This window comes from Labrus bergylta, chromosome 21 (assembly GCF_963930695.1).
Source record: "Labrus bergylta chromosome 21, fLabBer1.1, whole genome shotgun sequence".
Lineage (NCBI taxonomy): Eukaryota > Metazoa > Chordata > Actinopteri > Labriformes > Labridae > Labrus > Labrus bergylta.
Window position 1 is genome coordinate 6,419,368 of NC_089215.1, and position 250,281 is coordinate 6,669,648.

Consider the following 250,281-nt stretch of genomic DNA (forward strand, 5'->3'; position numbering starts at 1 on the left):
ATTATTGTATTTTTTTTACATTATTGTATTTTTTTACATTATTGTATTTTTTTTATTTAAATGATGTAAATATGTTTGATCTGTTTTTAACTTCTATTTTTATTTTTTATAAGTATATTCCCGTCCCCTGTTTTCTGGAGCTGCTGTAATGCACAAACTTCCCCCACGGGGGATCAATAAAGTTTATCTTTATCTTTAGTGTGCCATTAGCTATGAGATAAACTGAGTGAGTGAAAGAGACAGTTGAATATAGAATTTGTTTGCATGTTCATTACTTTTAAATCTGTGTAATTATTTGAGTACATGTAAAATATATTACAGGTCCTTTTTTTTGGTACACCACTTAGTGGTGGATAGTCTGAAGAGCCACAATGCATTGTGAGGTGCTGTATCATAGCATACTTAAAATGACTGCAATATTAGAACTTTTGGGACCTTCTCACATACACAAACTAGCGTACAACATGAATTCAGAACGCACTACATACTCAATTTAACGCCATTCTTAGAAGTATGTGGTGGATACAGCCTATCAGATTTTTTACATTTGAATGTTCCTGTTTCAGTCTGACATTCTGATGCCATGGCAACCAGCTGACCTCACAGCTTCCATTTAGCCCGATATATGAATATGACGAAGCTAGTTTTATCTCCTCCTGAAATGATTTTTATTTGTTTAATTTTTTTCTGGATTTATTTGTTTATAGTTTCCAAACAATGTATTAGAGTGAAAGTGCAAAATGGGAGAAAATGAAATTGGCTACTAAAGTATATGTAGTACTGTACTGGGTTAGAGTTTTTATACACAGTTGAAAGAAGAATATTTCACTCCCTACCCGAGGCTACATATTTGTCCTTCTGGGTTACTTTCATCCATAAATAAATAAATGTTTTTTCATAAGACAACAAGAAAATGACGTGACAACAGTATAGTGTTGTCTTCAGCACAGTGAAATAATTCTGTGAGATTGTAAGAGGATGACAAATGGCAGCCTGCTCGTATGTTTGTATTCAACCAACTTTCTTCCACAGCTGCTATAAATAAGCCACTTTTTCTTTCAGCCTGCAGGGCTTGTTTTGTGGAGCTGCTGGCACCACGTCAGGCTGCATCTCTGTGAGGATGTTCACTCAGAGACAGTAGGTCATTATTATTTAGAGTCTTTAGGAGCAAGAGGGGATTTATTTGTCAAACCGCGGTGTCTCTTCTCCCGTGTTTCTGACCCAGCCTTGACTGTTGCAGCAGGACGTCAGAGAGAAACGAACTGAAACACAAACCGGTTACAGACAGGAGGAAGTGTCGTCTTGTTTTGCTGTCTCCCCTGAAAGCACCGATGGTTCACCCAGACTGAGAGGCTCTAGGACGTCAATGGTTGAGTCATCGTTCAGAGTGGTGAAGTTTTTACTGTGAGTAGTCGTGCTCTTTGGACCTCTGTGGGCTCAGATAGAGTGGGTGGCATCCATTGATTGAAGATTGTGGATGAGCTGTTTTTTTTGTTTTGGGATATCTTAAAACTGTGGGCCTTGGACTCACTGGTATGAGACATCGCTGTAGTGTGCAATGTTTTCTGCAAAATAAATGCACTAAACTGTTCGACTTTTATTTGATATGTAGTACCCTTGTTTTCATTAAGCTTCATTCATAATTAAATCAGAATGACATGAAAGCTGCCCTATCACGCTGTGTATTTCTATCAGGGGAGGGGGGGGGGGGGGCAGTCTGGTCTCATAATTTTTTCTGCAGTTCTCAGCACAATTTAACACACAAACACAAAAGCCTGCCTTTTAATCCAACAAAGAGGACATGCTACATAAACTGAAAGATTTACAGACAACTTTTCTTGTTCTTCTTTTGAGAACAAGAAAATAATTTAACACAAATTTCACACTTCTCTACGTCCTGATGCGCTATCATACAGTATAGACAAGATACAGGATTTATTTCGCTTCACATTTAGATTTCACTTTCACTATGAGGAAGAAAGACCCTGAGAAACATCCTGCCAGCTGATGATGAATGACAGGTTGCCCTAACCCCGGGGAATGACAATTAAACAGCATCAACATCTCCATCACTGCGTCTTTTCTTTTTAAACGTATGCAAAACAGTTGAACAGAGATGTACTGCATATTTGTTTGTCCTGTCACAGTAGCTGTTATATATGTGCGAGATAGTTTTGTCATATATATGTCTTTGTTATGGTAAATAGTCTGTGGACACCTGAACATTACACCAGGTGTTTGGTGGTCAGGCCTTAAGTTAATGTTCTAGTTTAACCCGAAGGCGCTCGATGAAACGGAGGTCAGGGGTCTTTGCAGGCAGAGTCAGAAGTGACCATATTTGGCCACTAAGGGGACCAAGGGGTTAGCAAACACAGAGTAATCACATTCCACTTTTTTCTGCTTTGTTTGCAAGGTTTATTCATCAAATATTCCAACTATGGTATAGATTGGGTTGATAGTTTTGGTTAGCTATCAACAAACATGTCTCAAACTAAAATGTATTTTGTGTTAAATGTATTTTTCAAGTTGCCCTGGAAGCTATCGTTCGTAGCAACATAGCTTAACCTCGATCTATACCCCTGTTTATTGCCATTAAAATGTAAAACTAAAGGTGTCAAGACTGGTGCAGAGCTGGCTAAACACTGAAGCTTCAGCTCTCTCCAATGTTTTGAATTTGACTGCAGTACCCATTTTAAATGTTAGGGGTCAGAGTTACATATTGCTCCTTTAAAACTAGAAATCAGGACGAGGAAGTCGTTGTGAAAATGTTCACTATGTACCTTTATAAGGCACAAAATCCAATGAGAAGTAAGACCATTATTCATCAGGTTCAACTTGGACTTTTTAGTGCAACTAGAGGATCTGCCCCCTGCTGGACATAAAAAAAAGTACAGGCGTCCCGGGTTCAAGTCTGACCCTTCACATGTGCAACAAGTCATCCCCCATTCTTCTGCCATTTCCTGTCTTCCTCTCTTCACTGTCCAGAATAAAAGCAAAAATTGCAAAAATATCTTAATTTTTTTCTTTCTCCTTCTATGGCTTCACTTTTTAAAGCTCGAAGTTCTTTCCATTTTTTTTCCTATCATGAATGTAATATTTAGCAGGAAAACTACTGCTTAACAACAGAATGTTTGTGTTCTGTCCGTGAGCATGTTAGCATCCTCATCACAGAGCAGATAGTATTTTGCTATTAGCTAAGCAGTGAAAATGAGGAAGACATTTTTTGGAAGTCTAAATAGGTCTTCAGACATGACACCTTAAAGTCTGATGATTCTCTTTTATAAGTCCCAGCAAAGGTCGGAGCATTTAGTCAACTTATTTCTTTCACTAAAAATGTGACTACAGCTGACAGTTCATCTTAATGTTGTAATTAATCACCAATCATCACCACCACCTATGAATCAATGAATCTGACAGCAATGTGTCACTTACCATGAAGCTGAGTCAGAGAGCAGTGAGGAGGCCGGAGCAGACGTGGATTCTGTTAGCTGTTACTTCTCACTAACTCTTCTAACCCCCCCCCCCCCCCCCCCCCCGGCCAAATTATCCAGCCAGGTCGAGGATAAGCTGCTGTAACATCACAAGCTTTTCCTCTAAGGCCTCTTAGCTCCAGCCCTTTCATCTCACATGGCTCTTTACTGTGCTCCACCCTCAGTGTGCTCCCTCTCTTCCCATCCGTCCTCCACCAGCCTCCTGATTCCCCCATCTCTGTTTGGCGGCTGTCATCGAGATGAGAGAAACGGACAGAGCAGGAAGCAAAGGCTCTCTGCAGGGATTCAGCTTCTTGTAGAGATAAAGTAACTGTGATCTTCTTTCCTGCAGAACCAACACGCTTGTTTGTGTTTCTGCCTATCTACACTACACCCATGGCATCTTGGCTTTTTACTGATGCTGTGTTGCCTCTTTCATTTTGGATTTCACAGGGTCTGACATGCCAAAAGAAAGAACCCCTCCTCTTCTTTAGCCCTGCTGTTATTTTATCTCTAAAATGATTGGGAGTGTGTATTGAATGCATGTTTCCTCTGTGGCGGTGAATGCTTCTTCAAGCAGTTACAATAATCACTTTGCAAGTAAAAGGAAGTCAGATAAACTCAGGGGGGAAATTGAAATATTACAGGCGAGCAGGATGATTACCACTGTGCTCACCAAACCTGATCACACGTTCCTCCTCCTCCTCCTCCTCCCTGCAGCGATCCGGGTTTGTGATGGTGTTTTTCTTGCTGCCATAGTGTGGAAGCAGTGACATTAAAGGGCGGCGGCAACCGGTAATGAGTCGTTAAGAGGGAAATTTGGAGCTTTGCTGATCCGTTTCCAAACCAACTGTCTTCGCAGTGGGGGATTGACTCCTCTCAGTAATGTTTTATGGCGTCGCTGACGATGGTTGTAATGGGATTTGAGGAAGTGCTTCTGGGTAGAATCTCAACAAACACACAATTTATATGACAAGTGTGAGTGTGTTAGAAGCTAATCTTGTCATTTTGCGGGAAAATCCATCATGAAAAATAGAAAGCAGCGAGCCGGGAATATGATTTGTTTTTTTTTGTTTTTCCGTGCTGCCTTTTGTTCTGGACGTGGACACAAACAGTCAAGGATGGGAAATACTGTACACTGGCATTGAGAGGAGATGCTGCGTTGCCATGGCAACCAGGCGTTTGCACACACAAAAATCAGCGTGATGCCAACTCTCATCCTCGATCACATATGTGGGGGGGGGGGGAAGAGACAAAGACGCTGGCTGAGGCAAACAGGCTAAGCCACATTTCCTTAAATGTATGTGGAAGTGTGTGTGTGTGTGTGTGTGTGTGTGTGTGTGAGAGAGTGTGTGTGTTGATAGTACCTCTTATATTGCACCAGTCCATCTGTGATGTTTGCACACTCAATGCAATAAATAAGAAATTAATAACGACAGCAAAGAGAACACAGACGCAGAGATAAACAGAACGAGAAAGATGACGATGATACGAGAAATTGGATTTGGGGTAAAGATAGCGCCCGACGTTATCACTGAGCACGACATCAAAGGCATTGTTGGCTTGTGAAACTATGGAACTTTAAAAAAAAAAAAAAAAAAAAGTTAATTTCACAAGTAATCTCCCACCCTGGGGCTTGTGGGTAAAACAAAACTCTGTGAAGTAGATGAATTTAGCTAATCTCCGTCGCACAGCTTCAGGGGATCACAGAGGCACAGGGAGAGAAAATTGCGCTGGTGCCTAGATTGGTGCTTTCACTTTATGAAAACAGAGACATCTTTCTCCTCTGATGTGCTGAGCCCAGCTGGTGGCATGTCCGTGCTCTCTAACACAAGAGGAGAACAACGCTTCTGACCAGGATATGAGGGGGGGGGGGGGGGGATTAGCCAGAGAGGATGACTGACAGCTGTCACCTGTTTGATGTTTTCTGTTCTGCGAGGATGAGAGGAGACCTGGCTGATGTTGCATGGAACAAGAGTGCTGATGCAGCAGACAGGAGGGATGATGGACGGTGTAAGTGTGGGAAAGAGAAGATGCTGAACTCCACTTTCACAAAAGCAATCCTTTTTAACCCCTGCGTGTGGTGGATTTAGGAACTTAAAGGCAGGGGAAACGACAAGAAGTCATTCTTATTTCATCACCAACTGCTTTAACCTGTGATCCTCTCTTTACTGGAGGGTCCAGCGCACATGGTCTGAGGTGATTTGGCCTTTGCCTTGAGATGTTGTCGTAGCTCGTACCCTTATTCATCAATCTATGACAAGCAAACGAGTCATGATCATAACAGCTGTCGATGTCGTGCTCTGCCTGTCAGCACCTGTGTGCCCGATCAGACTTCAAGCTGTTCGTTTGCACTAACTGATGTTTCCTCCTCTCTAGATCCTTGCTTGTGTTGTTCTTACTCTCTGATGAGCGTCTGCTAAATGAGTAGTAGAAAGAATTACTCACCAGTACTTACATTTTGTTTGTATTTTACAAACTCAATGATTATTACTATGAGTAATCGATAAATGAAAGATCTTAGCTGAGGCTGGAATCAAGTTAATAAAATTTCCTTTGAGGGATTTTTTTTTTTACACAGGCCTTAACTCTTTATATCTTGATTTCTTCAGGGGCTCTGGGAAGTTGAAGAACACACACACACACACACACACACACACACACAAATTAAGCTGATCTGACCACTTCTCTGCAGCAGCAGAGTCCAGCTGCTGAGTGAAGACAAAATGTTCTGGCAGCTTGCTCTGGTTTTATCTGAAATGCTTCTTCTTGGATGAGCTTCAAACGCAACATTACGGGGTGAGACATTCAGGCAATTTTGTCAACGGCTATAATCAAAACTGTGTGTCTTTTTTTTTTCTTTTGGAAGAACATTTGTCACCATCAGCCAACATCTTTGCTTTTATTCCACAGCCAGCTTGTGTTTTAGATGTTTCATCACAAAGCTGATTATGTTTTAGCAGTTTTTACAAACACGGGCCACAACAATAAGAGAGAAACGGCCGAGTGGGGCCTTAAGGAGGGTTTTTGAATCAGTTTCAATGATTTAATACAGACAACTTTTCTGTGATAAACACTGCTCTGGACTCTTGAAGCTTTCTTTAGTTTTCAAAGTTTCCACACTGAGCATTATTCTGCCAAAACTCTCCTACTCTGTGTTAGCCTTCATAACCCTTCTTAACTCGAGTGTCCTGTGACGGTCCAAGCATCACTCTCTATACTCTGGTATTAACTTCTTTCATCATGATTTTCCTTCAGTGCGTCACTTGTTTGTCGTCTCTTATTGTATTGCCAGTTAAAAATAAATCTGAGATAGGGCGATGTAGTCAAGATTAAAGTCCAGTGAACTTTCTGTCTGGAGCCTTGAGTCTATCTTTATGAACAAATCACAAATAAAAAGAAGCGCTCCAGTATATACGTCAGACCAGACGCAGCTGTGATGCTGAGTCAGAGGTTCAAGGGACTTAATGCAGAGACACAGGCGGGTAAAACACCCTCCACTTTAGAGGCCAAATCCAACAGCTACATGAATAAAATCAAATCTTGATGATATGTTATTTATTTTAGATGGATTGAGCTGTTTTCACATATAAAATTTCTGGACAGCTTGCCCCTGAAATTGTTCCAAGTGAGAGGAGAGAGAGAGAGATGGCAGGTACGTCTTAGGCTACACTCTCATGACAGGCCTTTTTTTTTTTTACCTTTACTGTATGTCAACGCTCTTGGACGTATGGACCGGATCACATTAGAGCAGAGAAGAGCATAATGTGAGAAGAGAAGAGGATGCAGATGCTTTACTACGTCCACAGAGATCACATCGGTCACTCACTGGTGACACATCACCACCCTGTCCCACTCGTCGAATCTGAATTTTCTTGACTTTAAGCTCGGCTTCAAGTGAAAATATTACGAGGGGGCTGGCAGGAAAAGTCTGGAGAAGTGAGGGTTAGAGAATTCAGCTGTTTGCGTTCACACATGCAGTTCAACCTGCAAATTTCAGGTGAATTCAGCTTTTTCTTTATTGACGTAGTGTTGTAGTTATATGTTTATGTGTTGCTGTATGTTTTAAAAAATCTCAGCACCAAATCAAACCTCTCCATAAGCTTGTGCCACACATGCCAGCTGTCAATCATACGTCTACACATTTTGAGGGGACAACTTTCTGAATTCTCAAACAAGTTGTTTCCTTTTGAAAATGTAATTTCACCCCCCCAAAAAAAGATTCAAGTAAGCTAAAGCTTGCAGAAGTTATAGGCTTTAAGCAGAGCTATAGCTACTTAGCAGCAGCTCTGCTCGCAGACCCTCCTGACACCTTTAACGCCTTTAAAACACAGACTTTCTATGTGAAACTGCTTCGTTTAGTGTTTTTAAAAGTTTTTACTTCCCTTCTCTTTTAGTTTCAGAGAGGAGGGCACATCTGTGAACACTTTTTTTCATATGTATATATTTTTTTTAACAATGAACAACTGGAGTTAGTATGAAACATGTCGTACTTTATGTTTACAGCCTGCCATGCTCAGTGTTTAAAGACACAGCAAAAGCCACTCCTGTTCTTCACATCTGAATCTGTCTGCTGGAAAATGCTTTGTCATCTTGCAAATGTACAACACTACTGTAACTATTTCCTATTTCAGTAGATGGTACATCATTTTTACCACATAGTTTTATGTTGTCACTGATCTAATTACACGAAGACTCAGCTAAATTCCACCATATTTATTTGTTGAAGAGAGCAGCATGAGGCTTTACCTCACTGGTGAATTTATCCAGGACTGGATTATAGATCTTTCTTGTGGTTTTCTAGTGAAGACAGATCTAATATTGTTTGTCTGATTTTGGCATCTAATGAATGACCTGAAAAGCCACAAGAGAAGTACAAACATGGCGTCAACACATCAGTCTACATGACTGACTGCTGTGCGTGAATTCATTCATCAGCTTCTGATGTCAAATGTATCCGCATAGCTCTAATGTAGCAGAGTGATAAACCCGCAGAAAACAAAGTCAAATTCTGAAATTCATCAATGATTAATGACGCAGCTGGCAGACAAGGAGACAAAGTGTGTGGCTGTGCGTGTGTGTGAGAGAGGGAGAGAGAGAGAGAGAGAGTGGGGGTAGAGGGAGAGAGAGAGAGATTGTGGCAGCAGGTTTTTGCAAAGCTCAACACTATTTCTCACAGAATCGGTGTGTGTTTCTCGCGGTGTGTGTGTGTGTGTGTGTGTGCTTTCCATCCCGTTTATAGTGCCGCACCCTGTCCTCCTCTGTGCGTAAAACCTCCCTCCCGCGTAGGTGCAGCATCATCATCATCATCACCCTCATCATCATCATCATCACACACCACGTTTCTCCCAGCAGCGGGAGAACGGTTCACCTCACGGACAGGTTGGACTCAGAGATGGGAGTGGAGCGGAGGCTTCTCAGGCTATGACACGGACACACCGGGCGGGAAGGATGGCTCTCACCGGCCGAGAAATGTTGTGCTTGATCGGATCCGCCTGCCTCTGGCTGCCGCTGTTTGCAGAGGTATGTAGCCTACTAATGATAATGATTGTCTTGATTTTGCAGTGTTGCCTGATTTATTTGTGTTTTTAATTGACCCTTTTTGAGCCAGACGTCCCGTGATAGTCACGCTGCGATGACCTGGGCTATACCTTTTACAAAACAATCCCAAAATATAAGGTCGATAATTAGATTGAGAAAAACATTGATAAGATTGACAAAAGAATCCGGGTGCTTTGAAAATGACTCATATTCTTCATGCCTCACAATAAACCCCACAAACGATTAACTGAGGACGCATCCCCCCCCCCCCCCCCCCCCCACACACACACACACACACACACACACACACACACACACACACATAAGAAGGGCGTTAAAGGAGCCTCGAACACCTTTAATCCGTCCCTCAGCCAATTAATGGCGCAACCTAAGCGCATTGTCCAATTACGCGGACGCTGTTGTCTCTCACACGCACGCGCACTCACACATGCATGGTCTCAATCCCAACCTCTCCACCCTCCTCATCCACCCCCCCCTCCCCCTTCGGCAGGATATCATGAGAGGAACCCGTCGGTGGCTCCTCTTCCCCCCGCGGTGATGTGGTATTGAACCCTGCACGCGCTGTTTGAGCTTGTCACAGTGATTCAGTCAGTCGGACATGTCGAGACCTGAACACTGGTGAAGGGAGGTGTTGTTGTCCAGAGTGGGTCAGAGCAACCTGAGTGTCGGCAGGACGTCAGGTTTACTCACCTATGAGACACAGCTGGTTAAAAATGATTCCGTGTGTAAAGTAATCAATTAATGCCAAATCAATGTGCTCATCATTAGATCCTTTAATGTCTGTTTCTCTCTCTCTGTACTGTGTTGAGCTACAGTGAGTGTGTGCTGTGCTAATGTGCAGCATATGAGCTGTGTAGCCTGTGTAGAAGTCATTAGTGGAGTACAGTGATGTGCAGGTTTTAATTAGACTCGCTCACTCCTGGAGCAAGCCGAGCATGGAGCACAAATAGCTCACTGCAGATGAGTTTCTGCTTTTTTTCTTCTTCTCATTTTCACTTACATTAGACAAATATTTCCATTGGGGAGAACCCTTGATGCAGGAGCTGGGTGTATTTATTTTCATAGGCAACAAAACATCATATTAGAGATATTCAGAGATGTCTCCCTGTGGAAATCTATCTCTGACATCTACTGTACATCCTGCAGAGTTTACCACACTGCTTTTTGAGACTTGTTATAATGTTGTGATTTGTTACACATCAAGTCGACTGAACATGCACAAAAAAAAACATGACTAAATGTTCAAAGTCCTTTAGAGATTCATTCAAAAATGTTCGGTCCCTTAAATGTTTATTAAAATCCATCTATTTTTTTTTTTTTTTTGCAAAAGTAGATCTGTAGGTCAACATCTTATTGGGGATAAAATCATTTTTGGAAGTGAGTCTGGTATTTGTCTTCCTAATTTCGGTTAAAGTACTTGTTTAATGTTTTGAAATGACCATACTTACAGAGAGCAAGACGATGTTGTTGCTCAGTTGGAAATTGGATTCAATCTTATGGCAGTCGTATCCGTCAAAGTGAAAGAATATCTTGCAGACATGCTGGAAATATCAGTCCACCCACATAGAACAGACACAGCCGCCTCCTCTGAAACTGTCTGATGATTTGTTGATTCATCCATCTACCTGACATCTTTTATGGGAAAACGAGGGCTGCACTTTAGGTGAAATATTACTGTAATCTAAAATTTGGCCAAGTGCAAAATCCAAAGTAATTTATAACTTCTAAATGTGTAAAGAAGAAAAAGAAGCTGATGTATTAAGGTGCTGTAGAGATTCCCTGGTCTGTAAAACCAGATGTTAAAGCAGGGTTGCCTTCATGACAATTGTTTTATAATTCATTGTAATGTAAAAAAGATGCCATGGATGCTAATGTTGAATCTTCTGATATATTTTGATGCCTCAAAATAATAGAATATCTCAAAGTTAAGTGTGAAATATGAGTGCACCCACATAAAAGAGCCAGAGAATCTGCTGTCTACATTTACAAATTCATCGATCGTCCTCTAGTAAATACATTCACCCTTTAATGTACGGTTTGAATGTAAGGTAAAGTACAATCTCCTTTAACGCAGTCACAAGCTGGCTCAAGAAATGTAGTAGTAGTAGGAGTAAATATTTATTTCGGTCCATGACCACAAAGCATAGAACATACACGAACAATAATAAAAAAATAAAAAAACAATGACCGAAAAGGTGAAGCCAAGGCTTAATATGCCTTCCCTTTGAACATTTCATTTATACAGTATATCAAAACAAGAATAGCTGCAAAAAACAAACAAACAAACAAAGTAACCTGATTTCACAAAACAGAAAACAGTTGTCAGTTAACCAAATCTAAACAATAAAAAGGAAAAAAAATAAATAAATGAAAAGCTTCCATAAATGATTAATTATAGTCAGACTATAGTTATAAATTATTATGAAATGTGACGAGGAGTCCGTGTGTATTAAAACAACAACAGGGTATTAAATGATCCATGTTAGCCATGACGGTGATTCCTGGATGTGTGCTGTGGAGGTGAGAAAGTGGATGTCAGCTGAAGGATGGCAGGGACACAGTGAGCACATAGGGCCAGCTTTTAAAAAAAGCCCTGAAGGTTCAGGTGAACCGGATCAGCTGACGGCCTCTAATGTGAGCTAATCTCCTGCTGAGGCCGGACAGGACAGACGACAGAGCAGTGGAGAGGACATCAAGCTGTGGACATTAATGAGAAACTGTTTCAATTTCTACATCTGCCAAGTCCAAAGAGAAGTGACACAGACGACATTTCCCCTTTTTCACAACAGCAAGAGCTCGTGGAGTCTAAAAGCATCGATCTAGTTTATCATGGTGATGCTTGGGCTGAACTGCACCTGGAGAAGCTCACAGAAAGCTCAGCGTCTGGGTTGAATATTTAAATATCAGAAATGACTTGAAACCCAACACTGGACTTGTTTTTGTATACTCTTTAAAATCTGACACTTTGTGTGGATGTTGCTCAGAGCGGACGAGAAGAAAGTCTGACAGGAGGAGACGATATTTAGTCAGCAGCTTGTAAAACTCAATTGGTAGCATTATATCTAGATTGTAGATCGTGTAAGGGATCCTCTTGAAAACGAGATGGTGCACCTCAAGGGGTTATCCCTCCAATAAAAAGTTCAACATAACAATGCTCACGTTACTGCTCTCTTTTGTCAGAATAAGTCGCAGAAATAACAGATTCATCAGAGTCATGCGTTTCTTGTGCAGAGTCACGGAGCATGCGTCGGTTTCAGTTCCATCGCAAGACATCTTAAAATGATTTAATAGGAATAGTAAGCAGATCAACTCTCTTAATGCAGGATGTTTTAATAGTAAATTCATTCACCGGGGCGCCAGATGGCCTAGTGGTTACGTGGTGTGCACCATGTACAGAGGTTATAATCCGCGTTGCAGCATCTGTGGGTTTGAATCCGACCTCGGCCCTGTGCTGAATGTCGTCCCCCCTCTCCCTCCTCCCAACGTTTAACCCCAAAAGTATTTTAAAAAGTGGTAAATTCATAAAAAAAATATATTTTTTATTTTTTTATTTTCATATTTTATTTTATATTTTAATGAAAAATATTTGTAACTGATTTGATTATTACATCATCATTACATTAGTCATTTTTTTTTAACGCAGATATCGAAAGCCTTAATGTTTTAGGAGATTAAGAAAAAAGTTTTGTCACAGTTTCTTTTTGTAATGTTGCGGTCAAAAAACAAATCAGACTTTATGACTTTTCTTCTTTTAAGCTGCGTTTTAGTGATCAACTAATGGACTGAGAAAATTGATGGATCAGCTGGTGATGAAAATCATTGATCATTTTTTTTACCATATCATCTGCTGTGCATCTCTAAATGTAACGTGAGCTTGCTCTGCCACAGTTTAAACCGCTTCTATCATAAGACAGGAGTGAATGATGCCAACACATTTTATTTTAGTGCTTGTGGATTAAACAAAAAAAATTGTCTTTGGCAGAGAGTTTTTTTACTGATTTCACAACAGAGTAAATCATTTCCACTGTCCCACTTTCAGGTGTGACCGAGCAGTTTAACAGTTTGTGAAGCCTCCATGTGATGACAGACAGCAGGAAGCATTGAATCAAAGCACTCTTCCTGTAACTCATTGCGCTTTAACAGACCTTGTTTCAACCGAGGACAAAAACTGTCAGTGATCAAAACCTGCATTGCTACAAAAACAAGCAGGGTAATTCTTTTTTTTATTACCAATTAGGACTAAAAGCTTCAACTTAAACCGTCATATTTGTGTTCTCTCATCCTGCAGTAACGTCTGCTTATTCAATTCGTCCTGCCTGTATGCACACTCTCCGCTCTATTGGGTATGTGTGTGTGTGTGTATTTGTGTGTTTGCATAGCCATGCGCTGGACGCAGCTGTGAGAGCGTCATAACTGATTACCTCGAAATGGATCTGTGTGATTGATGTGAATGGAGTACCCATGTTCACTAGCACAGGTCACCTGTTCCTCCTGTAATATCATTAGGGTGAGGAGAGACTTGTGGGAAACGTTTGCTGTGTGTGTGTGTGTGTGTGTGTGTGTGTGTGTGTTGTTTAAGCATGTGTGTGTGTGTGTGTAGTTGTATCAGATGTGTATGTGTGTTATCAGAGACGGACAACTTGAGAGCATGAACTCACCTGTGTGAAGGTTATAGTGTTGTATTTCACTGTCCTCACTAGAGTTATTTCACAGCAGCAGCAGCCCTGTGTGTGTGTGTGTGTGTGTGTGTGTGTGTGTGTGTGTGTGTGTGTGTGTGTGTGTGTGTGTGTGTGTGTGTGTGTGTGTGTGTGTGTGTGTGTGTGTGCGCGCGCGCCGTGCAGACGTGCGGCCTGATTTCTGAAAATGAAGCATGCTTCTGTCAGATATCATCTGATGCCGTCTTGTACTATTTGTGAGTGTGTGAGTTATTTAAAGTGTGTGTGTGTGTGTGTGTGTGTGTGTGTGTGTGTGTGTGTGTGTGTGTGTGTGTGTGTGTGTGTGTTTTACACCGTACACTTCACTGTCACACCTGGGTGACTTACTCATGTAATATTTTGGTATTTGACAGGTGTTCCCCGCCGTTAATGAATAAAACGCCTCCATAAACGAGTTGATTTTTTTTAAACACTCCTCGCTTGACGTCTGCACCTCCTCGCCTTGTCTTTGTTCTGAGGTTTGCGGCTTTGACCTGACAGTGTTTCATATTCAGAAGGCGTCCACATTGACCGAGGCTGAGGCAGAATCCTGTCAGAGGAAACGTTGGAACATTTTTAAAGTGCTCTGTTTGTATAAGAATGAGTCAGATTCATCCTGTAAGTGGCTGTTTAAATTCATAGCCTGTATGCAGAGCACCATCAAATTTGTGGGGATTAGTCTGGGCTGATACGGGGCTGTTGCAGTAATACAATGCCTTCAAGGAGATTTTCAAACCGAGAAATAACAGCGCTTCTTCCAACACTTACGATGATATACTGTTTGTTTACTCTGTTTGCTTTGCAGCTGTAAGAATAAAGACTGGTTTACGTTAGCTTTGAAGACAAAAAAAAAAAAAAAAAAAGATTTGGATGTTGTAAACGTTGGTGCAAAATAAAAATCTGCTTGCTCGTCCTCTGCATCCAGACTTCTACTGACAATCAGAAATGTCTTCTTCCACCCAAGAGAACATTCTTCTTCCCACTCCTTAGTTTGCCTCAAACTAAACTAAACCTCAAACATTAAGCTGCAGATCAGTGAAAGCTTAACTGGTTCATTTTGGCAGGATTAAAAGTGTTTCGTTTAAAAAAAAATACATTTTCCCAGTGCTAATCCAGAATTCCTGTGTTAAATGTTATTTATCTACTGAATAAGCAAATAAAGTCCAATGACCAGCTCCAGCCCCCCCGAGACCCCAAACAGGAAAAAGCGGTATAGATAATGGGTGTATTTGAGTATTTTTTCCATCTTCCTGTCAAATGTTTCAAAAGTCTGATGAGTCATCCTGCACTCAGGCATGTTTAGTAATTAATTGAAATGCTTTGTCTAATTTTTTTTTGCGATGTTTGTTGTCACACACCCACTTTGCAACGATCCAACAAAATCAATCACAGTGACATGTCCCGCCTTCTATCTTGTGATTGGTTCTATCCAATTTCAGCATTTCAGGAAATACGCCACCACAAAGCAGTTAGATACTCTTGAAGTTCTGTTTCATGGGGACTTTAACGTTGTTTCTGCTAAATGAAACATGCTTACTTAAAAACAATGGAGCGTTCAGTATCTGAAACACGTTGTGAGCGGGAAGATGATTAGCCTAGCTTAGCTTTGAGACTGACAGCAGGGTTAAACACACAGGCACCTCTGCAGCTCATATATTCAAAGTGGCACATGTCTTTTATTTATTTACAAATGCATGTCTTCCAATCCATGAATTAAAAACCTGATTTACAAACGTCAATAAGAACTTATAAATTATGTATATGCAGCAAACTAAAGGAGAACAGGGAGAGCAAACATAACCGCCGAGCCTTGCAGTCTGTTTTGTTTTCTTCTACAATCACACTTTTGTAATTATCCTTTAAACCTGGGCACAATACTGATGTTATCTTTCCTAATTGTGGTCCTCTCTTAACTTTCGGTATCTCTATTTCTGCAGGTGGTGGCTGAGGACAGTTACTTAAACGAGGTGCAGAACTCAGGTAAGTGGGACGTGATGCTCTGAACACAGCCCTCTCATCTGCAGCTATAAATCCACTTCACCTCCATCCTGTCTCTCCTCGTCCTCCTACACCGTCCATCCCTTCGTCTGTCTTTGTTTCTCCCTCCAGTTTAACCCACATTCTGACTCAGACAGTCATAAAAACCCCCTCCATGATGACGCCTCCACTCCTCTTTCTTTAATCTTCTGCCACACTCAAGTCTTACCTCCCCTCTCCCCTCCGGCCTGCACCCCTCTGCTTTTCCCTTTTCCTCTCCTGTTAGAAAAAGACGAGGCCATAATGGGGGGGTGGGGCGAGGAACTCCTCCTCCTTGGGCTCATTTCCACTGCTGACATATTTGTGCTTTTACAGCAGCGCACATATCGACAGACAAGCAAATTTACCAACACACCTCTCCTCCATCTGTAAAACCAGCTACACCTGCCAGATCACCGGCAAACCATCTCAGAGCTTTTTAAAAAAGGACTCAATCATTTTCATTATTCAGCAAATGTTTGCACAGGATGTTAGTCTGCTGCAGCTTTTCCCCCCAGAGCTCTTTTTGTTGCACCAAATTGAATCAAAATCAGGCTAAATAGTGAAAAACTGAATTTTCCCCGTGCCCCATATTTATTGAAATGTTGATTTTTGTGCAGAAGACGTCGTTGCCAAACACCCACCCCCCATACAGCGCGCCTCCGAGTGTGAACCGTGTCAAATACTCATTGTGGCTGGGAAATGGATTATGGGAGCAGGGAGACTGAGTGTTCCCATGGCGATGGGCAGAGTTGCGTTGTCGTGGCAATGAGGAGGGTGTGAGCGCCGAGTGTTGTGTGTGTCAGTCTGAACACTGCAGGCGCTGGGATGAATAGAAGACTTTAAATGAGACATAAAGGACGAGGCTGAAAAGAGAACGTGAGGCCGGTTATAAAGAGGAAACACAGACGGTGCACGGTGATGATCATCAACCAAAATCAAAACACACAATGTCCGGCTTTTGCTGTTTTTAAATAGAAGGATATAACTAAAGAATCACAGTAAAGATGTTTCATGGTTTGGTTATGTAATGTTTCTTTATTCATTCAAATTTAATCAGACTGGTTATAAAAGTTTGATCACCATGACAGGGCATATACGGCTTTAAAAAAAAACACGTTTGTTTATTTATTTAAGGCGTCATCTTAAAAACAAAGAAGAGGACAGCTGATAGATATGCTTTATATGTTATTGTAAATACTCTAAAGGCAGAAACAAAATCAACACAACAACAACATCCTGTACATCAACGTTAGCGTTATACATGTCTCCTTCACAGATCTTTGTTAATAAAGTATTCAGTCATTTAAAAAATATTAAAAAAATAACCTTCATTGTTTTTCCTGTTATCAAAACAAAAACACAGCCAAGCTTCAATGATTCCACTTTGTCTATTTAAAGCATTAAACACATCTTTTACAGCCTGTTATGTTGTATTAAGTTCATATTGGTCAATGAAGACTGGATCAAGATGATTTTGGCTTTTCTTCAGCAGACATTTGGACTCAGGGAAAACAGAGTACACTTTATTTAGATTTATATAGACCACACTGAACCAGAGGGACACATTCTTTTCAGCTACTTTTAACATTTTTCAACACCCATGCAGCACAACGACATGCAACATCTGCTTTTTAACTGATTATTTTTTATCTTAATTTAAAAATAATAATAACGAGAATTCTGGATATAGAGACGCGCATTTTAACAGTGAAAAATGAATTCAAATGATTTGAATGGCTTTCTGCTCAGTGCTTTAATTTGTGTTTTAAAGCTCCTGTGAGGTTTTTCAGGTGAAAACACGACTTACACGTGTTCAGGACAAGATCAGGAAAGAGATAAAGAGGTACCGTTTGTCCACAGGGGGCGCCAAAATGGATTAAAACCAAAAGTCCACAACAGGAGCTTTAAATCTAAAATTGCAAATCGAGAAGTGATCTCAAAATCGTGTCAAATACAATTGTGGAGCGCTTTGATGCCCCTTTGAATTTTTCTGAAACCTTTCAATTTGTTTTTGACGTCACTTCCACACTGACAAATCATCCTTTCGACTTTATGACAGGAACAATTATCATGGGGTCCAGGTTCGAGCCATACTCGTTATCACAAGGATTAAGATACGGGTAGAGTTTTTCTGTGAAGGAACAGTTAGTAAACTCGTAAATTGCTGTTGCAGTTTCCACATTGTAAAAATGGATGCAGTCGCTCTCATAGCGCACAAACACGCCGACCCTCTCCACTTGACCGTGATGTATCGGCACATTTGGATTACAGAAGGTCTCGAACCTACCGTCTAGGAACCAGATGGCCCAGAGTCCACAGCCAGGCCTCCGGGGAATCACCCCGTTCCTCTCGATGGACTCCTTGACCAAGCCCAGACACCACTCGCTCTTTCCACCCACGAACACCTCAAAGTAAAACTTATAGGTGGAGAGAGCTGTGTTTCCCAGGACGGCGTAATGTGCGTTAAATGCGCTCGCATTCAGGGTTGGGTTTTCACTCTGCGCTGAGCCCATGTTGTATCTCACCTGTCTCCTGTCATCAGATACAACCAGCTGAGGGTGAGCAGTGTCAGGATCCAGAAAAATGTCCACTATGTAACACCGCAACATCGTGTTGTCTTCTAAATCCGTGCCGCTGAAGAGCTCTTTCATTTCTCTGTTCATTTCCTCCAGCAGCTTCCTTACTTGAGACAGGGCTTTCCCTAAACATTTCCGTGTGCGATGAATGTCCACGCGTCGGTCAAAACTGAATGTGAGCGAGTTCATCGTGGGGTGAAGTAAGGACATCTCTTGCATACTCACAAGGAAGTCCAGATAGTCTTCAGTCCCTCTTAGCTCACTCATCTTCGTCACGGTGCTCTGCAGCTTGGTGATCTCCCGCTCCATGCTGAGAGAAAACGCATTGGCCTGTTCTTCTGCTGCTTTTTGCCTCTCCTCGATCACCTGCACGAGCTCAGTCTGGCTCTGCTGAATCTCAGAGACGAGCTCCGTCAGCTCCTGTACGCTCTCTGCTATCACGTCTTTGGTTTCTGTCTTGCTCTTGTCTATGGCCTCCTTCATGTCTAGGACCTTCTGCAGCCTTTCCTTTATCAACCTTTGCATTTCGCCCTTAGCCTCCTCCCTTGTAGCCATTGCCTCTTCGTACGCTTGCTGCACGGTAATGTCGTTGTGGTTATTGTGTTTGGCGCTGCTGGAGCAGATGTCGCACAGCACAACGTTGTCCGTTCTGCAAACTCGCGTGAGGGGTCGGGCGTGCTTCTTGCAGATCCGGTTCTCCAGGCTCGACACGGGCTCGACCAGCGTGTGTCTCTTCAGTCCGGCCGCTCTGTGATGAGGCTCGAGGTGATCGCCGCAGTAGGACGTCAGACACTCCAGGCAGGACTTGACCGCAGTTTGCCGGGTGTCAGTACAAATATCACACAGCACTTCGCCCTCGCTGGTCTGCTGTTGGACCGGCTCCCACATGTGAGCGTCGTTCACTTGAAGGGACATGAACTGCGACGCGAGCTCCGAAATGAAAGTGTTGACCTTCAGATCGGGTCTTCTTTGAAAAGCCTCCTTACACACCGGGCACTGGCAGACCACACTGTCGTCCCAGTAGCTGGAGATGCAGGGCATGCAGAAGTTGTGTCCACATGGGGTGGACACCGGCCGAGTGAACACATCGAGGCAGATCGGACAAAGAAACTGCTCCTCAGACAAGAGGCTGTTGCAGGATGCCATTTCTGCAAAAAAAAACAAAAAAAACAAGGATCCACAATAAGGCGAAGCTGAGATTCAGTCCATTAAAGTCCATCGCTGACCTCTTAGTCAGCAGTTTTGAAGACATTCTTCACATACAGTCCATTTTGTAGCATAATACTTTTTTTCAGGTGGACTTTGCCTGTTTGTTTTTTTTATAGATGAAAAAATATAAAAACTACATTTTCATAGATGTTGAAAATGTAGTTCAGCATTTTAAAGCCAGAGCAGAAGTTGAACCAAAGACACACACAAGTTGTTTCTTGGCAGTTATTCAATTTGAAAACTTATACAAACAGAAATGTAATGATAGCTATGTCCCCCCCCCCTCTTTCTTGTCTCTTGCTGTGTCCTAGTTCAACCTTTTAAGTCCCAACATGAGTAACTCTGTCACATGCATTATTACATTACATTTTAGCTTAAAGTAGCAACATTTCTCCACAAAAAAAGTCTCAAATAGCTGACAGTGTCATTCAAGTTACAGCACAAACATGTATTTCACCTTTTAGGTAGTAGAAAGTTTGCCTCATAGGCGACTACTTACGTGTGATTATTCCAGCTCTGTGTGAGGGAGAGGCAGCAGAGAGCTAGGTGGTTTCCCAAGAAAGTTGACTTTCGGTTTCTCAGTGTCCTGTTTCTTAAAGGGACAGGCACACCCCTGACGCCTCAGTGCTGGTTGAGTTTTGTTTTGCTGTTTTTTGGGTTCCAGCCTGAGTGGGTTTTGTATTATTTATTGTTTTGAGGATAGATTTCTGTTTTAGTTCTGTTCATTTCTGCCTGATTGATTTCCTGCTTCAGCGCTTTCCCCCCCGTTTGCTCTTTCTCTTATCTCCATCCAAATTGGACCCCTGTGTGTGTGTGTGTGTGTGTGTGTGTGTGTGTGTGTGTGTGTGTGTGTGTGTGTGTGTGTGTGTGTGTGTCAGGCAGAAAGTGAGTGAGTGTGTTGGTGTGTAAGGTGGGCATGAGTGTTGCACTGTATAGATAATGTTGCAGGACAGCCAAACGGTGTGTGTGTGAAAGAGATAAGACTGCTGCTGGTTACTGAGGCTCCTCTGCCATTAATCAGAGTTTATTCCCCACTTGTTCTCAAAAAAGCGTTTACAGCTTCAGGGGTGTGGGGACACAGGAAGAGCTTAAATCTTTAAGGAAAAGAAGCCACTTAAAAAAATGGTTAAGTCTAATAACTTAGGTACAAATGTTTCTGTCATTTACTTTGAAAGGAACTATTTAGACTCTTTGCAACGAAGAAGGCCACTTGATTTTTTTTGTATCTGCTCCATACATTTTCAAATGTTTAAAAAAAGAATCATATTAGAAATGCTTTACAAGCAAATACAGATGTCCGTCAGTATTAATGTGCATCTCTATTAATACCTGAATCATTATTAAAGAAACACTGCGTCTTTGCAGGTCTACTTTCGCATGAACCAAACACCTCTGAATGCATTAGTATGTCTTCTGTGTTTGTGTGCACTGCTCAGCGTGTTATGCTAATCCATATTATTCCTTTTCATGAATGAGTGATCTAAGGTTTTCATTGCTCTGCAGTGGATAACTGGCTCTATTTTGTGGCCTAATTTCCCTTCACTTTGATGTCAGCAGTTTCTCTCTCAGGCGGTCTCAGCTTCACTCGCACATTTGCTCCTCTCAGAGAAGATTACACAAAGTGTCCGATCACCAGCATGTGTAGAAAAGGCGGTTTAAGGTTATGGGAAATTTTACCCGTTCAACATCCGTGTGGTGAATGCATTAGGAGAGATCCTGCGGTTGCAGTGGACAGCATTATGAGAATCTTCTATGTTAGCCGTTATGTTCAGATGAAATACAGACATGGGGATAATGTGACATGAATAAGACCAATTCCACTCCTCCTTTTTCTAAATTCTCCCAAACTTTCTCCATTTCTCTCCCTTCTATTCACTTTGTCCTCTCTGACCCAAATCCTCCTGCTTTCATGCCCAACATCTTATTCTCCCATCTTCTCCCACATGTACTCACTCTCCCCCCTCCCTCCTCTCCTTCTCGTCGTGCAGTACCTCTGTCCTGCTCTGAGGGGTTCACTGAGTTGGGATACTACAACGGCACCGTGTCTCAGACGGACTCTGGCGCCCCCTGTCTGAAGTGGACCGAGTTTCCAGACTACGTGATGCAGTATCCGGGCCGAGGGCTGGGCGACCACAGCTTCTGCAGGAACCCGGACCGAGAATCAAACCCCTGGTGCTTCTTCAGACAAAACTCTGGAGCCATCGGATGGGCCTACTGCGACTGCCACCAGGGTGCGAATAAACACATCCAGGACTTTACTTTTGGAGCAAATGACATAATAATGATAATAAACTTCTTTAGATGGCACAAAGTTACCAAGTGATTCACGATTAAGAATATAACCCAGATAAATAAGAAAAGAACAGTACAATTTAGGGGAAATAAAATCAAAATTCAAATAAGGGGTAAATGATTCATATAGATTTTCATAGGAGAAAATTGGGGTTCAAACTCATAATGACTACATTCATCTGAAGCATTTTGCCTCTTGTTAAATTGTTCAGCTCACCAGAATTTCTGGGCAATTTTTATTAATTGATTTGATAAATCTTTAATTTAACTAGGAGGGAAACTCTGTGAGATTAAAAAAATCTATTTTTTTAAGAGCGTCCTGGTCAAGACAGGCAGCAGCACATGTCAAATTCTCCAACAAACAACGAGCAGCCACACGTGAAAACGTAATGTCAGGTACATGGGTGCATTAAAAGACATGAAATAACAAGTGAAGCAGAAAATGTTTGTCAGAATTGAACATCTACAGCCAGATGTGTCATTTGATATCCTCTTCAAAGCATCCAACGAGAGCCGCCTGTTAAGTCTCAGCTCTTTGTGTATCTTGTTTCAAATAAAGGGAGCAGCAAACTGAAACGCTTTTTTTCTCCTGGTTCAATTTTGGATCAGACAGGAAGAAAAGATCCTGAGGAGGGTATGATGACTAGCATGAAGGCTTTACATATGATTCAAATCATTAAAATAGGAGTTGTTCTTCATCATGGCCGTCCTACAAATTTTTTTTTTTTTTAGCTCTACAAAGAATTTGAGTGTTTTTGGGTCTTTAAAAAGAATCTGTCCACAAAATGCTGCCCTCATCATCCTCGTTGTCGGACCTAAAAAGCCACTTTGCTCTCTATGCTTTGCACCAAACGGATGACAGATGAAGTAAGGGACTACCTGCTGAATAAGAGTGGCCAAAGAAATGAATATTTCCAGTAAGAGTTGGTGGAAACCAAAACAGAGCTTGGATTAAGATGAAAATTTGACATCCAGAAACATAAGTTAAAATTAATCCTGCTAAATAAATGAATGCTCTCTAATACTTATTATGTATAAACTGTTTGTTCTGCTGCCCCCAAGTGGCCAAAAAGGATTTTAATACACATTTTAATAATTAGTTCGATTTTCTGAATATGTTTCATGCTGCGTCACACTGTGAGTTTATTGTTCCCTGTTTATGTTTTATGACAATCATAGAAGTGTTTTTTTTTTTTTTTTAGGTGCAGCTCGTCTGGTTGGCAGCTCATCGTCTGGCAGTGGGCGTGTTGAGGTCTACTTAAACGGCCAGTGGGGTGCGGTGTGTGACTCCCACTGGTCGGACAGAGACGCCAGTGTGATCTGCAGACAGCTCGGCCTGGGGTAAGACAAAAAAAAAAAAAAACCCCGACCTCTGATTCAGCATCATGTTTCACAGTTTATTCTTATAGCCACTTTTTTTTAATTCTCTGTCAACAGTGACATCGGCACGGCGCTGCAGCACTCACAGTTCGGCTCCGGCTCTGGCCTCTTCCATTACGAGCGGCTGGGTTGCCGTGGTGATGAGAACAGTCTGAGTAAGTGCAGGAGCAGGACGTTCGTTACAGGTGACTGTAGCCATGGAAACGAAGCAGCAGTCATGTGTGCGGCACCAGAAGGTCAGTGTGACTTCCACAGTGTCACCTGAACATTTCCCCCTCACAGATTTATGTTGACTTCAAAATATTTTTTTAGCGGTATTATGATTAATATTTCATGTATTCCTTCATAAAAGTTTAACTAATACAAGAATATTAAATATTAAAATAAACATCACTCTGGGATTCAGGTTGATCTGAGGTATTTTTTCTACTTCCTCTCTCAGGCAGTGGTCCTCCGCTGCGATTGGTCGGCGGCGAGGAGGACTTTGAAGGTCGTGTGGAGGTTTTTCATGCAGGAAGGTGGGGCTCCGTCTGTGACGACCAGTGGGACGACAGAGACGCAGAGGTGGTGTGCAGACAGCTCGGGTTTGGGTATGTGTGTCAGGTTTTCACGCCTTTACATCTGGTTAACATGTGTGAGTTGACGTTGTTATTATTTTCTAATTTTTTTTTCCCAACTCTTTTTATTTAAATTTCTCAAACAACGGTAAATGACACCGACAAATAAGGAATCATTCAGAATCAGTGTGTCAGTAAACCTGTACCCCTCCCTCGTCCCACAAGCCCACCCAACTCAGATCAGAGCCAAACAGGGTCACACACACACACACACACACACACACATACACACACACACACACAATCAGACGTCACATTCAACGCAATAACAGACTGAATAAAAGTAATAAGAAAATTATATGCATAATATATAGATATACACATAAAAGATGTATACAATTTTTTTTTTAAATATTTTTATATATAATATATTTTTTAATTATAAAACCCAAAACGAACTATAAGGCAGATGTAGGGGAGGGGTTACACCTTAAATAGAGAAGTGAAGGAGTAAGAATTCAGACTTTAGTCTGCATCCGAGCCCGGGGATAAATGAAGGGAATTAACAAATAACATGACTCAAACTGATTCCAATTTGATATGTTTCAATTCAATTGAGGGGTGAAGTTACTTTTAATTTTAATCATTCTTTTTAATATATATGTTTTTGGGCTTTTTACCGTCACTTGATATCAGAGTTGATACAGTATGAAACATAGGAGAGAGAGTGATAAATGACATGCAGGAAAGGAGCCACAGGCCGGACTTGAACCCGGGCTCTACATAGGGCGTGACCTAACCGCTAGGCCCCGGTAGTGAAGTTATTAATTCATCTGATGTGGTATACACTTTCTATTTGCATGTTTGATCCACTTGTATTTTGTTGCTGGTTGTTAAAGCCGTCAGAAAAAAAAAGAAGGACCTCGTTTTAACCATCAACTATCGGGCTGGGGAACAAAGCAGGAGAGTAATGGCTTTAGCATCGAGCTGACCAAGAGGGGCCAATGTAATACCCTGAATGATATGAATGGGACACCTCACGGTGGCAGTATTTCAACAACAGAAGCTAACATTATTCTCCTGAAGCTCTCGAGTGAGCAGCCATTAGTGATCTGGAGGAGCTCAGTGTCAAAACTTTGGAACAGAGCACAAACGTGTCGTCTGGATCAAAGTGATCTCCCCACACACACATCTCAGCTTTAAGTCGAGGATGTTTGAATCTGTGCCGGTGTTTCCTCCTCGTATCCCCTGCTGCCGAGGTGTTACAACTCAAAGTGTCAAACAGTGATGACGGTGTAACTGTGAGGAGAAGAAAACTCCTTCCATGTTCAACACGAGGCTGCATTTCATCTCCTCAAACACGGTGGGACGTCTCACCATCTGTGTTTGTGCTTTTGAATAATAGATGTTCTGACACAGCTGCACACAGGCACTGATGTTCAGACACTTAAAGGCAAAGTGAAAAGATTTGTTTTTCCCACCTGGGCAGTTTATTTTTTCTGCAATAGGTATGTGTGACAAAAGTGAACACACTACCCTGTGATTTTGTAGTTTAAACACTTAAGTGAGATGAGGTTTCATATTATGGATTTATGTCTCTCAGTTGCATGTGTGTGTTGTAGCCAATAAAAATAACCTGCAGGTCAGTCTCTGCTTTCTGTGCTTTACTATGATCAATTTGAATACTCACAGCCCCACACACACAGAAAAGTGCTTCTTGCAGTATTTCAGCATCAATAAATAATCCCCACGTGAACGCAGCAACATGGAGCATTTTATTATTTATTTAGATGATTTGATTTATTTTAGAATCATGCTTTATCTCGCCACCGAGGTTGTTACGTGTGTTTTGGATCCCTTTTCACTTCCTGTGAAATAAAAATCTCCAAAATCTTGGAGTCATATTAAATCGTCAACCCGTTCATGTTGCCCCTGAAACCTCCCTGAGTTGCTCGTTCACACTTGCCGCTCACAGCGGGAGATTTTACGTGAATGGTGTGTGTGTGTGTGTGTGTGTGTGTGTGTTAAAGGGGAGTGGCGAAGGCCTGGTCCTGGGCTCACTTCGGTCAGGGTTCTGGTCCGATCCTGCTCGATGCTGTGAAGTGCTCCGGAAACGAGCTCTTCCTGGATCAGTGTCCCCATGGCGACTGGGAGCAGCACAACTGTGACCACATGGAGGATGCCGGGGTCTCCTGCAGCCCTTATACAGGTACATCTACACGCACACACACACGCACACACACACACACACACACACACGGCTGCTGTACTCTCTAATAGATATCAAGTGGTTATTTATAGCCCCTGAACATCAATAAATCATTGCAGCATGAAGCAGCAGCAGCATCCTCTCTGTGACATTTATGAGAGCTGAGGAATAACATATCTGCTGACATGAAGCAGCAGCAGCGAGTATTCATCAAGCTAAGATTAGATTAATAATGAATGCTAAGTGTTCACATTAATATCAATTTTAATGAGAAACGTAGTGTCTATAAAATGCAATCTGTCGTTAAGGTTGTACAAAGAGTATCCGTCTTCGGTCCTGGAGGACTTTTTAAACCGTCCTGTTAAACAAACTGTTTCAGACGGTGTGGTGCGTCTGGTCGGAGGAGACAGTCCCTGGGAGGGCCGGGTCGAAGTTTTCCACAATGGTGACTGGGGGACGGCGTGCGACGACCACTGGAGCCAGCAGCATGCAGAGGTGGTCTGCAGACAGCTGGGCTACAGGTAAAAGAAAACACTGTAATGTACACCGAGCAAACTGAAAAACTTCCTTTACAAGTTCTGGATACAATAACTGAAGAGCCGAAGAAGACGTGTTCGAATAAGTAAGAATGAACAGGTATGGTATGGTTGTCATTGATTTGATGACAGTCCACTTCCATGTTTAGCTCGAATGATGGCTTGGAAAAACATTTTTTTAATGTACTTTGCATGAACTTTTGAAGTGATGTCCACACCACCGCCAAGGCTGAAAACCTTGCTGCTCTTCCCCGCCTTCAGGGGTCACGCTGAGGTCGTGTCAGACGGCGTGTTCGGAGAGGGCGTCGGTTTAATCCTGCTGGACGACGTCCACTGTGAGGGGTCCGAGACGTCCCTGCTGGACTGCAGGCACGGGATCTGGGGACGGACCGACTGCTCTCACAGTGAGGACGTAGGTGTCCGCTGCAGGAGACGAACCAGCCCAGAAACCAACGAGGTGCCGGTGATCGCTCCTGCTACAGGTGGGAGATCCAGTACAACCACAGTGTGATCTGTTGGTCTCTCGCTTCGAGTTTAAAGTCTTTTTTTACATGATAGCTTTTATCAAACAGGCCATTTGGAGATTTTTCCCTCCATGACATCACAAAGGGCAGTAACCCCTCCCCCAGGTGGGTGACACTCCCACAGCTAGGTGTTTGTTCTGCCCCTTTGAGTCTGCCTTCTCACCGTAAACAATGGGAGATGGTACAGTAAAACCCAAGCCACCCAAGCCCTTCCAGAGGGGGGCGTGGCCAGAAACAGCTCATTTGCATTTAAAGATATAGACACAGAAACAGCCTGTTCTGAGCAGGGCTGAATTAGATAGAGGGGTTTAGGCATGATAAAATACATGATGAGTGGATTGTGAGCGAGAAACTACACATACATGTTTTATATTAGATCATATCTTTCTTTGTGTCTCTGTGTAGTTCCCTCTCTATGGGCTCACACGTATATTCGTCCATAGAGTGTAAATGCCGCGTGTTTACAGCACTCAGATTAAAGGGTCTCAGCCCTCAGCAGCTCCAGTAGACACACAGCTCATTAGAATGAGAAAGCAGACTGAATAAAGAGACGCAGTGACATTTAACACAGTCACTGTGTCACTGTGTGAGTGGTGACTCGAGGTTAGAGATGCACAGACGTGAATCGTAATGAGAGTTGTGTGTTTTATTATTTCCTGTCAGGTCCCCTGGTGCGTCTTGTCGGTGGCAGCAGCAGAAAGGAGGGCAGGGTCGAGGTGTATCTCCATGGCGACTGGGGGAGTATTTGTGACTCCGGCTGGAACGACCTGAACGCACTTGTGGTGTGCAGACAGCTCGGACACAGGTCAGTCACGAGACAGAAAGGAACGAGAGAGTTTGGGTAAAGATGAAATGATTTACAGGTGAAACTTTTCCTCTCTAACAGTGGTGGAGCGGTAGCGGCGGCCGGGTTCGGTCAGGGGAAGGGTCCCATCCACCTGGACCAGGTGAGGTGCACGGGGAAGGAGGAGTTCCTGGGAGAGTGTCCCTCGATGGGTCAGAGAATCCAGGGCTGCAGGCGCAGGGAGGACGCAGGGGTGAAGTGTAACGTCACGCCCAAGAAGGCAGCCGTGCAGGTGAAGCCGGAGGAGCTGAGCTGTGGGCGCCGGAAGCTGGTGGAGGAGGAGAGCAAGAGGAGGAGCCAGGGAGAGGAGAACATACTCAGGTAGGATTTCTTTTTACACAAATCTGTGACCGACCTGGTGACCTAGGATCCAACTATGAAGATTTGTCAGTGAGATTCTGAGAAGATTCAATAACAAACACCAAATACAAGAAAAGATCCACAATCAAAGAAAAGATTGTGTGTATGCACTCGGTATGTTTAATTAATAGACCAAAGAATAGACTAAATGTAATACCTGAGCCTCGATATGACCGACAAAAGCTAATAAGACCAACATTGACAAGATTGACTATTTCTATAAGGTAATTTATTATTGCTTGTAAACACTGCAGCAGGGTCGGTGTCGGACAGCACGGTGCAGAAACAGCCTTTATTTATATTTTCTACCTCAATGATTCAGTCAGTGATACGTTTGATTGTTAAAAGAGAGCAGGATGAGATCAAAGGTCAAATATTTGCTTCCGTTACTCTACTTTATATTCAATATTGATTACTCTCGCCTTCTAGTTCCCTTTGTGTGACCCAAACCTCAGCATGACCTCTCATGAAAGGTTATTCTGTGTGTCAATCACAGTAAAGGTGGATGTTGCCCTTGTGACCACAGCATGGTAGCCACTCCATTACAACTAGTGGAGACACCCCCCCACTGGCCATTAGAAAGAATGCACAGTTAAGGCACTTCAGCACTGGCATCATCAGCATCACCTGAGGTTGAAGCCTCCTGCAGGACCTGTAGGCTACTACCTCTTATCACCAGCTCACTTTAAACATCAGGTTGTCTACACAAACTGTTTACAAGGCTGGTAAAAATGTAAAACCTTTCTGAGTTTTAATAGTTCTTAACAAGAAATTGCAACGAGAGAAACAAAATACCCCCCAAAAAATGTTCCATTCAGCGAAACAGTGTTTGCAGGAGTGTGCACCTCCTTTTCTTGTATTCGCTTATGTGCATGTGATAGATACAACATGAGGACCCGCTCATCAGTGCTCAGTGCTGCTCATGATGAATTCAATTGACAGGAACTGACACAGAGTTACGCAATGGCTTTTTGTTCCCCGTTGGCAGCAGTCTGCTTTTAAGTGGGTGGTAATCTTACTTTGAACTTATGTTTGTTGCTCTATGTACTCGTTGTCTGTCCTGGTTAAAATCCCTCTTGTGCACAGAATTGAGATATCCTTCATTATTTGATGCATCTGCTTAAAAAAAACAGATCTATCAGAAAATAAATTGTCAGTGTAATCAACATTACAGAAGTGCATGAGGCTTATGAGATGGGAGAAGTCTTCATGATTTATTATTTCCTCTCTCTTTCAGGACCACGTGGCCTTGGCAAGTGTCTGTGTGGCTTCAGTCTCGAGAACAAGATGGCGGCGGTCCTCTCTGCAGCGCCACTTTGATCAGCCCGTGCTGGGTCCTGACGTCTGCCACCTGCGTCAGCAGGTAAAAGTGACGCTGACAGACATACGCCGAGGCATCGTCGTCAGGAGCCTCTGAACACCGTATGAATATAAACAAACTTCTCTCCTGCAGGTTCGGCAACGACCCGTCCCGGTACGCGGTGCGTGTCGGGGCTTCAGAGCGTCCCCTGACTCCCGAGCAGGTGGTGGTTCACAGGAAGTTCAAAGGTCAGAGTGGAGGTCACGACCTGGCTCTGTTGAAGCTTCCCAGCGCCAAGGGCCACTGTCTGACCTTCGAGCCAAACACCAACGCAGCGTGCCTTCCTGCCGCAGATATGGCATCAGGGGGAAACGCGCCATCATCATGCGTTGTCATGGTAACCGCAGGTTGGACTGAAACAGGTATGTGTTTCTCTCTCTACTGAACCCTTTGTACGTCATTTTTAATGGCTAACAATATCAGAACCTGTCAAAGAACGTTTTGTGATACCGATTAAGTTAAGAAGATATCAACTGAGGCCATCCACAAACAGAAGTGAATCATAATGCACTTTTTTACACACAGCCTGTTTGAAGCAGTTTTCTCCTGGTTTAAATGAAGACATCAGTAAACTACAGAATATACTGAGACTGCAAACAGAGAGAGAGATGTAATGAAGGCTGCTGTCTGTACTCATGGGCTGAGTAGGTGTTGTGTCAGGGTCTTCTTTTAGCCCCTGACAAAGAGAGGTGCCCCTATCTTTGGCTTTCATTAAAACATGTTAACAACTTTTGGAGGATTTGCCTTTAAATGTTTTAACTCCACCTCGGAATAAATTTTAAGGACTAATGGTTTCCTTCTACTGCCATCATGAGGTCAAAATTTGTATTTTTGGAAGTCTTGAGCAGAGATGCATCTTTACATTTTATTTACTCCAATTGCTCGGGACAACAAGTAATGAGTCGTTTTTTGTTGTTGTTGAAATTTCAACCTCTAGACTCGATGAATGTGTTCTCTTTAAGGTCAGGCCTTCTCCAGAGCGGAGCTGGTAGCCTAGTGGTTAGTGTGTGTGCCCCATGTACTGAGGCTTGAGTCCTAGAGAGAGGACAGCCCAAGTTCGAGTCCGACCTGTGGCTCCTCTCTCGCCCTGGTCTCTGACACTATCCACTGTCCTGTATTTTAGAAAATAAGGGCGTAAAAAGCCCCAAAATACAATAAATTACTCTAAATATGTTCATAATATGTTTATGGTTTTAATAGCAGACGAGATTTAATGGATAAAAACATAGAAATGTATTCTTTCTTAATAAATGAACTCATTATTTCACTCCTTCATCATCTCCTCCTCCTCTCTCCTAGACTCTGTCCTTGCCTCCTGGGTCCCTCTCATGTCGTCATGGCAATGTAAGAAGCGTTATGGCGACAGCTTCTCCAGCCACGGCACCCTGTGTGCCGGCAGTCCCCCTGACACCAGCCTCCTCCATGGCGACAGTTGTCAGGGTAACTCTGGAGGCGGGCTGGTGTGTCAGGAAGAGTCGGGTCGTTGGGTCCTCACCGGGGTCGTCGCCGGGGGGAATGGATGCTCGGCCCCCTCCTCGCCCGCACTCTACACCCGAGTCAGCCGCTTCAGGAGCTGGATAGAGGAGGTCGTCGACACAGGAGCCCGCTCCGAGGAGCCGCACACACACGCTCAGACGCAAGAGGACGTGACCCACGTTGACAATGACCTGACGCACACACACGAGGAACACGCACACAGCGAGGCGCACGGCAGACACACACACGATCAACAGGAAACAAACGAAATCAATGATATCAAACACACACACACTCACCACCCACACGCTAAGAGCGCGCACACACACACAAACACACAAATTCTGGTCTGATTGAGGCCGTGCCATTGGCGAACCATCAGTGCCATGTGACCACCTGAGGAGGAGGAGTTAAAGAAGTTAGGCAGAAAAAAAAAAAGAGAAAGATGCTCAAACTTAAAGTCTGCGCTCATTTTTAATCTGAACTCAGTGTCGTGAATCTAAAGTGTGTGCGGTTTGTAGTCGTCGGCGTGTGTGGGCAGAGCTACCTGAGCTGCCAGAGTGTGTGGGTGCGGTGTGTGGCGCTTTACAGCCGGAAACTACGAGCCAGAACAACGACTGAGGGGGGTCCAAATGTTTAGACTGAGCCTGGCACGCTGGATCTGATCCCCTCACTGACAAAAAAAAAAAAATCAGCATGGCATGAATTATAAGGACAACGTGATAAAAATATCTGAGGGATATTTCTAATATGGTCACACAAGAATCTATGCTAAAATCACCTTTAAATGTGTTTCGCCTGTTCCAGCAAAAACATCTAGATTAAAGCCGACTGTATGTCATCCCTCTAATATGAATAATTAATGAATCTTAGATTAACTGCTGCATTAGAGCAACCCTTAACCCGGAGTTCAGTTTTGATAAAAATTCAGTTTTGGATGTCGTTCTTTTTTCCAAACAGGGCTTCAGGCTGTTGTCGTAAACCTTTACTGTTAAAAGTGCTGTTCAGACCCGTGACTAAGCTATCGGATTCAAAACCTGTTTTTTTGGGGTTTTCTTTCATGTTTTAGCGCTTCACAAATCATGTAAACTTTATGTAACTGCTGATCATCTCTAATCACAACGGTCATAATGACATCCAATCAGCTGCTCATGTTCTAAAAGATGAACAGATTGAAAAACATATGGAAATAAAATAGTGTAAATACATTTCAGGAGGAGGGAAGGACGGGCTGCAGATATAATGAAAAAGTTTGTTTTTTTTACTGCAGAATACTGAACACACTTAATCCACATCTGTCCAATTAGTCCCCAGTGCTGTTTTAAAATATAAACCGGACTGTTATAGGTTAACGAAAAAGATCAAATCAAGGTCAATATCACAAGTGATGTGAGAAAAAGTGTTTATTTACAGGTCATTTATATATCAATAATAAGCAATTCATAACCAGATTTGGTTTAGAATTACAAATGATTCCCTTCTTACTTCTTATTCATGAGCTCAGGAGATCAGTCATGACTTTTTATTATGATTCTCCAATCAGACACATTTGTTCTCACCTGTAAAGCCAAAGTCGTTGAGAGGGATTTTCTGGCACAACTTCACCAACGACCACGGTGCAATGGAGAGGTGAAAAAGCTCCAGCAGCACTTGTAGTATGAAAATCAACTTAATAAACAAAGGAGACCGACGTGTTTCAGCCCTCCCTGGTGAAGGCGACAAGCTGAAAGGCGTCGGTCTCATTTGTCAATAAAGTAAATGTTTAAAACTGGATTTGAAGCAAGAACTTGTGAGGACTTTCTTAAAAAAATGAATGAAATGGATCCAGCTACCTTACCTCTCTGTCTCTGCAGGAGATCTCAAGATCTTCAAGCATCTCGAGTCCTGGGATAGCCTGAAAAAGTCATTTCTGTTTTCCTGGAAGATGCTATAATTTCAATCAATTTCCTTCGCTAAAATCAAAATTAAACGACAGACTCTGGACACGTGTAGAAGGCATCATAATTATTGTCTAACTTGCATTATTTTCTGTCAAACACTGTTGAAAAGGAGACTAATGTGTTCTCTTCAGCTCAATAAAAGTGCATTATTCTACAGCCATAATGGAGAGAGAAAAGCTTTGCAGACATGCTGTTCCCTGAAGCAAAGAGTTAAGAGATTAAGAGTCTGCTAATTGATTTTTTTCCTCCAAAAAGAAAACAAGAATCTGCCCGGAAAAACAAAAAAACCCTGAAACACGTCAACAGGATTTCATCAGCAGCGACGTAAGAGCGACATGATTTGTTGTTTGTAATTTAGGAGCTAAAACTTGCAAAAAAAACCAGCAGTATGGTCCTTTAAATTGTACAGAATCCTTTTCAAAAGCCATTGGAAGCTGAGTGTTGGGTCATAAAGTATTTTTTTGTACTGATTCCAGCAGGTGGCGCTAGATAGATAGATAGATAGATAGACGGATAGATAAGCTGATAGATAGATAGTACTCCTGACTTTAGCTCGTATGTGTACTGCATTCATTCTTGACTGAATTAGATAGCCGAACTCTCTTTAATGTTGTCTGTTCTGTTGTATTCTGAGCAGATGTGTGATCCGGCCACAAGAGGGCGACGTAGCTCTATTTTCACAGGGCCGCCGCTCGCCCTCAGCCCTGATGGTTCTTTTTTATACTGTTGCTAGTTAAGTGTTGGGACTTGTGCTTTTGATGTTGTGTGAGCCATCGTGTCGTGAAGCATCCTGTAACACATCTGCAGCTCGCCGTTATTATCCTGTACATAATCTCAATCCTCTCACTGCTCCTGTATTCCTGACATTTTGATGTTTGAACATACAGATCCGGTAGGTTGATGTAAATATGATCCATGTGTGTCTTTGGTTGGATGATGAGCAGTGTAGAGTGTTTTAGGCCTACTTTACCTGTGAACCCCTCCTGCTGTTCCTCAGTATAATGTGCTGAATCATGGTGGACTATTAAAACATTAACCTGGTGAGAACAAATTCTCAGTGTTGGTGTCGCCTCTTTTTTTCTTTCTTATTTAATAATAAGTCTTTGTTCTCCTTTATCAAAAGCAACCAAAAGGGGTTGTAAGCCAACTTTATTTTCTAATTTAAATACACTATTTTTATCTGATGTTCCTGACATTTGGATTCAGGATACATTTTTTTTTTTGTTGTTGTATTTTTGGAGGAGACTATTCATTTGAGAGAATCAGCACAACAAGAATCCTCTTGGCATGTACGCGATCAAATAGGCATTTCCCAAAGAGGTCATTAAAACGCTGAAACACGGATTTTACAAGTCAGAAAAGAAATGAAACAAAATGTTAATTGCCTCTAAATGACAGTAAATCTGCTTAGCGGCTGCTGTCATCACCCATGAGCTTTGTTAATCTTTTCTTTTGTTTCCCTCTGAAAGAAGGACGGTCAGAGGAAACCCTGCTACAGAGGGTTTGTTTGTTTCCACTGAAGAATACATACTGGAGGGAAGTGATTAAAAAGGGGGAAAGATGAGTCTTTATAGGATATGGCAGATTATTTAGAAACTGGACAACGGAGCATATGATTGAAATGTAATTTAGAATCTCAGGACTTCATACTACAAGTTTGGCAGACAGCAAAATTGTGTCATGTCAGAGTATCTGTTAGAGTAGAATCAAATATAGTAGTATCATAGTAGAGAACCGTAAAACTTTAATTAGGCGCCCATGCTTTTATTTGCTTCAGTCTTTGAAATATGCCCGCCTTTATTTGGGACAGGTGTCATTACGAGACAGATCTTTCATTATATTCAAACAAAACTCAATCACAGCAAAGACAGGAAAGACTACCAAATTGTAAATTGATCATATAGAACATTTAAGAGTGTACAAAATTAGGATTTGAATTAAAAACTTACAAATCACTTAATTGATCTTACTTTGTAGATCTGCTAACCTGCTGCACTGTAGGGGCCAGAGGGAGACCCCCCCCCAGCAACACCAGGCCTTACATTGGGAGGAGCTTTTATGTGACGTTTTACGGTAATCTTTTGATTTGAATAGCAGAACTGAACTCTTGAGTCAGGTCAAGGTACATCCCAGTACGACTCACTATACTGGAGAGTAGGTAAAGTCTTAATTTGGTTTTCATTTTGACTGTATCTCAAATCTGAAACCTTAAAATTAACCAATCACTTGGAGTTCTCAGTACCTTCAAATTGTACTTAGGTGCAGTGTTATAGGCAGTTAATCACAGCCATTTGTTTTGACATTTACTTACTCAATAAAAATCTAAAGGGTAACAAAGAATAGGACAACCAGTTTGATGATGAGTACAAGGATCACGTGTGAGCGGGATCATTTTAAGGGTTAACCCACATCTGTCTAAACTGGATCAACAGCATGTCTTCCAAGTTGTGTCAGGGCTGTCATTAAAGGAATAAAACAAAGCTGATTAAAGAAACATTCTGACATTTGAGCAGGGAGTAATGCTAAGTCATGTTACAGTTTATATTGTCAGATCGTTTGTAAGAGCTATTTAAAGCCTCAGGTGAGTAGACCGAACGAGTAACGACTGTACACTGAACACTGTTTATTCAAAGGTAGTAGTCCAAACAGAGTGAGTCTGGATTAATCCAGCCTTTCCAGCCGGAACAAATAATAAGAGAAAGTCTCTTTGTCTCACTTCATCCCACTTCCGATCGCTCGTTTGGCAGACGGCTGCCTACCAGTGAGTCTGGTTCTGCTGCAGGTTTCTGCCCGTTGAGAGGAAGACTCGTGTTGCTTAACCTACAGCTTGCTCATCTGTGGATTTATTTGGATCCATGTACTCAACAGAACAGAGAGTGCAGTCTAGACCAGGTTTTTGTTTGATTACATCAAAATAAAAATAAAGATGAATTGAAGCTGATTGATGATAGATTAAAAAAAAAAAAAGCCCTGATTTTGTCCCCAGAGATGAAAAAAAGACACACATCTGCTTTCAGGGAAGGGAAGTTGTTGTTCACTTCTTGATGAAGACGTCTAACATCCTTCTGTGAAGACCAGACTTGTACCTGGTGGACTGGACATCAGAACGTGCACGAGTGTCAAAGGACGGATGAAGAGTTCGTCTGCCGGCTGAGCGTCAGAGAAGAAAATGAGACAACACAAACACATCAACAAAGACACCTCTCGAGAAACGGAGCTCTGAGTGCAGCGGACGATCCAGGAGAGGCTGCAGGAGGTGCACGAGGGCAAACACCCGGTGGACGTCAGTGAGATAGATATCGAAGAAAGACATTGAAGACAGCAGCCTTCAGATTCACCAGTATGAGAAGAATGGATGAAATATCACTATCTGTATCTGCTAATGAGTGAGAATGCTTTCCACTACTAACTCACCAAGGATACGGGATAATAGAGCAAGAAGATGTGGTCCTCTCGCCTTGAGGAAGGTTGGGTGATTGCGGATTACGACAAAGGAAAGGCCTCTTTTTTTTTTTATCCAAAGGCCAGGTGTCAAATCTGCTCATTCTGCTTTAAATAAAACTTATTTAACTTATTTACCCAAACTGCACTGTTGGGGTAAAGATCAAGCCAACTAGAACTTCAGACAAATGCTACAAAACCAAAGGATGAATTCTTCAGTCTCTAGCTTCTAAAAACCAAATCAAACAACTAAAACACAGCAGTTACATGGCGCTGTACACCATCGTAAAGGCTTGGAGAATGCTCTGAGGTAGAAAAAAAAAAACAAGGGAATTTGTGCTTTATGACCTCAACAAGGTCAAGAGTAATTTAGATTCAGGAGGCTTGTCCTGGGTCGGCTCTTCTCCTAATTTTATTGACACGAGGAGCCGGGGAGGTCAGAGAGAGCTAACAAGACACATTCCCTCCAGAGTTTTTTTTCCCTCTCTGTGTCTTTGAGAAAGTAAGAGCGAGTGTCTGCGTGAACCAACCGCTGAGCTCTCCTCATTAATCACACAGAAAGCAGAGGAACCGGGGGGAGCTGTCCTACATCCCAGGGACACACACATACACACACACACACACACACAGACACAGACCCAATCCTTAAAATAACTGGGACCAACATAAATAACACCAAAAAGTGTTTTAAATAAGGCTGAAGCATTACTCAAAACTTCACAGAGAGAGAGACAGAAACAGGCCGATTCACAAGCTGTCGAACGGACGACAGTGATTGTTTCATCCAGTGTGTGTGTGTGTGTGTGTGTGTGTGTGTGTGTGTGTGTGTGTGTGTGTGTGTGTGTGTGTGTGTGTGTGTGTGTGTGTGTGTGTGTGTGTGTGTTAATGGCCTGTTGGCTATGCAGCGTTATGCGGGGCTTAATCTGACTTTATGTGATGACAGACGAGTATGGAGGGCAAATATTATGCCAGCTGGTGTTCAGAGCATCCAGCCAAGCACAGACACATGGTCCAGTTTCACTTTAGACGGATCCAGAGCTGGTTTTTATTCCACTTTAATCAAAACCTGTCTCAGGTGTCATAATGCTAAATGTCACCTGAGACAATTCCATTTCTCCCTTTCCTTAAAACTGGACAACATGAGCAGATACTCAACATGACTAATCAATGTTGCAGTGTTACGTAATCACCAACGTGTGTAGCACGTCTCCAAATTTGGTGATTTTAAGGCAGCGTGAGGAACGCTCTCTAAAGCCAGTCTGAGAAGGTCAAAAATGTGCACTGATCAGGCCAAAAAAAGGTCTGTTATGTTGTAATTTAGGGAAACGTTTTTTTTTTTTTTTCTTCTGGACAGTAGGTATGCAGCGTCAGTCTGAGAGACAATCAGTGCACAGAGCAGGGAGTCAGACAGAGAGAAGCACTGAACTGCTCTGGCAGGTTGATTGGGCCGGGGATAAAAGGAGAACGTTTTGAGGGAAAGGATGCCTTAAAAACACTTTTTTTTTTATGTGAAGTAGAAAAACTTTAAAGTATGATAACCCAGTATATGGATCAGCCAGTATCACCAGGCCTATATGGCCCTTTCATGCATACATCAATAGAGGCATTTTACTTATATACAATACAACAAAGTTCCCTCTTTACACCTGGCAGAGGAAACAAGAATTTGAGTCAATAATTATGACCTATTATGGCCTTTATTTTGCTTGAATAAAGCAGCACTGCACCCACAAAGCACTTTGAAAACTCAGTCACAGAGACATATTTTGATTGACCTTAAGTTCATTTAGTAATAGTGACTTCCCGGTTCACTTCTGGAGTTTGTATTAACATCCATATTGTTAAAAGAATCAATTTAAATATGATGATTCCAAATTTTAATTCCTTTAAAATCAGTTTCACAAATTCAAATGTTAGTCTCTAATAGAATTTAAATCTGACGTGAAGAGAAGGTGGAGAAAAATAATGCAGCCGACAGAGACAAACCAGTGCTGAAATAGTATTTTTATTAAATACTTTCAAGATCCAAGTTTGAAGAATAACAAAGCTATGATGAAGACCAACTAACACTCAGACAAACACTTGATAGTCGTCAATTCATGGTTGTATTTCATTGTACATCATGATCATGCAAAAAAACTCCAGCATCCATGTGAAGGCTGGGGGAGAAAGCGCAGCCCAATAGTATATCATTACAACGCAGGGAAAACGCTAACATCGAGGGCCTCATACCAAGCTACGGCTCCTGAATCCTTTTTTTAAAAATTTTGCAATTTTTTTTAAATATTTTTCATGTCACCTATTCAACATTCTGGATGGAGAATATCTTATTTCAAAAGATGCAAATATCATATATTAACACTAGCTCCATCCTTATTCAGGTAGGTACATGGTAGAAATGCGTAACTGAAACATGCATATAACTAGGTCTCCCGCTCTGGTTCAACAGTGGAGGTCACAATAACCTGCACGCCCACACCAACTCTCTCTCTCTCTCTGGCTTTAACACTCCTCTCAACTGAGCAGGCACGATTTAAAACCACCAAGGGTAGATTACATGAGAAATAATTTAGTCTTGATCAATCTGTCATTGCTCAATCTGTAAATTTGTGTTGTCTTTGCTTCCTCCCTCTTTTCCCTTTTGTTATTATTTCATTTTTTTTATATTCTCTATGTGCGAGGGAGAGTGCAGAACTCTAGCTTGGCAGATCGGCAAATATACCAAACGACAAGTTAACAGCAACAGCGACGACAACGGAAAAACTCAAACCAGTAACACGGGAACAGAGAAACAACAGAGAGAGAGGTACAAATAAACATCTCAAGAGCAGGGACACGTTGGTACACGGAGGAGGGGGGGGGGGATATCAGGATTAGGGGGGAGGGGGGGAGGAGGAAGGGGGGTTAAGATACGACTGTTGCGGATGGATGAAGACAATTAAGCAGCACAGCAAGGGTGGCACCGTGGTCACACAGCAGTGGTGCAGATATGTTACAAAGCCTAAACACACCACCAGGCGTGCATGTGTGTGTTTGTGTGTGTGTGTGTGTGTGTGTGTAGGTGCATATGATATGAAGAGACGGCTCACAGCATTGTGGGATCAGGATATAAGGACACTATGATTGAAGGGGTTTCAGAGTCTTGTTGGGCGAAGGGGTGAAACGTTTTTCAACCTGTTATTTCTTTGATTCCCCGTCTCAGGAAAAAAACAGTCTTACGGCCATGGGACAAGAGCCGGCAGCCCGTGGGAGAGTGTGTGCTCGCGTTAGTCGAGGGAAAGATTTGGAGCTACCGATATTTTTAAAGAAGTACTTTTAAGGAGGAGAATTAAAGCAGTTTTTTTTTTTTTTTTTTTAAATTGTGAGGAAGATGATGCTCCTAAACTAGGTGGGGTTCACAGAGGTCATGGGGAGGTTCCCATGCCGAAACGCACAGGATGAGTGTCTCTTAGATACATGTACATATATTACACTTTTCTACATATATCTATACATACACTGTATTTACACAGTGATTATAAACAAACCAGGCCCTTGCAGAAAGCAGAGAAAAAGGGGGGAGGGTTAAAAGAGGGAATGGTTTAAGAGAGAGAAATAAAGGTTGGGGGGGGGGGGTGAATGAGGGAGAGGCGGCGGGCAAACATGCAAAACGCAGACGCCTTTCCCCGGCTCGCTCTCTCCCCCCACTGCATACAGAAACAACAGAACGTGCCAACACGCGCAGGTTAGCTTAAACTTGCACAATAAAATCCCTCTTTTTTAGTTTAAAAAAAAAACTCACTGTTTTAAAACAAAGGGAGCCTCAAATATAGGATCAGTCAGACAAAAACAAAAATAAAATAAAATAAAAAGAAGGCTCCGGTTATGTATTCACAGGAACGTAAAAGGGAACAGGACGCTAAAAACACAACAAAACACGTAACCTCAAATCAGACGCCCCTCCCCCCCCCCAAAAAACAATCCCACAACACGATTTTTTTTCCCGTTCGGTCGGGAAAACAAGCAAACAAACGAAAACACATAAACACATAAAAAGCCTAAAGTTCTACACTTTGGTGCTTCATGTTTTTGATATCAAGTTTCTCTCGTCATCAAGTTCTCTGACTGAGCAGACCTGATTTTTTTTCCCCCCCCTTGCTAGAGTTGGGGAAAAATCTCCCTACTTCTTAACATCAACGTCCGGGTAATGAGCACAACACTTTCTACCCGGTAATCCCTAGAATGCCAAAAAAATGTGTCCAAAATCTCAGCTGCTCACCTCACACTCCCTTCTGCTCCTCCCTTATTAGATAGTGAAGATAAATGCTTGGTTGGGTTTTGGTGGTTTCTGGTACATCTAGTCATAATTTACACAGCATATTCATAACTCATACTCATAAACTGTCACAAGTTCAACTGTAAATCCTCTCCTCACGCAGGACGTCTCATGTCGCGCGGGCAGAAAAAAGATGGCTGCCAGGGGAGGGATAGAGGGCAAAGACGCGCCCTCCAATCAGGCGCCAGATGCATGCATCATCCCATGGGGGCGGTGTCTTGTGTTCAGCCGGCCCCCAGCAGGTCAAAGGGGGGACAGGATTGGTTGGTAACGTGGAGAGGGATGCGATCTTGCCCGGCCGGGCTCCTGGCACTAGCCCATCCACGCAGAGGACTGGCCTCTGAAACACGCTTGCTGAAAAAAACTGCCCCCCAAAACACACACTCCAGTAGACTGGAGGCTCAGGACCACTGGTGGGGGGGAGAGGAACACATTAGAGGTACGGTTTAAAGCATACTTTCTGCATATATCATCTTACTTTCCAAGCATTTCCTTTTCTATCTGTTTTTTCATAACTAATTTGGAAGTAAATCCAAAGAAAAGTCAGGCAGGTCAAGAAAACACCAGTCAGAACATCGGACAGGGTTACAAAAACATTTCTGGGGCATTTCCAGCTTTTATAATTAGGAAAAAAAAAGATGACAATGGGGGGGTGGCAGAGGTCCCCAGCTGGACTTTATTTGGGCGCTTTGCAATGACATGGCAGATTGTTAAAACTCCAAGGACGCCAGGATGCCCTCAGACAGCTTTTAAACAATTAACCAAACTTATTTAGAGGCCAAACTTAAGAAGTGTGAAATGAACATCTGTTATAGTTTAAACCAAATTCAATCGAAGGTAAGAAGAGCAGGTTAATTAAGTTAAAAAGGGGCGTTGGATAAAGGGATTATCACCTGCCTGATCGTCTTAAGGCTCTAGCCCACAGAATGTTGTGATTACGGTAAGCGCGTGCTTTTATACTGTCACGTTATGATGACTGACAGAACGACGGTCCAATCACAGGATAACAAGGCCAAAGTGGTCCACGTTGTAAAAACACTACGTTCTTCCTGAATAGACGCTTTCTATGATCATTCACAAAATCTAAATTAGAAATGTTTTTTGATTCTCTTAAAGGTTCAAATGATTTCACTAACAGGATTTAAACGGGTCAAAATGTCAGTAATTGTATTTGCAAAAATGGCAGCTTCAATATTGCGCAGAAGATTTTGATGCTTATTGAGCAACAGCATGAAGTTCTGTAACTGTGCAGCAGGAAGACTTTTAGAGCAGTGGGTTCAATTTTCTGCTTTCTCATTTGAAAAAAAGAAAAAGAAAAATGAAAACCGTGCGAGTACCTGATCACTGAAGTGGTGCAGCAGGCGCTCCTGAGCAGTGGAAGTGAACATTGAGCCACTTGCCATCGCGACGATGCCACACCCTGGTCTCCTCCGATTGGCTGGAGCGAGGGCGGCCCGTGGTGTCCACAAACTGTGTGAGCCGGATGTAGGCGATGCACGCAGCGTCCTCGCCGATCAGGTGCACGTGAGGGTTGAGCAGAGTGGTGTGCACGGGCTTGCTGTTCTTGCTCAGCACTAGATGAAATAAACAGAGAAAGTTTAATATCCAGTTGCCTTGAATTCATAACTGATAAATCGCTGAAATGTGCAATCAACGTGCTGCGCGTAAGTCTTTGGATTTTTTTTTTTAATGGGGTTTTGAGAGGAGTACCGGCTCTGATTTTTCAAGACTAACCTGAAGAAGAAGACTGTTTGAAGAGCAAAATCTAGTTTTTATTAAGAAAACAATTGTATTTAAAAATGAAGGATTATACCAACATGTTGATTAAACGAAGATTTTTAACAACGTATTCCACACCACCCTCTTTCCTGCATGTCCCAACAAAACTCCATCCATCCATTATCTATACCGCTTTCCCCCCCCATTCGTCTCAGCGGGCTGTAGCTGATCCCAGCCGTCATTTGATGAGAGGCGGGGTTACGCCCCGTCAATCCCAGGGCTGTCATATAGAGACAGACACCCAGACACACTCACAATCACACATACAGTACATGCAATTTAGAGTCACCAGTTCACCTAAGAGGCATGTCTTTGGACTGTCTGAGGAAGCCGGAGTACCCGCAGAGAACCCACACGTGCACGGGGAGAAGATGCAAACTCCACACAGAAAGGCTCCAGGAAGCAGTTTAGTTAAGCTTTCACATTGAACCATTAAACTTTAACTAGCAGAAAATCAATTTGTAAAAATCTAAATGATGACTTTTCTTCCACATTAGATTTTACGGAAAATATCTGACAGAAATGGTTCAACAGGATCATTAAAGTTCAGATTACAGACTAAACGTGATAATAAACATATTGGAGTTCAGAACTAATCTTCAGACACACATACTGTATACTTGATGGAGAGGCCTTGGCTCTGTAAACATGTGTTGGTCATTTTTTAATTTTAATTTTATTTTATAGACTGGATGACTCGTTAAGTATTTGTCAGATGAATTAGTCTAATGTGACTGAAGTTTACCACTTTAACACAGGAGGACAGTTATCAGACTTAAGAGAACAACAACAACACCGGACCACACACATTCTGCTGATTCTTATCCTGTCTGAGAACAAGCTTCACCCAGGTGGATTAAAACAGCCGGATTCATCTGGTCAGTGTGCGTGAATGAGTGGGTGTGTGTACATTAGGAGACTCACAGTTTTCAAAGTAGAACTTGTGGAAGTCCATGCCCTCCACCAGGTTCCCCAGGGCCTCAGGTTCGAAAGAGGTGAGTCCAGGATCGCAAATCCTCCTGAGAGAGAGAGAGAGAGAGAGAGAGAGAGAGGCGAAGAAGAAGAAGAAGAGGAGGAGGCATGTGAGAAAAGAAGAGTGGGTGAAGCAGAGAGACATTAAAGCAGAGAAAAAGAGTCTTGGGGGGGAAACATAAAGACATCTCTAAAGAGTGCAGTATAGATTTTACTTCTGTGAGTCACCCACTTCTTCTCATCACACTCATGCAGTCGTACTCACGTGTAGGCATCGAAGTCTCCATTGTTGATGGCTTCAATCAGCTGCTCCGTTATCTTGATGATCTCCTGTTTACGAGCTGCACAGAGAGCGGGAGACAAGAGAAACAGACAGTTTAAAAAACAGATAAAAGGTGAGTCAACAATTAAGCATGTTGTGGTTTTCACTTGATGACATTTTCTCTCGTCGCTTCAGCTCCTGCCTCCTTCAGGCTCGCTCGCTCGCTCGCTCTCTCTCTCTCTCTCTCTCTCTCTCCTCTGTGGCTGCAGCTCAACACTCCCTGTTTAACCTCTCTGTCAGATCAAAGCAGCTTCCTCACTGCAGCTCGACCTCATCACTGTCTGTCCCTCCGCTTCTCACCTTCTGTGCACCACACAAACTGACTGAAGCGCTCCTGAGCCACACACAAACAAAGTCGGCCCGTAAACACCACAAGTTCAGTTTGAAATCCGGCTCTAGCGAACTGAGCAAACACCGCCGCAGTTTGACGAGTCAGCTCAGTGACCAAACTGCGACCCGGTGTGTTAAGACCTCGAGATGAGACCCTAACTTTCATGAACGAGGAATGACACGATTCTATGCTACTGATCCTGGCACTGTAGATCCCTTTGAACCAATCAAGCTTCTTGTTGCCTTAGATATAAAGATTGGAATTTAGTAGAGCATCACGTGTACATTCAATTTTCTTTATCTTATACTGTATCTTAATATAAGTTTGCAAGTGTATTTTAATGATCTACATGTTAGAAATGTTTGGTTTTTATCTTTCTAAATTACATTGAGTTGCTTCATACATGAACAGGACTTTATAAATAAGCTCGCCTTGACTTTTAACCCACAGCTATTTACCCCAAACAAATGTTCTATTATTTGTTCCTCTTCCAGTAATGTTTGCAAATACTACAGTTCCCTGCTGTTTGAGGTGGGACACTGTGTTTGTTTTGTGTTGAGGCAGTGCTAGTGAGGATGCAGCGATGGCTTCTTTGTCAGACAGAACTAGACTGAAGCTTGTTTTTGGGAAATCATTTGCACATTTGAAAACAAAGAGTAAAGTCAGAACACGACTGGATTTAAAACTTCACCAGAACTGGTCATTTTCAGGTTTTATACTGCTGGGCTCAGAGGTTGTTTTGACCTGGATAAAAGGGTTAAAAATAAATCAAATGGAACAGGTAGCTAGTGGAAGGACTGATGTCTGACTGAAAGAGGCGTCTGATATCACAACACTTATCCTGTCAATCAGACTAACATATCTGTGAATGACTTTATAGAAACATCTTCTGAAACAGGCCTCGATGTTCACCCTCCTGGTCTTTAGTTAAAACAAAGAGCAGGAGGGTGAACAGTATGAAGCGGCATTAAGTCAAACTAAAACATAGCTGGTTTGATCTTTTCATGGCTCTCAATAATCTTAAGAAGAAAAAAAAAACCTCATACTAAAAAAAAAAAAAAAGGGTTAACTTTCGTTTGAACTCGCAGATCCAGTCCTCCCTATTTGTTGATGTGGTAACTGCAGTTAGGACCTAAGGCCTTCCTAAGTCAATGTTCCCGTCCTTACATAAGCTCAGAAAGAATCATAACGTCCCAAAATCTTAGATCAACTCCTCCAACTTTGTGATAAACACGAGGTGGTCCTCGGTCAAACAACAAAACATCAACAGCTGCTAACTTTGAAACATTTGTAGAGGAATTTGAAGTAAGACACAAACCGGATGTTTAAATAAAGAGTGTTCAAACACCTTTGGATCACCTGTCTTAAAGTTTGGAACCAGTTGTTGCCTTTTCTTTATTTTATTTGTATAATAAGAATATTGATTTTAGCTCAGCAGGAAGCAGAACGCAGCATTTGTTTCTAGGGTTACATACAAACATTCAGCTTTGAAACAACGCTGGCTTGAGTATTTGGGATTTTGTACGCAGCGAAGATATGAGGAAGTTACATAGGATCCCTACAGTTAGCCAGAATTAGCTCCTATTGTACCAAACTGGAAAAACACACTTTAAGACCTTTCACATCTCATCTAAAATCTCTAGATAGAACATTTCTTGTAACACAAGCCTCTGAAATTGTATCTAGCTTGACACGAGGAGTTTCTTGCATGAATTTCTACTAGACTTAAAAAATTAGGCAACTACACCTACATGACCTCCTGTAATCCTGAGCTAACTGTTAAAGAAGTTAAAACAGCTACAGTGAGTGAGACGGGAAAGAAGGCGAGGTTTGTTAGTCATGACTGTGTTCTTACTCTGCTTAGTGTTGTTTATAGCAGCGACAGTGTTGCTCCCTAGCGGAGCGGCAGGCATGGAGGACTGTGAGTGCTCAGAGTCGGGGCAGGAGCTGTTGCCTGTGCTGTTCCATGCCATGCGCTTTAGGTCATGCGGTGGAACTGAAACACACAACGGATGGTCAACAAAGACAGACACATGGATGGATGACAGAAACAAACACGTGATCATCTGCACAAACAACATGCACACAAAGCTCGTGCAGTTAAAACAAAAAGGGGGTCGGAGCTGACATGTGTTAGTGTTCAGAAAAATGAATGGGAAACAAACAGTTAAAAGTTAGTGTGGGGTTATGACAGGCATACTGATGGGTAAACACAAGGACAAGATGGTAGCTGGAAGCCAGATCTGTAAAAGCTCTGATGCTGTGTGATGGGATGTCGTTTAACTGCCTGCTCTGCTCATATCTACTCTCCTCTTAATGCTCGTATGCATTAACAAAAGCTTCATCTGATGAGCTGCAGCGACTAGCAAAGAGAGGGATTGAAGCCACTGTTTGTTATGAGCTCATGTTATGCCTGTGGGGGAAACTTAGCATGATCAGGAAAGAACAGGGAGAGGAGGAGGAAAGAGGAGGAGGGAGGGAGGGAGGGAGGGAGGAAAAGAGATCAGACTGTCCTGTAGTGCAGGTGTGTCTGACGAGGGCAGGAGGCCAGGACAAGAGGTTAAGAGACGAGAGGAGAGATTAGAGTAAAGAAGGGGGGGGGGGAGAGGATCTGAGGGAGGAATGAGGTGAGAGAAGGATGTAGTGAAGGAAGGTGTGTTAGGAGAGAAATGGAGAGGAGATTAAAGAACATAACAAAGAAGAAAGCATTAGAGAAGAGGAGAATGGGGGAGAAAATGTGAGGACAAAGAGGAACCTAATGCTCTGCGGAGTGGAGTGCAAGGTTCCAGTAAAAGTCAGACAGGCAGCAGGGGCCTGTCAGACGAGGAAGCCGGTTTTGGACATCCATCTGCAGGGTAAGCAAGGCTTCCTCCAGCTGGAGCTGTCACGTTAGGAGGACGAGGGGAAAGATGCAGTGATCACCAAGGAACACACACACACACACACGCAAGCACTCACACTCGCACACACATTTCAGGGTTCCCACAGTGGCCCTGATATAAAAAATAAATAAATAAAGAAAAACTTTCTTTTTTTTTTTTTTTTTAAATTAACAATGCGCCTGGAAGTGAATGCTGGGTCTGTCTCTGAAGGAGTGAGCACACATTAAACTGTATTCATAGACAAACATAGCAGGAGACGATCTCCTGCAATCAGTGTGAAAAACAAATCCATGTCAGTAATGTCTCCTGGTTAAAAGGAACATTCCACTCAAATACAACTTGGATCTTATTCGTCCTTTTCATGAAAAATAGAGATCCATTTAGGATTCAAACTCTGATAACTGATTGATTTGGTTTCACAGAATCTGTCCGATTACATCTTCACCGTTATGTTTCTTCATAAATGTAGTTCTGTATAGAAAAGGAGCCACATGTCGGATTTAAACCTGGGCCACCGCCTTGGAAGACGACAGCCTCCGTACATGGGGGGGCGAGCGCACTAACCACTTTGCCAATGGGGCCCCCACATTTACTTGAAAGATTTATATATATTTCAAGATATTTTGCTTCAAATTAGCTTGACAATAGAATGAAAACATGCCATTTTTAATGTATCTGTTTCCTCCATCGGATCCATCCAAGAGGCTGATTGCTGACTCATGTTTCTAAGTGCATTTCCAGATTTCAAATGAAAAAGAACGGAGCTTGTTTGATCACAAGTCGTTACAATAGAGTTTATGAGTCAGTGTAGAAAGAGTCACAGCGGTGTGTTTTTAATATTAATGCCAGATTATAAATACAACTTTATCTTAATGTAAAAACTGACAGTGAGAGCACCCAAACTGTAGCCAATATGTGTAAACTACTTTAACTACTCTATATACTTTCCAACCTGGACCGTCTGTGATAACATGTGGGTTTGTTTATCTTTTTTCCCTCTTCTTGCACGTTTGGCTTACCTTGGCCCTGTTAGGTCAATAATCCGGGTTAATAGGAGATTGTCAGGCTAATGTGATCCGGTTAAATCTCATCTGGATTATTTTGGTTAATTGTCAAACCTTCTTTTTTTCAAGGCAACCATTGATCAATCATATTTAGTTTTTAATCTCTGAATCATGTAAATTACATTAACAGCTCCCAAAGGTTTCTCAATGACCGGTATGTTCTGTCTACTATGTTCATACCCCCCCAAAAGATTAAGAATACTGATTCATATGGGGGTTTGCATTCAGTAACCAGTTAAGCGAGAACGAGCTCGTAGTTTAGACAACAGCCGCATCCAGGTAATCGGCAGTCAAATAAAGCTATCTTTGTTACCTATGGACAAATAACACCGCGCCTGAAGGGTTTGTTATAAACTTGTCTGATCACTCTTCACTGCTTGACGCTGTCAGACTTGTTTTCAGTGGTTGTCGAGTTCTCCAACTTTAAACATATGACGCAAGTTGTATTAGAGCAGAATCATCTTTGAAATGTATGAAAGAATACCAATATGTGTCCTCTTCACACCATTAGATGTTCCCTGAGTTTTCTCTGGATTTCCTTGAATGGAGTTAATACATTTATCAAATAAAAATCTATAATTTTTCCACATTTGCTTCACCAGTGGGAACCCTCAAAAAACAGCTTGGTGGATCAGAGTGAGGGAGCTCAAAGATGTGAGACGTCATTGCCAGTGACTACAAAAAGCCAGGGTGGGAGAGTGGGTGGTTGGGTGGTTGGGTAGGGGGGGTGTTAGGTCCTTGCCAGTGGCGACCGCACAGCTTCTGGTTGCCATGGATGAACTTACTGGCAGGTGAGCTTTGAGGTGAGGGCAGAAGTGGGGGCATCTCCTCGGCGGCGCTGCTCTGCGCCGAATTGTCCGCTAGAAACACACACACAAAAACGCAGCCGGACACACAATAAGTTCGCACGTACACACACCACAGACGCACAGACAAAAATGTGAGAGACACGTGATGTATCTCAGCACACCTGCACGTCTCTACACCACAAATACACACTCTTCACTAGATGGGAGACAGAGAGAGAGAGAGTGGATAAGAAACAGGGAATAACACTTGTTCACCTGTCCTACCTTTCATTTCCTCCTCGTCGTTGGTGGCGTTGCTCTCCGTTGATCCCTACAGAGCAGAGAGACGGACAGAAAGATACTAAAATTAACTCCGGCGGCTTCTCCCTCTCCATCAGGCCGGAGAGTGAAGCACCTGGAAGACGCTCTCAGAAAGACAAAGCTCACCTTGACTCCATCAGGAGGGTTGTGCACCACTGTGCTCTGAGACTCCTGTGAAGCAGAACAGAACAGTTAGTCCGACACATTGTAGTCCTGATCCAGTGACTCTCAACTGGCTACAAACTGGGGACCATACTCTACGTCAGCCATGAAATCCTTAACCCGATACAACACCTCCTCCTGGGTAGGTAGTTTGTCCTTCATACTGTCACAAGCTCTCCTCGTCAGGGTCAGGAGATGAAGTCTGACGTCTAAATGTTCTTTCACAGAAGGCGTTCCCTGACTTCATTGTTCTTAGTGTAATTGTAATCATAATCTGAGTAACTTGGGATCAATAAAGTATCCATCTATCTATCTAATCTAATCTAATCTAATCTAGAAGCTGGAACCCGTGAGATTTTAGTATTATAACATCTTAATAAGACTTGTGTCTCATATTGTGACAAGATCATTGTTTTACAAAATGCTTTGAGCTAAAATATTGAAGCTATGGAGGAAAAAATAATGGAAAACTAAAAAAAAAATTAGCTTGAGATTTTCTTTTCACATTGGAGTAGTTTTGATGGATCAGTTTATATTATTTGATAAAAAAAATCCCACATTCAGGGTCCCAGTTTCTGTAGTAGTAGTAGTTTCTAAACATTTTCTATAAGAGTCCTCGAGTTAAAGAGACGTAATCAAGTTCTGTCTGATTTAAAAGATCAAATAAGGAACAGGATATTTTTCGGCACTGAGTGATTGTGATTACATTTGAGACTATATACAACATCTGTTCTGCTTAATAATGATTTGAAATGTCCCTGAGACCTTTGGGTCCTGCACCACCAGTTGAGAAGCACTGTGTTGCCAGATCAGACAATGCATTATGTAACCTTACCAGTACACAATGTAATATATAACACATGCTAGTAAACATGCCAGCACTGGATAGAGCACAAGGATTTAAGTTTGGCATTTGGTTAGGATGTCAATGGGGATGTAATGGGAGTGTTAAAGCGGTTAGAGTAAGAATGATGGTTCACAGAGCTAAAAAGATAAATGTTAGGATACATGGATAGAGGAGATGGTTAATCATTGGAGGAATCAAATGACATAAAGGCCAAAACATGACATCACTACTTCCAGCAGCCGAAACAAGATGAACCAGACTCTAGGGTTCTCTGTACTGACGCTTTATAATCCTGAAGACAAGTTCATGCTCCTGTCAACCTCAGAAAGTGCACATGTGCAGCCTAAATCAAAAGTGAAGTTTTTTTGTTTTTTTATTCATATTCAATTCTGACTTGCATGATTTTGGAGAGCGATTTTCAGGAACACATGTGCACCCTAAGGGTGAGAAATGTCCAGAGGATGGATGCGGACGGGACAGTGATTGTTACACCTCCTGAATGGTAGATGAAGGATGACAAGCAGCGACTATGACTATGGAGGATGATGCAAAATGGGCTACTATGCAACTACAGGGAGGGGGAGGAGGGGGAGGGGGGGGGGGGGGGTGTTAGGGAGTTTAAAACGTCACTGTGGCGGCCTACTGTACCATCTGGGCGTTGGTTGCCATGTTGGTGTCTTTCAGGGCATTGATGGCGCTCACTATACTGTTCTTACTGTTGTTGGTGGAAGGCTGGGACGAGAACGCAGACACTCAGAGTGAACACATACGTTACACACACGCACACATACACACACATATGCATTAGAATTGCACGCCTTTCAGGGGCTAATGTTTGTCGAAGCTCCCGGGCTGTTGAGAGCTAACAGGGTAAATGAGAGGGTGAGTGCCACAGAATGGCCTCTAGATCATCCTTTTTACTGCCTCACTAACTCTCTATGCCTCCGCCACTTAACTGCACAGAGAGACCCCTGGGGCAGGGGTGAAAGAGAGGGAGGCGGGAGGCAGGAGGCAGGAGGCAGGAGGGAGAGGAGGAGAAAGATGCTTAATAGCAGCAAAGAATGAAGGAGACTGCTCGGAAAAGAGAGCAGCAAAGAAAAGGCAAAAAGAGTTGCATAGAAAAATAATTGACTAACACTCTGAAATAGTGACAAAATTAGAAGCTGTGTCCCGCCTCATGGGAAGCATCCTTACAAGGACCCAGCCATAAGACTGCATAGAGCAGTCATGACAAAATGAAATGAGAAGCTCAGGACGACAGAGGATTTCATGTTTGTGTTGTCGGCTCTTCCCGCCGTTACCTCTTTGTTACAAAGCGCAGCTCCTGTGGCCTAGAAACCTTGACAGGTGAACCACAACCTGCTCATCTGGTTAGCCATCATTTTAGAGGTACTTTGAAGTGTCAAGGCCCCTAACGTTTCTTAAAATATAAGTATTGCTAGGTTTTCGATGGAGTTGAGACAAATGACGATCCCTTAAAAGGTGTATTACTCGGTTGCTTGGGAGTCCGGCATCTTGATTAAATTGGTGCACAATGAATCGTAGGATGTCGGAACAGGATGGATGCACTGATTGGATCCTTTGTGGTCAGACAAAAAGAGGCTGTCCCACTTCTACGGTTCCTTCAAATGCAACCTTCGGCACACCACTTCAACGCAATCGGTCTTAAAATGCTCAGGATGAAGGATGCAGCCTCTGAATTGGGACACAGCTAAAGTTTTAAACTTGTGGGAGTGGGGAAATGGGAAAATTGGGATCTAGCAACATGCCACAGGGGTGCCAGAAACCCTGAGGTGAACAAAACTCTTCTTTAGAAATGCAACTGTGGAAAAAATATATTTTACTCTGTGAAAAAGATCAAATGAACGGAGGAGAAAATGAGCTTCAGAGAGATACTAAGAACAGAAAGTAACAGAAATGGGGGGCATCTAATAGAGGGTGGACAGGACACATTGTAGCAGAACAAAAGGGTGCGCAGAGGTGATGTGACAGCCTTACCTTAGCAGAATCGGACTTCTTGTTGAGTAAACTTTTGCATGCTGTAAAAAAGGGAGGATAGAGAGGAGGAGAGACAGGTAGATGGGAACAGTTTAACTGTTGACGACAGCATCCATGCCAATCCATACTTTGTATTCAGCTTTCATAGGAATCCGCAACTTGTGCAAAAACCCGGAGCTACGATTTTTCACATCTATGAAACCCTCCCCAATACCTGAGCCTTCATGACAAAGTGAGTCTGGGTGTTGCCAGAGAAAAAAAAAAAACATGCATTTAATGGATTTTCTGGGGCAAGTTGCTACACTCTGCAAAACCCATTCAACATCATAATCCATTCATTGCCATCTGGGGATAAAAGAGAAACCTGAGAGCAAAGTAAACTTCCTCAATCCATTTCCTGTCTGGAAGACCCCAGCAGATCTAAAAAAGAGAGGGATGGTCAGACTCAAACTGCCGCCAGAACTGACTGAGATGAGTCGGGTTAATGTAAATCATTGATTTCCTTTAAAGGCCCTGGTCACTTTTCCTTTTGCTCTCAAGCTCTCAACTTCCTGTTGCTTCCTTTTACTCTCATTTTCTACTGACATACATCGTTCTCAAAAATCGGGTCTTTGGTATCTTACCTTTCAAAATGAAATGGGAGAGGGGAAGAGGGGGGAGTAGGGGAGGGTCGAAAAAGAGGGCTTAGCATTTCAGTACATGGGAGAATGGAGAAAAGGGGCACAACATTTACAGCAGCAAACAATATCAAGTGATAACTCATGCTCCTTAATCTCTGCTGTCAATATGTAGCCTCTATCTTAACCCGGTCATGCAGCCTCCAAAGAAAAAAAACCTGTAGTAAATGAATACAGAGCGCTCGTTATTCAGCTACATCTTCTCCCAAACAGCCATTAGGGTGCCAATCCTCGTGACAGCATGGGACCACTACGTTCAAATGCTCTCTAAACACATCCTGCCCTCCTGCTCCTCCAGGAAATAATCACCAAATTCCATATGACAGGATGAGCAAAGTCAAGATGACCCACAGCAGGAGTGCTTCACCACTCGAGCCACATACTGGCTCGATGATGAGCATGGAAAGGAAGGATTAGAAAGCATCTGAAGGTGTAACTCCCGAGAACCTTTTTCTTTGTTTTTTTTTAAACAGGATTTAAACCACACAGGACACCCACATGCGAAAAGGCAGCAAGGCAAACGACTTTCTAAAAAAAATGTAAAGAAATGCTTCAAACGCTTCAGTTACATTTAGCATTTAGCATGTTACATTACATGTCATTAAAAAGGAAAACAACATTAGCAACCTGCCAAGCCCGGCCGCAGCCAAACGATGCAGAGATATGCAAGGAAGCTTTTAACAGTACAAAGTGTTTGAAGTGACGTGTGACATCATCAGAAAACCAAACGTAAAAAAAAAAAAAAAAAGGCTGCATGATTTAAAGAAAAAAAAAAAAAAAGAAGAGAGCTAGGAAGTTCCACCTTGAGCAATGATGTCATGAGTCTTCTTTAAAAAAAAAAAAAAAAGAACATCAACAACTTACAAACAGGAAACTTGGTCCCGGATCAGAGAGGAAGCCCGCATTCAGAGGGCTCTAGCTGACACTCAAACCACCACAAACACCCCAAAATCTCAGCACAACAATCACACATTTCTGACCGGGATGATAAATCCGCTTCCCTAACAAATTTGACCTTAAACCTGGAATTAAACCTTAAACCCTGTGAAACATCTGCCTAGTTAACTATGGGGAGATACCTTCACACTATAGAGCAGACAAGATTCTCTCGTCTGAAAAAGGTGAAAGAAAATCTAGTCTGCTCTACACCGTCTGTTTCTAGTTTACTGAATCCATGGAGCCACCATCGGAATCGCTGACCTTCACCACCCACCCCGAACCTAAATGGACGAGAGCACAGCCTGATAATAGTACTTTGAAAACAAAGGAATCAACGCCTCTGGTCTTGACCGTGTTTAAGAGTGGTGGCAGGATTGTTGCCACGTTAGCGTTCCTTTAAAAAGGCTTGGAGATTTTTTTTTAAAGTACTAAAACAGACCTCAGAAGGGAGAGACAAGACCATACCTTTTACCTCAAAGCTCATCAGTTGCTGGTTTCCACAGTTGGCTAGGTTAGAAGAACTCCTATCTGTCTCAGTCTCCCCCTGCTCCTCAACATCCACTGTACCCTCCCTCCCCTCCCGACCCAGGTCAGACGATGGCAGCACGCCAACCCAGCTCTTGCCGACCCCCTGCAGTGTCAGTTCCCGTCCCCAGGATACATGCCCCTCCTTATCCCCCGCCCCAGCCCATCCTGTGCCCGTCTTTGAGGCCGTGGCCGAGGGAGAGCACAGGTGAGCGTGGGGTCAGCTGGAGTTCAGGATGGAGCTTGCTGGAGGTGACGACAAAACTGATTTTGAAGATGAAATGGGGGTTACACGGCTGGGGCTTGAGTGGTTGTGAGGTGTGAATGTGAAAAGAACTTTGGAATGTGGGTTGGACTGAATCCAATATTGTTAAGTGATGCTGATGTTTATGACCGTGTGCGAACTTAAGACCCTTATGTGTGTGAGTATGCATGCGTACGTGTGTGAGGATGTTGATGAAGATGCTTGCATGAGGCTGCATGCAGGAGTCTGAGGGTGGTGGTGATGGGGTCCCACCCTGTGCTATGTACCAAAGAAGTAACTGTGTGTGGAGAGGAAGTGGATGGGCGTGTCTCTGGGACGTACCTTCCTGAGCCAGTGAGGCCGTGGAGGAGGCGGCAGCAGCAGAGTTGGTATGCTGCCGGCCCACTATTGGACAGAAATGCTACAGTTTGGTGGGGCTGTACAAATTAGTCAGGTCGATGTTACGCTTTTTTTTTTTTTTTTCGCTCATGGGCCTAGAGAGCCACGGGGCGTGCTGGCTGCAGCCCAGACGCATCACAAAGTTTGATGGAAATGGGCTGAAGCTAAAGACGTGCACCCCTGTGGTTTCCTAGGCCCAGGGTTGAAACCATTAACTATTGACAGACCAATTAACTTATAGGCTGAGAACAAGGCTACAACAAAAACAAGTCACTCTCAGAGGACTGAGAAAGAAACACTTTATAACACCGCACTTTACCCCCCCATTATAAAAATCGTAAAAGTTTAGGCTTCCTCCTCTCAAACATGCAAACGCTCCATGGGCAGCAGAAAAGAGGGACACACACACACACTCACACTCACACAAACACACACATCCACACGGAGAGAAACATTAGCATAGAAAAGGACATAACCATCGCCCACATATTAATCTTGTAAATGACAGAATATCACATATTAGCCTGCTCACATGAATCAGATTGTAATGCACTCATAATAATTCATTTTTATCAATATAATATTTCTACATTACTCAACAGAGCTTCATGTTTCAAATCAGTTTGGTAAGTAAGCAAACTCCTGTGCACACACAAAAACATATTGTTATTTTGAGGATGAGTGGGTGAGTGTGGGTGAGTGTGTGTGTGCGTGTAAGTGTGTGTGTGTGTGTGGTGAGGGGGTTAAAAGAGGTGCAGAGGACTCTATCCATTCTCCTTCCTCCTCTCCCTCTGCATTTGCTGCGTGGGAGGCTTAGGGCGAAGGGCACACCCACCTGAGAAGTTTCTGGACACCAGCATGGTGGTGAGAATGGCTCCCTGGAGAAGCAGAGGAAGGAGAAGAGAGAAGTGAGGGAGGTATAATAAGCGCAAGGAGTTAGGTTTTATTTTCAAGGATTCAAGTTTTATTCTTCCCGACTTTCTGCTTCGTATTCAATTCTTAAAGGACAACAACATTATTAAATCAAGTCAAGGCTGAGTGTTTGTTTGTTCTCTCTCAAACAATATCTAATTATTAAAATATTGGATCCAGTGTATCTCAGTTGAGAAGCATGATTAACAGTCCTCACATCTCCAAGTCACAGAACATTTTCTTCTATGCAAATGTATTGAAATGATGCAGAGAAAAAGAATAACTGACACTTGATCCAGTAGTTTGCATGTTCTCATGTTAATGCAAAGTACAGCAGAATAAGCTTGCTATCGTTGAAAACATGTCATTAGAGCGCCTGATATACTAACGGTTCTGTACCAATATCAAAGCAATAACCCGTTGTTGTGACTCTTAGAAGTTGAAATATATTTTCTACAAGCATTTTTTTTTGATCCAAGAAAAGAAGTCAAGGCACATCTCTTTCCCTGACTAATATTTAAGATGGGTAAGACATTTCAATTCGGAACAAGCAGATCAAACAATTAGAAATTAAATGCTAACACTGAGTACTTATTCTACTTCTTCAAAACTGCGGTACCAAAATAAAAGTTTGGGGATTTGATTCCCATCCCTTAAAGCTACATATAATATAAAGCTTAATATAGATAAAGACAACACTTTTAAAGACATGTGAGATTATGGCAGCTGAGCGACTAAAAAGTGTGAGCTCTCGTAAAATAGATGACTCTACTGTTAGTGTTGCAGCTCTGTACAAAAAGAAGCAGACTCAGCAAATAAAAGGGGGGCTTCAAATCAAAAGGGGAGGCGTGGGATTTTGAGGAGTACCTTGAGTTTTCGGCGAGCATTGAACTTGCGGAGACACTCGACAGTTTCCTGTCTGTGCATCATGGAGGCCACTGTAGAGCGGTGCTGAAGGAGGAAAAAAAAAAGAAGAATAAGACATCCTAATATCTCAGCGGTTGAGAAACACACAATCATTTCAAACTAAAACATAGAATGACTTAAATGTACTTATTTGCAGCAGTCTGTGTGAATCCAATAATTGTTTTAGGTTGGGCTAAGAGAGCGAATACTTACGCAGATCCAGGGGTGTTTGAGGGCCTGCTCGGCAGTGATTCTCTTGGCGGGGTTGATGGTCAACATCTGGTTGATCAGGTTCTTTGCCTCTGGAGTCACTGTATCCCACTCAGGGGACGGGAACTGTGCAAAAATGGAGAGAAAGTGTGAACGTTGGAAAGGAATGCTGATTGGAAACATGCTTTGTGAGAGACATGTTAAGAGTTTGCATCATCATGTTTCAGCTAATCCACACCATCTGGACTCTGGGTCTCAAGAAAATCTGTTCACATTAGACTGCAATTAAGACAAAACAGTTCATGTTCTTTTTCCAAGTTAACACAGACGCATTAACACATGCTTCTGTTTCGTTTATTAAAAGCTTTTCTTTTCTTTTTTACGTTGAGTGAATTCCCAACAAATAGGATGCCTGTTTGAGCCTTCCTCAGTCTGCAATATGACTTTATTATCCAGAGACCGAGAAAGAAGGATACCCCCTTCTCCGATTCTCTCCCTCTCCCTCACACACAGACAGAGACACACACACACATACACACACACACACTCCCCTCTCTGCAATGCGTCAGGGAGGCCCTGATAGGATCAATAGCTTTGGACCAGCTCTCAATTGGACACTATTAAAGATTCAAAAACTGCTTAGCAAACCCCTGCACTGCACCCCTTCACAAATATACACCTCACAAACACACAATGCAGACTCACATCGTACGCTCCAGCTTTGATCTGCTGATACAGTTTGTGTTGATCTTCATCCCAGAAAGGAGGATATCCCACTAACAAGATATAGAGAATAACACCTGACGGAAACAAAAAGGGGAGAAGGAATTTAGAAACAGATCATGTTTAGACAGTTTCCGTATTTTTCCATTCCTATAGGCGAGGCATTTTTATTCATATAGCCCATTTCATAACAAGAAGAGCTACACTTTGAAAATGAATTTTACTGACACACAAATTACAGAAGCTTAACTTTTATGCTAAAATGTTACAAAGAGCTGCAGTGCTGCAGACACGACCTGGCCTGGAAATCATATTCTTTGTTGTGATTTCACTAGTTGTTTAGAGTGTTGAAATAAATATGATGATGTCATAATGATCATTCCCTCTAACTGCGAGCCAGATCCGAATGAAAGATCTCTCTCAAAAATTGTATTATGATATCTTCCTATCCCGCAGCCCTTTACAAGTAACCTAAGTTGATTTGCATTAAAAAGTATATTTACAAGTAGAATAAAGATAATAAAATACAAGAAAATTATAAAAGCAACTCTTTATTGTTTTGATTTTTAAGAGAACCTCAATGTCTCTAAACTTCCTGTCTTAGAGAAACCATTGACACAAGGCTGAATTCTTCTACTGTGAGCCAGAGGTTGATTCATTCAACGTCAGGGTTTGATGGTTCATTTCGTTAGTATTATGCCCATCAGTGTCTACTTTTGGCCTTTGGTCTCTTTGTACCAAGAATGGTGTCTTGTAGGCCTGTTTTGGGCTGGGCATATTGTTTATGCATGACATCATCATTGTCAACCAATGAATTTATTGCAAAGGAAAACTACCTCCACAACAGTCAAATAAGGGAACTTAAAAAAACTCAAAAATGACAAAAGGCTTATGTTAAATTTCCCAACAAGAAGATTACAACATATTTAATGTCAAAATGGTCAAAATGTCAAGACTCACCACATGCCCAAATGTCCACTGGCTTGCCGTAGGGGTCCTTCCTCAGGACTTCAGGGGACAGATATCCAGGGGTGCCGGCGAACCCTGCCCGACAGAAGAGCCACAAGAGCCAGAAGACACAATTAACTGATGCCTTTCATTAAACTTGTCATGGAGGCTATTTCTGTGCAGTTATGTGAATGGTACGAATGAATGATGACCTGTTGGACTCCAGATTATGACAGTGTAGAGTCACAAGCAAATACCCGTTAATCATCTCATCCCTGCCGGAGAGTCAGCCAAATGCTGGCAGCTCGGCCGTATGCCAAGACACAATGGCCTAAGCATGAACTGGAAGAGTGTCTGTGAGCCTCTTAAGCAACGCTCAGACAACTACTCTTTGTCCTCCAAGTGGACAGGCGGATATGAATGCATGTATATACAGACCGACTAGTTTGAATGAGTGCCTGTTCAGCAGTGATCCTCATGTTGAACACAGAAACTATTGAGTGCTTAACACCACAGTTAATGGACCAGCACATTTGATTTGTGTTTGTCACTGTTTATGTTTTCTTACCGAACCAAGCCTGCTGGTCACCCTGCACTTCAATAGCAAGGCCAAAGTCTGCCAGCTTCACTGCAGCTCCCTTCATCTTACTCGCCAACAACAGGTTCTCAGGCTGTGGGAGAGACACACACACACACACACACACACACACACACACACACACACACACACACACACACACACACACACACACACACACACACACACACACACACACACACACACACACACACACACACACACACACACACACACACACACACACACACACACACACACACACACACACACACACACACACACACACACACACACACACACACACACACACACACACACACACACACACACACACACACACACACACACGGTGAAGCAGAATGTAGGACAAGAGATCAAGACAGCGAGAGACAGATAGTGACAGGCACTCTTCAGTAAAGCCCTTTCTGAGAAATATTCACATTTAATGTATTCGACACAGCCCGTGTGGGGGTGGGGGAAAGGTGTGAGAAAGCGACGGAAACATGGAGGATGAAAAGAGAAAAAAAGAGAGAGAAAGAGGATGAGTGGTTGAGAATCTCCACAACGCCTTATATGGACATGGGTTGGTAGCCATAGAAACCACTTGGGAGTCATTTAGGCAGTGCTGCAGACTGCATGCTAAATGGAAAGTGTACTTAGCGAGAGGCGGCGTGTGTGGCAGCGTTCTAAATGCCGGTTGTTTGGGTAGTGGGACATAAATGGCCGCAGTAAAAGCCCACTCAGGACAAAAGGCTGACAAATCAGACAGGCAGTGCTCGAGGTAATAGCATTATTCTCTGACACGCACATAGAAAAGCCACCCATGAGAGTCCGAAACACCCCCACACCCCCTTTTATTTAGAAAGTACAACTCAATACATATGATTATTACTGTTTCCTACCTGGATTATAATCATCACCTTAAAGTGGGCAGAACTGAAGGCGGCAGAGAAGCTCTCTTCTTCCACTCTTTAAATCTAGCCTATCCAGCTCAAAGAAGATACAAGCCCCTCCCCAATTGCTCTATGGGTGGTGTGATGTCATATGAGTCGTCTTGGCAACCATGAGGTTTATCTATGTCTTCACCTTCTCTCTCATAATAGATCCCCCCCCACAACAGTACAAAGTGTGTTCATGTGCAGCTCGAGTCCTTGTCTTTTCCTTGCCATAGGTGAGAAACTGACCCCTGCACGTGATCATGACTCACCATCTCTGCACTCCACATGAACGCACGTGCACACACACACACGCACACAGATAGACAGACAGACAGACAGATACACAGAGCTGAGAACAGAGAGATGAATTTTTTAAAAAGGAACAAAGGGCGGGAGAGGAAAGCAGGGGAGTAATAATAAGCTATAAAAGCGGAGATGCAGCGAGGAAAAGACAAAAGAGAGATAGAGATGGAGAAACTGAGAGCCATCTGTGTGTTGCCATGGCCACGAGCAGAGGTGTGTGTGAGTGTGTAGTTGTCACGGCAACGGGCAGCCACTCACCTTGAGGTCTCTGTGCACAATATCATGCTGGTGGATATGATTGACACTCTCCAAGATCTGACTAATGCAATGACTACGGAGACAGAAAAGGGGACAAACAGAGAGAGAGAGAGAGAGACAGAGAGAGACAGAGAGAGAGAGACGTGTCAGTCTCTGCCCTTCATCACAAACAAAATCGTCACATAGACTGGTTAGACAGATTTCTCTGTGCATTTCCTTCAAGACCAGTGGGTTATGATCTGGTTATAAAACAGATACATACATTTGATTAAAAAAAAAACTGACATTCTTACATTCCTACAGACCCTCAATATACATAGTAACACTTGTGTACCGCAATATTATGTTTTGTTATATGACATCATTTCACAACAACATATACATTTTTAAATGTATTCTTTCCAAGATGTGTGGAAGCCTTGTGATTTTCTGTCCCCGCTAAATTATCATTTATTGATCTGATGGCTGATATGTTTTAAAAGCATGGCAATTATACCGAAGCCTCCCTTCAAGAGTGAAATGTACAAATGCCAAGTGAGAAGGCAAAGAAAACAGAAAATATTTCATCTGATTTGTTGCAGTAAATTCAAATGATTGCGTTTATTGTAAGGCTGTGAAATGTCTTGAGTTTTCATTTCAACATTTTTACAAACAAGATTTAGACTAAGATAATATTGTTTATCTCCATATTTGTGTTGCATTAAAATAAGGTCACATGTCTGTGGAGCCTATTTCTGCTCTCACTGTCCCTCTCCCCCTCACTGAGTGAAACTCAAACACCGTCTACATAACTAAATACACAGCTGGATGTATTTCGTCATGCAGGAAAGGACGTTTTTATTTCCTTCATGTTATGTCATTTTGCTTGTACGTGTTGTCATTGTGCAGCTGGCTGTTAATAAAAGTGCCTGTGAGACATTTGGCATTTGGCCCATGTGGATTTGACTTACAACTGACTTTGTTTTTGTTATTTCTGTACAGAAAAAAATATCAAGATATATATGGTGTATCGGCATTCAGCTACAAAAATATCGAGATATGATTTCTGGTCCATATCTCCCCGCCCTAGTTTATTGTGAATTCTCAAACTGTGATAACAATACAATTGTGATACATTTAGCAGCCTTAATATTTAGCAATATACTGAATTTTAACCACTGTATGATGATACACATCATACCACAACATGCTAACAATATTTAGCCCCAATTATTAAGTAGCATGTGCTGTAGGAGTAGCTCAACAAAGATGAAATGAACTACAAACCCCTATGATAGTGTTTGATTTGATTGTTTAAGTCAGCAACTGGTAACATTTTCTCAAATGTGAGGATCTACTGATTACTCCGTCTTTTTTATCCATGTGTGCAGAACATGTTTGGGTTTTGGAATCATAATAAAAAAAACCTAATCATTTTGTTTTTACACAACAGGACGTGCGTTGAAGAAAGACTCTTTCAGCAGTAAAAGATGAACATTGAGCTGAGTCGCATGACAAACATTAAAAGACACAACCATTTTTATTCTTCAAAAGGCATAATCAAGGTTCTGTAGTTTTAAACAATCAATACAGAGCAACTCGTGTGGGAGGTCTTACACCACACAGTCAATAAATCTCTATCCCGGTAGAAATTTTAATAATGGGGGCGTCAATTCAGCTGCTACTAATATAGTTATTTTCTCAATTCTGGCTGCTGATCATGTTTTCACACTCGCCTGGTGGTGAGTGTGTTGGCTCATGATGGGTCTTATAAAATGTTCCTACGAGCCAGTACACGACCACCTTATTACTGTCCTACGCACCGTAGTGTCAGGCTCCACCATCCCACTACTTGAGGCTCATGTTCATGTCACGTCTCGAGAAAGGTTACGGGTCAGAGGGCACAGCTAGAGAGAGCCAGGCTGAGGCTTAATTCTTAGTTGCTTCGTTTGTGTGTGTGTGTGTGTGTGTGAGAGAGAAGGTCTGTGTGTTTCCAACCCCACCCCACCCCCTACAACAGACTTCATAAGCTACACACCACACAGCCACAGGGTAAAAAAAAGCAAAGGGAACTCCCAAAAGGAAGATGTAGCGAGGAAGGAGAGAACGCTTAAATGTCACAATATCTACAAAATGTCAGGATGTGGTGTAAAATGCCCAATGCTGTTTCACAGAAGCCAAGGTGACGTCTTCAAATTGCACATTCAGTCCAATCAGCAGCCCAACAACCAAGGATAATCAATTTGTGAAAATACAACACAAATAAGCAGCAAATCCAGACATTTGAGAAGCATTTTTTTTGGCAGAATGCGTCATTTGAAAAATTGGTTTGTGATCAATTTACTGTTGATCATTTCAGTAATATGTAGTCGTAGGATGGAGAGTGACGCATGTGGCCAAAAGAGATGATAGACCAGTATAATAACACACTTGTTGACGGGGGAGGGGGGGGGTCGCATTCGCCACCAAGAACACAAGCAAACCATTTACATCCACCACTGTGCGCCTGTGGGTTCACGCTCATAAATTGGGAGTGAGTATTCATATATTTAATGGGATTACACTGTATGTTTGCAGCAGAGCGTGTGTTCATATGTTGAGGGTTGCTTACCTGGCATCAGCCTCGCTATAGTACTCTCTGGCTACAATGTCTTCAAACAGCTCTCCGCCTGTCACCCTGGGAGTGGGAAGGAATGAAAAGAGGAGAAGGAAAGGAAGAAAGAGAGAGAGAAAGAGACAAGGGAGGTAGGAGACGTTAGCATACACAAACAAACCGTGGTCTCACGCATGGATAAAATGTCACAGCGTGTGTGTGTGTGTGTGTGTGTGTGTGTGTGTGTGTGTGTGTGTGTGTGTGTGTGTGTGTGTGTGTGTGTGGAATATACTCACAGGTCAAAGACTAGGTAATGAAAGCCTTCCTCTGAAATGCTGTCATGGAGTCTCACTGCGGGAGAGACAAAAGCCAGTGAGATGGAGGTATAAAGAAAGGAGACGGGTAAAAAGAAAGATCTGCTGTAGCATTTGAAGAGAGAAATGAACCACGACCGACCCAGCTGAATAAAATATCAAACTTGTCTGTCACGGTTTGGGCAGTGTATATTTGCAATTATTCAAACTATCATTTGATTATTTATTTGTATAGGGACAAGTATGTGGGATATTAACCAATACCCCACTGCACAGCATTTAAAGCTTAAGCTTATTTTCAACGACCATCATTAGATTGGCCTTTAAAAAAAAACTCAAATACAAATTTGTTTGTAGAACACAAAACTGAGCACTCAACAATAATACAGAGTGAAGGAAGTATCAGATCATTATTGACTGTCCCCCCTCTAAAAACATAATGAAATTGAATATCAGCGTCGGGTTTGAGTTCGGTTAGATTCCTGGAAGTTTAAAATGTATCAACATAGTGAACGTGTGTTATATGGCTGATATCCCAGCTCTGTGGTCAAAGTTTAAACAACTATGACTGCAGCTCTGGATCCTGAGCTTCTGAGTGATTTAACATACAAGAGACTTATTTGCTGTAAAAAAAAAAACAAAAAAAAAAAACAGTTCACTCAACACTTTTGTAACATTTGAGTTATTTAGTTGAGTTTTAGGGGGTAATTTCCCCTGTTTTAATGACAGTGTACATTAAAAACATTCAAAGAATAATAGATACAGGTACAAAGTGCAAACAAGTTCTGGTGGCTATCTTGTAATTGGGGATTATGCTTTAAGGGCAAGTGTCTTAACCCGCTGGTACTTTGCCTGAACACATCCGTGGTTACAAGTTTTTTTTTGTGTTGACATTTAAATAATTTTCAGAGGGCAAGAAGCGAAGGTAAGAGTTACCGAGCAGTACCTTCATATGTCAAGATTTATCAAATCTATTTATAAACCTTACATACATATGTTCGTCCTCTTGTTGAAATCCTAATGGCTACATTTTTGGTGGACGTTTTTTTTTGCTCATTTTCTGCCTTTGACACAGAGCTGAAACATTTTAAGATGAGACATTTGATTTCTTTATTTTTTTAAACATATTTCCACAAATTTTGTCTTATAGGTAGGTAGGTACTGGATTCTTGAGAAAAGATACAGTTTTTGAACTTAATCCATCAAATTCCCACCACCCTTCTGTTGTTGGTTCAGAGAGACCCTACCCTGAATACTTATGGACAGATATTGCACCCTAATACTAACAAGCATTATAGCCAACGGTAAGTTAGCCTCAACCAGGGTAGACATTTAATCACTTTGTTAAATGTTAGCTCCATGAAAGAAAATGGAAGTAAGAGAGGAGCCAGAAGAGAAAAGATTTGTGTAGTGTAGTCCACAAACTCTATCCACTGTTATCTGACTGGAATGGTGTAGTGTGGCTTGCTCCAAATTGTATTAAAATTGAGTTTAAATTGAGCCCCATCTAAAAAAAAAAAAAAAAAACAATACCCCTCCCCTTCAATTGTGAACAAAAAGCTCTGACTGTCTTACAGTCAAAATGTCTAACAACTGAAAAAGTAATTTAAAGATGTGGGCAGTGATTCAGAGGTCTACAACCAGAAGAGGAAATGTTATATTTACAAAAGAATTATGTTATAAAGGGGACGTATTTTGAAAAATCCATTTGTACAGTGTTTTTGAACATATATTTGGGTAACCTGAGTGTCTACCGACCCACAAAATGTGAAATAAACCCATCCAGACCTTTGTTTGTGGTCTGCATAAGTCTTACAACACATAGAAAAGTGCTCTGTTTCAAATTTGCTCAACTTGTGACATCACAGTGGGATTCTGGTAAAAATAAAATAAAAAATCCCCTCCCCTGATAATTCCACCCATGAACTCCAACCCCAGCCTAGAGCAAAACTTTTGCGCAGGTCCGCCATTTTTATTCTCGCTAGCGAAGGAGGGATGTCTACCAGGAAAACTCAGGGAGGGCTCATTTCATTTAAAGAGACATACACACCAAAACGGAGCGTTCTGAGAGAGCTGGTTTATACAGGGTCACAAACCTCCTCTGGTGCTTGATTCATGTTATATTTTCATGAAAGCACAGCACAGATGTTTCATTTAGACCACAGGGGACTGTTTGAAATGGTAGAAAAGGGGTATTATATGTCCTCTTTAACAGTTGAGTTTCCTGATAACTGATAGAGATAAGTAGCTTTATGTTAGAAATAGGAAAAAAAAAAGTGGTGATTACAGTAATGAGCTCATAATACCATGATACTGTGGTTAAGCAGTAACCATATGAGCCCTCCTGTCAACACAACAACACAGCAGCAGAATGACAGAACAGCATACAAGCAGCAGGAGCATGGCGTTAGCAAAGACGCCTGAAATACAGCTTAGGTTTAGTGTCAGGGAGCCACAGTTATCGTTATGTAAAGTGAATATCAGTTGTATAATAAGATGAAGTAGGATGGCCCTGCAGCAAGAAACAAGAGTGACTGCTCTTTCCTCCTCCTCCCATCTTCTCACACTCTCTCCATCTGTCTCCTACTCCTCTTGCTTTCATCTCTCCATCTGTCTCTTTTTTGTGCCCTCTTTTGTCCAAAGTTTGAATGCAGTCCATGCCAGAATATGTCAAAAAGAGGAGCAAGAAAAAGAGGGAGAGAAAAATCTATACAGAGATAGGAAGGGGAAAATAGGCGAGGGGCGAATGAGTGCCTCAGGGACAGAAAAGTAGGACGAGGGGAATGAGAAATAAGGGAGGCGAGCAGAGGGAAAGGTGTCACTGATTTTGCCCTATTGCCCCTTTCCATTCTGTAAAACCCCTTTTCCCTGGACATCTCCATTACTGAAGCACAATATGTTCCATTTTTTAAAATCATCAGTGCGATACTAAATCCAGCAATAAAAAGGCTGTGACACGCTGTGATATCAGGATGGTCAAGAGTGATAAAGCCAGATCCTCAAGAAATCACAGAAGATATTTAATAGTTAAAGTCTGTTTCATCTTAGCAGGCGGAGCAGAGATCTGCTGTCACACTGTTAGCGAGAAGAAGATAACCTTCTGTCACCCCTCATTCTGAATGTCAGTTGTGTCACTTACATGTCCTTTTGTTTTTGTCATCATGACAGCTGATTTGATCAAGAGTCATGAAAATGCAAATCTCAAGATTAGCATTCATGAGCTTTCGCATCCTAACACCAATGTAAAGTATGAATACAAATACAGGGATGCCAGTAATCACTAGTGCTGTACTAAAGAGACTTTCTCAATTAGTGATCAGATTACGGCTACAATGATTTAGTAGTCCAATGTCAATTACATGTTTGGTCAATAAACTGTCACCGATTGGTTAAATAACAACCATCAGTGCTTCCAAAAGCCTTAAATGACTTCCTCACACAGAACTAAGATTCAGTTTACCGTCATAGAGGAGAAAAACATTCACAGTAAGAAGCAGGAATCGACAGTATTGACTTCTTTTCTAATTAAATTACTCAAACAGAGTAATTAATTGTCAAAATGGCTGGCAATCTGACTTGATTGTTGACAACTAATCGATAGATTGCTGCAGCTGGAGATCAGTTCAACAATTTAACATGTCTCCTACTTCGGAAATATATAAAAAGAGAATAAATCTCAAATCGGCTCTCTGCTGTGGATGTAGAGATGTTTCTGCTAGTGCTGCATGTCTACGCATGGTGATGATGAACACTGTCAATAAGCACAAGTGACAATGCTCTTCAATGCTAAGCAACCTGTTTGCAATCATTTTTCCATCTGCCAATCTTGACAAGTGTGCAAAGCAGTCTGACAAAACCCTGCATCTCCATTCTCTATATGCCTCCGTAGCTTTGCTCTTTGCACCAACGTCCATAAATGACAGCAGCTGTGCAGTGAGAATGTACTTTATTGACATTTCAAGTGAGTGATCACAGAGATAGCTATAGCATCTCAACGGCTGCAAACAACACAATAACTTAAAAAGAAATTCAGCTAAGACTCTTATCCCTTCAGCGTGAGCAACATAACAGAAACACATTTCCCGCTTTTAGCGATGGGCGCAGAAACTCACCAATGTTGGGGTGCTTCAGGAGACGGCAGATGCGAGCCTCTCTCTCCAGCTTCTGATGGTCTGAGGAGAGAAAAGTCAATGTTTAGACCAAGTTAATTCACAAAACAGTTTGTAAAGTATTAACTGGTCTTGCTGTTGTGTTCAGCATTTGATTCAAACAGTACAATTGCCACATTTCCAATAAGTATTCTTTTGGTATTCATGATGACTGTCATTTGTTGTACAACACAGAAATTGTAAATGATTACAAACGCTACATGTTATGAGTCTATCACTGCTGTAGGCAGAACACTAATGAACTTAAAAAATATCATGTAGTATGCACAAATGTATGTCAATAATATTATAATCTAGATATTCTTTGTTATTGATAGGGGGAGAGATAAAGAAAGTAAAAGTGGGTGGAAGAGGAGATTAAAATGCAATATCCCCATCTGAAATGTTGTGTTTATAATGGTATGGGTCTGAAACACCTACAATCAAAACTGGAAACATTCAAACCTGTCCAGCAATGTTGTTGTTATTATCTGGGAGAGATAAGCACTGGCCCCACGAGTCACCAAGCCCCTGATTTTGGAGACTAGAGTCAATCTGTTTGAGCGTTTAATGACATACATGTGATCTGACTTCAAGCTAAGCGGCATGTCCTCAGCTCTCACTGGGGCATAGAAATCAGGATATTGGTGAACCTGTGATGTAGCATTGTGCTGGCCAAGGCTTACCTTCATACTAATAAAACTCTGTGACCACAGGAAGCCACCTACATGTTATATTTGGGGACTAGTGTTAATATTGAACCCTGATAATTGAGCTGAGTCAGAGAAGAAGTGCTAACTTTGACTCACTGTCCATTTTTTATACTTCAGTCCTAGGTATCGCATGAATCCACAAGATTTCTCTGTGTCCCAGTTTACAGTGTCTGCACCAAAGTCTATATGAAGTCTAATGCACAATGAGACACAGAAAATTCTTTGTCTTGAAAACTCACATACAAATACTTGCTGACTGATGTTATGTGCATATTTCTCCCTCCACCTGATGCACACCTGGCTACGATCTGTGCTCAGGGAGGAGGAGGGGGATTTAGAGGAGCCAGATAAGAGAGACTGTGGCACACACACGCCGGGCAGCAATGCGGTGAGGAGCTTTTGTCCCCATTTTTTCTTTTCCCAGTCTAGGTTTCTGTTTTTCACCAGGCATGTCCAAAACACTTGGACTGACTCACAGTAGTTTCTTTTGTCACGTTTATTTACAGAAGCACAAAGACTTAATCATATCGTTAAACTAAGTATGTCAATGCAAATATTGGAAAAGTATGAGCTTATTTGTGTCACATCTATTTGGTTTTGTGTACACAGAGGCAAATATATTTAAAGCCTTGGCCCTAACCTATTAGTAATCCAGTCGTTCAAGGCAAGCCGAGTGGCCGCGTTTGCCTCTGAAAGGTAACAGGTGAGTATTAGTAGAAGGGCATTGACTAGGGATGTAATGATTCACTCATCTCACGATACGATTCTCTCACGATTTATTTCACAAAACAAGACCGTAGACAAATTATTACAGAAAAAGATTCCTTTAGGGTCTGCAGCGTGGTTTGGCCTTTTTCTCGCAACAAGGGGAGGTGATTGGAGCTTCTCATTGGGGTGTCGATTAAATGCCGCATCATGTTGGTTGTGCCATTTGTGTAGTTTCCTGTCTTGCAATATTTGCACACACTTTTTGTTTTGTCTGTTATCTTCTCACTTCTTTAATTTTCTGTCTTGGGGAAGCCAAAATGTTTCCACACCTCCGATGTAAAAGACGGTGGTGCGTTCTCAATTTCAAAATCTTGCTCTGCAGCCGCCAACCGCCTCTGCTCTACAGCTGCTGACGCTCACAATATTATCGGGATTCATTTTTCAGAGTACCGATGTGAATCTTGACACCTTTGAATCGATTTATCACGATTTTACAATCAATCTTTTCATCCCTAGATAGGACAGTGGATAGAGTAGGAAACAAGGCAACAGGCCAGACTTGAACCCAGGCCGCCTGCTTGGAGGACTCTAGTCTCCGTGGGGCGCGACAAACCGCTAGGCTATCTGCGCCCCACGTGTGGTTCTTTTAACAGACTTAAACTGTTTGTGGATATTAAAGGAGGCTTTGTGTAGCAATGGCTTTTGAGTTTCGCATGCAAGTGTGTATGTGGCTCTGTGTGTTTGTGCAAAGGGGTTAGTGTGAAGCAGTTAGACAAAACAAAACATTGGCGTGTTTGCACTTCAGGCTTGGGTGGGATGCTAGCATCAACACACAAACAAACATCCTTGTTGGGGATTTTACTAAATCCTGTAGCAGTATGCAAGTCTATTTGTACAAGATGTCAGTGTGTCAACCACATGACACTGTTAAACTGCACCCTCGTCACTTTTTGAGCCATGTAGCTTAGGTCAATGGTCATGTGTGGGAACTGTAGTGAGGATCCAGTGGGACTCAAATGTGTGCGTTATCACTGTGGTCAAGCAAACTTAACAGCTCCATTGCGATTACGCCACACAGAAGCAGGCTCGGAAAGATTTGCATTAATTTCCCCAGTGCAGCGACAGCCTGAGATACTGTCGCTGAAGAATCAACTTACGAAGCTGTTCTTCAATATTAAACTGGATATTTTCAGTCAAAATATAAGGGCAAATTCAGGACGCTGGATAGCCAAGCGGTTTTGTCCCATGCACCGAGGCTATAGTACTCATCGCAGCCACCGTAGGTTCAAATCCGACCTCAGGCTTTTGCTGCATGTCATCACCCACTCTCTCCTCCCAGCGTTATCTGTCTCTTCAGCTGTCCTATTTAATAAAAGGCAAAAAAATGCCCTTCCTTTGCCACTCCATCTGCACCATCTCTGACTGTCATGTCTGCCGTTTTTTGTCATCTTGACTGTCTCTAACTTGTTGCTAACTTGGACTAACACTGCAGTCAAAGTGTTTTTAGGCTATGTCTACCTTCCACCAGCCTTCCCTTCGTCTTGCTTCAGGTATACATTTCCCTCATTTGAAAAAAAAAAAAGTCGGTGAATAACAGCGAGACCTGAACCTCCTTCTAATTACACCAGTGACGCAAGACAGAGAGACAGACAGAGCAAAGGAGGGAGGATTACATAGAACGTCCATTTGCTAGAAGAGGATCACAGCTCCCCTGTGTGAGTTTGTGTGTGTGTGAGTGTGTGCGTGTGTTTGTGTACAGCCGTCTACCCTGGTGCAGTGTCACTGCAGCACTCACTAATTCATTCAATCTCCTTATTTGTTGGTGCAAGAGTGTGTGGTAGAAGAAGACAGGAAAGTGAGGGCTGGAGGGTAATTACTGGCACTTCCTGCTGCTCTCTAATTGGCCATCTGCTTTGCCACGGGGCGGGCCCACAGCCATCTTACATCAGCTGAGGAGGATGGTGAGGACCCAGCACTCTGACACACACAACCCTACCCCAATCCCCCTCAATCTCTGCCACAAATATTAAACTGGCAATCTGATTGAAGGCTTCAGTCAGGCAAGTTCACATCAAAACTGCTAGGACAGATATTATCACAACACCACTTTCCTTTAACAGAATACCGCCACATGAAATTGTGCTTTCAGCAGCTCTATACCACATATACCCCCAAACCCACATCATTGGGTATTCACCGTTCACAGTAAGGCTGTCAAATGCTCAATACTTTTTAATGACATGTGTTTTAATCCAAACAATCGATGTTGCTTTAATGATTGATCGTATCAAACACTGCAGAGGTTTTAAACTAACTTCAGATCTTCAGACATATTTTTATACAAAAGCTGAACAAAAGAGCAAAGGGCACTGTCTAAATTTCAAAAATACCTTGCCAACATTTTTGTTCAATTTATCCAAGGCACAAAAGTTTGCCTGTATTTTTTGGTAATAAAAAGCAAACAACCCAATATTTGGTTGCTAGGACTTTTTTGTATCTTTGAAGCCGTGGTATCGAAACAGGCATTGATATCGCTTGATTTTTTACTTAAAACCTATTTACTCAACTGGATATAATATACCAATATCATTTCATTAAAACAATATACGTTTTCCCCTTCAATTGTTTAAAGATACAATTTGTAGATTCCGTCGCCAGGTGTCTCTCAATCAGTACTACAAAAAGAAAAGATGCCGTCGAGGCTAGCGGGGAATCATGGGAGTTCTCTCTGCTACTGCTAATGTGAGTAACAGTCTCACCCACCTATAAAGCATTATCACAAAATTGATGTTCAAATAACAAAAAGGCTTCGATGATATCGGAATCAACATTTTTCACAGTGTGATAGAAATACACATGCAACTGGCATTTGGTCATCATGGTAACCGACCACTACACTAAAACACTCCATCAGTTGTCCTCCTGAATGACTTCAACATGCATGTCCACCAAAGTGTTTTTCCCCAGCTTGAGAGACGCCTTGTTGAAAATCATAAAGAACACAGTGGCGGTACAACCGTTCTTTAAGCCGGGACGCTTCAGTTCCCATGGTACTGAACGACAACATAAGTAAAAATGGGGGCACACAGAAGAATACTTGATCTGCATGGAGGAGGGCTAAGAAAAAGCAAGGAAAGTAGACAAACCAGGCGGTTTTGTGTTGGTTCGTTAGATTTTGTAGGCTAGGTACCACCATCATGTGGTCAAAGAGCTGAAGCAGGACGAATCCCATTTTAGAAGTATTTTCATCATATTTCTCTGGAAGTCCTGACCTTTGACATTAAGTACAGACACAAACTACCAAGTGGCCATCAGCTTTGAGAAACGTATTTCCGTTTGTCTGGCGTACCACATGCGGCCCAACCAAGTTTTACTTCAGCTACATAATAAACGTCTACTTTGGGTGATTTTGTTATTTGCCCCGGCCTTTCTGCACAGTGGCTGGATGATTGGGTAAAAAGTAAGAATGACAGACTAGAAAAACAATTAGCCCAGATGGCATTATGATTTGTAGCATTGTGTTACGCAAAGAATTTGTAAATATCTGCTGGCCTCTTGGTTCTGTATTTTAGTGAAGGGAAGTTTTAGTTATCAAGGTACCCATGTGTTGTATTTACCGGCCATTGGAGAAGAAAAAATCCTGTTCATGCAGGCTTCAGTTTCTAACCAGCATCCATAAGGCTTGGCTGCCTATCAGGAAGTACAGTTTGTATGAGAGGAACTAAATGATGTTAAATTAGCCAGCCTACGCACAAGTCTTGCTCATTTTGACATCTTTTTTAAAGAAGTTTGGTTTTGTTGGGTATTACAGTACATTCTTATTACCATATCATGTCAATTTTATTGATATCTTGCACAGTGTTGACTGTATTCATGCTCTTAACTATAAAAGTATAAATAGGGTGCAACCCCAGTTGGATGAATGGGTCAGTGGGCTATGTCCTTTTTGAAACCAGAAGTTAATTTCTCTACGTTTTCAACATGCTTTTTCAGTCAAAAGTCAGACACACACTGTTGAGGTTTAAGCACCAAAACTGCTTGGTTAGGTTTAGAAAAGGATCCTGGTTTGGCTTGAGTTTTGGTTTTCATAAGCGAGGACAACAGCTGGCTCCTTGGTGTAAGAGCTATGTGGAAGAAATGCCTGAAGGCACACAAATAGCACATGCTTCTTTATCCTAAACGGACAGTTCTAGTTAGTGAACCTCTTTTAAAACTGGATAGAATAGCCATTTATAAGCACAACACCAGACCTGTTCAAAAATCTCTCAAATAACTGGAGATGTGGGCTGTGATGCAGAGGATTGGAACCAGGCTACACTCTGGAAGGGGTGGACTGCTGAGTCCCAGGGGTTTAGTGGTTTGCCATTAATAATAATGAGAGGAATTTCAGCTGCAGGATATTATAAAATAAGCAACTGGAATTAAGTGGAAATCTGCAACAATGTCTAGCAATAAATAAGGACAGTCAAGCAACACACCTGAGATCTTATGACAATCATAAAGGACACAACTGAATACTTTCAAGAGAAAAGGTTTAGGTTAGTGCTTGGAGTGGGTAGTCTGTCTCACCCCGACTCTCTCTCTCTCTCTCTCTCTCTCTCTCTCTCTCTCACCCACACACACACAAACACAGTGTTGCAGCAGACAATGCAGCAGCCGGCCACTTTTCACATTCATTCCACTCATAGAGAAAAAAAAAAAAAAAAAACTTGAGCATTCATTCTGCACAATGAAACTTGAATCATACCGTTAAACCCCTCCCATGTAAAACAAATATGATTGCTTAAAATGTTAATAGATACCCTCCACCTTGTTGATTTTCATTATAGGATTTTTTTCTGTATAGTCATCGACTGCTGTTGTGTGGATCGTTTGAGAAATTCACCAATTTGGTTCATGTCTAATAGGGATCCTGTTATGTGGTTCACATTACTAAATGTTGTATATTTTATTCAGTTTATAATCAAAGGCCCACCTTGGGAAAAAGAGTTAGTAATAGCTATGAATTTTCTGGGCAGCACATCAGTGTAATGCTCTGTATTGAAACTACGTTAAATTGCATCAACCCTATAATCTAATTTTCTTCTTTGTGTTACATTTTTTGTCCTCAAATCAGATGGTTTTCTTTCAAGTTTTAGAAGATGACCTTTTATTTTGGGTCCTTGTAATTACCGGTGCATACACTTGTTCTCAACATACAGTTCTTTGAGATTTAATTAAAGATTTTCTTGGGGTGAGAATCAGGTTTATCTGTATTTGTAGAACAGTGTGCGAATACTGCGCATCCTGCTGCCCACACGCATCCACCCCCAAACTGCATGTAGGCTGGAGCATCACAGCCAACTACCAACATCCATCCCTTATAGCTTGTCCATCTTTTCTTACTTTTTTCTTTTATTTCCTTCCTTCCTTCCTTCCTTCCTTCCTTCCTTCCCCTCGCTGCCTCCCTTCTCCCCCTCCCCCCTCCTCAGATTACTGCAGTGTTTACCAGAGCTTTGAGAGACTTACCCACCAGGCCACGCGTGAGGTCACACTCGCCCCATCAGGCTAAAAAAAACCCACCCAAATCCTACCAGGCAAGCTGCCTGCTCACGCACTGGTTGCTTGTGTGTGCGGATGTTTTTTTTTTTTTTTTTTTTTTTTTTTGTGTCCGTGTTGCGCCGGACCTGGGGCCTACGGTGATTCTTCTCTTTGCAGAAAATCCTTGTTCCATCCTGCACTCACTCTATCATGTGTCATCTTTGTCTCATTTCACCGTGCTGCCCTGGTTTGGAGTGTCACTGATCTCCTTGCAAGACTAGATTGTTAAGAATCCCCTCCTCTTCCTCCTACTCCTCCTGCTCTCCTGGACAGCTTTCTTCTCCTCTGGCCAACACGCACACATACACACAGGCCCACATTGTGCTGCCTCCCTCTGCAAAGAGCCAACAGTTTTCTGCTGAGCCCTTACATTTCCTTAGTGGGACATTAATACCAGTAGCTGGCCCGTGTGGACACTTGATGGCATGGATAGAACAATAACAGTATTACAACACACTCACAGATGCCTCACAATGCAGACATGCTGTATTAGCGTTACTCCCTGCCCTCTCTGTCTCTTCCACACTCACACACACACACACAAATGCCTTCAGACGGAGACAACAACAGGGCCAACAGGGCAAACAGGGAGGCGCCTATGGAATCCGTGGGGTCTTAGTGGTTGATGAGATACATTTAGCATAAGTGGATTAGCCTCAATACAAACCAATCCCCCCCCCCAATGCAAGAGAAAGGCAATGAGTAAGAGAGGCTTGCAGGGAAAGCAGCGCAGAGCTAATCAGAGAAAGAGAAAAAAAACCAAGAGAGAGTTCAGGAAAAGAGGACAAAGGAAGCCAGGTGTGTGTGAAAGTCTGGAAAGAGTGCAGGCCTAATTTGTCAAGATACAAAATAGGAGAAAGCAATTAAGTATCCGAGTCTGAAGCCAGGAGGAGGTTCTGACACACTGACATGGGCTCACGTCACCGTTACGACACGGCACACCACGGCATGCACATGCGGGTGGACCAATGCTGAGACGCACTCAGTGACGCAACAACATAATATTCAGCAGAAGCAACAATCACAGACAAGAATTGTGTCATGAACTGCACGTTCATAGGGTTTTATTTGAATCCCATCTTTGTTCCCTTTTTCATGAAGAGCCTAAAATAAAATGTGGATCATTTCAATCATTCAGAGGCTTTTCTAATGAAACCACAGAGAAGCAATGGAGTTATTCAATACAGTTTTTTATAAAGATTGTCAATAAAGCAACAAGAGGATGCTGATTAGAACTCCCCTCTGACATGCAGAATGAATAAAAGATAAACTCGGTCATTGGGAAATATGGGACTTTAATTTAGTTGCATACTCTCCTGTATACCAGGATAATTATCCCTCAAATCTGTGGTAAGCCAGAGCTACTTAAACTACTTAATGGTAGTATTGAATGCACTCGATTTTTGTTATCAATAGGATGAAGTTTTTTTTGGTTTTACTAGATTAACCACAAATTGGCATTTCCTCTCTTTGTGGAAGATCTAGAACCCTTACTGTACATCATCTAAGATAGCTGTCATAATGTGATAATTATATACAGCATAAGCACTATTTTTTTTCCCAATTCAGCGCAAAAAAGGCCAACATGCGAATATCAGAATCTGTTTTGAGTGTGTGATATTACCATACCTCTTGCAGACAGCTTCTTAGTGTTGATGATTTTTGCAGCATATTCCTGTCCTGATGACTTCTTTACACACCTACGCACCACTGAAAAAGCTCCCCTAAGAAAGAAGAACACAAACAACAAAAAAATCAGTTCTATTACACATGCTTGTTCTCTCCCTCACTTACACAAAGTGTGACATTTGAAACTGCATCAAATTTCACGACAGTGGTTAATTTTTTGTTTATGCTAACAACCCTGATCTTTCCCTCACACAAACACACACTGTGTACAGTCATTACTATCAGAGCATTAGTGTGGGCAACAATCAAGCAAACCAGCACCATTATAACAAGCTTTTGAAGAATAGCTATCAGCTCGAGTCATTGATTGTAAATGAATGGCCAAGCACTTGGGCTCATTTTTGAAAGGCACACTACAATGCAACCTATACAGCACCAAAAGAAAATTCAATTTGCACCAGGCAGCATACAGAAGGGGCTGCATCTCACACACAACAATGGGTCATATTCAACACATTCACAAGGTAACAACGCTCATTATAAACCTGCTCAAGCAAGGAAATGAAGGGCATAACACACACTATGAAACAACTATTTCTGTGATGGGATTCATGTTGACGTAGATGATACATGTCCCTACATTTTTCACCTGCTGGCCACTTTATTTACTCTTTCATTTTGAGCATCAATCCCCATCAATCAGCCTGTATAGCTTACATTATCTTGTCCTATGCAGTTTTCTTTAAAGAGAAAGGCGGCATTTTACTACTTCTGATGATATATGAAGGGCTGCTACTTTTATGCTGCACTCTGCTCCTTGTTTCAATTATTTACCAGTAAATGAAAGGTGACAGGTGACAGAAGCACAAGTCAGTGCCTTGATGTTAATAGCCTATGACGGAGCAAGATGCATTAACAAGCGGGAGCAGAAACATAAGCCGAGGTAAGTGGTCAGTGTACTGAAGATGCAGGAGGAGTAGAGCCTGAATCCACTATGGAGGAGGATGTGTGGGTGTGTGTATGTGTGTGTACTGCCTCTGCAATCAGTGCCATCGATTACTGCCAATTATTCGGCAGAGAGTGGAAACGGCAGCTGGAAATGAAGGCCTGTGTATCTTAACTTGTAAAAATCCCTTTTTCTTTAACGGGTACTGTCTTGGGAAACAGGATCTCTTTTTAAAAAGAAAAGGGGTACAAAAAATAAACAGAGTTTTGAATGTAGACTGACGCCAAGAACATTATACAGACATACATTTCCAAGCATTACAGTAAAACCTTTTTTTTTTTTTTTTTTAACATTTCTGGTGCCTGTTCATTGTTTTAGCAGCAAACTATTTGAACCATATACTGCTAATGTTAAAATGTCTTATGAGCTGATATTGCAAGTGCTGTATTTAAATGTGAGATGAAGTGCGATAAAGAGTCAGAGGCTTTACGGTTTCATGGTGAATTACAAGATCAAACCTGGACAGAATATTGGATGGACACACACACACATCTCTCATCCACCTGTATTAATGTATCATAGGATGTTCATATCACCTCAATAAAAAAAAGTTATCGACCTGTACAATATGTCCATATTCTGTATATTATCTGTAATCTAGTATAGCATGCTCACTGCACCTTAATCTGTATATTATAATCCTAAGAATATACTTATATTTATAGCATCCCATTAATCCAGCCATCCATACATACCCAATAATTCCCTTTTTTTTTTTTTTTTAAGTCTACATCTGTAAATTTTGTAATTACTTGTACATAGCACTTTCTGCTTTTATTGCACTTCTGGTGAGATGCCAAACCTCATTGCTCTATACTTGTACATGTGTAATGACAATAAAGTTGAATCTCATCTCAATATTAGATTGCACCATTATTGCAAAAATAGACACGCGATTTGTTTTCATATAAAAATCTAATTTTGACCTTCAGTCTGCTTGATAGGGCCAGTGTCGCCCTGCAGCCTCTGGTTTTTGGTACAACAAGGGGGGGGGGGGGGGGCAGCCTTCACCGGCCAAGAACAACAGATGCTGCTGCTGCTGCTGCTGCTGCTGCTGCTGCTGATGATGAAACAGATGAGGTAGTGGCCCGGTTTTCTTGTCGTCATCAAAATACCGAGAAAACACGTCACCGGCTCTTGCACAAGCAAACGCCAAATCCACCATCATAACCACCAACGCCTCGATTAAGATAATCAACCTGCGTTTTTTTTTTTAAAAAGAGACTCGCGATGCATTTATTGATAACATGACGTGATGTTGAAAACGTAACGCAGATACTTCCTCATTAAGTGATGGGGGGGGGGGGTGTTACTCAACACACGGGTTACATACACAAATCATCTGCAGCTGCTCAAGGGGGGAGAGAGAAAGAGAAAAAAAAAAAAAAAGAAAAAAGTGGTCGGCCTAGTTAAAGCGAGCGACCTGCAGCCTTTTTCGGTGTATCGAGCCGGCGCGGAGCTGTCAGGACTCGGGGGCCGGTTGAAGTGTCACAAGGCTACCCCCCGGTCCAACGGCGCCTGTCTCTCTCTCTCTCTCGGAGAGGAGGAGGAGGGGGGTGGGCGACGCTGACAGACCAAACTACCAGGTAGGCAAACACGGGAAGGGCTAACAGCTGTTAATGCAACATCATCATCACCATTAGCGATTAAAACACGAAACTCCAGCGGGCTAACTCGGCTAGTTTATCAACATCAGCGTGGTAGCTGGTCGGTCGGTTCCTCGGCTAGTTAGCCGCTAGCGACGGGTGTTTAGCCCGACTGCACCACGACAATAACACCCTCATATTAACGGACACGTTACGGTGCTGCAGAGAAAAATGACATGTTTAGTAAGCTTGCAGCTCTCTGTAATAATAATAATAATGTGAGGCGAGGTTGCGGGGGTGGGGTGGGTCGGGGAGGGGGACAAAAAAAAAAAAACGACAAGACAAAACACGATGCACACTGTAACGTTGAGACTGGCTGCTTACTTCCCGAGCTCCTCGTACAGCTGGTACTCGTCGGTAAACCGGGTGGAAGTAGCGGGGGTTGCCATGGTTCGGGTGCCGTTGAAGTGGGGGAGCCCGAGCCTTGGGGTACGACGGTGGCTCTCTCTCTCTCTCTCTCGTACGGGGTCCGGGAGGAGGGTAGCCTAGCCTCCAATGCTGGAGTACCTTTTCTGACAGGCAGGCAAAGCTGAAGAGGATAGAAGCGAGCAGAGACGGAAAGGGAGGGGCTGGAGGAGGAGGAGGAGGAGTGATGGTTGGTGTGTGTGTGTGTGTGTGTGTGAGTGAGTGTGAGTGTGTGTGGGGAGGAATTCTCGCGAGAATAGGCTTGTGCAGCATGAGACCAGGGCCTCCAGTTCTAATGGTGGGAATTCAGACTCTCTTCAGTGAATCAGATCATTTGGCCCAGCTCAACAAAAAGAGTCGACTCTTTGTTACTCTCTTCATTAAAAGGGCCACTGTGCAAGATAGAAGAGAAGAGAGGCTCGATTCAATATTCAATTTTATGAAAATGTTTTATTCTTGTTTTATTTTATTCTTTTAGTGCAATACAAGTGTGCAATATTAACCTTAAAAACGGTGCAGTTATATAATGTGAAAAATATGTGTGCAATAAGAGATAATAAGTGCAATAAGAAAACATATTTATATTTTAATTTCATTGTACAGTGTTCCCCTTGTTATGTTTTTGTATTTTATAGTGTATAACTTCTGTACAGTTTATTTTAATTTACTTAGCTGTTAATACAACTTGTTTATTTTTACTTTTTTGTACTCTTTCTTTTTTTCTTACAATGCTAGTCTATTTTATATATAATTTTAACTTTTTTGCAGAAGCTGACTCAGGGAGAAACGCACAAGAATTCCAATGTACCTGTACTGTCCTGTACCTGTGCAAATGGAAATAAACATCTATTCTATTCTATTCTATTTAATCTGTCCTCACCTTTGGTTTTATCCGCTGGCACGTGCCTCTTTTACTGCTGGCTGTACATCAAATTCCCCTTCGGGATAATAAAGATATCTTGAACCTTGAACCAATGTTTTGAATTTGGACTGCAGCACTCATTTGAAACACTAGATGTCCGAGTTATATATTGCTCCTTTAATTACCTCTACCCCATTGATGATTTAGTCAAATTCAGAGTTAAGATTAAGATTAAGATTTTCTTTATTGATCCCGCAAGGGGAAATTCTGTTTTTACACTCTGTAGTCATGCAACACACACATGCACAAACAGGATCCTATGGACATGCACTAATGGAGGGATGTTAGAGTGATGGAGCCGCCCCCCTGGCAGGCGCTCCTGAGCTGGTGGTGGGTAGGGGATTTGGTGCCTTGCTCAAGGGCACCTCGGCAGTGCTCAGGAAGTGATCTGGCATCTCTCCAGCTACCAGACCAACTTCCCTCCGGTTCCCAACCCAAGTCCCTACAGACTGAGCTACTGCCGCCCCCCAAAAAAGTTCTTTTAACCTATGACCGCTAGCCTATGTTAGAGTTGGGAGCCTGCTCCCCTCATTCACTTAAAGGAGTCGGATCTTAAAGTCAACTCATTCCGAATCTACACATTACTATCTAGTTCAATGGAGCCTCTGAAGATGTGGGGAGATGGAGCTGAATTCTCAGTTTAGAACACATACAACTTCTTCATGAGGATTGTGGATCATAACTAGTTGACGTATTAGTGAAAAGTACACTATCAAGAAATGGTACATATGCCTAGCTGAAGAAAAAAACAGCTTTGAAACCCAGCTCCTGTCTCTTCTTGTATATACAAGACATTGCAGGGAACACCACACAGCAGCAGCAGCATTTTACTGCACAGGTTGTCTGCCTGGGTCACACTTCACTGCAACAAGGAGGCAAACTGTGACAAATACATTGCATTTCCACATGCACACATAGACACGCACCCAAGGAATCAATATTGATTAATGCAGGTCTTGCTCTGAACACAGAAGACCTTCTGAACCACTGATTTTGCGTCTGAGAGCCTGCGCGTGTTTGTGCATAAGAGGAGCGAGGGATGAGGAGGAAGAATAGTGTGACTGCTGGATCGGGTTTCCACCGACGAGCATGCACCTATGTTTTTTCCACAGTGTGAGGGCTGTTAGCTTGGCGGTGCTAAAAGATGGTGTCCCAAAGATCCAGAGTGCTTCACTAAATGTTTAATGTGGCATGAGTGGGAGGCCATCAGAGGACAGGAGGGTGGGGCTGGAGGGAGCCATAGAGCTTGAGAGTTACAGGCCCTGCGAGTGTGTGTTATTGCATGTGTGTGTGTGTGTGTGTGTGTGTGTGTGTGTGTGTGTGCCTGCTCAGCACTCTGGCTCACATAGTCGGAGAGCGAAATGGTGATTTTGCTTGAAAATCTTTATGTGTGGTTGTCAGCGTGGGAACACAAAGCTGGAACACTGAAAAGTTCAAATATTATGAAGCCATATCTGCAAGTGCAGCCTGCTGAATCTGTGATGGAGAGCAAGAAAAAGGAGGCCAGCATGCGTGTGTATGTGTGTGCATGTTATGTGGAAGACAAATGAGCACTGCAACGTAGGCTACTAGCCCTCTCCTGCCCTCCTTTTCCTACGTGCTAACCCTGCTGCCTCTCCTCCTCTTCCTCCACCTCCTCAGCCTCCACATAAGTTATATAATGGTGAACTCCTCAGCCTTTGTTATCACACACGAACCACACACTACGCCTTGCCGCTTGATGAGAGACAGAGGAGCAGAGGAGGGAAGAGGAGTGAGAGCACGGGGGGCCGAGAGACGAGGAAAGTAGGATGGTTTCAGCTGAAATCAGGACTCAGTGAGAGACAGAAAAAAGAAATTATTCTTCCCTATTATTCTTTTTTTATTATTATAGTAAGCCTTTTATGAAAGTCAGACCCATCATTTCATCTTGAGTAACCATACAACCATTCTCCACAATGCATTTAATGCATTAATAAACATATATTTAATATTCAGTCAGTCTGGTTTTTACACTTATGACCAAGACCGCAAGCTCATTATGAAATTACTGTGACAAGAGAGAGAAGTTCAGCTCTTTGTTTCAACCTAGATAAAGATGGCAGCTATCCACGCTGACACCGCTTTATGTCTTCATTCATCATATCAACCTAGTGGCCATTTCCCAGAGAGGGTCAATTCTCAAACGCTCTTATGATGTTGTTTGGTTGTGTTTCAGGCTGTAAGGCAGACAACAGTAGGATATATGATACATTTTTTCCCAAGCGAAAGGATATGATGTAGCATAAAGAAAAAGGCGAGAAATTGGTAAGCAATAGTTTCCATTAGCATACAAATAAATAAAAAGTAAAAGTAGGTTTGGAAGTAAATCCCAAGGTAATTGTAACAAAGGCTTTACTTGTATAAAAAAAAAACTTTTCCACATATCATGTAACACAACCAAATGTTAATATAAGCTTTCAGCCTCTTCCAAGCTAACAGTAATATTAGCTAGTAGCCTATCCTATGTGGAGGAATGCTAATTAACTGTTGCCAGACCGTAAATAATAAAGGTTATAAACTCTCAGGCACTTTGTAGCTTACGGTAATCTTAGCTACAGCGTGTCCAAATGCTTTAAGATCCTTCCTGCCTAACGGTGACGATAAGCTAGGATGTGTATGCCAATGTTAGCCACAGTCTGAACGTTGACAATTAAAGAATATGTTGTAGAAACTTGAAATATTATCCCTATGTTCGATCAATCACGGAGCAGTGAAATGATAACAATTTGCCAGATGCCCAAAATGTCTACAACGCTCAAGATGAAACACCGCAGCTGGATAAATTCTGATACGCATCATGACGGAGGACAATGGTTGCTTTGTGACTATAATGCCAGCCTGCTGTATGACACACACAAAAATGGTCATGACAATATGATGTTTACTGGTTTGTCTTAATAGAATTTGTTAGTAGTAAAAACTGTTGCACTTCAATAATGCAAGAATATACAGGCGAGATCTGTCTTTCCTCCATACACAACTCACTTAAAAAAAGAAGACACCTTCAATAGATGATATTTTTTTTAAGCACATAGCCTATATGTGTTTTTGTGTTAGTGCCTAAACAGGGTTTTTTTTTTTTTTTTTTTTGCAAACTAAGGTAAAACCTGTTAGCTGGGTCACTCCTGAATCAAGCATCTCAGGATTGGTACTAAACTGGTGTTTTTTGACAACATGCAGAGCATAAAATTTGGATTATTTAGGTCCTTATCCACTACCATTTACAGAGCTATCTGTGAAAAGAATCCCTTAAACATATAGTGGAATCTTGTCGATACTTGCAAATGTCTTTGACCAACAATATAAGCATATCCTTGTCTTGGATTAATACTGGATTGCTGTGCATCTATGTCAGCATTAAGTCTCTTCACAAACTTCCCTCACTGAATGTAGCTGGAGGAAACAAGTAGGCTATAATCCTGTTTTATCAGCAGTAGAGAAAATCTGCCCACCTATATGGCTTTGTATGAAGCAGGCAGCAGTACACCCATGCAAAAATTCGACATGCTCTCCTGGAGCTAAAACAGTCCTGGGGTATGATCTGCAGAGCCAAAATATCTCATATCTGTTTGCAGCATTTTCCCATAACTGAAGCTCTTTCTGCATCCAGAATAGAATCATTGTCCTCACAGAGCTGCAGTAGCTGCAATACATTTAGGCATGACTTTTCCTTTGTTGTGACTAATGAGGGTGAACATGCCATCTGTTACATCATCACAACCCAGAGAGTGAACAGGGCCAAGAGCTGAGTCATGACACTCCTGCTCCTCCGCCGCTTTCTTAGGAGAAATAATCTGACTGGAGGAAGTGAATGAGTAACGCTCCTTCCTCCTCAGATACCGTCGTCGTGATGCCCCAGAGCGATAAGCTACACTGACCTGACCTCCAACTGCTCAAGTCGACTGTCGTGGTTGTGTAGGACAGCGCCCTGGCTGTCAGTGTGTGTGGCTGAGTGGGTGAAAAGCGGGGTGTCGCTGATGAAAGGCCAGTGCTCAGTCAGCTCAGCCAGGATAAATAAATAATGCTACATTTTTGAACATCACAGCAAAAATCAGAGGTGACATGTTCTTTGCTCCTGTTCTTGATGATTATAGAGTTTAGTCATTCAAAGTTCAGAGTCTGCTCTTTTATACTTTCCTTTTTTTCCCAGGCTAACCTAGTCAGACGTACACTGATAACAATTCAACAACATCTCCCTGTCATGCACTGGTTGCCCAAGGGTTCCTTTTTGTCGGCCATATAAGCTCTAATAAGGCAAACGGAGGCCTACATCCATATGCTAATTTTTCCAAGCTAACAAAGACTGTCACCTCTATGATGAAAAAAAAAACGTGTGCATTTAAGGACGAGGTCACTTTTATGTTATTGAAACAGTAGAAAGCTGACCATAGAACACATTTAATCATATTTTAATCCTTCCTCCTGTTCATATACCGACAATTTAAAGATCGCTTTCTAATGCTCTTCTAATTGAGATGATCAGGAACAAAATGTCTAACCTTTCTAACAGTTCTTTGGAGAAAAACAACAAAAAGTTACATTTTTTTGGCACTTTTCTGGTCATTCATGGCTACTTTTCAAATGATCATGCATACCAACTGCCTGCTTTGTGTTAAAGGTCACATATTGTGCAAAATACACTTCACCATGTTTTTCTAACGCTAACATGTGTCCCTAGTTTGTCTACAAACCCCCCCAAATACTAGAAAAGTTCATCCTTTTCATCTTTTGCCTGCTCCACTTTTCAGAAAAATGTGTGCTCAAACAGGAAGTTTGGAGAATTTCCTTGTGTGACATCACAATGGGCAGTAACTCCTCCCCCAGCTGGTTGAAACTCCCACAGCTTGGTGTTTGTTCTGCCCTCTGAGTCTATCTCCTCACTGTAAACAATGAGGCATGGTGCAGAGAGCTCCATCTCTTTGCCTATAGGTTGACTAAAAGTTAGTTTGAGGCAGCGTTTCTAATATGGCGACCGCTGTCATCTGGCTTCAAAACTCTGCTTCACGAACTAGTGGGTGACATCCCTGAGACCATGTCCATGTTATATACAGTCAATAGTAGCTGCAGCCTTGGCCTTACTCTTGAATTATTTTGGTTGTAAACTCTGGTTTGGAAAGCTTTGGCTAAATACCGGAGTGATCCAAAACACAGTCAAAGGTTTCCTTGTACATATTGTCCTCTGCACTCATATTTTGGGATGCAACCTTTGCTATTCTTGGTTTAATTTTGTACCTTGTTTGCAACGTAAGCGAGGCAATCAAAGCTGTCTTATCCAAATAAAGGCATAAAAGCCCCAAGATAAATCTTTAAATATATAAATAAATTAAATAAAAAAATGAACTTTGTTGAAATTGAAGAAAAATGTCAGCGTTCTAAACCATCAAAGACTGACACAAGAAGTTTGCTGACTTTTGTAAAAGATAAGTTTTACTGCCCAGAGAAAATAATAATAATACATAAACTGCATATACATATAAAAAACACATACTATATTTATGTTTTGGAACACTTTGAACAACCATGTCAATGATTTTATTTTTATTTTTATTTTTTTTACAATTCATTAAATTTCCTGAGTTTCAGATAGCAGGAAGTAAAACCTCTCAATTGAGCCTCATGTACATGGAAGACAAGTACCAAGTAAACTATGTGATACCTCAAAGCTTTTTTTAAAGGAGTGTCACCAAACTATACGAGGTGCTGATATGCACCTAACAGGTTTGTTTGCTGTGATACTTCCTCTTACACTTGCTGACCTTTAAGAGGTCCCTAATTAATGTGCTTCCATTGTAAGTACAGGTTACAAAATAAGCTTCTAGCTGTCTATAAATGTCCTCAAACGAACATAAGACTTCAGCTGAGTTTTGCAAATTAACAGGCTTCTTTTAAAGGGACTCTCTTAGTTCAGTTTTGATCTGTTTCAAAATGAACAGAATGAATGATTTCAACATTCATAAGCGTGTCTTTAAAGGAATAATTAAGAAACACTGAACCTATCCTTTAATTTAACCTGGGAAAGCATGTTTAAAAATGGACACAATTTTTATAATGGTAACTTTAAGTTTCAGTCTATAAGAGATCAGTAAACCTACCGAGGATTTTTACAAAGAGTTCTGAGTCAGGCACTTTACCCTCACTTCTCCTGAGCGGTTCTCTCATGTTGGAACCATTCTTCCTGGATCAAACGAAGCATAAACATTTTGAATCAAGGTTTTATTCTGAGGATTTGAGCTTAGACAAACCTGAATCATGAAGAACATCATGGTGTACACCGCTGAAGGTGACAATAGATGAAGACACATGGGGGGAAGTTCTGATGATTTCAATTTGTAAAAGATATAAGAAGATGCAACGCAATAACAACAACCGCCTCCCAGCCCACTTTACGCCCAATAGGAAGTATATCAAACCCTTTGAGGGGACATCATGTTGGCTAGGAAGGCTAGACCGATGAAGGGTTGGGGATGAACTGTGGAAATCTGTGACATCTTATATGGTCAGGAAGTTTTCATCTTTTTAAACCAAAATGAGAGAAACCTCAGAAGCTTCTAAATATGAAGTTCAGTTTGGCATCAAGATAACTGAATGAGCTTCAGGATTGTTTAGTTAATGTACAAGAACACTGTTTATCACGTATGCTGGCTTGATAAATGCAGAGGATGACTCCTGGACCGACTTTGCAATTAATTTAATGAAGTGTACTGAGCAGTTTTTTTTTTCTCTTTGAAAGTAAATAGAAATGATTAATTGTCTAATGCACTGGAAGCAACGCAGAAACAAAGTTGATCTATTCTATTAGTATGATTATTTTGAAGGGTTTCAAAAAAAGGGCCAATGGTTATATGGGTATGATAATTATCTATGAAAAAGTTCAGTGAAAGCATAGTCTGTGCATGGGGAGAATAAAACAGCCTAGCACAGCCTATTCTCTGCCTCCACCATCTGTCCAACAGGCAGAGCTGCAGCATGTAGAAACTGAAACTGTAAAATCCCCAAGGACTATTAAAGTTCACCGCTGTGGTGCTTGATCCCTTATGAATAAGAAATGATTGGCACTGTTTTGTGAGATTATGACTGAGTGGCATTCCTTTGAGTGGGATAGATTTTTCCATTTTTTGTCAAATGATTGTGTAGAAACTGGGTCCTAAATCTCTCTCTTTGAAATCAGTATTTTAAGAACGTCAATTACAGAAATATCTGTTTATTCACTTTAAATTGTCAAAAGAGTCAACACGATGCTGACTGAGCCTGATACTTACACATGAGAGCTCAATGCAGATTTCACATAGACTGTAAATATGTAAAAAAGAAGCCTGATTGATGTCATCTGTTATTGCAGGGGGTCTCTGGAAGCCCATTGATGGTGGTTGCCATGCTGGAACTGCTGTCTCAAGCTAACAAAAAACCTCTTGCTTGGCTATTAATGTTTTTGGTTAGGTGTATATTTATATTTTTTATTTTGTAATATGAATATATCTGCATGTGCTTTTTTAAATCACATCCACACACTGTATTACAACATATTGTTATTCTATCAGCTTTTCATAACAGGAATGTTACATCTTTCTATCAAATGTGAAGTTGTCCGTTATTAACAAGATATACCTTTTTATGTTGACTTTTACGTCATGCTTGGGTTTTTCTATTTCATACCTTTTTGTATCTGCAAACTATGACATAATCAGGCTATTGTCTTTGTAATTGAAAGTGATTTACAAACGTGAAAACCTTCAAACCACCTTGAGAAAGTAAAAGATACGGAGAAACAGTTTTTACGTCGTGTTTGATATCAGTCTATCAATCTAAATTTTACAAAAAACACATTGTGTAATGTTCCAGTAAAACAGATCAAACTGTGCTGTTACAGCACATTGGAAACATACATTCATTATGTAGGACATGAAACTGTTGTGGTTTATTCAAGGAGACTTGAAATAATGCTCAGCTCTGCAAAAAACCCCAACTTCCTGTTTTCTTCAGCATCACCCAGGAAGGAAAAGGAAAGTACGCACAAGTGTTAAAATCAAAATCAGCTCATTAGCAGCTGCAGCGTGTGCGTAAAGCCACTCGCAGTCAAAGTTATTACTTAAGTAGTGATTTTTCTTTAAATTTTAATCCGTTTGAACAGTCATTCTCCATTTGAGAGAATGATATCGATGCCTTGAGTTGAAGACGCAGATAGAGACCATTTATGTGGAGTATCAGTCGACAAACATGGGAGTTGATGAGACAGATTCGGAGCACAGGAGCTTTGATGATAAAACAGGTGAGGTGTCTGAAGGTAAATATCAATTTGTTGTAAAAAAAAAAAAAAAAAAAGTTAGTATGGTATGAAATTAAAACCAATAAAACCCCAATATCAAAAAAGGGTTCAAAGGAGACTTTAAGTTATTAGACTGTGATCATAGACTTAAGCATTTAGCAAGTTACTGATCTAAGAAACACAACAAAGGTCTTTGAATCAGGATTAAGTAATCGTTTTTCTCCAGTGATCATTAGCTCCAATGTATTTGTGTAAAATCTTTTTTCTGTGTTTGTGCTTCCCTTAGACTCACTTCCATCTATTCAGACTGCAGATCATAATTTCTGTCCCAACTACTCTGCTCAGAGTCACAGCATTTTGATCGCTCCCTCCTTTTATGGCACCATCAGTCGTGACATAATCATCAGTGTCAACTCACCAGGCAAAGGTACAAATATATGATGAGCTAGAAAATGAAAACCAGGGTTTGGCATCCACTGATCTCATTGATTTGTTGTTGTTGTTGCAGAATCTAAAGAAGAATTAAACAATGATTCTGCCCCACAGCCCAAAAGTGAGTACAATTACTACATTTAGAAATATTTATTGATTTTTAAAATAAAAAGCTTTACAGATAAAACCTTTAAATATATTTATTCATTTTTTTCCCTTCAGACAATAAGATCGAAGAATGTAAAAAAAAGCTGAAAGCTACCCTAATGGGGCAGTTCAGCCACTTGCTGGATGGGATGACAACAGGGGCAAACAAAATACCTCTCAATGAGATCTACACAGAGCTCTACATCACTGAGGGAGGAAGTGGTGAAGTCAATAAGGAGCATGAGGTGAGACAGATTGAGACAGTGTCCAGGATACATGTGACCCAGGAGAAGTCAATCCACTGCAGTCACCTCTTTGTTCCTCAAGGGGAACAAGGTCTCCCCAGAAAAACTGTGTTGACAAGGGGAGTCGCTGGCATCGGAAAAACGGTATCCACCAATAAATTCACTCTGGACTGGGCTGAGGAAAAAGAAAACACCAACCTGGACTTTGTGTTTCCTCTCTCTTTCAGAGAGCTGAATATGATGAAGAAGACAAACTGCAGCTTTGTGGAACTTCTTAGCAAGCTTTACCCAGAAACGAAAGACACAGGAATCTTTACATACGGTGAAAGCAAAATGCTTTTCATCCTGGATGGTTTAGACGAGAACCGACTGTCTTTGGATTTCAACAAAATTGAAATAGTGACTGATGTGACACAGACGACCACAATTTCCGTTCTTCTGACCAACCTCATCCGGAGAAGACTTCTTCCTGCTGCTCTTGTCTGGATAACATCTCGGCCGGCCGCTTCCGGTCAGATCCCTCCTGAGCACATTGATCTTGTGACTGAGGTGCGAGGATTTAACAACCCCCAGAAAGATGAGTACTTCAGGAGGAAATTAAGCGACACAAGCTTGGCAGAAAGGGTAATCAAACATGTGAAATCCTGCAGGAGTCTTCACATCATGTGCCACATACCGGTCTTTTGCTGGATGGCGGCGAGTGTCCTTGAGAAGAATTTGGCAACGGCAGAGAGCAAAGACACGCCAAGGACTCTGACTCAAATGTACATTCACTTCTTGTCCTTGTATGTGGGCGAGAAGAAGAGGCTGTCCGGAAGAAAAGAGTCAAACACAGAATGCGTGAGAACTAACCTCATGTCATTAGGTAAACTCGCCTTCAAGGAGCTCGAGAACGGCCACTTGATCTTCTACGAGAGTGACCTCATCCTGAATGGTATCAATGTCACACAGGCATCCATGTTTTCAGGAATCTACACCCAGATCTTCAACGAGGAGCGGACACTGTGCCAGGAGAAGATGTTCTGCTTTGTGCACCTGAGTGTCCAGGAATTCTTTGCTGCTTTATACGTCTTTCTCACGTTCCACAACGAAAACACCAACGTCTTGATCAAGAGGTCGTCTGCTGCGCGACGATTCCTATCAAGAGGCTCTTCAGAGCTCATCCTCTACAAGGAGGCCGTAGAAAAGGCTATACAGTGCGAGAATGGACATTTTGACATCTTTCTGCGCTTCCTTCTGGGCTTGTCTCTGGAAAATAATCAGACTATGTTGAAGCATCTAATGACGAGCAACAGAACCAACCAAAGGACAAGAACTGAGATCCTCAAACACATAAAAGAGAGGATCAGGGAGAGTCCGTCACCAGACAGGTGCCTCAATCTCTTTCACTGTCTGAATGAGCTGAACGATCACTCTCTTATTGAGGAGATTCAGAGCTTCCTCCACTCTGGCAGTCTTAACAAAGCCCAACTCTCACCTTCCCAGTGGGCCACTTTGGTGTTTGTGTTACTGACGTCGGAAGAAGAGCTGAGTGTTTTCAAACTGAGCAATTACACCAGGACAGAAGAAGGTCTTCTGAGGCTGCTTCCTGTTGTCAAAACAGCACAAAAGGCAAAGTAAGTGCTCCACAGAGAACTGATCTTGAAATCATATCAACTGTCAGAGTGGGGAAAGAGCATGGAGTCACATTTAGATGGCAGTGCTATCAAAATGTCTCCCCTGGTTGCCCTATGCTGATACGAAGCTTTATTGTCATTTTACTGGTTTGCAGGACAACAATACAATGACATAGTGACAGTATTCCCTGAGTCAAACCATTTGAACATTAAAAACACATTAAAAGCGTACAATCAAGCTGCAGGATGCAATGTGAGAAACATTATATAGCAGAAATATTACACAAACAATTATCCGCGAGCTGCTGTGTCCATGTGCACTACTGTCTTGTTATAAATAATAATAATGAGATTAGGGCTGGGTGATATTGACGCTAATTCACATCTCGATATTTTCTAGCTGGATTACGGTACACGATATATATCTTGATATTTTTTCTGTAAATAAATAACAAAAACAAAGTCAGTTCTAAGTTAAATCCAAGTGGGCAAAATGTCACACAGGCACTTGTATTACAGCCAGCTGGATGATAAAATAAATGACACATTCTACATTTTAACATAGCAGAAATCAAATATTCCCGATGAATATTGTGTAGTAAAGCGTTCCTGAAGTCAAAGTCCTTCTGGGTTTGTTGTTCTCAGCTATGTGTTCACATGGATGGGACGGCGCTTCCTTGAGCTTGTTTATATGTCACCCACTCAGGGACTAGGGGTATAATAATGGAGTGTCGTCGCGAGAGTACAACAGAAGGAGAAAAAACAGACTTTCCATATAAAAGATAAGATTGTCCTTGGCCTAAAAAGACAAACAAGATATCAACCCAGTCAGTCTTAGAGATGCATATTGTTAAAAGATGTTAAGAAGCACTCCGTTTCAGAGACACTTGCTGGTGAAACAGGAAGGAAGTTGGTGGGGGAAGTGTGGCAGAAGACGGTGGGGGGGGTGGGGGCTGAGGTTTTAAGGAAGTATGTCTGAAGACCGCATTTGTTTTGGGTCTGGAAATCTACTGATAAAATTCATTAAGAAACCAGACACAAAACTACAAGGGGATGTTAACAGAAAACTGTTTCCTATACAGTTAACCACATTAGCTTGTAGGATGCTAATATGTTAATGGTTTTGCTGTACTCCCCCAATTGCAGGTTTAAGGGTTTTATTGTTTTATTCCAGAGCCTGATGGGTTGTCTGTCAATGTGTTGGTAATAAATTAATATTCTGTATCATGTTACATAGCCTCTTTAAAAGTTATCAGTTATCCAGGTCATGGTAATTCAAAGTTAATGCAACTGGACTTCTGTGAGGCATTTCACCTCTCATCCGCAAGGCTTCATCGGTTCCAAAGAAGCCTCTTAACATACTTCAGCAAAGTCCTATTGCCTTTTGAACATGAAGAAATGTGACAACGCTTCAAAGTCGCATTAGCTAAGCTCAAACTCCGTGCAGGTAGAATGCAGTAAGTCTTATTATCAAAGGAAAAGGTAATGTCTTTACGCTATAAATCACATTTCTCATCCTGCTTTTTCTACTGTAGCCTGAATGCATGTAACCTCACTGCAAACTGCTGTAGAACCCTGGGGAATGCCATCAGCTCATCCAAACTCAGAGAGCTGGACCTGAGTAACAACAAGCTGACAGATGGAGGCATAGTACTGCTCTCTGTTGGACTCAAGAACAGCAAACTGGAGACACTCAGGTTTCACCACAACAGTTTCTATCCTTTCCTAATCAAGTCAGAAATGTATTTAGTAACAATGTCTAAGCACGGTTTTTCATTTGTTTAAGACTGAGGAGCTGCAACTTAACAGAAGTCAGCTCTGATCCCCTGGCCTCAGTTATCAGCTCAGCTTTTTGCCAGCTGAAAGAATTGGACCTCTCTGATAATGACTTTCTGGATAAAGGAGTCCAAAAGCTCTCTGGTGGACTGGAAAGTCCTCACTGTAAACTGGAAATACTCAGGTGAGTGAATTCTCATGTCAGATGAATTATTTAACAACGTGCTACAGTGCAGTGCCCAACATGCAGAGTAAGTAGCTGTGGATGCCTTGAAGATCTGTAAGAAGACGTTTTGTTTTCTGTTTTATAGTTTGTCCCTTTGCAGAGTGACTGAAGAAGGCTGCACTTTCTTGGTATCCGCTTTGAACTCATCCAGACTGAGAGAGCTCGACCTGAGCTACAACCACCCAGGAAACTCGGGTCTGGAGCTGCTGTCTGCTCTGGAAGCCGACCCACAATGCAGTTTGAAGAAACTCAGGTAGCGGTAGTGCAGACATTAGAGCCAGCCACATGAAACTAGCTTGTGGATACATTGGCACTAACAGATATCAGCCAATGATTAAAAGCATATTGCAGTAAAGGTATTAAAGCAATATTTTGGGTGATTGCATACTTTGGTGTTTCCACCACTGAGACCTATTAAGTTTACTTAGGAGATCAAAAAGGGTTTTTATGACTAAACTTTATAATAAAAAAAAAACTATGTTCACACACGTAGATTTCATCACACCTTCCACTTGCGTTCAGTGAATTTTTCCTGAACATTTCCTGCTGTGTTCTCACATTTGCTAACCCCAGCTTCACGCAACAAAATTTCCTAGGGGGCCGGCAGGAAAAAAATCAGGCTAAAGTCGAAGCGAAGTTGAAGCTGAAGTTTTTAGGAGTTTTGAGCATGTATGAAAGCACCATTAATGTTTTCTATCTTCTTTCTTTGTTGAAGTTGGAAAAACTAAATCTCCTAATTTGTTTTTTGCAAAGACAGCATCGTAACATGACATTTTTAGATTTTGTTGTTGCTCCCTTTTTCACTCTGTAGTGACAAACATGCTGGTCATTGGCCAAAACAATGATGTGACATACATGAGACCGAATGTGATGGCCCAGCATCAAGTTAGTTACACAACTTGATCTAAAATCATTAGCTACATAATTTACAATGCTACCACAACACTAGCAATATTGATAATGTTAGCTTACTATCAATCAATCAATCAATCATTAGGCTATTTGTATTGCACCAGTTCATAACAAGTGACCAAACCACTAGATCAGTTCCAGAAGTCTGTAAGGCTCAGGTGGTGTTGTCTTCTGTTTTGCTTGGTTAGCTAGCTAGAATTGTATTCGGGTTGGTGCGCAAGCTATAATGTTAGCTAACCAAACCAAAATGGCTCCCAGTTGTAGGCATAGGGTTCAAAGTTATGTTGTTACCATTGTAGAAATACAAAGTGATTAATGTAAGTCATCTGCTTTACAATTGTTTCTGTTACAGTGTGGAGGAGTGTGGTGAATCCAGGAGTCAGCCAAGTCCAAAGAAATGTAAGTCATCCTTGGAGACTACATAACATATTATATTATGGAAGCCCAAAGCAGACATGCATCAATAAATTTTATTTTACTTTAATTTTCACGCGATAATGAGTCATTTGTTGGGTGTCTTTTCTCTAAAGATCTCGGCTTATTTATCTCATTTTCTTAAGATAACTCTGGGTTTTCCGTAGTAACAAGTTAATTAAAGTTGTTTTCTTGAGATCTCAACTTACTTTTCCCGTTATCCCAGGGTTAATAAACCTAGTTTTCCCATTTTTTAGTTAAGTTTAGTTAAGTTAAGCCTATTCCTGTTTATTTTGTGATTTAGCAGCTGTGGATAAAGTCGACAAAAACCTGGAAATGACATGTTATTACAGGAAAACAGAGTTAATAAAATGTAAGGATGCCTGACAGCTTAGAGCTTCCGTATTACGAAATATTGACGGAAGTTCTCGGTGTTCTCCTCAGATACCAAAAGACTCGCCCTGGACCCAAACACAGCACACAGAGATCTTCTTCTGGAGGAGGAAAACAGGAAAGCGACGCGCTGGACAAGCAACAAATATCCCGATCACCCAGAAAGGTTCAACTTCTGGACACAGGTGCTGTGCAAGGAGGGACTGACGGAACGCTGCTACTGGGAGACGGAGTGGTGTGGGAGGGCTTTCATTGGAGTGGCCTACAAAAGGATGTGCAGGAAAGGAGAGGGTCTGGACAGCTGGTTAGGCAAAAATGACTGTTCCTGGGGACTTTACTTCACCAATGACGGGTACAAGATCTGGCACAACAACATATGCGCTGCTGTAAACATCCCTCCAAACTTCAAGAAAGTGGGAGTCTATCTGGACTGGTCCTTGGGGACGCTGTCCTTCTTTAAGATCAGCTGTGGTACATCGACCCTCCTCCACACCTTCCACACCACCTTCACTGAGCCTGTCTACCCAGGGTTTTGGCTCGGTTGGGTTGACTCCGTCGTGTACTTGTGCTAAGTATTAACTGGACTTTCATTTACCCTCGGACAAAACCCCTGAAGATGGGAACATAATGTTGTATTTTCTATCTCCCTGCTCATGAGCCAGAAACTAAAAAAGGTTTTATGTTCTGAAGTATTTCCTCAGTGTGGATTTTATTCTTTGACGTTAATTTTGTACAGAAGGAAGAAATCCACAGATAAAGGATTTAGGAGAACCGATACTGAAGAGTCAGAAAATTTAACAGAGACGTGCGCACTCTTTTTTTACTTCAGTAAAAGTATGAATAATGTTGTATGAAATGAATGTTGGAAAGTTGAAGTTTCAATTCTCCTTTTTAGAAAAGTTTTTCAATGTACTTGCTTTAAAATAAGATCTTTAATATCAGTGCAAAGCTTACACAACCTCAGGTCATATTACAGCACTGTTAAACTCAAATGATTTTTCATGAAATGAAAATAATGAACATTCACTTCACTGCTCCAGCTTGCAAATGTGAATCTGCTCCATTGTTGTTAAAAATGTTGGCTTTTACACTGAAATCTATGAGACCAAAAGCTGCTGTGGGACCTTCCCTTTCCTCTGTTTCAATGTTCAGTAAAACAGACGTTTATCTTTTCTCCTTTAACTTATTTTTATGAAGAATGCTCTTTGAATTAAGATCTTCAATATAACAAGGACACATGCATTTTATGTTAAAACGGCTTTGCTCTAATTGTTCACTGTTTGGAGCTCAATCCTCCAAACACTATCTGATGATTTCAAAATGGCAGTTCAGCTTGATCCCACAGATGTTTTAGGCATAGTTAGAGAAAATACAATAATTTGTTACTCTGTTAGCGATGAGGCTGATCTTTCTCCAATGGAAGTCTCATCATTCCCTCAGCTAGTTTACACGTTACTAAGCACTTAAGTAAAAAAAAAAAAACAGTGACTTACAAAAAACATGGCTCCTCTGATGAATTTGAAGAAACATGGAAACCTTTTATGGATTATCTTAAAGTTCAAACCAATTGCTCCATTGAGCTGATTGTTACTATGTATAACCTTTATCATCGTCATTGTATTGCGTTAGAGTTAAGTCTTATTTCATGCAACTTTTTTTCACTTGGCTCATTCGTTTTTTATTCTTTTTATTTTTATTAATATGGATTTTTTAAAAGAAAAAAAAAGAAAAATGTTTAAAAAAGGTACGGCGCCCCTGAAGTCCCAAAAAGCAAAAAAAAAAAAAATATTGTGCACACTATTCTTTTTTTTTGGACTACAGGAGCTCCGTAAAAAAGTGATACTTATTATGTAACAACATATCTCTTGCAGAGAATGAATGTTAAGTATCTGTGTTTGTATCATTTGTAATAAAGTCTTTTTTTACAGTGAAAACACAGACTACTAGAGAAAGGCGAAGCCGTGTCAAGTTTCACTTTCAACAATCATTTTATTAGCAGTCCCAAGAGGCAATGAAAAAAAAAAAAAAACACAAATCAAAAAAAAGAAAGAAACGGAAATTCAGATAACAGTCCAATCAGGTGGGCCAATCACAGCCAGAGAACGTAAAGACGGAACAGAGGGCTAACACACGCACACACCAAACAAACAAGTCATATCGTTACAAAAGGAACAGAAAGTGATAAATGAAGAAGACTGAATTTAATCTCATGGGAAGAGACTGAGTGTGTGTGCATGTGTGTGTGTATGTGTTGGCTGATCCCTCTGTTCCTCAGAAGAAATTCACCAGGACCGACCCTACATTCACACACACAAACACACACACAGTCATACCTTGCGTTCTCACTCTCTCGCTCACAATCACACACACATACACAAACATATCAAAAAGCCAGCCAAGGCGTCGTCCTCTCTTCAGTAAAAGTCGTGATTTCATATTTAGACTTTTTTTGTGACAGAGAAACTGGCCGTCAACAACCCACAGCTGTTCAGGCAGGTCTTTAAAATCGTTATTTTCTATTAATTCTGTACAGATTATATATTTTATTTACACACCGAGCAGATCGCCAGTGCGGACACAACTGAAAATTAGCAAACACCAACTCATGTCCATTTATCTGCTGTCCTTCTGTGCTCACTCTGTCTGCTGGAAACATTTTTTTTTTTGTACATCTAAACTTTTTATTATTATTATTTATATAAAGTCTGCAGCACTTCACATAATCATACCGACAGGTTCACTATCCAGAGGGATTTCCATCGCTTTGATGCTGAAATCAAAAGTTCACACCTGTCTTGGATTTCTTTGATTCTTTATTTGTGTTGTTTCTGGTCTCTCTTGTTGCTGCATAGACTTTGATCTAATGAAAGCTTCCTCTCATAACATGCACATCTGGATCGTAAGTGCTTTAACGTTTGAGCACGGAGAACAAAAAAAAAAACTCAACAGAGCCCGTTTTTAAACAAATACGGATCACATCAATCACTGTCATGATTGTGAAACCTTCACTTTTTCTGTTTATTTGTGGGTGATAAAACCACATTTCATACATTTCACGACACTTCTTTGATGCTTCCTGCAGGTGAAAAGTCATCAGACCCAGGTGTGAGCATCCAAATGTATGCTCACACCTGGAGACACACTGGTAAATAAGGACTGAGTGACTTATCCTCTCCCGCTTGTAAACACACACACATACATACACACACTTTTATGGATGATTGGAGCAGCGTGGGGAGGGGGTACTAAGGCCATGATTAAAAAGGAGAAAATAGACAGAAAATAACAGCATTTATTTAATTCCATGTATGTCTCGGTATGCAGGTGTCCTTCACTCTATTGGGATTCAATCATATAAAAAGTGTTTGCTATCTGAGGGTCGTTTATGCGCCCAGAAAAGCCTTTCAGTGCTCGTAATACAGACAGTACACCGACTACAGTCAACACCAGCCGTCCCCGTCAATCACTCAGTCTGTTGCATACATTATTGTTCACTTGTGTATATACATTACCCTTCCTCGTCAGTTATTTCGCTCCTGCTGTGTTGGAGCAGTAGATTGAGGCAGAGTAAAGCTCTATTATCATCAGACTCTCCATCTCTCACACACACATTCACACAAACACGATGGAATCTGCCAGCTGGCCTCTGATGCTCAGCTGAAAGACGGGAGGAGAGCTTTAGCATATTAGGTTAAAAAAAAAAAAAAAAAAAGATAAAGCGCTTTCTCTCACAGGGAAGGTGAACTTGGTGAGGCGGGTTTGTTTGGGTGGGAGTGGGCGGGGTGGGGGGGGGGGGATGTCATTAAGGTGAAGGTTTGGACTCTGTCGGCCTAGCTGAGAAGCTGGCGGATCTCCTTGTGCATGTGACACAAGAAGTCCACGTATGACGCTCCCCCGCTGGCGCTCTTGTCCTCGACCAGGAAGTGTCTGAATATCAGCTCGGTTTTGTCTTCCTGTTTCACCACCATCAGCTGCAACCAGAGGAGAGAGCGAGTGAGAAACAGAGAGCATGCAGGAAGAGGGAGGAGGATGAAACCATCATTTTTTTTTGGTTATATATGTTATAAAACAAAACAGCACTTTTTGAAGCTCCCACAGGTTCAACACTGTCATGTCTCTTTTACTTTATTACATATTTTTTCATGTCTTTAGTCTTCTTAACTCTATAATGTTATTTGACTGATTCGGAGTGTAAGGTAGCTATGTTCTCTGTGTACAGGCTTCAGAAAAAATATTGGAGGGCGCATCTGTTTCCACAGATTGGAATTTGTGAACCATGTGTAGAGGATGACAACGCCTCTTGTCCTTAGTTATTTCTTTCTGCTTCGTATTTCCTTTTCTATGTTTTCTAAAAGCTTGCTTTGGTTTAAAAAGAGAAAAGAACGTATGAGAGAGTTCTCTGTATTAAGAGTGTGTCTTTTACACCGGATTTCACGGTATATGATATGGACCTATGGGTCTGAAATAAAGTACAAAGTGAATTATGTTCAAATCCAGTGCGTTTTTTATTGACCAACGCCATGTTCCTCAGCTTTGTATTGACACTGATGTATCTTTTGTTTCAATGAAGAAAGGGGAGTCGTCAAAGCAATGTGTCAAGTCTAGTTTTGTTCAGAGGCCCACAAAGTGTCTGTACCTTCAGACTTGTAATAGGAGCAGAATAAAGTTTACCTTCATGTATCGTGATCGTTCAGCTCGGAAGGAGTCGATGATCTCTCGGAGTCTCTGGGAGAACGGGTTGTCCAGCACTGGCAGGCTCGTCTGAAACACACGACAGTGACATTCAGGAAGTGAAACAGAGCTGGGTGGAATAGACATGGTAATCGTCATGTAAATATTTAATTTCATTGTCATTCAAACCAAGAATATGATCATAAAACCCTTTGGTACTGTGTCAACAAAGATGTACTCAAAGTTTTTTTTTTTGTGGATCTATAAAATTACAAGAAATGATTAGAGCACAAAGAGAAACGACATTTAAAAGACAATGAAAGAAAAGTGTTGTGTTAACACAAAATAGTTGTCTGCCGCCTTCATCAAACACAACACAGGAGGTGATGCGTTCCCTCACCATGCTCGGGTCTATCTGGCTGAAGCTCGGTGTGCCGAAGATGTTGAGCAGCAGCTCCTGCTGAACGCTGGCGCCCACCCACAGGAAGAGGTGGAGTCCTGTCTCCAGAAGGTAAACTCCGCCTTTAGACAGCCTCTCCTCAGAGTCTCGCACCGCAACCGGCAACGAGTCGCTTTCCAACTTCGTCTGGAGGGTGGAAAGAGAAAGAAACGATGATCGATGAATATGTAAGCGATGCCATCAAATGACGGAATAGTGCTTTTACTGCTTTATGTTCATCCAATGAAAAGATTAAATGTTCTGTAATCCAAATCTTAAGCGTAATAACGTAAAAAAAAACAGCTGTTTCTTTGCACCATTAGAGCGTGATTTTGCAGATTTATGCAGGTGACCTAAGAAAGTAAAATGAATAACACTATTATCATGTTGAGTAAGAGAGCAGCAAAGACGTATTTTACAAAACAAATATGAGACTCACTTCCTGTATGATCACAGAAGTTTAAAAAGAGCTGCCTTACACGCGCTCCTCCTCACATACAGGAATGAGGTGTGTGTGTGTGTGTGTGCGTGTGCGTGTGCGTGTGCGTGTGTTTGTGTGTGTGTGTGCGTGTGCGTGTGTTTGGTCTCACCAGTGGCAGCAGGCGAGGATAGAAGAAGACGTGGCTCTCTGAGACGTCCATGCAGCTGATGAGCTGCCTCAGGTACGCCCGGTCGTCCAGCGAGACGTCGGCGCCCGGCAGCAGCACGTCGCCCTTCAGCACACAGTTCAGATAAACGGGCAGCAGCTTCATGCACTCTGGGAGGATCAGCTGGAAAAACACACAGGTGTAATGTCAGACACTCCAATACCCTGTTGTTTATTCCTTCATTTCATATATGTTATTGTCTCATGAAATTAACTAATTTTACAAATCTCTGAGAGTAAATACAAGTTTGAGAAAATCTGCAAATGTCATGGCATGTTATCATACTGAATGCCAAGAAACTCAAGTGGTGTGATAACCACTTGAGGATGTGATGTGATCTGCACTAACTACAGAGTGGTGAATCTTTTCAGTACCTGACCAGCTGACGAGGGGCTTGCGCAGTTCTTTCTGTAGCAGGCCAGAATCTGAGCACACTGGTTGATCAGAGTGTCTCTCACCGCCTTGGTGGGGCTGTTCAGGATGCCACGGAAGGCTGCAACACACACGTATACTTATGAGGGGGCGATCCACGAGTGTTAAATTAAACAGGAATGAATGTGTGTTTGACACTGAAAGAAAATAAGTTACACCTGAATCTGAATTTTGAAAAGCAACGTATTTGCAATGTATTAGCTGTAACTTTTCTTTACCGCATAGAGTGAGCGAGTGACAAGCTCGCCTTCAAACTTAAGCTGGTGTAAGACTTGACGCAACAGAGTCCTATGTACGACGCTATAATGTCAATGTCTGCCTTTATATCAATGCTATGCGCAGTGAACAAAATCAGAAAATCAACCAGAGAGTGGAGAAGGAACATAATGGAGAACAGAAAAAGTAATGCAGCAGATTAAAAACGTGCAGGGAGATCGTAGCGGTCGCGTGCATACAGTCTGTGCAATGTGAACCTGTCACAGGATATAAACGTCACCACTGTCTCCCGCTGGCTCGATGATCCTGCCGCTTCCTCACATGAGCAGTCTTCCTATTTTATGTGGAAAAAATACTAGGGGGCTGGCAGGAGAAATTCAGGAAGTCAGAGGGAAAAACTTTGTGTTCATACACACAGATCCTCCTTAAAACATCAGGAGTTTTTAGGAGGTTTCTGAGTTAGAAAGCCCTATCACAAGTGCAGTACATTCCGACCAAGAAGAAAACACAGCTGCAGCGTTCTACTGCTCCCCATGAGCAGCTGAGGGTTACCTTCTCACATTTTTAGAAAATGTTAGTCGTACATTTCTCCTCGCTAACACCTGATGAAGCCTTTTAGAGTGCTGATTGTGTGCAACGTGTGAACGTTGCACACTTTCAAACAGGTACTGACGATATTCTGCACGAGCTGCTCCTCACCATATTTAGAGAAGAAGTTGATGATTGTGTCGGTCTCACAGTTGCGGTAGAGGTCAGCCAGCTGAGAGCAGCAGTTGACCGCCATGTTGTGGACGCGGAGACGCCTCTGGCCGCTGCAGCTGGTGTACAGCACGGCGCACTGTGGGGGAAACAAAGACCAGCTTTTCTTACAAATTAACCGGCTCAGGCATTATTTACATTCTGCTTTTCGAATTTTACTAAATGTATCACGTATGGATTCGAGCTTTACATCAAGATTTCCAGGATAGATGGCACTGCATCCACAAAAATATGGTGAGCACTCAGACATTTTAATTTTATTACACTAATACTCAAAAATACAGTGCATCATCTTGTGTGACTTTTCAGATGTGTCTCCGTCTTTAAATGTCAATCCTAACCCTAATCCTAAAATCACAGGTCCCCTAGAGCTCATTTAGTATCATAGTCATGCTGAAGTCTAAATAAAATTGAATGCCAGATCAACAGACTGATGGACTCGATGCCTGAGATGTAAGATTATGTGACTCCAACTATCAACAGCACCGTGTAGGACATGAAACAGCAGTACTTTGGTAATAACCTGGTAAAAAATACACATTAAATGTATTCCTTTCTTAAAAATGCTTTTCCTTAAAGGATATTGTTGCACCCACCTGCATGAGAGCCCCCGTCTCCTCGCTGAGCTTGTCGTCGTGTTTGAGCTCCACAGTGATGGCCTTGTCACAGTCCAGGCCCGCCAGCTCCACATCTGTGGTGTTACTCATGAAGAAGGAGCCGAAGAAGTCTGTCGCTCGGACACCTGAGGGGGGGAGGGGGGGAGGGGGGGCCGAGACAGAGAAAGAAAGAGGCAGATCATGAAGCCATTTGTATCTTTGTTCTTGACCAAACAGATTTCTTTCTTTTTTTAAATCTTTTCAATATATTATATAATATAATAATCCGTACCTGTGCTTGTCCGCACCCTCATGACGGCGTCAAAGCCAACGAGTTTCTGAACATCTCGTCTGAGGTCGTTCAGGAATCGCTCCCTGTCCGACTGAGCCTGAGGTAAAGAACACACAATGTGTTACACAGGAAAGTTGTTTCCCAGCTGGTATTTTAAACATGATCACAGCGGGACACACCTCAGAGTAAAAGATTCTCTCTCACCTGGAAGTATGTGTATTTGTAGACAGAGCCTCCGGTGGAGACAGGAACCACCCCTAACGTAGCAACGTCAACATACCCGTTGGGGAAGAGGAAGAGATCCACACAGCAGCCTTGAGCTACACACTCCTTAGCCAGAGTGTTGTAGAAACCCACTTGGGGCTGAAACAGAGACTGAGGGAGACCAGAGAAGAAGAGGAGTCGGTGTGGAGACTTCTTGAAGCAGCGACATGCAAAACCTACTGAAACCACTACAACTAATTTATGTTGTTAAACGTTTCCACACTTGTGTTTACCTTCTCTTTATCTGTCCCAATCAGCTTCTTATCTTCTCTGTTCTTTAGTTTTCCGGGAGCTTCTGCGATGGGCAGAGACGTGTGAAACACAAAGAGCTTTCCTGCGCAGTCTGCAGCCTGAGGAAGTGACAAACAAACAAATCATCAGGCATGTCAGCTCCACTGAACAGACAAAGGAGTAAAGAGTCTCTGTACGTTTTAGAGACAATCTGCTCAGTCTTTTCCACACGTGTTTAGATTGACTGTTTTCTCAGTATGTTTGCTACACTGGATGAAAGAAGGAGCTTTTAATTCAAAAACCCAATCAGACTTTCGAAATCCAACCAATTTTATTTATTTTTTTTTACCTTGAGTGCTTCGAGTCCCGCCTGGATGACAGGTCCAAAGACCGTCTCTGTCTCCCTGGTGTCTGCAAACATCTCTGGAATCTGGTCCAGCAAACTGGAAAACACAAATGGCATCAATGTGTTCGTCCTTAGACTCCATATGTTTCTGTAATCGCGTGTGTGTGTGTGTATGTGTGTGGATAAGCAGTTGGTTTACGCCTCCTCACCTCTCGATAACTTGCCGGCTCTCATTCACGTTGACCAGGAAGCCGTCGAGCAGCGGTACGAACATGTCTGACACGTCTGAGACCACCAACATCTGAGGCTGGGCCAAGCTCGACTTCACGTTGTAGAAATGCATCACCTTGTTGTAGGTGACGAAACCAACACGCACCACAGAGTCCATTTCTGGGTTTTCCCTGAGCACAGAAACACAGTGTTCAAGTTTGCATTTAATTACATGAAGTAAGCATGAAAACCAACAACTATGCAATTTAAATCTCCTTTGTCATGGCTTTGTTTTATCTTCTTCATCCTCACTTTCTGTCTCAGCTGCATGTTTCTATCCTTCACTTTTCACTTTCTCTCTCTCTCCTTTACTTCCTGAACTCTTCCTATCTAATATAATTTCCTCCTACCCATCCCTATATTGTATTTTATGTTGGAGTACCTCGGCAGGTAGTCGAGAAGGGTCTTGAGTTCCTCGCACACGATGTTGACCATCCCGCTCTTCACAGCGTTGTAGGACACGTCGATGAGGAAGATGAAGGCTGGAGGCTGAGGGAGCTTGTTATTCTGTTAAATACAAGCAAAGATAATGGATGAAGTCACATGTAAAGGCCTTTATCTGGAATGATAGATAAAAAAAAATAAAAAAAAATTAAATCCAAGTATGAAACGAATAAAAGCATAGGAGTCAAACTAAGAGCAAACTAAAATGCTCTTGGATTTTTGTCACTAGGTCACTTTCATAAATGTCTTTACCCGGACTTTTCCTTCCTTGTCCCTTTGTAATATTTCAGCAAGCAGCTGAGCAAATATGTGAAGCAGGAAACACTCATCACAAACAAGTAGGCGAGCGTGATGCCATTTAGATCCTGGGACTGGTGCTACGACCGGCTCGATCTTTGTGTGTGCGTAACAAAGCATCTTCTCACTCTTCTCTGTTCATCAGTATGTTCTTTCCCGCTGTTTCGTTTCTACTGTTCCTTTTTATGTTGTGTCTGGCCTACTGAGACATTCCCACACACCCACAGCTGACAGATATGTGAAAGAGCAACTCAGGAAGATTTCAGGGCCCACTGGCAGACTGGCCTTAAAAAAATTCTAGAAACTTCCAGGAGTGCAAAGGAGTGAAAAGTGCTTGAGGTAATATCAGGATCATGACACATAAGGTCAAGTAAAAAGAAATGCAAATACCTCACAAGCATTCACTGGTTTACAGGTTGGTATATTAATCTCATCTTTGTGTGGTGAACATATATGGTGAACTGCTTTATGAGCTCACTTTTAACACCCCCAAAAAGGTCTTACCTATATAGATAACAGAGTGTAAACCCTGCAGACAATCGTTTACATCTAATACCCATTAATTAAGAAAAAAACGATTTCAGCGAGACTCCACTGAGCAGCCTACAGGCTCGGCTTGTATTAGCTTACAGAATAATTAGGTGCAAAGAATGGCTTTCCTTCTGTAGATTGTTGTCGATGTGTTCATTATTGTATCATTCTGACTTCTACTAACATTCATGTTACAAGCTTCTATTACACTGAAGTATTTTTGCACATCACTGAAGGGATTCATGGATACATAAACGGCATCAGACTCCGTACCGGGGGAATTTAGAAGACATTACAATCTTCCAAACAGAGCTCTTAAAACAATAATTGAAGTTGTTTGTTTACGGCAGGACACAGCTCTTTTTTTTTAACTCACCTTACAGTAGTCGACAGTCGCCAGAAACTCATAGCTGCCCAGCGAAAGCTCCGGCCTGTCGTAACAGTCCATCCTCTTCCCGGTGTGGTCCAGATGCTGGAAGTAATGTGGAGGCACTGCGGGGAAACGACCAGGTATCATCAGTACAATTCATTAATTTGGAAAATCTAATTCAATAAATCAAGGCAGACCCTTTGAGACCTCCTAAAGCCACCCCTGTAAACTCTCCCTTTCAACTGCCATGCCTAAAGCTAGTCTGCACCTCTGCTGACTTAAGGCGCACTCACACTAGGCCATCTGTACCGTCCCCCTGCACGCTTCACCCTCAACGTCCAGTTTGTTTGACTAGTGTGAGTGAGTGCTCCAATCAGTGCTCAAGCACATACTTTCACTTCCTGTTAACAATTCAAATATCTCATTACTCATCCTGCAATCAGGATTGTTTATTGATTTGCTTACCAAATAAAAGATTTGTTGATACTAATGACCCAATCAAATTCCCCCCTTCCATCTTGTGATTGTTAGATCCCGTTTCAGCTGGCAGTACAACACGGCAGTTAGATACTCTCAAAGGTCAGTTTCATGGGGACTTTAATGAGTCTCTCTGTCATAGATAGAAGCTGTTATTATGAGTGTGACATGAAACCATGCTGACTGAACGTTCCCTTCTTCTCCAGAGTGAAGGATGTCTACCCCAATGCTGGTTGGCATACTTTTATTGCCGTGCATCTTAATAAAGGGTGCATCTTTAAAAAGTTTGTGCGACTCTGAAAAGAGTCTACAACACTGTGGAGGAGTGTGTAGTTCTGGAGAGAAGGCCCTTACTCACCCTCTGTGACGCAGCTGCAAAAGCCACACTGGAATCGCCGACCTCCCTCGATGAACTGCATGTAGGGACACATGTACGCCTTGCACCTGTTGCAGCGGATCGGACCACTCTCGCCGTGGTCCACCAAGTACGGGGGGATCTGACAAGAAATGCAATGAACGGATTAAAATCATTCTGATGGAATAATCTGGAGTTCTGAGGAGGGCACACAGATTTGGCTTCATCTAAAAAAATCCTAATGTGAATGGATTTACTGAAACAGGATGTGATGTGAGTGAAACTGCAGTAAATATTTACACCCTCTGTCATCAAACGTTGTTCAAAGGGACAACATGTACAACTGGTCCAGATGGATATGTGTCACACATGTAGCGTGAGTGAAACAAGGTCATAAAGCCACTCCCACCTCAGTGAATCTGAGAGAGATAATCCCACATTACATAACATCCGCTGATAAAGACTACATATCAGGCTTTAGGCCTGAAACCTCCCGACTGCTTACTGACTGCACTCTGGAACATACAGGTGAAGAGACAGAAATACAAACAGGAAGTCAGAATGACGCAAACATCGTTCTCCACATCAGTAGGGCTACAACCCTCCAGTGAGATGAGATGACTGAAAGATAATTCATTGTTTCTGAGATGAGATTAGATAAAGGTAAAATAAACATTTACTGATCCCACTAAAAGGACATGTTCAGTGTTTACAGCTACAGAAACTTTCTGCTTGTCATTGTACTCTTTGACATCACTTTGTACTCTGAAAAATGTGATCAATATATTTCACATTTTTATGAAGTTTTATAGATTATTTCAGTGTATTAAAACGACATATAGTGATAATAATTATTATTTGCAGCCTTTATTTGGTCTTTCTTATTTTATTATTATATTATTTACAATCTTGAATTTGAACCCTTTAACCTCCTGTGTTTCGTCATTAAGAATCCATGATAGCGTTCCCTCCATTTGCAGGACCTCAAGGTCAAGGTCAAGGTCAAGGTTTCTTTATTCGTCTCCCTAGGGAGAAATTTGTCTCGGATACAGGGAAATTGCTGCATAGAAAATACATCGAAGGACCTGTGGTTATCTCTTTCTTTCTCACCTTGTTTATGGGTTGTGGGGTGGGGGTGGGGTTGGGATTCATGTTAATGCTGTTTGATTTATTTTGCTGTAAAGCACTTTGTGCTACATATCTATGAAAAGTGCTTCACCAATAAAGTTTGATTGATAATCTAATAAAGCCCTCGTACAGTTTATCACGGAATATGTTTGTGCTTATTGCTGTTTGTGATTTAAAACAAAACATTTGAACACTTTTGAACTTTCTGTTTACTATTCAACATGATGAAGAACAGAATCAAGTTCTCACATTTGAAAACCTAAAAACATGAACCATTGAGCTTTTACGGCTTGACAAATGACTAAAACATTAATAAGGCAGTAACACTGACTTTCTGATATTGTACTTACTAATTAATAGGAAAGTTTTTGCCAGATTCTCAAAGATAACATGCTATAAATATTTGATAGACAGCTCCTTTCACTGGAAGCTTATTCCACCATCTGTCAACCAAAGGCTTTGGCTCGGGAAAGTGGAAGTGGAGGCGATTGGATATTGTATATATTACCAGTAAGTATTTTGCATGACGTCAAAACGTAATCTTTCTTTGTCCTCCTGTTGGCTTTCCAAGAAAAAATGTTAACTCTCAAAGGATTTGGTGTCATAAAGGTCCGATCAGACAGAAGGAAAGCGCTCAGAGTAAACAGGGCTTACAGGAGAGACAGGAGGGAGTGGAAAGAGGAGGGGGGCATCGCTTACCTCGTCTGGCGGCAGCGTGGCGAGGGGCTTGATGACAGCAGCCAGCGGCACCTGAGACTGCTTGGCCATGTCGGCTGTGCAAGGTATGTTATAGGCCGTACAGCGTATAAACCTGGGACTGGCATTCCCTAAACACAAACACAGACTCTATTAATATTACAATCTTTACACAGGTAACACATACCCTTCATCAGATTGAAAATTCACCAGGCCTTAAATTATAGAAAGTAAAACCATTGACTGTAGACAATTATCGACGATTCAATTCCATCCCCTTTAATTGTAAAAAACTGGAACGATAAAATAACTCCTCGACGTGTGCTGACATATTGTGCTGTTGAAGTCATTTGGAGCCAAGACATTGCTCAGAATTGAGGTGAAGCCCCTTCTGCTCACCAAAGAAAACATTAAACTTAACAATAAAACAGCAAAGATCATTCAGGTCGCTGCAGCAGAACTGATTCTTGTGTCAGTTTGAAGCCGACATTCAAGGTTATGGAGAGTTCAAAGATTCTTGCACCCAAGTGTTTGTTAGGTTTCCTGTAGTCGACGTGTATTTTGATTTCAAAGTTTGCCCCATGTCCCATCTGTTAACATGGGGGAGGCCAACATATACTGCAACCAGTCAGTAGGGGGAGCTCTAAATATTTTGGCTTCACTTTTAGGGGTTGTTCTTAACTGCCAATCTCCAAATACTCCGTCAGCGCCGCGGTCTGTAACGCCGCAGTTCACTGCCACTCTAGTCAATGCTCCTGTTTCCACAGCGAACGCCACGGCCCATCTCTAGCACGTGCCAGCAGCGCCACTACGCTCTGCTCCGTTTCAAATACGATGCAAGTTTATTTTTTCAACGCAACATGCATCAAGATGGACAGAATAGAACGGCCCGGACTGGAAGTCAGACGAAGAAATGCACAGATCATCCAGTCACTTTTGAAAAAAAAAACAAAAAACACAATTTACAGACTTTAGATCGTATTTCCCATCACTCTATCAACATAACATCAAAACAGAGACCCATGGAGCACCAAATCAACCTCAGAAAGACCAGGTATGCCTCTTGTAGTTCTCCTGTGATGTGTGTACAGCTACTTATGGCTGCTCTCCGTGGACTAAGTGGAAATTGGTAGTTAGTCGATCTTTTCATACCGTTCCAGAGAAAAACCTTGGAGAAATTAAGAACGCTAATTTCCTGAACCCTCTTTTGGAAAGAGTCATTTAATGTTACTTCCTCAAGAAGGGCCTACCTTGGTCTTTGACCTGGAAGTTGGTGGTGACCAGCGGTGGGGCCTGACCTCTGACCCCTGTTGTGAATGGCTCCGTGCTCTTAGCCCTGTCGTCCTCTATTACCTGGATCTAATATGGAGAGAAGGGGACAACAATGTCACATCTTTCATACATGTTTACAACAGAAAGACACACATGTGAAGTGCACATGATGACACATTGTCCCAGGGTCTCACACAGGCTAAAAAAAAAAAGAAGGAACATTTAAACCCATGCAGGAGACGGCTTTCACACAACCCCTACACACATGTTGAGCTACTAAACACACAATGGAACCCATCAACGTCTGAGGATAAAGAACTTTTGAAATGAGCCATGTTTGATATGGTGCATGCGTATGCAGATGTTGGTTGTACAAATATGACAAACTGACTTTCAAGGCAAAACTAAATGACATCCCTGAGGAAAAAAAGGCAGGGTTATTACATCATGCTGTTAATGAAAGGAAGGGTGAGTAAGTCCAAACAGTGCACAGTAGCATGCAGGAAACAGAGAGAGACGGGGCGAAGGAAAATGTCAGACTTAAGTATGCTGCTTCTTCAAACACAAAGAAAACAATGGGATGAAGGTGAGGTAGTAGGGATCATTATTGATTACAGTGCATATAAAGCAGAAAACTAACAAACTCGTTCAATGGGGATTTGTTTGACATTTTTTTGAAATATTTGCTTTCCTGCAGACAGATATGATAATGGTACTGTAGGAAACTAATGGAGGCTTTCGCAAGATACTGTTCCTTACAAAGAAATAGTCAAGTGTTTATGCCCATAGGTTTTTGCACTGTTAAAACAAATGAGGTACAACATGTTATGGATGAGCCGTAGGAGCTGCATCATTTCTTACCTATAAAAAAAGCAGACAGGGTAGCAGCAGCTATTCTTATTAATCAATTTTATTAACTAAAAGCTAATTTAGCTAGCAGCTGTTAGATCTACAGTGCTGCTGAAAAACACTAGATAACAAAATGTATCTCTGATGGAAAGTATCACGGTATATTTACAGTATTTTGGATGGGAGCACGGTGAGTAGATTTTTGTTGTTTTGTCAATAAGCTCGATCAGCTACAGACCTCCATAAGTTACAGATTTATAACAAATGACTGTATCTCTGAGTAAACCATTTTCTGCTTTATTACCTGTTCATTTATGTTCTTAATCTAGTTAAGTCATCCACACACCTGTTTCAGTCACATCAGTTTTAGTCAACTTACTATCTGTGCCTTATTTTTCCATTTTCTAATACAGTTTTTATTTCATTCTGATCACTGCTAATCGGGGAGACTTGAATCTTAAAGGCATTATGAAGGTTATAGTAAAACCCCACAAGAATCCTGTGACTGACCCTTACACTGAAGTTAAACATAAGCCTAAGAGACTAAGTCTATTTCCAACAAGGGTCTGTCTACCACACTGTGACTGTGAGGGGTGGGGGGGGGTGGGAAAGGACAGGTGGTGGAGGATGTTAGTGCAAGCAGACGGAGAGGACAAGGTGGAGAAGGCAGGCACACAGGACACTTACTGGGCTGGGGATAGCGTCTGGGTCTATTCTATGTCTTGATTTCTGCACAGCCGGCATGTCAGACGCTTGCTTTACATTCAAAAGTTTGTCCAGCATTTTGTCCAAAACGGGACAAAATAAATACATACAAAGAGTGAAAATATGAAAAAAAAAACAAAAAAAAAAAAACAGTTGTGTGAGAAGAGAGATCTCAGCAAGACTGTGCTGAGCAGCAGGCTGTTGTTATTCAGACAGAAACTGATCATTAGTATTGATCATAGATTAGTGGTACTGTAGTCAATGACAGTCGAGCACAGACAGATATAGAGTCATATACCAGCAGATTGTTTGACACATGCTAAGCAGCTCTACTTAAAGTTCCACCTTTATAAAGTTAATAATCTCCGGAAATCTATACATTTAATAACATGGTAATAAAAAGAAGGCCACATTATATTAGGAGAGGTGTTTGTGCTTTTCTATCCTCCCTGTCTACACATGATTGAACCATATTATTAGGGCAAAATCTGCATTATATTGTGCAATCCCCCTTACAATATGTCACCCCTCCCTAATAATATCACTTTGATTGTGCTGAAGAGAACAGATAAGGGCTTCTATAAAAATGGATGCGGTGTTGTAAACTGGGAATTTGGTTCAGAAAAGTTTGCGTGTGGTCGTCTGCTCACCGGGCTAGGGATGGCATCTGGATCAAGTCTTTTCTGTGCAGGGGCAGCAGGAGCGGGTGCTGGTGCAGGGGCTCCGTAGTTTGGTTGCCCGGGATACGGGCCTGCATAGCCGGGCTGGGGACCTCTCACCTGCCCGAATGCACCTGAACAGAACAAAAAAAGGGCTTAGTGATTGAGAAAACAATTATTTAGTCTTCCACTAAGAGGTCGTCTCCTCACCATTCTGCTGAGGGGGGAATCCTCCAGGCATGCCTGGCTGAGGTGGAGGCTGCTGCATGGGCCCAGGGGGGCCAGGTGGTCCTGGAGGCAGGTGGTTGCTCTGAGCCATGGAGGTTGGAGGCATCTGAACGCCGGGAGGAGGTGGACCTGAGTGGTAGGGAGATGGCTGGGAAGGAGGGGGATGCTGTTGGGGTGGCATCTGGCCGGGGTATGGGCCAGATGAAAGGGAAGTTGGGGGAGGGCCAGGAGGAGGGAAAGACCCCGGTTGAGAGGATGGAGGTGGTCCTCTCGGTGGGAAGGAGCCCTGGTTTTGGAGAGGCGGGCCAGGGGCGAAGGCCGGGGGCTGGCTGGCAGGAGGTGCGGAGAAGGTGGGCTGGGCTGGAGGTGGGAAGGACTGCTGTGGCTGGGAGACAGGTGGAGCGGGAGCTTGGCTGGCTGGAGGCATGGGACCTGAGTAGGAGGAGGGAGGGAAGGTTTGTTGGGAGGGAGGAGGTGCTGGAGTGAACTGCTGCTGAGAGGTAGGGGGGAGAGAAGAGTTGAATGGCTGTTGAGAAGGAGGTGAAGGGCCTCCATAGTATTGCTGAGGAGCTGCAGGACCACTGGGAGGTGGTGGCTGGGTGGGGGCAGAGGATGCAGGGGGAGGGCCCTGGGCGTAGGAAGTTGGAGGTGCAGCAGTGTAGGCGGTGCTAACAGGAGGCTGAGAGCTGTTAGGGGGAGCTGAGGAGAGAGAGAAAAAAAAGAGTGATTAAAATCTATGAAAAAAAAAAGAATGAATGAACACTGAAGTATAACCCTTCATTCTTATTCACCATATCCCGGTCCTGCAGGGGTCGGTGGTCCAGAGTTGATCTGCATCCCAGTCATCTGGTTGGTGACCTGCTGCATTGTGGGAGGAGGCCCATAGTGCTGAGGATAAGAGGGGTGAGGGGGCCCTGTCATGTTCATCCCTGCAGGGTTGTATGACTGAGACACAGCAGGCCTGAAAACAAACAAATCTCTCAGTTTACATTGAGTGACGTTACCGGGTTAATGTAAGAGTGTGTTTAATACGCCAAGTTAACAAGAAACCTAGATTCATAAATTGGATAGGGGGAAAAAAACATGACGTGTAATATAATTTGCTCATGCTTCCAAGATCGGTTGAGGGCAGAAAAGGAATCTAGTAACTTAAATGGTGCATGTTTATGTGGTTTCTTCAGGGCTCATAAACACAATGATTAACAAGAAGAAACTCAGTGAACTTCAACTTGGGCTCAAAATCAAAACAATATATTTGAAGAAATAAAAAGGAACTCTGAAGTCATCTACACCTAGCAGTGTGTTGATGCTGGCAGTGAGTGTTTTGCAGTAGACCTAGTATGATATTTTTCAATCAAGAGATGGGGTCTCAAGTTTCAGACTTGGACCTGAGTCACACACAAATGTAACACGAGACTTTACTTTGACTTTCCCATGAAAGACTTGAGACTCTACTCAGACTTGAGATTTGGTACTTATGCACAATCTTATTATTTTGCATCAACATTACCACTCCTTCCCTCTCATCATATGTTACCTTCAGATTCTGATGCTCGAGTGGTCACACTCCACAGAATACATCATGGGGAGCACATCAACTGCAGCTGCTACAGTGCAAGGTTTCCCAAATATACAAGATACCAAGGCATGATGGGTAAGAAAATGTACCAACCATTTTTTTTTTTAAAGATCTGTATAAGATCGCCAACTGGTATAAATAAATAACCAAATGATCTCCCGTCGCTCTGGATGTGTTGCAAATAGTGCCTGACACAAGCTCTGCAGGTGAGCAGAGAGAGAGCTTTCAGTATGTCTGAGCTGTAAATGCATTGACTGATGTGCAACGTCTCAGTCTTTTGGGCAGCTGGTCACCGACGATGTCATTCTGCACTGTTTTAGTTGTAGATTATTACGATACACTAAGCCGCTAGCAAGCCTGGTCTACACACAGATTAAATGTTGGGTTTCACTCAACACGTTATGAAATGTCAAAACTCAAGTTGCTGTTTTTGCGTCTCTATAAAATTTGCTGCTGATGAGTGTTTTCAAAAAAATCAGAAACGTGGGAAAAGGTGAAGAGAAACATTTGGGAGGTTGGGCAGGAAAAGCCTCTGTGTATGGGACACTAGAACAAGGTAAAGTTAGGCCTTATCTATAAACCAACCTTATATTAACAAATAACAGGAACCTAATATAAAAAAGGTTATGTATTTTAGTGTTTTCAAAAGAGGGAATCTTCTTTCAATTGCTGGATAGACCTTGCTGACTCATTAAAGGTGCATCTAATTTAACTAGCAAAAAGGGACTTGTATCCATTCATGGTTAAAACATCAAGACTTTTTCCCAGTGCAGTCTTTGCACTGACTAGTCTTATCTCAAATTCAATGCCAGCACATGGAGAAAAAAAATCAACCTTATTACCAGAAGCAAGTGTCAGCAAGCTCCAGTTTTTCTGTCACTTCATTTTCAATGCCAGGCATTTCAATCACGAGCAACTGCTGTCTGTTACAAATAATAATTCATCTCTTATCACACATCACACTCAGTGTGCCTTTGAAATCCCTTTTCCTTTGCTGGTTTTGAGTCTTCTTTCTTTACAAACTAACCACATGACAGTCTCTATTTTAAAGTTATTTTTTGGGTTCTTTTGCCTTCATAGATAGGACAGCTGACGAGAGATAAGAAATGTCTGAAGGAGAGCGTGTGGGACGACATGCAGCAAAGGGCCGAGGCCGGACCTGAACCCACGGCCGCTGCTTCTGCACATGGGGCGCGCGACACAACTGCCAGGCCATCTGGCGTCCCCACATGACAGTCTTTTTTGAGCAGCCCCAAGTTTTTTGGTGTCAGTTTTTTTTTTTCCAGCGGTTGTTTAAAATGTCAATATGGATTCTGTAACCTGCGGGAATGAGCTGAAGCTGCAGAATTTCAATAACCTGCTACGAGCGAAGATACCGGGAATAATAAAAGTACCTGTGCTTCCAAAAACCAATGCTTTAAAACCCATTTACCTTATTACATATATGTTTATAGCAATCAGCCCACATGAATTTACCTGGGAGGGGCTTGTGTCATAGGAGGGGGTCCATTCTGCATTTCCCCTTGACTGTGACTGTACTGATTATACTGTTGAGGAGCCGAGACTGGAGGGGCTCCAGAAACAGGAGGACCCCTGACAGGACCTGAAATACAGAAGAAATTACACACATGTCTGCAAAAAATAAAACGTTATCTAGGATTAAATATTTTGATGTTAATTTAATATCAGTCTTCCAATTGAAAACAAATATTTCAAAAAGCAAAACAAGACTTGAGGCAAGTAGGGTGCCCTAACAAATTATTCAAGACAACTGATCACATTTCCTGGACTAAACCTCTGGGGGTTTGGAGCACTGACTACATACTGACACCATCCTAGCAAAGACTGTGTGCCAAGAGGGTCAGTTATTACTAAAAAGGCAATCAGACAACTGTGACAGGTTTAGGGAGCTGCAAATGAGGAGGCTTAATCTAGGCCAACTCTGCCAGGTTGATGTTTCACTGTCAGTGGAGTAGTAGGGTGTTAAAAAAGTTATTTCCCATTGCAACTTTCCTACTGGACACTGACTGTGTGAGTCAAATGAACAAATAGAAACAAATATGACCAGAAGATGCAGAGACTGAAATAGCAACTTCTATTTCACTCTAACAAAAAGGATGTAATAAATAACAAAAAAGTTTGGTAATAAAAAGTGTATAACTTTTAAAAGTCACTGACTCTTTAAGACTTTTTTTATTGTACACTCAGAGAAGGACATGGCAGCAAGAGTGCAGCCTGTAGGTAAAGAGAGGATTTAATGAACCGCAGAGCATGTGGAGTGTGAAATGATCAAGAACACGAAAGGAGGCAGTTACCTAAGTCAAGAGGAGAGGAGAGGTCAGAGACTGGGTTGGCGGCCACAGCCTTAGAGGGAAAGCTTGTGAAAGGAGAGTAACCTGAAATACAAGAAAAAGTGGGGAAACAGGCCAAATACAGAGAGATGAAGGGAAATGCAAAAAGCAATGTGAAGATGTGACAGGGCAGGGCATATTTAGATTAGTATGCTGAGGGGCTGTGCTGTTCTTTCTCACACATACATGACAAATCACATGGCGGGTAGCAGGTAGAAGGACAGCTCAAGGTTATGGCTGTATGAGCGCTGCAAGTGTATCACAGCTGACTTGAGAGTCCTGAAAGGGATTTCTGGTATTTTTGAACCTGGGCCTTGTTTTGCATGTTTTGTTTTGCAAAACTAGTAAATAAAAGTAATGAGATTCAAGTGGCGTTAAGGTTATTTTTCAGCGCAAATGTAACCAGTCACAGTTTGTCCTCATCGCTGTTTGTTTTTTTTATTCGTCAATGAAGGTCTCTGACAACAAAGCTATAGAGACGGACCTTCTTCTTGAGTTAAGGTCCAATGGTTGCATTGCATTCTGCACAGCCACACAGCACCAAGGGGAAAAAAAAGTCTACGTTTAATTTGCAGGAATTGCTGGTTTACTGCTGCCTCAATCAGTGAGTTGGTTTGTTGTATTATTTTGAGATTTCTGGGTTTTAAATGCTTAATGTGCATTCACTACAATGTTTATGTGACACACAGTAACACAAAAATATTGTTGCCGTTTTCAGATATAGACTTCTGAAATTATTTTGATAATTTCAGTTGGACTGCACCGGGTATTCTCCCGACCTGGCTGTTCACATATGCACTTAACAGCAAGAGACTTCTCCTGTCAAACAGGAGGGGGCGGGGGGGTCTCCTGAGGTAAGAGGTGACGTAAAAAAAAACAACGCTGAAGGAGCAGACGAAGCAACCGAGTCTACTATGCGATCTATAATGAGAATATTTACCTCTCAATGCTAAATGTAGTTCAACAGAATCAAAATGTCAACAAAAGAGCGGAGAACAACATACAGACTAACAGAAAACATAATGCAGCTGTTTAATTACGTGCAGAGGTCGTAGTGGTGTATACACTCTATGCACCGTGCAGCAGTCACAGTATATAAACGTTGCGCCCCCTCCCATTGGCTCAAGGTGAATTCTTTTGATAATATCCTGCTGCATTCTCAGAAAAAAGAATACTAGGGGTCTGGCAGGAGAAACTCTGGATGAAGTCTGAGCAAAACATTTGGTTGGTTGCTTTCACACATACAGATCCTCCTGAAAATATCAGGAGTTTTCTGCAAGTGTGAAAGCACTGATAGTGTCTTTGAAAATAGTAGTTTTTCTGGTATCATATTATCTTTTCAAAAGTGTTTGGCACTGCAGGGATCCTCTTAGCACTGTTAGTGGGCAAACTTCATACTGGTGCATCTGGTCATAAAATTAAGTTTGCAGTCATTACAGCTGTGACATGTTTACAGATGTTGTGATCAACTGCATTGAAAAAAAAAAAACATGTAAAAATAGGGCCCAGATATAAAATGACAGAATATCCCTTTTATTCACTCTTAAACTTGTTCAAAGACAGCAGTTTACCTTGTGGTGGAGCCCCAGGCTGGTAAGCTGAAGTAGGGCCATTGTAGGGTGCGTAGGGTGCAGGGTAACCCCCATCCAGGGGTGCGTAGCCAGGCTGGCCGTAGCCTGGCTGAGGCTGGCCATATGGTGAGGCCATTGGAGTGTGCTGGTTTACATTCATCCTCAGTTCATACCTAAAACTGGATGACAATTTCACAGAGTCAGAAGGCATTGAAAACAAAGACAAAAATGTAAAACCCTGATCCTGTTTAGCAGGTTTTTTTTTGTATTTCCAGGACCCCCGGTGTGTTAAAGCTTATCAGAATGTGATATTATTAAGGATAAAGGGTACTGTGATTGTTTTAGGTCGAGGGCCTGGAGGAGGACAGCTTTCCACTCCCGGTGCAGGGATAGTCTGCCTTCACAGCATGCCATACTTAAAAGGGGAAAACTGGACTACAGATGGTATCCTAAAACCACAAACGACATATCTGCAAGACCCTCTCAACATATGAGAGAGAAATTCAGTTTAATGCTCTTGTACAGTAACGACAACCTTAACCATGTCCACCGACACACAGTCAAGAGAGAAGTGAAAGCAGTCCCAAGAAGACATGGACCAAAACTGTGTTTGTACACACTTTGCACAAAAAAACTCAATAAGTGTAAAGCTATTTTCGCTGATCGCTGTATAGGTTCTTCTTACTGTCACAGTCACATGTTGACTTTCGTGTGACGTTAATATGTCCTGGGTAAGTGACAACACCTTTATTGTCTTTTTTTTAAAATATTTACTTGGCCCCACCTACAGACTACTTACAGCCATCAAGTTCACACACAACAAGGACAAAGTCACGGCTCTCGTAAACAAAACTGCAAAGACAAAAAGTAGTGCCCTACATCTTAACTTTCCTTGTTGCTTTAACCAAGCTAAAACATAACCCAGGCACAAACCACAAGTAATAGATACTTTCACTGTCACGTTTGTGACATTAAATACCTGACACTGTGCAGACAGTGTGTAATGTTTACTGGAGTCCTGCAGGTCTCTTGAGTTAAGTGGTCATAACAGCGTTGACATAAGATGACCACCTGAAGGTACCACCGTTGAGCTGTCACCTGTATTACTATGATTACTCCTTCATATCACATGTCAGCTTCAGCCTTCATAACACAGTAAATGCATGCTGTTTATGCACTTGTCTTGTCCCTGGAGTGTGGACTAACCTATAAGACAGTGGTGAGTATCAGCTAACAAGACAAACACGGGCTAAACGAGCGGGGGTGCCTTTGAATAATTCAACAATGCAGGTGCACCACAACGAGAAATACAATCGCTGGAGCCGTGGAGCTTGTTCAGTATGCCGGGCCTACAGAGGGACCCACATATGCTGCCCCTGGCTGTTGGAGCATGATTAACACGACAATGAAAGTAGTCAAAACTTGAGAATTTATGAGAATTAAGATATGCCATGAAGGTATAACACAAGAATCCTACTGTAGGGAACAAGCAAACACGCAAAAAGCTGGGAAGCATAGCAGTGGTGCTAACGGGAGGGGGGGAAACCTCAGTGCCGCATTACCAATAGCTCACTTGCTATGTAGCGACCAAAAAAACTTCCCAACACAGATCCTAAAGTAATAACATTAGCAGTCTAACAAGCGTTTCCCGACCACGAATGTAAACAAAACATCCCGTATTTGACAAACCTTCCAAGTAATATTGGCAAACTTAAACGTTGTGTCTTGACTCATGATGACAGCAGCGGTGGCTGAATCAGCTGTGACCAAACGGCTACATCCGGGGATAGCAAACCTTAGCACAGTAAGCGAGCTAACCAGCTACTTCGCAGTGCGATGCTAACAGTAGCCTAGCATTAGCAAACGTAGCTCCTGTGTCAAGCCGGCTACTTTAACGCACACTAATCTATTTAAAATGGAAACCTACCGTCGAAGTGTGTTAAGTAGTAAGGCTATCCTCCGTATGGGGAACAACTGTGAAACCCGCTGGCCGACAAATTGTAGAGACGATGTCGTCCCGGGGTGTTTCTCACTAATCCCTCCTCGGTATCAGAAGCGGACATTCAGCGGAACTGCTGCAGCGCTGTGCCACGTCCACATCCGGACTCCGCTGAGGGACTTCCCCCCCTCCCTCCTCTACTGTACGGGAGAGCACAACATGGAATATAATAGAATTACTTTATTGATCCCAGCAGCAGGTTATCTAAACACACAATATGAGTAAAAAAAAAAAAAAAAAAAACCCACAATGTTAGCAAATCTAAACATAATATAATATTAAATACAAAGTAAATAAGTACTAAAAGATATTAAATATAAGAATGGGAATATATACAACCAGGATTTAACTAAGCATTACTAGTCTTAAATAGGAAGATTAAATATGGAAGATTAAATGTAAATGTGCAAAAACAGAGTTGTAAATTAAATATGAAAGATTAAATGTAAATGTGCAAAAACAGAGTTGTAAATGGTTGTAAATTAAATATGAAAGATTAAATGTAAATGTGCAAAAACAGAGTCGTAAATGGTTGTAAATTAAATATGAAAGATTAAATGTGAATGTGCAAAAACAGAGTTGTAAATTAAATATGAAAGATTAAATGTAAATGTGCAAAAACAGAGTTGTAAATGGTTGTAAATTAAATGTGAAAGATTAAATGTAAATGTGCAAAAACAGAGTTGTAAATGCTTGTAAATTAAATATGAAAGATTAAATGTAAATGTGCAAAAACAGAGTTGTAAATGGTTGTAAATTAAATATGAAAGATTAAATGTAAATGTGCAAAAACAGAGTTGTAAATTAAATATGAAAGATTAAATGTAAATGTGCAAAAACAGAGTCGTAAATGGTTGTAAATTAAATATGAAAGATTAAATGTAAATGTGCAAAAACAGAGTTGTAAATGGTTGTAAATTAAATATGAAAGATTAAATGTAAATGTGCAAAAACAAGAGTTGTAAATGGACGGTATTGACATAAGTTAAAGTGCATGAGTGTAGACATATTGTAAGCAGAAACTATACAATATAATGGCGAGTAGACAGCCAAATGAAGTGAACAAAGTAGTACACCTGAACGTACAGTGTGTGAAGTGTCGAGTAATTTGTTTTAATCGTTCACCATTTTATAAAAAAAATTCAGACTGCCACTAGCATTTAGAATAGAATAGATGTTTATTGCCATTTGCACAGGTACAGGACAGTACAGGTACATTGGAATCCTTGTGCGTTTCTCCCAGAGTCAGCTTCTACAAAAAGGATAATTATAGGTAAGGAGGTAACTTTTGAGCTTACTTTAAAAGGAAAAGAAAGCATCCAGTCTTCATGCTGCATTTCATATTTTTAACATTCATGTAGCCTATTTTAGATGTAGCCTATTGGTCAACTGATATCAGCCAGTTTGATATAGGCCTGTCTGTCACCAATAGCCTACATCTTAAGTTATTAAGCCTATTTATTCACTTTTACAGAAGATGAGACTTGTAGCACAAGACATTAATATGGGAAGGAAGTACTTCACCCCACACCTCACAGACTAAATGGACAGTTGACCACCTCACAGTGCAATACAAGTGTGCAATATTAACCTTAAAAACTAAAAACAGTGCAATTATATAATGTGTGTAATAACCTCAGGTGCAATAAGAGATGTAGAAAGTTAGAGACAAGAAAACATATTCATATTTTCATTTCATTGTACAGTGATCCCCTTTGTTATTTTTTTGTATTAATACAGTGTATACCTTCTGTACAGTTTATTTTAAATCACTTAGCTGTTACTACAACTTATTTATTTTTACTTTTACTTTTTTGTACTCTTTCTTTTTTTCTTATAATGCTATTCTATTTTATATATAATTTTAACTTTTTTGTAGAAGCTGACTCAGGGAGAAATGCACAAGAATTCCAATGTACCTGTACCTGTGCAAATGGCAATAAACATCTATTCTATTCTAATTTAATGCTTGGGGTGATGTTGGTGATCATTTCAGTCATCAAGTAGTTTGGCAGGCAGAGCACCTTCTGAATCAGAGTCATTAGCTGTTTTCACACATGTAGCCCCTCCCCCTGAACATTTCTATCAAGAACAGGCTGCCCCTAAAATGTTCATTCGTTTTCTTATTAACACTTTCCAGTTTTCAGAGGTCAGAAGTTTTCCTTGTAGGGACAGAAGTTGGTGGTGGTGGTTGTGATGGCTCTCAGGAGGCACGACATGGCATGAAAAATGGTGCGTTCCATTTACCTCAGCAGTTGGAGCCTGGAATGACATCACACCCGGGTTGACCACGTCCCTGTAACCAGTTGCCAACAAGTCTGAAAAGCAACATGGACGCCTTCAGGTGTTTGTAAGCTAATACCATGCATTAACAACACATGCAATTTTGTGCATTTTGTGAACGCAACATGACAACATATCCACAGATAGAACTTGCACAATACTATCAATGTGATTGATTTAATTACACAAAACAAGACTTGTTAATAAACATTATAACCACTAGTGGGTCGGGAATGTGTGCCTGGAAAAACATCTCTCAAAAAGTCTATGAAGCACTTTTTAAACATATTTAAACATGTTTGTGTGTTCTGTTTCTTTGTTCTGTCAAATGTTTTGTACTGTCTGAGGTCCATACTGCACATTTATTTCAATTAATAAATCTAATTGGTAAGAAAATATATAATTTGGGTAATTTTTCATGACAGAGTTGGTGGTTGGTCCTGAGGCTTGATTGGTTGAGAACCACTGCTTTAGCTAACGGGCATACTGCATTGTTCATTTTTCAAATAATAATAATTATGTGACAAAGGGTAGCCATCTGAATTGGTAATGTGAACCAGCCTTAGCCTGTATGTGGCTGCTTTTATTGGCTATGGTTTATTTTTAGGTTATTGAGTTAATGAGCCAAATTTTGTCCCAGATCACTTGAAAATGAGGCCATATATGGAACTGAGCAGTTCATCACAAACCTGGCATGAGTTTCATAAGGTGGACAGATATATCGTGCTGTTTGGTCATTTTGGGTACTGTTATCCTTTTGCTTTTCCTCTGCAGGATCAGAGACGTTGAAGCTGATGTGATTCAGCCACGAAGGAAAGCATTTATCAGAGGGGCTTTCCAACAAAGAATCAGACCCTCATGGTCAAAACTAATTTGTAAAGATTTATTTGTTTACATTTCGCAAAAAAAAGTCATTTAAAGGGACGGAAATGACATTTGTTAGGAGACCTGCAGGATAACATCTACATCTAGAACTTGCTGGGAAGCTGCTAAACTATGCAGACAGTCATCCAGCTGAAATCCCTAAAATATGTCATCCTTAATCCCACGTCTGTGCACCCAGGTGGGGGCAAGGGGTGGGGGGTTGAAGACAAATCTGTGGGCCGTGGCTGCTGGCCAGGCCAACTGAGCTGGGGGTCGAAGAGGGAGTGGCTGTTGTGGTTATTTCGGGCGAGTATATCAGCAAGCATCCCCTCCTGAACAGAGTGCTTGAGAGTGACATGGCAAGTGTTGAATACTGGGGAGGATGAACACACACACACACACACACACACACACACACACACACACACACACACACTCTCATGCCCCTTCTCACCCTCCTGAGTGCCCACCCTCCGACACAGCATTCCAGCGGGAGCAGATGAAAGCCAGCCTCCCCTCTGTCTTCTTGTGGGTGGAGAGATTTTTTCGGTGGTCACAGAGAGGAGCAGGAGACCTCACTCACTGACTCTGGCAGTGTGAGGGACTGAGGAAGGGCGAAGAAACATATAAATCCCATCTTACACACACAGCAGGCTGTGAGCTGGGATGGTAGCGGAGGAGATCGTGGTCTGCCTCTCAGGAGGAGCTCCGTGGGGCTTCAGGCTGCAGGGAGGAGCCGAGCAGCAAAAACCTCTACAGGTGGCCAAGGTATAGTGGATCCCTTTTGTGTGTGTGTGTGTGTGTGTGTGTGTGTGAGAAGAGGAGTTACTGCCAAGGTGGTAACATGAGTAGATGGGTTTGATAGAGACTGCAGCTGTAAATTGCGGTCTGAGGCCTTGGTGGTCAGTTTTGTGGTTTGCCGCGTTTGTAATTGGAGCTTTGGTTAGAAACCCTACAGTCGAGGACAAAAATCTGAATAACAGATTAATTGAATTAGAGTCATTATTAGCAGAAACCTCTGGTGCCTGAATGTACTTGTTTCACACACTTTTTGTGTGTATCCACTTTAGGTTAGTATTTTGACTTTCACTAGTTTTAGAAGGCAAAACTGACCTTTAAGTGCATATTACTGAATTGAAGATGGATTAGTTTCACAGTGAAGTCATGTTAAAATGCTTGGAATCCGGAACTCAACCACAATATCTTTTAGCATCTATGCTTATAAGTAAGGTTTATCAAAGAAAAATCAACATTATCTTGGTTTCTGGAGAAATTTTGACCACAAGAATTCCTCTTTCTATCACATCCAACATTACAGTATTATACAGTACAGAAAAAAAAGAGAAACAGATACTTCAAGATGTTTTTATCGACAAAAGTGCATGACCTTCACAACGCAGTGCATGTTTGTATTAGTTCAGTGTAAGAGAGGAGATATCCAACAAGAAGAATTCAGAGAAAGTAAAATGGAATGTCATAATAAAATCTATCTTTAGTCGCGTAGGAGGGGCCATTGTTAAAAAGTACGCAGCATCATCAGAATAGAGGGGTATACTTTAGGGTTGTGCAATTAATCACAGTTTGATCATGATCAGGATATGAGCCTTTGCAATAAACACACTGCGAAAGTCGGAAGTTAACGCAATAAACCCTTTATATGTCAAAAGCAAAACTCTTTCACTCAGCATGTGTACAATGCAACTATTGGAAGGAGGCCTGGCTATAACGGCCATGCTTTCCTACCACTTTGATGCAGTCAGATGAAGCTTCATTGATTTAAAATCAATGTTGGATTCAGGTGGGACATGCTGCAAACAGGTATTGTATAAAAAAATGACGTTGAACCTGAGTAATAGCTTATATGCACTCTTTAATCTATCTCAATTTATATTGTTATGACAACACTGAACAACGATATCACTCATTTAATATACTTCTCGTATCACCTAGTATACTTACACTTAGAGCTTTTATGATTATTTTCATTATAGAGTCATCTAGCAATGATTGCCTTGAATTATTGTTCAGTTGGTTTGTCTATAAATTGCCAGAAAGTGGTGTTAATGTTATTTTCTTGAAGCCAAGATGTCCTTATATTTCTTGTTTTGTCCAAAAACCAAACTGTCATATAGATGTAAAGGGAGAGGTGACTTCCTTTTCAACCTAAATGGCTCAACCCTAACCACTGGAAAAATGCTGAAAATGGGATCGCTACAACCACAAAGACTCCTCGATATCTATTACTGTATGTCAGAATGCCTCTGTGTCTATTTTATCTTGTATTTACTTTCATTTGTCAGTCATTACACTGCAAGGTGTTTTAAATCACAAACCAAACTGTTTGGTTTGCTCGATTGTGTTTAGGGGATAGTATTTTCTCAAGTTTCACGACTGCATCCTGAAAATCGTTCAGTAGCAGATATAAGTGTGAAGTGTCTGTATCACTTTATAAGAATTTATGTGGACAGATACACAGCACACACACATTTGTCGACATGAATGTGTCGACTTTGAACACATAATGAACTTGTTTTCAGACCTGTCATCATTGCACATTTTATTTAGACCAAATAATCCGACTTTAATCCCAGGAATATTCCACTTTTTCTGTTTGGTTTCTCTGCTGGCTTTTTGTGTCCGTGTTTATATTTGTTGACAGTCCAGAATGTTCTCTCTAATAAGAAAATCTATTCTGGAGGGGAGGAACGCGACCTCGCTCACCACTGACGTTTACAGAGTTGGCCGGCCACTCAGAAGCTGTCATAACCTCTGATGTGAAATAGAGGTGGTGTGATTTTGGCTGCAGTAAGACCTCTCCTTTATCCGGGATTTTCTGATAAGGTCACCTTTAATCAGAGTCTGATCAGTGTGTGCTTCCTCTTGTTGGTGTAGGTGTTTTTGGCCTGTTGTCTGTGTGTCTGCTCCTGTGTGGGTTGTTGGGCATACCTCAGATAAGCCCTGTTGGGACGGGAGCACAAACTGCAGGATCAGAATAGCTCATTTAAGAGGAGCTGGAAGCGGAGCATGGAAAAAGAAGGCCTCTTGTTCACACACAAAGATACAAGCGCACAAACACACACAGACACTTGCACACGTTCTTGACGCATAATTAGGGGTTTAATAGTATTGTACGTTTTTTTAATTCAGTTTCCCGTCAAAGTAGCGCCAGTCTTTCTTCGTCTGTCTAGGAATGTGGTTGATGCTTTTCGGTAAGGTTTTATTTTGGGTTTGTGAGGAACATATGGCGAATGACAGGAATCCCCCAACGTCCAGACTGGTGATGCAGCTGTTCAGACCCCCTCTTTCATGATGCTCACTTGTGCAGTGTGTGTGTGTGTGTGTGTATATTTGTGTGAGTGGGAAAGTACGATGTAGACCGTTTGGTCCTGCATGTGTTCTTGTGCTTGCACATTCTGATTATTAGGTCAAGAGTTGCTGATAAAAACAAAAACTGCATCCTCTAAAGAGTCCAAGTGAGTGCAGGAACACTTTCCCCCTCTTAACATTTTTACAGTGATAAGATGTGTGTGTTTGTGCGTCTGTGTGAGGCCCAGGATTCTTCTTTAAGAGGACACAGTAATCTAGTTTACAAGAATACTTTCCCATATATACGCCCCTCCTTCGGCCAACATACTTCCTGAAGGATCCTATGACATCATATCTCAGCGACCTCCAGGAGCAGCTGCATGACCTCATGAGTTATTCTCAAACAGGGACCAGGATGTCTAACATTAGAAGGGTTGCCCGTTGCTGAGCACTGTTCATCAGGTCCTCCAAATGTTGGCAGAGTTACAGAACATTTTATCAAAGGGAACTTGAGTTGACTCACCACATTCAATCTGTAGCAGGGACAGCGTCAGGGGATTCTAGGTCTCAAGAGAAGATATGACATTGGGGCCCGCACCACCACAACCCAAACAATTCATCTAAAACTGCTATGAGCACACACATGTCACGCAAATGACCCAATTAACTTTAAGAGTTTGCTATAAATACTGACAATTTGGGAAAAAAAAAAATCACATCTGCAGTTCTTATTTTTTTTAAACACTTACATTTGTCCACATCAAAATATGTATAAGATATCAATAAGTATGCAGTCTATTTCAGTTTCCACTTTAACAGTGTTTTTGAACATATATTTGGGTAACCTGAGTGTCTACCGACCCACAAAATGTGAAATAAACCCATCCAGTCATTTGTTTGTGGTCTGTATAAGTCTTACAACACAGAGAAAAACGCTCCGTTTCAAATCTGCTCAACTTGTGACATCACAGTGGGATTCTGGTAAAAAAAAAAAAAAATCAATACCCTCCCCTTCCCTGATATCTCCACCCATGGACTCCACCCCCAGCCGAGAATAAAACTTTTGAGCAGGTTGGCCATTTTCATTCTCGCTACAGAGGAGTGCCGGGAAAACTCACTGGGGGGCGGACTCATTGCATTTAAAGAGACACACACACCAAAACGGAGCGTTCTGAGAGAGCTGGTTTATACAAGTTCACAAACCTCCTCTGGGGCTTGATTCATGTTACATTTTGACCAAAGCACAGCACAGATGTTTCATTTAGACCACAGGGAAGTGTTTGAAAACCTTAATGCAGCTTGATTAAACAATAATCAATTATGTTATAAATGCAACTGTCTTGCATTTGAACCGATAGTGCTTTCTTTGAGGATGACATTGCGCTCCAGCGTCAGTCACTTTCAATCTGGTTGGAATAAACCATTCTGCACATTTAGTAGGGGTGAATGGCACCTAAGAGAAAGACTCCACTTCTTTTTTTTTTGGAAAAAGAATGAGGTGGAATTTGATCAGATGCAGATCTGTATGAAAGTAAGAGGGACAAAATGCATCGAGCAAATAGAACATGAGCTCATGAATTTGTATTACTCCCAGGCTTGCAAAGAATGAGAACATTATACACTATATTGCATAGAATTATGCAATTATAATCATTATAATTATAATTACTCCTTCAGTATCTCCATGAAGTTAATCTTTTTTGTGATGATTGATTTTCCCCAAAGATATATAACCCTTCTGGCAACTCCTTATAGGCATAGGTAACAGGGCAAAATCTCAAGCATCGTTTCAAGTATTTTCATTTTGAGAAAGGAGAGAACCTCTCTTCTAAAAGTTAACTACTTTAAAAAGGATGAAGGGCAAATCATTCTTATCAACGTCAAATAAGTGTTTACTGTGCTCTGTCTACAAGAATCAATGTGTTATTAACCCTTTCCTCTCCGCAGGTGCGCAAGCGCAGCAAAGCATGTAGAGCAGGACTGAAAGAGCATGACGAGCTGGTCGCCATCGGTGACCAGATGTGCGCTGATTTCAGTCATGCTCAAGCCATGAGCCTCATAGATACACAGAGCGCTACACTCAACCTGAGGGTCAAAAGGTCAGAATATGGACTCTCTCACACACACACACACACACACACACACACACACACACACTCTCTTTGATCTTGTTACATGAGGAAGTGCAGAACAAACAGATTTATGTTTGACATTTTTACAACATGTCATCACCTGTATGTTTTTAGGGCTCCTTCTGGTTTCCACGCAGCATCAACCCGCTCCTCCACTAGGGTCCTGTCTCCCACCTCCAACCGTTCCTCCATCCTCTCCCCCACAGGGGTACCAAGCGGCATCACTTCCCCGCCTGACAGCGAGGCTTACTACGGAGAAACAGACAGTGATGCAGACACACAGTCGCACACACATCGACGCCAACGTCGCACACCCCCACACGCTCGCTCACCTGCTCGCTATGACAACCAGGAAGAGGAGGAGACGTCAGAGATGAGCGGGTAAGAGACATAGAGCCCACTTTCTGTTCTCTATGTTTTGCTCCCCCCAAAAAAGTTTATTTTCCTTTTTAACAAATCTTTAACAAAAGATTGTGTTGTGGATATCAACATGTTGTAAGATTTCATAAAGTAAATAGAACGTACCTGGTTTATGCCCAACAAGAAACATAGTATAGCCTCTAACAACCACAATCCCCACTGTTTGTAAAAGATATTGTTATTGTATCCTAATAAAAAAATATATATAAACAGATAAGGTTTTAAGATTTGACCTTCCAGTACAGAAGCAGATTTCTATTTCTCTTAGTTTTCAAAGAGGGGTATCTAGTGCAATGTTTCAGAACATTTTTAGAAAAAATCTTCCTCTTGTGAACACAGGCTAGGTCGCACGACATCAACTATGAGACAGAAATGTTTCCCTCCCAAGATGTCAACACTACACAGTATAAGGCCAACTGAGTCACTGGGACAACCTCTCAATCTCAGAATTTTAGACATCTGAATTATTAAACACATCAACCTAGTTTGTTATGTATTCCCTCTAAGGTATGAAAGCGCCACAGATGCCGGGGTTTCCCTGCAGGGGCAGTGGGATGGTCAGACTCTTCTTGGCGTACCTCGCAGAGAGCTCATCTACCAGCCCCTCCAGACCGACTGGACCACTCCAGCACACACTCCACACACTCTGACCCCTCACTCGCTCACACCCACCCCTGATCAGGGGTTAGCTGAGGGGGAGGGAGAGGGGGACAGCGGCTTTCAGGAGGCGGGGGTCGTCATCGGGCTGACCTGCCCGCCTCTCGTGTCTCCTGAGCGGGCTAAAGAGGCTCTGATGTCGGGCTCAGGTAAACATCTGGTGCCGATGGTGGGACCACAGATGACCCCTCTCAGTGATGAGCTCTCAACCACTTACAAGGATAAAGCCCGGCAAGCCAGTGAGTATATATCTCCTTACAAACTACAATACACCTGTAAGTACACATACGTAGAGAAATATTTATTTACAGTTTGAAATACAAAAAACTGTGGGGGGTTGCGGTAGCCTAGTGGTTAGTGTGCTTGCCCCACGTACGGAGGCCATAGACCTCCAAGCAGGGCAGCCTGGGCTCAAGTCCGACCTGTGGCTCCTTTCCCGCATGTTGTTCCCCACTCTCTCTGTCTCCATGATATCTGACTCTATCCACTTTCCTATCTATAAAATAAAGGCATAAAAACCCCAAAATAAACCTTAAAAAAACAAACATCACAGGGTATTTCACAAATAAACAGGAATAAAAAAGACACACAGTCATTGTGTAGTTGCATTTTAGTTAAATGCTTGAACGCTTTGTTTTGGGCAGGAGATTAAATCTGTATTTCACAGTTGTTAAGAAAATAAAAGTGTACATGATATCACAACACTAGTTATTGTCTTCCATACCCTAACAGCATGACATGGATGTATATATAATTTCCATAAATACAATGTCAGAATGTTGCCACAGTTATCTCCAGGGTCTTCTATGAAGACAAAGTTTTGGACCGCACCACCACAGACAACGCCAGCCCAAACATGCTCTAACCACTCCTTCAGAACCAAAATAATAGTTTTGTATAACTCTGCAAAGATACTACATGCATTACAGAGGCTCTCTTGAGGCTTACTTGTTGCCCAAAAACTGAAAAGAAAAGTATCTAATTGCGATTTAGATTTCTGATGCAACTTTATTCAGTTGAATCTGAACATTAGCTTATCAAGTTAGAGGATTAAAGACCAGCACTTAATGAATAAGCAGGAACGTATCTTGTTTCTGATGGTGATGCAACTATTTCAGACTTATCCGCAATGTTTTTACTTTTTAATTTAAATTCCAAAGACTCCTTCTGTGTCCCCAAAGGCATCGGCTGCAGTTTTGTGGTGTAGTGTTTGAATCTGAAACAACGGCTAGACCACCCTCTAGTGGTGATCTCCTAAAACTGGAGCATCAAGTTACCTTAACAGGCTGGTGGTGATGGGGTGAGATATACCAGATACCCACAGAGATATTCCCCTTCGCCCCCTCCCATCCCTTTCTGTCCCCTGAAACAGCAGTCTGTCTCTGCTGTCAGTATTCTGAGCATTTACCTCACTCGCTGTATTTATAGGCATCAAAGCTTCTGATTGACATACTGGACGCGGAATATAACTCATAGGCGACACAGCTGAACATGCGGTGAATGAGTGTGCGGTTGCATAAATTTGGCTGAATGTGTTAATGTGCAAGTTAATGTACTGAAACTGAAAAGTAATGACAAAAAAACGTTTGTGTTCAATTGTGTGTTGTAAAATAAAGATTTGGAGACAAAATAAGATAATGAAAACTGCTACTGAAAAAGTGATTTTGGTGATCAGACTGATGCCAATGGATGATAATACACTTCTTTGCTTTCACGCCGGGGACAAGAAGAAAGGATTTATACCGGTTTTGTATGTGTAAGGTTGATACGCAGGTATGGGGATGGGGAGGAGTTAGCATAGCTTAGCGTAAAGGCGGGAACTGGGGAAAACAGCTCGCCTGGTTCTGTCTAAAGGCGACATAATCTGCCGTCTAACACAAGTGAAAGTATACATAGTGAGCATTAGAGACAACAAGCAGATAACAGCTAGTTTTTTAGAAAGTATCCAACCATAGACTGTAAATATTAATGGAAGAAGACTGAGTCATAGTGCTAGGGATGAGTTGTAAACAAATTCACCCCTCGTACAGTGTGTGCCGAAGTGTATTGCTGAATACAATAACTAAACAGATCAAAATAGTTTTGTATCAGGCTGTAAACATGTACATTTCTGCTGTGAAAATTGGCATTTTTGGAAAGGGTGTGTATGTGACTTCCGACTCTATTGGAGTCAGCCTCAAGTGGACACCCGATGAACTGCAGATTTTTGCACTGGCTCATTTTGCGGCCTCACCACCGGAGGTTGCCAACCTGAATCATGTAAAAGTCAATCCCCGAAGCATATAAAAGATGCACTGCCTTAATTGCCATGCAGGATGATTGGAAAAAAAGAGCTGAGAAGCACATCACAAACCTAATCACACTACTTTTTTCCGCTTGTCTTTAATGATTAGCTTGTTTGCTAGCTAGTGCACAGGCAGAGTGTGACGTGGGCAGGTATATACTGCTACTTACACAGGCAGATAAGCCTTTAAATATTTTTTTTTCTGACAGAATGACGTGATCGTCAGACTTTTAACCAGGCATGGCAATCAGATATCTGATTTTGGTCTTCTTTTTTGTCATTGCACTTGATTCATTGATTGCTGTTGGGCTGTATTGGAAAAAAATGTATGACACTAAATGCTTTGAAAATTTCCGACATAGACATCATGTTAAAGGACCAACATGTGAGATATCTAATGAATTAAATCATAAAATGATCCGACTATGCTATGTTGAAATGCTGGCTTCTGTCACAACAATGCAGCAGCCAGTATGCAGTACGTCGTCCTTCTAAGTTTTGAGTCTGGTTTGTTATTGTTTTGACCAGAGAAGGTAGACCCCCCCCACACGGCCATTTTGGACACCGCTCAGTTTGCCAACAGGTGTTTGCCAGGCAACGATGGAGCAGTTCAGTACTTTCAAAGAAACAATGATCACATCTGATACAACTACATAGTTATGCACTGAGTGAGCTGTGATTCATATCAGTGAATATCGCTCTAATGAGAGATCTGTCCTCAGGTACGAATGACTGACGGCCAGAATGACTTAGTGTGAGCTTTACTATAGGACCAAATGATGACTGAGGTGTCCAGGGACCTGCCCTTTCTCAAGTTACTAACACACACCCATGAGCACACACACACACACGCACACACACACACACACACACACACACACACACACACACACACACACACACACACACACACACACACACACACACACACACACAAGCATGCATGGCCTTTGGATTCAGGGTGGTTACTGTGTAGAGAGCTGTGTGTGTATGTGTGTGTGTGTTTATGTGTGTGAGTGTGTGTGTAGTGTTTGTATGGTGTGAAGTGTCATCAGCGAAGAACAGCACATCAGTGAAGAGTTATGACCAGGCTTTCCTCTAAACTATAAATGGCTTTATGAACTCATACACACACACTAAAACTAACACACACACATACTCACAGAGACATTTAAACAAACCACAAATGACATTGCTGTCTAAATATTCTCTTATGAGGGGTCTTCCGTCCTTGTCTGTGTGTGTATGTGTGTGAGTGTGCATGCGTGTGTGTGTGTGCGTGTGTGTTTGTGTCTGAGACACAGCGTGGACAGGTGTTTAATGCCTGTCACGTAGACAGGAATAGTCGGTTGACATCATGTGTAGCTTTGAGTTCCTGGACGCAGACAAAGGTCTTTACATGGGCTGTGCTCTGAGAGAAGAGCTGGAAGACAGACACAAAACAGATACCATTCAGAGCAGAACTGGACTGAGTGTGTGTGGGAGGGTCTGAGGGACTTTAAGGACACAAACACACTCATACTTGTGACATGAGGGACCTCACAACTACTTCAGGTTCAGATGTAGGTGGACATACAATCCCAAACACTGTGTACGCAGGTAAGACACATTCAAACTATTCTATGTACATTTCATTTTCACTGTTTTATAATGAGATGTGGTCCGTCCTTTTCAATGTATTACTTGAATATGATATGGATTTATTTGAACGTTCTCATCAACATAAAAAATGACCCATCAATACAAATATTATTAGTACTTGATGGCCGTGACTGAAGATCCTTAGCTTGAATTTCGGAAGGAAGTCACTCTACCTGCAGTTGCATCAAAATTTGTCATTTTGTGCAGTAAGGACAATTTTTTAAAGAAACAACAATCTGTAGTGCCTTTTCAGCTTGTTTAAGCTTTATTGTTTTCTATGAAACCGGTACATAATGAATAATATGAAAAAAACTGTTACTTCACAAATTTGCCTTGACTTAATTATCTCAATGAATATTGAACAAACGGGATTACATTCAGAACACATATTCATGTCTTTGGTGATCCCTGACTTTTGCTATTTTGATAAAAAAAAAAAAAAAAATCAACATTTGACTTTTCATTGATATTCTCTCAGATCTCAGTTGTTTTTGTGTATAGTGCTCATTAGCAAACATTAGCATGCTAACATTCTAAATTAGAAAGTGTTAGCATGTAGTTTGCACCACTCTGCCAAAATACGTAAGAGCTGAGAGTACGGCTGTATATTCTTCTTCACTTTATGTCAATTCGTGGGGAGTTTTTCACAAAACTTTGCAGCTGGAATCCCAAAGTCTGACACTTAATGTGTTTGTGGGATTGTTTTGTTTGAGAAACTTTAAGTATATTACGCCAGTTAAGTTGAATGAGTTGAGGGTGCATCACTCAATAGTTATGTAGTGAAGATATTCATGTGAGGTAAGCCAGGGTACTAAAAAGTCTTAAATAGCCTTGGACTAAGCAGAGATACACTTATGTGCACATGCTGGTGAGCACAAGTGCAGACACAAAGGCAAAGACAAGCATATGTGCAGGAGATAAACCCTGATCTAACCTTCCTGGAGAGTATGAGTCAACTCGGGAGAGCAGCAGGAATTCTTTGTTGTAAATCCTCATCACACACTCCTGTCTGTCAGTGGTAATCCTCATCCCAGCTATCCCACTGTTGTTTCCGTTGTATGTAGCCTTTGCCTTGTTATTTATTCATCCAAATTCCATTACTACTTCCATCCTTTGTTTCCTCTCCAATAGCTCATTCATTTCAGTATCTCTCTCTATCTTCTTTCTGTCTTGCAGAGTTGCAGCGTGGGGAGAGTCTGGTGGAGAAACAGGTGAAAGAAGCGCGTACTAAATGTCGCTCTATTGCCTCTTTGCTGACTGATGCCCCCAACCCCAACTCGAAAGGGGTGCTTATGTTCAAGAAACGCCGGCAGAGGGCCAAGAAATACACATTGACCTGCTTCGGCAAAGTTGAGGGAGACAGAGGAGGTGATACAGAAGGGGAGACAGAGGAGGAAGGAGGAAGTTCAGTTCTAAGTGGTTCAGAAGTAGATGAAGAAGGATTCTCAGCATCATTCGACCCAACGTGGGATACAGGTTATCTAGATCTGCTTGACAAGCGAAGCTCTGCTTGCCCATCAACAACACCAACTACTCCTACAACGCCAACAGCCAATCATAGCTTTGGGCTAGACGTCTCAAACTATCGTAGTCCAGGAGTTGTGAACCCGGTCAATCAAAATCCAGGGTTGGAGATATCAGCGCTGGAGAGCTTAGCCTATCAGGGCTCCAGACTGGAGAGCAGCTTCACAAAGCAGCCTATCAGTAACAATCCTTCAACAATGTCTCCTCCTGCTGTTGCTCTGACCAATGGGGGGTCAGTAGCTGTTAGTCGTGCCAGTGTTGTTTTGAGTCCCCCAACTCAAACGCACCTTCCAAGTCAAAATGGGCAACCTTTCAACTCTAATCCTACTTCTAATCTTAGTACTAGCCTTATCACTGACTCCGATCCGAACCTGAACGCCAATTTCAGCCCTACTCCAGGTGTTCTGAACCGTACTGCACGCCCCTTCACCCCGGGCCCTTCATCTTCCCGTGCAAACGTTACTTCTGTGATGTTTCGCCCTCCCCAACCTAAACCGGCAACTAAACCAGTAGCTGCAGTCTCCATGATGACCATACAACCTTCTCGCCAGTCATCAGGGCCAGATCCAAGGAGAGCGGTATCTAGCACCTCTCTGTACATCTCCCCAAGAAACACGAATGGCAACACTCCCCCCTCTGGGAACTCTCCTCCCTCCTCTTTGTCATCTGCGCCATTCTCCCAGCATACACCAAATCCACCAACATTTTCCCCTCAGCCTGCAGTATATGCTTCCCAATCCACTCCATTCTCTCCTTCAGCACCTCAAAGCACCCTCGTCTATCCACCACCTGCTCAACCTTTCTATCCTCAACCTCCTATGTCATATTCATCTCACCCATCTCCTTCCTATCCATCTCCTTCCACCCACACAGCTGCTTCTCCCGTCTCTCCACCACATGCACCTGATCTGACTCATGCTTCTTTCCATACCCAGCCAACCCCTCCTCCTCCCATCGCCCAACTTGGTTCATCACCATCTGTCCACCCCTACGTCAATACAACAGGTGTAATGACTCCTAGTTCCTATGCTGTCATGGAAACTGCATCACCTCCGCAAGCTCCTGCAGCTGATTCAATAGAGTCACGAGAGCAGCGCATCTCTGTCCCCGCCACTCGCACTGGCATCCTGCATGATGCCCGTCGTCGAGCCAACAAGAAGCCAATGTTTTGTGCAGTCCAGAACAAAGATATTAATCCAAACCCTGACCTGATGTCAATGGTCCAGAACATGGATGATCATTTTGAGAGAACCCCAGGTGCAGAAACTGGAGCTCCACCCAGTGGGGAAACTGGACATGAGTCAGGGCCTGAAGAGGATTGGCTGAGGCTTGGTGCAGAGGCTTGCAACTTTTTGCAAGCTCAGAAGGGACCAAGACCACCTCCAGTTGCTCCGAAACCACAGGCACCTCAGGTGCCACAGCTGGGAGGGAAGGGAGGCCAACTGTTTGCCCGTAGGCAAAACAGGATGGATCGATATGTTGTGGAGCGAGCCCCCTCTGTCGCTGCCGCACCTTTCTCCCCCGCCCACACAAGGGAGCCCTCACCCACACCTTCTCTGCCTGCCACCTGGAAATACTCATCAAACATCCGTGCTCCCCCTCCCATCAGTTACAACCCCCTACTCTCTCCCTCCTGCCCTCTGAAAGCCCAGAAGAAGGCAGAGGTGGCAAAGTTGGGGTCAGCTGGATCCAAAGGAAAGAAAGCTGCGGCAAAATCCGTGGACATCATGAACCACCAGCCCTACCAGCTCAACTCCTCTCTGTTCAGCTATGGGGGCGGGGTTCCCCAGAATACCTCCACCTATCAGCAGCAGCAAGGAAGTGCAAGTGGTCCTCAGAAGACAGCAAGAGTGTATGAAGTAAAGCGATTCTCAACACCTCCCCCAACATCCACAGGGCCAGCCCTCAAAGTTATCGTACCTCGGTCAGCTACAACACTCGGAGAACCTCTGTGGCGCTCTGATATGACATCTCCTCCACCTACAGCTGGTCAAACCCCCTATCAGGCCTACCAAACTCAACCTTTCCAATCTCAACCCCACCCTTATCAACCTCAACCCCAACCTTACCAACATCAGTGGGCACCCTCCCCTATGTCTCCTCCACCTCCCCCTGCCCCCACTGCTCCACTCCCACAGCTTCCCTCCTTCTCCTCAGCTCATGCTCAAAATCTTGTCCAGTGTCCTACTTTCTCACACCTTCAGCTCTCCAACACCGCCCAGGCCAACAGGCAGTTTAAGAGTGCCCCAGATCTGAGTCCTCTGAGCCCCACTGGTGGCTCTCTGCCAGTGTCTAGCAGCACTCAACTGGCCAGGGTCCCAAAGCCCAGGTTCAGCACTTCCAACCTGGGTCTGCAGCCTAGTGTCTGGCGCCCTGGATCTACTGCACACTGAACTCTGTTCTGGACATTTCAAACCATGGCTCTGTGGGAGCGCTGAGGAATGTTTTCTATGTGTTTTTAGTATTGTGTTATTGTTAATCAGGGCTGCAGCTATCTTTTTTATCAGCCGTGTTTTAGCACATAAACCTTTTAGAATGGCCACCCAAGTAGAAAATTTAACATTTAATCTTTTTGACCCATTTACAGTAGCTTGTGATTTAAAAAAAACATTTTTTAGGGAGAACTGTGTTTTAGGAAATGCAACGAGGTCACCTGAGAAAAGTTGAAAGAATTGTCTGCAATGGCAGAATGAAAGGACCAGCTGAGGGAAATTAATAAAAATGCACTGATTGATGATGAACATAAAAAAAAGAAGAATCGAGGATGTGAAGACAAGACTGTTGAAAGAGGTGTGGTCACCAATGAAAAGTAAAGCACTGATGAAGTGAGGTTTTTTTTAGACAATAGCTTATGAGCTGTAGAAATGCATGTTGGACTTGTAGCCTCACAATGTGTACACGTCATATAGTACCTGTTGCGATCCAGAAATATCATATTTGAAAGGATGCTGACTAACAAATTTAACGTCCTGCTATTGCTTTAATTCACAACATTCACTCAGATTAAATTTTCCTCTGATGTCAAGTGGAGAAAAGAAGCCGGTATTATCTTTTACAGTTGTGTTCCAGGTTAAAAATTGTATAAAGGGGTGCAGATGTCCTAGCAGAGGTCGCGCCGCATGTACGGAGGCCATGGTCCTCCAAATGGGCGGCCCGGGTTCGAGTCCGGCTTGTGGCTCCTTTACATGTCATAATGTTGTATAAACAAAAACAAATCTGGCAATCACTATAATTTTACTACGTCCCAATTTATCAGAAATGTTTGATTTTATTATTTTTGTTTTATGTTAGCATTGGCCAGTTCATAGCATTCCCTTTATTAGTTAGGAAGAGGCTGAATGCAAACATTAGCTGTTGTCAGACAATAGCTAATGGATTTCAAATGTGTTTAAATTTAATCTGGCCTGATGTTATTTTTGATTTTCTGTAAATTGTCTTTTTAGTTGGATATTCTTAAAATTCCTGAGGTTAATACAACACAGTACAACTTTGCAGATTCATATGCTTCCCACTCTGAGTGTGACAACAAAAGTCCTGCCATTTGAATATGGTCAATTCCCCCCTCAGAAATATACAAATATTAGAATTGTATTCATATTTCTGTTATTTTTTTAGTATGCATATATGCAGCGGTTTGTGTTTTGTTTTCTGTAGTTTTTCATTTGTCGAGAAGAACAGCTGTTGTAAAGGGAAATCTTTTACAGTATAGCATTTATTTTTTGATCCGTTGATATGATACAGGAGTGCTATAACATGTCTGTTTAGCTGTGATTCTTTTCCACGGAGACTGAGAGACTGAATAAAAATAGACATGACTCACATCAGCTGTCACTCTGTTTCTTCCTGTGTCACCCACGTCATCACTTGCTCCCACACCAAGTCCCTGTATCATCTCCTCCCATCACTTTTTATTCTTTTCTCTCTTTCAGGTAGTTGCTGACTAGTCTTAACAGCTTAATTGTTCCCTCAGGATTTACACAGTTTTAGGATCAAATACCCAGCCTTCAAAGGCAATAGTTATAGCAGCAGGATAATGTTTTGTTTCACCACATGGAGGCACTGCAGGATTTGCCATCCAGGCATGTTTCACTTTTACAGTACAGTTTATGGTCTCCTTAATTCACTCGATTGAGTGTTAACATAGCTATAATTAAGACTTTTTCCAAATGCACATTTTCCATTATAAACTCTTTTCTTTTAACATCATAAAATATATTTCCTACATAACTCTAAACACAGGATATTAAGTTATCAACATGAATAATGCATTTTTTAAAAGATTATCTTTAATAAATGCATTTCTTTCCTTCTACTTGATATTTAATAATATAAAATAATTCCAGTTTTATGATTGTTGGCTTACATTTTAAAGACATTTAATGACAGCTAAGTCCTCAGAGCTGTGAAACCCAACCACGTCTTCAGAGAGGGATCTAACCTTTGACCCTCGGCTGGCATCAGGTGACAGACGGGCGCTAACTTTAGCTGCTAACTCCAGTTCAGGTCCACTGGTAAATTAAGCTGCTGTGCTGGTGGAAGATAAAACACACCCAAAATCTCGACCTCTCCAGTGCACAGCAAACTCACTTTTCAACAAAGTAGGTCATAGGATTTTAGAAACATATAAAAGCTTTGGCTGCACTTTTAGTAATGACTGGAGTGGCTGTTTTTCACTCCTTGGCCAAATTACAAAATTAGTTCTGCAATTCTGGTCTCTCCCCTCTTTTCTGTTTATTCCTCTGTCGTCCACATGCACACACGAAAACACACACATATCCCATTTTACCTATTTTTGGAGCAGTTAATCTCCAGCTATTTGGCGCTGTGCTAAACTCTTAATTCTGATGGCTTTTTACAATGTTATTGAGAGTGGGAGGGGGGAAAAAGCTACCTACATCCTGTCTCATCCTGCTGCTTTGCCAAAGAGGCTCTTTGATCTCTCTGGGTCAAGGGAGACGAGTGTTTGGAGTCAAAGGTCTGAGTTTAGGGGCAGGTCGGAACAGAAACAGTCTTTCTCACATTCTTGTGGAGACACATTCTTTCTTTTGGAGACCATTTGATTCTTTATTGTTATTATTCAAATTACAGTAATTTATCTGCACAGCTTGATTGGAAAAAAGTACTGGAAGGTGATTTGTAATGACAAACCAGCGTGTAATAAACCTTCAAACTGGGAGTTTCCTGCTCTGATGGATTTATGGCCAAGCTTCAACACACATCTGTGTCAAGGCCATCCGGCTCATCCAATTTCAAGACTACCACACTGCACGAGTGATTGTTATCTGTGCTGCTGGCATGGCTTTATATCGCTCAGTTGATCCTTTGTCAATTTTGTCCTGACTGAAATATCTCAACATTTACAAGATTGATTTTTATACATTTTTCTAAACGCAACCATGGTCTCAAAGGATGAATCATGGATCCTCTGTGCATGACTTTGACATCTCGTACCTCCAGCAGCTCAATTTCCAGTTATTACCTGCAGTGGCGTAACCAAAAATCTATTTAAACAATTTTCATACACATGAATATGTGCACAGACATTCATGGTTTCTGTGTGATGAATTATCCCATTACCGTATTGCATTGCATTTTTCCGGTTGCATTAGCCTTAGCAGTATTGTTGGTAAACTGAACATGCTAACAACCTGTGCTTAGATGAAGACAATGAAACCCTATAAACCGTTTAAACATTTGCAAACTGAATATTAGCACTATTAATGTTAGCTGATAAGCATGCTAGCTTTCCAAAGTACTGCCCTTACAGAGCTGCTGCCGTGGTTCCTTGCCTCTTCTGCTGAAATTCTCTCCAGAAGATCCATTGTTGCTCGAAGTTCGCTGAACAAGGGTTTGTTTACTGCCGCACCACGACTCAAAGTAACACAGCGGAAAAGTCACGTCACTTTTATTGTATAGCACATTCAAAAACAACAGGATTTGAACCAAAGAGATTTACAGCCGACATTGATTAAGACATAATAAATTAAATAGAGAAATTAAAAAAATGCCTAGTGGCATTATTATATGCCGTTTGCATGACTGACATGCAGATACCAGTGTAACAGCTGCCAGTATGAAGTTTTAAATCATACCAAGATGATAAACTATATGAATAAATACTACTTGAACTATAGTCCTCAGTTTTTTTCATGGTTTTTGGCATTTGGATTTCTTCATCAAATGATCACGTTTGTATACAGTCCTGTCCTCTGTGCTCTGGGTGAGTGAAGGTGAGACAATGCTGATGGACTCTTACATCCTGTATGTCAGACTTTATATTAAGAAATTAAATGATCTTTTCATATTGAAAGGCACTTGTAGAAAACAGTTGACTACAGAAATTTAATCGATCAATAAAGGTTGATATTTGGTGAAAGTAAAGGTATCAATATTCAATCTGGTTTCAATTCACCACCTCACAGTCTGGGTTGCCAATTCCCCTGCCCCCATGTACTTGACACATCAGTGTCAGTGTTTGTTCACTAGTGTGCACATTTTGTCAGTTTTGTCCTGATAGATCGCAAACTTTGCTTGGGAAGTGGCGTACGACAGTTTCAGGCCTTGTTTTGCGCATACTCAACTTTTATTGATGAGTAGAATTTTGGACATATAATATCCAATTTATTTCATGCCAGGCCAGACATTGAAATATTTTCATCTGACCACTCTTAATGTTTCAGCATTGTTATAAGTTGTATAATGTAACTATATAGTATTGGTGAGCACAGATTCCATACGCACAGTTTACGGTGAGCACAGACTATTAACCGTGCGCACAGATTTGTAAACTGTGGGAACAGTTCTTTATTTTTTGGAGGCTCCGTTCTTCTGCCTTTCTCTGTGTAAAATAAAGAAAGATGTAAAAAAATAAATTTAAAAAAAGCAGACATTCCAGTGACAAATCGAGAGATGATTCAGGGAAGGACGGCACAATGCATCAAAAAAAGAGCTTTCCCATAGTCACTTCGAAAGTACTGAATTTATCACAGTAAATTAGATACATCTTCTAGAATGCTTTGTCCCTCAAGGAGTATAATGGCCACGCTTTCATACTATACTTTTAATACCTTTCACATCATTTAGAGTCAATCAGATGATGCTTAAACTAGCCATAAAATTCTCTCACAGATTGGTACCAATGTAGTAGTTTAAAAAATGCTATCTGGATTAATTGCTTTAGTAGGGTCAATATTTCGTAGGAATCTTGAGCAATGTTATGCATTTCATATATATATATTTTTTCACATAATGTGCCAACCTAATTCTGGTTGTTTTTCTTAACTGAGGATTCAAATGGATTACTTTTGAGAGCAGCTGTCATGTAAAGCAAGAACAAATTAATGTGATGTGCTAAAAGTTCAGTTGTTGTGAAGTTTTATCCTTGCCTTTCTAGGATTTTTCTTACTGATAAATATGATGGAAAACAAAAAACAAACATGACCAAACTCTTTCTCGTCTGAACTTTACACACCACACCCACCTCCTTCTTTACCCCCAACCTACTCAACTCATCCACCTCCCCCTCCTCCACCCCTCCACCAGGGCCCAGTCCATAGCAGTGGGACAGCCCTGCTGATAGGGTTTCACTCTCTCCGGGGCGAAGAGGAGGGCAGGCAGTACAATACAAGCTTTGGGACTCAAATCTACCTTGGGATCCATACTCATCTCCCTGTTCTGGGACCTTCTGGGACCTGTGTCTTCCTGTGGATACCTGGGTCTTAGGTAAGACACCAGAGAAGGAAATCCCTCCTACACATTTAAAAGTTCATGAATTACAGGTTGATGACTTACTGGAAGTTGCAAAGTAATTCTCGATCCTGTCTTGGGAGGCCTCTGTATGGAGATGAATTAATGAATGATTTTCCACTTTTCATTACAGAACTTGCAGTTTGTTAACTTTTTTAAACTCTAAAACATGATGAAAAAGGGCTTAAAAATACATATAGTTTGACCGTGACATTGAAAGAAATCACAATTTCATGAGAAAAGGGTCAATTTAAATATCAATTGAACCAACTTTGAATCGTATAAGCCAGTTAGTTGAAGACTGTTCCCTCTCTCTCAGCTGCTCTTACCTAACTCTGTGGTAGGTGAGGAATGTGGCCCTGTGCGGTGGAGTTTTTAGTCCGTGGGTATGGATGTACTGTATGTGTGCATTGGGGAATGTGCTTACTGATGCCCTTCCTCCCCAGCTGTCCCCTGGAGATTTATCTGAAGCTAAAACAGGCTGGTCATGGGGGACAGGAGCGCCCCTTCACTCTGAGGGCCGGTAACAGGAGCCAGGCCCTCGCGCTGCTCCTCTAGTCGCCGTCAGCTCAGCCTCCATCTTGCATTTCCCAGAACATTCAAAAACACCTGTAATCTCCAGTTTTTAATCCACAGCCGCTGACTCACATTAATCACAGGAGGAAAGCAATTTAGGTGCAAATCTATGTGTGTGTGTGTGTGTCTTGTGCTGATGACAGTCCCACTCACCACAGCGCTATAGAACATGTGTTCATATAAATAGCTTGTACAGGACTGAATCCCAGGCTAGGAAATGAGCTTCAATTACAGCGGATGAGAAGCAATTACATTAACTGTCTCCCAGTGGACTGGCCCTCCAGCTTTTTTCTTCTTGTACTGGGACTCACCTACAGCCTTACATAATTGCTTTCGACCCGTGCGACAGACAGCAACATATAGCTGGCCCCCATCTGAGCGCTTAGTCAAGAGAGACGAGAGCTGCCACCGGGAATTAGAGTCCTCAGGGGAATGCTGGGGCTATACACAGTGTTTTAAGTGTGCTTAACTTAATTAGGGGACCTGGTTCTGCTGCAGCTCGTAGATTTGGGACGTGATCTGCAAGTTCATCGGACACGAATATATCTCGGAAATCAGTTTAGACTTCCTCGTGAAATATTTTAAAGCACTTTTGTTGTATCACATTTCACTGCCTGTCAGTGTCTTGTTGCTAATTCTGTCATGCTCTCTGCCAGACCCCTGAGAGAGCAAATACATTGAAACATTTTGGGACTGATATAGCACAACACATTTAAAACAAAGTGCATTATCCAAAGTACAGATCCACTTTAAGAAAAGTGGATTCTACAAATTATATTGTTGTTGTCATGATAGTACAACATAACACTTTATATCTCAAGTTGAAGCGGCCCTACCCATTTACTGTCAAACACTCAGAAAATGTTAGAAGACTGGTATATTTCTTTTTATCAGTGACCTATGGACACATTTAAAAAAAAAAAAAAAAGGCGGTTTTGAAGTCAAAATTTAAAAGTCTCAATCCTGCATGGATTGACAAAAGATACATTTCTATGACCAAGATTTTTTTTTCTCCACTTGGGGGCAGTGACACAAAATGTATACCAAAAAGTTGTCAACATTAAGCCGAGAAAAACGTTGTTTTTGTACTAACTTTCTGATCTTATGCATTTGTTTTGGACGGATCCAAATCTGCGTCATACGTAGGCTGTTCTCCAGTTTGGACATCTGCTTGTAATCTTTTTCAAAACCCCCGTAACTAAATAAAAGAACAACATCTAAGTTAACAAACTACACAAAAATTGCAAGTTGGAAAATAAATGTGATGATAAGATTGGTCAGGTATGAGTGCTTTAAACTTTAAGTTGCTTCAGCATTTAATGCTTCATAAGGAATTTTCTTATTTAGGCCTTTTGATGCCAGGAATCGCCTCTCACATGCAAATGGTTCAATTTAACAAGTTCACTGAAAACACTATTTTCAAGGGTATATGGTTGCTGCATCTTGGGCAAGGATAGCATGTGGTTACAGTTAGGGACAATCGTGGGCAAGGCTTCAAAATCCCTGCAATATATGGAAAACGAACGGTTGTCTGCGCATAGCCAAAAAACTAGATTAGAAGCTTGTTCATTCTTCATGAGAGACAAAAACTCTCACAGTCACAAAGTTGTTCATCAAATAAAAATAGTGATCGTGGGCACTTGCTAACCGGTTAATCCAACATCACACTTTGTTGTTCTCGCTGCTGTGTTTTTGGTTTCATCCAAACTTTTTTTCAGGAGATACAAGGTTCCTTATCTTCTAAATACACAACGTTGGCCCCATGCTAGTTGCTAACCTTTTCATCTGTTTGAACTAGCTAAACACTGTGCTCTCTGCTAAGAAAAAGGAGCTGCCTGCTTTGGCTGGTTGATTTATAAAAACGTAAATATTACAGGCAGAATGACCAAACAATGAGCTTCGAGAAACGACCTGCTGGGCTGAGGGCGACAGAACAGATGACTGATAGCAGTCTTTCCTCTCTAAGCAGGAACTGTTGGCGTTATACTAAGCTAGTTGATCCAACACTCACAGAGTTAGTAAAGACCATGGGAGATGTTAAAGAATGAGGTTTATACTGTAAGTAGTGTATTGGTATATTTTCTCTCTGTGCAATCTGGGCCAATGGGGTATTGGCTATCATTGACATTTAGTAATGGCAAAATGTAATAGCTGTTAGCTATATCGGATTTAGGCATGTCCATAGTCTACAGTCTCTTAAGTAAAGATGGAGTTGGAGTAAAGAGGCGACAAATGGGTTGTTGGCTGCATGTGCATTAAGATACCTTTTTCCATTATAGAGGTTAGTTTTAGGATAATCATCATCGAGTGATGGATGATGGATTCAGAGATTGCACTAGGAGGATTTTTGCTCCCTAGTCAGTGACACTACTCGGACAACAAACAGAGTCAAGGTCGCTCCCTACCACAAAAATCTCCGTCATGTTAATGGAGATGACATACTTTGTAAAGTTGCAGCAATTCTCTGTCTGAAATGTGCTAAATGTTCACGATGATGGTGATTATTTATATGAGTTATAATTCGCCTGTTCTTCCCTCCAGCCATGGCTCTCACAACTTCAGCACCTTCCAACAAGAGGAAGGCCAACAAGATCATCACTGACCTGTCCAACATCAGCCAGGACGGTAAAACATACAAACAGCACCCCCGATCACATGCTAACACAACACCTGTGAGCATTCAATGTCTTCATCCACAGTCCTCCACGACCTTCCTCTATCCCCGTTAGTAATTTAATCAGGTTAGAAGTTTCTCTCTGTGGTGTCTGTTATCTGCACAGCATGTGTGAGTAAATTAAACGGCTTCGGTGTTAATCGCTGTGTGTGGCCTTATCCCACAATTTAATAAGAACACACACGCACGCACGCACGCACACATGCACGCAGGCTTCTTCCAAGTAGTAACACAATATCTTACATGCATGTGGCATCTCTTGGAGGAGTGTGGAGCGTTATCAGATAGCGGAGCAGCTACAAATCAGGCACCATTAGCAGCCACACAAGATAGCAGATGGTTATTCAGCTCACACCATATTTGTTTCCGGCTGTGTGTACTGAAAGTGAACCAATTCAACTTGTTAAATGCTGAAAAATGACACTAAATCCACAAAAGGAAATTTTATTTATTGTTTTTTTATGCAATTTAACTCCGTAAATCTAATGAGTTAAACTCTGATTATAAGATTAATTGAAATAGACCTTTAGGTTTATTTGTGCCCTTTGCTTTATGAAGCCCCAAAGCCCCTCTTTATTTCCCCCAAAACTAACTTGATGTGAACCACAGATTTTATTTAATGAAGGAGAAGTGTTAAAAACACACCATCTGTTCGTCTTGCTGTGCAGCTGAATATTTTACAAACTTCAGAACTTTATTGGACTAAAAATGGACTAACGTTGGCAGAATCTTTATAAAGCCAGAAGACACACTGAAGTTAATGGCCAAGAGAATGTGTAATGTTATGTACTACACCATAAATGTTAAGGTACTAGCCCTAACCCTAACCCTAAGAGCAATTAAGATTCAAGACTGTAATCACTATTTAAGTAAGTTTGCATTAGATGAAGTAAATACAGAATACATTTTTTTGCATAGTGCAGGAAATTGCAATCAAATCTGTATCAAAAACACACTTTACATAATGTTAGATTTCTTCTTTCCTGCATGTCATTCCCAACTCTCTCTCTCTCCCTGATTTCCGATTCTATCTACTGTCCTATCTCTCCGATAAAGGCACAGAAAGCCCCAAAATACATCTGAAAAAACAAAACAAAACAAAAAACAAGAAATGCTAAATCTCTAGGTATGGCCCCGTTAGCTGGCCTGCTGAATGGATTACAATGAATTTGTCTCACATGTTCATGTGAGCTTTTGAATGACAAGTGGGTCAAAGCCTCTCTGCCTTTTCCAGTGCCAGTATGTCACAGTTATCATCCATCCACTACAATTTGGGTTAATATTTATGTCTGAATAACCCTGTAAAACATGACCTGCAAAACTAAAGGCACTCCTATTAAACTCAGTACTTTGTGTCTATTGCTAACTTGCTAACATGCTAAACTGATCTAACAGAAGTTTTTCCACATATGCACTCAAGAACATTTCTAGAGAATTTTAGGAGGATTTCCCCTGAAGTCTTCCCGGAAATAATATTAGGGGGCTGGCGGGAGAAACATGTGGCTGTTTGCATTCACACATACAGCTCCTAATGGAAATATCAGGAGTTTTTCAGGAGTTTTGTGCAAGTGTGAAAGCCCTTATAGTAAGTTGTATTCTTACTATACACTACACCTTACAACAGGCTCAGTGGTAGAGTCGTCGTTTCTCAACCTTAAAGTTGGGAGTTTGATCTCCAGCTCCTGCAGTCACATGTCAAATTGTCCTTGGGCAAGACACTGATCTGCTCCTCCTGCTTTGCTGGGAATGTGTGAATGGAGTGTTCAGCGGTTAGGCGCTTTACGTAGCAGCCTCTGCAACCAGTGTGTGATTGTGGTGTTAAATGGAACATGCAGTGTTAAAGCGCTTTGAGTAGTCCGAACACCAGAAAAGTGCTCTAAAACAGCCGAATATTTTAAACGCTAACATAGTGATGTTAGCAACTAGAAAACCATTGCAGAGCTGCAAGCATGTCTGCAAACTCTTGTCATTCTTCATGTACTTTGTAACGTATGAACAGCAAAATTGTCCTTTACTTGCACAGTATATCACTCTTACAGTACCGCAAAACATCCTCCACCAAACTCTGAGCGTGCTCTTTGCAAGAGTGTCTCTGTGCAAACCCTCACATTTGTCATTAATCTGTTGATGTCTTTGCTGTGTGTGTGTGTTTTTTTTAAATGCTACAACTCCCTCAGCATTCACATCTCTGTCTTTCCACCAGTTTGTTTTCAGTCAGTCATTCAGGAGCTTATCCTGCTTATCCCTTTTTTTTTTTCTTTTTTTTTGCTCCAGTTAATGCCCACTCATCTCTCCATCGTCCCTTCCTCTATGTCGCTCGGATTTTTGTCCCGCGTCTCTGTCCATCTCCATGTTGTCCTTCTGTCCACCTTCTGTCTCTGTCAGTCTGTCCAATTTCGCCCCAGTCAGCAGCCAGCTCCAGTTTCACATTCTTCTGAATTAACACTCTAATCAATATCCCCATGGGAGGCTTTGCTCTTCTCAGCAGCCTCAATTACTCCCTCTCGTTCTCTCTCTCTCTCTCTCTCTCTCTCTCACACACACACATGCTTAACACACGCCCACTTGCCCAAGTCTGATTTACGACACACTGCTACCAGCTCTCTGCAGCATTGCAATGCCAACTCCCAGCTTTATAGATGTGTTTGTGCGTACGTGTGTGTGTCTATGTGTGAGTGTGGGTTATGGCTGGCCTCCAGGTGTTATGAGTGATATCAGAGTGTATTTGGTGGATGAGGGGAGTGTTTTATGGGGAGCTCTGTGGAGCAGTAAAATCCATCAGATCTCTCCATCACCGAGAGAGGAGAGAAGGTCCCAGCGTGTTAGACGGATTTCCCTCCATAAACAGTTCTCGCAGAAAACCCGCTCCGGCACTCCCCAGCGCCCCTTTTTCTTTCGTATTACTTTGGCCCAGTAACCCCTACAACTCCCCTGGTCTCTCTCACACAACATCCTTCACAACTGGGTTCAACTATAACTCACCGAAACAAGCGTTCCATGGAAGCTAGAGGATGAAAATACACCTTTTAAAGTCTTACACATCCCACATATATCACATTTTAATCTGCTAAATGGGTAAAGGCAAGGGGAGCACAGCTCTATGCCTAGTGCTCTCTAGTGCATGAGAAAGTGTTTATAAACCTGTATTTGGTGTACATTGTACTAAAGTTTGAGCAATATTAGGAATTTTGGGAGAGTAAGAAGAGATTTCAAAAGTGTCAAATGCATCCAATATATGGATTTTATCAGCTGAATAAAATGATAGACCTATGGCCTTCATTTTGTTCAGATACTACATGCCAAAAGTAAACAGACTGCTGCTTTCTCAGAGCGATAACTTAATTAAAAAATATGTAAAGAAATGTATAAACTCTGGTGTGAACGACTGTGGCTGTGATGCTCTGCTACATTCAGACAGCATTTATACTCGCCAAATGGTAGATGATCTGCTTCAGCTTTTGTGCTACATCATGGTAAGTTTCTCATCACGTGTAATCCATGACTGTTCCTCACTCCCTTTATTTCTGCCTACAACCACCTTCAGTTTCATGTTCAGCCCAGTCATTATATCTTCCTCTTATCCCCCCCTCCCACCCACCCCGTCAGACAATGAGTCAGACCCAGAAGCCTCTGAGTTTGACCTGGGCACCAAAATCAAGACTCCCAAGGACACCATGTTGGAGGAGCTCTCCCTGCTCAAGAACAAAGGCTCCAAGATGTTCAGGATGAGGCAGCAGAGGGTGGAGAAGTTCATCGTGACCACCATGAACACGGTATTCATGAAATGGAAAACTGGAGCAGTTTTGAGCATGTTCTGTTTCTATGTGTCCGTGTACTGATTTGTTTTCTTTTTTGCTTCCAGCAGAACCTTGAGAACCTGCTGATGTGCCCTCCCCCCGTCCCGCCAAAGCCTGAGATGCCAAAGGTGGAAGGTATGGTGACGGTCATGGTTGCCCTCAGTTCAAACGCTTTCTCTTTGTTAAGATGTTGTATTAATTCCTCTTGTTCCTCCTCCCCTGTTTTTTTGTCTGATGTTCTGTCTGCCTCAGTGGTGGAGGAGCCAGTGGAAGAGAAGAAGAGGAAGGAGGAGTACGTACGCACCTATGTATCGCCCTGGGAACGGGCCATGAAGGGCAACGAGGAGCTGACGGCCACCATGAAGTCAATCATGCCGGGACCCATCCAGATCCATGCAGAACTGCCTCTGTACAAGAGCTTCAACAGGTAAGACCTCACAACCACAACATCTTAGTTATTGATATGCAAGTATAATGACAATAATGTAAAAAGACCATTACATTGAGATTGAATGGTGGTTTTGGCGGTTTTACCATTTTCCGACAGCTAAAGAGAGACAGGAAATGCGGGGAGGAGAAAATGGGGGATTGGCTGTATGCAAGAAACAAGTTTGTGTGGAGAGCAAAACAGGCGAAGCCCAAATCTGCCACAATGCAATCACAAAAACCCAGGAGTGGTCATCTTTAATTAATCTCTATCTATAACAGATTTCTGAATGCAGGTGTACCTAACAATCCACTTTTAGACATCGTCCGTCAACACCAGCTTACTGTCGCTTCTCAAGTTGCTAGCTGGTTTGTAATCAAAGGCTACACACAGAGAAGGAAGTCTTGGCTGGAAGTCCTTTGCCACTAATTTCTGGCTACATCAGCTCACGTCACCGTGACAACCAGCAGCCGTTTCATCGGCAGTAAAAGTGTCTAGCTTTCCTACCTGTGTTTCCATAGCAGCACTCAGCAGCTGCACACATTTCAAAAAGTGCACCACATGTCTGACATTTGGGAATGTACCATTTACACTGACCACTGAGACAGCATCTGTCACAAATGTAATTATATTAATCTTATTTAAACCCTTGATCTCTGTCTGTTGTAATACTCCTAATGGTAGCTGAGTACCCTGGTAAGAGCAGCTGCATGTTTGGTAATTACTAATGGTTCTGAACCAGCAATAAACAGCCATAAAGGGACGGATTAGAAGACAACAAGCTCCTATGTACAAATATGAAAAAAGTCTCCAAAGAGAATCCCACAAGTCATAAGAAATCCAGTAATGGGTTCAAGATGTTTTCCGTCTCCTTTGATAGTTTTCTATTTCCCTGGAGTTCTTTTGTGTATCTTTGAAGTTGATTTGCATCTTTTTTTTTTGTTGTAATGACTCAAATGAATTTCACTTAAGAAATGTTAATGTTGCTGGTTTGAGGTCCTTGACATCGGGGTGCAATGTTTTTATTTTATAAAAGTGTTTGAGCTAGATTTTTGTTTTTACAGGATACGAGATCTCCCTCATGTTGTTACCTCGTCTCTCCTCAGCTGCCTATTTCTTTCTATTTTCTTTCCTCCAGGACGGCATTGCCTTTCGGCGGAATTGACAAGGGGGCCAAGACACTGACCTTTGAACTCCCACAGGTCAACATGGCCAACGAGGAGGCCGAGCCTTTGCCCAGTCTGCAGGCCGACATGCGCTCACGCCCCTCATTCAACCGCACGCCCATCGGTTGGATCTGCAGCGAGGACAACTCAAACATCCACATGGACCTGGATAACATGCCCTTCGACGGAGAAACAGATGACCTGTGAACCCGCATGAACACACAAGTGTATTTACAGTACATGTAGCCTGAAGAACACACACTCTGAAACTCATAAAACACACCTATTACCTCAACTGAACCGATGCATGAGAGCAATAGATACAGATCATAACTTACTGACAGACGCCAAATACTCAGACACTGTCAGGACTGCTGAGACTCCCATGAGCATATATGGAAATGTGTTTGAATTACCTCTGAAAGAAATGTATGAAAATTATTTCAATATGAAATGAAATTATTTAATAAGTATCTCCCCTGGTCTCCTCTGTGCTTTTCATCTTTTTCTCCCTAACCATGATTGAGTCTTACTATGATTTTACAAACTCTGAGCTTATGAGACCTGTGTGAAAAATACAGACACGCACTCTGCACTCTTGAAACTGTGTATTTATTCAATAAATTTCCCCTTTACAAACTGTCTGTGCTTCCTGTGTTAACACTGCATGTGTTTGTCAAGCAGAGCTAGTTTAAAAAAGAACAACACATGGTATGTTCTACTCAAGAGGTACACAGAAACCAATGGCACCCAAACAAGCAGAGTAAGAATCTGAAAAGGAAGAGTCTCCCCTAAGCCACGCTCTACCCATGTATCTCGTAATTTCGACTTTATATCTCATAATTTCGACTTTATATCTCATAATTTCGACTTTATATTTCATAGTTTCGACTTTATATCTTGTAATTTCGACTTTATATCTCATAATTTCGACTTTATATCTCATAATTTCGACTTTATATCTCGTAATTTCGACTTTATATCTCATAATTTCGACTTTATATCTCATAATTTCGACTTTATATTTCATAGTTTCGACTTTATATCTTGTAATTTCGACTTTATATTTCATAATTTTGACTTTATATCTCATAATTTCGACTTTATATCTCATAATTTCGACTTTATATTTCATAGTTTCGACTTTATATCTTGTAATTTCGACTTTATATTTCATAATTTTGACTTTATATCTCATTATTATGACTTAATTATTTTCATTTTTATTTTTTTAACTGGCGGAAATGGGCTTCCATACTTTTGCCCAGCCCAGCGTCTGAGCTTAGCTTAACTAAACTAACCAACTGTGGCTGCAGCTTCACATGTAGCCCAGGCCTACCCAGTGCATTTGTTATCAATTTAATCATCTTTCTCCACTCCAAGGTAGAGATTGCAAAAGGGTAGCCCATTTAATTTCTGTAAATGTTTTGTAAAAGCCCTCTTTGCTGCTCTGTTTTATAACTCTTTTTGTCCTTTTACCTTCTAATGCTCACTTTATCTCAGCTGTGGTCTAAAAAACCATTTCCAGACTAAACAGTGTCCCCATGACCTGCACTATGAATAGCTGTGTGTCCAGGCTGTGATTGTAAACTTGGTGCTGGCAGGACTCCAGTGACAGCAGCTAAACAGATGTCCTTTACATGTTAGTGACAGTGGAGAGCAGCAGAGACAGAAAGAGACAAAGAGAGAACATGTGAAGGGGCCACATAACCAGCTACGAGGTGACATCATCCACATCCTTTCGCCTCGCGCCCAGAAGGCGGCGGCATCGTGCTGAGCAAAGCCCTCTCCGTAAAAGCGCTACGTCACACACTCTCTCCGTCGGAGAACTTGGAAGATGGCAACGGTATCGCGAGAACGGCGTGCCGCGACCGCAGCGCTGGATGGCGCTGGTGGGGGCTGGATGCGCCCACGGCTCGCCCTCTCCCTCTCTCTCTCTCTCTCTCTCTCTCTTTCTCTCTCTCTCCCGTTAAATCACACGGTAGGACACGCGAGCGGACGGAGACTGGCGGTGACAGCACCCGGGGTGAGTAAAACAAAAAAAACCTGCACACACTCTACGCACTGACATGGGGCTCCATCACAGCTGTAGAGACGCGCGCATGTGATACACTATCAGTAGGTGTTTGTGTATGTGTGTGTGTGAGAGAGAGAGAGAGAGACTGCGTGTGTGTGTGTGTGTGTGTGTGTGTGTGTGTTTTTGTGGAAGTGGGGGCAAGTCAGCATGTCGGCCAGATGTGGACCTCAACAGATGTGTTCTCGTGGACAGTCTTCGGGAGAGAGCTGTCACCTTCCTCTCGTCGTCTCTCCATCACTCTCATCAGCAGCACGTGCAGCGTTTTGTTCCTTGTTCGTGGTCTTTTTCACTCTGTTGCGCTCTCTTCCTCAGTTTCAGTGTTTTATCAGGAGGTCTCGTGTCCCACTACGCAGCAACTCTCCCTCGTGCTGTTCACCGGTTGCTGCTTTGACAGACATCAGCATCCCCCCCTCCCCACTTCAAGTTCTTGTTTCATCCCAGTCCGGGCTCGTTGTTTGTAGTTACAGGTGTTATAGTTCAGGTTCACATGCCACTACTGTGCTTCTTGTTGGTGTACTGTACCCTGCGTGGACTTGTTGATGGATGATCAAAGAGACCGCAGCCTTTTTACCAAGGCGGATTCACGCGCCGCTGTCATCGCTCCCCGGGGGAGGGGGGGAGGGGGGGCTATTGATTTAACGTTGCGGTTTCGATCCGCGTGATTGATGACTTTGGCCCCTCACCGGGCCCCGCTTCACCGCCAGTCTACAGTGCCGTCACATCTGCGAGGGGGGGGGGGGGCTGGGTGACATGGCCCCTCTGCTGCCTGCCTGCCTGCCTGCCTGGCTGCCTCACGCGCGCGCTCACACGTGAATACTTATAAAAAAGGGAAAATAGGGTACTTGCCATCCCCTCGTTAAGCAGCTGCACACTTTTGTTTTCGCTATACTTGTGAGGACATTGCATCAAAAGTCATTCCAGACTAACATAAATCATGACTTAACCTTAACCTCGCCAAACATGAGACCATAGACTACCCCTAAAATCACATTTGAGCCTTGTATAGTATCGTTGTATTCCTCACATGGTGTTGCAGCACAGGTTAATATCCCCACAGGAATACACACACACACACACACACACACACACACACACACACACACACACACACACACACACACACACTGAGCTGAAATGTCGCCTTGACATTTAAACTGGATTTATCATCAATTTCAGTTTCTGGGAGATAAAACACTCTGCAAGTTTGTGCTTTTGGTTTTGTTGTCTACTTCTCTTTTTGTTGTTTTCATGTTTCGGTTAATGTTGTCATCAATGTGTGTACTTATCCACAACTCCCACTCACTCTGACCTTTTATTAGATTAAAAAAAAAAAAGCAGCTGAAATGGCCAAATGTGTACTTTATTTAATATGACATGTCCTTATATATGACTGCTTCCATATTTTATGAGCCATCACTGGAGCTTTGGTTCTGTAGCCTTGTTTAACAAGCTTTTAGCCCCTTGGCAGGAAAACTCACTTCTTTTATCTCGAAAAAAAAGTTTGACTTTAACCCCAATAAGACTTACTTTACATGAAAATAAGATCCTCCTTCCCAGAGCGTTAAATCTGACCAATCAGGAAGGTTTATTTGAAATTGTACCTCTTGGTTGACTATCAGGAAACTTGGCATTTGACAAAGAGCATCCTCAGAGCGGGGGATACTCAGGACTAAAACTTTTAGTTTTTTTTTTCTCAGCTCTATGATTATGTGATTTCTTGGAATCAACAGGATTAAAAAAGAAAAGCCTTTTTTCTTGTATTTCTCAGTCGTTTGCTGAAAATCCAGCAAATGATCTTGCATGCGTGGGGAAATGTGTTTGAGAGCAAATTCCAGGTCTCACTGACTATTACACATTTTGCAGACACACCATCGTGCGGTGAAATAATAAGTCTGCTGCTAAACTCCACTTAAATTCACTTCATTGCTTATGATCCTCGGGAGTATTTCTTTTGCAGACGTGGTCATGCGTGAAGAATCCCAGGTTGTGTCTCGGGCGGTTCCCAGGGCGCTGACGTTTGAGTTGAAAGAGTTCCTGCCTCAGTGGTCGTGGTCGGTCCACATGCACGGGATTATGAGAGGGCAGAGTTAGAAAGAATAGAGCAGATTACATCAAGGATGAAGATGGAGTAGAAGAAGAAGAGATTGGCACGCTCACACGGCTCCTTTGACCTTTACCATCTCTTTCTCTGTTTCTCTTTACATGTGGTTGTTTCAAGATAATACCGTCTCCCTCCTGTCTTCATCTTTCCTTATTTGCCTCCTTTCAAACTCCTCTGTTCTCAGATTTTCCCTTTGTTCCTCTACTTCAATTTCCACTCCTATGCTGTGCCTTTTTTCCTCTTCTTTCTTTCTTTCTTACTTTCTGTTTCTCACAATTTCTTCTTGCCAACCCCTTTACAACCTTTCTTTCGCTCTCACCTCGTCTTGTCTCCTTTCCTCACATGTCCCGTGTTACTTCCCTTTCCTTCTTGTCTTCTTCCCTCCTCGTCACTCCACTCCTCTACCCTCTCTTCTTTCCCTCTCCCTTCCTGCATTTTTCTTCTCTTCACCTCTATTATTTCCTCCCACTATTCCTTCTCCACCTTCTCCTCACACCTCCCTTTAACTTTACCAACCCTTCCTTTCCTTTGTTCTCTTTTACTTATTTTTCTGTTTATTTTTCGCACTCTTTGTCTTTCCTACCTGTTTCTTTCCTATCTCCTCCTCCTTTCCCAATATTTCCCTTTCCTCCCTTCTTCTCCAATCTTTTCTTTCCCCCTTCAGCTCTTTTCCTCTTTCCTTTCCCTTTTCCTTGTGTCTTTATTCTCTCCTCTCCTCTCCTCTCCGACATAAACTGTAAAAACCTCACATTATTCCCAGCATGCGTTGTAAATAAGGCTGGTTATGTAATAGCCTAAATATTAAGCAAATATTCACCCCTCTTTATATTTCTCACTAATAGGATTGGCTGTGCACATGTGTCATGCTGATAATGGGTTGCATCTAGGTTATGGTGTGCACGTGCATGTGCATGTGTGTACGTGTGTGCTTAATGTGCATCCATGCGATTACATGTCTGTTAGTGTTTTCCCATGTATACTTTAATGTCACAGAGCCTGAGCGGGAAAATGACCTTGAAGCTCACACACAAAAAAAAAAAAAAAAGAACCTCAGTCTCGCTAATATGCTCACACATGCAGCTGCACGTGTGCCCACTATATGTTAACACACACACACCTGCAGACACACAGCCTGGGGTGGCTGTGGGTCAGTTGGTAGAGCTGCCTCTCAACTGGAAGGTCAAAGGTTTGATCCCCAGCTCCTGCAGCAACATGTCCGATGTGTTCTTGGGCGAGACGCTTAACCCCCGAATAGCTCCCGCTGCTCCGTCGGCGGCGTCTGCATGTGTATGAATGGGATTAGTTACTTCTGATGGCCTCACTGCATAGCAACCTTTGTGAATGGGTATAGGTGTGACATGCGGTGTAAAAGGCGCTTTGAGTTGTCAGAAGACTAGAAAAGCGCTCTATAAGCCCAAGTCCATTTACCGTTTACACACGTATACCTCCTCTCCGGACTCAATGTGGGGAAAAAGGAGGAGAAGGAGAAGCTCTGAGGGGAGGATGAACTCTGGGCTCTCCCTATTGTCGACTAAGGCTATTTGAAGTTACACATAACCCAGTTACAGGGAAACCACTGCATGTGTTTGAGAGAGAGAGAGAGAGAGAGAGAAAACACATGTATTTGAAGTGAAGTTTTTTTGGAAACAGAGAAGAACTAGACAGAGATGAATGGGGGAAGAAGTGGAGAGAGTGAATGAGAATGGAAAATAGAGGTCAGTGGAAGAGAGTGAATGACAGAGAGAGATCAGGAATGAAGTGAATGGGAGAGAGAGAGAGAGAGAGAGAGAGAGAGAGAGAGAGAGAGACTGTGCAGCCAAAGGAGACGGAAACAGAGAGCACGCAGTGAAAGAACAGCTCCAGACTTTCTCTCTCCGTCACAGGGATATATATAAATATACTTCTCGGCTTTATATTTGCTGGAGTGGGAGGGAGGCAGAGTGAGAGACAGGCTATTATCCTCGGGGACAGTATCAGCTCTTTGTTCAGCTTGCATGACACCGGTGTCACTGTCACCGAGCCACACTGACCCACAGCAGACAGTCATACTGTCATTCACCGCGTTTTAGCCTCCTTCAAACACTCAGGCCAGCTTTTTGACAGTTGAAATGTTTTCCCCTAAGCTGAAAGGGATAAATTGACTCATACAACGGAGAACAAAAGAGCAAACGAGGCTAACTAGGAACTAGTAAGACGCCGATTGTTTACACTGATGGTGCTGTTTTGGACATTAAAAAAGTGTGAAGATGAAAACAGAAAATATATGACCTTTTCTTGGAGTTCATGTTTTCGATGTTTTAACACATAGGGCCAATAAAGAATGTAAGACAGTTGTTCAATGATACATCACGGTATCGGAGAATATAAAATGCTCCTAAAAGGTAAAGTGCAGGGTTAATATATATGTCACTGCACTTTGTTGTCATTTTAACCTCTTTTAACATTTCATTCCTTGAAGGAAGAATGTGTGACTTTTTGATCCAGTAGTTGTCGCCTTTGAGCGCCAGCACTAAACCAAAACAAAGTGTTGTTCGGTGACACCTCCTCCATTCTGAAGCCCCCGCTCTCCTACAGCGGCACGCCTCCGACCCCCCCCCCCTCCACTCGCGTTCGCACAAGGGCGATATCATCTAGAACGCACCGTAATTAAGCACCATTAAGCGCATGTTACTGAAAAAAAATGTCCTTTGCTTGAGCTGCAATTACCTGAGTCCTGCATTGTTGTGTTAGCATGCTAATGATCATAACTTCATAATGCACGTAAATTGACACAGAATGACGGAGATCTAAACACACTTATGTGATATCCAAATGAGCAGAGAGTATTTTATTCATCTTTTCTCTAGTTGTTTACTAAAACAGCTTTATACACAATGCCGTCCTGTCTATGTAAACATGATGTAAACACGGTGCTGACAACAACACAGCTGACGGGACTCACGCGTCTCACTCATTGTAGACAGTCATGACTCAGAGGACATACTTCATTTCTGCTGTGTTTATGTGAAAAATGTCGCACATTCTTCCACCACTGTCCGACATTTTCCCCCTTTCTTCTTCTTCTTCTTCTTCTTCTTCTCCTTCCACCCCGCTGTCTTCTGCTTCTTTAGGCAAATAACATCCAATCACGTCAACATCATCCATGCCAGACACAAACCAACGTGATGACTCAGGAAGTAGTGTGATGAGTCAAATTGGCAGAGTTTTGTTTTGAGAGTTGTGTGTTATTTTTGAAATTTAAAAGACAATATTTGGCATCAGCAATTCGATAATTGTATCAAACAATTCAGAACGATGATATATTGCCAATATTCAGATTTGGTCCCACCCTTACACACAGTACTTTCCACTACTTTCAGGCTGATTGGATTTTGATGGTCTGACCTATGGCTTTTTTTTTTTTATTTCCAAAGAGGAAATTCCAGAAAAGCAATCTAAAAACAGTTATTGTGCTTTTGATTATAACATATTAAATTTAATGACAACTTGGAAACTTAGCCTGCAGAGGGAGACCATGTGATGCAAGCACAACATCAACCGCTGAATATACACTGTAGTGAGAATGCTTTTTGCACATGCGTGGTGGTATTATTTTTTAAGACAGAGACGAATTCTTCACATTATGTCCTGAGCTGAACTGTAAGAAAGGAAGTAGTGGTAATAGCAACCATGAAAACAGCTGTTTGTCCTCCAAGCTCCCAGCTGTGACCTCATTGACTCTTATTGATCCACATGTAATCATCTGCTGTCACACACACTCACACACACACTACAAGGAACTACAAAAGAACAAAACCCCTTTAAGATCAATAACAAGAAACAACTCATACCTGTCTGACGTAAGAACATTTCATGAATGTGAATTTTTTTTTAGACCGTTCTCCTGACGTTCAGTTAAAAAATTGACAGCAGATAAAGACGCCTCTGGACGCCACAACCAATCAGAGAAACTGAACGTGTGAAGTTCTGACATGATGCTAGGCTAGTTAGCTGGTTCCTACATCCAATATAAATGACTTTTAGTTGAACATAAAAGACAGACATGTTTGGAATTACGTGAATGAGTTGCCAACGCTTAACACTTACAGGTGATGTGAACCGCTGCTATTGGTCATTACACTCACCTTAAAGCCAGTTCAGAAGATTCCCCATCAGCCATCTTTGGTGTTTACATAATTGCTTTAACAGCCCTGTATTGGACCAAACAGTCAAGGAAAAAGTACATAAAGTTGAAAGTAAAAAAAACAAAACAGACCTGACAAAGAGGTGTGATTGTGGCTCAGTGGTAGAGTCGGTCGTCTCTCAAGCAGGTGGTTTGGGGTTACATCCACAGCTCCTTCAGACACATGTTTGATGTGTCTTGGTCGAGACACCTAACCCCAAGATGCTCCTGCTTCTACCGCTGGCAGCATAGTGATGTTATAGTATTAGTTATAACACTGTTGGACACTTTACAGAGCAGCCTCTGCCATCAGTGTGTGAATATGTAGGTTGTGACCAGCGGTGTAAAAAGCTTTTTTTAAAGCAGTTAGAAGACTACACAAGCTCAAATCCATTTACCTTTTTAAAAAAATATGTTTGAAAAAAAAGCAAACAATTAAATCAAATTATCCAAATGAGTAAAAGAGGTAAACATTAATCTAAACAAAAACAAAACAAAAAAAAAAACACTAGCAGAATCAGATGTAGACCCAGCTAACAGACTTTACAGAGTGAGAATTGAGAGGGAGATTTAAATCAACCGACCAAACCAAGAAGAGCACACAGGGAGGAATACCTACAGAATAACTATAATTTAACATTAAGTTACCCTGATCCCCCCACCCCCCGTCCTGTCTGAGCACTTAGTACAATCCTTCATCAGAAAGCCAGGCTCCGCCCCCCTCATCCTCATCTTTTGTCCAAACCAGGAAGGAGAGCAGGAAGCAGCCAGGTAACTCAAAAGAAAGAAAAAAAAGATTTGAGTTGATGCAAGTTGATTAAACCAAAAAAAATGAAGCCAAAGCAATATACATTCATATACATTCATATAAAAGTCTGAATAAAGAAACGCTAAACCAAACAAACAACTTGTTTGTTATGTAAAGTGAAGTGACTGCTATTAAAGATAATGTGATGATGTGTGTGTGTGTAAACCTGCACCATACATGCTGAGCTTTGCAACAACTTTCCCATAGTAAGAGTTAAGCTGGGACTCATTTCCACATGTTTGAAGATACTCACTCAGACAGTTTCTTTCAAACACACACACACACACACACACACACACACACACACACACACACACACACACACACACACACACACACACACACACACTGAAGTGCTTCGTGTCGGTCTGGATGTCAAACCAGCGTCCTCACCTCAACATCTCACGGGGTTAAAAGACTTTCATGTGTGGTCTCTGTCTGGACCGCGACTGCAGCTCCTGCTTTCCTTATGCCTGCCAGGGTCAGAGAGTTTGATTGACTCGGGCCTTGACTCACTCTGGCTTCCAGGAACTCTCGACCATCAATACACATCATCATCACTCGCCAGCCGCGTCTGTCGCTGTGTGTGTGTGTGTGTGTGCCGTTTCAACCAGTGCAGCACAGTGTGTCTCTCAGTTAAATCACATGGGTCGGCTTTTCCCCCGCGTGCCTGCCGCTTGGCCTATTTCCATGGTAACTAGCCGAAGATGTGGGGACACACACAGACACACATACAAACACACACACACACACACACACACACACACACACACACACATAAGCAAACACACGTTCATATACAGGCCTCAAAAAACAGCGCTTGGGCGACAGTTTGCCGGAGCGATCTCGGTTGTGTGTGTGGCTGTAGGGAGCAAGTCAGAGAGAGGATGTGTGATCACACACTTCACACAGGCTCAGCGGGAGACAAACACACACACACACACATACACACACACACACTGTATGCTGAGACAGAAGCTCAGGATGCTGGGCTGTGGAAAAAAAGGCACATGGGCATGCTTGCCAAATCCCTTTATAAATCCTCTGGCAATTTGGATTTGTTTGTTTATGGATGAATATGCAGGATATGAATCTCTGAGTTTTTCATGCAGATAGATGGATAGATAGATTGACAGATAGACAGACAGACAGATAGACAGACAGACAGACAGACAGACAGACAGACAACAGACAGGTAGGTAGGTGTTGGATTTTATCAGGGTGCAGTCTGACTGTGAAAAGTGGATGAACTCATGTTAAAATATTGCATAATTTTTCTCACAGTATCTGCTCTGATGCATTTTTTTTTTTTATTTGCCATCCCTGTCACGACATTGCCCCTACCTCCATCCCGAGCCCTCGTCACCCCAGTGTGGCCATCGCCATAGCGACAGCCCACGCTATGCACTTGCTCGCCGCAGCATCCCCCGCGCCCTCTGGCCTTTTGCCATCAGGGATGCTGTGGTGACAACGCAAGCCGGCAACCGGGGCGAGGGAGCCTTGCCAAAAAGTGGGGAAGCTATAGGGGAAGAGAGGGAGGGCAGAGTGGAGAAGGGGAAGGGGGGGGGGGGGGGGGGGGGGCACTGCGGATCTGTTTGCTCCTGCCCTGTGGTGTTACGCAACTTCATGTACACACACCCACTCAAAAATTACAGTAGGGTAATAAACACACACTGCCTCTCTTTTTCTCCCTCTCTCCCTCACACACACACACACACACACACACACACACACACACACTCAATCGGAAGCTTTGCATAGCCATGCTTGAACCAGCTTAAGCTCTAGATAATGTGCCTAAGTACCGATTATGTCATGACATAACTGATTTCTCCAAGCAGTCCCGGTGTCATATCACAGACTAACATGTTCATGTGATGATTTCCATGATTCATTGATTCATGATTTATGAAATAAGACGATACATACAGTATATATATATATATATATATATATATATATATATATATATATATATATATATTTGTTGATATATGGTCATTAGGGGGCAGAGAAACATCACAAGTAGCTGGCAAAGGCATGACCACTTTGTTAGCTTCAGTATTTGTTAATGCTAATGTGTTAGCAAAAAAATGTTTTCAAATTAAGATGAGAGGTTGAAAATGTTTTATTTGCTTCTTTATGCGTTTCCTTCTCACTAAAAAGTCGAGTCTATACTTTCAGCATGTTTCGGTCCCTACTCCCTACCTCATTAAAAAAAAAATCTGGTTGTTTAGCAGTTAAATATTTAACGCTCTCACCAGCTAGTCGCTAACTGCGTCTGTCTTCTGGCTCATACTCGTTTGCATTTTATGGCCTGGATACATTTTTCAGAGCTTGTTTGTGTAAAGTAATGTGTAACAAAACCAAAACAAAATGCTAAAAGGCTTGACAGCAACACAAAGTTTCGAATGAAGTCGCTAACTTAGCTTATTTTGACACATTACATACTGGAATGTTTGATTAATGCAGGTGTAATGAGTAATAATAAAGTATAGCAGTAAGATAGAGTTAAAGAAAGTGTTAATAATATCGTTGTCTGCTAAACCTGTGTTAAAATTACCAACTTTTTTTTGAAGCTTGACTAGCTAAGGTTAGGTCAAAAACCCCTGAAGTTAGCTAGCTACCAGTTTGTGGCCCAGCTCACTTTCAACAGATCAGGGCCACTGATTTTAAACCAAGCAAAACAGCTTTTTAAAACATGCAGTGCCAACAAAAGAATTTAGTGAAATGCCTCAAAAACATATTTTTTAAAGGTTTTTTAATCCCACTGTGGTGTTTGTGTATCCGTGCTAAATGTCGTTGTTTCCAGCTGTCCTAACAGGTGTCTTTTTGTGTCTTCCAGGCAAAGTGAAACAGCAGCAGAAAGCATTGAAGAGGTCCCCACATGAAAGACGCAGGGCTTCTTAATCAACATTTATTTGACAGAGGATGCCAAAGGACGCTTTGGACACGCTCACATGTCCTTAACTACTTCAAACTAAATCCAAGGAGCTAAAAAAAGACAAACAAATAGCCAACCGCTGGCCCCAGCAAGAGGACAGATTTTTAAGTAGAATCACAGCTGGAGAGGGGGAGGGTTATATGGGTGCCGAATCCCCATCCAAGACACCTCGCATCTCCTCGATCTCCCTCAGCCGCCTCCCTCCTCCTCCTCCTCCTCCTCCTCCCTCTGTCCCATCCTCTGCTCTTCACTCATTCTCCCTCGTTCTCTCTCATGGGAGTGACATAGAGGCCGTCGTTTGGTCTGCTACCCCGCCCCTTCCCTGCCTCGTCGTGGAAACGGGAGCGTCCAGGTAGTAATGTCGTGGAAGAGGAACTACTTTGCGTCAGGTGGCGGAGCGGCAGGCGGGGTGCAGGGGCTGGTGACCCCGAGGACCATGACCTCTATTGCACCCAGCAAAGGCCTGAGCAACGAGCCGGGACAGAACAGCTGCTTCCTCAACAGCGCTCTGCAGGTCAGTCAGATTAACACACACACACACACACACACACACACACACACACACACACACACACACACACACACACACACACACACACACACACACACTCACAGATGCTTTTTTTTTTTAACTAAGTCAGAAAGGCAAGAAACATCTTCCTCCTGCAGACATTTAGGACCATGTCTTTATATTTTTTACTGGCCAAGTTAGCCAGTCTAAAATATCAACACCGCACTTTTCTGAACATTTTCTGACATTTGCTGAAGACCAGACTTTGACCAAAAAGCCCCAGAAGAAGTCACAAAGTAAGATTGTCTGCAGTGCGATTCTGCAGAGTATCACAGTAAGAAACTGAATGTCTGCTGAAGTCTGGTTGTTCTGGAGACCTCAAACAGTCACTGAATTATTTAATAAGATGACTTAGTTTGAATTTGATGTCACTCAAACGTGTCCAAGTACTTTATCTTTCTCTGACTGGAGTCATGTGGTAACAAAGGGACAGAAGTCCGCTGATGATCTGATGACGATTTGAACACCTTTACATTGAAGCTGAATATCAACTTTTGAATCTTATTGCTGTTTTATTTAAATGCACTGTAAGGATGGAAAGGCTGCCGGGGTGTAGCTAATGATTTATTTTTTTTGGCTTTTATGCTTTTATTATTGAGAGGACAGTGGACAGAGTTGATGACATGCATGTAAGGAGTCGCAGGTTGGACTCGAACCCAGGCTACCCCCTTAGAGGACTTTAGCCTCTGCCACCGCTAGGCCACCAGCATGATTATTTATCATCAACGATCAATCTGCTGATACTTTTTTTAAAATTTTATTTCTTTTTTTTACGGTTAATCTATTTATCGTTTTGAATTTAGAATGATAATTACAAACAACTTTATGAATATAGCACATTTCATGCAAGATGTAGCCCAAAGTGTTCAACAAAATAAGTTTGGAAACACTAACGATCGAAACCTGATTAAAATATCATTACAGGGAACAGAAAACAAGTCAGACAGTTTAAATAAAAGCGGATCAAATTTCCCAACAGTTCAGTCTCGAAGAGTTTCCTTGTAAAATGACAGAAAGCATCAAATCCTCACAGTGAAGGAGGGAACACCAGGAGATGTTGGCCATGTTTGCTTGATTGAAAATTTTAAAATTACAAGCTTTTGAATTGAAGAATTTGCTGCTTTTTTGCCATTTTGGAGCAGAAAAGATGAATAAATCTTTCCAGCTCTTAATGACAGTTCCTCTTCTGATGTATGTCACTGCTTTCTAATAACACGTCATCTATAAAGGGTTAAGCATTTTAATGACTTGCACAAATTGCAAGATGCACAAACACACACACACACACACGCACACACACACACACACACTCCCGCACGCACAGTTCACATGCCCCCACCTTCCCCTCTGTCCCCACTGCAGTAAATTGATATTTAAGCACGACAGGGATAAGATTAGGGCTTTATTAATGGGTGTTTGCGTGTTTTGGTGGTGTTTGGCAGAACTGCTAGTCTGGCTTCAGTGTGGACATCCTTTCTCTCTCTCTCTCTCTCTCTCTCTGTGTTTGTGTGTGTGTGTGTGTGTGTATATGTGTGTGTGTGATAAGATGCTGCTCACACTGCGCTGCCCCTTCTACTGCATCTCCTCTCTCCTCTCTCACTTTACACACACACACACACACACTCTCCTCCCAAGACTTCCAGCTGGCACAAACATACCCTCTGAACACACACTCACACACACACCTACACACACCCACACCCACACACAAATTCCTCTCGAGTACTGGCTTGAGGGAGAGAGAGGGGAGAGAGACAGGGGGGAGAGAGAGAGAGAGAGAGAGGGAGAGAGGTTGGAGTAAGCCGAAGAGGGAGAGGGGTGATGAGGCAGAAGCTTAGGGAGAGCTGAAGCGAGCGGAGGGATAGATGAGAGGAAGAAAAGTTTCTGAAGGAGGAGAAGAGAAGAAAGAGGGATGAGGAGTATACAGTATGAGAAAACAGAGGAGAAGACTACAGGGGATACTTCTACCGGGAGAAAGAGTGGAATTAAAGAGTCTAATAAGGTAGGGGCTTTAAAAAAAACCCAAAAAAAAAACCCGAGCACTTGTGATGAGAGGATGAGCAGAGATGAAAAGACAAAGTGAAGGACATAAAGTTTATTTTAGAAATGACGAAAATGTCTTGAAAAATGCGAGCATAGCGGGGGAGAAATGGGCCACTTCAAGGACACACACACACATGCACACACACACATGTGCGCGCACACACACACACACGCACGCACACATAGAGGGGAGGGGTTGTTAAACAGGAGACAAAATAAACAGGGATGACGAATTTTCATTGGCTGTATATGTGTGATTTTCTATGTATAATTGTTTGCTAATATGATAGATTCAAATGAGGAAGTCTGCATCAGTTTCCACTTCGCTCAGATCAGGTTGAGGTCTCTTACAAGGTGTCAAAGTTCAGGTTTGGGACGTACGTTGCTCTAGTAGCAGCGGGGTTGCAGCTAGAGCATGTAAGATTCTGATACTGCAATGTTTCCAGGACTGCATAGAGTTCAATATCTGTGATCGACAAGCGCACTAGTCATATTTGATCAGCCCCCAAAAATGAAACTTGTTCATTCACCAACACACCGCAGTCATTTATGTCTAGGCTGTCACCAGCTACGTATTCTGTTTTAGAGCTGCAAAGATGCAAAGGATTGCACGTCAATTATCATGTGTCAGTGTCAAAGAAATCCAGCAGAAAAAGCTCAATGTTTTCAAGCTGGTGAAATAACTGCGTTCAGTCACGGTAATGCATCGGTTTCAAGGCTTGTACATTGAAGTTAAAGCTCCTGTGACGAGTTTTTAGCTGGTTATGAGACAGACAGAAATTCATTCCTGATAAGTCTTTATGAGCTACAAAAGCAAACTCAAACATCAGTGCAAAGATGGATGGTTTTTATATAGTTACTTTTAAAGTTTGAAACGGCTGCCGGGGGGGTTAGGTGTCGGATGAAGGGATTTATTGCATGCGACAGAAACAGCCTTTCAACATTGTTCATCTTAAAGATTCTCGATGAGCGATGCTTTTGACAGTTCAAGTAAAGAGGATGAGATGTATCCTCAAAGACTCTTTCCTGGTTTAGCTCAGTCCTGGAGCAGATGCCCATTACAGAGGCTCCAGTCCTCATCACAGGTTAGACTCCAGATTCCTCACTGTTTAGTGCATGTCATCCCCCTCATGTTAATGACAAAATTAAGAAAGAGATAAGAGGTAACACTTTGTTCACAGGGGGCGCCAAAATCAACATAAATTGAAAGAATTTCCTTACAGGAGCTTTAATTATTATGTTAAATGGTAAGACATGAAATAAAGTCACACTCTGAGTCACTCTTTACTTGACAAATGAGATCAGGAGACTCCACAAGCTGCTGGTTACCTTGACTTAGCTTGTTTCTTGTCTTTAGGTCGGGGTTTCTTCAGTGTACTGAGCAAGAGCATAGCAATACTTTCTCATTAATACCAGGTAAGTAGTATAGCGCTCCAGTATCCTCTAGTCTTTACCACAGGGAAAGTACAGGCACAGTTCATTACACATGAGCGGACTTTATCCGAGGAATAAATCCAGTGAGAGTTGATGTTTAAAGCTGCTTGTGGTTTGTTAGAAAAAAAAGAAACATCTGCAGTGGCTCAAATGTGCTCAAACTCTTTAATGCAAACGACTATCATTAACACTACACTGCTGGTCAATGACTGCATGCGCTGTGACCCGTCTTCCTGCCAGATGTGCCATGCACACTGACAAACAGACTAGTGGAGAAACACCTGACTCATACAATGCAGGAAGAAATCCACCAAACACTGCAAATATGATGCTTGAATGCAGCTCCTACATGCAGCATTAGGATACTCGCTATCAGCCAAAACGTACGTCCGATTTGAAAATCAGTATAAGGAAGGAAAAATGGCTTTGAAGCGTCTCTGGTTGCAGCCAATGTATTTCCTCCACTTAGTCACTGCAATCTTAAACTGTGTCAATGCACATCGTCTGATTGTTTATTAAAAAAAAGAATCCCTGTGGGGTATCTTCAAATGTCTGAAGAAAATCATCAAATATTTGTAATTTATGAATTTTGTGAATCTACAGCTGTCAGTTCATTAAAAAGCCTTTTCTCCTCATTCGTGAGAAGAGACTGAAATACTCTCTGCTGCTTCCGGGCCCCTGAGGGCCCCTTGGGCACGGCAATTAACCCCCCACTGCTGCAGTGAAGCTGCAGGGTTGCACCAGCAGCACAAACAGAAACAATAGTTCGTCTGTTTGGATGTGTGCATTTTAATGAGATTCAAAGTGTGTGTGTGTGTGTGTGTGTGTGTGTGTGTGTGTGTGTGTGTGTGTGTGTGTGTGTGTGTGTGTGTGTGTGTGTGTGTGTGCATGCTCAGCAACTTTTCACTGTGTAATGGAGGTACAGATAAAACAGCGGAAGGAGTTATTGAGTCGAGGGCTTTGACGAAGCAGAAACACATGGATGCACTTATTAAGCTGTAACTGTATTTGTGTGTTTGTGTGTTTGTGTGAGTTTATGAGTGGGAAGAAAGTATGAAATAGAAGATAATTAGAAATATCCAGTTTTTTGTTGTGAGTGCTGCGTAATGAAAAGCTTCTAGATGATAAGTTTAAGGGCAGTTAAACATGATCTAATCATCTAATAATCTGTTTGTACATAACCGGATGAGGTCAAAGAACGTTTATAAGACGTTGCTTTGGATTGGATTGACTTGGGTTTTAGCGCATGATATACAAAATCACACTACAGAACATAGAAAGAAGAAAGAAAGAAGAGAATTAATACAAGTGTGAAATATATTATAACGCAACAGAGACCCAGAGATACAACACTTTGATGCCTGCTATTTCAAAGAAGCTGAAAATGACAGAAAACAGTAAGCTGGCAGTCATTTTCCTCCTCTGGCTTCATGGGAGTTCATTCACAGTGTTTGCATGTTTCTAGCTGCAGGGCTCTCACAGCATGACATTATAAACGACTTACCTTTAAACAAAACCGTGTTTCGAAAGATGCCAAACACGACCTTCACTGTGATGAACATAATGAAGAAGTCCTGTTTCATGTATCAGGCAAGTCACACATTATCCAACTCCACCCCCTCTACTCAATACTTCTTAATAATAAACTGTCACTTTTTATAACAGTGTCTAGACGCTGGCAGAACTCAGTAAAAGTAGTAAAATATCATGGTTTTGGTTTTATTTGGGAAAGTCTGCAGAGATTAAAGCTCCTAAAGGTTTTGCTCCAGTGTTGCCAGGGATACCACAGTTTTAAACTTTGATAAGAAACTATAAAAAGAACAAACATCTGTTGATAATGGCTGGAAGAGTAATGACAAAAAGCTGTTGACAAAAAGAAAATGCAATAAATGAATAACTAGATTATTAAATGAAAGTAAAAATGATAAAACATTAACAATCTGAATGTTTCATTTTTGATATTTGCCATCGTAATGTACAAGAAGCTAAAGACATTTTGCCACCGGGGGCCGGAGGCTAATGCTATATGGAGGTTTGGAGCGTCTGTCCTAGGCTAGTGGTTCTCAACTTGTCTGTCCTCAGGACCCACTTCCAACTCCTCCGTTAAAAAATGCGACCCAAATTTTGGATATTTTTCGACCAATCAAATTTATTTACTAAAAAAAATGTGGCAGTTTGGATCTCAGTCGTTACAAAACGTGTCTCTGAAGCAAGAAAACGTTTTTTTTCCAGGCGCACATTTGCGACACTGATTGGGTCCCGACCCACCAGTTGAGAACCACTGTCCTAGGCAACCCAAATAAGAAATATCTTGTTTGTAATGACCAAATAAACCTCCTTCACACTGTCTAACACGCACAAAAACATTGACACCAGTACAGAAACATAATCTATGTATTTGCACTATTAAGACCGGTTACACAGAGACATATGTAATGTTAGCATCTATAAAAATGAAATGCTAAAATGACTTGAGAATTGTCAGTATTTGCCGACCTGTGAATTTCACTAGACGACTGTTTTACTCTCTCTTTTTGCCTGCAGCAGCTTCGTGTTAATCACTGCGTACTGAAAAGTATTGAAGTGTCGAAAAAAGACAATCTAGTGTCTCCATATTTAACTGGAACAACATCTGTGCTAAACTTTACCCAAAGTGCTTTTGACGACTCAGGAAGTGAAGCCTGATCTCTGGAGTCAAATTTTGCTTCCCACCCACCGTCTTTGTGACTTTCAGTTTAGCCCCCCCTACGTGAATTAAAACAACATTTACTTCTGAATTATCCAGGAGGCCATTACATTTCCATCACAATGTTAATGGGTAAACAGCTCAGGATGAAAGAAATGTAATTTCTCGGATAGAGGTGAGGTGCGCTCTGTAGCTGATGACGACGCTAATTGACATTTTTGTTTGTTTTGCCAAATAGATTATTCAATTTCTTTTGCTGATGGTCTGCCTTAATGTCCCTGTAGGAGACACACTTACATTAGAGAATACAGGAGCATGATGTGCATGGACTGTTCCTCCATCAGTCAGATTGGGCGATGATTTACAATCAATCTGAGCAGCAGTGCAGGATTTAGCGAGAAAAACGTACAGTTTTGACACTTGTGGTATCAACTGAGGAACAGGGAAGATTTCAGGGTAAGAGGCCTGCATGTCTACTCAGAGATTATAAAAGTCGTAGCAGGGGTTTGAAAACAATCACAGATGGGGATAAAAACGGAGACAAAATTGCTGCACTGGAAGAAAATATGACAAATAATCCTTCAAATTTCCGGACTCTGAGACATTTGGTTATGCAGAAGGCGAGGTGTTAATGATAAAATGAATGCTGTCTGTAATTTAATGTTTCGGTTATAGGGTCCTTCTTGTGCATGCTGTCTCACTATCTCACTGCCTCGGCTCACTGGGACACTTTATTCTGAGTCATTCTTAATTTCGTGTGATTTTTGAGGTCAACATTTTTCTGCTGTGAAAACCTGTTAGCTGGCAGACAGCTTACCGGGGGTCACAAGTGCAAGAAAAATTAAGAAACTGACTGTTGCCATGACTACGGCACTACCATGTGATGCAGAAAATGCCCTGGAGAAGATATGCCTTTGCCACGAGCGTTAATAAGATTCAAAAACAGTAGGAGGATGAGGTCATGGAGGGCTGAAATCAACCAGCAGATAATGAGTGTGTATTAACGTGACTGTTATATTAACACTGTATTCACCTATAGAGTGAGCTGCTTGTTTTAAAATATGTTTAGTGTTAAAAGAGAGTTTATCTTTTAGTCCTGCACAAGTATTTCTGTATCTGACTTCTTTTTTTTGTGTTGAGCCTCACAGAAACCAGTCCTCTCCAGTTCTGAGTGGATATAAACCAATAGTCTGGTGTAAATGGACTGTACTTGTAGAGCGCTTTCCAAGCCTTCTGACCATTTAAAGGGCTTTTTCATACATGTCACATCAAACATACTTTCATACTCTGATGTTAGAGGATGTGATGTAAAGTGTCAGTCAGTATTAACTAATCCCATTGACATGCCGATGTCAATGCCACCAGGAGCGATGTGGGGTTCATTGCCTTTCCTACAGACCGTACAAAACATGGACGTTGTCTCAGTTACGTCACCCATTGGTTTCTGAAGCGGACTTTTGAAGCCTATCAATGCCAGTCGCCATATTGAAAACGCTTTCTCCTAACTTTCAACCTAGTAGCAGGCAAAGAGCTAGAGTTAAGGCTGGACCTTTATCTCCTAGCAAACAGCTACAACGTTATATCAGTAACTCCTCTAACTATACATAACTCTTGTCCTTTTAAATCAAAATGGATCAGTCATAAAAAAATGTTTACCTCCTGTACAGTGTGTGTGGATAAACACAAGAACTATTCAAATAAAATGTGTTATTTGAACCAGGCTGTAAACATGTTTTTTAATTCTGCTTTGAAATGAAAATTGTCTTTTTGACAATGCGTGTGTATGTGACTTCCAGGGCTTTGGAAGCCAGCTTCAAGTGGACACTGAAGGAACTGCGCTTTTTTTTTGCACATCCACATTAGCTTCATTTTTCTACCCCGGAGGCTGCTACTTGGTCTTGCGCAAGGACACTTGGCCTTGTGGACTGCTGGAGAGCTGGAGATCAAAACCTTTTGATTAATAGACGACAGACTCACAGATGCCTCATGGTGTCACGGTCAAAGTCGTAATCCTAAACATTTTAGACATTTCAGGCCTGTCGTTTACTTTGGATAAGTAGGTGCAAAAGTGATTGATTTTACAAATCACGGTTAAAGCGTTGCACTTCTTGTTGCCTCTTCAAAATAAAAGCAGTGTTTTGAAAGTCGAATACTTTAATGTGAAACAAACACTCACAACAAATACAAAGAGAAAGTGACTGGATGTAAATATCATTAATGGATATTACCAAAACTAGAGACCATGGATTGTATGATAAATAGTTTGTTTTTCTTAAAATGGTATGGATTATACATTTTAATAACTTGACTTCCTTGTCGTGATAATAAACACAGATATAGTACCTCTTTCAAACAGAGTGACAGGACCCCATTTTCAAAGACCCCCATTGTCAATAAAATATAGTCCTACTTGTTGGATTTGTCCGTAGCTCAAATTAAAATGACAATCAGATGACTTCCAAGAAACACAATGAGGCCATTCTTTGCTTTTGTATTTGATCACTTTTTTGTATCTTTGCCTGTTAGTTCTGTTTTTGTTTCCTTTGTTTGAGACGTTCCTGCAGAAAGATTGAGTGAAAGAGAGAGGGAGACAATGACACCACTAGAGAGAGAGAGAGATCGAGAGAGAGAGAGAGAGAGAGAGAGGGGAAAAAGAGGAAAGAGGCAGAGAGATAGATAGATTGATAGATACTGATAGAGAGAGCCGGGCATGGAGAGAGTGCTCCCTCCTTGTGGCTGCTGCAGTGCTGTGCAGGGAGCCGATTCATCACGACCACAGAAACAAGAGAGAGACAGAGAAAGCGATGAGGGCAAAACGGAGAGGGAGGAAAGGTAGAGCACATACACAAGCGTCAGCATACAGTCCGTCATCCTCCGCCCCCTCTTTCCTCCACCTATCACTCTCTAGTTAACACACACACACACTCATGCACACACACACACACACAGACATGGTGCAGACTTGTGTTACTAAGGTTGCCATACATATTGGTTTTTGTGTGTGTGTATTTTGTGCTGCTTCTTGTGCATTCTGTAAGTGTGTTTCTGTGTGTGTGGTCCTGTGCTGTGGATCTGAGTGGAAGCCTCAGGGACAGTGTTGTGTCAATATTATCTTTCAGCATGCTGGATGGATGTACTGAGAGCTCTTCCCTCTAATTATGCACCAGAGAGAGAGAGAGAGAAGGACAGTAAGAGGTCTACCTCCACGGACCACTTCTCCACTAGTTTCTTTAAGTGTTCTTCTTCCTTTGGGCTCTGCGCCGGATGATTTTTTTTTTCTGTCCCGCTGAATCTCTCCCTCTCACTCTTTTTGTTGCTGAAAATATACAAAGTGGAAAACACACTCAGCAGGAGCTGCTGGGAAAACCAATTAGCTCCAAATGGCTGGAAAGCACACAAAGCTGTGGAAAACTGATTCTCTGCCCCCCCCTTCCCCAGATTGAGGGAAGTCTTTAGATCCAGATTCAGCAAAATAAATCTATCCTGTTTTTAAAGCTACAGGAAGCTAAATGTAAACCTCACATGTACAAGTCAGTCGTTAATATGGGGGTGACTGCTCAGTGGTTAGAGCGTTTGCACCAGAGGTCAGAGGTCACAGTCTTTGACGCAGTGGCTCCGGGTTGTTCAACTCCAACCTTTTGGCCTCACGCTGCGTGTCGTCTCCCACTCCTTTCCTTCAACTTTTTTTTTTTTATATTTCAGCGTTATTTCTCCTCGAGGCCAATTAGTCATGACCAATCGAGAGAGCTCCACACAGAGAACTAATATAGATGAGACTGTCTTGGCAGTATTTGAGTCATGTTGTAAAGTGAAGAGCTAGCAGAGGGACCCTCTCTCCAGCAGTCTTCTGAAGTTGAACTTTAAACCTCTATGTACAGGAAATATAAGCGAGCAGCTTCACTGAGTGCTCAGTCTGTAAAGCCGGCGCCCCGTATACAAAGACGTTATCACTTGTTCAACTTTTGATCTGCAACCTTTTTGGAGCACGTTATCCTTCCTCTCTCTTCCCTACGTTTCCTTTCAGCTGTCCTATCCAATAGTAAAAAAAAGCCCAGAATGCGACCAAGAGAAAATGGTACACACTGTTATGCACCTGAGTCAATGAGCTTCATTCTGCTTGTTTGCTCTTGTGAAAAAAAACCCTTCAACACCTGAGTCCGTTTTGACAGAAACATTCTCCATTATGTTATCACCAAGAGCTCCTGTGAGGAGGTTCGACTTGTTATGAAATAGACTCAAAATGATTATGAAGGCATCTTTAGGAATAACAAAAGCAAATGGGATTCATATTGTTATAAAGACGGACTATTATTTCATACGGTTGTTTTCATGCCTGAAACTGGTGCCAGTGAGTTGATGATGTCAGACGCAGAGGCTGACAGCACAATGCTGAAACAGCCTTTGTTTACATTTCACTTGGAAGACTTTCAGTTGTGCATTTGACTGTTAAAGAAAGCAGGATGAGATTTCTCTGTAAAAAAGATGAGAACACTCTTTACCAATGTTCAGGACAGGACGTCAGATAACTGTAACAGCTACCACATTGTCCCACAGGGGGCGCCAACAGTTACACAAACTCAAGAGCTTGAAATGCATCTGGACTATAGGTTCACAGTTTTTAAAACCTTAATAATGTCTTCTTCTAAGCATTTATAGCATTTCATCTGTCATTTACTGTTAGTCACTATGACTGCTTTGAAAAAGAAGAAGAAGAAGATATTCTTTATTCATCGCACGAGGGGAAATTCAATTTTACACTCTGCTGCTGAACATGCTACGCACACAAATGCACGATCATGATCCTGTGGACATGCACTAATGGAGAGATGTCAGAGTGAGGGGGCTGCAGAGAGCACTCCTGAGCTGGTGGGAGGGGGTTGGTGCTTTGCTCAGGGGCACCTCGGCAGTGCTCAGGAAGTGACCTGGCACCTCTACAGCTATCAGACCAATTTCCAGATTTGGTCCGCACCAGGACTTGAACTGGTGACCCTTCAGTTCCCAACCAACGTACCTACAGACTGAGTTACTGCCGCCATGCTGTGTCACTATAGCGACCAGCTGTAATGACATAAACTCTTAGCGTCATTGTGTAATAAACAGGGCTTTCAAATGGGTGAATCCAATGTGACTTGATCATGTATTTAATTGCTGGAATTGCCTTCTAACCAGTCAAGGTGCTTGTAACAACATGTCTACATCCAACCCTTCACATACACATTGTTATGCTATGCAAAAGTCCTCATTATCTTACACATTTAAGGCTTTGTCTTCAGGGGTTTTTGGGATTCAGTATCTCGCCTCGCTTCATTGTCTCATTGACAGCTGCCCCGGAAGTGATCCACCCGGGTAGTTCCAAACTTTTTGTTCCCTCAAGTCGGTAAGATCCCAAAATAATTATAAACAGGGCGCGTGTTCAGAGAGTCCAGAAATTCCCCTTAAAAGTAGATCCTGGAAATGTCCCCTGTTCTCTGCCAGACACAGCAGATGACAACTCAAACACAGGGCGGAAACACAAAAAAATAACAACCTGCTCGGAGAGACAAAGGGAGAAAAATGGGCAAAGAAAGAGAGGGTGCAACAACAAAGAGAAATGAAGAGAAGAATAGGCCTCAGATCCACTGGGACCTGAGAGAGAAAAAAAATATTTATATGGCTGAATAAGATACACAGTATATTCCACTTTAAATCTCAGACGTTGATCCAACTGCTTACATTTCATTTTTTCCTGTTTGTCTCTCAGGTACTGTGGCATCTCGACATCTTCCGCAGAAGCTTCCGACAGTTGACCACACACAAGTGTATGGAGGACTCGTGTATCTTCTGCGCGTTGAAGGTAAACATAAAACTCTCCCTTTGTCCCCTAACGACTCACCGATTTCTTGACAGCACCAGGACTCCATTTTTCCTCCGTTTGCTGCTGTTCTCTGTTTCGCTGCTTTTCTCTGCAGACATGGTGGTTAACTTTGCGTTTCCTTTACGTTTTCTTTTCACTTTACTACACACACACACAGAAACACACACACACACACAGATCACTGTCAAAAATGTGATGTCAGAAGTGAAATGAAGTTCTTTGTTTGAGTGCTTCCCTCTTGGTTGAGTGTGGTTGGGAACCTCAGGGTAATGATACGATATGATATGTGATACGAGGGCTCACGATAGAGATTACATCATGATTCTGCAGTAATTGATAGATTGCTAGAAGATCATGTAATATCTGACGGACTGAAGAATATAAAATGTCCCTAAAAAGGTAAAGTGCAGGATTAATGTATTTATTTTACATCACAATTGATCCTTTATCGTCTTTTCATGGCCGTCGGACCTGCTGTCTTCTTCTTCTTCTTCTTCTTCTCATAACCCGCTTTCACCTTCTTCTTCTAATAAACTTCTGTTCACGTTGCCTTTATTAATGTCGTCAGCTCCAGTATGAGGAGTCATCATGAAGTAACGAGGGAAATCTGTTTAGGACGTCTGTATACTGCCGTATTGTTTTTCTCTTCCTCCAGCACATTTTAGCGTTTCATTGGACGGCTAAACCAACATGACACCTAAAGACTGCACACTTGAAACCTGATAGAAGCTCAATCTATTCTGTCTTTCCTCTCTTATTCACTCATGTTTCCTTCCTGGACGTGTGCTTACCTTGTCGTAGGCACAACTTGTCTGCTAAAGAACACAGCCACTCTCTCCCACTGTATGTTATAACCTAGAATGAATCTAGAAAGGAGGAAGATTAGCTGCATGTTTTCAAGTTTAAAAGAAGAATTGGAAATAAAGAAAAAGTTGAAAACGATAATTAGTGCTGTTTGACAGTAATTTAAAAAGTGTAAGACGATGATACCTACTACCATAAAAAGTAAAAACAACTATATTCACACAGCAGCCATTTTCCTGTGAAGACATGCTCGGGGTAGGAAGCTGCTATAATGTTTTATTGCTTGAGAATCTGAAAAATTGTCATTTCAGCGCTTCCTTAAAGTTTCGGAAAAAAAAAAAGAAAAAATCTACACTGAAAATCCAGACTGACATCGAGCCACATTTAAAGTAAAATAACAAACAAAACATATTTGATAACCCATAAGCTACCACCAGAACATGTAACCTCCGGTGCTGAAAATTAAAGCCGGGTGCTGAAGTGCAAAATCCTGCAGTTCCTAGAGTGTCCACTTGAGGCTGAGTGCATATGCACCAGTAGTCACATACACACCACATTCAAAAAAGCCAGAAATTAAAATATTCAAATCCTGGTACAAAAAACTAAAAAAAGGTCTGATTAGCTCATGTCTCGATCTGCACACTCCAGGGGGTGAACTTTCTTCTTGCTAATCCGTTTTGATTTTATGAATGATAAGCGTTATTCACAATAAGGCGAGTAGCTCACTTGATTGACAGGCTGGTGTGATGTCACAGTTTGTCAAGAGGCTTTAAACCCGCCTCAGCTCCAGCTTTCAAACCTGTTGATAGGTTGACTGACAGTTAGGTTCAGACAGCATTTCCGGCATGGCAGCCTCCGTCCTGAATTAACAGACGGGTGACATCACTCCGGCTTTGTCCATTAAAGGCAGGGTTGGTCATTTTCGCAAAATTAGCATGATTTTGAAAGTAGCAATCCTCTCTGTGCTCCCTCAAAAACCACGCCCCTCACTTGCATGCACAAGCGCCATTGGTCCACAAGCGGACCTCAGCTCTGCTGCTTTGAGTGTGGGTGCAGGGAGACAGGGAGGCGTGTGATTGGTTCATCAGGTTGGTACCTCGTGGCAGACATTGGTCAAAGCTTTTACACGCCTGCTACAGATGACGGATTTTCTTTGTTCCCTTTTCAGAGCTCATGAATGATTGTCAGGAGGCCGAGACAATTTCAACCAAAAAAAAAGTATATCTGGAGAAAATGAACAACCCTGCCTTTAATATTTAGGCATTTATTAATTCAAGATTGTAGCCCTCATCTTGAACACATTAATATAAGCCTGAGTTTAAACCATATGCTATACCATTTGTTTCCCTCTTTGCTGTTGCTTGTTCTTCTTCGTCGTCTACTTTTATCTAAAAAGCAGGTTCTGTTTGGCACCATGCAGCAGGCACTTTTTCCCTGTAAAGAGCTGCCTATGAATAAGAAACAGCACTTTGAACCTCTTTAGAAGACAGTCTGAGATTGAATCACCGTGTTGTCATCCAGCAGCTGCAGAAAGGAAGAAACCAAACAAGGAGCTGTAGATCTGTAACACCATGAATCCCTCATAATGAGCAAGCCGTATGCAGCTCTGCTCGAACCATTTGTTGCATCGATGATGACAAATATGTGTCTGAGCGAAGGGAAGTGTTGTGTGTAATGTGCTTAAGTGTAGTAGTGTGTGTGCGCTCGTGTGTGTGTGTGTGTGTGTGTGTGTGTGTGTGTGTGTGTGTGTGTGTGTGTGTGAAGCAGCGGCGATGTGTGTGTTCTACACGCTGTTCTGTCTCCTGCGCTTCCCTGTAATTAATTGGCTGACTGAAAGCGCTGAGCTAGCAGAGCCCACGCTGGGATGCTACACACACACACACATACACACACACACACACACACACACACACACACACACACAAACACACACACCTACACATGCATACAAATCTTACTTGCATGCCGCACACGTTAGGCGGTTACACACATGCACCTTGAGATGCTCGCAAATCTTCCTAACCATGCTGGGAGGCTCCAAACACACACACACACACACACACACACACACACACACACACACACACACACACACACACACACACACACACACTGGCTTGTGCTCGTGTTGTGTGTGAGTCAGGTGTGGGCGTACAAATCAAAGGTATTGTCGACGTGTTAAGTGTTCACATTTTGCTGTCACTTTTCATTAAGCATCGTGTCACCGCCTCTCCTTTGTCAGAAACCAACAGGATGTAATGTTTTATTTTGTTACAGTGTGATTGTAGCTGCGGTCCCCGCGGCAACAAAGATTAAAGTCTCTGAATAACTGAGCAAGACAGGCAGCAAATGAACTTTAACTGCGTTTTAAAAACATCCATTTCGGAGCAGCGAGGAGATAAGTGATGATTATTGGTGCTTTTATTTGGGGGGGGGGGGGGGGGGGGGGGGATTGTGTGTGAGATTTCTTTTGTTTAACTGCAGCAGATAAAGACGCTCGCCCTTGTAGTAAACATAAGTTGAGAGGCTGCCTGTGGCTATCCCTCTAGAAATCACTGCAACACTTGATCTCTCTCAACAGCACTCACACTCACACACACACACACACACACACACACACACACACACACACACACGCACACACACACACACACACACTCACGTAAGGAAAAGAAAGGGAGAAGAAGAAGAAGAAGAAAGAAGAAGAAAGTGGGAGAGAAGAATGACGAATGATTGGGGGAGTTGCTGTAGATTGCTCCTCTCTTCATGCTTAGACCACTGCACACACACTTACACACACACACACACACACACACACACACTCACACATGTATCCGACCCTCTCTTACTCACTCTGCCTCATCCCTCCCTGTTCTCCTCCCCTCTTCCTCCTCCTCCTCTCCTCTCCTCTCCTCCCTCCCTCTGTAGGGTATATTCCCCCTCCATTCTCCTTGGCGCATTGCTGCAGTCAGTACAGCCACCATAGTACACACACACTCACATACTCACAAAGACACACACAAAAAGACACACACACACACACACCCACACATATTGCTCACACCGTTCCTTTTTCCTCTTCTCTTTTCTCTGGTTCTCTCTCTCTCTCTCTCTCTCTGTCTCTCAGACACACACACACACACACACACACACACACACACACACACACACACACACACACACACACACACACACGATGTACTCCCATCAGTAGGACTGCATTACCTTTCCCATTGCCAGCTCTCAGCCTGCACACACTCAGCCACTCTCAGGCCCATTGTTTTATAACATTTTCGCTCAATGTGATCACAGCCATTTTATTGCTTCCAAAATGTTAACTATGGATTTCAAATGATCAGATATAGAAAATAAAATGTCACGGCTTTGCCACTTAATGAATTAGATGAACTGTTGCTTGTCTGAGTTTCCCACAGATGGATTCATAGACTATTTTTAGCACTCTTTAACTCATCATGAACTTAAGGTCATGCTCTGTAGTAGAGCTTCAGTCAATGCAGCCTCAACAGGTGCTTCAACCTTCAAACATATTCACAACACTTCTTTGTGGCTGTATTTAGATGTGAAGGGTTTTTCTTTCAGTCCAGACATTGTGACATCTTCTTCAAAAAGTAGAGTGTGGTGGTTCTATGCTGCTTACTGCGTTCGTCTCGGGTTTGAATAAAGACAAAGTGGAAAAGCAAGAATATGTCAGCGCCTGTGTCCACTGGAGGCCGGTTCCAAATGCCAAGGAAAACCCCATTAGGTCCCATCTTAAAATGGCCATCATAACGAATCCATTTAGTTATATTTAAGCTCAGAGTTTTGCATAGTAACGCATGATAAGGGGCGGGGCTGGGTTGACTGACAGGTGGGTAAGTTGTAGGCCGGCCTCAGCTCCACCTTTTTTTGTTTTTACCTGTTTCTAGCAGGTTCATAGGTTAGATCTGATCTGGAGTGATTTCCAATATGGCATCGTTTGGCTTCAAAACACCTCAGAAGAAACCAATGGGTGTCACTGAGACTACGTCCATGTTTTGTACAGTTCTTAACTGTACACCATCGAAAACCATGAGCTGGTGTTAGTTACTGCCCACTATATGGTCCACCAAATGGTGAAAGTGACCGTTTTCTAGCGCACTCCAACTGTGGTTTAGTATATATCAAGTGGAGTAAAATGGCCTTAGTGTTGACAGTCAGGCTCATTATTAGTCTTCTACATAACATTTCCTGGATAGCTTGTGTGTCATGAATGACCCAAACTTGGTTTAATTCAGGGAAAGATGGTGATGTTGGGTTATTTTGTTTTATAAATTCAGAGCACCACACCACAAATAGGAGCCTCACAATAACTCATCCACAGGCATTGAAAAATAGTACTGCTTTAATAAAACAGATAAAACATTTTTATTGGTCTAGAAAGAGACACCTGGTATCTGATTAATTTCCTCAAGTTATGTCAATTGAATAAACATCTGCAGGATCCTGAGCCTACAAGTTTAGGAATGAAACACATTTCAGGTGGAGGCTTCACTGTAGACCTTGGTCATCTCTTTTAGAGGCTCGCAGTTTGAATTCCCCATAAAACAGAACTTTGAGAGTATCTGTAACTGCCGTGTCTTGACGTATTTCCTACTGGAACAGGATAGAACCAATCACAAGAAAGAAGGCGGGGCTTAACATTGGGATGAATTCGATTGGATCATTAGCTTCAACAAAGCTTTTGACTTGGTGAAAATGTTGTAAATGCCCCTGAGTGCAGGATGAGTCATCATCATTAATGTTGTAATAATACTCAGATAATGCTTTATTGAAATATATTTGGCAGATCAAAAAACTTTAAACTAAGGAACGCTGGATCAAACCTGGGAACATGTATTTTTAAGTTTAGCTGCATTGTGGGTAATGTAGTTGTTAGCGTTTGGCAAGTGAAAATCCTGTTAAAGGGATACTTCAGCCATTTGCATTAAGCTTTGTATCATTAGAAACCTGGAAGTATTTTTGAATGGTCGTGCATCCCGCCCTCATTTTCCCCTGAGATGGGAAATCTTCTGAGTCTGAAAAGGAGCTTCCATTGACGCAAAATTACGATTTTTGCGTCACTGGAAGCTGTTGCGGTTAGCGGGGTGAAACTCCAACGCTAGTTCTACCACTGAAGCTACAGACCAATCACAGATCAGTGGGTGGGAACTCACTACCAGAATCGAAACTTAACATCCGCCATATTGCTTGGAAGCTATGCTAACAGGCTCTATGGAGAAAGCTGATAATGGCGAAGAAATATAAATATAGCGGCGAGATGGCTGCTGCCGACAGGCCGGTCTTGTGTGAAACTGTAACGATCGAATGTCCCTCTGGGATTAATAAAGTATTTCTGATTCTGATTCTGAACTAGAGGACCTTAGTGCGAGTGGCCTGTGGTGCTGTGCATTCTGGGATTTGGTGTCTTTCATCCACATGAGCCAAAAAGATACTTTCTGCCTTTTCTCGGCCAAGAAGGCACCAACTTCAAAATGTATTTCACATTTCTACAACATATATGACCCAATGTCAATACAGATTCATGTTTCAATGGGTGAAGTGTCCCTTTAATGACGCCAATATGCACTTTTTCCTTCATGCTTGTTGAGTAAGCTTCTCACATCATTCTGTCTCTTGACATCGTCGTGAGCAACAAAATGTTTTGTTAGATTTGATTAATAACTCATAAACTTTTCATTTCATTAAAACCTCTCCAAAAAGAATATTACTGAGAAGGTCAGCCCTAATGCTCCAATGAATCATAAGCTTTGCAACTACGTGAAAGAACACCGGCAAGTGTGGAAACAAACAAGATATGTGTGCTTTTGAAATGTGATTTTCTAAAAATATCTCTGACAGATAATACCCTGTTTCTCATTCTGGAGGTCACAGAGCACCTGCTGGTTTTCAGTGATCGAATCACCACTGGAGCTGAAAACCAACAGAGCAACAACCAGCAGCGCTCTGCCATGTCAGACAGGCTTGAGTTCATGTCTGGTTTGGGCTGTTTAACTGTTGGTCAGAAATAGTGGCTTGTGTTTTTTTTTTTGTTGTTTTTGTGTGTGGCCGAGGATTCTTACAACCAAAAAAAAAACGAGGTCATTTTTATCCGTCGGCGATGTGGAGAGAGTCTCTGCTTTTATCTCTGCCCTCTCAGACGTCTGCTGCTCTCCTCAGTCCAGACTCAGTCAGGTTTCACTCTAATGGACTCTGCTTGAACTGGATGCAACTTTTCTGCACTCACGTCTAGACTTAAATAACCCCTACTCAAGTACGTGTCGTCTGGTACGACTACTACTACTTTTCCCAGCACTATAACTACAGCTGCTGCTATTGAAACCACCTCCACTATGTATGACAAAAACAACGACTAGAAAACACTTGAAGAGCTCAAACCGTCATCAAGTTAACAAAATGATCTGTCAGTGATTGAAATGAATCATTTACAGAAGAAAATCTTTTAAAAAAGTCTTCTGCATCAAAATAAAGATCAAAGTATTTTCAGTGGACTTGATGTAAAAGTTACAAACTGGGGAATAAACAGTCCAGGTTTTTTCAACATCGTATCCTACAAGCTACAGGAAAAGTTGTCATGTCTAATATTTATGGGATAGTTTTAACTCTTAAGGGTCGGGGATTGAACCTTTATTCAAGCGAGTCTTGTTTATTGTGAATTCATATGGGAAGAGTTGGGAAAAGTAGACGTTTCTTGAGTCACAGTTAGAAAATCGTTGTACCTTGTTTAAAGAAAAACATGCTTTATTCGATTATCCGATATCTGGGAAAAGAACTACACTACCTCACGATCATGGAGCGTCACAGCAATGTCTCTGATTGATGGAGCTCCCTGTTACCATAGTAATGTTTCCCTCCCCTTGGCCCCCGAATGCGAGTGGATAGTTTCGCTAGCAGGTTATTTAGCTAACGCGAAATGTACAGATAACCACGTTATGTCGCAGTGAATGTTTTTGGTTTGAGTTACTGATGCTAAATTGCGACAGACCGGACATCTACTCTTAAAGATGCTTTAATGTGTTTTAATGTGTTCTGCCAGTAGCAGAGAGGACTCCCATGATTCCCCCTCTAGCCTCGACGTCATCTTTTGTTATTGTTTTGGTTGAGCGCCCCCCCTGGCGGCGGATTTTTACACACTGTGCGTTTAACTTTCTTCAAATGTTATTATCAGGTGTTGTGTAACTGTTAGGATATCCTTCCTGCTGGGAGCAACAAACCTGACCAAAATCAGGATCAGAAATATGACCCCATCAACCCTGCACAGCTGCACACACGAGTGGAGTATCTAGATAATGAGCATTAACTTCTCCACACGGACTGATCCTCCTCTTTAGCCTCTTTAGAGCTCTGCCCTGGGATCACATTTCCCTGGCCTATCTTCCTCTCTGACCCCTGCAACAGTTTGATTCTGTTTTCTGTTTTACCGCTACAAAGGCCCTATAAGAGCTGGGGGTTTTTTTTGTCGAATGAAAGTGCACTACAAATGCCATTTATTATTGATACGCTGTGATATTGAGGCCAGCGGCGCCGCGAGGCTCTGCTGCGGCGTTTGTTTTAGTCCGGTCTGCGTTTGTCGAGCAGCACTTTGGTTCCTGACACTCTGACAACTAGTTCCACCGTTCCTGTTTTATGGGTCAGTTGACGGAACATGATGCTGATATACAGCTTTCACAGGCTTTCCTTTCAGACGCAGAGAAATGAAGTCATAAATACACACACACACACACACATGAATGTATACGTGTGTGCGCGGACACACATAATGTGAGTTTCCACTCCAAGAATGCAGGAGTAAAAGAATTTATGGCAGCGTGTGTATTTGTAGCATTGAAGTGAAGCACTGATGGATTTCTTTGTGTGTGTGTGTGTGTGTGTGTGTGTGTGTGTGTGTGTGTGTGTGTGTGTGTGTTTGCGTGTTTGCAGAGTATCTTTGCTCAGTTCCAGTTCAGCAGTGAGCGCGTGTTACCATCAGATGCACTGCGGAGCGCTTTGGCCAAGACTTTCCAAGACGAACAACGCTTTCAGCTGGGTATCATGGACGACGCTGCAGAGTGCTTTGTGAGTATGAGAAGCAAGATGGCTGCACACACACACACACACACACACACACACACACACACACACACAGAGACACACACACACACACTCAAACTCACTGGAGTGGTTTAGGACTTGCCTTAAGGTTTGAATGAGTGTGTGCGTGAGTCAGAGATCTTCAGGGTTAAGAAGATATCCAACACGGCAGCCTCAGAGAATCTTTGTGTGCGATATGTTCAACTTTTTTCTTTTTTTCTTTCTTGTCTTCATTTTTCATTTCTCGGTTTGTTACTCTGTGTGACGATGTGAGGGTGATCCTTGCCATATTCAACCTTCTGTAACTTTGAACTAACAGAGAGTTCACACACTACTTTAACCCCAAGGGAAGTAGCCTAGCACACTTGGTTGTCAAAGTTTCCAATAGTAAGATATTTTTTGATGTTTTAAACCGATACAATCTCTGTTTTCAATGATCCATACTATCGAGAAGAACAGGAAAACTTCCAGATCTTCAGTCATATTTGCCATTCATATTCAAAGGTGGGCAAATACTGACGTTTTTCAAGTCCTTTTAGCATCAAGTGACATTTTTATGACACAGAACAGAGGAGGTGACACTGTCTAAATTGAAATAGATACATTGGTACCAAAACATTGCCAATGTATTTACGCAAATTAGACAGTCTCCAGGAGTTGGCTTGCAATTTCAGGTCATTAATAACAAGAAATTACCCAATATTGGGTGCCTAGGACTTATATTTTTGTCGCCATGATATCAGAACTAGAACCTGACCGATAAATCTGGTAGCCAATTTTAGGATATCAAGTGACTATCGGTATCGACTAATTTTATCACAAATATGCGCCAATATTTGTAGATTTATTCACCCAGTCAAATAGCATTTCATTTGAGTATTGTTGTATTACACTAGCAGGCTGTCCTTTAATAAACTCAAATTTAAAATTTAAACCTTTTAAAAATGAAAGTATGACTCGATCCACTCAAACAGCTCAGTATCAAAGAAGCAGAAAGAAAGAAAACTGAATGTTGTTTGCTTTAAGTTGGTTTAAAAAACGAGGCATTTGGAGATTTTTTATACAGAGATGAAGTCAAAAAAGATCAAAAGGATCTCACAGCACAACACATACATGTAGCACTTAAACTGTCGTACAAAGCCTCCTTTTTTAAGATGGTTTAAATAAAGTTAAACACTTAAAAAAGCTTTGAAAAACACCAAATGGGGGTTTCTTCACTTTATGTTGGACAGATGCTTTGGTGTAAATTTTTATTCTGCTGCAGAGAGATGAGCCTAACTGGCTCATTAAAGTTTTATAGTTTGACTTTTTCTTTTTCTTGCCTGACTCTTCTGTGATTCCTTGAGTGTTAAATTTGATAAAGATTTGTAAAAAGTGTCAAGAGTTTTTACAAGACAATCTGCTCGCACTCTGCTTCAGCTTTAGCCAGAAGGCAGTCACGATGTCGCTCATCTTCAGTGACTCATGTTGCAGATTAATGATTTCAAAAACATCGCTCAGCTGGATCCGGCTCTATACAGTCTTTATTGCTGAATGGCAGAAAAAAGACTCTTTCTATTCTATTCATTTATCTTTATTGATGCAAAAAACAAAACACTATTGATATATTTTGACATCCAGTCCTTTCCCAGCCTTTTCTAAAGATGATTTCTTCTTCTGCTCCTATATTTGGAATTTGAAGCACAGGTCTTCACATCAGTTTTTTTCAACAATGAGAGTGCTGCAGTTTAAAAATCGTGACTGTCTCAGTTTGGAGTGAACTTTATCAATTATCAAAGGAGAAAATTAAGAAAGGAGGATGTCATTAGTCACAGGTTTTTTTATTGAAATGTCTTTACACTCCTCTCTTCAGCTCTCCTCCACTCTCAGTGTCTCTCTCACTCTTTCTCTCTCTGCCTCTTTTTCTTTCTGCCTTAGAGACCTCCACAGTGTGTGTGTGTGTGTGTGTGTGTGTGTGTGTGTGTGTGTGTGTGTGTGTGTGTGTGTGTGTGTGTGTGTGTGTGTGTGTCTGCGTGTGTGTTTTATGTGTGTGCATGCGAGCCTCTGTCTGATCGATTGGTAGTAAATGTGTTCAGTCAGGGAATCCGTCGGCTTCTTATGAAATATAGATGCTGCTCCCACGGTCGGATTAACAAGTGCACCAACAGAGAGGAACAATCAAACATTCACACACACACACACACACACACACACACACACACACACACACATAAACAAACAAACACAAACACACTGTACATGTGCATATAATACAAACATGCACGTGTACCAACTTAGCACACAAACAAACACGTTAATAGGTTTTCCGCTGCTCGTTTCTCAGGAGAACCTCTTGATGCGTATCCACTTCCACATCAGTGCCGAGAGCAGAGAGGACATCTGCACGGCCAAACACTGCATACCACACCAGAAGTTTGCCATGACTCTGTTTGAACAGGTAAGACACGCTACTGTCCCTTTAAGAGCCCCTCGAAAATCCAAATCCACAGCAGCCTTCTGACTTTGTAAATGTAGATGTACAAGAATGCTACCTAAAGACACCTTTGAGGAAAATGATAAGAAAACTGGGTTGACATTGGCTGAACACAGGTTCCAAAATGAGCCCCCACCAAATGCTGATAACAATCTAATTTGGCGAATAAAACAAAGTAGATAAGAATCCACTTTGCTGCATTTATTTTTGGGATTGTCCGTTAATTCATCAGTTCTCTGGGGTTTACCAGAGGACTCTCTCTCCTGACAGAGACTTGGCTGCTTTTGGAGTCTCAGAGGACTGCTCTATGGTCCCTTCACACATTCAAACAGCTCTGCTGATGGGCATGGTATTAGAAAAAAAAAACTGAAGACTTGAAGACACACAGACTCCACCGTGCTTCTGAAACTGCTTGCATGAACTTGGTTTCGGTTTTCAACATGGAGAAAGTGCGAACTAAAAATTCAAAATGTAAACATAACTGCAACATTTGGACTCTTCTTGACAGCGTTTGTGTGTTTGTGTATATGGATAGTTTTCTTTTCATTTGCTTTCATTTCCATTGTGGATGATATGTAGGCTTTTGTGTTCTTGATTCAGGGTTTAGATAAAAATCTTTTTTATTTGTCATCGTCCCATCATCAAATAAAGTGGGATGCCACGATGTCAGTAGCCAGTGTGTATCTATTGTGTCACATCCGTTTAATGCTGTCAAGCTACCTAACTGCTGATTCAGAGGAGAGGTTTTTTTATATAATTGTGACTCCAACATAATGTTCAAGTCTGCACTTTTCACAAGATTCATTACTGTGCAGATGAGCCAGGCAGCTGTCAATCAAAATCTGCTTGGCCCCTCCCACACAGTCCTGAGAAATGCTCTCAGCAGATGATCTGTTCTTCTTTTCTGAGAGTTTTGAAGGGCTCCTTTCTCTTAGAAACACTAGTTTGAGATCATGTATGCATTTTGTGCTATTTCAAGCTAAATTCCCTGGGACTTTTAAAGAGCTGTTACATAACAGTTTTTCAGGCTTTAGTTAAAAAAACAACTCGTACACATGAACAGTTTGACGCCCTGTGACTTCTCTGAAGATGTGTTTGTGTTTGCAGTGTGTGTGTACCAGCTGTGGAGCCACTTCAGACCCCTTGCCCTTCATTCAGATGGTTCATTACATCTCCACTACATCCCTCTGGTAAGACCAGACACACACACACACACACACACACACACACACACACACACACACACACACACACACACACACACACCTACACACTCCTACACACACCTACACACACACTGCAGTAAATCTGGCAGCAAGCTGAGGCTGGGTGGCAGTAAAGGAAGGTACAGCGTGTTCTCTTCTTCTTCCCTGCACGGGTCCCCACTGAACACCGAGCACACACATGCACACACACATGCACAAACACATTATGCACACACACATTTATGTTCATGCATATGGAAGAGCAGGTGAGCTTGTGCATAATTTCTCGACAATATTCAGGTAGACAGTGGCTTTAGCACGCAGGATGGACGGGGCATGTGTGCATCCTCAGAGCTGTTACATAAAACACACACACTCTGAGTCAATGAAATAAGGAACAGGGGAAGTAATCAATCAGCTGTTTGATTCAGAGGACCCAGGGGGCGACATAAATCTATAAGTGGAACAGTGGGTCGGAAAGAGTCTTAACAAGAGGGAAATAAGAGGGTATATCACTCCGTATCCCTTTTGGAAATGGAACACGGCAGAGGAAATCGAGGGATAAATGTGGGGGCAAAAGTACAAACAAACAGTGCTGTGTGGAGGTAGTTTTTGGGGCACAGCGGTGCCACCGCTCTCTGTTTGTGCCTGTTAGTGCTGCCAAGCTATTTTTACCCTTAGTGGAGCCTGTTGTTTACAGACGAGATAGCCAAATATGCAAAAGTCAACATGAGTAAGATAATCAGAGGGCAACAAAAAGACAAAACAAACGTCTGGTTCAGGCACGATTCAGAGGAAAGTAAACAAAAGGAGCAAGTGTTGTTTTTTCTGCTTTCATGGTCAAGCCAGGGGATAAAATCAGGAGAGAGAGAGAGAGAGAGAGAGAGAGAGAGAGCAGAGGGAAGAGGTTGAGTTCATTTCAGGCTAATGGAAGGGGTGAGAGGAGGAGAGGAGAAGAGAGGGAGGGGGAGGAGAAATGTTGACTTATTTTGAAAATCGTTATTCTTAAAGGAATACTTACATCCAGAAAAACAAAACAGTGCTGATTCATCGCCCACATAATCCCCATACATGGCATGGAGCGTGCACAAGCTCATCTGGTATTCACAGATCATAATAACATGTTTGAGTTCGTCCTTCGGAGGACGATTCTACCTCAAACTGATGAATACAGCTCAGTGTCATCGCTCCAAAGTTTGCTGAAGGAGATTGTCTCAGTTTTTCATCAAGTTCTACTTACTATAAGACGAACTGTTCCTTTAATAATCGCAACAATAATAATGTTCCTTTCGCTGCTCGAGCTCCCTGTTGGAACATTGTCTTTTAGCTTAACCACTTTAGGAAGGTCAGAGATCATAATCTTGCTCGACAGGATTTAAAAACGTGCTCAGAGGGAATCTTTTTACAGCCTTTAACGACTGTATAATCTAGACTTGTTCTTACTTTTTCCCTTCTTTTTTTTTTTTCGTCTTCTATCCCCTTTGTTTTATTTTCTTAATTAAAGCAGATGAGGAAAAGCCTGAGGGACTGACTCAGTCTGTGCAGTGAACGGTTGCCTAAGCAATATGCAAAGCGAGCGGACCAAACACTGCAGAATTCAAAGCGTCTGAACTGATTTTCAGCCAGAAATACGAGCGAAAATGAAACAATTGTCTGCAGATTACCGCTCAGCGCCACGGAACAGAAAAAAAACCCAAAAAAACATAACGAGTTTGAAGAATGGAGACAATGATTCTGGTGGCAACAAGTCACAATCAGGCCAAACAATAGATGTTTTCTTCTATTTATAAACGATCTGCTTCCATAGTGTGTTATATTGTTGTTGTTTAATGATTGTGTGTGTGTGTGTGTGTGTGTGTGTGTGTGTGTGTGTGTGTGTGTTTGTGTGTGTGTGTGTGTTTGGATGCTGCAGTAACCAGGCGGTGAGGATGCTGGAGTGCAGAGAGAAACCCACACCGGACATGTTTGGAGAGCTGCTCCGCAATGCCAGCAACATGGGAGACCTGCGCAACTGTCCTGTGAGAGCACACACACACACACACACACACACAAAACACACACATTACACACATTCAGAAAACACATGAACATAGCAGACCTCGTGCTTTTTGTCCCCTTTTATATTCTCTTTCTTTTTCTCTTCTGCTACGAGTTCAGTTTTGTGTTTGACAAAAAAAAGAGAAATCTTCTAAATTTAATTTCAAATATCAACAAACGAAGAGATAAAAGAAACAAAAAAAGTGTGGAATCAGTTTGAGAATATCATTTGCAGCGTAACCACTTTGCTAGTTTCATCATGTCTTACTTTGTTTCCCCCCCCCCCCCCCCCCCTTTCCTTTTCTTTTCTTGGTGCGTCTTGCGTTTACATAACAAGCAGCTCATTTGCATTTTCCCCTCTCTCGTTTTTTTCTCCTCACTTTCTATTACCGGAAACATTTTCTGACTCGTCGTCATCAGCCTTCTTTTACAGTTAAACAAAATGTTCATCATCTTCTTGCAGCAGGAGACAAAGAACAGTCGGTTGTGCCGTGACATTTAAAAAAAAAAAAAATGTTAATATTTAATGGTAAAAACTTCGATAAAAGCAACAAGCCTCAAGTAAAGAAAGTGCTGCATGGAGGAAAAGTCACGAGTCGAGAGAGAGAGAGAGAGAGAGAGAGAGAGAGAGAAGGTAAAGGTGGTGAGCGAGGTGGAGGGAGGAACGTGCATGAAGATGCATTGGTTCTGTAGCTCTCTGCGTGTTGTGTTGCCTCATGGGAAAGTTCTGCTGCTGAATAGATCCGGCCTGGCCCCCCCCGCGCTCGGCCCGCTCCTCTCTGCCAAAGTATCGGCACAAAAGAGCCCGCTCAGCGTCCCCCGTCTCCTCCGCACAGCAGCACCGACACAAGCGTTAACACACACCGCGAGCGTATTCACCAGCCCGGCGCTCACGTTGTGTGTGCGCAGTCCTGCGGGAGTTGAGCAACCTGCCTCTGTTTATCTTCCATCACTGGCAGCGCTGATCTTTTGTTAATACCACACTGGGCTCGGCTCAAACAAAGTGATGCTATTTGGATGGCAGAGAGGCTGCTGGGAGATACTGTAGGTGCCAGACTGAATATAGGGTGCCAAAGAGGAAACTGTGAAGTGGTGGATATGTTTGTTTTTTTTTGTCAGTAATAAATAAGCTAAAAATAATCCAATTTATTGAATCTATAGGAAAAGAAAAAAGAGGTTTTCACAGCTTTTACTTTTTCAAAATAACATCATTTCAATGTAAAGACACAGAGTTGAGGTTGAGGCAATAACATATTTGATTTCAAAGTCAGATCATACACCATCGTATGATTTTTCTGCAGAAATTTGATCAATTTTAATTAGGGCTGGGCAATTAATCGAAAAACTCTAACCGACGTAATCTGCCCCGTGTCGATTATTTTGATTATTTTCACGGCGGAGTCACGTGACACATCCAATCCGCGACATGGAAGCAAAGTCGGTCGTTTGGACACATTTTGTCTTTAGGGAAGACGACACCGAACAACAATAAGTCAAATGTAAACACTGCGGAAAAACAGTTTGCAAGAAATGCAAGATATTTCTTTTCTACTGTTTTAGAGAAGTTCATTTCTACCTTAAAACTAAAATGTGTCGTTTTCATTTCAAGCGATGCTTTGATTTCAGTTCCAAATATTCAATAAATAACCACAAAATAGTTCATCAGACATTCACTCTTCCATCAGAAACAATTTCCCAGCTTTAATAGCTGAGAATATTTACATATCCACCAGCCCTGATTTTAATTCTACATGTGAGATCTCTGTATCTTTGTCTTCCTCTTTATGTTCTTTGCTGGTTTGAAATGTGCAGGGCTTCGTCGGAGACGTGATATCATACATATCCGTGTACTTATCAGACTTTAACAAAGAGGATTAGAGTCACAAACTGATAAGAGCAGGGATTGCCTCTTAAGTAGGTCCTCTAAGAATAAGAGCAAAGTATCAACGTGAAAGGAGTCTTCTGATGTCTTGAGTGTTTGAAGAGGAGCTGATTTAAACTCCGTCACATGCTGCTCCGAGGTCTCATCTGCAACAGTGCATCTTATTTGATAAACTGACAGTTTGTTATTTTGATCTTCATGTTAGATTTGGTTTCAGGTAACATGTAGAGGGGTTAGGTGGAGGATCATTTCTTTTTGGATATAGAGAAGTGTTTAATAAAGCAGGAAATAAAAGTACAACTTCAAAGGCTTGTCTGAGTTCAGTTAACTTGAAACAACATTTTGTATCGTAGGAAAAATTATTCTATTTATTTTGATTTGTTTCACAAATGACAAAAAATGTAGAGAAAAAACACACTTTTGATATCAGGTGGGACAAAATATGTATACAGTGATATAGTGCGTCCTGACATGTCATCATCAAATCACTGGTGCAAAATCTCATAATTTATTTATTTTTTTTTAGAATTTTTTTTTTGGCATTTTCTGCCTTTATTGGAGAGATAGGACAGTGGATAGAGTCAGAAATCAAGGAGAGAGAGTAGGGAATGACATGCGGGAAAGGAGCCTTGGAGGACTACAGCCTCCATACATGGGGCGCACGCTCTAACCAATGCACGCCCATCGCCCCAAAATATCATAATTTAAACTTTTAAAATAACAGCGTAATAACTTCTTGTATGTGTGTACAGTAATGAAAAACAAAGGCTCAGACAACATATTAACAGAGTTCTAACAAACCAGAATGATCCTTTAAGTATGAACCATAGACTCATATACACTCCATGGTATGAACTCTGTTACCCCGTGACAGGTGTTCTACTGTTGACCACGTGAGCAGTTTGCCACCTCAGCTTTAAAACTCACAAAGTGGGATTGTCTTTTTTTTTTTAATTTTGGATTCTTATGAGTTCCGAGGAAGCAGAAGCACAAAGATTTCCCTAAAGTTGTTTCATTTTTTTTTTGCCCTGAAGAATGCAACGATCAGCACTCTGCAAACCTACAGTATCCTTTGACCGGCAGCACTGTTACATAACTCTCCTGCCTGTTTGAAGGGGTCTGCAGAGCCACGGTGCACTGAGAGAAAATCTTTGCACATCCAGATCCAGAGACGAGTGTGCAGCGATCAGTGTTGTGTGTCGTGAAGCGGAGCGGCTCTGTTTGAGCCATCATGTGACGGATGATGTTGTCACCAGCAGTGAGACAGCACGAAGGGGCCGACTGAGGTCCTGCGCATGTGTCCTGAGCTAACAGATAGCCTGAGAGTGTCGCTGCTGTTTGGCTCATGTTTGTGTCTTTCTCTGAGAATTGAGAAGCAGTCCCTGGCAGAAAAACCTTCCTTTTCGTCCTATTTGGTGCCAGCTCGAGGCGTCCCACCGCCCACAAAGGGAGAGTTCTGTGTGTGTTTTTTTTTTTTTTGTGCATATGTGTGTTTGCGAGTGTTTGGCAAAGTGTCTCGTTGCCGGGGTGTTCTCAGGCTGTTTCTGAGGCCGGCTCTGCCAACGCTGCGTGCATGCTCGTGTGTGCGCTCTCTGCGAGAGTGTGTGTGTGTGTGTTGCGCTGAAGCTCTGTGGTGGGTCATGACTCAAAGGAAGGACTCAGAACACACGGTTCTGAACTCGACAGAAGGCCCGAGGGACAAATACAGCTCGGCACACTGCTCCTTCCTCTCTCGTTCTCTCTTAAAGTCCTTTCATCATCTCTTTCCTCCCGCCTTTAATCTCTGCCTCTCACTTCCCACTTTATCTGAGTGTGTATCTGCATACAGGCGTGTGTGTTCATCACTGACAAATAAATGGTTGATTTTAGCGTCGCACACCGCTGTCACACAAGCCTCATAAAACAGGATGAATGAAACTGTTTGATCACACATTCTCCTTCCTTAATTTCTCACCTCTCTCACCTCTCTCTCTCTCTCTCTCTCTCTCTCTCAGAGTAACTGTGGGGAGGTGCTGCGTATCCGCCGGGTGCTCATGAACTCACCGGAGATCGTTTCCATCGGGCTGGTGTGGGATTCAGACCACTCGGACCTGGCGGAGGACGTCATACACAGCCTGGGGACCTGCCTGCGTCTGGGCGACGTAAGGGGATCACACAAACAAATAACACGCTCGTTTTCAACACATTAACGTCCGTCATGTGTGCCTATGCAAGCAGCCGGGCATGTTTATGTACATTTGTTTGTTGAAAGAGTGTTTTGCTCCGTGTGTAACCATTTACCAGACACTAGTGGACTCAGGGGGGCCCCAAATGTCTCCAATTTAGAAAAAAAAAGCTGCAATAGTACCCTCTATGATAGCCCTCTGATACATAAACAGGATAAATTCCCCTCCAGGGAGCTCTTGCAATGTAGAAAAGTTGATACAGTGCCTCACAGGCCGCCCTACATACTAGAAAACGTTGGGATCGCTGCTGCCCCGCTGCATGCAGCTGGTGCCCTTTCTATTTTTCGCCCCTGCCCCTCAGACAATGTGTAACAGTGAGACGAACATCTGTTAACAGAAACAATAGATTCACGAGCCTGAGGCAGCGAGTCGAGGCTTTTTAAAGAGATAACAGTTACAGTAAACCAGGAAAAAAAACAAAAGAAATTGCACACACAGATTCTAAACCTCTCTTAATTTTTCAAGTCATGTGGTCCACCACTTTGGTCCAGACTAAAATATTAAAATCGTGCTCGTACATTTTTAAAGACGCCAGCTTGTGATGTTGTAGCTTTTCAGGAAATACTCTAAAGTGCAGTCATTTTGTCAAAGCGTGTTAAGGTTGTGAGGTAGTTATTAAAGAAGTTATGACGTCACATTCGGGTCCGACTTTAGTCAACTTGTTTGGTAAATGACTCCAGCCTCTCGTTCAGCAGTGATGCATATTCTGAATCAAAGTTAAACAATTATATCATGAGTGCAGAAATAAACTACAACACTGACCAAAATGTAAAAGTGGTGCACTGTTATTGTTTTGAAAGAGGACCTGGAAGTTAAGTTTTTTTAAATGTATCTCGTAATGTCCCTTCTTATGTCAGGTAACATGTCCTCAATGCTACACATGTGTAAATGTCAGGGTGTTTCCTGGCTGGAAATGAGGCTGTGATAGTGTGTGTCTGACTGGATGTACTGTACAGACTGGCTCCTTCAAACACTTACACTTACAAGCAACACATTTCAAGAATTTCAACAATTGTACATTTGAAGAACTTAAAGCCTTCTTCAAGGATGCTGTTGAGAAAAAGTCTGAATTATTGTGGTGAAAATATTTAGCTGTTTGTGTTCAGGCATGGTGGCCCGACTAGACAATGTCAGGAAATGTTCAGGAGGGCACTGCATGTGTGTAAGGGGCTTATGAGATGGTTTTGCAGAACCTAAATGGAGTTAACGTGACGTTGGGTTTCACACAGCCTCCCCAGACTGTCCCGTCATTTTAATCTTTTCATTCTGTCACTTGACTTCCTCCTTTGCTGCCATTATTATAACTGCGGCCACTGGAGGTTGCCCCTTACTATATAGTAGTAGTTAAAGGCGTTAAAGCATGAAACAACAAGTCAGACAAACTTATATGGTGGGTCGTTTTGGTTCAGACGATTCCAATTCTGATTAACTAGCTAACTAAAAAAAAAAAAACACTTGACATCACATTGAGCAGCGAAAATACCTGGAGGCATGTTTAAACAAACACTGAGAGGCACATTCAAGGACACATACGTATAAATGAACATGTGCAGATTATATGTATGTGCATGCTGCAGTGCACTGCCCAATAAACTCGACCAATCCCGTTGCAGCGTTCATAAAAAAAACGAAGTTCGAACACATCAAATCGTTCACCTGATTGTCATTGCTCTCAAACAAAGCTCAGGGTTCCTCGGCCTTGTGCTCGAGCTTTTCACCTCACACACTCACACACACACACACACACACACACACACACACACACACACACACGTGTTTGGCCCCTGATACTCTGTGTCAAGACTGAGTAATGTTGATGCATTTTAATGCTACTGTAACATCTCCAGTCGCATTCTGAAGTGATATCTATGAATTATGGATCAGTGAATTTGAGTGTGTGTAATAGCGAGTTGAGTTCTTCCTTCTATCTGCTGTCTCCGCCCGCTGCTGTCGCTCTCATTCTCATCCCTCCGTCGCTGCCAGATGAAGCTGGTGGTGAGATAGGAATCGTAGGCATAATTTATCACATTTTCTGCTTTTTGTTTAGCTGTTCAGATCAGAAAAAAATGAATCCATCTGCCTCCTGTACCCCCCCCCCCTCCCCCCTCCTCCTCATCTACTGCTGCCTTCACTTTCTCTCTTTGTCCGTCTTCTGCATCTGTTCTCTCCCTCCTTTCTGCTTCCATGTGACTCTTTTTTTTTTTTTAAGTTCTCCCTCTGCCTCCGATTAGGACATTTCAGAGTTGGGACAATTAGTCTGTTGCAAAGACGAGATAACAGTTTTGATTCATCTTCATTGCAAGCTGTTTATCAGGCAGAAATGTGAAAAACACTTGCTGGTTCTTATTTCTTGAATATGAGGATTTGCTGTTTATCTTTTGTTGACATTGGAATATGGAATATTTCTAGGTTTTGGGTTGTTGGTCATACAAAAGAAGGAAAATGAACGCAAAATTAGCCGGGGGAATCTGATGTTTGGCTATTTTCTGACACAGAACAGATTGAGAAATAGGCTTATATTGAAAGATTATTCTAATGAAAGTAATTGAATGGGTTGTTTATATTTTCTACTGTATTAAACATACTGTATGTAGCAGCAGGAAAGACGTGAAGACATTAAGGATGTTCCTAGCCACTAATGTTCCTGTCGAATGTCGGACTATAGCCTCCATACATACAGGGTGCGACTTATCTGCTCGGCCATTTGCGCCCCACCAGAGTGACTGAGTTTAATTGTTTAGTAACAGTCGATTTGATCGTGCACAATGTTAGAAAACACAACAACATATGACTATATGGAAAGTTACTCTCTTAAACAAACATCCTAGTGCTGAGACCTAACTGTGAGATCAGTGCATCACTTCTGCATGATAGTGTGCAGCACATTTGTGGCACTCTGCTGCAGATTTGCAGCAATAATGAGAAGGTGAGAATGCATGTAAAGGATGACTGAATACAGCATATACACTAAGTGAGCAAAAATGTGCTTGTAGTCTCGTTAACTCCTCTATCTCTATCCCTCCTCTTAATGCACACCTCTTATTCTCTTCCCTCCCTCCCTCCCTGTCTCCTCCCCCTCCCTCTGTCCCCTCTCTCTCTCTCTCTCTCTCTCTCTCGCTCTCTCTCTCTCTCTCTCTCTGTAGTTGTTCTACCGTGTGACAGAGGAGAGGGCTCGCCAGGCGGAGCTCTACTTGGTGGGCATGGTGTGCTACTACGGCAAGCACTACTCCACCTTCTTCTTCCAGACCAAGATACGCAAGTGGATGTACTTCGACGACGCCCACGTCAAAGAGGTGAGACACAGTTTGCAGTTGGAGGCTGCATGCTGCAGGACGGGGCAGGAGAAGCAGGAGGGGAGGGGTGGGGGGTGGGGATTGATGTACGGTATCTGCTGCATCTCCAGCTGAGCCGATGAGAGCAGCAACGACTAGTACTAAGCTGTGTGTTAGTTTGAGTGCTGCATGGTCAGTTCTTTGAAGCAGGGGCGTTTTTGACTGATAAGGTGTTTGCCTTTTAAGTACATTCTGGCGCAGATGACACTCGTCTTGTGATGTGATACCTTGTGATTTGAGCGTGAGTTATGTCCCATACGGCTGGAAAAGGATGTGAATATTGTGGCGGCTGAATCGATGGAAGCTGGTCAGGTTTGCTGAGTCAAAAATGTGAGATAAGGTGGCTGTGCATGCCCTTGACACTTCCGTCAGCTAATTAGATTACACAGCTAATGAAAAAGAGTGACGCTATATCAATAAGGACACACAGCTGCACAATGCATGTTTGACCTTCTACTTTTGATGCCTCACGAGTAATGTTATTTCTCAAAGAAGAATTAATTTACCATACCCTTTGTGTGTGTGTCTGTGTGTGTTTATGGGATAATATGTATGTTAATGTGTGTCTTTATATGTGTGTGTTGTCGCCCTGCTGCACCTCCAGATTGGCCCAAAGTGGAAGGACGTGGTATCCCGCTGTATCAAAGGCCACTATCAGCCCCTGCTGCTGCTCTATGCTGACCCCCGTGGGACGCCGGTGATACTGCAGGAGAGCCCCAACCCCTGTAGCAGCTCCAACCCGCAGCTGGAGCTCCAGCACTGCAGCAGCAGCAGCAAAGCCGGCTACGACAGCGAGGACTCCGGTATAGCAGAGACGACAAAACATCAGATCCCAATACTCTGTGTTTATCACCGTGGGGGTTGGGGGGAGTGGGGGAGGGGGGGGGGGATGCATGTCAGGTTACAGCTTCAAAGCTCTGACCTTCAGCCCCATAATCCAGCTCCTAGCTTTGTGTACTGCTGAGAACTTGCTCTGCTGCAAACATATGGAGACGCAGGATTAACTGAAAGGTCATCTCCCTTTTTTTCCTCGTGTTCTCTCTCAGGTCGGGAGCCATCCATATCCAGTGATACTCGTACCGACTCTTCAACAGACAGCTCCAGTCACAGAGCCTCCCGCAGCAGACCCCTCCACCAGTCTACGGGCAGCCACCTCTCCAGCGAATCGCAGACCACTGTTGTCTGTAACTACGACATCGGCACCCCGCCGCACAGTGCCGACGCCGGAGGTAAGACTGCTTTCCAGTCTGAAGTTATCTACTTTTCAGTCAAAAATCATGGCAGCTCCTAACAGCTGCAAACACACAAGTAGCCGTTGTAAGAAAGAAAGAAAGAGGATGTGCTAAACTGTGGTGCTTGTTAGGAACAAATACCAAAAGAGCAAAGGTCAGTTTTTTTTTTAAATTTCAGACCAAAGAAAGTGAGCTCTCTCTCCCTGTGTTTTATCACTGCAGACTCTTCAGGCTTTTTCGCCCCCCCCTTACTGGTTACTCTTAAGTTTACAGGCACTGCTGCTGGGATAATTGCTCCCAGTGGGATAAACAAGAAAAGAAAACTATTGGATTTACTTTCCCTCTTCTCCCACACACACACACACACACAGAGTCAGCGGTGGAGGGTCCTCCCCGTCCTCCCTCTCCTCCCCTGCCGGAGTACAAGGAGACGGCCGTCTTCCTCCTCTCGTCCCGCCGGCCGCTCACGTCCTCCTCCTCCTCCTCTCGGCCTCTGTCCTCCTCCTCGTCGTCAGGGGTGGGGGGCTGCGAGGGAGGAGCAGGAGGGCCCCACTGGGAGGATGAGAGCACCAGCAGTGAGAGCAAGTCCAGGTACTGTGCCATGGAAATCCTGAAAATGTCTCCCTCAGATGTTAAGTCAAATTAACTTTTTTAATATGGCACATTCAAAACAACTGAAGACAAACAAAGTGCTTTAAAGAGTAAATAAAGAAACATGAAACATCTTACATGAGATCTTAAGCAGCATCATCATACAGTCCATATAGTGAAGTCAAGAAGAAGTAACTCAAATTTTAGAACCTGAGTGAACTTACTGGTATTCCTACATGACTCAGTTTGCCATATTAACATATATAAACTGAGTAAAGACCATCTATAACTGATGGAGAGAGATGTGTGGAGGTCCGGGTGGTCCTTTGGTAGTCACTTAAGCCACATACAGCTCAATAAATCGTGACTCCCACCAGAATCTTTCTGCTTTTAAGTACTGCAGTAGCAGCTGCTGGACTGCCTGCCTGCCTGCTTTAACAGCTGCCTTCATCTCTACAGTGAATTTTTATCAGGAAGATTTTAAATATATGTTAAAATGTCCTCCAATATGTGGTTTTATTCACAAAACGTTATAAAAGCTGTGTCAGACTGTATTCTTATTCCAGATTTTGAATCTAAAATGCTAATTTTCCGTGCAATAAATGGTTACAATGTCTGTGTGTGAGGCTTGACTGAACTGTATTTAAGTCATTTTGTAGGTCAGTTATTTTTACTGCTTCAGCATAATTCTGAAATGAATTATTCTACTTTATTTTTGGAAGCTCTTTCATAGAGATGAAAAACCTCCTCCTCTCTTCCTCTGTAGTTCTTCTGGAGGCCGCTACAGGCCCACCTGGAGGCCCAGAAGAGAGGCCCTGAACATCGACAGCATCTTCACCCGACCGAGAGGCTCCTCTCTGGGCTACAGCACCCTGCCGGGTCCCTCTCTCCCTCCCGAGCCCCAGGACTCTCTTCCACCAGCAGGACCCGCTCCTGCACCCACACAGCCTGGGTTACAAGAGGCAGGAGGGAGGGGGGCTGGGGAGTTGGAGGCGGGGTTTGGGCTGGTCGGGCAGCCCAGGTCTCTTGGCAGCGGGCGGACAATGGGTCCCCCTGCCCCTCCACCTCTGCGAGGGGTGGAGCACCAGCCGCGTCTGATTCAGAGGATGGAGAGTGGCTACGAGAGCAGCGAGAGGAACAGCAGCAGCCCTGACAGGTAGGAGACTCACACATAACAATTACTGTCTCTTCCCTTCTGCCTCTGTCGTTCATTCTGTTTCCCCCTCTGACTTTCTCTGTCACTCTTGATTTTCCGTTCAATTTAACTTTAACAGCCTCAAATTGGAATGTGACATTAACAACAACAAATTGTCCAACAATAGTCGTCCCAACAAATCAATCAATGGATATATTTGTCTGGGGACGCATGCACTCTTAACTCTTCTTCTCTTTTTGTCTCTTTTCTTGCTCTCTTCACTTTTTCTTTCTCCATTCAGGGAGGTGGGGCAACAGAAACGGGTGCTGATGTCAGGACCTTCGTGGCGTTCGGTTCCCAAATCAAAGAGCAGCAGCGCCATCCTGCAGGAGCTGCCCTCCCCGAGCTGGGTTGGCGGCACTAACTCAGGTGTGCATTCGCGTCGGTATTTAAATGCATTCACCGTAACTCACTTTTTTCGATTTACTTAATGATTTTGTTTCCCCTCCTTTGTGCGTTTGTGCGTTCAGGCTCAGGGCGCAGCGAGCTGGACGAGCTGCAGGAGGAGGTGGCGAGGAGAGCTCGTCAGCAGGAGCAGCAGAAGCGGAAGGAGGCGGAGCGGGAAGCAGCCATGGGATTTAACCCCAAACCCAGCAAATACATGGACCTGGACCAGCTCCAACACCAGGGTAAGGAGGGAGGAGGGATGAGAAGAGAGAGAGAGAGCGAAAGAGACAGGTGGGAGGGAAAGAAGAAGAAGAGTATGGTAGATGATAGTGTGGGAGGTTTTAATGAGAATCAAGGAAGTCAGTTCACACAACTTGCAGAAAACATGTAATGCATTTTGACATTCCTCTCTTAGATATCGTTCTATTCTTCCAGAATACTGAAGAGAATAGAGTTTTTATTCCTTTGGGAAATGCCCAAAACTAACAGACAGATCAGCTTAGATACTTATCACAACCACTAAGTGAGGACATATTGTTCTGAGTGAACTTATCCTCTAAGAAGAAGGTCAAACAATGAGGATATTAAAAGCTGCACGAATCTAAAATATCACCCCAAAAAGAGTCAAAGAAGGGATTTAAAAAAAAAATGTTTTCACTGAAGTAGGTGAGGATGCTTTTAGACTTCGGCTGACAACTCCAAACATGCTAACAGAAAACATGGAGGGCTGTTGTAAATGAAGGACAAACTGATAACAACAGATAGCATTATGTCAATATAGAAACCAAGCTATTTAAAAAATCTGAATTTAAACTAATGCAGCATAAAACAACCAACATCAGGGGGAAACATGATGGGTTCTGGAGACCACTAGGGGGAGCTCTATGGAAGTCATTTTCTATATTACAATATTTTAAAGAAACCCCCCACGTTTTTTTTTTGAATACATTTCCAAAATTTCTCTTCCATCTCACACTCGTCTTATTTTTCTCTTTTGGTTGAAATACCCCAAACTGTTCTCTTTAGAGCTCCCCCTAGAGGCCTGAAGACTTCCGTTATTTTTAAACGTTTCCTGTTGCGTTTGTTTGGATTTTTTTCTCTTAATTTTGTACGTGTTTTTGAATCGTCATTGTTCCTGAAGCTGCAGCTCCCTTTCTCCAGACATAAATGTATGCGTAGAAAGTTTGCCCTTGTAAGCCACCATAGTTTTAATGCTGTGCGTCATTCCCTCTCCAGGCTGATGAGGTGTATTTTAATGTTAAAATCTTGCTTGGTGCAGCTTTAAGGTCACATTAGCACCTGTTGTCTAGCTCAGCAGTGACTTGTATGTCGGTGGTTCTGTCTGACCTCCTCTTTGTCCTCATTCCCATCTGTTAGTTTGTCTCTCCATCTGTCTTTTTAAAAAGTGTCTGTTAGTTCAGAGTGTGTTACTATAACTCATGGCGTATTTGTGTGTGTGTGTGTGTGTGTGTGTGCGTCATCCATGGGAGTGAGTGTGTCTCTGTTTGTAAGTTTGAACAAAGCAGAAAGAGAATCCCCTGCAGGTTAGTTTCTTTACCAACATGTTTACACTGACCAGCACTGAGTGGGAAATTAACTCTGGGTGAAGAACTCACAATCCCTGTCAAAAAACACTGATGTAACTGTAACAGTGATTTTTTTTAAAGCCCCGGTCAGGAGTTTTAGCTGGTTATGAAACAGACTGAAATGAAAACTGATGCCTGGTTATGACCTACAAAAGTAAACAAGACCATCAGCGACAGGATCGACTATTTCCACGTAGTTATTTTGTGTGCTTGTAACCAACTTCCACAGGAAATTATTTTAAAGCTTTTAAAGCTTTGTTACTTTTCAATATTAATTTGGAAACATCTGGTATCCAAACGTATCGAAGAAATGTTGACAACCTTACCATGGACCTACAGTCTATGTTTATATCTCAGCCTTTGCATTCTTTGCATTGTTGTTTTTCCAGTCAGGTCTGATATCAGGTGTTATCTCACACCTGTGACTGTGTGGCTCCTTCAGTACCAATGTCACTCTGGTGGTCCATACATTTTGTTAAAGTCTTAAATAAAATGGGTTCAATGAACAATAAACTTTTGTTTTAAGAAACTGATGCTCTCAGTAGAGCTGATGAAGGTACCATGAGTTCATCTCTTTATTCAAAATGACTAAAACCTGTGTTAATCCTGTAACCAAAGAGACTTCTGCTAAATAACCTCTTACATAGTTTTTCTGTTTTAATAATTATCAGTAGTTAGAATTACTGTGCAAAATTGCAAAATTGCCGTTACTTGAGGCCAGAGGCGCTGCTTGTCAACAGGCAAGGCAGGCAACTGCTTGGGGCCCCCAGGCCAGTAAGGGGCCCCCGAAGGCTGACAAACGTAAAACTGCAGCAATAGCTCAAAATTAGCAAATTTTGCAATGACAGTAGGAAACCTCCCTAATGGGGCCCCATCTGACAGCACACACTGCCTGTAATATTCTTGCAAGAACCAAAGTTCGTCACTGAACGAAAATGAAGAGGAATTATGTCTGGGAGGGAAAAAGAAAGATGAAGAGCATCGGGACACTGGTAGATATAATATTGGTTGGAAGGGCCACAAATCAATGTTTGCCTAGGGCCTCAACAGACTCTTGAATCTCCGCTTCTTGAGACTGTACATGGGCAGAATAGCTGTGAGGTTTACTTTATACTTAGAGGCAATATATTAAATTCCTGAAAATTAAAGTAGAAAACCCATAACATGTTATGTTTAATCACACAACGCGTTGAGATCTTAACCACACAATTTACAGGATTACTCTGCTTAAAAGAAAAGTTATCACATGCTGCGTCATTTTAACGATAGACCCTGAAAAACTTGTATCCCGACTTGCACTTTGCAGATATGTTGCGTGACTAGAATGATAAGAGCCTTGACTTTAGACTCTGACAGATTAGACTTTTGGCCCGATAGTTTTTATGTATGCCTGTTTCTTTTATGCATATTTTGTCCATGAATCCACAAATCTGTGTGTATGTGTGTGTGTGTGTGTGTGTGTGTGTTACTATTTTTGAAAAATGTGTGTGTATGTGTATATTTGTATGTGTGTGAAAAAGATCCATGTATGAACTGCAGGTGTGCTGGTTTTTCCCCCCGAGCTCAGCACTAACTAAATCTGTATCAGGGATTATAATGTTGTGTCCTGTCTTTCCTACTGTGTCAGCTTCAGTGTGTTTAGCCTCATGTACCTGACACACACACACACAAACACACACACACACCCACCCACCCCTGAGAGAGTACACTCAACCTTGATGAAGTGAAAGGACGACTTGCAAACGAACAGATGGCCTCACTATCAGTGCGGTTACGTAACAGAATTTGGTTTTCCTACGTCCGTATCGATGGTTTCGGGCGGACTCGAACAATCTGCCTCAGTGTTTTAGAGGACGTTACAGCCAACAACAACAACAACAGAGCTGCCATCAGTCTTCTTCTATTCTGTCTCCATCAATCAGAAATGTGTAAACTCCAGCCAAGATGGGGGATGGCTGCTCTTTTGTTGTCCTCTTTTTCATATTTTTATAACAAACTAACATCATTTAAAACGCGTTCACAAAGCCGGGCACATAGAACTGTCTGGAGAAAAAAACATTTTGTCTTTTTTCCCTGTCTGGTGTCTTTGGCTTGATGAACGTAGCCTCAACTTTGCTATTCACCTTTTCTAATATCGATTTTTGGATTAACTAACAACAGTACAAATTCACATATTGATGCATTAACAGTAGAACTTTGCTAAATGGGAGGAGATGCTAAATGTTGGATTATTTTTCATACTATAAAATATCCACTTTTTTACTTCTAATGATAAAGCCTCAATATGATTTAACACAAAGAAGCATAGTGAGTGTTAACGTTTTTGTTAGCTAGCTAGCGTTATCTAACATTAGCCATCATAAGCTACTGGTCACGTCAGACCAAATAAACACCTGAGGGTACTTAAATAAGTAAAGGTTAATTTTATTACTTATGAAATTAGGTTGTTATCCATACGTTACTATATGTGTAATTAATTTTTTTTGATAAATAATCTAGTTTTTAAGATAAATTAATGATAGTCAGCTTTGTGTCACAGAGAATGGTTAGCTTAAGATAGCTACATGTAGCCTAGCTAGGAAGTTGCAAATCGCTCTAGCAAGTGGCTTGGAATTATATCTTGATTGTATTTTGGAAGGAAAATAAAATAGTCACTTAATTCATCTAGAATCAAACCAGAATCTGAATGTGACCATTTCTAAAAAGCTTTATCTGAGGCTAATGTAGCTCGTTATTAGCAGCGCAAACAACTGAATTTTAAGCTCAGGCTTTGCACGTTTTTAGCGAAAAGCAACTTGGAATTTTTTTGTTGACTAGTTTTAAAGTATGTTTGCTTCTTTCTCCCACTATTTCTTATAGAAAAAAAAAACAAACAACTAACACTGATGTTAGGATTCACAAAATAAATCCTCCCACTTTGCAACTGCATTCATGTATTAAATCAACACACACATATTGAGTAACATTAGACGAGCGTAATGCATGCCAGCCCCCTCATAACCACTCCTTCTGTTCTGCTTCTGTTTTCTCTCTTTGGTCTCACCTGTTCTTTACCCTCATATTGTGTTTCTGTCTCTTTTTTGTTTCCTTTAAACTCCACTTTCACTCTTTCATTTCTCACCACTCTGTCCTTATATCTTTCTGTCTTTTCTCTTTTTTATCTCCCGCTCTGTTGTTAACATCCTCAGCTGTGCTCAGACCCCTGCATGAGGCTAGCGCTCATAGTGGATTGGCTGTAGCTGCGTGCATGAGGAGCACTGGGGGCCCAATCAAACGCGGGCAGGAACAGGAAATGGAACGGGAGACAGGAAGCGCCCGACCACAGGGTCCTCACAGGTACCACCAGTGTCCACCCCTTATGTGTCCGAAGCAGGTGCCTGTCTCAAAACCTCTGAGATCCCCTCCCTCCCTCACTTTGTGTGTGTCCTCAGCTCTAGCTGTCCCTAAACTCAGGACTCATGTGTGTGTCTCAAGCTCTGGCTGCCAAAATAAATCCCCCCAACCCACTGTATTTGTAACCCCAAGCACTCCACTCTCAAATCCTGCTGTATGTGTGTCTGAATGTGTGTGTGCTCTAAAAAACACACACTTGACTTTATACAGTAACTTCAGAGCCTCTGTGTGTTTGTGTGTTTGTTGCAGTGCAGTAAAAAACCTGCTTTGCTGGGCTATGTGTTGCCATTGAGATTAAAAGGGAGAGAGTTTCTCTCTGCTTCGCTGTGCTTCACTGCCTCCCCTCATTGTTGTTGTGTTGCTCTTTGTAGCCGTGTGCTGCCAAGGCTTCCCTCTGCTCTTTTTGTGCTGCTGATCGGTCCTTCTGTGCACTGGAAAGCTGCAGTCTGTGTGTGTGTGTGTGTGTGTGTGTGTGTGTGTCTTCGACTGTGTTTCTATGTTCTGCGGTGCGATTGCAGTCACAGATCCTGTTTGGAATCCTCTTTGTTGTTTTTCGTCTCTGCTGATGTGTTTGTGTGACGGTTCCCTCCTGATGTGTCAGTTCTGATGCTTGAGAGAAGAGAAAGTGAGCGTCAGTGTGAAAGTTGTGGCTTTGCATGGTTAAAAAAGTCTTTTTTTTTATAAGCTCATTTATAACCTGAGTAAGGGACCAACTCAAATTCATAATTTAAAAAAGATGTAACGGGCATCGTGTTTTCAAAGCTTCCTGGGATTTTACCAAACTGAATGATGAATCAAACCACCTGAAAAGAGAAAACATTGATCAGAGAGGCTTTTTTTCACTCATGCTTTCTAGAAAATGTGCAGACAAGCCGCCCCTGAAATATTCCTTAGTCGCTTATTCACATCTGCACTTCATGGCGGGAGACTTTCCCTGACAGACGGGTATTATTGGGGTGAAAAACATCTGTCTGCTCAAACATGCAGCTTACCGAGAAAGTTCAGGAGGTTTTCAGAAGTTGTGTGAGAATACCATAGCAATGAGGAGGATTACACAGCCACAGCCCCCCATCCTCTTCTTCCTTTTTTGTAGGAGAACTTCAGGTGGTCAAGAAACTAGAAATTCGTATTCTTCTTCAAGTTTTTGGTTTTTGATAGAAACCTGTAGATGCGCTATCTAGATATGAATCCTCATTCCAAAGTACAGACATCACCACGGTTCTGAATTTGAAAGGATTTTACACTAATTAAAAAACATACTCATGAATAATGTATTAGTCCTCGTAATTCCAGATCCGAGGGCCCACTCTCCTCTGGTTTATATCATCGAGGATCTCAGGTCAAACTGTCAGGTTCTTAGGTTCATACCAAGTGAGCAAGTTAGAAATGTGGGGATGAGAAATTCCCTTATGTGTCTTAAAGGTCATCAAAAGGTCATTATAGTTTTAACTTTTACATTCTCCCATTAGACTTTGCAGCGGCAATTTGAAACGGCTGAATTGATGGTTATTACTCAGGTAGAGGCTATGATTAGATTCGCTAGAACTCGGTTATATAATGTCAGGTTCACTCGCAGTTTCATTAGACTTCAGTTTAACACGAGCGAAATTAGTTCAAAATTAATCAACTGTAAATCCAAACTGTTAACGGCAGGATGAAGGGAAGGAAAGAGGAGGAGGAGAAGCTCAGTGCTCAGCCTCTTTTATTACCTCCCTCCTCTCCTCTATTGATCAACACAAGCCTCTGATTTATAGCTTGCCGCTGCAAAGCCTGCTGGGTAATTACTAAGGCTGAAAAGAGACGGGCGAGAGTTAACATGGGGGATGGGGGGTTGGCACTCACGTAGACACACACAGACGCACGCACAGGTTTGTGCATGCTGTCTTTAAATAGACACACAAATTTACAGACTTGCTGTTTGCACATACCAACACACACAAGTTTACCACACACACACACACACACACACACACACACTGCCACTGTGAAGAATGTGTAGCACGTCTCTGCAGAGAGGATCCTCTAATGTTCAACATATATCATATCAATGTATGTAAATCAATAAGGTGATATAGTGGCCCGCTGAGGCTGAATGACTCCAGACTGAGGAGGCCACATTTATCCTCAGTGTTGATAAACTGCATCAGTGCCTCTGCTGTTTTTTGTTTTTTTTATAATCAGATTAAAACACATTTTTTTGGATTGTTTTAATCAGAAAGTGAAGTTTGGTGAATGTGCAGCTGATCAGAGGAGCTTTGCTTTGTGGCTGACTCATGAGCAGCATGTTTGTGTTATCACCATACACAAAGCGATGCTTGCACAGGCTGCATCATTGTGTGTTTGTAGCTTTTTGAGTATTTGTGTGCGTGCGTGCGTGTTCTGCTTGTTTATCCTGGCCTACTGTTGTGACCTTCCCTCTATGCAGTAACTCACCTGACGTCAGAGCAGCTCTGTGTTTTTTTTGTTTTTTTTTTTGGATCTGTTGCCCCGTGCTGCCTGCTGAGTGACACCCTCCCTCTCCTGTGTCCTCCAGTGAACAGCCTGGCCCGGTCCAAGTACTGCTGACGCCCAATCAGGAGGAGGAAGAGGACCAGGCTACGCCCAACCAGGACGCTGCTCTGGGCCAGGACCCACCTCCTCCACCCTATCGGCCCCCGCTCACCCTCAGCATCCCTCACCCGTGCGCCCCTTCCTGCCAAGGAGAGGAGGAAGAGGAGGAGGAAGGTGGATGCGTGGGAAGGAGAGGGGAGGAAGGCGAGGACCGGAATGAGGGGACAGGGGTGAGGCTGTGCGAGCTGCTGCAGGCAGGGGGGGTGAGTGTCAGACCTCTGGGGAAGCACTTAGCCATCTCTCTGCCGTCGCTTCCTCTACGTCTCTGGGATACACACATCACACATGCCGCACACCACACACACCTAGAACCCACACACACACACCCTCCCCTCCCCACCTCCAATCCTCCCCCATCTGCCCCTCTGGAAGCCTCGGGGCAAAGAAAACCTCTTGCGCCTCTGTGGCAACCCCCCCAGCCCCAATCCCCCTCGGGCGCCGCGCAGCATTGGCCTCTGCAGGGAGCCGCCGCTGACAGCGGGACGCGCCATTGGTCCTCCTGGAGTTTGGACCGTCCCGATGCTGTGGTGACGCCGTATGACACGCCCCCAGACCGCTGCGTCCCCATCAGGCCGCAGACATCCAGCCCGCACTACAGCTTCAGTTGCCAGTCCTCTCCCGGGCACTACAGCTCCCAGCATGCCCCAGGGCAACACAGAGATGCCTTCTGTGACCGGGAAGAGGCTGAGCTGTCGGAACTTGACTCTCTTTACCAGGCCAGTCTGCTGGCTGGAAGAACAGGTACACACACACACACACACACACACACACACACACACACACACACACACACACACACGCGCGCACACAATCAGTTATGCACAAGCAGTGAATTAAACATCCAGCAGATATTCTGAGCTCACACGTTAACAAGTCATTGTTATTATTTAAAAGTGAATCTTCTCACATGGTGGATTAACCAAGAGGTCAAATCAAAATTATTATCATAATAATTATTATTTATAGACACTAAGTTTGGTTTGGAAAGTGCATACTAACAAAGAGAAATGTATGGATGCTGTCAATGAACTGAAAAAAACCCAAAACTGTTTGTCTGCTAAAAATAAAAGCTGTTATTTAAGTTCATGTTTGGTATGAACATTGATGTGATTCCTGATTGATTACTAGAGACAAGGCTTTAAATGAACCAACCTCATGTTATAAGCATTTTATTTAAACCTAGTTCAGCATCATTTTGCTCGGACTTTCCCTGCTCTTTATTGAAAACAAGCCAGAAACTTCGGCTGTTTCCCTAACTACACACTACTGTGCATTTGGTATTTAAGAAGGTTGTGGGTTTGCAGTGTGTGTTGCTGCTGTGCATTATAACACCCCCCCCCCACGTTTGAATGTACTCTCCATATGCTTTTTCTCAGACAAAACACTGCACAAAGAATGAGCTAATAAGGGAAGTCTTTGGAGATACATTGTCCTTTTAGGTTTCAATTGGCAGTTTAATTCTAATGTTAAGAGTATTTTTGCAGAAATGTTGATTTACAAAACAGAATGGTATCTGCTCATTGGAATTTCCAGCTATGGATTTTCTACATTTTATTGCTTTAATTACTTTTCTGCCAAGCATCTTGAAAAGCCTTAGACATGCTGTAACACAAACTTTTTATTGAATTGTAGACCAGGGACAAGAAAATTGTCAAGTGTGCTCTGAGGGCACGTTTGACACGGTCCAGAGCGACTGAAGCATCGTGTGACTTTCTAATAAATAGTCATGCTGAGCAAACGTAGCACAGGATATTCTCTTCTCAAGGCTCGATCATACTGTACGTCCTACATCACCCACTTCACGAGATAGACCAACACAATTTAATCCTAGATTAATTCAAACTGTTCAAGGACACATTTCAGGATACTGTGTTTGAATTGATGCACAAAACATAGATTGTGTTGATTAAAAATGACTTAAAAAATGGCTTGAACAGAATGATAGTAAATATGTAAATGCGTCAGTGGGCTCTTCCATATGACCTTCTCACATTTCAAGTTTAGGTTCTTTAAAATCTTCCATTAAAATTGATGGGTATCTTGTTTATAGAGACCCTCATTTTTTACCTCCAGCCTGGTATGTGTGTGTTTTCAGGTTGCAGCCCCTCAGAGAAGCTCATATCCAGGGTGGGAGGGCAGGGTCGCTCCAAGACCCCCAACGCAGACATGGAGAGGAGCGTGTACGGGGCAGACTGCACCAGCACCCCCACCTACCTCAACAAGGTAGTGTTAGCGTCTTCATTCTAACAGAAACCCCTCATATGGGGGGGCGCTTGTGGGCGCAGTGGTTGGTGCGTGCGCCCCATGTATGGAGGCTGTAGTCCTCCAAGCGAGCAGCCCAGGTTCTGGTCCAGCCTGTGGCTCCTTTCCTGCATGTCTTTCCCCACTCTCTCTCTCTCCCTGATTTCCAACTCTATCCACTGTCCTATCTCTCCAATAAAGGCACAAAAAGCCAAAAAAAGAAATCTTAAAAAAAAGAAAGAAAAAGAAACCCCTCATATGACAATAGATACATTTTCCAGGCACTCACAAACATTTTCTCCCTCTGCAGCCAATGATGTTGCGGGATCTGCGTTTGGGGGCGGAGCCTGATGATGGGGAGAACCTGAGACGAATTGGACGCAGCCTGAGTGGCACAGTAGTGACCCCGCGCCGCAGCCGCCTGACTGCAACCCGCAGCTTTGTGAGTGCGACTTTCAGTGCTCTGCTGCCCTCTTGTGGCCTTGCTGTTGAACTGCACCTGGCTGTTGTCCCGCCTTGGCACTTTACACATTGCTTTTCCCTGTGCTCTCTTCTCCTCGCTGTTTGTCTTGTTCTTCCTTTTGTCCTGCTTCTCGATCTCCAACCTGTCGTCCTCTCTTTGCCTCTCTCCTGTCCTCTCTCTCTTTCTCGCTCTAAGGTGAAGCAGGCTGATGTCAGTGCCTCGCCTTGCTTACTTCCTCTCTTCTGAGTCCCTGTTGCTATTCCACCACTATCATCTCCTTCATCCTCCTCATCACCAACACCTTCTCATCACCACCTCCCTCCACCGCTTCACAGGTAAACACTGCGCTGAGCTCACATGACGTTACACTTATGATATTTAAAGCAAAGTACCATTCATCTGCTTCACACTGTAGGAGTGTGCATGGTTTAAATACGGTCTGATGAGAAAAGTAAATATATTTGTACAACAATTTTGGGCAAACATTTTATTTTTTTGGCATACTAGACTTATCAAGTACAAAAGTAGGCTAAGCTCCTATTTTTACATGGCTATATCCCGGGGAAGTGCACTGATTTGTGTTTGCTGTGGAGAGCCAAGAGTTTATTTTCATCCCTCAGCAAATCTGTCATGTGTCAAATTTAGTTAAAACTTCCTGCAGATATTACCAGCATGTTCTTCCTCAACTCAGTGAACAGATATCCTTTAAAATAAGACAATAAATGCAAAAAACTTAAAATATATGAAATCTAGAAAGAAAGGCAGAAAGATGATAAAATAGCAGAAAACTAGTGAAGAAACAGCTGCTATGAAGCAAACTTCAAATGAAACACTGACAACAGGAAGAACGTTTTCAGAATAAATACGCAGTATATCAGTTTGGGAGCCGTTGCTTCGGCTGAAAGCTGGAAATCACATTTGTGAGGCTGCCTGAGGTGTTTGCGACTAAATAACAGGCAAACCAGGAAAAAAGTCTGTTAGAAATATAAAAGAGAAGAAAACAAATCACCAAGGTGACGCTGCACCTAAAATCAGATGTCAGATTCTGGATGTGAGGTGAAAACAAATGAAAAAAGTAGTTTAACTGATCTCCAGAACATAATATCCCCGCCCCCCCCCCCCCCATGTTAACAGCTGTCTTGTCTTCATCAGTGAGCATGTTGACTGGCACAACATTATCCTTGTTATGATCAGGTTTTAAAGGATCAGTGCATGCAAACGCCACATCCATCCAAAAACCAGGATTAGATAGAAGCAGTTCTCACATTGAATCCATCAAACTGTGACATTGAAATAAAAAAACTGATCCAGCTTCAAATGCAAATGCATGTTCAGAAACAAGGACACTGTGATGATGATGATGTTTGTATATGTGGAGCTTAAAGTCAGGTTTGAAACATAGTGAATGAGCAACATTACTCTTCATTATTGGAAAAATAGCTGAAGGCTTGTTGCTGATACTGATGAAGGGAAGTTGTTGCTTCTCATGTTTTGCATGAATTTTTCTTTGTTTCAATGTCTTTGAGAGTAGCAAGCCTGTACTGGAATAGTTCTTCTGGTGTGCAGTCATTCGCAGAACTTTGTCTTAAGTGACTGCCAAGAATACGTTTCCGATGATAAATTAAAGGAGCATGTCTTAAATTGATGCAGAAGACCTTTAGAATTTGAAATGGATCATTTGGAATAAAAAATGTGCTCCCCTTAAAAAAGTCTCGAGATAGATTTATTTCCTTAATGAGTCTGTGTTTTGCCTCAGCAAAGGGTATGAAAATTTGATTCAAATATAATTTATCAAATCTTCTGGAATAAAATGTAAACGGTTGACGTGTGTGATGATGTCTCTGATGCTCTAGCCAATTAAGAAGTTTTGAGATGTCAAGAAACAAATTCTCTACCCGTAAAAAAAAAAGTCCATGCACAACTCAGGACATTTGTGGACAGCTAAATGGTATTTCTTATTAAATCAACCATTTCAAAGTAATCCACTTACAGTAATAACCTTTTGTTTGTGTAATCTGAGGTGCGCCCTCATGCTCATTTGATCTCTGGCTCACTGCCTTCTCCCTCCTCCTGTGCAGGAGCTGTCTGGCGGTGCAGGGAGTTTCTGGCTGTGTTTGACAGGGGTCAAGCTCTCCTCTGACCAGAGTCCCGCTCTGCTTCACTAACATCACCCCGTCCGGCTCAAAGAGGGGCCAGCGGCTAAGGGGTTCTCTTCAGCCCCGCTATGACGGACCTGGAATCAGGCCAGGAGGATCAAACTAACCTCCAACCTGCTCCTCCTCCTCCTCCTCCTCCTCCTACTCAAACAACATGCACACGCAAAAACATGCACGCACACATCTGCACTGACGTAGAGCCTCCCTCAGCGCCTGCAGCACCTTGCTTAGACCCTCCTTGCCTTCCTCCCTCCCTACCTACCTCCCTTCCTTTCCTTTGACCTACTATTCTGTCTATGCAGTCACTCTGACCCCAAACTACAACCTCAACCTTCCCCCCTTCTTCCCGGGACTGTTTCTCGTCTCCCCCTGAGGTTTCTGAGGGTTTCCCTTCTCTGACCAGGTCTGATTTGGACCCGGATAATCCTGCAGACTCCTCCAGCAGGACCCTCATCTCAGGGGAGAGGCTCTTATTAAGTAGCCACGCCTCTTCCTCTTTCTTCACGGGCATTTCTCGTTGGACGCACACGTAGCCGAACTGGGTCTATTTCAGATGGACAGCCATATTTTTTCTCTTCTTGTTTTTCTGGGTTTCTTTGTTTTCTTTCTCCTGTGTGCGCGCACAGTGAAAACCCGCCCGAGACCGAACTTTCTATTAACTAAAAGTCATGTACAGAAAAACTCATGTATGAAACCTGTATGTTAATTAATAAGACCTTATGGAATGTTGATAATGATAATTAACGAAATATTGATAAACTTTAAAGTGGTACTTCCTCATGTCTGCATTTCAAATAGAAGTGGAGTGCACTTCACAAGTGTCTAGCTGGAGTTTCCGCCCCCCCACCCCCCACCCCCACCCCCCAAACCGCTCGCCGACCTAATGACAGCTCTCCCGTTTCTACCGGGAGATTAAACAAGAAAAGCGCTTCTTTTTTCTTGTTCCTTTCTTTCTTTCCTTCTGGCTCCCTTTGATTCGCGCTTGCTTCATTTTCTTCCGAAACAGGAAACAGTAGCACCAGAAATAGGCCAACAAGGGGAGGAAAGTCTTGAAGGAAAAATTGTAGGTTAGGAAACCGTTCTCTTAAACAGGGAACGACTCAAGTGCGCTTTGCAAGGGTACCTGAAAGAAGTGCACTTTTTGAAGGCTTTTGGACCGAAGAGCTGCAGGAGAGATGTTGATTGTGTTTGTTTACCTTAACGGCCTCAGGTGAACTTTAGTGGCACTTATGAATTCACACGTTTTACTTTCAATGAAACTGGTTTGGAGACCTCAGTTGTGAATAGAAAATGCTCATGTTCAGCCTGAGACAGTCCACTATGATTATGCTTTATATGATATATATGTATTAGAGGTATATTTTCAGCCAGGGAGCTACTTCTTCAGAGATGTCAACCATTCCTCAGTTGTATGAACAGTTATTATATATTAATGAACAATAATAACATATATTACTTCCCCCTTTACTGAGGAGCGTTTTGACTTGTGTAGAGTATGTTTACTATATGCTTTATTCTATGAAATTATACAAAAAATAACAAAACTGGCCAATGTAAAGTTCTCCAAGAATTTACTGATGTTGATTGATCGTTACTAAACCAAAGGTTGGCACTTAACTCAGAGAGGGTATTTAAAGTTGCTGTTTATACTTTCATTTATGTTCAGATTTTGTTGGGTTTTTTTGTTTGTTTTTTTGGGGTTTCTGGATGTGGGAGAATGTAGCCAATTGTAGCGCATGAGTCCGCTATGCAAATCAACCTTCCCTCACGATTTCCTGTATCAGAGACAGTGCAGGAGGCAGACACAGCCACCCTCTGGCACTCTCATGGACTCCGGCAGAGACTCGGAGAGAAGGAGGAGGAGATCTCATGTTTTAATGCTGCTGGTGAACTTTGTTGTTCTGCATCTACTACTATGTTTTAACCAATGGAATGCAAAAAGAGAGCAACGAGGCTGGAGAAAAGAGGGAGAAAGAGAGCGAATGAATGTAGACCAAAGGATGAAAGTGTGTGTTTGTGAATGATGTGATGGTAGAGGAGACAGACAGAGGTGAGGATTAACTTCAGAGGGCTCATTGTTTGTGGGTGTTTGTAGACTGCGTGTCAACTCTGGGTGGTGTTGCTCGGGGAAAGAGGGAACCTGTATTTTTGCAATAAAGTTATTACCAATGCACTCCCACAGGGGGCGTAACCACCGTACAAAGTGTGTGTTGTCATTTGTTTGTGGCAAGATCAGAAAAAAAGAAGCCTGACAGTCCTCTCCAAAAATATTCCCGAGGTTTACCTTTTTGCTATAACACTGCCATTCATAAAAAACAGTTTTTAAAAGGCTTAACATTGACGCACAGTAACAGGAGTTTTCCTGTTTACCATTCACCAATTGTCTCCATCACCCACAATGCATCACAATGAACCCCATTTCAGTTGAATTCATGTGTGTTATTCTAGCAGCGGCTAATGTAGCCTCATGTTGCTAGCCACGTTATTTTCCCCAATTCACAATGTTCAACCGGTAGCCATTTTCCCCTGACCTCACACTCAGGCTGCCAAGCTGAAATGCTGTTATAATTTAGCTTTTCAACTGATAAACATCTGAAAAGACAATAGCAAACATTGGGTCAGAATTAATCTAGTAAACTAGAACAACAAAGTCTATAGCTTGTATGCTACCAAACGTTAGTCATCTGTAACATCCTGACAATACTGCAAGACGGCACAATACCATTAGCTAGCATACATCAGGCCTACAGGCAGCTAGAAATGTGAATCTTTCTTATAATGTGTAACCAATGTTGGGCAAGGTAGGCAAATGTAGTGAGCTAAGCTACAAGTTACTCAACATTAAATCAAGCTTTGCTACGCCTAGGAGAAATGTAGCAAGCTAAGCTACAGCAGCAAGGCAAAAATAGCTAGCTACATCAAAGCAATTCTCATTTATTATTATTTTATTGTTATTATATTGAACACTATGTAGTCAAAGTCTATTTATGTTTACTTGTTAGGACATTTCTTTACTCAAATTATTAGCTTCATAGCCTACATACGTTTCAAGCAAACAAATGAAAGTGTACCTCACTTCCCTTTGATAGTAGGTGAACAACTTACTAACTGACCCATTTCCAGTAAGTGAACTCATGCTAATACCTTTGCACATTAGCCAGCAGCAAGGGATGTTAAAGGCTTCAATGGTTAGACAGAGATGTCCCCGCCATATGGAAGTAGATAGTCCACGACAAATACACATCCGAATGTGTCTTTTACTTATCCTTATAAGTTTGATTTCAGACCGTGTGCTCCGCTGCGCTTCAACTGTTGTGGGAAAATGTTGCTTGTTTGGAAGCTACTACTCTACATAACCGATGAAACACTTAAACTATGTTAATAGATATTTCCTCTTTAACAGCAACTTTGCTACCGAGAAATGAGTAAACTGCTAATGCCTCTATTTGCAGCGCTATTACAGCCCAACGCTGTATAAATGTTGGCTAAAAAGTCTCTACTCCTTTTGGAAAGAGCTTCATGAAAGAGTACCAGTCGTTGCAGAATAAAGTGGGATAAGGCGAAAACATTTTTATACAGTCAATGGGTCAAACTACAAAACGATTTTCTAATTTTTTCTGCTCACAACAAAGATGAGGAGCAGAGGTCGAGTAATGTAAAAGATTGATGGATTGGTGAAAGGGGAACACATAAAGGCAGGAGCAATCTTCAGGTGATGTATTGTTTATTTATTTATATAGGCTTTTTCAGGCAGACAAAGAAATTCTGACTGGAAAAAAAAAACAACACAAGAAAATTCTATAGTCAGCCGAAAGAGAAGAAAAGCCACCTTCAACTTACTAGGGGCTCAATCAATCTGAAAATGATGTGCAAGATTTTGTTCCATTTTCCATCTTTAACAACAGGCGTTATGGAATACTGTCTACTTTTAGTTGATCTGTCTTAAGTTTTACTCACTCAGCAGCAACATTTATATAACATGTAGATATATCATTGTTGTTTGTAACACAGCATCTTACCACAGGGTCTTAAACTTGCCAGCAGTTCTGTTCAAAAATGACATTTGCCACCTCTGAAGAGCCTCTACACCTGAATATTAACAATCTCCCTTAACTTGGTACAGTCCAGTTTCCTCCCACTTAAAAGCCCATTGGTTGCTTTCTTTTCCTGTTTGTCATTTTAAACTGACTCCATGCTAGAAAGCGTTTATTCAGTATTTAGCTACACAATGAAAAGAGATAATGGTGGAACGATAGTTCAACAAACTACACAACCAGAACTAAAACCTTATATTCCAGGTTAAATGAATTTGCAGAGTGTGTGTCTGCTGTTTCTACAGGACCTGGGTTACCACTGTGTCAGGTAAACTCTCTTTTTTCTCTCTAAATATTTTACTCACAACAAAATTCTCAATGCCAAACAAAGACACAACTAGAAGGTTTTTAACAGATTTCATGCATCCCTTCTTGAGGCACACATGGTGTTATACTCAACTTTTGTCACAAGGGTCATTTATGAAAAGCAGGCTTGATGTTGAACCACTCATAAGACTACAGAAACAAGGTTGGTTCATCATGTTTGTGTGTTAAGATTTTAATCAGAGAAGGAGTGCGCTTTTGACCCTTATATGTAGTTGCCTCAGAAACAGGTTTATCAATGAATATCCCAATTTGACTGCATCAAAAATAATGGGATTACAATGATTTAGAATATGACATGGCAGGCCTTTGCTCTTTTATTTATTGTAACTCGACTGATTTGGTTGTTTGGGATCTTCCTTTTTTTCCCCTTTTTTTCATCCTGTTATTTCTTTATTTTTTAAAGCTCTTGTGAGGGACTTTTGGTTTGTGTCAATATTTAGCGCCCCCCCTGTGGAAATAGCAGTGTCTCTTGTCTCTTTGAAGAGCTTGTCCTGTACATTCCTACAAAGTAAAATCTCATCCAGCTTTCTTTTTACAGTCAAACAAATTACTCTTTTTGAGTATTTACCACAACAGAGGTTTCAGGCCTATATACTGTCTAAGAAGTCAATCTGGGCCTGATAGTCTCAACGTTTTATACTGTAAGTCATTTGAAGGCATCTATATCAATTGAATGTATTGTTTCATAAGCAGTTGAGACCACCACACAGGGGATTTGATTTGATTTGAATTGTTTTAAAAGCGTTTTGTGGCTTCTTCTAAATCTGCTCTTTTTGTCGAGCTGCTTCTTTGCATGAAAATGTCTATACACTAAATATTAGTATTACTGTTGTATAATGTGGAAAAAACAGAGTTGGTACCTTTGCAGCTTTTTGTCAATGCATGTGAGATTTCATGAGTGATGGTCAGCTTGCAGTTTGTCCCTCCACCACTAGATGTGAGCAGTGAGCAGTGAAACACTCACATGCCTTCACATGACTGTCAATTCAGTCACGTCCACTCATTCAGGAGTATTGACACACTGTCATCACTGACACACAAGAACATACACACTCTTCACTCACATGCACAGCCGTTTTCTCTAAAGTGGAGGTGATAATTACATGTTTGACAGACTTTTTACATAAAAAAAACTGAAAGAAGAACCTTGGAAACCCCTGCAGAGCAGAGAAAAGATGATGAATCAATATCTGTTATCGTTCACAAATGCCTCACAGCAGTATAGATGCAGTGAATTCAATGGTTCTTTCATATGTTGGTATGTTTACATCACCCTGCTTTTATTTATAAAGACCATCAACGTGACACAGTGTTGCTTTGTGCAGTAACCTTTACTCTTTGGGGGTTTATATATACATGAAGTATAAGGCCATAATGCGCTCCATGTGATTTTGTGATAGAAAACCACAGACCACAGAGAAAATATCAAAGGGTGCAAAACTGGGAGTCGTCTTGATTCTTGCATGTGTCTCTACAAAGTCATGTAAATTTGATGTCTAATTACGTTGCTAGGAGAGGCAGACGTCTCTGCAATAAATGTCATCAGCATTTGTGAAGCATCGAGACCAACACAGGCAAACTGATACAAATAATGAAGGAGATAGAAACATGCAAACTCATGCACGAGTGAAAGGAAGCATTAAACAAAGACAAACTGTTAAGTTCAAAGCTACGGTGTTGGAGTAGAAATCCTTTATGGACTGGTTGGACAGGCAATAATAATGGTGAATGTAGTGGTGCTTTTGAATTGATTAAACAGTGGTGTAAACCCCCTCCTCTGAACCTTTTCTCTCATATTAGTGGCTGTTATTTGGCATAAAGCAGAGGTGAGAAACTGGGCTTTACACCAAGCATTCTTTTTTTCCCTTTTGACACCTCTATCTCTGTCCTTTTCATGTGGACAACTTAGTGCAACACTAACCTTGAGACTGACAGACAATGTGAGCTGTTTCTCCCACAGTTTAACGCTTTTCATTTCTGGCTTTTCACGAGTGTTTCTACATCATGTTTAAGGTGGCCTTCAGTGAAGTTAAAGGCTTCTTTCAGTATTTGTACAATATCCTTTTTGTGTGTTTGCTATGTATTGAAATGAGCAAATGTGTAAATTTACCTGGGCGCTATCAATAATGAACCACGACTGTCATCCTTTTGGGATTCATCATCTATTCATTTATTGGTGTGTTTTCTGTTTTTTATTTTTATTTTAGGCCTGTTTTAAAAGATGTAGGTCAACACAATAAAGAGAGATAGTGTAGTGAACAGAGATAACATCTGATAGGACTCACTTTCAGTAGAAAAGGTTGTCTTTCATGGCTTAGATTGCCTGGAGGGGCAATAAAAAGCCGGAAGATTCCTCAGCACTAAAAGTGTTTCTTTTAAAGCTCCTGTGAGGACTTTTTAACTGATTATAAAGCAGGCTGAATTTAATACTGGTGCCTCTACATGAACTACCAAAGCAAACAAGATCATCAGTGACATCTGTGATAGTTTCTATATTGTAATTTTCAATCATTGTAACCACTCAGCCTGGGTAGGTGAGGTATGAAGTGAGTTACAGCGTGCTGCAGAAACATCCTTTGTTTACATTTTCAAAACTAAAGCTAGCCTATATAATGCACTTATTTCTTCTTATTTCCCATTAGACAGCAAGGCTTATGAACGTTCAGGACAGGAACAGCGAAAGGATAAGAGGCACATCTTTGACCACAGGGGGCGCCAAAATTGATGCTTCAATAAAGTTCCTCAGGAGCTCAAAGACAAACAACTACTCATGCGTATAAACTAACAGAAGAACTCTGCCTGTTACGATCTATTAGTCCACTGAACGCTAAAATGGTTCAAATACAAACGTTTGATGGAAAGCAATTTGAAAGTCTCAAAATAATTTTGTATCAAATAAATCTAATCCTATAGTTACAAAACTGGAATGCTTTTGGCACCTAACTGGTTGACATCCCACGTGATAATGATCTGGTGAAAGCTCTCACCAGGGTAGATTTAACGCCCATTTAGATGCTTTTGATTCTCAAGGACAATGAAGCAGGTTACAGTTAAAGCTATAGAGAATTTAGCATCACATGAGGCTGCCTCCACTTTTGAAAATAGTGGAAAATAATCCAGAAAACACTTGCAATCAAACAGGATTCAGTCTGTTAATGCCCTAAAATAAAATAAAAATAAAAAGGACATTTTATTCCCAACATTTGGAACACACAGTTGGTTAGAAAAAAGCTTGAAGAGGAAGGTGTGATGAGGAACCTTGAGATTAAGCATGAAGTGAAAAGAGTGCTCACTCTCACGCCTTCTTCAATAAAATGACATCAACAGAGTAAGAGTATGTGTATCTTGAAAAGAGCAGTCGGTCTGAAAGAAGGAACAGCTGTGGAGCAGATTCATGAGAATAAGAAATACAAAGGTCCCTCGCCACAGATGCTGCGAAATGCTTCAAAATAAGTGACATGGTGGCCAATAAGGGACCAGGTTAGTCTACACATATCCAGCATGGCTGTGTGCTCCAATAATGTAGAAAAGACGTTCAAGCACTCCCTCGGTTAAGACTTCATGTAACATGAAAGATGGTGCAGGAGCATTCAGGAGTTAGAAAGAAGAGATAATGAGCTGTGATGGGATTTTGTTCAAGTGAAACAGAGTATCATCGTACCACAGGCATGGAGAGAAGAACTGCTTGATTGCATCCATCACAGTCACTTTGGGGCTGACAACCGTGAAAGAAATGTGTCTGTTTTAGTCAATGGTCTGTAAGACAAACAGTTAGTGGCATGTGAACACAGAATGACTGCACAGTTCAAAATGCTAAGCTAGCAAACACGCACAGCCTCAGGGAAGTATTAGAGTAGATATTTTGACTTGGGAGCATAATGTGAGGGACTTTAATTACCTTTAACTTTACCACTGTTGATTACTTTCACAGGGTTTACCTTTATTTAACACCCTTCAGAGTTACTTTGCTGAAAATTACATGCTCGCTAGCTAGCTAGCTAGCTACACAGAAAATAGTCTGTCGTTTTTCATTTTTTAATTCTCCCAATTTACGACATTTAGGGCCTGATTTACTACACTCCCAAGTAAAGAGTACTAAATTGCGTGTTCATTCCAAAGAATTGCACGTTTGGTTAGTGTGCAACTAAGAAAATTTGCATGAATTACACCAGGTGCAAACCTTGTGGAGGCGGTACTATTTAAGTTTTTGTGTGCTCTACTGGTTTACGTCATGGGAGAGTTTTGACGGAAAGCAGGATGACTGCAAGCGCAAAATAGTTATCAGCGGAAGATCCAAATAAACGTACAGTATTTTCAAGTTATAGCAGATAAAACTGAATATTACAAAAAGAAAATTTGGCTTATAAGAAAACCTCTCTTTTCTTCCCTCCGTCTTTTGAAGATGAATTGTCATACATTGCGCATTAAGTGCGAGCTGTGTCCTCTGTGGCGCAGTTTTGTTGGGTAAAAATAGTTAACAATATAGTTTAATCATGGTGTTTCCTGCTGTCATTACAAACATATTAACATGTATGGGGAATAACGTGATCTGTATGCCTTGATTGATTGTGTCTATGTCTCCTCCTAACTTCAATAACAGCAGCCTGTTGTGCGTAACGCTAGTCTCCTGGGTTAGCACGTTTTTTTCAAAGGTGTTAAATACAGACACCGTCACAATCATCGCAATTTTTGCCAGGCTTTGTAAATCGCAATTCGTGTACTAACTTCAGTTCTTTACATTTTCTCCTCTTAGTATTTTGCACGTTAGGGCAGAAACGCCCCATACTGCATATTCATTAAGGCAAACGTACTAAATGGACAATACATGTTGTTTTGCTCATATGAAAGACGCAATCCTCACTGCGTGCCATCAGCCGATCAGATAGCACTTTTTTGCTGGTGGTATCAAGTTTGCACATGTTTTATAGGGCCCATATTATGCTTTTTCTGATTTTATATGCTCTTTAGTGTGTTTTCACAGTAAATCAGGCTCTTAGTTCCCCCAGGCAACCTGTCGAACAAGATCCATAATTCACTATTCATCATTCATAATTGAATTTCTGCCCTTGTGATCTGTGAAAATACTCAGAAAATGGAATACACATTCATTACAAACTTTCCTGGAGACCAGATTTCTGGGAAAGGAAATGCAGCTCTCAACAGTGATGCTTCTTAATCACAATTCCAAGAATGTGGAGTAAAATATGTTTATATGTTAGACATGCTCATCTGTTCAGCTAAAATGCAGCTTTAAACAAAGATAGCAGCTCTTTTAGGCACAATGCGTCAAGCTAAAAGCTAATATTTGCATGTTAACGTTGATGTTATGTACAGGTACAGTGTTCATGGTGAATGTTTTTTGCTGTTTTAATTTTAGTAGTTATAATGTTTTTACACTAACTGTTAGCATATTAGCTTTCTAAGTATGTTAAGTGTGCTTAGCAAATTAGGCTGGATTTGAGGCTGCTGGAAAATACGTTTTCATCCCTGGTCAGATGAATTGTAAAAAAAAAACATGTCTGTAAAAAAAGTTTAAGAGTCTTCACTAGATTGATGAGCTGATTAAAAATTCTAAGAACTGTGTGGATTTGGCCATGTTACTATAAATTCCACACTTCCTGAGGCTCAAAATACCTTATTTGTGCAAAAATACACATTTTACAGATGGTAGTAATCACAAACTTGTAGTTTTCTTTGATGAAAGGGACAACAGCTCAGATAACTAATGAAAGGTTCTTAATAACAGAATCCAGCAGTACAAAAGCCCATGACAGCACATGCAGTAACCCAACCGGTCAACTACAATCTGACACACCGCTTGAGGAGATTTCTACAGGAGATATTATGTCAAAAAGGAAGCTCAACTCCTGGAGGTGGAAAGAACGACTGTTGATCTTATAGGCCAGTGAAAACTCCAGATGGGCAATTCCACAACACAGAAAATCCCTTTTGAAAATCAATGAGCTTCAAAAATCCCAGGATAAGTAATAGATCCCAAATCAAAACATGCTGGTAATACAGGAGTAAAATCCCAGACACGTCACGCAGGAAGGCATGTGTGGTCTTGTGACTCAAACCCTTGAGTGGGGAAAAAAGAAAGATAGTGAAGCAATTCTGTTAGGAAGAGGATAACCAGTAGAGAGTTTGCTCTAATCAGAAATATATTAATTGTAACTTCCCTCCAGAATCAAAACCACTATCAGCGAGATCTCATTGGTCGGTGTCTTTCAAAACACATTGCTTTTCCCCATTTTTAAATAGTTGCTATTTTCAAGATGCATGTATAATGTCATACTGCTCTGTCGTTGGTTGTAGCCTGTAAATGCAAGAAATCAACCAATATGTTAGCATTTCACAATTTTTCAATAAAAGCCCCCATAAGAGATATTTGATAATGAAGGGGGGGGCTTCACAACATCTTTAAATTTTGAGCTATAAATAACACGAGCTAGCATTTCACAAATGTTAATAATAGCATTCTACATTGCTAACATATCATCTCCTAACAATTGACTCCCCTATTTGCGTTAGTCTACCGTTATATCTCCGATTCACTTCATACTAACGGTAAATAAGCTAGTAAGTAGCTCTATGCTAATGTTAGCTGTTGTCTGACCTAGCTAGTGGGTTTTCATATAGTCTATGTATTAGTTAGTTCGTTTGAAGTTGTTCATGTTGTTTTAACTTGAAACATGGCAAGGTTCCCTTTTTTGTTGTTGTTGATGACCTATCAAGAAGGGCTGATGTAATATCGATTTGCCAGATTGCTGAATGATTCTGCTTCTTCTGAACACAGAAGTACAACATTAGCTACACCAGTGCTGGGCTTCTCACCATAAATGTGACATCAGAGGAAAATGGACATTTTAAAGGCTAAGGTTCGGTTTGTTTAAAGCACATGAACACTTTTGTTAGAGATTGGAAAAGACTGCATACTTTGTTGCTAGCTTCATAATGTCACACTATATCCTCCTTCACTTCTCCACGATTAACAACTGCTTCTATTTGGAATCTGGTTTCTATTAAAAACAGGATCAATAGCGCTTGCATGCTTTAGACACATGGATGTTGGTAGATTTCCACACCAATAGAATAAGGGGCAACCACAAAAAAAGAGTTCCTGATGGCCACTTTTACTTAGTCAATAGGCTACAGCATTTTTACTGCTTCAAACCATTTTTTTTTTTACCAATTGTATGTTCTAATTGGTAAAAGGTACAACAAAAGTGAAGTGGTTTTATGTCACCTTTTTTGTTCCCCAAATGAAAGCATGCAATCTAATAACATATTGAGCAGCGTTGCGATGGCGTAATTTGGTTAGAGCTGAACTCCTTTGTAGAGTTTTAGTTGTATCTTAGTATTCAAAGGACGACACAAGGGAGGCAAGACAGCAATTTCCTTCTCTTGAGGATGTCAGCAAAAATAATATAACGAGGCTTTATTCACCTCATTCTATCTATCTTTTGTTGATCAGAATCCATCTGCAGACGCTCTGGTCCAAAACGAAAGCACATGTGGCTGCGTGTTCAAAATTAAATTTGCATGTCTCCCCTTCATTCCATTAATGTCATGCACACAGTGGACTAATGGACACATCCTGAACTTCTGCGTCCAATTTGAGTCTTTGTATCAATGCTACATGGTGGAGTTGGATGAATTCCCAGTGTCAACAAATGAGTGGAAAAGAACATACAGGTGTGAAAACAGACAATAATTTAAAAGCTCAGTAAATGCTAAATGGACCTTTGAGTTAGAATCTATTTAAGGAATAGACGTTCACATCTAAAGACAGTAGAGTATAAAAGTTCTCGCAGCGAAATAATAGGCCCTACTGCCTTTCTTTCAATATATATATTGAAATATATTGGGGGCAGCAGTAGCTTAGTCTGTAGGGACTTGGGTTGGGAATCAGAGGGTCACCAGTTCAAGTCCCAGCATGGACCAAGTAAAATTGGCTTGGTAGCTGGAGAGGTGCCAGTCCTCTTCCTGAGCACTGCCGAGGTGCCCTTGAGCAAGGCACCCAACCCCCCCCACCAGCTCAGGAGCACCCACTTTGAGACCTCTCCATTAGTGCATGTCCATAGGATCCTGTTTGTGCATGTGTGTGTGTGTATTTCAGCCTATGTTTGTGTAGCATGTTAACTAGGCAGAGTGTAAAAACAAATTTCCCCTTGTGGGATTAATTATTATTATTATAGGCCTATATTTAGCACCTGTTTAACTCTTCTTCATGTGCTTTTTAAAAACAAGTTTTGCAGAAATGGGCTTCATAGCATAGAGAACCCATGAATGAATAGTTCACTTTGTAAGTCTGCATTTACATTACATACCCCTCCTCGTCATTTTCAGACATATTCACTGACGACAAACATTCTCCACAACAGCACCACAGCACCTTTAAGGAAACGCTAAAGACCCAGCTCTTTCATGAATACATACTAACTTAATGATGATGGTCTCGATATTATTGATGATGATGATGGTAGTGACGGTTGTTTTTGTTTGATAACGACGACTTATAAGATGGTTTCTATACTGATTAAAGCTCTCAAGAACTGCCGTCAACGTTGTGCTTTGCCTCTGGTCACTTCCTGTCAGCACCTGTGTGTCCAATCAGACTCAAAGCTGATCGTTTGCTCTTACTGACATTGTTCCCTTTTTTCTAGATCCTTGCTTGTGTTGTACTTACTCTCTGATGTACGTCGCTTTGGATAAAAGCGTCTGCTAAGGGAATTGTAGAATTGTAGCACTATAGTTATTGTAGGGATACCTTAAAATATAAAGATGAGTAAGGTATGGAACGTGGTTGAAAATTGACGTTATTAAAAGTTAGGTTTTGTTCAAAGTGTAAACATGTTTCCCCTTTCTATAAATATCCCTCCTCCGCATTGTCTCCCTCCGCTGCATGGTGTCGGTACCGGCGGCGGTGGTGTGGGTAGTGTCTGACGCTCGAGCTGCCTGTCACGGAGAGAGTGGCGCACGTGCCGGTGGACTCACGTGCGGGATCGGTGGCAAACAGAGGCTCACGCGCACTGCAGGAGAGTCATTCTGGGCTAAAAATAGCACCCCGGCGGAGGAGGGAGAGTGTGAGGAGACTACAGCGGAGATAAATAGAAACTTGGGGGTTATTTTTACCTCTTGTGCATCCCTTTGCTGCATCCCAGACGTCACTTCTTCCCCCTGAAAACCCCTAACTCTCGCCTTTTTTATTCATCCATCTATTCTCGTCTGACTTCCTTGACTTCTTTAGCCTATACAGCTCGGTTGAATGAGTTTGTTATAAAGTAAACTATGACTCAGGTTTAAGAAGTTAAAGCCTTAAGCTTAAATGTTATTTCCCTTGTTAACACACCAAGTTTACAAGATCAATTTTCTGTACAAATAACGCACAGTCTTAATAGTTGGTTATCTCTGCAATGACCAAAGAACATGTAGCCCCAGCATCCCAGACATACAGCACTGTTACCATAGCAACCATGACTTCCCAATCGGCCTGCACGTGCACAGACTTGGTCATTCATCCTCTCCTCCATTCATACATTCAAAAAGCAATTCATTCACTCAGTCACCCATTGAAACATTACGTTTTCTACTTTGATTCTCCTTTTCTCTTCTCCTCACCTATTGATCGTTTTTGTGATACCTTTAAAAGTTATTTTATTACAGTAAAAGTTGGAATATTAAAGTATAAAAATACTTTGTTTTATAGTGGTTGTCTTATCAAGTACAACTACAGAAATATTTGCAGCAAAATACCTCATCAAGTATTACAGTATATGCATTTTTTAAAAACCTTTTTAAGCTCCTTCATTTATTTGAAAATGATAGCCTTTGTGTTTAAAATGTTCCTGCTGGAGTTAATTTTACTGCATCATAAATTGATGGATTAGCCATGGAATATATTTTCTAAAGAACTATTGTTCAAAAGCCTTATTTGAAGTATTTCTTGTAACAAGTACTTCATTAATGTTGCAGTTAAACTGGAACTAGCTTAAATACTGTGCAGTAGAGGTATAAGGTAGCACAAAAAAGAAACAAGTAATGTATATGATCCTCAACATTAAACTTTGCTTGGAAAGTTTCCACAAAATTGAAAACATTTCAAGACATTCATATCTTCATGAGTTGGGGGGGGGGGTGTCTTAGGAGGGAAGATGACGCGACTGAGTCCAACACTGTTATGACAGATTTGAGTCTTTGTATCAATGCTACATGGTGGAGTTGGATGAATTCCCAGTGTCAACAAATGAGTGGAAAAGAACATACAGGTGTGAAAACAGACAATAATTTAAAAGCTCAGTAAATGCTAAATGGACCTTTGAGTTAGAATCTATTTAAGGAATAGATGTTCACATCTAAAGACAGTAGAGTATAAAAGTTCTCGCAGCGAAATAAATAAAGTACTTTTTCTGCAAGGTAGCTTAAAATACATGATTATTGCAGTTAATGCATGACCTTATTGTCTTTTGCTCACTCATTGTACCTCTTGTCTGTAGAAAAACTAAAGCTTTTCCAGTTGTAAATATGGATAAAGTAAATATGAATATGGTAATAAGATTGCAGAATGCATATGGGGAAACAAATTTGATGTGCACCTAACCTCACTTACAAATCAGCTTTCCCTTCTCTGATGATCTGCCGACATGTCTTTACAACAACAGTGCCCTGCCAATCCTCACAGTGTGGTTTAACAAGTGAGCACGCACACACCCACAGAACCATCAACCTGGTATTCTTTTCAGCAGAGTAAAAGTCAGACCTCCCTTTCAGGGGTTTTGATGACATTTTCTGCAGCGGTCCATCTGTGAATCCAAAGCACAGGGGGAGTGTTTTATTTCCTGGTGAAATCTCCTCCTCAGCATGGGCATGCTGACAGAGGCAGAGATGGGGGAGATTGAATGCACGCTACAGAGAAGCGTAGGGAAAAAACAACATGGGAGTAATGGGTCGGAGATATGCGAACAAGCAGTAATCACTGCAATTATTATTATCAGAATCACCGCTTTTGTTTTCACTTGGCAGCACTGTGTATGTGTGTGTGTGCGATGGAAGTACTCAACTCTTCTATTACGGCCCCCCAGTCTGAAACTAACCCTTAATCCATCACAATAATGCTTGATGCCAAGGCCATCCACTCTCTCCAACCATAATGGATCTCTTCCTTTGCCTAACTCTGTATCTCTGAGGTTTTTCTCTCACCTTATGTCCTACTCTTCCTTTTTCTTCCGTACATTCTCTTCTCATTCACTATGACTCTTTAGCTGGTTACAATCCTGCATTTAAAATCCTCTACATTGTCCCCCACCTCCAGCGCCTTGTATCTCTGTGCTTCATCCTTCCAGATCAGGTAGCTTAACTGTTCCCTGTCAATCATGAAGCAGCTCCAGGAAAATGACACATCATTAATAACATACTGAAAGAAAGGTTGAAACAGTAGCCAAAGGGGGCGAAAAAAAATACATTACATTTTAATGTCAAACAAAATGAGCAAATTGGTTAGACGAGACCTATGTGAGTGGCCAAACTGATATTTGATATATTGTTTGATATTCACTGCCAACACACAAGCTACAGCAAGGCAACCAAAAGTACTTAGTTAAGGTACAATAAAGATCGTCATCATGGAATAACAAAAGAAATTGCTCCAATTCAATGTATTTCATTCAATGGTCGATTCTGGAGTCTGTTGGGGTCCCTGGGCAAAACCAACCAGCGTTCATCACCATTGTGTCTGCCAGTGTCCCAATGCCTACTCCTCTTTCCCTCTTTCTTTATTTCACTCCCAGACGAAGACAATTCCTCTTAATTTTCATTCTGTGACTTTCTTTGACACATGTTGGTTTTCAAGGGAGAGGCAGTGCTGCCAGATGGCCCCCCCTTAAGGAGGTATCCTACTGTCATTGCAAAATTTACAAATTTTGAGCCACTGCTGTGGTGTAAAGTTTGTCAGCCCTTGGGGGCCCCAAGCAGTTGCCTGCCTTGCCTATTGACAAACAGCGCCTGTGATTTCATTCTGTGGTCTGAGCTGCAGTTTTCTTTGGCTTTGAAATGACAACAACATTTTGTTTATTTTTAACTTTTAAAATACAGATGCCTCTATGCTTTAAAATCCTCCTCTGGATGTATCCCTTCAGTGTAAACAGCAGGGCTTCAGAGTCAGGTAAACAATAACTAAGTCCAGTTAAACTTGGACACATTTGGACCCATGGCAAATTTTGAAATTGGTTGCAGTTTGTTGATGTTTTTGACACCAACAGTACTTGTTTAGGTCAAGGAGAAGGATCATGGTTTGGGTTAAATATGCCGTCGACAGGTGCTGTACGTCATTCAGTCAAAAGAAATCAGCTCCTAAACAAAAGGCAACAATGCCTACTGCAGTATCTAGTGTTGGGGTTGTATCAAGTCAACTTTGGTTATTTTCTTTAATAATTATATTTAATTATTAATAATATAAATATAATATCATTAAACTATGTTTAATCTCGTTTGGGGCACCACCCTGTATTCAGGGAAATATAACCAAAATATCACTCAAATCAATCTCAAATTAGTTACTTATTTAATAATATTATTAATAATTAATAACTATATTTAATAAATTGAAGGCGTGAAATCTGTACACAAAGCCTTTGCACCCATCTTATATCACAATGCAAATACACCAGTAATCACAAACTGCTCAGAATTTATTTAAACAAAGCAACATCAATTCAAAATCAATTAACTTAATCAAACAAATAACTATCATAAACTAATCTAAGCAACAAACATTATCAAGCAAAACTTGTGAATGAGTTGTCCATTTTGTCACCATGTGACGAAGCCACATGGTGACAAAATGGTGGAAACAAAGGAAGCCGTGTGGCTGCCTTTTGAAATAGTTTGAGGCCTCTGAGCTGAGTTCAGTAACTGTTACTTAAACACCAGAAAGCCAGTGGCCGGACTTTGATTCAACGGCAGGTACACTGGTCTTTCTGATCGTGAAGGCCGTTGACTGAAGGTAAACTAGCATAGCATTACATACATAGACGAACACAGCAGTTCATTACAATAAAAAGAATGCAGCAGCTTACAACAGATAATAAACAGAATGTGACGTCTTGTCAACAATGATGCATAATTATCAGTGGTTATAAAAGAAAACATAACTATTTCTGAAACTATTTCTGACCAGACCAAAGCTCTTACTTGGGGTAACTCCTGGTGATCATTGCAAAGTTGGTTAGATCGTCACTCTGTTGAATGTTGAATTAACAGATTCAGGCAGGGTTCCTTCGTGGCAGATGTAGGAGGAGGGTTCAGATCTTCGACCAGAGCACTGTTCTAGGGTCTTCTGGTTGCAGGAGCTGAGTTCTTTGTGTCCTTGTGGATTCAGGGATCAGTGGGCTTCCTTCAGCGCTCCTGTCCAGTTGCGTTCAATGACGTCTTACGAAAAATCAAACTAAAGAAACTCTTCTTTTTGCTCGAACCTGATAGCATCTGATTGCGCCCAAAACTCCTAAAAATATGCCGTGGAAGTAGTCAGCTGAATCCTCTGATGCTTGAATTCAGCATGTGAAAAGCTACCTATACTGAGCAACCTCATCTCTGGAGTTTAACCTATGTAAGCCAAGATGAGGAAAGGGTTTGTCTCGAATGCTGGAGTCCATCTTGTTGGAGAGGGTATCCTCTGGTGTCAGCAGACAACACTTGAAGAGAAGGAAGCAATGCCTGGTGATCGCTTTTAAAGACTGGAGCTGCCTGTGGGTTAACCCCAGGCCTCCTCTAATGAGGATAGAGAATTCAGATGCCCCCCCCCCCACACTTTTCACACTTTTCACTCCTATTTGTTAGTTTCTGTTGGGGGGTTGCTGGGCTAAGACCCCTTTGTTTAGTTGCCTCCAAAATAACTCTAGTCAGGCTCGAGACTGTGATACAGGCCTGAGTCCTTTGTCCCACACACATGGCTGAGGCCCAACCCTAGTTTTATGTAAGAATCAAACCCAAGGTTAAAGTCAGGCATTTGAACTATTAAACTGCCCCATCCTCCCAATCCTTATTCTTTCTACTAGCCTATATCTGATCCTGACAGTACTTCCAAACATTTCACAAGAGGAAGCATCCAGAACTTTCTGGCATGGGGACCAGATTTTGGTGTCAAACGTGTTCTGGTTTCCGTTTGTAGTGCAGGAAGTATCATCCAGTAGCGTCTCAGTGGACTTGAATAGTTACAGAATAGCAACCCCTGTGGAGAACTAAAAGAGCTTATTGCAATACACTGTTTTGTACTTGTTCTTACTCACTCTGATGTCGGTTGCTTTGAATGAAATAAAATGTATTGTAGAAACCACTGTAATGTAATGCCAGAACCAATTAGTTTCATTATTTCATTTATTTTATTTATCAGGGGACAGTGCGTACGCAAGACAAACAATAAGACTCCACTCAACAGAGGACAATAAAGAAAAACATGCGCTCATGACGCAGCCATTTCTCTAAGTGAATGGAGGTAAATAGCATGTGTTTCTCCAGCCTTGAAGGAAGTGAATTCTGGAAAGAAGATGCATTTATTTAGTCCCTGCAACATGTAACTCAAATGTTGTGTCTTAAGCTTTCTGTGCTCTCTGCTCACACTTTTATTACCATGTCTGCTACCAAAGCGCTCACCTGAAGGCTTAACTCTCACATGTGCTTCATTTCATCCTCCCTCAACACCATCACAGCGCTCATCTGTAGCCCTTAAGTCCGTCTTGCCCTTTCAGTCGGGCTCAGAACTGTCACTGCCCACTCCGTGCTGTGCTGAGAGTGGTGCTTCCAGCTGGGAAGTGATGTGGTCAGAGCCTCGGCGCTATAGACACCATATTTATATTCCTCATTCACTTAACACACCAATCCATGTGTGATGAGCTACCACCCCCTCAAGGTGACAGTTCATTTATTTACCCATTGTTCAGCCTGCTTATTCTCTCCTGTATGGTCTTGGGAAAGGATTTATTGCTTGAAACAAATGGAAGGTGGATCTTTTGTTAAGCTTGTCACTTTCATTTTCAGTAAATGCTCACGTTTTAAAGCTGAACAAAACACCACTTAATGGACTCTTCCTTTGAATCTGAATTATATTTAAAGTGTGTTCAATGTAACCAAGAGTTGAAATACTGGAGCTATTTGTAGAATTTTGTTTTTGTTTTTCAATGAGTGAGGGGACTTTGAATTTTAGGACTTTTAGTTCGGTGCTCTGTGACAATTCTTGCTACATCTTTTAGCGCTAATTACTTGGTTGGCATTTCCTGTTCCTTGATAGAGATTAATCTCTCCTCGTCAGTGCTTCCATTCATCTTTGCTGACCAGCTGAATCGCCTCATTCAGATCCCCCATGGCACAGTCGTAATTGGATGAACAGCAGGACGCCATCCAGATTGTGTGTCTGTGTGTGTAGCATGAATGCCACATATGCTGGACAAATTTTAAAGCTGACTAATTTTGCTAAATAAAAAGGAAATAAGAATGCAAGACCTCATGCATGCAGCATCGTTTGAACCAGATTTAACATTTGAATTCTGATTCCCACACACACAGGTGGACAAGTATGTCACCTTTCCTTATTTTTTAACGTAGTGACCTTAAGTTAACTTCAGTGTTTCAACTCAAGGGAACTTTCTGATAAGCCCATGTGGAGATAAGGTGATCCCATGGCTGCACCAAAGCCTTTAAATCTCTCAATATCTCATGCAAATATTTTCCTCGCTGATTGTTTGATGAGAATATCAAAAAGACTTTCATCCATCCAAGCTAAACCGAGTAGTTTTTTTTTGCTCAGTGAAGCATAAAGACCAAATACAGAGTAAAAAAAAAAAGTAAGACTATCTGCATGCCATCTAAAACATGCAAAGCAATCAGTACACGTGTTTTTCAGTCAATTCATGCAGAAATGTATGTAAAAGAAAACTGTTTTCTAAATGTATTTTAATGGTCAAGACTTAACCCTGACATAGTCTGATCAGACCTGTGGCAACTTTCCGGCTTGTCATTCCCAACTCTCACAGCAGATTTACAAGACTTCTGTTTTTGCCGGCTACCGGAGCCCGATGCATCAACACATCCGTGAAAAAATAAAATAAAATAATAACTAAGAGAATAAACAGTGTGAAATGAAAATATCTGCTGCTTCAATATTAGATCGTAGGCACTGTGGAATGCATGTTTAGATGAAGAGGGGGATTTGATTGTATGCATTGGAATGTGGGTCACACCTGGCAGCGCTGTACTGTAAACACTGTGGATGGATGAGCCGTTTGTGTGTGTGTACACTTTGTACAATTTAAGCAGCTGGTGAAATCCATCGATTTAATCCATGTCCTTTGTTTTATTCTAAGATATTTCAGTACAGAACATCAGAAACCTCTCCATATCCAGATATAACACCACTATGCCTCCTTCCCACAATGCATGGCTGTACTTTCAACCCAGAATGCTTCACTTCACGGGCCTTCTTTAGGCAGGGAGGCTTATCTGGAACACATTTTTATTTTTTGTTTAAATCTTTGAACCCTTTGACATATCATTTTATTCAACTATTCGAGTCAGTAAAAGTCAATTTTTACTTTTCTGTTTCCATTTTTGTTCGACATTTAAATTCTGCCCTCACCCCCACACACACACACACACAGACACACACTCTCTTTAACCTCCTGTACCGTTTCCAAAACCCGGTGATTAATTTTTTTTCTCTCCCACTTTCAGTCTCTCACCTAATCTCTTTTAATACACACACATACACGCAGAGAAAGAGTCCAACTTGCTGTTTGTTAGATTTGACATGCCCTCGTTCGTCTCGTCTGCCAACTGCATGAAATCACTTCCCCCGCGCTGCCATTTTAATCTGTTGTATGCCACTTTAATCTAATCTGTTCGCCTTTTATGTCAGGGAGCTCACAGGGCAGCCAAATCCTTTTTTTTGGTGGTTAAGTCCATCAAATGAAGACACACCAGGCGACATGTGGCTATTGAGTGACGTCTTCATTCACTGTCACCTTCAAATTCTACCACTCACACAGGCCGTCTTCACACGTGAACACAACACAACGCCGTTCTATGTTCTTCTCTTCTTGTCGGTGTAGAGGGTCTTCTGATCAGTACCGCAGCTTTCTTAGTTTCCGAGTCTTTGATTTCCATCTTCTAGAAGATATTCTCTCAGCCTATCAAGTTGCTTTCATGAGGTTTTTCCCAGAACCGTTCAATGTCAAAATGTCCTTCTCTTCATGATGGACTGCAAAATGAAAAACACTCTGCTACCATGGTATTTTAATATTTCATATATACAGTATTATGTTAGAAACTGACAGTTAATTTGTCTTTTTTATAATTATATTTGAACCATTTTTCATTTAGTACTTAATGAATAATCAACATAAATTGGATATATTGAGAAGTAGACAAGCCTGGGATGTTCTTAAATAGAGTCCAATCTGATAAAGAAACCCCAGAGAGGAGTAGATAGTGGATACATGTTGTTAGATGCTCTGCTGTCCCTGCTGAGAGAACAAAAGAGCAGGCTTCTCTTAATCCTGCCATAAAAATAATATGTTAACTACAGTAACAAATTACGACCTTTTAACAGATGTTACTGCCCCAGAACAATGACAGAGAGTGACAGCTAACAGTGATGCTGATGCTATCGCTAGATAACGTTATCTAGCTAAAGTTAGCTAGCTAGCACTCTCTATAATTTAAATATGAAGATTTAGACCTTCAGTTCCCGAACAGCAACGTTATTGACCCGGCCATATCAAAAATACACACAGCCCAATCATTCATTTTACCATATCACCTTTAAATCGTTGGATGCAAACAACACTGCTGCTTAGGCCTGATATTTAGGCTACTCCTAAGGTTATTTAATAACACAGAATATTCAAAATTCCTTTTTAAGTTAACCCGTCAGTTGCATTTATTTGATTGCAGAGGGCCTCAAACCCTTTTATTCATCATCTTTTAAAAGGGCTTGAACTCTAGAAATTGTTAAATGTTGAATAAACTTTTTTTTAATAAATTGTCTCATCCTTGAATTGATGAGTTCTACTCGTCACCTTTATATTGTTGAATGCAGAAAACCCTCCTGCTTATGCCTAAGTTTGTTCTCGTAATATCAGGAATGCCTTTTTAAGTCGACTTGTCAAAAGCACTTGACAGACCTAACCCCTCTTGTTTGTTTGCATTGGGCATCAAACCCCATGTGTTGTTTTCTGAACAACCTTTAGTGAGCCTTTAACCCTTTATATATTCTGAAGGGACGTTAACCCTAAACCCTTGAACCCCATTTAAGATAGCTGTCCACATACAGTAGGAGAGAACATGTAGGAGAGTAGGATGTGTCTCTGTAAAACACCTGCTGGTTCACTTTGGTGTAGACTAAAGTTTTGTTAGACAAATGAGCCACACATACTGAAGATGACCTTTGTAAATCCTCACCCTTTAAGATCCCTCAATGATCAAAGTGCTGCTTTTCAGCAATAGGAGCTTGTTAAGCTTCTTCTTGATCCTCATTATAATCCATGTTAAAAATAGGAAACTCTTCAACCACCCACACTTAACTAATTTTTGAGAACTTAAAAGTAAAGCAGCTAATTAGCTTTAAAACAGTGTAACTGTCACATTTACTGTTTACATTTAAGTGATAGATTACAAACTGTTTCTTAGATATGTTAGCCAGTTCTCTTATCTTAAAAAACAAAATGTAATTATTGCATAAATATTTTTCAACACAAAATTACTCAGCCTTCTTCAGGAGGAGCATAAGCCAACCCTTCTTCACTCCACTGTTGGGTGGGTTCCAGCAACACACACACACACGCACACACACAAACACACACAAACACACACGCTGAGCAGAGCATCTCTGGGAAAGCTTGGAGAAAGAAGACTTAAGCTGTTAATTTATTTCAGAACAGCTTTGCAGATTGTGTCCTGGTCACAGGACAGTAGAACAGCTTTCAGTTTATCTTCACACAGATGGCTTCAGAAAAAGTCAGAATGCCTCAAGGATTTTTGATGAAGAAGGTGCTTCATTTGATAACATTTTAGTTTATTTGAATTATTCACATCCGAGGTTCAGAAACCCAGTTGAGAGCTTTTTAAAAACAAGTCGTCAATGTTCATTCTGGTTTGACACCCATACACCAATGAGCATGACAGTGCTTGCAATTACTTGATTCATTAATAACTGTATATCAACATTTTATATTTTTTAACAAGAGAACAGTAAAAAATCCAGTTAAGTTTAAGAAATGACCTTCTGTCACTTCTTCCAAAGTGTGGAAGGATTAAAGACAGAAATTGCACTAATGGATGGATGGATGGATGAATTCTATTGGTCTAAAATTGTAAAATCAAGGCAGCAGGTTATCAGAGCACAACTATAACATCAGTAAACCTAACCTAGCACTAGTATACCCTATCAATGGCTCCTCTTAAATGTTAGTTGCGATTTTTCAAATTGAAAACCCATTAATCTAGACCTTCTTAATTCTATTCTTTAATTTACCCTAATTTTTCTCTTTCTTGCGTTCTCAATAGCTTGTCTCTGATATAAGTCATTACTGTGGTGGGCCTTTAATGCCACATATTCATTGGACATAATTCCTGTTATTTTGGCTTCAGACATAACCTGACTTGATCTTCAGTCACAAGCTTTGAGCAGTGAGAAGAGAAGGAGACTACCGGATTCCACAGGAAGCGGAAACGCTGCTATCTGACACTCTAGCGTCAGACTGAGCACAAAGAAGACTTTCTTTTATTCAGTTCACCTGCGCATGTGCTCTTTCCCATGGGAAAACACCGACAAGTCAACAACAAGAGTAGAGCCAAGTACAAATGCTGTCCCAGTAATTCTGTGAGAAATGCTAACAGATTAATGCAACTTGAAAGCTTCTGACACATCCATTCTTTCTCAAAATGAAAGGAGACATGGTCGGGCATTGTCAAAAAATGTTTTCTCAAAACAAATTAACAGAATAAAAAAGAGAATGCATTGACTTTCTGTCTGTGTGTGTTTCTGTGCAAGCCCTGAGGTTTGTTCTGATCTCAAAAATTCAAACAGAACTCCTCTCTTTATTTTAGTATGTTATTTTCTCTATTTGACTGTTGTTCTTGTATTCTCATGAAGTAACAAGTTGAGCCATGTTTAACTCACACAGATGCATTAAAAAAGAGAAAGTATAATTTGTCAAGGACAAAGTAAATCAAAAGTCGTATTCTGTGGAGTCAAGGATAGCATCAAATAAGAAAAACCAGATCTTGACAAAGGAGGCTTTGGCTCCAAAGACTAGCTGTTATCGAGTCTTAAGAATCACTTTTCTTGAGTCTGAACTCAAACACTTAATTCTCTTTTTATCTAAAAAACCTGTATGTGTTTGCACATTGAATAGGATAGTTGAAAAAGAAGGTGTGCTTACATTTTAAGTCATGGTCATAGTTGTAAAAAAAACACACGGCCAACACATACATTGCAAGGTCTGGCCTGGCGTCGTAAACGATTCAGTCGTACCGTGTGAGCTGACATGCCCCCCCGACTTTATACAATCGGGGAAAAATCGCACAGTGTGAGCCAGGCCTTAGAGACAAATGGATAAAAGCACCAACTGAAAGGATCCTTACACTTCAGAACTCAATAGAGGTGGACCAATTTACAGCCAGGTAGTAGTGGATTGGCCTCTGAAGCGGTTGCGTACACTCTTGTGTGGGAGGAAAGGAAAGGAAGAGTATAAAACGCTGATGTGTTTCAGCCTAATGGCCTTCACCAGGGTGTTAGAGTACTGCACAGGTGGTGCTGGGATAGAAATAGGTAAGTGCTTCCTTGTTGTTTCGGCATTCCCGACACGTGACACATGCCGCATCATGTGACATTTTGCACCTTGTATTACCCGACACACAGTGAGCACGCCAGCTTTCACTCACTGATTAAGGTGTCACCTTATTATGGTCTTGCAGAAAACAAACATTTACATCACACAATTAACATTGTCATTACTCAATGTATGACTCATGGCGTGTAATTATTTGATTTAAGTATGTGAGGGTCACTGATATATCTGCTGATTTTGCCTGATCTAAGCCATTAAACTCATTATCTTAGCTGCAACATCTGCCATCTGTGTACAGTAAGACATTTTTTTGTGCCATGGTACCTTTTTAGATTTCACTAGGATTAGCAGAAGGGAGGTCACTGATGTATAGACTAAAAAGGAGTGGTCCAAGATCAGATCCTTGGAGAACACCAGTAGAAAACTGCAATGACTTGAATCTTAGGTAAGTTGTGGACAGGTTAGTATTTGGTATGACTGTACAGATTTCACTGCTAAAGTGGAGAAGTTAAATTTGGATATCTTAACTAGAAGAGCTGAGATTGTGTCAGAGGCTTTCTTGAAGAAAGACCTTACCAATCTCTTGCAAATTCAGTATTCATCTGTAATCCTCTCTGATCATGGGGGCCTTTGACAGTTTTGTGACTGATGTAGGAGGATGCATGCAACAACAACAAAAAATGAAAGACAGTGTTAATAAACACAGTTCAGAGGACGAATGCTTTATCAGAGACTTTTAAACTGAACGCAGAAGGAAGCGATATATGAAAATAAACCATTATCTGCCTTTTCTTATGCTTAGTTCATTTTTCTTTTTCTCTCTTTTTGAAACACCTGCTGGTCTTACAGCCTACCCTTAACAGAGAATTATTTCAAGGGTGCATTTCAGTAGTCATTTCAGAAATGTATCAAAGAAAGTGGTAAACCAGTGTCAGCAAGTATTTATATTTATTGATGTCTGTGAATACAGAGATGTCAAGGGTTTAGCTCTGGATTAAGGTCCATTCTGATAAAACAGACAGATCCCATTTTGCCTTTCTGCTGATAATCCCTGGCCCTCCTAATCCCGCTCTGACGGTCCTGCTGACAAGCTCAGGGGCCTCAGCAGGATTCAAGTGTACATTTCCAACTCGTCATCACTCTTCATCTGACACTGCTCTCCACATTTATGCTGTCAGTTTCATCTTAATCTATGTACCTTCTTTCCTATATTTCTGATATTGATTTTATGTCCTTTTTACGTTTCCTTCTTTCATTTTCATTATCATGTAGCAATTCGTCTCAAAACAACTCTGTCTTTGAAGTGGATTCGGTATCGTATATGCCCACCATGCAGACACACTTGATTTCGTTTTGCACTGCATCCTCTTAACTGTTCCAATCCATCAAAGTGGTTACAGTATATGGGAGCGTATGGACATTTTTATAGTGCTGGCCTCGGGTTATTAATGCATGCTGTGGTGGGGGAACGAAGAAATCCTTCACATGCAGTCACTTGCGTCATAGTCTGGGGCACATGGGTGTTGTATTTGAAGTTGAGGGTGCTCACAGTTAGTTTTGGTTTTGATTTGATGGGACTACAAAACAGACGACACATTGTGTTCTGTTATTCATGATCGCAGGAAAAGGAAAGTTTAATTAAATCTATCTTTATGGCTACTAAATCCAAACATGAAGCGAGGATGCTCTACAGTCTTGTGATGGGTAGCCTTTGAGGATCAATGAAAATTATGCAAAAACATCTGGTAGCCATGGCCCAGTTGTTCTGATCAGATTAAGGCTGTCAGATCATAAAGCACTAATATAATGTGAATTTTTGCATGCTTTTAGTTTAGTGTACTGCATATATCTTTATTATAATTATTGGCTGCATTACCATGTAATTATAAGCTACCATGCAAGCCATCAATCAGAGCTTCAATGGGAGCTTGAATCTTCCTATGAGAGCATACACATGTGCATTTTATATTTACTGTTAAGGCAGATTGAATCCATTAAAATAAATATGTCATAAAGAAATGTAAAGGGTTTGGATGGACAGAGTTACATGACATTTGTGTGACTTTGTATGTCTGTGTTTAAGTTTGTTGTATTATGGTTACAAATGGAGTACAGCTCTTAAGAACCTGGACCACGCAGACATGCAAAGGGCCAAAGAGAGAGGGATACACAGCAGGAAGGAAGTATTTATAATATTTTTAATGTCCTTTTGGGTGCATGTAGTGCTTGAGCTTTTTATTTTTTAAAGCTGTTTATACTTTAGAGATGTGAGATTTATACCCTACTTTTTTTAAAGATTTATTTTGAGGCTTTTTATGCCTTATTTGAAAGGCAGGATAGCTGATAGAGTTATGCATTCCAGCAGAGAGAGAGAGAGAGAGAGAGAGAGAGGGGAATGCCATGCGAGAAAGGAGCCACAGGTCAGACTCGAACCCTGGCAGTCTGCTTCGAGGACTATATACATGGGGCGTGAAAACTAACCGCTAGGCCAACGACGCACCAGATTCAAACCCTACTTATGTTCAAATTTAAAGAATTAAATGATCAGATTAACTCTTTATCGAACCGTTTTCTTTAAGTGCCCAAAATACAAAACATGTCTGCATCCTCCGTGTTTGATGGTTCTGTTGAAGGAACATTTATATTTCTACCAGATGTCAAACATCAAGGTTTGACATTAATTCACGATTATCTTTATTAGGCTTTTATGCCTTTATGGAAAGGAGTGGTGAGTGGATAGAGTAGGAAGCAGGGATGAGAGAAAGTTGGTACTGACAAGAGGCAAAGTGCCTAGGGTCAGAGTCGAACCCTGACTGCACGTTTTGTGGACACTAGCCTCTGTACATGAGGCGATACATAACTGCTAGGATACTTGTGCTTAGTAATATATTGTTATTATTAGAATTTATTCATTTTCGGCTTCCCTCTCAGTGCTTCTTGGTGAAGATTTTTTTTTCAGTCCTATTTTTTCCTGTCCCTGAAGGTTGTCAGTCATCCAGGTCATGGTCTTAATAAAGACATTTCACTTCTTATCCGACAGGCTTCTTCAGTCTTGAACTGACAGATGGACATATCAAGACACATAAGTCAATATAGGAGTCATTTAATGCCCTATATTGACTTGACTTAGCGATGTGGTTTGGATATGTCTTATTGTCGAGAAACCCATTTTCGAGAAATCATGTTTCCTATATATTGAATTTCGGTGTCCTAGTTTTTTCTTTAGTATTCAGAGTGTCAGAGTTCATCTTTGCAGCATGCTCTGGATAGAATATAAAAAAGACACTGAATGAAGAAAACACTAATTTGAACAAATCCCAGCAATCTGGTGATTTGGTTTACCTGCAAAATCGCCCTTCACTGCTCTGTCTGCATCCACTGCTCAGCGCTACTGGCCATATTTTAATCAACCTATGCGTATTTGCCAGTTTAATATTCTGACAGCAACATTGGTGTCTCTCTGGTCGTCTGCCTCTGGTCTCCCTCAGTATCTTCTTTCTTTCTTGAGTCTCTTCCATCTGTTCACAGGTCCAGATCCCACATAATCATCACTTCTCACGTTACCCACAAGCTGAACAGAGTGGCACAGGACTGGCACAAGAAGTCAGACAAGGGAACGCACAGAGCATCTGGTCAATTTCATGATAAAACCCAAGACTTACAATCATATATCCCATCAATTTATCAACCTCAGAAAGACAAAGCAACATGTCGTTTGCTATAGTTGTTTACTTTATTCCCGTGCGATCTTTAAGTTCTCCTGGCTGCGCTAATGCTCCAGAAAATAATTCAATGGGGTAAAGGCCTCAAAGACCCGCTGTGTCCGCCAAAGTGTCCGATGTTCTTTGTTGCTCTATTACAGTGGTTACCAGTTGCAGCCATTATACATCCATGGTGGTAAAAGAGCGCAGCCTGCTGTGTAGGCTACTGTTTTGGAGAGGCAAAGAACAAACAATAGATGGTGTAATGAGTTTGACTTTATTTGATTTTGTTCTGGGCCAGGAGCGTCACCAATGAGTTTGTTCCCCATTTCTTAATCCTTGTCAGTATTCTTAGAATCACCTTTTTTTGTTATTTTTGCACCATTTTTGCCTTTATTATATTGGACAGCTGAAGATAGACAGGAAAAGTTGAGAGGAAAAAGTGGGAGATGACATGCAGCAAAGGGCAGAGGTCTGATTCTAACCAATGGCCACTGCAACAAGGACAATAGCTTCAGTACATGGGGCGCACAAGGCTATTTGGCGCCCTGTTAAGAATCATCCTAACTTTTCTCCCACATATTTTGCCAGTTTTTTGGGCTAATGATGTGTTTGTGTGATGGTATTAGATCAGTATACTTTGTGGTCTACTCTATGATAACAGACACTGCATTTATGGCGATATGGGTCATTTTCCAACAAGGATATTCAAACAACTTTAGTCTTTATAAATATGTATTTCTTATGTCATCACGCTGTGCAGGTTGTGCGATCCCATTTCATGTTAGATTGGGCTGTCATCTTGTTGATCATGTTGTAGTTGTAGTGTTTTGTGGATTTGTCAAACTGTTGATCATCTGTCTCTTTTCTGCCACTATCTCCTTGCATCATTACAGCACAGCTGCAGCTCTGCTCGTATTTTTTTAGGACCTGAAACCTGTCTCCACATTTGTCAATAAGCAGAGTGGTTTCCCTCCATTTTCAAATTGTTGCTCGATAGTTTGTCCCTCAAAAGTCCACCTGACTCTTCTTTGTCCATCAGTAAATGATGTGTCAGACTGCACTGCCATCAAAGTGACATTTTGCGAGGGTGAGTACAAAGATAACCCATTTAAAATCTCACACTTCAAATCCAAGGGGTAAACAACGCTGGGGAGGAACTCCACCAGCCTGGAGTTTCCACAATAAGGACCTCTTTTCTCTTCTTCAGACCTTGCCACTTTAAAAGCTTTCAACACTCAGCCACCTGACTGAAACACATCAGAGCATGAAACGGCTTTGTTTGATAAAATGGCTTTGAGAAATTTAGCTCTTTGGAAAAGAGTTAGTTAGAATTCTTATTTGATATAATAGAACACTTTTTTGTAATGGTCAAAATCATTGCTTAAATCATTTCCATGAAGTTCGTTTGTAAAATGTGTTGGATTGGTTTAGCATCGCAGCGCCTTATCCAAATGTGGTTTAGTCAGGAATGGCATATTTCTTCTTTAATTTCCAATCAGCATTATCATGTGTGCAGACCTCTAAATGCTACAACCAACCAGCGCGATGAAAACAAGACACATAGCAGCAGGTTGCTAGGCTTTGTAGCTAGTTCCAACTCCCATTAAACATGGCAAGTTATATGAATAAAGATCAGGCATGGTACGATTAGCCAGCATTCACCATTTATACATATGTCATATATGACATATATTTATGCTTTCAAGTCCGTTAATACAGATTTTTAACAGTGTGGATTGGTGACAACCCCCTGACTACAGAAATGCCTTTGCAGCCCTTATATTTAATAAACCGTTGTGATTGGCGCAACCTTAATCAAGCTGGATGGAAATCTTTCTGTACCAGAGGGGACCTAGACACACATCTGGTCGAGAGAATAAAACATGAGCCCACAGGTTTTTTTCTGATTCCAAGGCTTGTGGTGGATGATAACAGCAGACAGTTTGGCTAATAATTTCTTTTTTTTTTCATTCTAAATAGTAACCTGGGGTTTATTTGTCTGATAATCTGACAGCTGCTATTTGTGCCCCTTAAGGCCTTATATTAAAAGTCCCCGGATCTCAGAAATCTTCTTGCTGGCTGAAATATTATTGTAGACAAGAATTTGGCCAAAACAATCCCACTTCCCTCCTCCTCAACTCAACACTTCAGCTCAAGATGCTGTCGGTATCATAACTGTTCTCTGTGGCGTTGATCTTCTCAAACAGCTCTTTGACCTTCATGTTGTCGCTGAGTGATTACAACAAAGAACATGTTATCAAAAGCCTCAAGACAAGACCGGAGTGGAACATCTTTCCTCCTGCTGCAATCCTCGTTTGTGAGCTTGATTCCTCAGCTTGTCAGCAAAGTGCTTTCTTGGTAATGTTCTTTAAATTCTTGGTAGTGGTTCAGCCCTAAGCATTCAGGCAAAACCACCAAGTCCAGGCAGACAGAAAGTGACAGTGAGAATCATTTCTAGTCTTGAAAAGATTCAGAAGTATCATGTACACAGAGGTTTTTCTCACAGCCATTCTTGGGTTTTGACCAACTGGCATCTCAGCCTGCACACTTCGTTCCATCAATCAATAAAACATAGTCTGCTCTTGCAACCGGTTGTTACATTTCCTGGATCAAACGCTCGTCTTCCCAGAACGATGTTTCCAACAAGAGCGCTTTGATTTCACACGAACAGCTTTCAGATCACACAGAGAAGAGAGACAGAGACAGACAGGGTGGAGATAACTTCAATTCTTCATAATCATGTCCTACTCATCTATGGTTTTCGGTATGCTTGCTTAAAAGTAGAATAAAGCTAAAAAATAAAACCCTCAATGCCATGTTGTCTACTTTAAGCACTAAATGAAGCTTGAGCGATAATGATGTCATTTCTACAATTCACTTAGCAGATGCTTTTATCCAAAGCGACGTACATCGGAGAGTAAGTACAACACTAATCCATTCATACACTGCCACCGAAGCAGCGGGATCAAACCCTCGACCTTCCAGTTGAGAGGCGACGACTCTACCAACTGAGCCATAGCCGCCTGCCACTTTGTCATTTTGAGACAAAGTCTGTGAAGTAGAATTCGGTAATTGGAGCTGCGGTAATGACTTCACACCCAATAATTAATATAAAATCTGTAGTGTTTACTTGAACAGAAGAAACATGGTTCCATCATTACCTGTAGAATCTACATGGACCCTGATGTTCCTTAAATAATATGAAACAAGAAACAGGAAAGAATTGACGTATTTCTCCGAACGCAGAACAAACCTGATATGTAGCTGCTTCAACAAGGCTGTGTATTGTTCAAAAAGTCTTCTTTTTTTATTTTTTTATTTATGTGACTGAAGATCATTAAAAACATGGCATGCAGCACAAACAGAAGAGTTACAAAACTATCACACGGCACAGTTAAATGCTTCGGGGCATGTGAAAGCACCCTATTTTACTTCCTTTTTTAAGATTTATTTTTGGTCTTTTTTCTTTTTTCTGACAGGACAGGGGATAGAGTAGGAAAACGTGGAGAGAGATTGACATGCAGGAAAGGAGCCACAGGTTGGACTTAAACCTAGGCTGCTCGCTTGAAAGGCTTTTGCCTCGGTACAAGGTGGGGAGACATAACCAACAGTAAATGGATTTGAGCTTGTAGAGCGCTTTTCTAGTCTTCTTACGACTCAAAGTGCTTTTTACACCGCATGTCACACCTACACATTCACACACTTGGAAGAGGCTGATATTTTAAAACTGAATTTCAGAAGAAACTAATCCTATTCATACACATTACCACTCCGTTGACAAAGCAGCTTGGGGTTAAGTGTCTTGCCCAAATACACATCAGACATGTGGCTGCAGGAGCTGGGGATCAAACCCCAAACCTTCCGTTTGAGAGATGACTGACTCTAATTGAGCCACAATATAGTCACAGTTTTATTTTAGCACTTAATGTAGCGTCGAGAACGGAACACAGACAAAGAGCATTGTTGACACACCTCTTGATGTAAGTGTGACTATAATGTGATAAACTAACGATTCAACAAAAGGTTCGTCAGTATTTGTGTTTTGTTTCTATGGTTTTTTTTCTATAAATGTTGCATTTGAGTTTTGAATAAGAAATAAGGAGCGATGATGTGTGTCAAGTCAGAATACATCTGCGTCTGTCAGCTGTCGTGTCCTAGAAACTTTGACGCTGGTGCGTGGATGTTGTTGAACTGGTTGTTCTGGAGCGAGTCCAGGTCCCAGAGCGGCTTACTATAGTGTCAGGCTCTACCTGCAGCCTCTGCCAGCTCCCTTACGTAACCATGTTAATAGTAACACACACACACAAAAACACACAGAGACGCTGTTTCATGTGTGTTTTCTATGTCTGTTGGTGCAGGAATTCTCCATTCATGTTTTAAAGATATATTTGACAGGAAACAATCATTTATGATTTATTTTGATTATCTTGTGGTTTGCTTGAACAGAATTGAATTACTAATATGTGAACAGAATACGCTGTGTTTGGATAGCTGCTACATGTAAAACAAGTGTACCAGCATGACCAGTAAGGCCCTAATAATTCCATTTTATCTGTCCTAATAATTATTTGTGTTAATCCAGCTCCTTGGAATCAAACAGTGCCGTGCTTACTTCAAACAGGAGCTGCTTTGCAACAATCCTCTCTAATGCTGGGTTTAAAATGAGCACAGCTAAACATTAGCTTTATTTGTACAGTTCTTAAATAAGATTTCTTCTCGTAACTTAAATGTAGAACTAAACCAGGAGGTTGAATTTGACGAACACATCCATTTGTCTACGTACTTGTGACAACATTTGTCAAGATTTAATAAACGGGGATCTTAGTCACAAGAAAGCTTTATTTTTTCTTCTTAATGAAATTTGGTTTAACCCTTGCAACTACCTTTGCGGTTGCGGCTTGAAAACATTTCATTGATGTTATTGAATATCAATGACCTGACCTTATAATCCAACTTCTAACCTTCAGTTTGTCTTTGTTACATTTTACTGTCCCGTTTGTTCAGCAGTTTCGTGTGTCGACGTATTCAAACATGCACAATCAGGTCTTTATAGATGCTTTTGAATGTTGGTTTAGGAAAATGCAACTCAATGTCAGGAAGCTTAACGAACCAATAGGAAGGTCAAATGCCCAAACAAGCAATTCAATTTAGATACAACAATGTGTAGCTGACTGAAAAGGCCAACATGTCAAAGCTGGAGATACATTTTATTAAGTTAGTAAAGCTAACAAGACACCCCCTTGAGAACCCTCCTTTTCACTATCAGGAACCTAAAAGGGAAGCAGGCTTTGTTTTCAGTTTGAAATAGGCTACTTGTAGTTTTTTTTTTGTTATACCAACAGACAAAACAGCCCTCTAATGTCTGACCTCCTCTGACCTCTGTATCCATCCTGGGGCAGGATGTCGCACTGGTCTACTCCTATAAATACACCAGAAACCTCGGGGCTGGGAATACAGGGGGCAGCAGCTCAGAGGCTTTATCAGTCTGTGGTCACAACATTATTGTTCAAGCTGCTGTGTGCTGGAGAGAGAGTGTGAAGGCGGAGAAAGGCCAGCAAAGTAATGGGAAAAGGACTTGAGCTTGGGTTTGACCGCAGGTGACTCAGTCGTGTATTGTCGATGTAAGGACATAAGTGGAAACGGATTATTCTACGGTCATATACTGAACTCACCAACTCGACTTTTATTGGAGTCCTGAGAAAGGTTTTTTTCAGCCAACTCAGACACACTGGAGTTTTACAAAGTGGACTTGCACATTTCTATTTTCAGAAAGATTTCTCCTAAAATGAAACCAATGTTAGGATTTTTAAAGGTTAATTTTAATCTCCCCTACCATTAAAAGTAATGATAAGCTATAACAGAACCAAATCACGCTGTCTAGACTTTAACGTCAACACCACTAAGCAAAGCAACTTGCTTGGATATGGTGTGATGATGTATGACTTCCCTTTCCGCATACATGTTGTTTAGCCACTTGTTAACAACCAACGTTTTAGACCAAAAAATTCAACTTGAGGGATTGAGATACTGAGGAAGGAAATTCCTGTAAAATTTCAAATGGACTGACTCTCGTCCAAACCAAAACTAATCAGCCAAAACCAAAAACAACTCCCTTCTGGCATCCTGAAGTGGAAGGGGAAGTGCAAAAACATTAGCTAATTTCCCCGTTTACTTAATGTGTCACTGCCTATTTTGTCACATAACTTCTCTTCAGGGGATCAGTGGAATGACACAGCAGCTCGGGCTCACATTGGAGTGTCTTTGCTCTCAATGCCATGTGTAAACCATGGCATGACTCAGCTCCAGCTCTTTGCTGGTTGGTTGACCGAAAGCATTTCCAATTAGACCACCGCAGATGGGCTTCAAAATTCAGCTACAGAAATCAATGGGTGACAACACTAAGACTATGTCCATCTCTTATACAGTCTATGGTCAAAAAAAAAAAAAAAAAAAAAAAATATATATATATATATATATATATATATATATATATATATATATATATATAGAACATCGGTAAGTTATAGCAGTTACGCAAATTTCCTGCTCTATCAGATCTTTTGTGGCAGAAGGGGAGATTTTTGGTATTTTCTGATACTACCTGCTGAAGTCCCAAATAAATACAAAAATAGCGACTTTGAGTATAACATTTGTATACCTTTGTTTTATGAACATCTAGCAACTCAACAAGTGCTCTTCCTTTGAGCCCCACTCGTGCTTTTTATTTATAATAAGACAATATTAAATTAGACAATTAGCAATGGCTAAATTACATTTAGCTGCACCATTGTCAAGGTCCTGGTATTGTTGAAGCTTGCTTGCTATCACACTTAAAACACTTGAAAAGTACAGATTTCTTCTTTTTTTTTTTAATGTTGTAAAAAATGTTTTGTTTCCCGTAGAGAAAAAAAGCAAGTGGTAGCATGTTAACAGGCTTAACTTAACTGGTTAAAATGGTTAAAGTATAGCAGCTAGACGTTAGAACGTTAGCATTCTCATTGAGAAAGTTACCATCGGTATACAACATTTTGCTCAACAGTGCTTGGCCTCACTAGCGTGATATCAGCTTCTATGTCTTTAGACTCCTTTTCAGTATTTTTCTTTTTTTTTTACAAATTAATCAAAATTTATAAAAAAAATACTGTAATGATGTTAGCATGCTTGCAGGCTAAACACAGAAGACATTTAGCCTACAGTATCAACATTTTAGCAATAGCATTGTCATTGAGATTTTTAGCATGCTGATGTAGCCCCATGTCATTTAGCATGTGCACCCATTTTTAAACTAGCATGAGAGCTGCTCATTTTATCAAAACTTTTTTTCAATGTCATTTTATTCATGAACAAATTATAAAATCTAAACAGTTTTTTTTAAATATTGTCCAGAGCAACGTAATCTTTTAAAATATACTATATATTTTTTGAATGTAAAACTTTTTGCTCTCTAGCCTGGATGTTGTGTCCTTATCTTTTATTTGAAGTGTGTCATGACTGTGCTGAGCCCAGAGGTGGTTTCTTTGAAATGTGTGATTCACAAGTCTGACCTGCTGTCCCACAGCCACACAGATTTTCTAAATGTCAGTTTTCTGAGGTAACTTCTTGAAAATTTTATCATAGCTGTCACTGAAAGACACTTTCATCACAGTCCCCTGATGTCCACTTCCGAGTTT

At 41.7% G+C, this 250,281-nt stretch overlaps 8 protein-coding genes across 26 annotated transcripts; 5 read left to right on the plus strand and 3 right to left on the minus strand.

Annotated features, from left to right (window-relative positions):
- Positions 1–8,604: 8,604 nt before the first annotated feature.
- On the plus strand, positions 8,605–34,059 carry LOC109993312 (neurotrypsin). The gene is made up of 14 exons (XM_020646235.2): positions 8,605–8,993; positions 15,664–15,706; positions 21,519–21,761; positions 23,025–23,163; positions 23,260–23,438; positions 23,645–23,792; positions 25,790–25,968; positions 26,348–26,489; positions 26,766–26,986; positions 27,692–27,833; positions 27,915–28,193; positions 29,470–29,595; positions 29,686–29,954; positions 30,892–34,059. The coding sequence occupies exons 1-14, from the start codon at positions 8,895–8,897 to the stop codon at positions 31,419–31,421; spliced, it is 2,739 nt and encodes a 912-aa protein (XP_020501891.2). The 5' UTR covers positions 8,605–8,894; the 3' UTR covers positions 31,422–34,059.
- On the minus strand, positions 16,753–21,476 carry LOC114920948 (E3 ubiquitin-protein ligase TRIM21). Of its 2 annotated transcripts, none has more exons than XM_029279781.2 (2): positions 20,030–21,476; positions 16,753–19,469 (listed from the first exon to the last, which is right to left on the minus strand). In XM_029279781.2, exon 2 carries the CDS (start codon positions 19,465–19,467, stop codon positions 17,782–17,784), a length of 1,686 nt encoding a protein of 561 aa, XP_029135614.1. In that variant the 5' UTR covers positions 19,468–19,469; positions 20,030–21,476; the 3' UTR covers positions 16,753–17,781. The 2 variants fall into 2 exon arrangements, with proteins under 2 accessions (XP_029135614.1, XP_029135613.2); XM_029279780.2 differs by lacking the exon at positions 20,030–21,476 and adding an exon at positions 19,988–20,019.
- Positions 34,060–38,435: 4,376 nt separating the features above from the next.
- LOC109993330 (calcium/calmodulin-dependent protein kinase type II subunit gamma) lies at positions 38,436–79,644 on the minus strand. 12 transcript variants are annotated; one of them, XM_065949256.1, is made up of 23 exons: positions 79,433–79,644; positions 76,457–76,551; positions 67,791–67,850; positions 63,661–63,715; positions 63,383–63,448; positions 60,793–60,865; positions 59,282–59,384; positions 58,726–58,809; positions 57,748–57,842; positions 57,046–57,168; positions 56,794–56,877; positions 55,850–55,892; positions 54,958–55,020; positions 52,231–52,271; positions 50,881–50,964; positions 49,350–49,394; positions 49,179–49,233; positions 48,900–48,974; positions 46,024–46,164; positions 43,781–43,856; positions 43,468–43,562; positions 42,102–42,338; positions 38,436–41,174 (listed from the first exon to the last, which is right to left on the minus strand). In XM_065949256.1, the coding sequence occupies exons 1-22, from the start codon at positions 79,495–79,497 to the stop codon at positions 42,106–42,108; spliced, it is 1,854 nt and encodes a 617-aa protein (XP_065805328.1). In that variant the 5' UTR covers positions 79,498–79,644; the 3' UTR covers positions 38,436–41,174; positions 42,102–42,105. The 12 variants fall into 12 exon arrangements, with proteins under 12 accessions (XP_065805328.1, XP_020501920.1, XP_020501922.1 ...); XM_020646264.3 differs by having other exon boundaries at positions 49,188–49,233; positions 79,433–79,643; XM_020646266.3 differs by lacking the exon at positions 50,881–50,964 and having other exon boundaries at positions 49,188–49,233.
- An 8,826-nt stretch (positions 79,645–88,470) lies between these two features.
- Positions 88,471–96,814, plus strand: LOC109993329 (NACHT, LRR and PYD domains-containing protein 3-like). Its single transcript, XM_065949436.1, has 9 exons — positions 88,471–88,722; positions 89,006–89,146; positions 89,228–89,272; positions 89,374–91,159; positions 92,695–92,856; positions 92,946–93,119; positions 93,247–93,414; positions 94,426–94,472; positions 94,932–96,814. The coding sequence occupies exons 1-9, from the start codon at positions 88,671–88,673 to the stop codon at positions 95,450–95,452; spliced, it is 3,096 nt and encodes a 1,031-aa protein (XP_065805508.1). The 5' UTR covers positions 88,471–88,670; the 3' UTR covers positions 95,453–96,814.
- Positions 96,815–97,834: 1,020 nt separating this feature from the next.
- Positions 97,835–119,642, minus strand: sec24c (SEC24 homolog C, COPII coat complex component). Of its 4 annotated transcripts, XM_065949433.1 has the most exons (25): positions 119,483–119,642; positions 117,556–117,734; positions 115,949–116,029; positions 115,110–115,236; positions 112,846–113,015; positions 112,037–112,753; positions 111,818–111,960; positions 111,150–111,218; positions 109,592–109,700; positions 108,345–108,472; positions 106,521–106,659; positions 105,692–105,807; positions 104,426–104,550; positions 103,983–104,174; positions 103,777–103,870; positions 103,430–103,546; positions 103,137–103,307; positions 102,933–103,029; positions 102,641–102,786; positions 101,985–102,123; positions 101,012–101,130; positions 100,581–100,760; positions 99,952–100,137; positions 99,552–99,641; positions 97,835–98,851 (listed from the first exon to the last, which is right to left on the minus strand). In XM_065949433.1, the coding sequence occupies exons 2-25, from the start codon at positions 117,713–117,715 to the stop codon at positions 98,711–98,713; spliced, it is 3,756 nt and encodes a 1,251-aa protein (XP_065805505.1). In that variant the 5' UTR covers positions 117,716–117,734; positions 119,483–119,642; the 3' UTR covers positions 97,835–98,710. The 4 variants fall into 4 exon arrangements, with proteins under 4 accessions (XP_065805505.1, XP_065805506.1, XP_020501919.2 ...); XM_065949434.1 differs by lacking the exon at positions 115,949–116,029; XM_020646263.3 differs by lacking the exon at positions 111,150–111,218.
- A 3,448-nt stretch (positions 119,643–123,090) lies between these two features.
- Positions 123,091–138,489, plus strand: LOC109993332 (synaptopodin 2-like protein). The gene is made up of 5 exons (XM_029279777.2): positions 123,091–123,469; positions 127,955–128,106; positions 128,254–128,520; positions 129,067–129,455; positions 134,318–138,489. Exons 1-5 carry the CDS (start codon positions 123,368–123,370, stop codon positions 137,056–137,058), a joined length of 3,651 nt encoding a protein of 1,216 aa, XP_029135610.2. The 5' UTR covers positions 123,091–123,367; the 3' UTR covers positions 137,059–138,489.
- A 3,736-nt stretch (positions 138,490–142,225) lies between these two features.
- myoz1b (myozenin 1b) lies at positions 142,226–151,691 on the plus strand. Of its 2 annotated transcripts, none has more exons than XM_065949944.1 (6): positions 142,226–142,387; positions 145,529–145,612; positions 149,268–149,434; positions 149,527–149,593; positions 149,711–149,885; positions 151,024–151,691. In XM_065949944.1, the coding sequence occupies exons 2-6, from the start codon at positions 145,531–145,533 to the stop codon at positions 151,256–151,258; spliced, it is 726 nt and encodes a 241-aa protein (XP_065806016.1). In that variant the 5' UTR covers positions 142,226–142,387; positions 145,529–145,530; the 3' UTR covers positions 151,259–151,691. The 2 variants fall into 2 exon arrangements, with proteins under 2 accessions (XP_065806016.1, XP_020501934.1); XM_020646278.3 differs by having other exon boundaries at positions 142,228–142,387; positions 149,524–149,593.
- Positions 151,692–152,918: 1,227 nt separating this feature from the next.
- usp54b (ubiquitin specific peptidase 54b) lies at positions 152,919–215,852 on the plus strand. Of its 3 annotated transcripts, XR_010664915.1 has the most exons (21): positions 152,919–153,077; positions 163,045–163,657; positions 175,618–175,710; positions 184,492–184,626; positions 186,965–187,078; positions 188,222–188,304; positions 190,232–190,337; positions 194,233–194,379; positions 197,607–197,756; positions 198,400–198,598; positions 198,842–199,024; positions 199,399–199,618; positions 200,385–200,774; positions 201,055–201,182; positions 201,284–201,442; positions 205,975–206,122; positions 208,713–209,530; positions 210,885–211,012; positions 211,341–211,472; positions 211,689–211,828; positions 213,572–215,852. XR_010664915.1 is itself a non-coding variant. In XM_020646231.3 (20 exons), the coding sequence occupies exons 2-20, from the start codon at positions 163,502–163,504 to the stop codon at positions 213,656–213,658; spliced, it is 3,576 nt and encodes a 1,191-aa protein (XP_020501887.2). In that variant the 5' UTR covers positions 152,919–153,077; positions 163,045–163,501; the 3' UTR covers positions 213,659–215,852. The 3 variants fall into 3 exon arrangements, 2 of the variants coding, with proteins under 2 accessions (XP_020501887.2, XP_065805663.1); XM_020646231.3 differs by lacking the exon at positions 211,689–211,828; XM_065949591.1 differs by lacking the exons at positions 152,919–153,077; positions 163,045–163,657; positions 211,689–211,828 and adding an exon at positions 165,501–165,716.
- The last annotated feature ends 34,429 nt before the right edge of the window (positions 215,853–250,281 follow it).

Coding starts and splice junctions, on each gene's coding strand:
- LOC109993312 (XM_020646235.2), top strand. CDS start 8,895: ATGACACGGACACACCGGGCGGGAAGGATGGCTCTCACCGGCCGAGAA. Junction 8,994..15,663: donor GGCTGCCGCTGTTTGCAGAG/GTATGTAGCCTA, acceptor CTATTTCTGCAG/GTGGTGGCTGAGGACAGTTA. Junction 26,490..26,765: donor TGCAGACAGCTGGGCTACAG/GTAAAAGAAAAC, acceptor CCCCGCCTTCAG/GGGTCACGCTGAGGTCGTGT.
- LOC114920948 (XM_029279780.2), bottom strand. CDS start 20,015: ATGAGGCAAACTTTCTACTACCTAAAAG. Junction 19,470..19,987: donor AACTTTCTACTACCTAAAAG/GTGAAATACATG, acceptor TTTTTTTTGCAG/AAATGGCATCCTGCAACAGC.
- LOC109993330 (XM_065949256.1), bottom strand. CDS start 79,497: ATGGCAACCCCCGCTACTTCCACCCGGTTTACCGACGAGTACCAGCTG. Junction 57,169..57,747: donor TCAAAGCTGGAGCGTACGAT/GTGAGTCTGCAT, acceptor ATTTTTGCACAG/TTCCCGTCCCCTGAGTGGGA. Junction 43,857..46,023: donor TATAAACAACACTAAGCAGA/GTAAGAACACAG, acceptor CTCTCTGTGCAG/CTCGTAAACAGGAGATCATC.
- LOC109993329 (XM_065949436.1), top strand. CDS start 88,671: ATGGGAGTTGATGAGACAGATTCGGAGCACAGGAGCTTTGATGATAAA. Junction 89,147..89,227: donor TGTCAACTCACCAGGCAAAG/GTACAAATATAT, acceptor TTGTTGTTGCAG/AATCTAAAGAAGAATTAAAC. Junction 93,120..93,246: donor TGTAAACTGGAAATACTCAG/GTGAGTGAATTC, acceptor TCTGTTTTATAG/TTTGTCCCTTTGCAGAGTGA.
- sec24c (XM_065949433.1), bottom strand. CDS start 117,715: ATGAATGTAAACCAGCACACTCCAATGGCCTCACCATATGGCCAGCCT. Junction 105,808..106,520: donor TTGCAGCTGCGTCACAGAGG/GTGAGTAAGGGC, acceptor GTTTCCCCGCAG/TGCCTCCACATTACTTCCAG. Junction 102,787..102,932: donor GAGGGTGCGGACAAGCACAG/GTACGGATTATT, acceptor TCCCCCCCTCAG/GTGTCCGAGCGACAGACTTC.
- LOC109993332 (XM_029279777.2), top strand. CDS start 123,368: ATGGTAGCGGAGGAGATCGTGGTCTGCCTCTCAGGAGGAGCTCCGTGG. Junction 123,470..127,954: donor AACCTCTACAGGTGGCCAAG/GTATAGTGGATC, acceptor TCCTCTCCGCAG/GTGCGCAAGCGCAGCAAAGC. Junction 129,456..134,317: donor GGATAAAGCCCGGCAAGCCA/GTGAGTATATAT, acceptor TCTGTCTTGCAG/AGTTGCAGCGTGGGGAGAGT.
- myoz1b (XM_020646278.3), top strand. CDS start 145,531: ATGGCTCTCACAACTTCAGCACCTTCCAACAAGAGGAAGGCCAACAAG. Junction 149,594..149,710: donor TGAGATGCCAAAGGTGGAAG/GTATGGTGACGG, acceptor TGTCTGCCTCAG/TGGTGGAGGAGCCAGTGGAA. Junction 149,886..151,023: donor CTGTACAAGAGCTTCAACAG/GTAAGACCTCAC, acceptor TCTTTCCTCCAG/GACGGCATTGCCTTTCGGCG.
- usp54b (XM_020646231.3), top strand. CDS start 163,502: ATGTCGTGGAAGAGGAACTACTTTGCGTCAGGTGGCGGAGCGGCAGGC. Junction 190,338..194,232: donor GAGACCTGCGCAACTGTCCT/GTGAGAGCACAC, acceptor TCTCTCTCTCAG/AGTAACTGTGGGGAGGTGCT. Junction 199,619..200,384: donor AGCAGTGAGAGCAAGTCCAG/GTACTGTGCCAT, acceptor CTTCCTCTGTAG/TTCTTCTGGAGGCCGCTACA.